The following is a 241,304-nucleotide window of genomic DNA, read 5'->3' on the forward strand; positions in this document are numbered from 1 at the left end:
ACTATTAATAGCTGTAATATAGCCTTAGCTAAGCCTCTTACAATCCAGCGAGTTAACATTGTTCTTTGCAGAGCAGCATAGGGAGTACTCGGTAGCCTCTATAGCTTGTAAGCTCCTTGATGAAGGGATCATGCTTCCTTCTCTGTTTGGAAAGCACAGCAGACATGATGGGCCCTGCCAGAAATACATAATTTTAATATTGATCACAAATTGCAATACAGTGTATATTAGACACGCTGCTTTTTATGCAAGACAGTGTTTTCCTGCAGTCTCATCCAAATTAGTATCCTGCAGGCTTTTGAGACCTTACTTCCTAATGTTAGTCTAGAGTCCTAAAAATATTACACAACTCACGTGTAAGAATTAATTTCCACAAACTGCATCAAGTCTTCCCCTTCGGAATATAGCACCAGGGAAGCCTCCTTGTTCTAAGGCTTTGCATGCCGCACTGTTCCAAGAGTGTCACTGTCTTGTAACTGAGCGGTGCTGTATTGACACTAATAGAAATACACGTGAGAGGAGCTAAGCAGCTGCATCTCCCATTAAAGGGAGCTGGAGATGTAGGTGCTCAGTACCACTCTGTGAAGCCAACAGGAGTTTTGCTGTTGATTTCTATCGGAGTAGAATGGAGACTCCTGGGTTTCATGTAAGCTCTTTGGGACAGGGGCTGTCTTTTTGTTCTGTGGCAGTACAGCACCTAGCAGACTAGAATACAATAATGAAAAATGTCTCAACCAATTAGCAAAGAGGGTGGGCAGAAGAGAGCACAGCTGGACACTACCTACAAATGAAAGCCACAAGAAGCATGAGCTCAGAGGTAGGAATGTTACACTATCATTTTTGGAGTTGACTACCTGCAATAGGGTTTTATACAAAGTTCATTATTTAACTGAGAATCAAATATAAGCTCAGCTCCTATAACAGAGAGGAAGACATGGTCCCTTCCTTCTGGCGCTTACTATCTAAACGATTTCACCTTAAAGATACATTATACGATTATCGTAAGAGGAGGAAGCCATCTGTTTTGTGAAAACTTGTCCACCAGCTTTTTTTCGCCGTCTATAAAAAGACAGCTGCTAGTGACATTCACTCGGTCCTGACCTCAGGCAGTGCGATCTGGTCATATTATGAACTGGTACATAAAGGTGGCAGCCAAATGCATGTGATTTATGCATTCATCTCAATCTCTAACCAACCAATCTGCATATATTTTTAAATGACCGTTTTGATTTTTAGTCCAGCCCCAAAGTGCTCTTGAAGAAAGGGGGCATCCACACACAATAGCTTTCTTCTCTAAGCAACTTAAACATCAGCAGGGAAACATTACACCCCTTCGTAATGCCCTACACCAAGCCTAAACACAGACTGATGACAAATATTAGAAAGCAGACAAACATCTGGAAGAGGAGCATCTTTCCACAGTTACCCTTGATTCAAGAACGTAGACACCTTTTTTACCCCATAAATGCTTCTCAGAAACCATCATCATTTAAAAAACAGTCTAATATTAAATCAGACAGCTCTGAGGAGGCGGTGGCCTGTTGGCGGATTGTGGGATGTAACCATCTGGAGAGGAGAAATGGATAGACTACTGTTTCTTTGCCAAACAGATAGCAGCAATGCAGGGCAACTTCCCTATGACAAGCAGGCTGTACCTTGATGGCAAGAACATAAACATTCATTTGGATTTTTTTTTTTTTGGGTAAATGGGACATTTTAATGCAAAAGCAATCAGTGTGTATGGTACAGCTAAATACAGAGTAGGTAATGATCCTGCATGAGGCAGAACATAGGTAAATGATATAAGCCTTTCTAATTTGGATTCTTATTATCCCATTGTTAAAAGAGCACATGAAGTACTATACAATTTAAAAATGGTAATTATACATAATTTAGTAAAACGATCACACCACACAGGTCCTATAAGCCAACAATTTATGGAAGGAAATAAAACAAATACATATATTTTAAAAAATGTAACACTGGACAGTTATACTCTATTTCAAAAGGTTTTCAAGAAAATGTGATTAAAAATTGCATTGACACAATGCCCATTTTTACAGGCCAACTCCAATTCCAACTGAGTGACATAGAACAGGCTGTAAATACTGCTTCTTCAGCCACATTTGCAGTGAATAAGTTACTGTCTAAGACACATGGCAATGAAAGTTCAGCTCATTAACCTTTCCTTACTGTCTGTCACAAAAAGAGCAAGGAGTATCAGGTTTGTCCCCCCAAGCAGACAGACTCCACAGCTTCCTTCAGTTCTCACTTTTTTTTTTGGTGTGGTTATGCTGGAAGCTTATCAACAAGCAATTGCACGGAGTGCCTTTGCTAGAGTACTCATCACTGTACTAGCACATCTCCTTCAGCGTGGCATTTATACACTGTGCCCTTTGCTGTTTTCTCTGGAGGTAACGCACTCGGGCATCCTGTATTGATTGATCATCATTCCTTTTCTCCATCTTCTTTGCAGAGTCATCTTTTATTTTTTCTACAGAAAAACAAAACATTACAATTCTGTGTCATAAATGCCACTTCCACCCCCTGACTTCACACTCATAGGGTCAGCTGATCAACTAAAACCAACAGAAACTCAAATTTTTCAAGTGCTGCTCTCGGCCATGCCAATGGATGGTCCAATGATCTCCAGAAGAAACAAACAGCAAAGTAACTAGGACGTCCTTTCTATGGAAAAACTAAAGTCTCAAAGACAAATATAGTGTATATCCAGCTATACTTAAGTTATAGAAAAACCATACCCTCAACCCTCTTGTCAATATTTGCATGTGCATCACCCCTAGTAGATATCTGGACCATGTTGGTTTTACTGAGCCTTTGGGCCTCAAGTTCTATGCATTTATTACTTTTCTATGCTACCTCTTCCATTCTGAAAAAAATACAAAAGGCTTGGGGAAAATGCCTTCCTGGATTTTCTTGAAAGGAGAAGAAAAAAAATGGAGGTAGATCCCTCTTCCAGGACTTCTCTATTAGAAATGCAAACTCTCTCCCGCTCCCACTGAGCTGCCTCAGATCATGGCAGTGGATGAATTCACCTGCCTGACTGTATTGGAGAAACATGAATTATTTCTCATAACATTAAATGAATAAATTTATAAAATAAATATATTTTTAACAAGTATCAGAGGGGTAGCTGTGTTAGTCTGGATCTGTAAAAAGCGACAGAGTCCTGTGGCACCTTATAGACTAATAGACGTATTGGAGCATGAGCTTTCATGGGTGAATACCCACTTCGTCAGATGAATGCCGAATCTGAGAAAGTGGGTATTCACCCACAAAAGCTTATGCTCCAATACGTCTATTAGTCTATAAGGTGCCACAGGACTCTGTCTTTTTTTTTTTACAATTACTCTTTTAATTAAGGGAAGTACTGATGGTAAAACATGCTATCTTGAAGGCTGAAGTTCCCTATTTATCCACAGGTCAGGTACAGCACAGTCAGAGACAGTTCATGATTCCCTCGCAATGCCTTGCCAGTGTCTCTCAAATCCGTGTTTGGAAAGAGCAGCTCAGGGGCTTCTCTACTGGAACCACTGACAAAAGAATTCAGAGAATGTCAAGCTGCTGAATCAGTTAATATGCACTAGTTTAATTAAAACAGACCATTATTTTTAAATCAGGTGTTAAACTTTGCTGGATGTTATTTTGCTAACAATGAATTTATGATGATCTCCTCCCTTAGCCAGGTTAACAAGCAGTATCTAGGTTAGTGACTTCATGCAATACTCAGCATGCATTATGCCACCTCTCTCATTCACAGCCCCCTAACATGGCTAATAGAGGCAGTAGTCAATTTCTGATTCAGGTTTATGGAAAGCTAAGACCAGTTTGCTCACCATACTGTCGTTTGAGGTCTTCCTTGTTTTTCCACTTGGCTATTTCCTCCTCGGTCACCTCTTCCCGTGCCACACTGCTCAGTTCATACACATCAATTTCATGTAACTTAGGCAACAAGTCCTTGACCCACTCATAGCGAATAGGACACACTATCCTCACATACATTTTAGATGTGACCAGGACGTCGTGGAAGATGATCCATTCAGGTTGAGGTTCCTGGTCATGGAGCTAAAGGTAAAGTTATTCACATTTTTTCAGATTACTATCTTGGTTTTCTTTCAATAAGTGCGCGCTGCAGATTGACAGCAGAAAAAACATGGGTCCTAATTCAGATTCTTGCCACAAACTGGTTAACAGCTAAACCCTTTTGTCTTGCTCTCCTCCCCATTCCCTTTTGAGAAGGTATATTTAATCCTTCATGCCTTCCTATGGTTTTTACTTTGGAATGCTGAAACATCCCATATTTAACCAGACTAATTCAGAACCTAGAGTTGTCTTCAGTAACATTTATCAGTAATGGTTTTCATTTCTAGAGCATCTTCCAGGAGAAGATCTCCAAGTACTTCAGACACATGAATGGATTAATCCTCTTAAAAAGCCTGTGAGGTAGGTTAAGTATCAGAGGGATAGTCGTGTTAGTCTGGATCTGTAAAAGCAGCAAAGAATCCTGTGGCACCTTATAGACTAACAGACGATTTGCAGCATGAGCTTTCGTGGGTGAATACCCACTTCTTCTGATGCAAGTGCTGGAAATTTCCACCACTTGCATCTGAAGAAGTGGGTATTCACCCACGAAAGCTCATGCTGCAAAACGTCTGTTAGTCTATAAGGTGCCACAGGATTCTTTGCTGCTCTTGAGGTAGGTTAATATTATCTCCTTGTTGCAGATGGGAAAACTGAGGTATAGAAGTTAGTGACTTGCCCAAAGTTGTACAGAAAGTCAGTGAGAGCCAGAACTCAGATCTACTAACTTTTCCAGTTCTGGGTTATAGCCACTAGATGACATTGCCTTCACAAACCAAATATTTGTATGGATTCTGTGCGATTACCTAAGGAAAGATGTGGTATAGTCTAGACACTATAGGCAGTGTCTTACAGTATGGAGGCTGTGTGCAATATTTCACATGGCCAGAAGCTAGCTTTAATCTTACACCAGGAACAAACAAGCCAAAGATCAGGGAAACAATTTGCATAGCCTGCTTTGTTTTTCCATTTACCTGAAAAAAAAAAAAAAAACACCCACAAAACTATTAGCAGAAGTAAGTAACTTACTGCTGATGAAGGATGAAGATGGACTATGCTACCATGTCCGTCCATTGTGCAGAATGTCCTGCCTGCGGACCTAAAAGCATGGGGAATATTTTTATATCCAGTGACATGTTTGTGTTGCTGTCTAAGCACAGCTAATCTAAAAAGAGCAGCAGCAAGATAGGATTAAATGCTTTAGGATAGAAAAAATAAACTTTCCAGAAATAAGTGTAAATACTAGATGAGGATTAAAATGTCTCTTTATACACCATATTAACTCTTTTCAGTCCACACTTGATGCTGTGACAAATGTGGTTTTAGGATTTCCATCTTGTTGACAGATGATGATTCTGACATCCGCAAAGCCCTTTACAAATATTAGCTAGGCCTCCCACCGCCCCTGCAAGGTGGGTAATTAAATATTATCCCCCCATATTTCACAGATATGGATACTGAGATACCAAGTAGTTAAATAATTTGTCCAAAATCACAATGAGAGTCAGTGGCAGAGCTGGCCCTGGAAATTAAGACTCCTGGCTCCCAGGCCTGCACTCAGCTCCTCTCCTGCTGTAACAAGTGAAGTTGACCCTTTTAATAAACAGTGGTACAGTCTTGCGACTATTTGTTTAGATTTATAAGCACTTTCTAACAAATGCGGCAAATCTTTTCCATGCAATTCCCCAAACTCCACTCCTTACCTTCTGGCTACATTGGTGAAGTACCCCGTGCACAGACATCTTCTGAGTATCTCATTTCTGGAGCCATCAAAACGCTCTCTTGGGAAGTCTGACAGCTGCATAAAGAGCAGCACAAAATGGATTAGTGTCTTTGTTAAAGGAAAATTGGTCACACTTTTCCCCCTCAAGAGCTTAAACCTTGTGTTTCACACTTCATAGTCAGCTATTTTATATGACCTTCCTTTTGTCCGTTGCTACCATTACACCACATATTCAGAGATGGGTACTAATAAAAAACTACCTAATTGTAGCCTAAAAAGTTTAGTTTAGTTTAGGACAAAGATGGCAGACATCTAGTGAAGACTCCATACTGCAGTACACATCAAACATAGGCACTTGTGCAAAGACAAATGCCATTAATTTACATTAGAAAGAAGTTTGTTCACCTGTTTAAGCTTACTGGTTATTTCCTGAAGTTGTGCTTCCACGCTAAAAGCAGATTTTAAAGCTCTGAAATGGACCCAGTGTTTCTGGCACCAAGCTGCAGGAGACTTGCTAGGAATAGAGATACTGGTGTTATAACGAGGCCTTTCATAAGTGGAAGGCAACAAGTTGCTGCTATTTTTTATTATGGTCATACAAAGAGGACAACAAACATTCATGTAAATTCAGACAGCAGATTCCTTGTACTGTACATATATTACAATGTGCAAAAATCCACATCTGGGTATGAGCACACGTACATATAGACGGGCTTTAGAGAAGAAATGTACAATAGAGCTCCCAGTTGATATCTTCTGTGCATTGAACAAACACCTATGTACCTTGATTTGCACTGTTCAAAGATGTTTAAAAGGGTTGCAAAATCATTGCATCCTCCTGCCTCTAATGACAGTTCCTGGTGGCAGAGTTCTGCTTCCTTTTGTTTCTGAAGGTCACCTAAGGAAATACTAAATTATATTTCACTTTAACACAATCAGTTTTCATTTGTCACTCCTACCTTAGTTTTCTATAATCTCTCTAAAGTGCAGCTGAAAGTCTTGGCTCTTTATTTAGATTATTTTAAGACTCATTTCTTTCCCACTCACCCCCGGCCTCAGTTTTGTCTCGCCCACTTCTGAGAACATGAAGCTGCTATTAAAGCTGTGATTAAAGCTGTCAGCCAGCACTAAAGATGTAGCTTTGATGCAAGTGCTAAACTCTTTCCTTGGGAAAGGTTAGTGGGTATTGTGTTCTCTCATGATCAATTCTGAGTGGTCATGTAGAATGAAGACATGAAAATATATAGAAGCGACAGAGTTTAAAGAGTTTCTAGAAATCGAGCGGAAGATTTGATCATCTGAGCAGCAGGACCTCAAATGTCAGATGAGACAGAAAAAACAGGGCCCGCTGCTGCTATTTGTGGGCAGTTTCATTTATCCTATTGAACTTAACTTATGTCATGAAGTCCAGATAACATGGCAATGGATAGATAGAAGAAATCAATAGTTTGGCATAAAACTCAACCCATGAGTCTACGAAAACCTTCATGACAGGTTTCAGAGTAGCAGCCGTGTTAGTCTGTATCCGCAAAAAGAACAGGAGTACTTGTGGCACCTTAGAGACTAACAAATTTATTTGAGCCCACGAAAGCTTATGCTCAAATAAATTTGTTAGTTTTTAAGGTGCCACAAGTACTCCTGTTCTTTTTGCAGAAACCTTCATGTAACTGCAAAGAATGTGCCATGCCAAAGAAATAACATCTCAGAATTTTGAGCTCAAAAGGATTCCCTCCGCCCCAAGTAAAGACAGATATGGACTGCTTTAGGCCAATGCAGTATGCTGCTGCACTTCCCCAGGCCACGACCACACACACATTCAGGTATTTAATTTCAAACACACGTGGCACCACTGAAGTCAACAAGAGTACTCATGCACTTAGCTTTAAGCACATGAGTAAGTAAGTGTTTGCAGGATATTAGCCTATGCCATGATCCCTTGTTTCCTGATTGACAGGTACACTGTTTAACAGGGACTGGAGTCCCTGCACTAGTTTGTTAGCTGGCTGAAAAGGAAATGTGAACAAGCTGCAAAAGGAGACAGAGGAAGAATGGGAAAGCAAAATCAAGTCTATGGGAGTGCAAGGAACTGCAGAGTACCATCCAACAGCAAAAATCGTCTGATAGCTCACTTACAACTAAACTGCCTTTTGCCGCTGTATCAGCAAAAACGAGTTAATACATTACAGAGATAACCAGACACTGACAATGAACATGAGCAGAAAGGACAAAGTTCTCCCCAAGACTTTGCTACACATACCGTTTTAAATAGCGAGTGAGCTCAGTGCTAGTGAAAGGTGCTGACCTGAAAGCCCAGAATTAAATCTGTTTAGTCGCCGAATTGGCATAGGACCAGCAGCAGCAGTTCATGCCCCTCCGACACTGACTAATAATCCTGGCCCAGAGGAATCATTTCTAGGGCGAGTTCACTCTTTTAATCGAGTCAGCTCTTGGTCTCTCACTGCAGACTGGCCAAAAGTGGATCCAGGTAGCCTCTGATGAGGTGTTATTTTTTGTTACGATACTAGATCTGAGCTGCCAATTGCAATGGCATCTTTTAACAGTGACACTCCCCATGCTGCTACAGACAGTGTTTATGAAATACACCAGTTTAGGGTGTGTAGCCATGTCTCCCTCTAGTGACTGGGCTAGTTGAGAATACAAGCTTGCTCCTTACTGATAGCTCATGGAGTCATTCTTTTAATTCAAGTGACAGGAGCTTGTGGGGTTTTTTGCCAGAGATTCCCAGAGGATTCCCACGGATGACTGAAGTGCGTGCATGTAATGAGCTGTGGCTTCACATAACTAATGACGTTAGGAATGAGAAACTAGTGAAGAAGTGAAAGACAACATGCATAAGGACATTAAGGACAAGTTCTCCAGACTGAGCAGTGTGTGTTGACCAACCACCTCCCGGCAGACATTCTGCTCAGGGTACAATTCGTAACCTAAGACGGCCTGCTTCTGGAGAACGGGGCTTCTTACCAGGTCGTATGAAGATATTTTCCACAGACAACATCGCAGCTATGGGAAGCAATAGCTCTTCGCAGTCGAGAGAAGCTGCCTTAATGACAGCACAGGTCAGGTTTGGAGGGAGAGGATATTGCACCAAAAACTCTCCCAGTCTTGTCACGTGGCCTCTCCTTATTGGGAGGAAAAGATTCAAACATCAGATTGAACCGACTCAATCTGTAAAGCCAGAACGTAGGTACAAGATCCAAGTAGCCAGGACATCTCCAACAGGGCCTTCATTGGCTCTTATATAAATACACACTCCCCAGAGGCCCAGGAGAGAGAGAGGCCGTGCAAATCCAGACAGCAGATGACCCTCTAGCCAAAACTCTCCCTCAGATTGCTCACATCCTGTCCCATCTGCACTGTCAATGGGGGTTTTGAGTGCATCAGGAGTGCTGGATTAGTGTGAAGAATTCTTAGCAGATTAGGATAAAATATGTGTGCTTCTCTCTTAAGTATTATATAGGCCCCATTACTGCCATGTCTGAGTATCTCACACACTTTAGCATATTTAGCCTCACAACAGCCCTGTGAGGTGCTATTTCCCCCATTTTACAGATGGGGAAATGAAGCACAGAAAGACTAAGTGACTTGCCCAAAGTCACACAGGGAAATCTGGGGCAGAGCAAGGCACTGAATCCAGGTCTCCTGAGTCCCAGGTTAGTGCCCCAACCAGTGGCCCATCCTTCCTCTTGGATCAGAACATTCTTTTCACGCTGAAAAATATTTAAGTTCATGGGCAAACTAATATATGGGCTCTACTGCTGAGGAAAGAAATCTACCTTATGTTCCAACTCATTAAGAACAGTACAAAATTAAGTCAAAATTTTTTTTTGCAACTGCTGAGATTAAAAAGGTAAAAAGTTGGTTTCTGCCCTTTTTACCTGTCAATAGCGTCACACTGGTAAAGTTGCTTAAGAGCCTCTAAAATATGCCTCTCTTCGGGGCGGTCCAAATAGGGGAACCTACAAACAGAAAGGCAGAATAAATTCCACTGCTTGGGCTCAAGGTAGTTTGCTAAAGCTGTAAGTGTTTTATATTACAGTACTCCTGGAATCCTTCAATACAGGTCAACACCCAAGGGAAAGTGTGTTTGCACGTGTATGTATAATAGTTACACATTTCTATTTAATGAAGGAAATAGCTTCCATATCCCAAAGAGCTCTGTCTGCACACACAGTTTGTGACAAAGTTCCTCCTCTACCTTGGTGGGTCCTGCACTTATTGGCGGATTTGCTCACCTCACCGATTCACCCTGTGGGTCGGGAAACAGCCCAGAGACCTTCCCCTCTGATAGAAGCCACACTCCAGGTCAATTCCTCCTGTGTTTGATCAGGAGTTGGGAGGTTTGGGGGGAACCCGGGCCTGCCCTCTACTCCAGGTTCCAGCCCAGGGCCCTGTGGACTGCAGCTGTCTAGAGCACCTCCTGGTACAGTTGCGCGACAGCTACAACTCCCTGGGCTACTTCCCCATGGACTCCTCCCAACACCTTCTTTGTCCTCACCACCGGACCTTCCTCCTGATGTCTGATAACGCTTGTACTTCTCAGTCCTCCAGCAGCATGCCTACTCACTCTCAGCTTCTTGCACGCCTCTTGCTCCCAGTTCCTTGCACACACCTCCTCTCCTCTGGCTCCCTCTGGCCTGACTGGAGTGAGCCCTTTTATAGCATCAGAGGGGCCTTAATTAGAGTCAGGTGCTTAACAGCCTCACCTGACTCTTAGCAGGTTAATTGGAGTCAGGTGTTCTCATTAGCCTGGAGCAGCCCCTGCCCTGGTCACTCAGGGAACATATCTCCAGTGGCCAGTATATCTCCCTTCTAATACTCTGCTGTTCCCAACTGGCCTGGGTCTATCACACTATATTTACACACATACCCTGCACATGGGATCCTCAAGTTAATTATTCCACAAGGGTCAAATTTTAGGCATACAAACCTCAACAATGTTCCTTTAAAACACTAACAAAGATTACTGTTATTTCAGGAGCTAGTTTTGACAGATTCCCCAAAGAGATGTGAAGCCTAAAACACAGCCAAACGCTGGAGATTTTTAGGAGAATGATAGAAGAGTTGATGTTGTGGAATCGTCCCATTTGCCCTCATACCTAATCCTGTTCTTGGTATCAACAGGACATAGTGTGTTCTCTTTCTGGTGCCAACATTCTCTAACATGCATTGCCATGACTCAGGAGGGAGGTTACAATTCCTTCCCCCATGGGTTACCTTATGACATCATGGACAGCAAGGCACTTCAAGGTCAAGATCACAGACGTAAGACTAGTTCTCTTAATCTCTGGGATCATGTGATCAGGCATACACTGATCCCAGAATTCCTTGCTGTACACCCTGTAGCATTTTCCAGATGATGTCCTGCCAGCTCGGCCTGCTCGTTGCATTGCTTCACTCCTCCAAAAATAAGCAAAGAAAAATAATATTGTGCTTGTCATCAAAGTAGCAAAGCACCCTACAATTATGATCAGTGATAGCAATTTGTCTTTCTCTAGATGAAGAAATTAATATATTGTACAGGAACCCTGCTATGCAAAATGTAACAGCATAAAGAAATAATATTGGGCAAAACTTCCTGAACTTCTTTGAATTAGTTGTGCTCAATGTTGGAAAGATGGTGTAAATAATTTTCAGATTACAGATAATACATGGTGCGTTCTTCCTCACTGCTCATGATTAAAATTAAAGTACCATGCGCTACTAAAATGTTTTATTTACTATTCCTGATGTTTTCTAAATATTGACCTAATAGAGCTGCAAATGAAAGCTAAATGTGCTGCAGTGCCTCCAAGATCTCTCTGCTCTTCTTTATATTGGGAATATTGCAGTCACACAATACATTCAAAGCAACTTCCAAAGGCTATCTGAGGACTCTTCTCAAACCAGAAAGTAAATTACTTTTCTTCTAACTTACTTTGAAATGGGAACCACCTCCAGTATGTCCAAGCCAACCCTGGGGTTATGATTTAACTGCTTCACGAATCCACTATCAACTATATACCTGAAAAAAAAAAATTAAAAATACCATAAGATACAGAAAGAGGGACCTAGATCAGACAGTGGCTTAGGTTCCTTATCCTCAGTCACAGTAACATGTCAGATGGAACCCCATTGGTCTGTAAATGTGGAAGAAGATAGTTGCACTCTGCTGGCCAATTACTGAACTACAATGGGATGGACCTTGAGGGAATTCCTCATGTAGGGCTTGTCTACACAGAAATGACACTGATTTAGTGGAATCAAAGTATTGGGTTTGGTTTCAAAATCAGATAAACTGATATTAAGAATTCTTTAAGCCTACTTAAGAGTGCCAGAGCAAAGGGGATGCGTCATTTATTAAACTGACTAAAACATATTTCTGGTCTACATAAAGAGAAGAGTCACTTACTGCAAAAGGGCATGTAATTACTCAGCAGGATCAGAACAACAGAAACAGAAGGGGAATTGGATGAGGTTTTTCCAATTCTAATGCAGCATTGAGTCATTCCTCAGTTACAGCTTTTACCAAGGATAGGAAATAGTTACCTGATTCTATCAATGGTCAGAGATGTTGCAGCAACATTTGTGGATACGACACATTTTCTAATGCCTGGAGGAGGTGGCAAAAATATTCTTCTCTGCTGATCTAAAGAGAAATAGTCCATCAAGTAATCCTTTATGTCAGGATGCACAAAAGTCAAATTCCATCTCTAGAAAAGGACAAGATTACCCGCTAAAGACAGAAAATTAATGGAGGTCTTTGGGTTGAAACTAAAAGATGAGCCCATCTTTTTGTTGTGTGTTATATACTGCCAAGTACAATGGGGCTCCCAAGCACTATCCTGGTACCTTTGGTGTTGTAAAAATAAATAACTCCTCTCTCATTCAACCCTCAGTCCATCCTTTTGGGAGGGAACAAGGTCTGCACCCTCCCTACATGTCATCAGCCAATATACTCCCTACAAAGGGTTCCAGGCTCTAAGACTGCTGACCTACTCTTCTCATGTACATTTATTCTGCCTTTCGGCATTCTACACATTGCACCCACAGAATTAATACCACATTTCAAGACCATGTGAAGTGAAAACACATCCGTTTTTATAAGGGTCATGAAGCCTTCGTTTTTGAACCCTTCAAAATTAGGCAGCGACACTGCAGACTGACTTAGTTCAGTAATTTACACCTTCTATATAGGGTAACACCACATTATTTGTATCTTCTCTTGTACGTATAATCTTATTGCTGCATATCTTATTGGCAACACTTTTTTTTTAAAAAGGTAACTTTTGATTAAGATTAATTAAGTCAAATCCCTACCAAACATATTTTAATTAAAAATGGGTATCGTCTCCCCATAACAGATATTATCCACAAATTGTATGTGAAGCTTTTGAAATGATACTTTATTTTAAAAGCAAACGCTGGACTGAAAAGGAGAAAGACTTCCTGGCACTCAACACCCCCCATTAGCCAGTTAAAGAGCAGAGATAATGAGCTTTAACAATCATTCCATCCAGTCCTCAGGTGGAAGGACAGTAGCTATAACAGGAATCCTTAGGGCAAGTATGATGATCTACTCATAGCTAGGGAATCCTCCGGCTTCTAGTTACGCCACAAGAATCTTCCCTGCTGGGAGCAGAAGAATGCAATAGCTTTACAAGAAAAGTTACGTGTGTTTTTAGTACAGGAGAGACAACATGTCATTATGAAAAAAGATATTGACAGGATCTGACTATTTAATGGATTTTTGCCAACTACCATTATGAACCAGCACACAATACAATTCTTTTTTTGTTAGAGAAAATAATACCTTTTCCTATTGAGGCTGCAAGGGGAATTTCAGAGAGGCAGAAAGTCATTATCAGTGCTGATGTTTGGCCAGGACATCAGAGCCAGCAAATTCTTGTGAACACCACTATGACATTTTTTAATAACCACAAGTAGTCAGAACTTTGGGGTTTGGTACAAACTGAACAACTGAACTTCTAACAACACAGCATTCACTTTTTCCATGCTAGGACTGTCATTCAGGACTGATTTGGAGAAAAGGCCTTCTAAGCCAATACTGCCACTTCCAGCAGCATACGGATTTTAATTCATGGTCCCTGAGCAAGAATTGACCAGGCCAGATTATGATTAGCTTATGACAATACTGCTTTATTAGTCTCTCAAACAGGTAAGCAAATGGCTGGGTTGTTTCCATTCAAAATAAAAGTATTTGACCAGGATGTCACATATAACAATTAACTGCAGCTAAGATCTGCATGAACTAAACATAACATTATGTTTAATTCAGTAAACCTTACCTGTTGGCATTGACCCATACAACGGTAAGATAAGCAAACCTTCAACAGAACAATCTTGCACATCATAGCAGTAATCAATAGATTCCGCTTTCTGGAAAAGTAAGTCACACGTTCTTTCTATCTCAGATTGTCCTAAAGCAAAATACAGAAGCACTTAAAATACAGAACTAGTTAGTGAGGACTTTATCTTGTTAGTTTGCAACAGCTCTACACAATCTGGTCTTTTACACATACTGTGGAGGTGTCAGTACAACTGCGAGGGTAAAGGAAAATTAACTGGTCATTTGCAGTCTTTTCAAACTGGGTTTTATGCTTAGGGTTTTTCTGTGCAACAGTGATGGTTTAGATATGTATTTTGTATCGGATTTTATTCATTATTTCAGCAACCCTGAATTATAAATTAACTGAGTTTTTGCCAGGGGGATTATTTAAGGAGCTTCCCTTTTCCAGAAGAGCAGCAGGGAACACTTATACTGTACAAATATACAATGCATTGCTTCATTCTTCTACATGAACACAGAAAAACCAACCTGGAGTTTATCTTCTCTCCCACACTGGAAAGAGTTGATCAACATGATTATTTTGTTTGTTTAAAGCCCCTATGAAATCAGGGAGAGGTTCTGGTGCACAAGGAATGTAAGAACGGGTCCTTAGAAGAAAAGTGACACACCAGTCATTTTCTTTCCTCTTCTCACATCCCATAAAACAAGATTCCATACTCCTGCTTCCTAGTAAGGCGAGCTGTGTAACTTTCTGTATAGAATCTCTCTTTTCCAAAGGGCAGAAGAGCGGATCTATAACTAGATGTGGTTTATTTTCAACTTTTTGGTTTAGTCTTTACTATCTAATATCACCTCTCTCAAGGGACTATATCCTGCCCTGGTAGGGGGCTGGACTCTGATCTTGCTGTTTTGTACTTCTATAACCACTAGTGACTAATGCCATCACACAATCAAAATCCTGAAAGACTCTTGGCTGGGTTTATAAAGGAGTAGGGAGTAGTTAGGGCATCTTTCTCCACATTAGGATAGGACAGAAACATCAGGAATAGAGGCAATGTTAGAGGTATATAATAACCACTGTTGGAAAAGCTATCCAAACAGCTTTAGGGTAGGATTTTTGGAAGTGCCTAAGTGACTTAGAAACAAAGTTCTATTGACTTTCAATGGGACTTGTGGTCCTAAGCCACTTAGGCCCTTTTGAAAATCCCACCCACAATCTTTAAAATCATTACATGTTTGCCACAGCCACTTTCTCTACATTGGCCTTCCATGCCCTAGTTCAGTTGTGCACTGCTGCAGAGATGCACCTAGACATAGCTCTAATGCCGCCAGTGCCCATTGTTCTAGGATGAGCTGGGCATTCAGCAGTAAGACAATTCTTTCTGTTGGCAATGCCACCATTTGGTACAGGATAGAGTTTTTCAAGTAAAAAGGAATTCTTACCAGTCAGAAAAACCAAGATGTCTCCTGCTGACTCATTCAAGTGGATATCCAGGGTCACTTTTACAGCCTGAAACAAGCAGCACTAACAGGATTATCTACTGGAATTAGAGCTCTTCTCATCACTAGCTGTAACTGACAGTGTAAATCAACTCCCTCCTCCCCCTTTCCACCACCAAAACTAGGAAGCTTGAGAAACCAGCCTTGCATGAAGTGTTTAATACTTCATGCACAGATGAGCTCCAATGCTCTTTGAGAGCTCATTATCATACAGCTAACAGCAAGAACATGGCAAACAGGCAAAGGAAAATAAGCAATACCTCTGTAACATAAGCAGAGCTTTCTGCATCCTTTGGGCCAAGCAGGCTGCAGAATATCTCCTTGACAGGATAATTCCTTCCTGGAATGTTCACCACTGCGCAGCCTCCAAAGAACTCTGAGAGCTTGTCTACCTCCAGGGTGGCTGACATCACCACCACCTTCAGGGCTTTCCTTCTCTTGGGAGGCTTCTTTTGTTGGAACAGCTTCTTCAGCAAGCCAAATAAAATGTCCTGAAAGAAAGAGTCATCTTAGCTTCGCAACTCAACTCTTCTGACTACAAATGCCCACTGAAATACATGGGGAAGGGTTGATTTTATCCCAGAGCCACTGGTAAATGGGACAAAATTAAGCAATGTGCTTTGGGGGCACAAGTGCTTTAAAAGGTTTTTTCCTTCTTGTAAATATTCTGGTTGCTCTCTAAAGCTTAGCAACAAAATGCTTAGTAGGCTTAAAGAAATCCAAGTTTTTTCCACACCTCTGTAACAGCAAGCTGAATCAACACAGCTAAAATACCTTGTTTCTCATTCCTAATTCTCCCCTCAGCTGCAAAACGGCAATTGTTTTTAAAGCAGTGCCAACATTTTGTTAGTACTGTAGTTCCCTCCCAGAAAAAAAATGGCCCTTGCTGGTGTTTGTGCTACACTCAGAGGTGGTCTCTCTTTCCAAAAATAAAAAAATGCAGAATAACTGAAGTAGGGAGAGGTGTGGGAAGAAATCAGATCCACAGGCTAACTGTCAGAAGAGTGTAACCCTTCCCCCCCTCCTCCCATCTCAGGAGAGACTTATAAAGTGTAAATGTGCTTTGGTTTAAATCCCTTTGACTTAATGCAAAGTTTAATAGAACACTGGAACTTTCAGTAATAGAACATAGTTATATTTTTTGCAACATTGATAACTGCAGCTGTATCAATGAAAATATGTTTGTAATATGATAAAACCATGAGTGCTACAAACTACGTGAGGAAGTAACCAATGGCGTGGTTTCAGCTAGCATGTTTGTTTAAAAAAAAAATTCCCATCCACTTTGTCCACTGGAACCTTGCTAGTAACATTCATGCTGGAAAAACTGACAGCTTGACTGCTGTTTTTGAACAGAATCGTAGCTAACAGTGCCAGGCACAGTGCTGACAGGACCTAAAACTGACGGATGTTACAATTTCAGTAAAGAAGAAGCCAGTTCATGCTGTGGTGAAGTCAAAAGAATACACCAGAAGCACAGAAGATCATTGGTTTCAGAGGAGTGCCTCACACCCAGCCAGAAGGCTCTGGGGATTGTGCAACAGCCAAAGGAAGGAATAAGTAGGTCACAACAGTGGAGAAAGTGACCCAAACTGAACAGGCAAACAGAAGCACTACAACGTCATATAGATAAACTGTAAACCTCAAGACATTCAAAGAGAAGAAAAAGCCTATGCTACATGGACCTTCTCTATCTGGATGGTGCAGATAAGGGGGAACAACATGTTTAATTATTAGAAGTGTAGCAAGGAATCAGGACCCCTGGGTTCTAGTCTAACCTCTGACACCAATACACTGTACAAGATTCTAGATAAATCACTTAACTGTTCTATGGATCAGTTAAAAATCTTTCAGTTGCTCCTGTAAAATGGTGAAGTCACACAGGAAGGTCATGAGCTTTAGTTAGCACGTAAAGCACTTTGAGATCCTTAAATGAAAGACGTTATCAAGGGGCAGAGTATCATCTTTTTAGTCTCTTATAACTGAACTAAACAGAATTAATGCCTCCAGGAACTAAGGACCATCACAAACCTCATCACTTTCCACGCTGAGGTGTGTTTCTTTGACCTGGCCTTCTCTCTCAAATACACAGGGACATGTACTTTCATTAAAAAACAAAAAACAAACCCAAAAGCCACACACACCTCCCACCAACCTACAAAAACAAGACACTCCATTGCAAACACTTCTCCCCTTGGAGAAGGAATGGGAGAACAAATTCATGACAGATGTTAGTCATATCACTTCACGTACTAAGAGAAGGAGTGCAGCACAAGAACCTAGAGAGAACAGAACTGCAAGTTTCTTTTAGTTATACTGAATGACGTGTGTCAAATAAAGCAACACTCACTGTGCTTAAGCTCCGCTCATGGGCTTCATCCAGTATAACGACACTGTATTTGGTAAGATGGAGGTCTGCCAGTATCTGTCTCAGTAAGCAGCCATCAGTCATATACTTGATTGCAGTACCCTGAATAGTTTAACCATCCATTCAGTTATTGCCCTGGATATGGATTTCATTACATACAGTCACATATCAAGAGTGACTACGGACTGAAGTTGATCATTTAGACTTATCAAGGTTCAGTGAGAGACTTTGGATGCTATAATTAACATGCTAAGCCACAGCTACAAAAGACACTTGTTAAGTTTTCTGAAATACTTTACAAATACACAAAGTCCATTATTTAAAACATTTCTGAAGTGCTATATTTCTAATATGTGCAATTCTTTTCTTAATTGTGGGATCTCAGCATCACCTCCTAATGACAATCCAATAATTCTAATTACAAAATCACAGTCAAGTATTCACCTAGCATGCACATTCAGACTGTTTAAAAAACAACCTTCTTGATGAGAATTTGTGGGTTCTGTAGCAAAGCTTCAGTTGTAATATGCTGTGAAAACATGTACAGCATATAAAATTGATTTGAGCCACATTTCAGACTGCTAAGATGTGAATCTCCACCAGAGATTCACAACAATGCACATACAGAATGCAATTCAAAACAGACTTCCTGGTTGGCAAAAAGCAATTTTAGATTTAAACTAATCCACAATTCAGATCATGATGAGAATCCAAACTCTGAAGCAAGCACCTTTATGTAATGTGCAATGTGCATGTAGCTCAAGGACCACCCACTGAAAGGTATTGACACACAGCTTTATTTTACATAGGTCATATTGACAACTTGCCAGGAACTCAAGGGCAGCACCTGATTTGTATTCAATGGAATCACTTTCAGTCACCTCTTTTAAAATGGAGATGTGCCACACAGAGACAACAGGGCCCAGAATGCAATGATTTATCTTGCTCCATTAAGAGAGATTTTTTTTTAATTAACATTAACAAATAATCTTCAACTTGTACCTCAGAGGTGCAGTCATCAAAGCGAACCTGATATCCCACTATGCTTCCCAGTGAAGAGTTCATCTCTTCAGCCACTCTCTGAGCCACAGACATGGTAGCTACTCGGCGTGGCTGAGTCACACCAATCACTCCATGCTTTGCAAAGCCTACAAAAGGCAAGGAAATTGCTTCATCAATGAATTACCTTCATGGCATGTTAACTGTTGCTAATATATTTTTAAAGGCTTCACTGACTGATTTCACTGACTAATATCTCCCCCTCTTCTCACAAACTAGTGACGTCCAACACAGATCATCTTTGTTCTAAGATTTAAAAATATATATTTATTTTCTCTGATCTATTTTGCTGACAATTTTTGGAGAGGGGAGTGACTAGCATTTGTGGGCCTCCTGGAAAAAGGAGGGGGGCAAGAAACATGAAGATTACTTACATTTTAAAGAGTATATTAAGAGTATTGTCTAACTGAAGGGTTTTACACTTCACCAATAGCATCTTAAGGAGAAAATAGTTACCTTCTTCAAATAGATATTTAGGGAGCTGGGTAGTTTTGCCACTCCCTGTCTCTCCAGTCACAATAAGAAATGAATTCTCTCTCACAGCCTCAACTAGTTTCTTCCTGTATCTGTGAATAGGGAGGGCTCTGAAGTCTGAGTTTCCTTTGTCTTTTTCCTTTCGGCAACTGCCTTTTCTTTCCATTCGGGCGACAATTTGAGTGCTTTCCTGTGGTGCACAGATAGATGAATACACCCCCCAAAGTTATAATTACATGCATGTTTGATATTTGTATCACAGTATACAGTAAGTGTTCTATATTTCACATTAGCATTAAACAGGGAAAACAGGTCCTCTCTCAAACTAATCCTAATGAGATGAAATTCAGGAGCTAGCAGAAGGTGGAGTCAGCTCAGGATATTTTCCAGACAGCTTCCCAACAGCAGAATTCAACCCTGCTAAAGCACAAACTTGGGACCCTCACAGGAGAGAGAACACGACTCTTCAGTTAGAATGGCTAGTGCAAATACTGAACTCCACAATACTGGGTTTGTGGGGATGAAACGGTCCCTGCCCAAAACCTAGCAATGTACTGGAGAACACAGCTACACTTTTACACTGCGTACATGTACCCCACCATTCCACATTCCCCATTAACTGGGGGAGAAGGGGGGGCAGGCAGGTGCCATTTCACTCATCCCCATAACACAGACAGTAACCAGGGAAAGAAGAGAGCTGGGCAGGATCCATGACACCCCCTCCAGCCCCAATAACTAGGGAGAGGAAGGAGTTGGGGCAGGAGCCATAACACCCCCTAGTAACCAGGGGAGGGAGGGGGACCAGCCAGGAGCCATGACACCTCCTCACAATAGTAACCAGGGAAGGGAGGAGGCCAGACAGGTACCATGACATAACCCCCGCAGTAACCAGGGAAGTGAGGGGGCAGGGTAGGAACCATGACACCCCGCCCAGTAACCAGGGGAGGGTGGGAGCGGGCCGGGCAGCAGCCATGACGCCCCCACACACTAGTAACCAGGGAAGGGAGGGGGCCGGGCAGCAGCCATGACACACACACACACCAACTCCCCCGGGGAAGGGAGGGGAGGGAAGGGGGCGAACAGAAACCATTATACACACCCCCCCCGTCAAGGCCCCGGGAACGCGGGGCGGGGCCCCATTACTCCCCACAGTAGGGACAAGACGCCGCCATATCCATGAGGAAGGGGGGGCCCCCACACCCCAGTGGGCGGAGCTTCCCCTACCCTTTCACAGGTACCTGCCACGTGACTCCAGCCGGTCTCTCCTCCCTACTCGGAAGTTGAACCCGGCGCGCTTTGATGACGTTTCGCGTTTACTTGAGGGCGCTGCGGCCGCCGGGCAAACGGGGCAGGCTCGGGGAAATTGTAACCCCGCCCCCTCCTACCCAGGCCACGCCCCTCTCGTGCATCATCACCTAGCCCCGCCTCTCCCCCTGCACTGATCTCCACATAACCCCTGAGCCCTGCTAAGGGTCAGCTCAGTGCCCCAGTCCTGCCAGCTCTGCCCTGGGCCCCGTTCTCCACTCCCCACAAGCTGGGGGACACGGGCCCTGCCCCGAGGGGCCCGACACCCCAGGGGCTCTGCTCTCTCACAGCCCAGTGGGGCGGCTTCGGCCCAGGACTCCCCTTAGGCCCTGCGTGAATCCCACAGCTCGCCCTGGCAGTATAGGGATAGGTGCTATAAAGCATGGAGAGGGGCACCGGCCCACTCGGGCGCGCAGCGGCTCTTTGAGCCAGGAGGCTGCCCTATTAAATGTAGTAGGGCCCTGACCTGCCCAGACCCTGTACCAGTCATCCACCCCAATGCCAAGTGAATGTGAGACCCCACTGGGCTGAGAGGGTAACATTTTACCCCCACTTAGCCCGGGTGAAAAGAAGGGTGCAAGGTGGGGGTGAATAAGATCCCCGCTTTTGCTTAAACCCTTATCTGTGTCACTAAATAGCAACAGAGTTAGTTATTCAAACCAAAAGACTCTCATTGTCACTGTTGATACTGGTTTTTGCATTTCACTTAGCTTGGAGAATGTGAATACAACAGCCTGTTCTAGTTTGTTTACACAGGCTCCCTAATTGGTTTCATTTTCTAGTTCTCATGCACTAGCGCAAAGGCTGCAATGTTTGCTGTAAATCCTATATGGAACAACTTAAATAATAACAAAAACATTTGTTGATTAAATAAAAAAGGTTCAGGGAGTGTTTAAACTACCTGCAAGTGACCCATTAATAGGAAAATCTTTCCCTAAAAACAATAAATTGTCACAACATATTTGGAAATATTATAGTACAGTTTCAAACTTAACTATACTGTAAAGTGACATTAAGTATATGATGAAACAAAGACATCTGAACAAAATCAAAAGCCTCCTTTTGCTTAATACAATTTAATACACACCTGTGATATTTTAATTTTAATTGAAGAACCTCTGCTGAATATTTTCTGGTTTTGATACTCTGGTATGTAAATCTCAATATGTCCAGAAGGTGGCAAGCTAGGTATACTTAAAGATTATAGGAAAAAAACACAAATCCCCAAGTAAAAGGTAAATGCAGTATTACTGCTTCCACTGAAAGTAAGATTTCTATGTTATTTAACAGTAAAAACAGTAATCAAAGGATTAAACATGGTGAAAAGAAGGGTTTGATGGCACTTCCTTTCATCAAGGTAGTCATCAATATTTCGACTATTGTTAGAAAGGATATGCAGAAATTGTATCAAGTATCAGAGAGTGTTAGTCTGGATCTGTAAAAAGCGACAGAGTCCTGTGACACCTTATAGACTAACAGAAGTATTGGAGCATAAGCTTTCGTGTGTGAATACTGAAGTGGGTATTTTCACCTATGAAAGCTTATGCTCCAATACTTCTGTTAGTCTATAAGGTGCCACACGACTGTCGCTTTTTACAGAAATTGTATGTACATCCTAAGATTTAGTCTGTCTTTAAGAACCCTGTTTATGTGCATTAAGAATGTTTCACCTCTCACTGGGATAAATAAGTGATGAGTACCACATGGTAAATTTCTCTTATCACATAAGCACAGAACTAGGAACCAGAAACTCTACACCCACCACTGACTCCCGTTGCCATCATGGGCAAGGCATTTAACCTCTATACTTCAGTATCTCCAACTGAAAAAATCGGGTTAATATTTAAATATATTACCTACGTAGCTCACAGGAAGTTGCAAATACTGATTAGTTAATATTTGCAAAGCTCTTTGAAGATATGTCGCTGCCAAATATCATCATCATTAGACACCTCCAAACATATATACACACTTGTTATGATCAGTTCATCAGTGCAGTGAACCATTTGTATCCAATGACAAAAACTCATCTATTAGCCAATAGCATAAAATTGCTCATCAGCTTTTGACAAATCATTCCACATACCATTCTGTCTTGCAGCTTTCATATTCCCATGTTTGATTACAAGATATTCAGACACTCAGGAGCCATAAATCCTCCATATCTACCTGAAAACTTCTACAGAAATTACCCAAAATGACATTAATGTTTATCTCGGAGCATGAAAAACATTCAGTTTTACACCTATATTAGTATAATCAATATATAGTTCTCTTCACTCAGGATGCAGTATGGGATGTGACAATACACAATATGCTATGACTTTATTTTAGAAATATGTACCTGATTTATTACCTTAAAATGTGGTAGTGTTATATTGCTACTAGTAACTCACTCAGCTAACAGCATTCAAATTAACTGTTTTACTATTCCCCAGTGAGGACTGCAAATATCCCATCATTGTATTTTCTTGGCACATTTTTAGAGATGGTAATTTATTAAGTGATATTCAGATGTACATGGTTTATCTTCCTAACAGGTTTTATCTTAATCAGACATGAATCACACTTTGTGCGTAGGCAGTTTTACACTGTAACAGTTTATGGAGCCAGGTGAGATGATTTTTTTCCCCTCTTAGGGTAGGGATGACATGTTTGGTTTTAATCATGCTCTTTGGCAGTTCTGAACTTTGTCTTTGCAGTATATCGTGCCTTTCAACCAAGAATCTCATGCTGCTTAAACATTAATGAATTACACCCCAAACCCCCTTGAGATATTATCTCAGTTTTGCAGATGGGGAAAACAGACACAGATTAAGAGGTTTGCACTAACAGCAATTTGGCAAAGCTAGGGACAAAATCCAGGAATTTTATCTACAATTCCTTGCCCCAACCACTAATAACATGGCATCCCCATCCTTATAGCTGCTATGCTAATAATTGTGCTATGTGGGGTTGCACTTTTGCTTTCAGGTTTGCTAGAAAAAATTGCTCTTGGCCTAGGGATTAGGTTTAGACACCACTGCAAATTTGCTCACTGAAAGAGGACAATGCTACTCTGCCATCGACCCTAGCCAAATTGTGCTGGACATTCAGCAGTGAATGTGTTTTGCTTTCTGCTGAGTAGAGAAATAGTTGAATACAGGAAATATTTCAGTCCTTAGTTGTACAAACCTGTTTTATTACCAACCTTCCAATAGGTGAACTCTGAATTCCTTGGGGAATTTCTCTTTCCCTGTTCTGGAAGAGATGTTCTGTTCCATGATGAACACAGCATCCCTTAATGGCTGGAGAGAAAACCACATCTATTAATGACACTGAACAAGTAGAGACAGATAATCATGAGCCCAGAATCTCCATAAATGGGAGCTGACAAGAAGAGCGATCCCTGAGCTTTAATTTGGTTGCAGACAAACGTAACATAAGCCAGTGTTTTACATAGCCCAACCTCATTTCAGATAGTCATGAGTTTTCCTTTTTCTGATATCCATTATGTTAATGCCCATCCTTTGTGTCACTAGCTACAAGTCAGCAACATTACTCAAAAAGAAGATCTGTATCCCTACCTGGAGGATGGTTGCTCCAGACACGGTATTATCTGTAGAATTTTTCCAGGAGGATCACAGTTGGAAGAAGATGCCTCCTATACTCTATTTTTTCATGAATTTTCTCTTATAATACTTTGCAGTTCTATAGTACTTTCAAATGAGGAATTTAAAGTGCTTTACAAACAGACAATTTTTGCCTCCAAACCCCATTATGAAGTTACTAAATATTGTCTCCTTTTACAGATGGGGACATGAGGCTTATTCTTCAGTCTTCATATTGAGTAGAGTGAGTTCATGTGTTGAGACCCATTAAAGGCAAAGAGACTGAGTCAGTGGCTAGGAAGTCAGACGAGATGATCATAATGGTTCCTTCTGGCCTTAGCATCTATGAGTGCTTCTCAGAATGAGTAATGGTTATAGAATCAGGCCCTCATGCCCCAATCCTGCAAAGACTTATGCATGTCTTTAATTTTATGCAATTGCATAGTCCCATATATATCAATAATGATAGGGCTAAGTGGTTTTTAATCAAAACTATAAGTTATTCCTTTGCATATTAAACCTTGGCTATGATATTTCTGCCCAGGTTATCATTTCACTATGGTACTATACCACCCTTACATGCCTGGCCAGATCACCCTTTTAAATTTTAACTACAGACTCAGACAAACAGCATACACCAATTATTGCTGTGCTTGTTGTAGATGTCAGGTGCAAGTTATGAATAAAAAGATCACTGGGGTTAATACCTGGACTCAGCTGTTTGCAATCTCTCTCTCAATTACAGAAATATAGAAATGCACAGATGGTTTGGGTGCTGAGTATTATAAACAACTCTATGACACTCTTTTGAAGCCACTGCCTAAGATGTATCATGCAGTGCAGTCTTTGTGGGGGAAAAAAACCAAACACATTTCCTGCAACCCTTAAAACATTCTTGATCTCTGTAACATTTTATATACAGCTACATAAGGCCAGGGTCCAAAGCAGTGTTCTTACAGCAGTGTAGACTTTAGAACAGTCTAGATCTTAAAATCTTACCAAGATTCTGTCCTTAAGATTAAAACATTTCCTTCCCAGTCTCCTCTCAGAAGATCAGGCACAGTTAGTTAGAAATGGGTGCTTGTTATATAAATGAACACAGAGTACTGGAGGCAGTCTGGGCAGAAAAATGCATAGTATTAGCCTTTTTAGATGCTGAAAAGTCATTTAATAGGGTCTTCTGTTTTTTTAAACCCTCATAACTTGCATATGTTTAGATTAGGGACACATTTTGTACAGTGGATTCAAAACCGAAAGCCTTTGTTAATATCAGTAGCCACCGCTCCTCTATAGTTTTCCTGGAAAGAGGAGCCAGATAGACTGTTCCCTTCTCTCCACTACAGTGCTTGCCCAGCCATAGAGTCCCTAGCTACATAATTTCAGAACTGTACCATCCTTCAGGAAGTCCACCTTAAGCACTGCACAGTATGTTCTCTTCAAATCCTAGTTTTTTATACCTGCAGTAATTAAAGGTATTAGGGACTTTTCAGGCCTGCACCTCAACTAGTCATAAGCTTTGAAGATATCCTTGCATATCAGATCTCATCCCTTTTCTGATTTCCTTATCAAATGAGCAAAAGAATCAATAATTTACCTAGGCTTCCAGTTCCCAATAGACTGCACCAGGGCTGTGACTTAACCATATACCTGCTAACAGGAAAACAACTAGATAAGAACTGCTCCTCACAAAAGAGCCCTTATTTTTGGCCTATACAAAATCCTTGGGCTTGGCTCTCAGTTATTCCAGTCCTGCCGTTGGTGCAGGGACAAGAGGAGGCACAAAAGTGGCCCTAATCAGTCTTTGTGCTGCCAATATTCTGGGGAGCCAGAGGCCTGCTTGGTCACTGGTGCAAATCAGAGGACCCTCAGATCTACTATAACTTGCATGTTATTTCCCACTGCCCCCCTGTGGACTCTGAAAAGCAATGAACAGTTGTAGGGCAGTGTGGTCTGGCCACACACAGTTAGCCGGGCACATGGAGTAGGGCTGGCATGAGCCCTTATGTTGGCTACACGAGCCAGGGAGACTGCCTGAGCATGGATTTATTCAAGAGGCTACTTATGCCCCTTCTAGGGCTTATTTAGTTTGCCTGAGTGGCATAAATTGGGCCCCTTTCTGCTACACCTACCACCCTACAGTGGGAAGAACTTAAGAGTATCTGGCAGCAAGACACCGGTAAAGAACTCTCCCTAGAAAACCAGCAGGACACACTTGCCTCGCTAAAAGTGGGACAAATTCTACTTCAGTTATATCGATATAAATCTGATGAAAGTCCATTGAAGTCTGTGGAGTCATTGTAGAGTTACACCAGTGTAAATGACAGCAAAATTTCTCATTAGACATTTATACCTCCCTTGTCACCCAGGTATCTGAGTTCCTTGGTCCCTGTCTTCCCATCTTATCAGACCCAGTACATATTGCTGAATGGAACTCTCCGCAAATGCTTCAAAACTGCCCGACACATACTCTATCATTGTGTTTAGAACAGTCTAGATGTTGCCAAGTTTTTGACAAAAATCTGTACTCATCCATTCATATCTTATAATAAGGTTGATATTTTGCCTTTAGTACATGATCCCTCCTAAATGACAGCACTCTGAGATGGAAAAAAAATCAGTGATTCTCCCTGAGATATAGCCCTGTGACAGACAAACTAGAAATGGACTGTCCAATTCCCTGCACTGGACATTTTGATGTGAGCATTTCTGCAACCTATTCACATAGTAACCTTTTTGGCAGCACAAAGGACAAGTCTGAACCCTGGCATCCTTTCATTCAACAGTTGCAAGAGGAGCTTCAGAATCACTTTGGGAAAGGACAGTATGACAGATATTGCAACTTTTTTTCAACAGACCTGAATGGGTACTCAAAATTCTGTGGTTCCCACAGCCCTCGTTGCAAATTGTGATTAAAGGATCACTTACCTCTTTTCTGCCACCTCCTTCCCTTGCCTTCATTTTGAAGGAACTGCTAGATGTATCTTAATTAAGAAGATAGCTAATATGGGATCTGTTAATCTAATATAAGAATACATATGTCGCCTATCACCATAATGTGTGAGCACCTCAAGGCCATTAATGATTGCATCCTCATCACCTTTGTGAAATATTTAGTTGTTACCTACATTTTACAGATGAGGAACTGAGGCACAGAGCAATTAAATTACTTTCCCAAGGTCACAGAGAAAAATTTTGGCAGAGCGGGGAACTGAACCAAGATTTCCTGAGTCCTAGTCCAGGGTCTTAATCACAAGTCATACCTGCAGCATCTTAAGAGGAAGGTTTAAGTAATACACTGTACGCTGGACAGCCAGGATTGTCAGTGACTGACAATAATATTATGGACTTGGCTTTTTCTCCCAGTAAAATACATTTAAAATAAATCCTCACTCTCAGCAACATTTTTGCTCTTAATTTTCAACTTTTCATCAGACACACTGTATAGCCAGGTCACAAAGCCCATCACCCCCTTCCTCTTTATTGCCATTATGCACCATCATGACCAATTCCCCAGGGTTACTCTGAACACTTAATAGGTCTGTCTGAGCATCCAGCAACAAAAGGGGAGCACATGGCAGCCACACACACATCATGTTAATGACTTCATTTCTCTCTGTGGCACTGAAAAAGCCCTGACACTACATAATTGCAGCCCTGTTATTCATGAGTCTTAAATTGTGTGTCTTCATGAATTTTAATGGGCAGTCCATTTTCTTTCCACTAATCCTGCATTACACTGGGAACTTTCACGTACGGATTGCCCTCTTGAGCTCTTTCTTTCCTTCAGCATCTTAGCTGCTGTCCCTCAAGCTACTGTGTTTTGGGATGTTGTCCTCCATGTTCAGAGCTCGTCTGACAGCTAGACGGCTGAGATTAAAGTGCCTTACAGGACTTTGTCACTAGAGACTGGTGGCTTTGTGCATCCTTGTAAAAAGACGCAAGCCTGTCTAGTGTGCCCCCTCTGAATAGCAGCTCATTCATTTTGTCCATGATTTGCCAAACAAACAGTTGTATCTCGTTCCTTCTTTTCCTTGTGCATGGCCCCTTCAGCCTCCCTGGGGATACACAGCATAATGTTTGGTACAGTACATGTCAGTGGGTCTATAATATAATCCTAGAGTTTTACAAGTTTCTTTTACCATTTAAAGGGATCCACAGAAAAGGTTAGGTCTTGTCAGAGAGGCAGAAGCCCTTCAAATAATTCCCCTTAGACGGAGCTTGTGGAATTTCCACATTATTATTACTACTATTATTTAATAAATGAGACGTTCTGTATGCAAGCAAAGTATTACTGTTATTTGTACACTGACATAGGTGTGCTCGGTGTGCTACAGCCAAGTATTTTATATGATACATTCTTAAAGTTTAAGGCCAGAAGGATTATTCTGTCATCTAGTCTGACCTCCTGTATATCACAGGCCAGAGAATGTCACCCAGTTATCCCTGTATTGAGCCAATAACTTTTGTCTGACGAGAGCATATGTCCCCAAAAGGCATCCAGACTTGATTTGCAAATGAGATGGAGAATCCGCCACTTCCCTTGGTAGTTTATTCCAGTGGTTAATCACCCATCTCTACCCTGAGGCCCATCTCTACCAAAGCCATTCTGCTAGAGAATTCAGCCCCACACACCCTTGTTTCTCAAGATGCCAGCCTTATACATGATGAATCCTGAGATTTATCGTACAATGTTCAATTAATAGGACACACCGTGCTGGTTGTCTCATGAGCAGAGGAAGGAAGACTGCTGAGTTCTATTCCCAGTTCTGCCACTCCCTGAGGCCCTAGACTGGGGTAGTCAATAGGCGGACCACGGGCCAAATCTGGACCACCAGACACTTTTGAACAGACCCCACAATCTTTTCATTTACTTATTGTTATCATCATTGTTGTTGTTTTGTTATTATTATGTTCTCTGGAGTCTATCCTTGATTATATGTTGACCAAGACATTTGTACCTTGACAAAAAATAATTGGCTACCCCTGCCCTAGACAAATCAATCCACTGCTTTAAACTTCAGTTTCCCTATCAATAAAATGGATACAATACACCAGGGTGTTTTGAGTTTCATTATTATTTACTATCTGTATTACTGTATACCTAGGAGCCTTTGTCATGGACCAAGACCCCATTGTGTTAGGTGCTGCACAAACACAGAACCAAAAAGATGGTCCCTGTCCCAAGGAGTTTACAATCTTAGTATAAAAACAAGAGATAATAGATGGATACAGACAGATGGGTGAGTATAAGTAAACAATGAGAGACTATTGATCAGCATGATAGGCAGCTCCCAAGCAGCCTAACTGTTGTCAACTTCTAGTGAGCAGCATGGCAAAGGAGTTTTGAGGAGGGATTTGAAGGTAGAGAATGAATTAGCTTTGTGGATGCTTACTGAGAGTGCATCCCAAGAACGAAGGGTTAACTAATGTTTGGGACGCACTTTGAGATCCTCCAACGTAAGGAACTACATATAAGTCTGAAATATCCTTATATGCAAACAATTATACAAAGACATAGATCTTAGTCCAGGGGAGGGGTCGAGAAGAATCAGAATTCCAAGTAAAACAAAGTATCTCGACTGTAAACTGAGCAGATTTTTAAACTTCCCTGGGAAGCAAAAGTTGGTATTATCAGGAAAACATTGTACCTATCCTTTAACTTGAAAGAACATAAAGAGGATATAGGCAGATCTATTCTCTTCCACTTAGTGTGAATGGGATTTGGCAGGACAGTGCCCATTAGCACAGAACATACCCATTACATATTTAATACATTTTGTGCAATGTGGAATAGAAAATTAAGTGGGGAACTGTAAAGGTCCCCACCCAAAGCCTTTATGTTAAAAAGCAAGTTTACAATGTTTCCCCAAATCCCACATAAGCTAATGAATTTTTTTAATGGAACCTGTTATAACTGCATTTAGTTAATGTGCTGCCTTGTTTAGGAGGAGTTGTCTTCCATTCATTCTTAGGGGCTCTTATCGTCTTTCAATGTGGATAATCTCCTGACCATATTAAAAACACATTATTCACTCAGCTCCAACTCTTTAGCTTAGCCAGAGATTTCATTATTCCCACTATAAGGACCATATGTCACATTGTGTTTGGTCTGTATAGCATCCACACTCACATGGTACTCTGTGCCTATCTCGCTCTCACGTGTACAGGAGCTGGGAGGTGCTTTTCACATCATGGATTGAGCCCTTAGATTGTAGGCTCTTTCAGGTCAGGATCCTGGTATGTGGCACAAATAAGCTATTGCACAGCTCCATGTACACATATCCCATAAGAATAATTAATTATTATTTCCTTATCAAGTGTCATTGTCTTGAGGATTTGTGTCTGGCATGTTTTGCAATGGCTCCCAAGGGAGATAAGGATTTCAGGCTAGATCCTAAATTGCTTTGGGATTTTGCACACGATAGGCCTGTAAAATTGCCTGATATTTGAAGAGGGCTTTTAAGTATTTGAAGAATATTTCCCCCCTTTTAATAGCTGGCTATTTTAATTTTTTTAAATAGTCCAATATATTATTATTATAGTCCAAAATATTCTTGTAAGAAGTATCTTGATCCAACAGTGGGTGCTTCTTTTTCGCCCTAGATATTAAGCTAGTGGTTGGATGAACACTAGCCATTTGTTTGAGTTGTGGCTCTTTGGGGCTCCCATATGCACATCTAGATCTGCCCAGTTAAACAGCCACATTGAAATCTTTGCCTCTTGAGACTGATCCTCTGAATAAAGATCAGTCCCTTATTCTAGTAGGCAGCCTAAAGTAATTGGGGAATAAAATTACAGCAACCTTAATCAGAGAGTGATCCAGTAGAGAGTATTATACCAGTGGTAAAAGTGCATTAAGGTAATTGATCATGTGCAGTTTAATTATACTATTCCGTATGGCAGAATCTGAGCTGATAATGTAATTTTTAAAACACTCATTATTAACTTAGTTTTCCCAGTTTGGTGGTTGCTGCATATATTTAATTTGCTGTTGGAGTCTTAGGCCCTTACATTCTGTCTCATAGTTTACTATTGACTGAACTTCTGTCTCTTGACATCCCAGTCTGGATTTAGAAGGCCATGGTCTGGTTCACTTGTACTGTGAACAATATTTTTGAATTATTCTGACAAATGCACTTTTCTGTAGTAGGCACAAGAGATTTCCCTGGCTTTCCAATCTTGTGTCTGATGAATATTATTCAAGAGGCTCATGTTTTTATTTAAACCAAGGAAACCTCCTAGGCATTGTATTTGATCTGACAGAGACCTGCGCTCTACAATGCAGGTTGTGATGAGCCAAATTTTTAGAACTGAGATGCAACTCACAGGTTTCATAAGGGATTAACATAGAAACTATGGGCTTGTCTACACTACCACACAGGGTCGATCTAAGATACGCAACTTCAGCTACATGAATAGCGTCGCTGAAGTCAACGTACTTAGATCTATTTACCGTGGTGTCTCCTGTCAACTCTGCTTGCACTCCTCATTCTGGTGGAGTACTGGAGTTGACAGGAGAGTGCTCAGTGGTTGATTTATCGCATCTATACTAGATCCTACAGGTCCTAGCATTCAGTGTTCCAAAGCCCCAGTTCAGCAAAGCATTTAAACACACTGGTGAATCAGGGCCCAATGACTTAATTCCATATTCAAATTACAGTGACTGTAGTCTGCTCTATTTGATGCAAACCAGGTATCCAATCCTGAAAGGTGCTGATTGAAGTTAAAGTTTGCGCATGCCTGACTGTTTGAATAACCTGACATGACTCAGGTCTTTCACCACCAAGACAAGTGTACTTGGGATAACATTAGCCTTTGTTAGAATGATTTCTGTGTCAATCCAAGTTAGAGAATAACTAAGTAGCCTGTTCTGTGTTTGGCACAAGGCATCTTAAATCCAATGACACATGGTTAAAACTATCACAAGTTACAGAGCTATTGATTAACACTAACCATAACTGTGGGAAATGAAACAATATGTACCTAGTTCTGATAGGTCCCTCATCACTATTATATCTAAGAGCCTATAGGATCCTACAGGAGGCACCTAACGCCTGTCAAGGTCAGGTGCTCGGTGTGACCCTTAGGTTCCCAGCAAACTGCAAACAAAACCCTCATTTAGACAAAGATCAAATGCCCCTGATGTAGGTCTCTTTGAAATGCATAGGCTCAAACCATATTTTCTCCCAACTGTGACAATGCTATTTACTATAAGAAATTCTCCTTCAAGTCCTCCTCCTCTGGTATAGCAGATACTCTCCAGGACTGGGTATTTGGATTTTTTCTGTCTTTGCCTAATGATATCACTAAATATGAGCTTTAAATATCTTTGTTATGGAGACAACACCAAGATTAATTGCTTTGTTGACAATTGTCTGAAACCTTTTTTCCCCCTTTCCCTGCACTTCGAGATGTTAAATTTAGATGCAGTAGTGGATATGCTCCAGTAAATTGATTCATAATGTCTTAAAATGAAGTTATTGATTGCCAGTATTCCATCCCTTTTGTGGTGGTACTTTTGTTCAGTACACGGTGTGCACAGTTTTTTAAATCACTAGCCCACACGCTGGGGATTCAATAGCATTCTGTTTTATATTCTGTTCAAAAGCATAACAAAACATTTATCATCAGGTTTTCTTTTCTTCAGCTACCACTGGCCTGTGGACAATTCATAGGATTTTTAACCAGGCTTTTTGCAGCACAGCCTTCCTTTCATCATTTCTCACAGTGATTACTCTAATTACTTTCTGGTCTCTCCTTCCAACCAGGGCCGGTTCCAGACCCCAGCGTGCCAAGCGCATGCTTGGGGCGGCATACCGCGGGGGCGCTCTGCCTGTCGCCGGGAGGGCGGCAGGCGGCTCCGGTGGACCTCCCGCAGGCGTGCCTGCGGAGGGTCCACTGGTCCTGCGGCTCCAGTGGACCTCCCGCAGGCGTGCCTGCGGATGCTCCACCAGAGCCGCGGGACCAGCGGACCCTCCGCAGGCACGTCTGCAGGAGGTCCACCGGAGCCACGGGACCGGCGACTGCCAGAGCGCCCCCCGCAACATGCCGCCGTGCTTGGGGCGGCGAAATTGCTAGAGCCGCCCCTGCTTCCAACCTATACTTTAGTCACAATACTAGGTCAAAATGCAGCTTCTTGGGTCCTCGTCTGACCAAAGGAAAAATATATCCCATTTCAATTTGGATTAGAATTTATTATTTAAAAAGTAAGTTTAACGTGAAGTCCTCAGAACAGAGAGAGCACAGAAAAGAGCAGCGCCAGTGCCCCTCAACGGTGCCTTGCAAGGAACTCTCAACCCTGAGCTAAAGGGTCCACAGCTAGCTGTTGAGATGGGAGTTGTTTCCATGGCCCTCTGCCAACACTACCATGTGGTTGTCACCTGCGATGGTGTTTTTTGGGGTGCGGATGTTTGTCCATTAGGAATTGAAGAGTGATCCATAAGTGAGGGACTTCAGATCTAAGTACTTAGATTGTAAGTTCCTCAAGGCAGGGACTTTCTTATTGTTCTGCATTTGTGCAGCACCTAGCACACTGGAACCCTGGTCTATGATTGGGGTCTCTTGGTGCTGCTGCAGTATAAATCACAGTTAGCAACCCCTTGAGCCAGCTAGTCCTACCCCCCTACAGGCAACATTACTTGTATCTTAAAAGTCCTAGCTCATTTAATACCAAACTTAGTTAATTTTGTGTAACTGCTGTGCAGCTGTTCAGCCAGCTGCTTTTATCTTTCCATCACAGGTCATCATACAAATCTATCCATCATATTTATTACACTCGAGTGCTATTTTGCAGATTACTTTTTGGACTATGATAGTGATCACGGGCTCCCATCAGAGATCAGGGCCCCATTGTGCTGGTCACAATACACACATACACAGATAATAAAAAAGGTCAGTCCCTCCCCTCAAGGAATTTGCATGCCTACTTTGTTTCTGAAAATACTGACATGTGATTATCAGGACTTCCTCCCTTTCTTAATTAGGCTGAGAAGCACAGTAGCCAGAAAGTCCTACTAGGTTCTCACTTACAGCAATATAAATCAGGAGTGTCTCCACGTGATGGCGCTCACCTCCTTGCAGAATCAAGGCCTTACTGATAATGTCCTTTGTTTCTATAACTAGGTTGGCACTGCAGATCATATTGTCCATGAAGTTTTGTACTCAGCGATGAAATACAATAGGGGAGTAGTGAGCTACAACATCCATATGACAGCAGGATGATCCTAGTAACAGAAGCAAAAAACCTTTGGGTTTCAACCCACATCTGGGTGACAGGTATCTAATCTGTGATACTGGGAGTATATAACCAGGCAAGCAGCATATTTATTTACAAACAGAGGTGACTCTCTTTTATATTTAAAATCCAGATAATTGAAGCCAGAGTACTACATTCATTTAATCTATTGTTTTCTACAATGACCCTTGAAATGTATAATGCAACCCCCATACAATGACACTTTTAATGCCTATGTCACCTTTCACTCTGACATACAGAAGACTTGAGTAGTAGATGCTTGCCGCAGACGATCTGAAATGCTTTAGGCGCAGCAGCTTGGGAGGGCAAGGAGAGGAAGTTGGATGGTTGAGGGGATTGTTGGTAACAGGATACAGAGCCTTTCGCTTCTCAGGCTACGTCTACACTACCCGCCGTATCGGCGGGTAGCGATCGATTTTTCAGGGATCGATATATCGCGTCTCATCTAGACGCGATATATCGATCCCCGAACGCGCTTATATCGATTCCGGAACTCCACCACCGCGAACGGCGGTGGCAGCGTCGATATGGAGAGCCCCGGAGATCGATCCCGCGCCGTGAGGACGGGTAAGTTATCGATATAAGATACTTCGACTTCAGCTACGTTATTCACGTAGCTGAAGTTGCGTATCTTATATCGATTTTTCCCCTTAGTGTAGACCAGCCCCATGTCACTGGATTGATTGAGGTCCTAGCTGGTGGGAATGGCAGTTGTTGCAATCTCACAGCTGTTCAATAGCAGATGTGAAATGAGTAGCGGTTTGGGGGAGGGAGGCAGGAAGGGTGAAGGATGTCAGTTAGGTTCCCAGTGGATAAGTGTCCTCATGACTAAACCCTCCATCGTAATTGTCACCTTCACTAGCAGGCTCAGGAAAAAGGCCAAGGAATTAACTCCCCTCTCTCCACTCAGCCTAGTCCCTCCAGATCACACCAGGGGATCAGTGCTGGAGGTGTGTCATAGGAGAAGCTTGCATTGCACCTGCCTGTGCTGTATCTTCTGTGTGAATCAAGTGAGGAACCTGTCACTCTTGTACCTTTCACTAGCAGAGTTGAGTAGTTTACAAACCTTGTACAGCAGGAGCCAACAAGTCTGCATACATCATGATGAGAGATTGGGACAGTGCAGGGCTTTCTCCCCCCTTGTTATGATTTTGCCAAGCTGATTTCACTCTGGTTTCCACTCAGATCCTTTCAAGTCCATTACACATTAACCTAAATGGTTCCCTTATAATTGGAGATAGCATGCAGACTCCCTGGCTCCTACAAAAAGCCTCATAGAAAGAGCTGCTGGAAGGATTACACTGCATCTCGCCAGGCCCACATAGCTCTGCATCTGGTAACTGTGCAGAGACTAAGAAGGAACCAAGCTGCAAAGATCCCAATTTCCCCTGAAATCAGGGCCATTGGAGCTAGGCCTGTCTACACTACAATTTTTCCCCTGTGTTTGTAACCATTCAGATTAATAGACGTCAAGGCTAAAAGGAGACAAAGTGGGTGAGGTAATATCATTTATTGGACCAACTTCTGTGGATGGAAAGGACAAGCTTTTGTGCTTCCATCCACAGAAGTTGGTCCAATAAAAAATATTACCTCACCCACCTTGTCTCTCTCCTATCCTATGACCAACACGGCTACAATAAACACTGCAAATAACAAAAGGCTGGAAGGGACCATTATAATTGTTTAGTCTGACCTCCTGTATATCTCTGCCCACCTCCCATCACTTTCATCAATACGAGAACATTTCCCCTTCCACCTATCACCAATGGCCGTATGCATCATTTGCCATCTGTCCCTGTTACACTCTAATGGCAGGCAGTATGGGAAGACCCTTCATTGGTTTAACTTCTCTAACTGGCTTCTACTTAAGTGATACTGATGTAAAGGATCCATTTAACCCTTCTTCTCTAAAATAAATATCTATTGAAATCCACTATTGAAGGTCTCTGAGGTCTGGATGTTTCGAACATGAAAGAGCTAATATTAATATTCTATTGTCATTGTTAGTCCAGAGTTAAACACTCTGCTGAGATAAGGTGGGGGCAATTCAGGCCTCTCAAAACGATTGTTTCAGGCTGTTTGCAGACTCAGTGAAGCACTGCTGCCAGTAATAAATGTCAGCAGTGTCTGTGCACTGTGCCAGCAGCTTTCTGGCCTATGGCTTTCTAAAAACAAACAAAACAACGTGTCTCAAACAGTAAAATACCTCTCATTCCAATTTGGAAAGGCATAATTATATGTTTACAGCCACTAAAAGTCTATAAATTCTTGTTGATGGAAACAATCAGACACAATAATTCAGTTCCTCTACCTGATCTATGTACTTTTCCTTTTACTCTTTACACATCAGAGCTCTTTCAAAAGTGCCCTCTCCCACTTCTCTCATCGCTGTGAGCAGTCTGGTCAAAGAGCATTCCTGCCTTATTAACAGCCTGATCCAAAGCCCCTTGAAAACAATGGAAAGATTCCCATTGACTTCAATGCACTTTGGATCAAGACCTTGGGACTTAATGCTGCACCACTGCAATCAATGGCAGATTTAGTTGGAATGCAGGCAAGGGCCTAGGACACTGATCTGGAGATGACACAAATCTGATGTACTAAAAATTATAAGGCCTAAATCTTCTCCATGAGTAAAGGTTGAAGGATTGGGCCTCTAACTACATTCCCGAACACAGTTCAGATCTTAGATACAGTCATACAACATCAAACAGAGACAAGGTGTTGGAATGGAGAGAAGTGTAAGGAAGGAGAGGCACATATTCAGCATTTCATTCCCAATGCATATTACAGGTACAAAACCAGTGGGTCTGATTCTGATCCCACTTACACTGGTGTAAAACCAGTGTAACTCAATCAACTTAAATGGAGTTGCTTTTGATTTACACCAGTATAAGTGAGATCAGAATCAAGCCCACTATCTGATCCATGATCTCCTAATGTATTTTGTCTGTTGCAAAGACAATGGGTCCAAAACTCTTCTCACTTATACAGGTGCAAATCAGGAGTAATTCCATCAAAGTCAATTGAGTTCTACCTGGTGTAAGAGGAGAATTAGGCCCAATGGGTCAAATTCTGCTGACAGTTACACCAGCATAAATCCACACTAACTCCAGTGAAGCCAAAGACGTTATTCTGCCTTTGCACTCATATGATAATAGAGCATAATTTACCCCAGTCTTTATTTGCAGTAAATTATTTTCATATATAGATATACAGGATTATTTCCTTTCTTGGGACCCAGCAATTTGGCTGCTAGCATCATGTCAGAGGATATGCACCATTAATTTGATAGGGAAAATGGTTGTGGCATTCACACTTTAGAGAAGCTGCTCTAATAAAGAAAAGGAATTCCAGGTAATCTTTATTCACTGCTTTAAGGCAATTTCACTGCAGTTCTCCAAATCCCCTTTTCCTCCCCTCTGTTCCCCATCCTGCATCCCTGTGTCTTTGGAAACCATGGACCCAATTCTCTGTGGGTGTGAAAACTGGGGGAACTCCACTGAATCCAGTGGAGCTTTCCCACAGAATCTGTCCCATCATGTTTTAGGATTAACCCATTTGTCAGCCACCCATATACAGTGTATTAGCTCTCACCAAGTTACCAAGCTCAAAGCACACTGAACTTAAGCAGATAATCATTGCACTTCTGAGTCTATGGAGCCCAGTTCAGTAGGCAATGTGCCATATGCTGCAGTATGCATTTTAATGGGGTCCCTTCCATCTGCGGACACAGTTTAACTAGTCCCACTATACAAGACATATTTTCACTCATTGGGTACAAGACCTAGAATGTGCACGTTCCTCTCCAAGCATGTTCCATCATTACACCCTCTACCATTGTATTGTCTAAAGTCAGTCTGCCATGGTGGTTGCATGGCTGAGGTATAAAGCCTCAACACATGACTTAAAACATGTTCTCAACGTTCTGGGAAGCGAGGAGGGTTTTCTTTTATAAATGGATATTTTTACATGCTGAGTCCAACACACACGCAATCAATCCATCAATCAGATCCTGCTGGGGGGAACGGAAAATCCCCCAAGCGGAACGACCCTGAGAGTCCGTTGCAATCGTTACAAATGTCAGGTAATAAGACTGCAACCCAAGGCGCGTGAGGGTTGCTGTGCCAAGGCTCAGACGTAGTTCTGTGTACCTTAGGGTTGATCTGGGAAACAGATGTTTCGTCAGGCACATTTTTTTGCTAAGTTGTAAAACCCAGCGCTCTTGGGGGTAAGCTTTCCAAAGGCAATATGTGGGTGTTGCACACACACAGAGATCTCATTAACAAAGGATGGGATCTGTGCCCAGGCTTTCCCAGCACCACTCTGAATCGTTAACCCTTCCAACTTTTAAAACTCCATTCGTTGCTAATTCATCCAGCCCTTATTCACAAGCATTTTAACCCCCTTTGTTTAGGCTCAGGGCAATACCTTTTAATAACCTGAACCTTCATTTGCTAGGTTGAGAGAAGAGAAGTCAGGATGGTTAACCAAGGATCTGCCTATTTATATTCGGTGTTTAAAGCACAGTCTTGCAAGGGGCCGAACACCAAGACCCTGATCCAGTACGGCCCTAAGTGCTGGAACTAGGGGGGCTGCCGGACCCCCTGGCTTGAAGTGGTTTCCATCATATACAAGGTTTACAGTTTGGTTCAATGGCTCTCAGTACCCCACTATACAAATTGTTCCAGCCCCCTGAGTACAGCACTTAAGCACTAGCTGAACTTTAAGCACACAAATAGTTCCAACTTAAAGGTAAGTATTTACCTGAGTGCTTTACTTACCTCAGGGCCTTGGTGCTCAGCACCCTCTAGTCCTGAGCCCTTGTTCAGAGCTCATCGCTATTGTCTCTAAGCACAGACTCCTAACTTAAATAGTGATGAAAAACACCGAGGGCTCGATTCTTGACTCACACCACTTTTACGCCGGTGCAACTCCACTGACATTAGTGGAGCTACTCCTGATTTACATCAGTGTAAATAAGATCAGAATCTGGACCTGAATAAGGAGGTTGGAACTGAGCCCTTGCTCTGAAGAAGCTCCTCAGGGGAGGACCAAGACTGTGGAATGAACTGCCTGGGAAACTCCAGGCCACCACAAACCTCACCACCACTTTCCATGCCAAGTGCAAAACTCCTTTCTTTGACCTTGCCTTTCATAATATAAACACATAGCAACAGGTATAACAAACTACCAGAACATGACACTCCAGTGCACACACTTCTCCCTCTGGGGATAGCATAAACAAGCAACGCAGGCCAGATGTATAGTCACGTTGCTTAACGCACTGCTGGAAGGCGCTCAGATACAGCAATGAGGTGTCCATTATAAAAAAACTATACAGAATAGAAAGAAGCCCCACACTCTCAGTTTTCCCCTCTCCTCTATATTCCAGTGAGATTCTGCCCCATTCTTTGCTGGGACCAGAGGGGTGAGGAAGGGTGCTCCTCTCTGGCCACAGACGATCAACAGGCTGCATTTACTGGACCTGGGAACAAGAGGACCTGAGAACTCTAATCCTAAGGTAACGAGTGAAAGGAAAGTGGTCATGTGGGAAGAGGCCCAGGGAATGAAGCAGCAACTAACTGAAGGGAGCAGTACGTGGCTGCTGTTTACAGGGTCCTTGGGTTGGAACCCAGAGTAGTGGGCAGGTCCGGGTTCCCTCACTGGCCGAGTGGCCTAAGCCTCGAGAAGGGGACAAGATGCCTGAGCAAAGGGCAGGATTTAAAGGGTCCAGAGACAGGGCTGAAGACCCTGGTGAGGACAGGTAGTTTGTTGCACTTTTGCAATCCCGGAAGGGGTTCGCACATTTTTGACTGTATGACTTGACCAGAGGGCCGAGCCATTGAAGACCTACCAAGCAACGTCAACAACCTACAGGGGGCACCAGGAGCAGGAAAAGTCCTTCAGTACCAGATGCAACAGCAGGAGGTGCTCAAGAGGTGAGTGTCCCACATTACAGGCAGTAACAGCCTTTCATTTGATGGGCCACTGACAAGGCCCATCATTCCATACTGATCTTAAAAAAATCAGATTAAGCCTGACCGAACTAGATGCAACTTCAGTGCCACTTTCCCATGAGCTTTATATAAACATTACCCCTCCAGGTTCAGGTGGATAAATTAGTCTCCATTTCCCCTTAAAACAAAAACCAACAACATGTTGTAAAAAGTGCATAGCCATGGCTGCTGTGCTGCATGCAAGAGGCAGTGGCATTTCAATGGTGGCATAAATTATCTCTGTTCCTAATCCTGTTAAAGCAACTGTTAAAATCATTCGGCTTGTACAGGATATAAATCTTAGCAGGGTTTGTCCTACACTCTGGGATCCTTCTGGATGGAAGGTGATATATAAATGGAGGTGATTATGACTATGAATGAGAGAATTAAAAGATCATAGTGGCTGGATAAGGAGGAGACCTGTTAAGCCATGAATTGCAATCTCTCTGCTGCACAGACAGGATACAGTCCCTCGATAGAGGACATATTAGATGTTAAAGTCACATTTGATCTTAGCCAACCACTGAAGACAAGTTTGTCTACGTTGTGCAGCAGCCCGGGAAACTTAGCTGGTGTCTCTGTATCTTGTACTCTACAGGTGACACAATGGGATAATTTTGGTTCATGAATCAAGACTAGACAGACAACCAAGCTGTGGCCAAATCCATGGCAGTTTAAAGTTTTGCTCAACACAACCCTTTAAAAAGGTAGCAAATTAACAATGACCGAGGAGGTCCAGTGGAAGACTAGAGAGATCTAACCAGGGGACTTCAAGGGAAGGAATTGTTGCTTTGCACTGTACATTTAGGAGGCCTGTGCCAAGACTGTTTTGTAGTTACACAAATGCTGTGAGCTTAAAACACTCATGCACTTCAAAGAAAAACATTCTTTACTTCCTTCACTGATACCACCTCTGATTATAAAACTGAACAGCTCTTTGCCATTTATGCTGTTAGTTTAGTGTTTGAACTTCACTCAAAAACAAACTGGTCAGTTTCATTTTCTGGTTTTAATGCATTGAGGTGAATTCCACTTAAAGCAAAAGGTCTGCACAAGTCCTACACTCTATTTAACTTGCACTCCAGCCTTTTTTTGTGGAATTAAGTGAGACCTAAGTGTGCACAGGCCATGAGCTGTCTGCTCTGCAAAGAGGTGAATCCACCATAGGAAAATATTTTAATATTTGGGCTGGAATCCCACAGCAACAAAAAAGCATCTCTGTTTTTAATTGTTTTTAATATCATGGAAACATTTCCATAATGTAAGCAACCAGTCACTGTTGCATAGTTAAGGTTGAGTTCAGTTTGGCAATTAAAGCAGGGATTCAGTGATTTTATTCAAACATAACAAAAAATGTTGCCAACTCCCAATCTGATCATGAGTCATACTATATTTGGTGTATTTCTTAAAGCTCCAGCTCCCAGAGTCATGTGATTACATGAAAATCTCAGCTTTGATTTAAAAAAAAAAAAACTTCTAACCCTCAGGTTACAGAGAAAAGCTTGAAAATGTAAACCTAAAAGCTCCAGACCAGAAGGCAAATAAAAAGAACTAAACCATTATTATTGTTTAAAATCTCATTTATGGGCAGGACTGACTCATGATTTTTATAGTGTATCCTCCTCAAAATTACAACACTTACTCTTTGCATGCAAAATTAATATTAGGTTTTGTAAAACTTTTTCCCCTTCAAAACCTAAATATGGGGCCATGTCCCTTTAAAAATACATGCACTGACGTACCTATGCAGCCACAATTTCATCTACCTGGCTTAACCTTTAAAGAAACACTACCACCATACAGCTCAGATAAACAATGATTCAAACTAGCACAGCCTCAGCCTGACTTACTGATTTTCCCTAAATTAATTTCTTCTGTCTAGAAATGTGATTTCCTCTATCTAATGTGAATTGATCTTTTCACCGAATCTTATTTGACAGCCCTACAATTTACTGTGCAATTAACATTTCTTGAATAAAAACAGTTTGCAATGCAGACACTAATTCCAGGAGTGAACTTCAGATTTCCATATTCACTCTGACATTTCCTTGCCAAACAAAAGAAGATCCTCAAGGCAGCCTGGCGTCTTGTCTTTTAATGTCACAAACAACAAAACAAACGCAGAAAATGGAGCTTTTTGCCAAGAACTAGAATAATGGAACAATTTGTTTGATCAAGGGAAAAGTTGTTGGGGGTTTTTAAATAAAAAATATGAAACTCTACATGACACTGAGATGCCAGTGGACTACTGCAGACAAGTGGAACGTCTCATGGAAGGGAAGCAAAAACAACACAACAAAGGGACTTTTTCTATTGAAGCAGCACAGCTTTGTGTAATGGAAATGCTTTAAACTGAAAAGCTTTCTTTATGAAAGGAGCTAGTAAATGGTTAAAGAAGAAGGCCACTGGACTAGGACTCAGGGGACCTTGGTTCTGTTCCTGGCACTGCCAATGACCTTGGGCTAGCCCCTTCACCTCTCTGTACCTCTATTTCCCCTGTTGGTCTTGTCTAAAGACTGCAATCTCTGTGGGGCAGAGACTGTCTCTCACCGTATGTTAGTACAGCACCTATTATAACACAGTTTTGATCTCAGCTGGAGTTTCTAGGCACTATCGTAATACAAATAATAATAAATTCCATCGGCATCAATGGAGTCAGACCTGTTTAGGCCTGCAGTGAGGTTAAGAATGAGATGCCTACAGGGTGAACTGCAATGTACTCAAGGGGCTATATACTGGTGGTAATCCGCACCTGTATCTCCCATTGACATCAGCAGCAACTGCACATGTGGTCTAAGAGTGAAAGAAGGCTCTTAATTCAATGCAACAGCCACTGTGCTCGTTTCTCACTGTGAGAAAGTGCCCTCCCCCAATCCAATTAAGAGTATCTAAATGACTTTCTGAACTTAGACGACTTCCTTAATTATACCAAACATTGCAGTTTAATCAAGAAATCAATCTTTATACCACTACATACCCAAGGGTGCTGAGCATCCATCGAACAAGCTGGCAGAACATGATTCACTCTGTTTTAAAGGTGTTTGTGTTCTGGGTCTCTTTGGATATGTCTACACTGCATTGTAATCCCGGGTCAGTGGGACCTGGGCATGTGGACCTGGTGTTTCCAAGCCTGTACTTGAACCTACACGCTGCATTGTAAGCTTGGCTTACAATGCTGGACCCAGGTCTTGCAGCCATATTAACATGCCATAGTCCACTATGCAGCCTTTCTGACTCAGGTCTGTGGTTTGAGCTGCGTCCACACTGCAAAATGACAGGGCTTGGGTCTGAATCATAGTGGGGCTCAGGCTCTGACCCACCCTCCTAGCAGGGTTCTAGGACCTGGGTCATGAGTGCTGGCTGACCCAAGTCAGACTGATTTGTGTGTGGATGGCTTGGGCTCAAACCTGAGTTAGAGCCCGAGCATAGTGTACAGTGTAGACATACCCTCTGGGGCTCAGGGCTCTATTCCCAGCACCGTTACAAACACACTATGTGGCTTTAGCTGAGTCACTGCATTGCTCCATGCCTCAATTTCCCCACCTGTAGAACAAGGTCAGAAGGGACCATTATGATCAGCTAGTCCAACCTCCTCCACAACACAGGCCATAGGACATCCCTGAATTAATTCCTGCTTCAAGTCCAATAGCTGTGGTTGAACTAGAGTGTGTGTCTTTTAGAAAAGCAGCCAATCTTGATTTAAGGAATTCTAGTGATGGAGAAACCCACCACAACCCTTGGTATGTTGTTTTTCTGGTCAACTACCCTCACTGTTCAAAATCTGTATCTTATTTCTACTTTGGATTTGTCTAGCTTCATTTTCTAGCCCCGGATCTTGTTATAACTTTGTCTGCTAGATGAAAAACCTCAGTTAACAGATTTCTGTTCCCCACATAGTTACTTATAGGCTGTGATCAAGTCACCCCTTAACCTTCTCTTTGATAAACAAAATCGACTGAGCTTCTTGAGTCTATCACTAAAAAGGACGTTTTCCAACCGTTTAATCATTCTCAGAGCTGTTCTCTGAACTCTCTCCAATTTTGCTATTTAATGAGCTCTGGAAAGCAGATGGAGATCTATACATTAAAAGTTCAAAATAAGAATTAGTTATTGTATTGCCCTCATCCCTTCGATTACAGTGAAATCCATGCTGGTGAGAGGTGATGGACTGAGAACCCTGATGGTTGGAGGCCTCTACCCATAGTATAATATGAGCAGTAGCTGTTCAAGCTTCTCAATAGATCACCCTCTCAGTGTGCCTCAGGACTAACCACAGCGGAGAAAGGGGAATCCAGGCTGCACTTCTGCTAAGACTGCCAACAAAGGTAGCAATTATAGTGATGGTCTTTATGATGCAGACACATGCCCACTAGTGACATAACTTAACTTAAACTGGCAGCTCATTTCAGGTAGGCTATCAAATAGCCTTCAGATGGTAACTACTTTTAGTTACTGGTAACTTGCCCTGGATCAAACTGGTGATCCAGAAATGAAAGGTCCGACCTGTTACCAATCCACCCAGATAGTACACTAAAGTGTACTGGTTTTATTAAGATACAGTGTGCTGGTGTTGTAGGTGCCTCACAAACACATTATGAAACCTCCTTCTCAACACGCATAACTCACAGATTCCCATTATGAAAGGCTTTGCCTGATTTTGAGACTCAAGCTCTTTCTCTTTCATTACAGTCACACAGAGAATTGATTAAATGACCGGCAATGTCCATTGCATCACTGCTTTTTCAGGATTATCCAATTCCTTTAACTCAGCAGTCCTGCCATTCCACCCACACACACCTCAATGCCTCTCATCTCCTGCCCCCTCACCCCGCACCCCACCCCGGGTACTTATACAGAACAGAAGAAATAACTGCCACAGAAGCAGTTGTACATTCTAAACCTTCTCAGCACGACTCCTATTTATTTCCAAAGACTACGCCCTGCTCTGGCAGCCCTGTTAGTTGGAAAAATTAGTATCCAACATGATAACATCATTGGGTTAGGGCCCAGAGGCAGGTCACAGCTCCTTGTTATGTAGGGGGAGAAAACCACATTAACCAGGATGCACAGGAAGCAAACAAACAATCCACACACAGCAACTGAGAGATTTATTGGGTGATGGTTAGTGGGCTCACTAACCCACTTATATGTCTCTGAAGGCAGCTCCAACAGCTGCCTTATCAATTAAAAACTGCAAGTTCAAAAGTGTAGAGATTTCACCCTCCAACCAGATCCATCATCATTAGGAATTTGGAAACAATGCAAAATAGAGATAAGCCAAACTGGAGATACCTGCAAAATGTTGCTAGTTCTTTCCTATCTCATCAGAGTATGGGTTACGGGCTGTCTTTCAAACAGTAATTAAGGACGCTTTCAGATCCTGGAAGGTTCTATTAAGGGGCAAAATATTATTACCATTTCTTCGGTGGAAGCCAGAGTCATGCTTTTGCTTAATCCCATCAACTCCCCTCATTCCCCCAAAGTATCTTCAAGATGGAATCCACTGTGCCCTTCTTCCCGTTGAGTACAGAAAAAAGTCTGTACCCTCTTCCAGCCTAACCTCCCATGCCCATCATTCCCACTGCTCACATGTCCAGAACCCGTTGCCCTCCCCTCCTCTTGTTCTTAAGATTTTGCTTCGGGCATTCAACATGTTTCACCCATGTTGCATTTAGCAACATGCACCTGCTGTCATGATAAAAATTCACTGCAAAGGCTGCATTGTGAGCAGTCTGTGCAAAAAGGGCTGGCTCAGGGCGCACCTTATGGTTCAGCTAAGCACTGCACATGGGAAAGGCTGGAAAATGAATTATGATCGATATCAGTAGGACATAACAGTGAATGAGCCGCATCCCTGAAAGGTTAAATGACTTGCCTGCATGGTGGCAATCAATGATTTGCTGTCAATTCAACTGCACATCTTTGCCCTGTTCCCTTCAGACTACAGAGGCTCATTGATAAGCCTCATCACAGTCTGTTACATGGGCACGGGAGAGACATTTTCACACTGAGTGCTGGTAGGGGAAGTCCTGTTGGCCAATCATATTGCTACGTTGACAGCTGAACTAGACTTGTTTGGGTTTTAAGATCAATATGCATCCACTCATCTCGAATACTGACGACAGCATTGTTCCTGTGTTATGCAACGGTCATGAGACAAAGGACATCGCAGACAAGACAATCGGTATTATGGTTTGTGAATGATGTGTTCTGATTTCCCTGCAGAGCCTGCCTCCAAGACCTGAGCTAACCTTGCTAGTTCTTCCCCGAGGAGAGGGGACTAGGGCCACATGACAAACTATGGAGAGAGACACTTCTCCACTTTAGTCTCTCCAGAGTTACAGCAAGTTCTGCATTTGGTGTGTTCGCATGAGCTGTATGAGAACTTGGTAAAGTGGTCATGGATGCGGGCAGGAACTTACACCAGAAGAAGAGTGTGTGGTCATGTGGTTAGTGCAGCAGATAATTTCTAGCTGAGTTCTAGCTCTGCCACCAACTAGCTGTGCAAACTTGCACAAGTTATTCAATTTCTATTGAAATTCTTCCTTCTGTGAAATGGGGATCATGCTTATTTATTGCACACGGTTGTCATGAGCCTTCGTTCTCAGGGCACTTTGGGATCCTTACACAGAAGGCATTAGTGAAGTGCAGAGGATTAGTATTTAGTGGTAGCAGCAGCGGAGACTGGAGTCACAACTTGACTGCATAGCTGGGAGTGAACAGACATGGATCCTGCAAACTGCTAATAATTTATGGGATTTAAAGTGTGGGAGGTGATGGGAGAATGTATTGGCCTTGCCAACCTCAGACCCTTGCACAAAGAGTAATCTTCCTTCTCCTTATAGCCTACCCCAGAGCAAAAAAATGAAATAGGGAAGAGAAAGAACAGGTGGCAGAGCCTTTCATTCCTGGGGGCTGTTACCCTGGAAAGCATCCCTTCCTCTTATCCCATTGCATCTCTTCCCACTTTGCCCTCTCAATAATACAAAGGAAAGAAGATTTATATTTAACATACACACATCAAAGGAGTCTTTCTTACTCTGGCAGGAAAAAAAATAAAGTGCTGGATGGAATTTATACCTCGTGGCTCTGATTTGGCAAAGAACTTAAGCATGTGCTTAACTTTAAACCCTGCTTGATATCAATGGAGTTTAAGCACATGCTTAAGTGCTTTGCTGAACCGGGACCTTATTCCATCATGCTTCTCTTGGTGTAGATATGTGAAGCAGCAGTCGAACCGTGAGCCACAGTGCAGCAAATATCTGAACTGGAGAAGTATTTTAATTGGTTATAGATAGATCGAGTGTTCAGGTATTCAAATTTGTATGGATAGCGGGGTTGAAAAAGTGAACCACAGACTCTGATGTTAGAGATAGAAAAGTCTTTCTTATTAGATCTAGCTCCATTTCCCATTTCGGGCAGAGAGTGACTGAAAGTTGAGAAGTCAATGGGACTACTCACGTATTTCAAGTTCGGCACATGCTTAAGTGCTTTGCTGGAGGAGGACTTTGTGCATCAGGATACACATTTACACATGCGGCAGGTGTATGAGCAAACCTGGTAAAGGCACGTGTAAATGGAGACGTACAAATGCACCCAGACTTCTGTGGATTCCACTGAAATGGGGCCCACTTGGCTGGCTGCAACTATTCAAACTCTGCTTAAACTAGACGTGTATTTCTCTAAAACAGATCTGTACCTTGCCAAAGGGATACTGTGAAGTATTGTTTTAACACAAAACTGATTGTAGAGCACAGCTAAAATAAATCTGACAACATTTTGAAAATCTCTCCTAACCTCCTTCTCCCTCCACCCCCCTCCACCTTAAATCTCTGCATTCAACAAACACTGATAGACAGTATTTGGCATTTACTCAAATACCTAAAAAAATGGATTGGTCTCTTTCTTATTCTAGAATTTAAGATTGATATCAATCCAGTGTGTAAATGGAATCCTGTTTAGTTTAGGCCCCAAAGAATGTTCTTTTAAGCACAGCTCTTTGGATTTATACTGCAGCACAACACACACCTAGGGCTAAATTCTGCTTTCACTGGCATCTGTGCAACTCCATGGAATCAATATAATTTAGGACAGAATCTGGGCTGTGGTTGACATTGACTAGGCCATGTTTGTTTGTTTGTTTCTTTTTTTTTTAAAGGAGCAATATTGAATTAATTAAATGGAATTTGGAAACTATAAATACCTATGCAGAGCTCATTACTGAATCTAGTCTAAGTGATTTAATTAAGATCTCTGTACAACTCTGTGCCTGTGCTCCAAGCCAACTGAGCACTTACATCTTAATTTTAATTTTGTTACTTGTCTGATCTATTACGCCAGGCAACATTCAGTTCTCATATGTAATCTTAATTGCTTTGTGTAGAATCTTATGATGCAAGGAAAGTATTTGCATTTGCAAGCAAGCTGTTGCAGCCACAACAAAGCCTTACAGAGACTTCACCTACTGACAATGTTGTGTATAGACAAAAGCAGCTCTGGATACATTTAATGACTCCGTAAACCTGCATTTCTCTTGTAAATATATATAAATAAAATCACTGGTTTCCTGTCATCTGCTTTTAGAACAAGCACCTTGCAAGGTTTCTGTCAACCAAAAGAAAGAGCAGAGTGAGAATAAAATATCTAATTAAATATTAACCTTTCTTGTTTGTTTCCAGTTTATGGAGCTATAACAGCCATTACGCCAAAGGCGGATGAAAGGAGATGTCAGCTCACTGCTGATCTGCAGCATTTTTACAAAGAAGAAAACACAACAAACAAATCCTGTTGCTTGTGTGTGTACACAGCCCTTCCTGCTCCCAGAGAAATATCACAGCTCCACAGCCAAACATTGCAAGACAGACAGGAATTGCATGCGTCTAGCATGAAATTCTCCCTCTGTATCAGAAAGACTGATGGAGATGCAGTATCGGCTGTTTAAAAATATTAAAAGGTGGAGGGACTGAACCTTGACTGTGGGTGCTGGCTCATGTAAACATTTCTTGACACTTTAACCACATCCAGTAGTGTTCCTTGCTTCGTTCGTATCAGAAAAGAAATCTCTCATTTTTTTTGATCAGGAGAGACTCCTTCAAGAAGCTACTGTGTTCAGAAACAGGGCCGCCCAGAGGGGGGGGCAAGAGGGGCAATTTGCCCCAGGCCCCGCGTCCTGCAGGGGCCCCCACGAGTGTTTTCTGGGGCCCCTGCGGTTCCGGTTGAGCTCCCGCAGGCATGACTGCGGCAGGTCAAGCGGAGCCCGGGACGAGTGGACCTGCCGCAGGCATGACTGCGGAGGGGGCGCTCGTCCCGCGGCTCGGCTGGACCTCCCGCAGGCATGCCTGCGGGAGCTCAACCGGAGCCAAATGCCGCCCCCCAGGTCTTCGGCGCGCTGGGGTCTAGAGCCGCCCCTGAGCGGGGGCCCCCCGCCGCCGAAGACCCCGGGCCCCCGGAATTCTCTGGGCGGCCCTGTTCAGAAATTGAAAGTCCTGCTACAACAGACATCTGCATTGTTGCTGCTGTACGTTTCACTGTGAATCTTAGGACGCAGCGCTCAGCGGGTCCATTGGGTGCTCTCAACTCCCTAAGATCTAGGCCTGATTCACCACTGCCTTGTGTGTCATTTACCTCAGAAGACGTCTATGACTGTACATCTGGTAGCACTGGGCCCCACTTGAAACGGATGTAGATGACACTACAAGACTCTACCCCACTATGTGCAATGGGCTCAGAGGATGTTCTCTGATCGGTACGTCCAGTGAGTGCACCTGATGTTCTCTGAATTTGCCGGCTCTACAGGTTGTGCCAAGAAGGGGTAGATCTACATTTTGTCCCAGATTTTAGAAAAGGAACCTCTGCAACATCCATAATCCTTCCTCCACTTCTTACAGTACTTAGCACTAGTAGTGATTCTCCTCTGGAAGTCTCTGGGGCCCAGATTTTAAAAGGTATTTAGGCATTGCTGTGCTCAGCATTGCTTGGGAGCCTAAATATCATTTTTTAAGAGTGATTTAGGCACTCAGGGGCCTAAATCCCCAGTTAAGTGTTTCACAGCAATACCTAAATACCATTAAAAATTGGGGCCTGAGTGCTTTACAGAAGGTGGGCGAGCATCATAACCCCCATTTTACAGGTGGAGAAACTGAGGGACAGATATAGTGTCTTGCCCAGTCACACAACAGTCAGTGACAGATTTGGGAATAGAATTCAGATGAGTTCCCTTTAACCCCCATCTGTGTAAACTCTCCTACTGCACAACGTCTTTAAACTTACAGTATAGGCTGGTGCTACCTGTGCGACTGCTACAGAGCCTGTTAAAGTCCATAGAGAGCCTTTCTATCAACTTCAGTGAGCTTCGGCTGAGGCCCTGTGATGGACAGGATGCACGGAGGTCACACAAGCCCATTGCTATTGATGTGACTGCACCTGTGTTGTAACTAAAAAAGTAAATAGGCTAAATTCTCAGTTCTTCCATCTCAGAGCGTGAAATTCATATTTTACCACCCATTCTTTTGATCTTCCGAAGCTGGAATCATGTTCTGACCTCTGGGAGAGTTGTCTTGAATGGATGTTCCTTTCTGTATTAATATTTTTTGTAACTGTCATTGCATTTACTTAGGGTGGTTGTCCCGCATCCCAACCGATCAATTTGTCCCAATATTTCACTGTGTAGCACTGGTTTTTTATTTTATTTTAAAATTTTCACTCCGCTGGCAGCACTCGACTTTTTTTTCCCCCCCTCCACCGGCAGACCCTCCCCCCCCGTGTCCCGATATTTTCTTCATCTCATCTGGTCACCCTACATTTACTGGTTTAATTTAATAAGCTGCCCATGCTCAGGAATCTTATTAAAGTTTAGGTCCATTGTCAAAATCACACAGAACCACAGAAAGACTTAACATGGGAATAAATGCAATAGCTGGAAAACAGAACTATACCACCAACTTAAAGGGCTCCGCTGATTTGTGGTTTTGTATGTAAATAATGTGTATTTTACAGCAGCCCACTCCTATGTGCGAGAAGAGGGAGAAGTGGTGATGCATCTCCTACTTGACTGGTATTCAGGCCAAAACCAGTAGCAATACGTTGGCCCAGATCCTGGTGTCTGTTAAGGAGAATATGATGCAGTGCAGGATGGGGGCACAAAAGCAGCATTTGTGCTCCCCTAGTTCGAGGCCAGCTGTGTCAGTCCCCTCACGTCTCTTTTGCCAGCTGTCTACAGGGCTGACCTCAGTAGTGGTATTCCAACAGCACCTGATCCATACTGGGGTCCAGTGTGCTGGGCTCCAGTGTGCTGGGCATTACACAAACACACAGAGAGCGTGTCTGTCCCAGAGAGCTAATGATTGAAATAAGCAAGGAATACACAAGGCGGGAACAGAATCCGAGGCACAAACAGGGGAAGTGACTAGTCCAAGGCCATGCTGCAAGGCAGCAGAAGAGCCGAGAAGAGAACCCAGCTCTCCTGAGCTGCTGATTGCTGAGGGCATAAGGAAACAACACCCAGGCTCCTTTCCTCCTGGCCATGTCCCCTATTCCAGTGGCACTGGTGGTACAAGAATCACTGTGTCAGTTCTATGCTGCTGAGGGATCCCACTGCACAGGGCTTATCCTCCTGTGTCCGGACACACCAGCTTTATGGCTGCTCTGCCCTGGCCGCATGGCACAGGACGTAAAATACTTGGCCAAGATCAACACTTAACTCTGTGGCATTACACCAGGGGTGAATTGGCCTGGTGTGTTTTATGCTGCTGCCAGACTATTCCTTTCATTCGAGGGGTGATCAGCATAGACTAAAAATGTGGGTTCTTGGAACCAACGCTATTATTTTAAGAAGGTATATTCAACAGGGGCTAATTCAGCATTAAACTGTTCCAGTCATAAATCCTTAGACTTTAAATTTGATTTAACGCCTATATATTACCTGTAAAATAAACAGGGTTTCAATTAACAAGTCAACAGGGTATGCCTTAGCGCCTATTAATTTCCATGCCAGGGACATATAGCGTTTCCATAGAAAGTAATTTAACAGAAAATGTACCTGGGAGTTATTATTACACTGCTAATGAACTCTTTGTGTGAAAAATTCATTCCTGGCACAGAACTCTCCCGCTGATCATCACCATCTGTTTGCAGAGTTCACATAATCCGTGTTCTACTAAGTACATGCAAGATGGACAAGGTCACGTTTCCTCTGGGCCACAGTGAATGGAGCGTTTGAAGAGTAAAGATAAAGGGAGGGTGACTTATCTGCACCCCCTACTTTACACCCTGAAACAAAAACTGTGTTTAGGAACAAGGGCCTGGTTCTCGTTCATATCAAAGCCCCTTTAGGCTGCTCTGCTGTAAAGGAGCCTTAAAGTGGCCATAAAACCCAGAACAGTGTAAAAGGGGGATTAGTGTAAATGAAAATCCAACCTCCAAGCATCTAGTTTCATGGAAACTAACGGCCATTCCTTCCTCCCTCTGGCATTTTGTGTTTGGGCTTCATCGTGTGTCCTGGTGTTAACTCGGTTTTAGCCCCTATTTCCTATGGACCCCATGCTGGCTTCTTTACCCCACTACTGGAGGTGTGAAAGGCCCCAGTTGCACTTCTGCTATTCAGAGAACCACAGCAGAGGGGCCAAACCGTGCAGGGGAGACTCTACCCCTCCTGTGCACCAAAGCTCAGCTTCATGGTGTCTTTCCCCATAGCTCCATGGGCTAGGGAAGAGAGAGAGGAGCAGCCCCTGGATCTGTTGCTAAATTAGTGCAATAGGCCTAACCTGCCCAACACAGAGTGTGGAAGCCTAGCTGCTACTCCCACCTAAAGACCTTAATAGGGCAGGGGTAGGAAGGATTATCTAACAGAGGCACTGGGCTCAAGAGATCTGCGTTCTACTCCTGGCGCTGCCACAGATTTCCTGTGTGACCTTGGATATCTCAGTTAATCTACTCTGTACCTCAGTTCCCCAGCTGCAAAACGGGATAGTGCTCTCCTACTTCACAGGGGATTGAGAGGTGCTTGCATACTATGGTGGTCAGGGCAAAGTAGGTAGAGTGGGTGGGAATTCAGTCCCGCCATGCTGATGGATTGAAGGAAGGAGGATCCCTTTATCATGTCCTTGTGCCCTGTGTGCAACCAGACCAGGGAGGAAGAGTAGTCTCAGGGTTAAGGACAGGAGTGAGAGGCAGAAGCTCTGTGTGCTGTTCTTTGGACTTGGAAAGGGCTTCACTTCTCTGTGCCTCAACTGTATAATGTTTCCCCAACTGTCCAATGGGGATATTATTATTTCCCTGCCTCCTGAAAAGAAGGTGCAAAAGAAAATAGCACAAAGAATTACCACCACCAGCTGATGTCATTCAGACATAAGAATGGCCATTCTGGGTCAGACCAATGTCCATCTAGCCCAGTATCCTGTCTTCCAAAAGTGGCCGCTGCCAGAGGGAAAAAACAGAACAGGTAATCATCGAATGATCCATCTCCTGTCATCCATTCCCAGCTTCCGACAAACAGAGGGTCGGGACATTCAGATCATGGTGTTGCATCCATGCCTGTAGGCCCTTCTAAGCTTTGGTATGGGGATCAAAGGAGGGTTAGAAAGAAGGGAAAGGCTGTTCTGAACATAACCACATAAAACCTATCCACCTGGTTAAAGCACGAAAAGGCAGGAGACAGTATCAGACCAACCACTATTGTCTGAAATAGCTACAGAATTCTGAAACCGACAGGAATGCAGTAGTGACAGCAATGTTAATGAGCTAGCGAGAGTGATTTCAGCTAGAATACCTCACCTCCTGGCTCGGGTTATTTTGATGAATGAGCCTGTGTTGCCTTGATTGCCTATTGATTTAAAAAAAAACAACAACCACCATGTTATCCCTTTTATTTTTCTTACTCTTCATTTCCAAACAGTGTGTGTGCGTGGCAGCGGAGGCAGAGTCTGCTCTCAGTTACGTTGGGGTCAAAAATCAAAGTTAATCCACTGAAATCAGTGGAGTTACTACCATTTACACGGGTGTAGCTGAAAACAGACTCTGGCCCACAGAATGTAAACACTGAGTTGTTATCCAAAAATTAAATAGAACGCCACGGCTCAGGTTTCTTGTCTCTTAACCCTATGCTAAGTAATTTTATAATTAATTGAATATATAAACCCCAGGAGTATAGTAGGGTATATTGCTTATCGATAACTCAGAGCTTTGGATACCAGAAACTGTTTGCTTTATAGATTTGCAATGGGACCGCAGCACGATCTAGTGGGCATGCCATTGGACTGAATCAGGAGACCTGGGTTTATTCCTTGTTCTGCTACCAACCTTCTGTGGGATTCTGCAGTCCCAGGCTTGGCTGGGGCCTCTAGGTGCTATTGCAGGATAAATGTTAAACAACAAGTATGAAGGTAATTCTGTGGGTAGCACAAACCTGGCAGTGCTAAGGGAGTACTTTGTTTTCAGTAATGAAATGGAATGTCTGTAAGGAGGCAGGATGATAAAATGCAGACAGCAAGGTGGTGATAGTCAGCAGCAAGAGTGATACTTACCAACAGGGGCTATTTGCAACAAACACTGCTGGGTTCCGGAGCAGAGGTCCAGTGAACACCGTGCTGTCCTCCGGGGGTATGATCAGCCCATGATGCAATACTTCTGTCTTGTGTTTCATTGGCTGAGCTGTCGCTCAATATCCCGCTGGTGAAATGCAATGAAAAGAGGGAACTCACTGAGACCTGGAATTAACTTTATCCTGCTTGTGTAGTTTAAATAAGACAATGTTATTTTTCAACTTAATCTCTGGGCTCCTAAATGCTATTATTCCCAAACCACAACACAACTAAAGGAATCCTATGTAGTGGCTAACGCACAGAATGCCTGGTTCTAGCACTATCTCTGCCACAGACTTGTTGTGGGACCAGTGTGAACTCTGAATATCTGCAAGGAGCATGAAGTATTCAGTGAGGAAATTCACAAATAATGTTGAGCCATAAACACATTTGACTTTTTCCCCCCATTTTGTTCATGGACAATTCTCAGTTTATTCAATTAATTTCCAGATTTGTGTGTGCTCTGCAGCTGATCCAGATGGTAGATGTGAACTTGACTTTCCATGATATCAATGTGAACCTTTAATGGGTAGCTTCAAGGGACCAGGTGCTAATTCTTCAAAGCAAGTTACTATTTCAGCTACATGTATTGGTTTGTTTGGCCAACAAAGCTATGACTCTCTTGGGTCTAATTCTCTTTACATCAGTTCAACTCTCATTAACTTCAGCAAAGCAACACCAGCAATGGGCAGAGAATTAAGCCCTTTGTGTTTATAGAAAGATTTTCTCTCTAATTAAATGCAAATAAGGGAGGCAAAGACGTGATACAGCAAAATTATTTCTTTTAAAGATGTAACTTATAGAACCACTAGGCTTATGCATTCCAACACCAGAAAGAAAGAACAATGGGCTAGCCTTGGATCTCTGTCATACCAGTGTAAATGCAAAATAACAACTGAATTCAGTGGAATTACTCTGGCTTTAAACTGGGGTACCAGTGAACAGAATCTGGTCCATATCTCTTCTTTGCATTCCACAGCGACTGAAAGAGGATGTTCCCTCTGTGTGCTGCCCCGGCTCTGCACAGATCACTGACACAGCAAACCCCGAGAGAACCCTCAATGACCACAAACTCCGATAAGGTACGAAGGCACCCAGTCAGGTTTGTCGTCAAACGAAGCACAGTAATAGTTTCTAGCAGACTCTACAGGATATACTACAAATATGCCCCTTGACAATGGATACAGCTCAGTCAGTGGCGTGACTCTCCACTGCCCCCTAGGCCGGACAAAGACATCCACTCAAGGGTGCATTCTCATACACAGGTACAAACAAGTTACACATCACTCCTGACGTATTGAGGTGCAGCCCCTCTACGTAGCAAGGTACAACCCCTCTATGCAGTAAGGTGTTGCCTCTCACCTAGTACATGTTAGTTCGAACAAAACAACTCTATCCATCATATTCCCCTTTTGCTCCTGTCCTTGTTATCTGTGTGGAATGTGCAAGTATCAGAGTGTTCTGGTATCTCTAGTGTCCAGTACCTTTTAGGTATGTGTATTTTTGCAACATCAGCCCTTTCATTGCCAGCTTCTGCGAGCAGGGCCTGCCTCTGGCTCACAGCTTAACTTTGCTTTATGTTAGCAAAGTCTTGACCATTCAGGCCTTAGGTAGGGTGTCTAGACAGCAAATATGAAAAATCAGTACAGGGGGTGGGTGGTAATAGGCACCTATATAAGAAAAAGACCCCAAAATCGGGACTGTCCCTATAAAATTGGGACATCTGGTCACCCTAGGCCTTAGGCCTCATACTGGGCCTCTGATAAGGGCTTCTGTTTCAGGGCTTCATCTTACTACAAGTGCTTTGGGATAGGGACAGTCTCTCACTGTGTGTTTATATAGTACACAGCACAATGGGGCTCGCAGCACAACTGGGACCTCCATGTGCTAATGGAGAGAACCACCAAATGAAAAACATTAGAGATGGGAAAGCCCTATTACCTGCCCATCTGCCAAAGCAGAATTCATTTTGACCATCTTTCAGCCAGTGCAACATAGTACCCTACAGCCTGTCCTCCTGTTCTTCACATGTGTACAGCATCTGGGTATGGTACTAGACACCAAGCAAGCATCCACCATTTCTTTATGCAGCCTACAAAGGGTAAGAGGAGCTGAAGGGGGAGGAGACTTTGGGTAGGTGCCAAATTTATACAAGGAACGGCTAAAAATAAAAAGCTACAGCTAAAAATAAAGTATGATCGTAAAATGCTAAACCTCAGGGATCTTCCTGAAATCCCGAGGATTAGCTTTCATCTCACTTTAATCCAGATAAAAATAGCCTTCTCGTCGCCAAAAGGTACAGCTGGGCTTTAGGAACAGAGAGAATAATTTTGCTTCCCTACACAGGGTGACAAACATCCCCTACAGACCCCTTCCACACAGACTCGCACCCCCTCCCCATGTGGGATTTCAGAGGCAGAGCAATAAGCTTCTTGGGTACTTTCAAGATTAAAGACTGACAGAAGAATGGAGCATCTCTCTTTGGTCAGATAATTCCTCTGACATGGCAGTTGAATCATGAGCCCCATGGAGACTATCTGGCACAATCCTGCACCTAAGTGATCAGTGAATCTTCTCTCAATATATGCAAAAGAGCCCAGTTGGTACTAGAGATGGGACCAAATCCAAACCTCAGCTGTGGTCTGGGCACTGGGACACATGCATGTGCCAAAGGACCAATGTTCTGTTACCATGCTGTACAGCAGGGGTCGGCAACCTCTGGCACGTGGCTCGCCAGGGTAAGCACCCTGGCGGGCCGGGCCAATTTGTTTATCTGCCACGTCGGCAGGTTTGGCCGATCGTGGCTCCCACTGGCCGTGGTTCGCCGTCCCAGGCCAATGGGGGCGTCGGGAAGTGCCGCGGGCCAAGGGATGTGCTGGCCGTGGCTTCCCACCTCCCCCATTGGCCTGGGACAGTGAACTGCGGCCAGTGGGAGCCGCGAACGGCCAAATCGGCCGACACAGCAGATAAACAAACTGGCCCGGCCTGCCAGGATGCTTACCCTGGTCAAGCCGCGTGCCAGAGGCTGCCGACCCCTGCTGTACTGGAATAGAATCTCAAGTTTGCTGCTGCAGTCTGTTTTTCTGTGTTGCCAACTCTTTTGATCTAAGTGCAAGTCTCATGTTATATGGTGTTTTTCTTAAAGTCCAACTCCTGGAGCCATGTGAATTCCTGAGAATATCAGCTTTAATTTTTAAAATGTACATTCCTAAACTCGGTGGTTGCAGAGAAAAGCTTGAAAACATGACGCAAGCGAACCCAAAAGTCTCAGAAACCAGAAAGCAAACAAGATCTCTGAATTTCTGAGTTTTTTTAATCTAATGATTTTTAAACCAGCCCCATGATTTTTTGGGGTCTGATGATTTTCAATGATTGAGGGTTGGGATGCTGATTTGTATTCCATAATCTGGTTCAGCATGGGTGAAATCCATCACTGAAGTGCAATTTAAGCCCACAAGGCCTATGCACTAGTTATGTCCTACTAAAGCACTATGGCATTCATTGGGATTTAAGAGGTGTATAGGATTTTGGCTTGCTCCTCTACATAGGTTTGAATTTCAGCCCTTAGCACAGATAAAAGATTTTTGCAGCACAATAGCCTCCAACTCCGTCCTTCCAGTTATTGGACCAAATCTATCACTGATATAACTCCATTATCCAGGTCAAGGCATGTTGGCCTGGAGGAAAGCTTGCACTGTTTATACCTTCACTGTACCTGATATGATAAATCAGGGACTGCAATTCCCAGGGGTCTCTGTCCAGTATTTCCATAGGAATTGCATTCACTTAAAAATAAGAGTAGCTACAGCTTATGATCATCATGAATTACTATTATGTTCCAAATAGAAGTCCAATCCAGGTGATTGGAACACTCATATAAGCAACTACAAGGGACTTGTTCCTGCAAGCTACCAAGCAACCTGCCCCCATCCAGCAGAACTGTTTAATTTTAAGCATGAGTGGTCCCATTGCAGCACCTCACAGGATCAAGCCTAGAAACCCGTAATGGTTTCTGGACAGTAGTTCTTACTCACTGCAATATTTCCTTTGATTTTGATAGGATTATTTGTGTTCTGTTTCATGATGTTTCCAGCCTAGAGAGGCTATTATTTTGTTGCATACAATGTCTTCAGGTAGAGGGTGAAAAAGGTGACCAGATGTCTCTGGGATTATGAGTTGGACATATTTAAATAAGATTTAGCAACATTAGCCTTTATCTATACAGGGAAGAAAACGACTGATTAGAATGTTTGTTAGTCTATAAGATGCCACAGAACTTTGCCACTGATTAGAATGAGTTACTCTTAGTTTACAATCATCTAAGAGTTAAAACTAATCCCTGCAATTTTATTTATTTAAAGTAACAAACTATGTTATTTGCCTGGAGCTGGAGTTCATATAGTACGTGGCACAGAAATCTCACGTGCAGGGGAGATCGTGGGGACGAAGTAACCGATGGTAACAGTCACCAGTTGCTTTATGTAAATGATGTTGCAATGACATGCTACTGTGCAAAAGAATGATCGGGGGTGTGGGGGGAATCTAAATTCTCTGAATAATTTGGCAATTCTCTTACTGCTGTTTGGTGCATTAAGGATAATGTTCTGGTGCACTCAGTAGGACGACAGTGCTCAGCTCAGACCCATCACTCAAAAGGCATCAGAACACAAAGTGGGGGACTAGTGGTGAATGCAAAGAAGTTACCAGTGTCTACAGCCTGCATGACACAGCTCAGTCATTGCTGTCTGTACCTGTCATGTGCATAGCAGTAATAAGATCTACAGAACTGCTTCTGAAAATGATCGCAGGGAAACAAATATTTCTAGTCCTGTTTTTCCTTTTTATGTTGAGAGTATGGAGAAACATTAAGGAGAGGGGGACAGAGATTAAAAGCCCATGCCCTCAGTGACAGTATCACTTCTTCTCCTCTGCCCACACTTTTTTTTTTTTTTTGGGTGCAGAAAATGTTCTCTAGGGATACTGTATTGGGCAGTATACAAAAACAAGCGATTACTTCTATGTGATCATAATCATCAGTCATCTGTAACTGTGTACTTCTGAGATTCAGTAAACGGTCATGAAATTATTTTTTGAGCAGGGCCCTACCCAATTCATGGTCCATTTTGGTCAATTTCACGGTCATCAGATTTTAACAACAGTAAATGTCACAATTCCAGATATTTAAATCTGAAATTTCTCAGTGTTGTTATGGTATTGCCACCCTTACTTCTGTGCTGCTGCCTTCAGACCTAGGCCCTCAGCCAGCAGCCGCCACTCCGGCCACCCAGCTCTGATGGCGGCAGCACAGAAGTAAGGGTGGCAATATCGCAACCCTCCTACAATAACCTTGCAAAAAAAACTCAAGCCCCCTTTTGGGTCAGAACCCCCAGTTTGAGAAATGCTGGTCTGCCCCGTGAAATCTGTATAGTATAGGGTAAAAGTACACAAAAAAGACCATATTTCACAGGGGAGTCCAGATTTCACAGTCCATGATGGTTTTTTCATGGCTGTGAATTTGGTAGGGCCCTACTAAAGGGAGCACTGTTGTGAAGTATGTCCCTGTGTAGTGACTGGTTCACATAGTGTATAACAGCCTACTACTGCTACCCACTGACACTAACTCTATTAGCCGAAGTGGGAGAGATGTATGCTTTAGTGCTAAAAGGCCCGAGTTCAAGTCCTACTGATGACCTCTTAGGGAGAGACATCAGTATCTCAGGGCATTGATGATACTGCAGTCTTTATGTCTTCATCCATCCAGTACAGCATAGCCACCATTAGCCTCTGGGGAAATCCTGTTGTTCAAAGAAAAAGCAGCAGGGGTCATGTAGTATAATGCTATGTTTTCCTAAGCCAGTCTTTAGAAGGGTTCTGTAAGTACACCTATTCTCCTACTGCTCTGTTCCCGTAGGGCCAGTATAAATTTATGGTCCTAAACATCTTAATACAGGCATTGATTAGTTGCCTGCCATCTTTGGGAAAGAACCAGAACATAATAGCAGATTGCAGAGCTAGTCAGTTAGTTCTCTGATCCGTGAAACACCCACCTACCTGACCTAGCTAGTGTCCAGTGTTGTAGCAGTCTCCTTGCTGCTTTTACCTTATGTATGTGGAAAAGTCAGAGAATTTCAGCCCCACCCTCCAAGGTCTCCAAGACTGCCTCCTCACTCTGGGGTTGAATATCTCATGGCAAAAGACTAAGGTCCAGAACCTTGGAGCTGGGCCACCAGAACCCCTGGTTCAGGTGGGGGTGGGTACCACGGAGAGCACTGATGAGTTCATCTACCTACGCTGCAAGCAGAGTTCAAATGGTTGCAGCAAACCAGATGTTCTTTGACGAATAGGTCTCGTTGCCTCCTGCATGAAAATTTGTGTCTTGCTTATGGATGCAAAAATGTCTCTGCGCTAAGATAAAGTTCAGCATCTATCACACCTGTGTACTACCTGCATTTTTTGTATGGGTCAGAAACCTGTATCCTCTTACAGGCAGACTTGAAGAGGCTAGAGATATTCCATATGTGGTCAGTGCCAAATCCTGAGCACAAAGTGGTTTGACTTTGTGCAAAATGTTACAATTATATTCAAAAGCGGTGTTGCATTCTCTTCGGCCATGTCGCCAGGATGGACATAAATAGTCCAGCACACCATGCTCTCAAACTCTCCTTTGAGACCCTACCTGCCACCACCCACGGGTCCGCCCCTGAAATTCGTGGATTTGCAGGATTGAACCAGATCTGGGAACTTCATTACACAATGCTTGATGCAATGCCATCAATCACAGTCACTTTGGCTGGTGCAACGGTCCTTAGTAGACTATGCACGTTTGGTGATCATATGTAATGCCCGAGAGTCACAGCAAAAACAAATATCAGAAGTGAGACAAAAATCTACTGAGAATCCTCAGCCCTTAGGAGAGTCACATTCCCTCATTCTCCTTTCCCTAAGCCAGTGCAGCTCCACTGAAGCCCATGATTTACAGCAGTGAAAATGAGAGGAGAATTGGGCACACCGTTTTTGGCATTTGTATTTCAGCCCTGATCTAAAGCCCAATGTAATCAACGGGAGTCCTTCCATGGACTTCAATGGGCTTGGGATCAGGCCCTTTGCATGAAAGTGGATAAAAGCACCAATTACACAGTTCTGCTTTGGGATTTTGTTTTATTCAGTAGAATTCTTGAGCCTTGTGGCATTTCTTTGGGATACTGGATAGCGCACCAGACATCTAGCATTTTGCTGCATTAGGCCTGATCTGAAGTCCATGAAACAAGACCGAGGTCAAAGCCATATATCTTTTCTCCACTTCTTCCTACATCTCGGTCCCCAGGCTATAGAAGGGGCACATTTTGCATCTAAACTCATTCTTTTATTTTTCATTCCTAAATTATTCTCAGAGCTTTTGCCGAAGCCCTGCTGATTGCCCCTTCAACTCACCCACAAATGGCCTCAGCAGCAGCACCCTAACACCCAAGGAGGACTGGATGGAGGCGCTTTCCCTTAGACAATGCTGTTCCTTCATTGCATAGAGGAGGTGGCAACCAAAAGGTATTTTCCTCCCCTTTCAGTGTCTACTCCCTATACAGAGATCACTCTCCCTGAGCTCCAGAGGCCCAAGGTTATGAGGTTAGGCATAAACACTACTATTAAAACCACCAGTTCCCAAACTCATTCATTTTGTCTATGTTGTTACCTACACTGTATCTTCTTATGGTTTTAGTGAAGGTAGCCTCCGTCCTACTAAGATGACTAAGCATTTTCTGCATGGTCTATGGTTATTTTTATTACTGTAGGACCTAGAGGCCACAACTGAGATCGCGGGCCCCCCAATTGTGCAGTGAGCTGCACAGACCCACAGGAAAAGACAGCCCCCACCCTGCACCCAAAGCACTGACAGTCTAAATAGACAAAACAGACAAAAGGTGGGAGGGAAATCAGAAGCACAGAGAGAAGTGACTCGCTCACACACCAGGACAGTCACAGAGCCAGGAATACAATTCACATCTTCTGATTCCCAATCCAGTCCACTTGAGTGCATTGCCTCCCCTTCTTCCTACTGCTGGGCAGAACACGGGTGAAAGCCAACACAAAAAGGGAGCAGAAATGAACCTGCGTGGATATCTGCTTAAAGTTGTTTTTCCAGGTACTTGCCCCAGCTCTGTGATAGAGGAACATACACCAGCTTCCACAGTGGAATCTCACACATGGAAGCGTGAGGCCCAAGGGACCTATACAGGATGCCATCTTCAGAGAACCCTAGTCACAGGTAAGTCATTTCCCTTTCCTGTTGCCTGCTTCCATATAAGTGACTCCTGTTTCATATTATCCAGGGTTGCTGGGTCCAGGCTTTGCTGAAACAGTAGGGGTCTTAATAAGGAGATCTGCAACAACATTCTGTTTCCTAAATTTAGATTTCAGTCTTCAGCCAGGGCAAAGAAGCCCTTGTTAAAGCAACAGTAACTCCTTACCTGCCCCAGGAGCTTAAAGGCGTTTATTGAAGACTACCAAAAAAACCCAACAACAACCCAGGTTCTTTCATAAAAATAAATGTTTAAAAAGCTTTGGGTAATATTTTTACAACAATTTTCCCTGAAAGCTGAGGCCTTTTTCCTCCTCTAAAGCATGAAAATAGTAACACATTCAATTGTACCCATTTTTATGTTAGTTGGTTAAAGAAACACTGTATATAAAGCTGAATTGAAGTTAATTTGCAATTCCCAGCAAGGAAAGGATGGAGTGCAGATTTGACTTGATTAAAAGGGCATAAATAAGTGGCAATAGATGTGATTGCCATCTATAGGGTTATTACAATCTCACCTTAATAGGAACTCTCTCTCTATATATAAAATGTGGAGAGCCTAATTCCTGTTAGGGTGAGATTGTAATAACTGTAGGGATTGCAATCACATCTATTGCCACTTCTCTTGGTCTTGCTGCTCAGCAATTTATGCCCCTTAGCCAAGTCAAATCTGCCTTCACTATAATGCTGCTTCTGTGGAACTATAATGGTTACATATCGAGCCAACATGCATCTCCCTCGTCAGAGTTCTACGCTAAAAAAAGGACTACCCATTTTTAACCAGTCTGCTTTAAATGTGCTTTTAATACCAAACAGTGACCAGAGAGGTAAGCAAATATTTTTATAAGAAGGAAGATGTATTGTGTTTACATCTAATGCCATTTGCTAAGTAACTGACTGGAATCAAGTTCCACCCTACCTAATATTTACCCAGCTGGGGGACAAGGTTCAGTGGTGTTTATCAATGCATGATTAAGTTGTAGCTCAAGAAAATAGTGTGACCCAGTGGACAAATCATGTGAGTGTGACTCAGGAGACCTGGGTTCTATTTCTGGCTCTACCACTGGAATGCCTGGTGACCTTGGACAAGTCATGTCGCTCTGTACCTCAGTTTCTCCATCTATAAAATGGGTATAACTAACCTCTTTTGGGAAGTGTTTGGAGATCTACAGATGAAAAGCACTACATGAAGGCCAGGTATTATAATATTCTCATGTACCTGGGCTCAATTCTGCCCTCACATACATGGGTATAGAACTATATATGTGTAAGCGAGGGAAGAAATGGGCAAGGTGGGAGCTGGAAGATGATGCAAGTTATACCAGAACAAAAACTCCTTTTACATTCAGACTCACTTTTGAATTTTACTCAAAATATCTATATTCCAGAAACATACGGGTACCCTCACTTATGCAGATGAAATCAATGGGAGTTGCACCTTTGTAGAGTTCCCAGCTTTCGTGACTTTACTGAGTCTCCCTCCCCTTTAGTGTTATACTTAATGGTCCAGCTCCTAGAGTCATGTGATTAAATGAAACCAGAGTTTCTCACCTAAAGAACTAAAGTAAGTCTCTAGTCCTCATGGTTGTGAAAGAAAGCTTGAAAACATGACCCAAGTACACCCAGAAAGCAAATACAAAGAACAAACAGTATTTTTTAAAGTCAATATCATTTAAGTGGTCGAAACTCATGATTTTTGAATGCTTGGAGCCGGCAATAATTCCTCTGTGAGAAGGCAGAAGTAAGGCCTGGGAGTTAGACATATTTATTGCATATTGTTTTCATTAAGCTACAAGCTCTTCAGGGTGGGGTATGACTCTTATTGTACTATGGTAACAGTGTGTATCAGCTGGATTTTTAGAGAAAGAGAAAGAGAGGAAGTGTGTGTGTGTTATTGCATCAGGGTAGCAGTGTGCATCACTTTGATTTAATCACTTTAATCAAAGTGATCCACACTGCCACCATAATAGACACTCCACCCCCATACCTACACAGCACATATGTGGTAGTGATACCCCTGTGATAAACTGAATTTATCCTGCATTTTTTACCACTTCACCTACACTCCACTTACTAGTCTGTCTCCACAGGGACATAGTCAACCCTGAGCAGCTTAAACCCAGCTACCATGCATTTTATTTTTAAACTAATACCTAGGAGAAAAAAATCCCTTCTTTCCTTCTCCCAGCTGTGAAATCCCCTCTCAAAAATGACACTTGTCTAAAACACAGGACAAGCCCTATTTGGTCCTGAACCAGTGACAGAAGGATGAGAAAATTGCTCTCCAATTATGCTTAAACTGAAATTTCTCTTTAAAAAAATGATTATTTATCTTTAGTAGTATGATAATTTTTTTCTTTGCAGACTTCCCTGATGGGCTTTCTATGATTCAATGGTTCATCTGGGCTCAGAAACCTCAGAAAAACGGAAAACAAGTTGAGAGAGAAAGAAGCTTTTTACCCTCTGTGGCAGTATGTAATCCTGCCTAAAAAGGCACAAGAGCACAAGTTCAGCAAAGCATTTAATCAAGGGCCTGCTCAAGCTGCCACTGGACTCAGTGGAGAAGCTCCCGTTAGTTGAACAGAAGCAGGATCAGACCCAAAGTGCTTAAATCCATTTCTTGGAGCCGATATTGTCTTTTTGTTCTGTGTTTGTACAGCACCTAGCACAATGGGGTCCTCATCTATGACTGGGGCTCCTAGTAGTGCTAATACAATACAAACAATAAATCACCATACTAATAATGTTCTGCAAAGTCCTTGGCCACATATTTAACTTTAAGCACTTGCCTAGAGTTGAGCATGTGCTCAAGCATGTTTCTGAATAGGCTTGGACTGCTGAATTAGGGGCAAGATGCAGTGCAGAAACAACACAAGGAAAATATTGGATACTATCAGTGATGTGAGTGAAAGAGCCTATTGCTCTATTGCCCTATGCGTAATTGCACCAACCCCTCTGACAGGGTCTTCACACCACCACTGTCAGTTCAGATTATACATATTTAATACATGGTGCTCAATATGCTCTGTATCTGTGTTTGGAACAAAGTCTAAATGTTCCCACCAAGTGAACTTAATCAAGTTGTTTACCAAGGAGTACATGCTAATACATTGCTCACTGCTGCCTATTGGCAGTATATGACCAGCCTGCAGCTTTACTTAGGGATTCTAGTGAGGTAGATAAACTCTGAGAGAGAAGATAGAAGCCAGGGGGCAGGGGAAAGAAGGGAATCACAGCCAGACATAATGTATACACTCCTAAGGTTTAAAATGCCACAAAACATCATGCTTTGTATAAGCAATAAAGCTCGTCAGATTGTGTTTCTTATAACAAAACACCACCTTGAAGCATGATGCAGGCATTCCTGGGTAACACAATGCAAGCTTTCACTGAGACTCACCCGTCCAAATGTTTGCAGACTCCTCGCCCAGTAAGTCTCTTGCTGACCACCCCTTCATAACACACTGCAGTAGTACACTGGAGTCCCACATTTAGCCTTGTTTTCCTCCAGTTTCTGGCTTCAGCATCTGTAAACAGTCTGCTTCTTACAGCTAAAAGTTCTCCTTTAGCTCAAGAGGAAGAGGTGTGTGTTTTTGGTGTAAAAGCTCCCAGTTCAATCTCAGCTAATGACTGTGGCATCAAAAGAACACCGCTACTGTTTGTTAAATTCAGCTTCTGTAAAACATAGGAAGGGGACCAGTAAGACTATGCTACAAAATGCCTTCTTATGGGAGATGATGCATATTTGCAGTAGGTTTAATTACTCATGGATTAGATACTTAGGATCCCAGTCAGAATGTACATTAAATAGTCTCAGGATCATCTTCCATTTTTTCCAGCCATTTTTAGCATGCACAGGTGAATATGAATGAATGCACCGTGGGCTCTGTTGACTTAACATTAGATGCAGTCTCTTTAATCACGGATGTCAATGCAACAGAGCAATTATACTGTATGGAGAAAGGTCACCATTCAGATTGGACATTTGCATCACAAAAAGCAACTAAAAATCAGATCCTGGCTCAATTTCCTTTGGTGAACCAGGAAAACAATGTCCTTAATCTAAATAACTTCCCTGAACCGTTGACACAGATGAGTCAAATCCACCCACTGTTGCACAGCAGATTTCGATGGGCAGTTCCTATTAGTATTTAATGGAGCCATGTAATGCCTCTGCTCCTCAGTCTGGGAATAGGCCTGATGTTTTGTTTACTTTGGCTCCTAAATTGGAAGAGATTAATGGAATATGGATTCAATGGAATAACTTCCATTGACTAAGGGGGTTTGTGCAGCAAAATCCTCTGCAAAATCTTTGAAAATTTAGGAATAAATGATGTTTGTTATTAATTTGTTCAAGGATGTCACTGGGCATCAACATATTTACCAAAGCACTTTAATTTTAACAGAGTCCATTCTAACAGAAACAAGCTATTTACGCCAAATTTATTTAGCTCTGCAATCTTGGAGCCTCTAGCTCCAAATCCCAGAATTTAATAGCAAGAGTAGAAGTCTATTCTGTACAGACAACAGGCTGCTGGTTTGTTCCTATCCCTAACGATTTATAAAACCTACCATCCAGAAAATTTTTCTAGCTCTTTGTGCAAATTGCATGCTTTGAAAATATTCCCTCCATCCCTTCATTAAAAGCTCAGAAGGTTGAAGTTTGTTGAAAGCATCTTTGATTTTCTCAGATGTTATTTGTGGCTTTATTGCAACAGGCTTGTTACCTCTCTGAAATTGATGGACTGTATCATTGTGACAGACAGGGCAGCTGGAGCCTTCTGATCCCTGCAGCATTCATTCCTTATAAGGCATTAATTGCATCATTACACATTATTTAAAATGGTGCCATGAGGTTCCCCTCCCACCCCCACTTAAATTCAGGCTCTAGAGCAAGTGGAGTCAGAAAAGCTAAAAGATCAAGATGTACAGCAATTCTGAGCCCTTTACCAACATAGTCTGCATCAAAGAGGAGAAAGCAGGGATGACATTGGTAAGTTTCACACAACCACAAGTGTATATAGTACACAGTCTGAAATTGACATTTAAGCAACAGAAGGTGTCCAGATACCTACTTTAATTGTCACACTATAATCCAGTATTTCCTAACTGGGAGAGGGGTGGAACAGACACAGACTGGCCCTGTGGGGGTCAGGGCAAAGAATGGGCAGTGGCAGAATTTCAAGAGCGCCACTCAATACGCTGCCATGGCTACAGGTAAAGTAGCAGTTAGCACCTTGAAAACCACCTACAATCCTGTTCCCTAATGTAGCCAGCTCAGATCTGGAGCCTGCTCACACTTCTCTCCTCTGCTCAGCTGTCAGAGGTTTTAACGCATGGCCCTCGAGTAGCATGTTCCCTTCTGATGTGCGTGTAGTGGTAGAGGGACGACATTTCTTATGGCAGCTAGCTGCTAGATCTCTAGCTGCACCTGCTGTGTTAGCAGTCAGGTTGTGCACAATGCCTCAGGAGACCAGGTGTATGCTGCACTGTGTACTGGGAGGGGGAGCAATAGGTCAGCTGATGGGTATGTTTAGCAATTTTAAATTGCTAGCTATACTTCTTCCTTCCACTTGAATTTTCTTCTGTGGTTTTCCTCAAGCTGAGTTTCTGCTTCACGTGAAACCTAAGTTCCTCAATCTTGAGGTGATCTGAGTGGCACCATTACAGCCCTCCTAGGCACCATAAAGACTACAGACCTTTAGCCAGGATTTTGTACACTGATGTTACTATGCATTGCACAGGAAAAAGATTACCTGAAAACTTGGGAAGGAGCATTTTTATGGTTCAAAATGCAGATAGTTCTGCTGTGAAACTAGCAAAGATAATATCAACCCCCCCCCCACCACCACCACAGAATGCAGTGGGCCCATCCCCCTTTTACCCCGTATCAGAAAGGAATGAACTGATTTAATTCCAAGTTGTATGTACCTAGTTTAATCACAGAATGGGAATGTCGTCTACTTGTCAGAGCAAGGGACTAGGCGTTAGGGCTCCTAGATTTTATTCCTCACTCTGCAGCTGCCCTTTAGCAGGTCACTTCTCTCTGTGCCTTAGTTTCCAATGGTCTTAATAAATACCTTCTTTCTAAGGACTTAACTTTAACACCCATTAAGCACTTTGATGAAACAGCTCCCACAGACACAAGGTATCATCATCAAGGTAACTGATTTATACACCTCCTCTAAACAGCAGAGAATATAAAAGCACTGACAAATCAGTATAACCACTAGCTGAAGAGTAAAACTGTAATGAACTGACCTGTGTTATGTAGCACTGCCCTCTACTGGATGGAATCAGAACAGTTCAACTGAATGTCATAGCCCCTCTACTACTGACAAGTAAAGGAGAGTCTCCTGCAGCACAAGTGGTAAGAGCCAGTCCTTTTGGAGCATGATGATCCATGCTCTATCCTTGCTCTTGCCAAGAAATTCTGAGTGACCATGGAGTCCAGCTAAGAAAAAACTCTGATGTCCACAAGGTCACAGCAATGTTGCAACATCTTGGCATGAAAACTGAGCCAGGTGAGATATCAGGTATTGTATTAGCGGTTCTGTTTGAGGAAAGAATACAGGTCAAGATGAAGAGCAGTTTCCTCAACTGAATCAGAGTACAGCTTTATAAACTGTGGCAATTCTTAGGCCACTTACATCCATTTGCATTTGGAGAGAAAAAAGCTCAAGAATACCTTCCTAAAATATGAACTCATGTAAGAGGTTTCCTTTAAGGAAAAAGATATTAGAATGCTTCTTCATCCTGCAGCCAGATCATTAAAAGGTAGTCACTGTGACGGCTACTATTTCCTGCACCAAATTGATTTTGCCTAAGGAAAGGATCCTCATCTCAGTCTTGAAAATTCCTTTTTCTGAAGCTGTGTTAGCTGTCGGAGCTCTGAGTAGGAACCTGGCTATGGAGACAGACTTTCAACAGCAGGATAGATACTTGGGTTCCACCTGTCTCTTAATGAAAGGGGAACCAATCTAGCCCAGTATTCCCAATCCTAACCTGAGAAAACATTAGCTCCCGGTTGGAAACTTCCTTTCACAATTAAACTCTAAGGAAGAAGCAGCCACACGGTACAGAATATGTGGTTATTAGGAATGTAAACATTTAGTTTGACAGCTATTTCTGTGCATTGCATTTGATAATGATGGGCCTGACACTCATTTACAGTATAGCCTCTTTACACTACTTTGGGAGCAAAGAGAGATCTTAAAATGAATACATTACATTTACATCTACTTCAAGGCCCCTTTTACTCTGCTGAAGAGTGTGAAGGGCTTTAGTGTAAGTGAGAATCAGGCCCAATTCTTTTGTCAGAAAGGATAGTTTAGAACAGTGGTTCTCAAACTAGGGCTGCCGCCTGTTCAGAGAAAGCCCCTGGTGGACCAGCCGGTTTGTTTACCTGCCGTGTCCGCAGATTCAGCCGATAGTGGCTCCCACTGGCTGTGGTTCGCAGCTCCAGGCCAACAGGGACCGCAGGAAGCGTCACAGGCCAAAGGACGTGCTGGCCGCCCTTCCTGCAGTCACCTCATGTGCATAAGGACTGTACGTGGGAATAAGAATCTGTAGAATCAGGCTTCTCCATACACAGCCTAAATTTAACTTGACAGTGCAGATCAAGCAGTTGATCAGGGATTAGATGGTCAACTAAGTGTTAACAATTTTGCTTTTGTTTATGCATTATTTCCTTTTAAGGAACATTTAAACTTCTCTCTTCTACAGGACAGTGCTAACACAAAGGAGGAAAGCAAAGAAACAGAACACGGGGTTAAGCAATTAGGCCCTTATGGTGCAATCTACAAATATAGCCCTGAATGCTAACTCGTAATGGGCAGTAAAATAACTTAGAGGCCAGGGCTGTTGAAACTACTGAATGGTGGGTAGTTATAGCAGATACAATGCATGTGTGGCCCTAGCAATCACCTTGCCAAGCTGGAGATCATCTTAGCCCTAGTATCACCACCAATGGCCTCACTGTGGAGTCACAGGGAGATGACATTAAAACAGTACAACTCCTGTGGGTGACTTATCATCCTCATAGCTATTCCTCCACATATAGGCTGAAGGGATGACTAGTTTTGACCCCTCCAGAGCCCGCAGCTATAGTCAAAAGATGTTACTATGATGTCAAAGCCCATTTACTAATCCTTCGAGTCATCTGGGCAGGTAGGAATCCCTTTCAATCATATCCCCCACGGTTGCCAGATTCCATTTGCTGCCATAACATTGGTCCAAATCTCCATAATAAATCTGTTAATCAGATTTCACGTGATTAGCTCAAATACATTTTCAGCCTCTGATTCAAAATAGCTTTTCTTGCTAGAAGACAAGTAATATATTAACATAAATGCTTTAATTCTCTACTGGCCACTATTTTACAGCAAGTGTTTTTCTAAAGAGTTTAACCTGATCTAGTTCCTGGATTTATTTTAAATTAAGAAAGCAGGATGTGGAACACATGCAGTAATTGGCCAAAAGTGAAAATTAATGTCAACTGATTCGCACATACAGTAAGTTCTTAGGGGCGCCTTTCCCAGAGGGAGGGGAGGGGATTCTGAGGGCCCAATATCTATGATTAATAGATGGGTCCAAACTAAAGCTCTGGGATCAGAACCATCCCTCATCTTTGGGGAAATTCAGATCCAAACTTCCCAACAAGATCCGACCAAAACCCTGCAACTGAACATTCCTGACTTGGAGGAAATTGGGATCTAGAGTCACACTTTACAACTGGGTTTCAACTCAAGAAATGAGATTAGAGATGTGTGTGCTGCACAGACACATAGCAAATAACCGCCCGGAAAGCATTTTATGGGCCCAGTCCTCTCAGGCACTAAAGAGGGATTTTCAAATATGCTTAAGTGAGTTAGGAACCTTTTTAATGGGAGTTTAAGTCTACAACACCAACAAGAGCAACAACATGCATAATTAGTGGAACCAGTGAGCCACCCGTCCTTCGGTACCTAGGCACAATGGAGCATGCCAGCAGCGATTAAGGGACATCCCATTAGATCTAGGTATTGGTATAGAAGACAAGCTCTTAATTTAGGTACATTACAAAAAATGATCACTGAGCCAATTCAAAGGCAGGCAGCCATTCAGTAATGGTACAGTGAACAGCTGTTTCTCCTCTATCCATCAGGCAAAAGGATTCAGTCTGTATTAATCATTTGTTATAAACGAAATTAGATCAACAGAACAGGATGGTGTTACAGGATCACTGGGCTTGATTCTCCTCTCACATATTCCAGTGAGAAGGAGTAATGCCAGTTAGGACAGTGGTGTAAAACCAATGTAAGTGAAATGAGAATCTGGCTCCTTAATGTCTCTTGCTTTGCTTCCTTGTTTATCTATCAGCAGGAGATCGTTACTGTGTGATAAGATACTGTAAGTGAAATGAAAGGTTAACTATTAGCTCACACACAGTTCATAAGCGTAACACAGGAAGTAGGGCTGGATCAAAATAGGGAAACAACACTCTGTTTCTGAAGAGCAGCAGACTATAGAATTAACATGTAAGTGGCCTGAGAAAACTAGAAGATCATTAGGCCACATTCTCAAGCCTGAGGATCTGAGTTAGTCATTCTGACTTAACACAAATAAACTGTGAAACTGACAAGTACACACTGTGTAGGGAGGCTTGGACAGTGGGATCCCATTCTTCCTTTGTCACACAGGGGGATTCATTACATGTGAAACCATCATTAGCATCAGTGTACATTACTGAGATGAAACTCCAGTACATCAATGAGAGAACAGAGCACAGCCTACAAGGATACTACATGGAGAGGCTGTACCAGGGGTGCTGGAATAATTTGTATAGTGGGGTGCTGAGAATCATTGAACCAAATTGTAAACCCTGAATAGGAAGGAAACCACTTCAAGCCAGGGGGTTTGGCAGCACCTCCAGCAACCCTAGTTCCAGCACCATGGCTGTACAGCAGTATCCTTGGAGTCTTCAGCCAACTCCTATTTATTCGTTAAGCACTGAAAGAAAGGCCAAAAGGGGAAGTCAGGTTCATAGGGTGTTTTAGTCATGAGTGTAAGTGCTGTGTGTGAGGCAGTTATGGTGAAATCAGTAACTATATCATTGCTGGCTCAGTAATAGTTCTGGAGCCTTCAGCAGTGGTAATTCTATCGACAACAGAGACGTTACACTGAAGACAGAACTAGCTTATCTGACTACCAAAGTCGATGTCTATTAGTCTTCCCAACACCACGCAGAGACTCGCAATCATACATTTTTAAAAGGTCAAATACATTTTCCTGCAAGGCGATACACATAAAGGATCAAACATGATTCAAATTGCCTGATTTCACCCATCCCATCCGTGGCAGCTACATGGATTTCTTAATTCAAATACATTGTACGCTGTACTGGAAGAGCAAACACACACCAAGAAAATTCAAAAAAGTTACCACCAAGAATCTAGGCACATTCTCACTCTGATTATATTACATGACAATACCATCAAAATGTAGTTTTTGTAATCCTACTACAAGAGATACAGAGCATCCAGTCCCGGAGGTGCTTAATAATAACCATTTCTAAAACTTCACATGTTTACCTCCCGTGTTTGCCTGTGTGCCAGTTTTGTACCAAATCTGGGGGCATCATAAGGTTTCTGTGCTATTAAATAAGTGTACTGGGTGTGAATATTCATTTGATCCACAGCCCAGTGAAGTCAGTGAAAGGACTCGCATTGAGTTCAGTGGGTCTGGACCAGGAACTTCTTGCACTATTTATCAGTGTTAATCACACTTGTTCAATAGCAATAAAGCCACTGGAAGAGTGCAGGGTCATGGGAGAAATGTCTCCAAGTCAGCAGTGCTGGTCTCTGCCTCACATGTGTCTGTCAGTGGGAGGCCATCATGCTAGGACAGCACTCTGCTGACGTTGTGCTCTAATCATCGCTGAAGATAATATAAATCTTAGTATAATGGTAAATTGACCCCAGTGCTGCTTGAGCCTAGCATACCCAGACCTAATAGGCCTTGTTCACTCCCCCCTTTCAGCCATCTTTCACGCTGCAACAACAAAACAAAAATGAAGCTCTGATTCACAGTTAATTAGCAGAGCCTTGTCTCTTGGTGACAGATGCTGGGTTCTATCACTCCAAGTGCTCCTTCTTTAGATGCATTAGGATTAAGCAGACACTATGCAAACTTGTTACTTGAGCCAGACTGCGTGGATATACTTTCACTGGGCCATCTACTTGATTGCTGATGTGTAGAATGAAAAATATAATAAATGTCTCCGCTCCTGTATCCTTGCCAAAGACTAATGGAGGAACAAGCAGTGGACTCAATCAGTCCTGAAGGCTTGCAACATTTGTGGGAAAGTGTGTGTGTATATACACATGTGCGCACACACACACACAGAGAAAATAACTATGTTGAGATTGAGAGTAACTATCAGTAATTTAAGGGTGAAACACATTACAAGGATATTGGATTATTCCAAAGCCAAACATTATAAACCCAAGAAATTCAGAGTTGAGATTATATTTAAAAGAAATCCAAACATGTTAAGGTATGGAAATATATCCAAAAAAATAATAACAGCCTAATTTCTTTAAATGTAACCTAAGCACAAGATTTTATGCACAATGAGTTTTAACTATAGTACACGGGAAGTTTGAAGAGTGTGCCTCATTTTGTTATTAAGATAACTCTAGATAAAGAAAAAAGACTGACACAGATGTTCAATTTCTTAAAGGATCCAGTTTATAATTAATTTTAAGTGAAACTAATTAACCGATTTTCAGAAAATAATTCTGTGCCCACAGAGTAAAAACTGTAAATTTGGAGAAGATATGGTGCATTTTTTAGTAAAAAAAAACAACCAAACAAACAAATAAAAAAAACCGCACAACAAAAGAGGCTGAATCCCTTCAGTTAAAAATAGAACTCAAACTTAACTATGGAGTCTCAACCGGTGACTCCATAATATACACACACACACACAAAATGGCCCCCATTATCTAGAACCATAAATGCAGTGCAGCTGGTGTGTCCCCATACACTGAGGGCTGGTGGATTTGATGTCATGATGATTCACTGAGGAAAAAAATTGTAGGTCCTACATAAACAATAGCTACTGTTGACGAAAACCCCCAAAGAACTATGGCCCAGAGACACAAAGGTATATTCTCCATCAGATCAAAATAGTTGCAATTTTGGCCCTAAACTACTTGAGAGTGGACCTCTATAATTTCAGATTAAAATAGCAAGATACCTCATCTCTGTATATACTACTGGTCACCAATAAATATAAATAAATGTTAAGAAGAAGACATCCCTGCTGTTTATTTCACAGATGGTGGGCGCTGAGCCAGAATGTTATGGATGTTCGTTTCTGCAATGCTTAACATATGAGATTCTTTTCTTAATAGCCCCATTATATAACATTATCCATGTCCCCAATACATTAGAACGAGAATCATTTGAAGTAACACAATATAAAAGTCATTTGTAGCACAGGAACAGTCACTGATACAAGAGAAAATTAATTGGCCATGCAATCTGGGGATCTGGGAATCAAAGCTTTTTACTGACTCTGCAGCCATCAAAACAGCAGCAAGTACAACTTAAATCTCTCCTCTGCTAGAGCTGCTAACTGCTTGTTTTCACGCACCTCCCACATGGAAAGCTTTCCCAACCCCTATAGGGGAAGCGGGTCAGGAGTTTTTGGAAGCCAAGGGAAGCAAAGCACCTTAGCAAGCGGAGACACCGAAGAGTAAGCTGCATCCAGACAATTTTTTACCAGACTGCATGCTGAAGAACATTACTCCCTCCACTGCTGAAGTCACTGGCCTGTGTTATGCTGGAGGTCAGATCAGATGGTCTCTTCAGGCCTATGAACATTGAAAAGAATGACAATCCTGACTCTTTGGTTTCTAGGTCAATGATTTCAACCAGGGCCGTCCCTAGACAAGTTGGGGCACCAAATTTCCTGGTGCCCTATGCAGCTGCGTAGTTTGCGTATGGGTAAGGACGGCCCTGATTTCAACATCCCAGCTTCTCAAAACAAAATCCTAAACTCTAGTGAAGTAAAACACAGAAGTGGCAAACCCATGCACCCTAAAACTGCGAGAGAGAGGGAGAGAGAGATTTCTATCACTCATTTGCACAGCATGACAGTGCCATTTACTAGCATATGTTAACATACTGTCTAGATAGGAATTCACAGCTTGAAAAGCCTAACCATCAGGGCTTAAAAATGCACAATCCAAACTTAAATTACATGTTCATAAGTTATGGAGGAGGAATATTGGCTTCCAGATCAGATCAACTTACTAATATTTGCATAAATACGACCATTGTACATATACAGGGTGCTTTACAGAGACAATGAGGCACAAGATCAGATTCTGACATCAGGGTCACCAGTGTAAATCCAAGAGTACCTCAATGAGATTTACACTGGAGTCCCCAAGATGAGAATCTGGTCCATAGTTCCTACTGGAAGGAGCATATAATCTAGATGAATATCTTTTACAGATAGAAGGGACCACTGGGAGTATCTAGTCTGACTTCCTGAATAACACAGGCCAGAGACTTTTACTCAATAACTTGTGGATGAACTAAAGCACACCTCTTAGTAAGACATGCAATCTCGTGATGGAGAATCCACCGCATCCCTTGGTAAATTGTTCCAGTAGTTGATTACCTTTCCTGATAAAGATTTGCGCCTTCTAGGCTCCAAATCCTGCATCAGGATCTCCTAGTATGCACTCCTGGGCCTGTGCTGAGTTACATAGACTTCAGTATCAAAGCTTAGCTATGTTAGGGCCGTTATTAGGAAGGCAGCAGCTCCTCCATAGATTCTCTTAAAGAGTGAAGTGAAGATGTTATTTGAACAGTAGTATCATTCTGGAAAAGGCTCCTTCCAAAGGTAAAACAACATTAAAAAGTTGCCTTGAGAATTACTTGTCTAGTACATGGAAAGAATATCTGGCACCATTGTTTCGATGAAGGCTTCAGAGGAAGGTGATTGTGGGGAAAAAAAAAAACAGTACCCATCTGATGAGCACTATCAATGCTTCCCCTGGAAAGTCAATAATTTCTATAGTCTTCAGCAGCCAGACGCCTTAGTAATTCTCATCTGTACCTGTATTCCCAGCAGTTAAATAGCACTATGACTTTCCATTAGTGATAATTTGGTGTATATTAATAAGTTGAATAGTCATGCATAAAAGCACCTTATCCTTCAATTAAAATGTACATTTACTTAATGCAGTGTTCAATACCTTGCCTTCCGAGCATGAATTCTAATACATGAATTCTGTACATCAGGAATAAAAGCACCGTCAGTTGGGCCGTGGTATTATTCTTTCTGTGTAATGACTCTCCTTCTCCAGTACTAGACATTACAAACCAGCTGGTATCTTCCAGCTAATGATTTCAAAGTGCTTCCATCCAAAGGCTCCATACATGCCTCACACATCAAGGAATTAACCTTCACAAAGACCCTTTGTGGTGAGGCAGCATCACTAGCCCCATTTTAAGAGACAGGGAAAACTGAGAGGTGAAGTAACTTGTTCCAGGTCCCACAGTAAATCTGTAGCAGAGGCTAGACTAGAACTTGGATCTTCCAATAACAAGTTGTATACTTTAGCGTCCAGACCATGCCCTCACTGGTGGGTACACTTTGCCTTCTACTTGAAGCCTCATAAAACCAGCACAATTATGGGAAAATCTCCTTTCACATGGATAAGAAAACACCCATTTGAGTTTAACAAGCAAACACAGAGTTATATAAAAGAGCACTCCTATACTTTCTGTTATTTCTGTAAGGTGGCCAAGATTTCTAACAAATTCCTTAGAAAAGGCTGTACACATTTTCCACTAGAAAAAAAAGTTAGGCCACTAAAGTTTTAATTTTATTTTGTCAAGCATTTTACTTCCCACAATCAGCAATTCCTTCACAGGGAGAATAAAGCATCCATTAAAAAACCATTTGCCCTGCAATAGGCTGCTGCAGTCAGAACACAATAGCTTATTTCAGTGATGTTTAATCATAAACAATAGGGCAGATTGGAAAAAAGTGTTGATGGAAAGTTTTCCAATGGAAAATTGGATTTTAGAATAAAGTTTTCACAGCTAGGGAAACTGAGGCAGAAAAAGATTAAGCAACTTCCTCAATGACTGAATGACTCCCAGTGGGAGAGTTGACAATGGAATCCAAACTCCCACCTCCTGTTCTCCAAGCATTAGACCACGCTTTTCCCCCACACAGAGTCAACAAGCAACATTAACCGAAAGTTGGGGTGGAGGGGATGAGACGATATGGTTATAAACATCAGTAAAATATTTGCATCTATCATGCAGTTTCACACCCATGCTTAAATTAAGTTATGTCCCTTTCATGTTGCATTTTCAAAGCATTCTCCCATGGTCACAAAATCCTTAGGTGCCACCCACCCTCCACCAAATGAAAGAGATGGCTGAAAAGTGGGGGAGGTTGCTGGCAGACTGCCAGGGTCCAAACACTACCTTTCACTGAGAAACTACTACACACAGTTCCCCGTTTTGGGGGCATGTGCGGGGGAAGCGATGTTTAAAGGAGAGCTATGAGCCAATGCAGTGTATGTAAACAGTCCCCATCTCACACAGCTCCAATTCACTGAATGTAAGAGACATGGGGAGACGTCTCTTCACTAATGTCTCTTTTTGTAAATATTGAATGTTTAATTAATGTGCCTAACCCGAGCGAGCCAGCTGCCTTAAGTGTTGCATTCATCTGCCTGCCCTGATGGCCAGACAGTTAAACACAGAGTTTCCTTGGTGTGTGTTTAGCACATGAGCAGACTAGTTCTTGCTGCAGGAGTTGGGAGCAGTTGGTTGGCCTCCAACTGGGGACTGCTGCTCACGGCATTTTAGAGCTGGGACTCAGCAGAGTAAAGATGAGTTCTACTTGTTTTACCCTGCCAAGTACAAAGCCATTCCCCTTTTCATTGCCTTCTCCTACTTTTGCCATTAACCTCTCAAGTGTTATTTTATGCACCAATAACCCAGAGAGCTGTTCAGAGGGGACAAGCCATAAATATCCTCCAGGTCTCTTCCATCATGTCGCCTCCTCCCGACAAACAGCATCTGCTCAGCAGAAAGTGTCAGGAATCATTTCCATCTGTTTCCCTCCCTCCCCATCCCCAAAGCTCCAGCCCTCCTTCCCCAGGCTGATCAGCTGTCTCCTTCCCCAAGGAGAGCCCACAACTCTACCAGATTCCTGCTGCATCCGGCTTGGCTCGCTAGGATTCCCCATGGTTTCAATTCACTTGGGGAGGGGTCATACAATTTTTTTCCCCTCCCCCAACCTTTTGGGGCTTGGTTTTGTGATCGAACCCACAGGAGTCTCAGCAAAACACTTCTGTGGATGTATTTATCCTCTCCCTTTCTGGAAGCATGCGCATGGTGCAACACAATCTCATGGCTAGGGCCACTGAACTGGCAATCAGGAGATCTGGAGTCTATTCCAATAACTGGGGAGGTGGATCTTGGGGAGGTCACTTCATCTCTCACCCTTCGCCTGTCCTGTCTACTTAGATCATAAGCTCTTTGGGCAAGGACTGTGTCTTACGGTATATACAGTTCAGAGCACAATGGGGCCCTGAGCGATGGCCAGGTGCTACTGTAATACAAATAAACCTCTGAAGCTTGATCTTGCCTTGTGTAAAATCCCTGTGCAAGCTTTTCCAACACTCTGGCCACAATCTTGGGATGGTAACAAAGCTGAGGGATGTTTGGTCGGGTTTTGGGTTTCAAATTCCTTCCAGCCTCGGCTGCAGCCACATGCCGCATGTACTCACAGGCCAGGCCCAGCTTCCCCTGAGGGCATCTGTCCTGACCAGCTAAATCATCTCTAGGGTGTGGCCATGAGGTATGGTTTTAAATCTAGTATGTAAAATTAGGGATGGGCCAGAACTGCTGAGTTTGGATACACATCCACGAGACCAGCCAAGAAGCGTAGAGCCATATGGGAATGTCACAGAAGTCCCGGGTGGGGACAGGATGCAATTGAGTATTTCCCAGAGCAAAGCTCCAGACATGAGTGGCTTGAACTGTGCCAGGCTGGGTGAGCACGGAAACTGTATGATGACAGGAGAACTATTTCCATGTGACCAGAACAGGTGCAGGAAACTGCCTGGTGACCGGGTCAGCCCTGTGTCAGCCCTCAGCCTTTTGAAAGGAGACTCCTTCACTGGGGTCTAGTTTTACGGTCTGTGAGGAAGGATTTTCTTAGGCGCCTCAATGAGATATTTACAGCCACACTTTTTTTTTAAATCTGCTTTATTAAAAGCCATCCCACTCCTGAGTCCCTCTCCTGTCACCAGCATTTGCCAAGGGGGCCGAGGTACCCTGATCAGTAAAGACGCCATCAAAGCTGCCCACTGACCTAGTGGACATGGGAATTATCCCCCATGAGCTGCATGGCAAGCTGCCTTGTAAGTTACATACCCTCTGTGCACAAGCCTCTTTCTGCAGGATGTTTATCTAGCTATGCCAGTCAGCTGTGGGAAGAACAGCCCTGCCTGCTATTTATACCTTGAGCTGAAACTTGGATAAAAATAGCTCTGGCATTTTTTCAGTCTTAAAATTCCATTGTAAAACCTTTTTGTAAGAAAATCTCCCATCTCTGCCTACACATATTCTTCCTTCCCTGGGGAAGAGATGAGAAACACGAGTGGAGGTGAACTGAGACAGCCAAATTCCCATAGCCACAAAACCAGCGTTTGGCCCACCTCAAGCCCTCCATGCTCTCTGTATGACCTGATTAAAAGTCCAGCGAGAGTTAATGAACTCTGACAAAGGGGACAGATGTCAGCTTGCTGCATGGCTCAGAAATCTCCTCCTAAGTTAATGCTATTACATTCTTTGTTTTCCAAGATAGTTAAAAAAAAAGTGATTAAAGAGAAGGGGCAGTAAGATCAATTGCAAATAGACTCTGCACCCCAATTGCTGCCCTCCAAATGGGCCTTTCACAAAGCAGATTTCTTTCTCTGTCTTAAGATATATGGACTTCTGCAGCTACTCCCCTGCCCTCTGAGCCTTTACAAGCCAATTCTATTTGTAAAATGGTCCAGCTGAAGGCTGAAGCCCAACCCACATAGACATCCCCCCCACCCACTCACAGATATCCAGCCCCACAGTGACCGTTGAAGGAGAAAAGAAGAAATCCCACCTGCTTTGTTAACAAACACTATAGAACACAGGACTATAGAAACTGGGCAGGAGCTGTTGCCTAGTGGTGTGAACAGAGAGTTGAGAGCCAAGCCTCTTGGAATCTGTTTCTAGCTCTGCTGCCAGTTGGTGACACACTGGGTAAATTACAACTGCCCCGTGCCTCAGCTTACCCATCTGTAAAATGGGGACAAAACCAATGCCTACTTTGGGGGTGGGGTAGGTTGTCCTGAATGTTTAGAAAACACTTTGAGATCATGGATGGAAGGAGCTAGAGGATGACATAGGATTATGATTATTAATAACTGAGAAACAGTGTTGGAGAGGGAAGAATCAAACTCCTGAAGTCTCAAAACCAGAGACGGGATCAAAGAGTCAGATGTGACTATCCCCCAGCTCCAGGAAAGGTCCAGTCTGGGTCTCAGCATAGCAGCTTGGATCCCTCTCTATTTTAAAGACACGTCAGTGCAAAAGACGACATCCCAGCCTCAGGGCAAGAGCCAGTCCTCACTAGTGGCCTGTGGTTGATGAGCTTGTTCCCAAGCTAGGATTAAAGGCCACAGGCACTGCTATATTTATTGCCTGGGATTGACATTTTTTTTTTTAAATTGTCATTCGTGGCTGAGAGAGAAGAGCTGCCTTGCTCCTGAGCCCTGTTCCTCTCCGTTACCAGCCCCGTGGTTACTGATAAAAGGTTCCCTCATTCCAAAGGCACCAGAGGAAGGGATTTCTGTGGAGCATCCTCATTGCCATACAGGTGTTACAGCAAGGCTATCAACAAACCAACCCAATTATTCCCTCCTCCAAGGGGGAAAAAAATTGAACGTAGAAGCTTCTTCCACCCCAACCTCAGTCTCCATCCCCCGTTCCTGGACTGTAGGCCAACTTGGCAAGGGCTGCAGCCTCTCGCCAAAGCCCGATCTGTCTCTGTCTGAGTCAGCTTATCTGCACTTCACTATTAATAGACTGCTTCAGCCTGCTGCACTCCCAGTATAATTGCAGTTTAATAATATATCTAATGTGAGAGAGGGAGATAACCTCACTGTACTGCAAATACAGTACAATATTCCCTGCAGCTTGCAGCACGTCTCCCTCCTGGCTCTCCCACCCTGAGGAACCGGGAGCAGATGGGGAGACTGGTGTAGGTTTCAAGGAGCCCTGGTTCTTAAGCTCCAGGCCTTTGGAGCTTCAGATAGGTAACATAATAGGCATCACAAGCGAAAGGGCTCACTTGTCAACTGTATCTCAAGGCCATTTCTTGGCTCCAGGGCTTTTCCACTCTCACTTAAATGGAATCAAAAGGCTGACACGGGATTTTGGGTTCTCCTGCCTCCTCTCTGGGACTAACTCGCAAGCTGCATCTTTAGGGACCTCTCCTGCTTTTCTGCACACCTCTAGGCTGCGATGAGAATTGGATCCAGATGCCAGATTGCCAGTTTCATTGCACATGAGAGCAAATACTGAGCCGCTCATGCTCTCACTACAGGAGAATGGAAAGGACTGAAGAAAGCATGTCTAGGCTTTGCCTAGCCAGGAGCTGCACTGGCAACTTGCCCATAGGCAAGGTACAGCATTTACTTTGCAGACAACAGCTGCTCCTATCTTGAACACAGAGATGCCTCTCTGTCTTGGGGTTCTGTACCGCCACCCATTCCTGTCGTAACCCAGCACCCTCCCAGCATCTGAGCAGCCTACTCTTCACTGGCCATATTAAAGACAAGCATAGCCATCCTGAGAACTCCACGGACCACGAGATTAGCCTCCCTGGGGTCGGATTTTGGGACATTCTAGAAGCTCACTGCTACATTTCCACTGTGAACATCTGCACCACTGGCCAGTATCTAAGTCTTCGGGAAAAGCCAGAGCAACGAGCAACACAGTCTGCCGCAGTTACTGGAAGTTAGCAGAGCCCACATTCTTTGCCATCAAATGTTTTGCCTGCACAGCCATAATAATTAGCACTTCCTTGGCAGCCTTCACTGGAAGATCTCAGTGTGTTCTGCAAACAGAAATGAGTTAAACACCAATCTCCTGGGAAATCAGTATCATTGGGGGAAACTAAGGCAGAGACTTTAACTTACATTCCTGTGGTCAGATATTATGTTTAGAGATGAGCTGGGAACAGAACCCAGGTCTCCTGATGCCCAGTCTTCTGTTTAGACTATCATTCCTTTCCAACATCAAATACTAAAGCAGCAGGGGGACGAGACTAGCTGTGTGCTATCTATGCTGGAATCTGGTCTTCCTCTCAGGCTGTCAGAGGCACAAGACGGCGACAGCCAGCTAGGTTCCCCCCCTCAGCCCCCACCCCGAGATCAGTTCTGTGCAAAACACTCTGGACAAGATTTTCCACAAGTTATTTTGGGTGCCTGTGATAGGGCAGCTCCTTCCTGGGGCACCCTCCTGCAGCTGACCAGTGCACCTGCCTTATTTCTCCCTTTCTTGGTTGAGTCCCCAGAAATTCCAAGAATAAATAGCCTTTTGAAGGGTTAATTTATTACAAAAAGTCCCACAATTATAAATCAGATTCCCCCAGCACAATCCAAACTGTACATTCTCTCTTTCAAGTCCCAATAGTTGATCAACACACCAAGTAGAGCCCAGCATCTCTCGCTGTGCACCAGCTGCCTGGAAGGCTCCAGCATCTCACCATGCCTCAGCTGCCCAGTATAGGCTCTGGCATCTCTCACTCCACTCTATCCTAGCCCCTCTAGTTGGGGTGATTCTGCACCCTGTTTCCTTCCCAGGTATAGCTCCACTCTTGCCTGAAGCCATCAGCGGGCTTCTCCCGACCCCCCCATCATTTAACCCTGCTGGGTCTCCCGAGCCACTGGCCACGGCTGCAGCTGAGCAGCTGTGGGGTGTCCCCCCACCCACCCAGTTGGGGGCCGGGCAGCTGCGAGGGCGGAGCTGGCTGGGAGTTCCAGCCCCAGGGCAGAAAATGTCACAGAGGTCAATGGAAGTCATGGATTCCATGACTTCTGTGACATAATTGTAGCCTCCTAGGCACCCAGTTTCTAATCTGCCGGGGCGGTGGGAGCCAGCTCCACCCAGGCCCCACCCCAACTCCACTCCTTCCCCCAATGCCCCACCCTGCTTCTCCCCACCTCTGCTCCTCCCCCTCCCCCACGCGTGCTGCACCCTCGCTTCTCCCCAATCCCCGCCCAGCGACTCCTGACACCACAAAAGAGCTGATCTGCAGCTGGCGGTAGGCGCTTCGAAGTAGGGGAAGGTGCTGATTGGCAGGGCCACCAGCAGGCAGGAGGCACTGGGAGGAGGGAGAGGCATTGATAGGAAAGCTGCAGAGCATCCACCATTTTTTCCCCATGGGTTCTCCAGCCCCAGAGCACCCACGGAGTCGGCACCTATGACAATAATCCTTCATCAACCTTGTCTATTTAGATTGCAAGGGGCAATCTTGGGGCAGGGACTGGCTCTTTCTATATGTGTTTGCTATGAGACTGGGCCTAGCACAATCTCAGTTGGGGCCTCTGGGCACTACCATTATATACATAAAATAAGAATGAATGGTGGTGTGTGGGGGCGAAATCTCCGAAGAGGAGTGAATTGACATCCCTTCCCTCTGACCCCACAACTTAATAGACAGAGAATAACAACAGTGAGATTTGCAGAAACTAAGACCTCATGCCTTCATTTCAAGGATGAAGCAAAGTTTGCAGTGGAGACACGATTGCTTTAAACCACCCGGAAGAGGTTTAGAGGCATTTTGGAAGCACAGATACACATTCTGATTTGATTTTACTGATGGCTTTTGGGCATGCTAAAAGAAAAGGCTTTTATGATAGAGAAACTGGGGGAAGAGGGGATTTTATTTTATTTTATTTTAAATCCTTCTCCCTCAAAAATGCTGGCAGAGAGAGGAAGAAATACTTTTCAGATACCTGAGGGGCTGAGAAGGAAGGTCTGGATTAATAACACAAGAATGCTTTGGGACAGGGTCTGAAACCAGCACGTTAGGCATAGAAAGCCTTTAGAGGAACTACTGGAAGGAGGAAAATGCTCCCAGGAAGGATACAGTGAAAACAAACTCTGAACTCACCTGGAACATGGATTCTCTCTGAGGTGAGTCAGCTGCTTTGGAGCAGAGCAGTGGAGCTGCAGGTTTTTGCCTGGAGCTGGAGCGGAGCCGGAGAACAGCTCCAGAGTCCTGCTTTTGACTCTGTAGAAGCAAAGACGACCAAGGCTACACGGTCACTGGAGAGTTAAGTTGGGTGACTGGCACCTGGGTCAGCCTAACTCAAAGCCCTACCTGAGTTATCGCTGGCGCTCTGTTCCCTGTGGGTGTGTTGCTAGGATGGCGGGAGGGATATCCCAGGGGTCTGTGTGCTGAGCTGCTCTATGATTCGTTCGTGAGGATTGTGGGAAAACTTGTCTGTCCTTCTGGGTACATGGGGGGAATTATGGGAAGGCAGTGGAGGACTATCAGCACTAGAGGGGGTTAGCCTGCGGCCTCACTGCAAAGGAGGTGGGTTCCAGCTTGAGTGAAAGCAGCCCCCCTCTATCCCCTACGCCCGGCAGAACGAGCCAGCCTAGGTTTAAAACACCACACGTCAGGTGGGAGGCTTTGTGCCATGTGTAGAGGGTACTAGGGTTGGGATAGTGTCTGCGTAAGAGCCCGAGTTAATTCTGCAGTGAAGACAGATCCCGAGTCTCTGCCCTTTGTATACTGCAGGCAGATATATTAATGTGGTGAGAACATGGGATCTGGAGTGTTTGTATGTGGGGTGCTGTTTAGCTCAGTGTCTCTCCTCCCACCCCCACCCCCCTTGAAGGCTTGCTGGATGGTGTGATAACGTTAGTACATTTATAACAGGTTATTTTTGGCTTTTGGGAACTTCAAAAAGGAAGATTTTTGGATAGTAAACTTGAGATTTTTGTTCCCTCTTACAGCTGCTTTAAAACTGAAGTGAGTGAAATGAGACTGAACCTTTTTGAAACCAGGGATTATGGGAATGTAGCTTTTCACTATGAAAGTTAAGTCACCATCCAGGCTGCTGCTGCTGTCTCTCGTCTATGTTCTTTGACTGTGGTATGTCCAGTATTAGCAGCAACACATAAAATCCTGCTAGCCCTCAAACTTAAACAAGGTCCCCTTTAATTAATACTGTGGTAATGCCCAGAGGCCCCAAATGAGGTCAGGGCCCCATTGTGCTAGGTACTGTACAGAAACATATGAGCTGGTCCCTGCCCCAAACAGATTATAATCTAGATAGATGAGACAAGTAAACAGTGGGAGATAGAGGCATAGAGATGTGAAGTGATTTTCCCAAGATCACACTGCAGGTCAGTGGCAAAGCTGGGTTAATACCCCATACATTTTACAGGCTGAACATTCCTGATCAGACTCCTTGTGTCATATTGGGTGTCGTAGGGACGTGTGACCAGATGGCTTCTGCCAAGTGCGGTGGAATGTATCAGCCTTTCATTTGTAACCATAATTTATTGCGTAACCAAATAGTACCAGCTGATTGTTTGGGGGAAACCCAGTCTCTCCCCCTGCTCCCCAATATATACATACACACACACACACTCTCTCTCTCACTATCCATGGGAGAGAGGCACTGTTGTCGAGTTGGCCTTTTGATGCAGCAATTACTTGCCTTGACAACAGGAGATGGAAACAGACAAAGCAAACAAAGTTTTTCAGCTTCTGGAGTAACTCAGCAGCAGCCATGTGTGTGTACAAGTCGTCTTTAGTGGTTTGTGGCAACAAGTCTAATTACAGAATGGAGGCTGAGGCTATGGGGACGACCGTGGCATAACTATGGTGCCATGGCTAGGCCGGCAAAAGGGTTTTTTTTTTGTTGGTATAGGAACACCATCTTCCTAAGCAGTGGTAGCTATGTTGACAGAATCATTCTTCTGTCAACCTAGCTGTGTCTACGCCAGGGGTTAGGTCAAGGTAGCAACAGCATGTTTGTTTTTTTACACCCCTGCCCTGAGTGCTGTAGCTATGTCAACGTAAACTTTAACTGTAGACCAGGCCTGAGAAAGAGAGCTTCTAATACACATCCAGGGTTGGTTCACAGGTTACTGCTTGACACCCAAAGGATTGACATCATATTAATTGAAGATATCACCTTACTTAAGGCTTTGCAGGCCCCAGTGTGTATGGCAAAGGATTAAGAGGTGCACTGAGGTCACAAACACTTAGTTCTCATGGATTTGGTTTCAGGGATTTATATCATACACTGCATCCCTCATGATGGTCCTATCGAGCCAAATGCATGGCTGGGTCAGAATCAGAACTTGGATGACATTGGGTTTGTTGGGCAGGCACGTCGTATTGACCTCTCTGCTACATGAGAGCATTTGCCAAGGCTGAACAATAACTGCTGTGTGTTTGTGGCTGTCTCTACACCAGCTCCCTCCTGCTGCAGGACAGTTTCCAATTTTGGCTGGCTAAGCTCAGGTGAGCTTTCAGATGTTGCTTTGCACATCACAGCCTGCAGCCCTCTCTCTGTTCCTGGAGCTCATTGTGAGTTCAGGACATTCAGCACCTTGCAGGATTAGGCCCTCACTGCGAAGAGGGCCCCTTGCTCTCATGCTAAAGTCTAAGGACTTAGAGGCAGACCCCTACACATTCAGATGGAGAGTCCAGTTAAAGGGCAGGATAGCATATCTAGGGCAATCTATTGGCCCGGTAAGACCTCTGTGTAGAGGGCAAGAGAGAATCCCATGTCATTTTCAGTGGTGGGGGTGGAACAGTTTCGTCAGCACTTTCAAAACAAGCTAAAATAAATTGTTGTTCTAAATCTAATCAGATACAGTTTCAAATGGATTTTAGAACTGAGGTCAGCAAGAATCAGATACATTTTATAATGCTCATCTAGCTCCACAGAAGCAATTTTGGCCTTTAAGTTAGCAGCACTAAATCAGCTGAGAAAGTTGGCAGGTTGTGGTATCACCTAGTGAGAGGGATGACTCATAAAAATGCTACTATGTGTGTTTGAGATGAACACGGTCCTTCCATTATTCAAAGGAACTGCTCTAAATTATAATATTTTAAAAACTCACAGTGTGCCTTCTTTTTCTCTAAATTACAAGCCTGGTGTATTCAGCCACGGGTGCTGATCTTGGTTTCCTTCCACTGTCACCTCTGCTTCTGGTCCATGGGAGCTGACTGCAGGGAAATCCCTCTCTTTTCATTTCTCAATCTCTCTCTCTCATCGTCTGACCTCACCTTTCCTGGTGGATATCTCTTTATCCGGCTACTATGATAGTTCATTCTCACAGCTGGTTCAGTCCCAGTTATGTTAATTAGACACACAAGCGGCCTTGAGAAAAGTCTGCCCCAAAGGAACTCGTGGAGAGATGCGGAATGGGTCGGCTTGTAAAGACTGCTGTTTGACTTCCGGGAGGTGGAATTCACAGGTACAAGGGGCTCTGCTTAAGGTTAGGGAGGGATGGGGCCTGAACTACAAAGGCCAGACATTATTTGAGCCTTCCCAGAGTTTGATGGTGTTTGGACTTTAATCCACTTCTGCTTAAGATGGATGTTGGTTATCGAGCTGGACAAGAGACATTTCTCCTAACCCAACCATTCTTGACTGCAGTCAGGTCCTGCACTAAGCGTTTTGGGGAAGGGACTGTCTTTTTGTTGTGTATTTGTACAGTACCTAATACCATGGGGTCTTGGTCCATTACTGGGCTCCTAGGTGCTACGAGAATACCAACAATGGTAACTGTGTAGGACACATAGAGAATGGGTCCTCCTTTGCTTCCTTCTGTCCTCGGTGCCTTTCATCCTCCCCAATCCCTCTGCAACCCGATGGTTCTATGAGGTACCCCCATCAGCTTCTGCCCTTTCCCCAGCCTTCCTGCAGCTTCTCTTCCTTTGCTTAGGGCGTCCTGCTGTGTTCCAGCATGATCAGCCTCTTCCCCACTCCCTCCTCCCTTCCCCACTAGTATTCCAGTGCCCTTCCCTCTCCTTTTGTCAATGGCTCCCCAACGTGTCAGAACAGCCTTTCCCACCTGCCTTCCTGGACAACTCTGTAGCTTCCTCCATGGCTCTTTTGGCTGTCCCAGTCCCCTCAACCCCCTCTGATATATAAACCACATCCTGACCTAGCCCAGTATCCCTCCCCCACCCACTCCATCCTTTCCCTCCTTCCTGATTCCCTGAACCCCCTCAGCAGCCTCCCTTCCCCAGCAACCCTCCAGACTAGCCCACCTCCTTCCTTGTTCCCACTGTGCTTCTCCCATCTCCATTGTGACCTCCTCAGAGCATCCCTGCCCCAGCTGAGACAGACTGGTTAAGCCAGACACATGGCCTTATGGTCCTCTAACTCAGAGAGGAATGTTTATTCCCTGCCTGATTGTGGTTGCCGGTGGAAGGGCCTGTTAGGGGATGGCATGAAGTCTAATGTCCCCACCCTTTCATTTTTCAGCCACAGGGGATGACGTAGGGTCTCAGTATCCTATGTTCTCTGGGTGGCAAGAAGACCAGAACCAGCACACAGGTATCTTCTGTCTCCATGGAAACTGCTTTAAGCCTGGGTGCCTGGGGAGGGTTTTTTCACCCTGTTGTCAGGGAAATGCAAAGCTACAAGCAACCTAGTAAAAATATAAGTTCTTTGCAGATGGAAGGAGAGAGAGAGCGGAAAGGTACTGCATCTGGGCATGTGGTAGACTACAGAAATTTGCCCTGGTGTAAAAATATTGATGTAGTTATATCAGTTCAAACCTCTAATGCAGACACAGCCTCTATGCAAAATGGGACTTGGATTTTTGTAATTTAGCTTAGGTTGTCTGGTACACTGCAGTACAACATGTCTGCATTAGGAACTTGCATCACTCTGTCTTCATTGGTGGGAAAAAAACTAATATAGACAGAGCACAAGTATTTTGGAAAGGATATAAACCCTCCTGCTTCAGGATGTAGGCATGAAGGAATGTAACCCCTTCTGTAATTCAGCCTCTGCTGCAAACATACCAAGGCAGAAATACAGATGCTGTCCTCCTGCTGCAACAGGTGATCTTACAAAACACAGCAATTTAAGGGTAACATATCAGCTTCAAGTCTGAATTTCCTGGCTCTTGTCAATTTAAGCTAAACCATTAACTTTATTTTAACAGTGTGTGTGTGTGGACGGTTATTATGGAGCCATTAAAATAACACTTGAAAATTAATGAGCTGTTACAAGCAGCAGATGTCCTATCCCCTGCCTATAAGGTGTGAGAATGGTACAGTGTTTGGAATAGTTTTATAGCTGCTTCTGCTCCAAGAGCCAGATAGGAATGACAAGCTCTCGAACCAGTTATATCAATTAGGAAACTGCCCTTCAGTTTAATAACTTAAATGCATCTGGGAAGAAAACAACAGCCCCAAAACACAGGGATATTCCTTTCTCATTCTTGTGCTACATGATTTTTGCTAGTTGGCAGTTTTCCCCGCAGTTTGCTGTCTCTGGAGGGCTAATACACAAAGCATTGCACAGGGCCATTTTTGTATGGAAAAAAAGTTGATCAGTGCAACTGGGGAAAAAAAGTGTTTAGTGGGACACCCAAGAGACATATATTATAGTATCTGAGAACCTGCTTGTAACAGGGTCTCCCCAAATCCTGCCTCAGTTCACCCACCATCTTGCAAGCAAACTCGCCAGCCAGTGTCAATGAAGTTCTCACTAGCGGCAGTATTTCTTTCTCTTTTCTGAGAGATGCTTTGAAACACAGACACAAGTCAGGCAAACCAGGCCCTGCAGCCTGGCCCCTCCAAAGGCCTCTGCCTCCCAGGGCTGCTGTTCCCATTGCATTGCACCTGACCAAATCATTATGCGCTGAGGGAATGCAGCACCTCACAAGACCTAGCTCTAACATGATCAAATATTTACGCAGGGTTTGACTGAGTTATCTGTCCTGAGCCAGGCACTTAGCTGCACCACCTTACAATTCTCTACCTGGTTCCCCCCTTATTCCGAGTGTAGGGCTACATGATGCAGCAATGCACACCGTGGGGGTGTGATTTCTAAAGCACACGAATGTGTCGTGCACTATTTGGTCCATGTCCACTCCACTGCTGTGCACTAAAAGTTCCTTAGCATGTTTTAAATGTGCAGCCAAGCCCAGAGACCATGCTGCCAGCTTGGCTGCGCTGGCCCTTCGAAGGCACAGCCTTGGACCTGCTTGCTCATATCCTGTCTCCCAGCCCAGGCTGAGTAGCAGCAGCTCTTTCCCCTTGCTGTGATCGGCAGTACAACTAATCCTCTCACTTCTCTGCACATCATGGTACGGGGGTGGTCACAATCCTGACCTAGATGAGAACATTAGAAATGGGTCCAAGCTGCAAAGATTGGCTCCAGATCTGAGTTTCACCAGAACCTGGAGGCAATGGGATCTGGGCCCCTCATTAAAGAATTCATAGAACAAGATTAATTTGTAAAAAGTGCATTTAGGACAAATAGAATTTAGTGACTCATGGTCTCCCTAACGGTGAATGCAATTTACCAAACTGTCAGCCTCCTTTTGGTCATGTATTTAAAGGAGAGCTGCATTTCTTGAATCCTGCTTTAAGGAGCAGCACCAGCGTATTTTGAGGTTACAGAGCATCATGGAGCCTACAGATGAGTAAATGTGCTCCATATGAAATCGGTGTAGGAGAGGAAGGATTGTCCAGTGGTTAGGGCACCAGCCTTAGGACTCAGAAAACCTGGGTTCAAGTCCCTGCCCTGCCACAAACTTCCTCTGTGACACTAGGAAAGTCATCTAAAGGCCTAAACATGCAGCCAGCTGGTGAGACTTTCAAAGCATGACACTAATGAAATCAATGATTTGGGAATGAATCAAAGACTTTATAACAGAAGCTTTCACTCTTAGAAATGGTAGAATTGGGCCCATAAGAGCTTTCTTGACCATGTCAGCACTGCACTGATAGCCACACTGGCTGGTATTTTGGGAAGGGCTCAGGGCCCACAACTGGTTTACTGCTGGATGCTGGGTGCTGAGCATTAGAAAATGCACCCTTGAGCTCTTTCAAATATCTGTCCCTAAATTCTGCAGCACAGTACAGAACTGGGGAAGGATTGTCTGAGGGCTGTCTGTAGTTCCAGGAGCCAGGAATGTCATCTCGAGGGGCCAGAGCCACAGCTGGGGTGAACTGTCATAGCTCCATTGACTTCAGTGTAACTACAAGAGTTTACACAGATTGCGGAATTAATCTCTAGGACATTACACTTTTGGGTGGGGGAAGTAGTAGGGGGAGATCAAATTAATTAATTCCAATTACAGATCATTCTGAGAAGCCAGTTCTGCAGTCTTTACTCAGGCAAAATTCCCATTTAAGTCAGATTGGGGCCTCCTTCACATACAAGTCAGCCAAAATAATTTTATTTAAAAAGAGAAAGAGAGAGAGAGAGAGAGATTTGTGACACTCTAAGCCAATGGGCTCTCAACCTTTCCAGACTACTGTACCCCTTTCAGGAGTCTGGTTTGTCTTGACTACCCTCAAGTTCCACCTCACTTAAAAACTACTTGCTTACAAAATCAGACATAAAAAGTATCACAGCCTGCTGTTACTGAAAAATTGCTTCCTTTCTCATTTTTAACATACAATTATATAATAAATCAACTGGAATATAAATATTGTACTTACCTTTCAGTGTATAGTATATAGAGCAGTATAAACAAGTCATTGTATGAATTTTTAGTGTGTACTGACTTCCCGCTAGTGCTTTTTATATAGCCCATTGTAAAACCAGGCAAGTATTAAGATAAGTTGATGAACTCCCTAGAAGATCTGTGTGCCCCAGGGGTATATGTACCCCTGGTTGAGAACCATTGGCTAAGCATCTGCCCAAGTGAATTTGCCTCCTGGTGTCTGAAAGCTCAGCATTTGTTTGAAAGCTCGGCATTTGTTTCACCAAATCCCGATTAACTACACTAATGCTTGATGAGTGACAGGATGAAATGACTATGACAAACTTCTGACATTTGTGTGGAAAGGGAAAGGCAGGACATGCTGCAATTAATGCCTTTGTGTACCTGTTAAATATTTGCTCTTACAACTTAAAACTGGCTGTACCTGAGTATACGAGAGGGACACAACCGAGTCGTTCAGGCTTGAAACTTAGGTATTTGTTAATCAAAAAGAAGGGTAGGGAAGGATTTTACAAACCTCATGTGAACAGAAACCTTTCAAGAGTATTTTTTTTCCTTTTAATTTCAACAAAAGGAACAAAGAGAACAGCCATCCACAAGCGACTGAGAATCACCAAATGAGGCTGGCCAGCTTGGTGTCACCATCTAGATTTTTTTTAAAAAGTGAGCAGCTCTCAAGGGGAGTTTGGGCTGAGGAAGAACTGGAGGATCAGGCCTCTTGAGCGGGAAAGACGCCTTGAATTGGAAAGTGTAAGAGGAGGATGTTAAAACCCTTCCCTCACACCATGTGGGAGACAAAATAAAGAAAAGTTAAGGAAAGCTTCAATCTTGGGCCTTGATCCTAGAATTGGATTCACACAGGCAAACCTCTGAACCTGTATGGAGCCCCCTGGAAGTCTGTGTTGATCCGATTCCAGGATCAGGGCCTTATAATGTAAACTATTCAGCAGGGGCTGCGGAGCACCGTTTAAAGTGAAGGGGCCACAGTTTTGCCCCTTCCCTCCCACCTTCCTCTTCCCCTTTCAGGTGCTCCCCCCCCCCCGACCCAGAAGCAGATTGACCCCACTGACCCATAAGCCCCTTCACCCAACCCCCCCAAATCTGAGTGAGTGGCATGTGACCTGGTGCATAGGGTTGCAGTGCTGCTCAGGTTTGGCCCAGCCAAAAAGTGGTTTGGCCATGGCCTGAGACACCACCCTCTGGCCCCGCAGCCTATGCTTTTTGAGACAGGGATTATATCTACCTCTGTGTTTGTACAATCCAAGTAGAGAGGCCTTGATCCTGCTTAGGGCCTGTAAGTTCCTACCATCACAACAACAGAATAAGAAAAATAATTAATAATGACGACGGGAGGCAGACTGGTGTAGTGGACAGGCAGTGGGAGTCAGGAGACCTAGGTTCTAATCCTGGCTCTGCCAGTAACCAGCTGTGTGACTCTGGGTAAATCACTTCATCTGTGCCTTTTTTCCCCTCCCACCCTTTGTCTGTCCCATCACACTAGATTGTAAACACTTTGGGGCAGGGATTATGTTTGTCCAGCCCCTGGGACAATAGGGCCTTGACCTCAACTGGTCCAATTTTAATACAAACGACAATAATGTGATTTAGGTCTTTTCAAACTTACAGGTCAACTGAATTCCGTCCCCCTTTGGTCAGTTTCCACTTTGTTCGTGGTCCTAGGGACGAAAACAGAAAAGTAGATCCACGCTTTTAATATTTGAAAACTTTATTTTCTCAAATGAGCACCAACACATATTGTAAATCTGACAAACAGTATGCCTCCCTCTAATACTGAAGAACTATGTACAATGTACAAAGACACAAAGAGGTGAATACAAATTATCTAAAAACAAACAATTGCATTTATTACCGAAGCAATATGACCTGAAAGAATATGCCAAAAATATAGTTAAATCAAAACAAAGAAATAAAAGTATACACAGTTTGTAAACACAAGAGCATCAATAGACAGGCTGGTATTGGAAATATCGTCTCTTCATTTTGTCAGTGGGAAAGCATTCCCATTTCTTTATGAAAAACAAAACAAAGGATGGGTACAGTTTGTAACTACGAGAATAGCTTATTTGTGATCATACCTTACACAACATCATTCTGCTTGCATTTAAATGTCAATTTTTTTGGTTTTATATTAAGTGTGATTTTATTTTCCCTTCCTGTTTGTTCTTTTAAAACAAGATTCTTCCAAATCAATGCGTAACATTTTTGTTTCTGAACGTTCCATTTCTCAGGCCTCTCATCTGGCAAGGAAAGCTCTTACTACTTAGCTGAGCTCTGCATTTCAAATCTGTTTATCCAACAGGATACTTGTCCAAGAACTGGTTCATATAGAAACGAAATGCATGATTAATACACTCATGTATCAATTAGGAAAATGCATAAAAAGAAAATTCTTTGCTGATCCTCACAAGAACCACAGAGTCCATGTGCAGGTTTTGTTGCCTTTAAAATGTGTGCACCAAAAAGAGAAAATAAAAGTGTGTGCAACAGTTACTCAGCACGGCAAATAGCTCCTTACTCAACAAAACGCAGTCTAATGATTTGTGCTGTTGGTCCACTTTGAGATAAACAAGAAGACCAATGAAATAAAAATTAAGGGGGAAAGGGGAAGGAAAAAAAGACAAAGAGGAGAGGGGAAAGAACTTTACTGCCAGAGATGTAAACTTTTACTTGAATTCACTATGTAGCAGCCTGGTTTATTTATATTAAAAACAAAATTAAAACCAGGATCCACATCCAAAAATATTTGCAAAGCAAATTAGAATTCCTGATTAGTTAGAATTCTCCGTCCCCTGCCCCCCATTGCCCCAAGCAATGGGAAATAAAGATTCTGAGATTGCAACTTAAATTCAATTCCACATTCTAAATCTTCATTATTTATTTCATTCTAGCCAATACTGGTGCAAAAGAATATTTCAGGCCCAGATCCTGCAATCAGATCGACTTAGGCAGATCTATGCACTTACACGGAGCCCCACTGACATTAAAGAGACTCCATGTAGGAATTAAGGTCTTCCCATGTGGATCCAATTGCAAGTCAGGGGCCTCAGGCACTGACTGAGGAAGGTACTGAAGCATGTGAATACCTTTAAACACATGTGCATTCAGATGTGCCTAAAGTTACACACATGCTTCAGCACCTTCCTGAATTGGGGGCCTGTTTGTAACCTGACAATGGCCTGTATAGGAGGTAATTTCTGCCGGATGGAACTAGAGGTTATTCGTCCTTTTTCTGCCTTGTCCAGGTGAAAAGTGTAGCAACTTAAGAAAACAGCTATTTATGATTGTTGCTTCCCTTTAAGCATATTTTCCAACTAAGACAGAGGAAACAGTATAATTTAAAAACAAAACAAAAAAAGTGCTCTCAGGGGTGGGTTCTGAGAAAACAGCACCAAATATATTATTTTTTAAAAAAATTTAAATATTATTTACAAAAGTATATTTCACAAGATAATGTTTATTATGTTCTGTATATATTATCATCTGAATATTTATTACAGGGTCATGATTCCACACAAGATAATCCGCCTGAGCAAAACATTTAAAACCTACCAAAGTTTAGCTTTGGGGTATACTGGCTGTGATGTAAACTCAGGGGTGCCCAGAATTTGCATTGTCAAAGGGCCTTGGTGGCAGCTTGCTAGAAACTAAAGAGGGGGAGTGCTAGGGGGGCAGAAAATGGAGCTAAACTTGCAGTTTTCATTTTTGCTGAGGCTGCCACTCATGGAGACTACAAATCCCAGTATGCAGTGCTCCACTGTGATCTGGACATTGGATGCTGGGACATGCTCACTCTCTGTACTGCAGCTCCACCTTGGAAATGAAGGGCATGCCTTGCCCATCCTTCAATGTAACTAACTGGCTACCGTTAACTGACTCGACCAATGACATGCAAGTGGTGTGGTTCTTTGGCGATGTTCTGAATCTATTGTTTTGCAACTAATCAACTGAGAATGCCCTGATTGTTATAGCCTATAAATTTAATCACTCTGTTTTGTTTTCAACTCCCAATACTATCATATGTCTTAATACAGCAGGTCACAGATGAGTTAACAGTGGACCTTACATCATAAGAAGCACTTTAGGTTTAGCCGACACATGAGGGAGAACAAATATTAAATGAGCCTAGCAGGCCATTTTTACTTATCTCTTTGTACAGTGTATAAAAATTAACCTACAGTCAAGTGTGTGCCTGCGTGTGCACGTGTGTGCACATATGCGTGCATTCGCGTATTTTCCATACCAGGATTTGAGGATCTGGGCCCAGATCCTCAACTGATTTAAACCGGTGTAGCACCACGGAAGTCAAGGAAACTAAGCCAATTTACATTAACTGAGGATCTGGCCACAAATATTCAAATTTACAGTGGTCGCCATCAAAAATGCAATTTATGTAAATTGTTACTGCGTATTGCCATCTGAGATATTACTTCTTGTTCTTAGTACACAAAGAATAAAAACGGTTGCATCTGACACTATTCTGTGCTCTTATTTTTAAGAGGTACAGCGTATCCTACACTAATGGTGCAAAAAATTACAATTTACAGGGGTAACGCTGCAGTATTTGAGACTGAATACTGGGGGATTATTATAAGCATGTTGGCTTTTTATTGGCGATCATTGTAGTGCATAAAATTATACTTATTCAGGGAAGATTAGCAGAGTCTAGGTATGGCTCTGTATCTCATCTGCACACAAGCTATTGCGGGTTATCCCTTATTTCTCCCATTTCAGATCAGATCCCTTTAAAGACTGTTTTCAAGGAAAGATAAGAGCTTTTCAAAGAAAGCAAATAACTCCTTACTGGCCAAAACCAACAAAACATTGAGTGGAAAGGGCAATGAAGAGAAGGCCAATCCCAGAGTCAACAAGCTAATGGGTACTGAGGAATTCTTTTTGTTGAAGGTAGAGGTGATGGAGGGGAATGAGGATGATGGAAGTAGAGTCTACCAGAAGTCAAAGATGAAGTGGTCTTGTTATTCACCTCAGATAGGGTGAAGGCAGAAGCCACCTCCTAACACAATGGCCAAAGAAGGCATTCGGTACATCCCTTCCAGAAGTAACACTCAGTCTCCATCTTGTCACCTATTTCTGGGTAATAACCAAATGTTACCAGTGATGCCATGGACCCCACACTCATCTAGTGAGCAGGAGAGAAAACTCCCGCTTTTCACATGAACTATTCAGGTTTTAATCACTGGTACTGAACATAGAAGTCTCATCCCACTTCTAACTAGTCTCTCTCTCTGCATTCCCCCCGACACCCCCCCACTTACCAGCAAATGTGATTTTGAAATCCTCTCAACTCTGCTAACCTGAATATTGGAAAAAAAGGCGGCATTAGGTTCTAATCATCAGAAGGTTCAATTTCATAAGGAGCTACGAACCCCTGCACATCATTTTTCACTCCTTGGATTGAGAGGGATTTCCCCCAGAGAATCAACCTACTTCGAAAGAATTCCACAAACAAAAATAATTCACTCGATGGATAATACTAATTCAGTTAAATAGTCTTGTGTTCTGCACCAGATACTGACTGGACTGTTGTAGAGGAAGCTTTGCACTGTCATTTATGTGTATACTATCTTCTTTCATACACATTCTCCCCCTCTCCCACACCAACAACATAAAGATGGTCCATAAAAATTAATTTACATAATTAAAGTAGGACTTGTCCGCTGCAGTTAGATGTCAAAACCTCTTCTCCCCCTACAACTCCGAGGCTACCCCATTTGGGGGATGCTAAGTTTCAGTCTTCCAGAGTACGAAACAGGTTTTTTAAAACGCCAGGAGTCGAGGTTGGGAGGGATACATCAGGGCTTGAAATAGCCACCTGTGAAACACGATATTAACAGCCACCAGAGCCATTTACTGTTCCATCACATCTCTGATGGATTCAAAGAGTGGAGCTGATGGCTGGAGTCTGAAATTTTAGAGCGCCTATTAAAGCCATTTTCCCATTACATATTAAGATGACTGGATCCCAAGCTATAACATTGCCAATGGTAAACAGATTCGCCCTAACGGCACACAGTAAGGACTGGAAAATTAAGGTGGCATCATATGTTTCTGAGTTTGCCTACAGCCCTCTCCCCCTACATATTTTCCTAGCACATGCCCGTGTTCTTGCATGTCTGTCATATCTTCTAAACTGCAGCACCAGCCCCACTACATTACATGATTCGACTCCTCCTCTCTCAGTTGCCTAGGATCAGAATTTTGTTTCCCTAGCAGTGCTGAGGTTGTAGTCATGCTCTGATGGGACGGTTTGCCCATCTGCTATGAAACAGGAGGAGGAGGAGGGAGAAGCAAAAGGAGAGAGCTTGGGGAATCTCTCTAGCCATCAAGCTCCACAACAATAAGTTCACAAAAGGCGACTGTGTGAATAGTATGAAACAACCTATCAAAAGATGGAATTGCACATCAGTTTCAGGAATTAGCTAGCAAAGGGCTTTTGGTTACAACTTGTGCTCAGCCAGCTTAATCTGGAGCTCTGCCTCTGGAACAGCAGGTTCGAGATTCAGAGAGAATGCAGTCATGAGGTATATTTCTGTCCATAGTTTCAAACCTTGGTTACCAGGACTTAAAGGAAAAGCAGTTTCGTTCCTGCTTACTTCCCCTCCTGCCCCCGTCTCCTTCTTCTCTCCTCCTGCCCAAAACTCTGGTCTCCCTCCCGCACTGAGACCCTCTGATAAAATGCCAATGAAGAGCCAACTTCAGTTTGTACTTTGACATTCATAAACATGGAATGCTGTCAGGCATTTGGTGCATTCTCTTAGCCAACGCCAGAACATAGAGAGAAGCAGCCAGGGTCAATTCACAAACAGATAAAAAGCAAAGAGACGGAGAGACAGAAATTTAGAGGCCAGTCACCAATAAAGATGGAGAAGGGTGTGAAGATGCTCCCAAATGGCAGAGCCTCTAAATGCATGGAACCAAGCGTTCGGTCACTCTCTCACTCTTGGATATAATGTTCTGTTGGATGGCATTCTCTTACACACTGGTTTGGCTGGGCTCTTCCCTTTCAATCCCAGCCATTATCCTTGATCATGTGAGCTAGTTCGATGATGTATTTGCCTTCTTTATACTTCTGGCTGCTCTCAAAAGCGTGTTCCTAAAAAAAACAACAACACACACAGAGAAGGTGGCGTTAGCAAGAGACTTGAGAGGTATGGAAAAGAAAGTGCAGTCTAGTGATTAGAGCAGGGGTCTGGGAGTCAGGAGTCATGCATTCCTCTCTCAGCTCTGGGGCACACGGCGCAGGAATATGGGACCCTGCTGACTTTCAGGAAACTTTTTGTTTTCAGGAATCCTAGACTCTAGTCCCACTCACACCACTGGCTCACTGGTGCCTGGACTTCGGTAAGTCCCTTAACCTCTCACTGCCTCCTGTTAGACCAGGGTTCTCAAACTATTCCCATAGTCTATACTACATCTTTATAAAGAGATTACCTTGTGGACACCTCTCGTCCCAAATGCGTAACATCCCTAGAGCAGCTCAAATAATTGTTTATATGAAAAAAGTAACATTAGGAATGAATCTAATTCATTTTTAGCTGTCTTTAATGTGATTTGCCAGTGGAAACACAGAGAAGAAATCAGGATTGTGTGATCAGCCACCTCTCTGCAGGCCACCAGCAAGTGCTCCACAGATCACGTTTGGGAACCATTCAGTGAGGCAACTAGAGTATAGCTTCACTGCAGTTGGGAGTGTCTCTCCCAGCCCAAACAGACAGACATGTACTATTTCCACTTCAACTAGTGTGCTAAAAACAGCAGTGTGGACATTGCGACATGAGCAGTGACTATGTATAACAACATATGGCCTCTGGCAGAAAGACCTTACAGTCTAAATATTCAAAACAGACAAAAGGTGTCAGGAAAAACAGAGGCACAGAGAGGGGACCCAGTAGATCAGCTGAAGAGCCAGGAACAGAACCCAGGTTTCTGCCTCATCATACACACATCTTCAAAAAGGATAGGGACAAATGCATCCACACGAACAATAAACGATACTCACATATTTCCAGCCCAGTGTGGTTTTGCAGTTTTCACAATAAATGTCTGCAACTGCGTGTAATCCTGTTAGTAACACCCGCTCCTCTGCGGGGCCGCAACCCACATTAACTCTGTGAGGGAAGGGAAGAGAAACATATGGTTCCTATCAAAGTATTGCTTCCTTTTTGCACACTGCAAGAACCTTTGCAGCAATTTTGTTGTAGTACTGGAAAATATAAACTGGAATCTCTAATAATAAATGCTACAGCTATTCTAAAAATAGAACTTTCCTTTCACAAGAAATTTTGATAATTCAAAATTATGTTCTGTTCCATATCAGAATGAAGAGACGAAATATTGAATATTTTCACTCAATGAAAAATTCCTAAAAACACTGAGCTGGAGAATTTCAATGTTTTCTACTGAAATGAAATAATTTGACATTTCAGAGAGAAATTTTAATTTTGAATTTAAAATGAAATTCTTCATTTTGATTTTCATGAATGGACTTTTTTTTTTAAATCCACGTATTCCCAAGGCAAATGCTGATGTCCAGAAAACCATATTTGTCTAAAGGAGATTCTTTTCAACTAAAATTATTTGCCAGCTCTAAAAAAAGCAACTAGTATTTAGCACTTCTATACTTCTTTATATTTACAAAGCTTTGACTGATTGGTCCTCACCACATCCCCTGAGAAGTGATTATTTCTCACTCCCATGACAAAAAAACTCTTATTCCAGCCCCTTATCTGAAACCTAAAGGCAAAGTCAGGTGTGAATTAGTGCTGTTTCCTTTTAGTCACTCTAAAGCAATGATGCAAGCTCATAAGTCAGTGCCTTTCTGTCACAAAAAAGGCAACTCTTTCTCCTTATTTTAACCTCAGGGTGATATATATTTGTATCCCAAAAGATGGAGCAATGACATTTATGAAGTAACACTCACACTGAATTGAAGAGGTATGCTCGCCCTTGGCTTCCTTGAAAGGACTAAAAGGCAAGAAAACAGAAATCAGTCGGTTGATAGGAAGCCATCCTGTGCATGAACAGTACCCAGATACCAACGTTATTGACTTCAAAGGGAAGTTGGAGCAACTGATAGTGGAGTTCTGAGAAATGCACATTATTACAGTATGCAAGATAGAGAAGGCAAAGAATGAAACATCCGTGGAAGATGAAAGCTGATTAATGAAGGTCTGTCCTGGAAATGGAAATTGAACCAGCCTGTCTCAAATTCTAATGCATGCACATTTTAAAAGGGACACTGGCAGCCTACTTGGAACCTTACCTGCTTAATTATCACTTGAGATTATCAGGCCTTGCAGCACTGTGAAAATCCAATGTATTTTTCACAAATTAAACGCTATTCTTGTTTGTTTTCTGACTTCCGGTAAAAACTAAAAGTTGGTCAGTTTCACTTCCTGATTCTCATGCACCAGTTCAATGCCATTGCTTATGGGTTTCTAATCTCAACCAAACCTTACCCCCAAATTATTATTTTAAATTGCGTTTCTAAAAACAAAACCTAAAATTTGGACCTAAGCTACCTGACAGCACTGCTTCAATATTCTGAACGTGGCTCTGACGGTTTGAAGTGCCTCCATCCATGAAGGAGGCACAGAAATACATGTTGTTACTATTATTTATATCCTCATCAGGGACCAGGGCCCAATTGTGCTATGTGCTGTACATAGATATATTGAAAAAGACAACTCTAGTCCAATGAGCTGACAATCTAAGACCCCAGTCTTGCAAAGCTTTATGCAGATACTTAAATGTATGCACTCTAAGCAGCCCCAGAGATGCCAATGGGATTACTTACAATGCATAGTTAAGCGTCTTTCTAAGGCCAGGTCTACACTACAAATTTATATCAGTAAAATTACATTGCTCAGGGGTGTGAAAAATCCACAGCCCTAAGCAACTCAATTATACCAGTCTAACCCCCGAGAGTCTCCCGTTGATTAGCTACCACCTCTTGCGGAGGTGGATTAACTATATTGACGGGAGAAGCTCTCCCGTTGGTGTAGTAGCATCTTCACTAAAGTGTTACAGTAGTGCAGCTGTGCCGCTGCAGCTTTTAAAGTGTAAACCTGCCTTGAGTCTTTTCAGGATCAGAGCCTAAACCAGGGGTAGGCAACCTATGGCACGGGTGCCGAAGGCGGCACACGAGCTGATTTTCAGTGGCACTCACACAGCCCAGGTCCTGGCCACTGGTCCGGAGGGCTCTGCATTTTAATTTAATTTTAAAGGAAGCTTCTTAAACATTTTAAAAGCCTTATTTAGTTTACATACAACAATAGTTTAGTTATATATTATAGACTTATAGAAAGAGACCTTCTAAAAACGTTAAATTGTATTACTGGCATGTGAAACCTTAAATTAGAGTGAATAAATGAAGATTCGGCACAGCACTTCTGAAAGGTTGCCGACCCCTGGCCTAAACATATGACAAGAGACAGCTGAGTAGAGATAAACAAACAAGGAAAGGGAAGGATAAGAGAGCAATGAAACTGTCACATTTGGCAGCATTAGCAGCAATTGTGGCATTCCCAGTGTCTGGCCATATAACCTTCACAATGATAAAACAGTATTTTGCAATGAAAGGTTGGCAGCAACGACCACCTCTGACTGGGACACTTCAATAACACTGCTTCCAAGCACCTACTAGCTCAATTTGTGTCTGGCCTGTAATATTACCTGCAACAATGCCTTGCTGACAGGAGCAGCTAATAGTGGAGCAATACAACCTGTGTTTCAATGTGCTTTGACAAGCGCCAATTGAATTAAAGATTTTGAACTTCCCCATAGTTCTCCCTCCTCACAACTGTTAACGTGAGGGAGGTGGTGTGGACTAGGTAATGACAAGGTAACATTACTCTGTGTATAGATGACATGCACACCCAGTGACAAAGGTGTGGCATCCATAACCGTGCCCTGTAGAAGCATTAGTATTTGTTTTTGTTTATGACTGCTCTATTTGCAGGTCAAAGAGAAAAGGCAGGCTCAGGTGAGTGGAGACAATACAAAGGGAGAGCTACTGGGTCAGAATGGGTAAAGGCTACTTTGCCAGGAGGGCAGATTTCAAGGTTTAAATGCATTTTATCCCCTTGGCAGTTTGTCTCATTCGGGGGGAAGTGAACAGCTTGCAGCAGTGGAGTTGGCTCCAACTGATACAGAAGGGATCACTTGGGAAGTCTCTGTGGAGAGTGATTGGAAATGTCAGATTAATCCAAGAGGTATTTCTTCTCTGCACAAGCGTCGCTGTAAGTGTTGGTGGCACACAGATCTTTAATGATCTTATCCAGAGAGAACCCCTGCATCACACATCCTATTCATTTCAAATACACACAGGAGAAATGTACTGAACAATGTATGAGATTAAATTCATTAAAGTCTGGGTTTAAACCCCCCTCAACAAGAGAGCACGTTCCGCCCCCTCTGGCTGCAGCTCAGTGTATTTCTTGGCACTGAGCTACTTTTCAGTCCCAGCACCATGGGGCCTGCAGAAAGATCTATGCCTGCAAGCATGCAGCAAGAGAGCATGTGGGTAAAACCAGTGCTGTGGGGCAAGCTGACCAAACACCATATCCAGCACTAGAGCTGCATGAGAGGCTCAGATGGCAGCAATGGCCCTGCCAGCTACAGAGGAGCTGCCTGCCAAGATGATTCAGACAGAAGCCCAAGATTAGCTGCCAATGTTGGGGAAAAGAGGTTTGTGGGCTCGGAGGAGATGCCTGGGGCACCTCTGCGCTCTCTTGGCATAAGCCCTGGATCCTGTGCAGTGAGAAATGCCTCATTTCCCAGGAAGCAAATTAACTAGGACACATGCCTCAAGCACGTTTGTGAAATTGTATTTATTAGAGCAGCTTCTTTAAATCTCTCCTCAGCACTGGAATCCTGTATTATTGTTATTCTCATCTGTATGATACCGCCCAATCTAACTGTATCTGAGCTGACAGTGCTACAGAATACTCAGTGCACTGAACACTATGCCAATGTAGGGTAAATAAAGATGGGATTCTGTAAGCTAACGGCCTTCATGCCAAGGCTGTCTCTCCCCTTTGGAAGGAATAAACTGGGGCTGGCTCTGTGTTGTGCTCTACAATCACACGTGCAAAAGGCATTTATCCTCCAGGCTGCAAGAGCTGCATAGAGGTTCTATGAATTTGGATGGATGGATCCTGGGTGGGTGATATGCATCAAGCAGGAAGGATCCTCAGGGACACAGGCCCTTGCCACTAATCAAAGCAGGATGAGTGCAGCTAAAACTCACAAACCTTCCACTCCCTCCCAGTAAATAATTTTCCATAAACACCAAAGTGACTGAGTTTGCCAATAACAACAGCTATGGGAGCAGAGTTTTACTGGAACAGAAATAGCAGTTTCCATTATTGCTGGCTATCAGTCAGTCTTTAATAAAGAACAAAACCAAGCCCTTAAGCTTTGCGTCAGAGGCTCCCTGAACATTACTCCAGCCAATTGCTAGAGGATTGTGGTGTCCTCCTGGTGGGCCCCGTCCTTCCACTTTAGGTCAGGACATGATCTGGATAAGATCCTGAAGATCTCTGGGCCTTTTGTTCTGGAGAACCACTGTTTTCTCTCAATGGCATCTCTACCTAATAGTGCCCCAAATGAAGCACTCATCCCCTGGTTTGAAGTATAGCCAATAATGCTCCACATAGTCACCAGAGACAGTCACTATGCACAGTGCACCTATGCAAAGGGTCTCCACCAGCTTGAAGAGGTCACCAAAGGATGATCAACTTCACGAACTATCAGCCATGGTTTTCCTATTTCACTTCCAGCCACAAGCTTGCAACTCTCACCTGAGTGTGCTACCTTTATTGCCCACCCAAAGACACTAATATTAGTCAGCAGCTGTTGCCTAAGGATGTTGCTGTCACTGAAGTGCACTCTCTTTACCATCAGTCTGTGGCCACTGCACAATACTGTCATCTTCAGGGATGCGAGGCTGGAGCTTTCCCACATCCCAGCGCTCAGCATTTGGTGCTGCTGATGCTGTGTTTTAAGAAACATCCTCCCATCCCAGGGGGATTTTGCAAATGCAGATAGAGGGGAAGTGATGGAAAGGGAACAGGTGTGACATATTTTGGGCTTGTATCCTCAACACATTCCCTTTACAATCCAATAAAACCCAGTGGGGTGGCCAGAACCTCCTCTTTCTGTTCCATCTCTAGAAGGACTGATGTGCTGCAGTGATTATGATGAAGTCACAGGAAAACTATCGTATCCTAATCTAAGCAGACATTCCCTGCACAGTCCCCCCCAAACTCTTCTGCAAACACATTTGCTTTATATCAAGTAGTGACAGCCAGTAATGTGGATAGTTTCCATGTCATGCATTTTTTCAAAGCAGATTTTGTGATGTGAATTAAAATTAAAAACATTTATTTATATTATACAAACACACACACAAAATCCAGACTTCTTCCCCTCTAAAATAACAGCTCCCGGGACATACTTTCCAATCCAACTCAAAGAAATGGAAAGGATTTTTTTGTTTCCCATTGAAAGGCCAAGCCATTTTTTTCTCTCCTTTGCTAATTTCGGAAGTTTGGCTAGAAACACAGCCCGCCACGCTTGCAACAGAATTCTCCCTCCCTTCCTCCCCCTCCCCAATCACTGTCTAGACTTTTTGGTTAGGAGGTAAAAATGAGAAAATATACATAATCTTCATCTTGACTATCAGTATTCAAATCCCCTTCTGCATCTGGGAGTTCTATTTAGCATGTAGACATCTAAAATGGGCATCCAGGTAATGCCCTAAATAGGTGATTTGAATATCCAATGGAGAATCATGAGGAAATGAGATAGGCATTCAGGCACCATCAAGAGCAAAGTTCCTATCATGCCAAAATCCCCTATCCTGCAACCCTTCTCTCACTAAGTGCTCAATTCTTCACCTTCTTGCCACAAGAAATGGAGTCAATAGCTGAGTCCAGATTTCAAACAGCCACAAGCTTGGAATTATTTCAATCTGTGGTTTTGTTTTGGTCCATTTGCTAAATTCTGATCTGGATTTAAAGTGTCTGAATTTCTGCCATTCTGATTAAATTTATATTCTACCCTCTGAAAAACAGGTGCTGCTCTTCCAGGACTTTCTTGAGCGGAGCAATACTGCATGGGACAAGTATAGATTAAAATAGGGACAAGGCTGTTCATTTCCTTTTCCTACCATCTTGTCCAAAGCTCCATTTGCTTACCACCTCAATCACCTGCTTGTACCTACCCAACCCTTTACTGGCAGTGAACACTGGATGCATGGAGGGAATCTTTCATTTATAGTCTGCACTGCAGCAGAAACCTATGAAATCTGAATATGAAGCAAACACACACACACACACACCCCCTCTTCTACCTTTCCTAGTAGTAAGGATTTCCCTTACATTCACTCAGCAGTCCCATGCATTGAACAGACAACAGGATTAATTTCCCAAAGTCGTTGTGATGGAGTTAGACAATAGCGCAAAATGTGATTAGCGCCAGCTGGAAGACCAAGCAGCAGCTGCCAGACATGGCACCATGATCCCAGCAGACCAGGTCAGGAAAAGAACACATCTACCTACGCCAACCAGGCAGCCTCTACACAACCCAATGAAACAAAGATGAAAAGGTAATTGGTCCCACTGAAATCCAAGAGGAGAGAGGAATCTGCAGCCTCATCCCATTGGTTAGCTCTGTGAAAGCTACAATTAAGTCTCATTGCAAGAACAAGTTCAGGAATAGAAGGACCAATGTTTGTGCTGGAGCTCTAGGGAAGTCTACGTTGTCTGAGTGTAATGGGAGGGGACAGTGAAGGGAGCTGATCAGATACTTATATGGAGGACAGTTTTATTGTGCCCTGTTATTTTCCTGTCAAGACAGACTGATGAAAAGAACAGAGTGGGAAAGGCATATTGGGAGCTCCTGGATTTAAAGGGTCCCTTATATTCATAGGTAAAAAAAAAATCATCCAATTATTCTATTCAGAGAGAGCTTTGATCTCTCTCTCCCCCTGCCCTATGCACACTCCTTTTATTTTTTTAAATTACTAAGGACATTTGCATGAAGACAGTCTCTGCTCCTGACTCTGCATTTAAACTCTTAAGCAGAGAGTCTGTTTTCATGCTAATGTCCCTCAAGGGGGCACAGAGTGTGATCGAGGCTTAAAGTGGAGCCAACTGGGTCGCATGCAAGTCCTTGCAGATGAGGGGTGTTGTTACATGTTAAGCCATCTGAGTCGTAAAATTTTCTTTTGAACTGATGAACACTGCTGTCTGATTCCATTCTGCTGAGGCTCTGATACCATGCCCACCAGCGTGGTGTTTTTGTGAGCGACAGACCCACCATCTCTGTAAGAGCACTATATGCCCTGCCAAGAGGAGTGGGGAAAAAATGGTCACTAGAAGTCACTGTACTCAAAGCCACAGATACCCTGTGTGACCTGGGGCAAGTCACAATTTTTCTGTGCCTTTAATATGTCCTTTCCCCCTCCCTTTGTCTGTCTTGTTTATTGAGACGGTAAGCTCTTTGGGGCAGGGACTGTTTCTTACTGTGTGTATTTATAGTGCCTTACAATGGGGTTCCTATCTTGCTTATGGCTTCCAACTGCAAGTAACTAACACCACCTAGCTCTTTTCTCCCATGGATCGGAAAGCAATCTACCAAAGGGGTAAGTATCATTATCCCCATTACAGATGGAGAAACAGAGAGAGGTGAAGTGGCTTGCCCTAGGTCAACCAGCAAGCCAGCAGGAGGGTCAGGTAGAGAATCCAAGTCTTCTGAGGCTTATTCCAATGCTCTATCCACATACTCAACCCACCCCCACGGAAGAATCTATTTAGGTTCATATATTGCACTCATCACCCAGACCCACACAATAAACGAGGCTAATACTCAGCATTTAGGTGTTACTTTCCTTCTTCAAGGGGCTTTTACAAATACAGCTTTGCTGATTTAAACTTTCTGACCACAGTGTGGTTCCAAGTTTCCCACCAAGCACCAGCTTGTTCTTGAGACACTGTATTTCGGGGTTTCTTCGGTGAAAATGTAGACTTGACAAAAAACAATGTAAAACTATTCCCATCACAGTCAAAGGGTGAACAAATCCAATAGCAAACAGCGTGCTTTGGTCTCTCATGATAATATTTTATTTTGAGGACTCTGTTATATAAATGGGGAGTAGAATCTGTTTGCACGCCCCCCCCCAGCCTTGCAGAGATATTTTATTTTCCACATCCACATCCCGTTAATATCTATCCCAGCTGAAGGCTCCTTAATGGAGAACTCCAGCCACTTCTCTTTGCAACAAACCTGACTGAAGCTGTTAGAAGAGCCTGAGTGTTTCCAGTTATTAGCGCCACAGAAGATGGGTCTAAATGCGAGTTCCAATGTAAATTCATTCCCAGTGCTTTCCACATTACCTTATTAACCCTGGCAGCAATGGGTGTTTGCAGCTGACAAAGTCTTTGATTAGCCCCGGAGAGGAACTCAATTACCATAGAAACATTTAGCTGAATTCAGATAGGAAAGGTCAGCTCAGCTGAAGGATTTGATCCCATCAGGGCAAGAGAATAATTCAGATCTATTTTTAGTCAGAACCCCCAATTCTGACTCCCAGTAGGCATTCAGAGATTGCTTTTCTAATATTGCTGATCACAACCTGTTTTGTAAATGCTCTACAGCTCAGTTCAGTTCTCTTAAACCTGTCTGATAATTTTTATCATACTGAGTTACATGCAAGCGTGGACTATATTCAGTCTCACTCACCCTGGCCAAGGGGTTGCCAGGGATGGTCTATCAGAGCCAAATTTGGTCCACTGGTAGGCTCTAATGAGCTCTAATATTTATTATTTACACCACTGTCAAGCCAAAGTGTTCAAAAATCACGAGTCACACCAAAAGGGGATGATGACACATCAAACAATAAGATTGGCTTAAAAACCATGAGATGTTTTTAAAACAACAAAATTTGGGCTACTTTATATTTGCCTTCCAGTGTCTTTGCTTTCAGGGTGCTGCACTCGCTTCATGTGTTGGAGCTTTTCTCTCGAACCATCAGGGCTGAGTGACACTTACTATTTTATTTACTTTTAAGCTAGGATTCTCCTTCAGTTTTTTGCTTCTAGCAGTTTAGGGCATTAAGGAAAAACACCAAACATGAGACTTGCTATAAAAAAATTGCAAGAATTGGCAACACTCTTAATGGTAACACCTAGAAGCCAGAACTAAGATCAGGGCCCCATTGTGCCGAGTGCTGTACAGACACGTAGTACGACAAGGAGGAAAGGAAGTATTAACACCCCCATTTTGCAGATGGATAAGAGAGGCCTAATCACCTTGAATTCAAGGGAAGTCTTTCTAATTATTTCAGTTCGGCCTAAGGACCAGATTTGTAAAGGTATTTAGATGCCGAACTCTCACTGATTTCAGTGGGAGTTAAGTGCCTAAACACTTATAACAATTTGGCCCTAAGTGACTTGCCAAAGTCACATGGGAAGTCTTTAGCTGAGCAAGGAGAGCTCCTGTGTCTCAGTTCTGTGCCCTGAACACAAGGCCACCAGGGCCTTTCTAACAATATATGTATCAGAGGCAACTAAAGGTTTATTTTTACCAATCTGGGCTGCAGTTTGGTAACAACTTTGGCCAAGTCACCAGTCAAAACAAGAATCTGTGGCAGTATCCTGGTTAAATAAAGACCGGGATCGAAGAGGCATGTGCAAAGGACCTTTAATCTTTATATTAGGCAACTCCTGCACAGATTGTTTGCAAACGCGGGCTTTAAAAACACCTTTGGCCACCTTATTTTCAGAGAGCAAACAATAATGCTCATTCCTGGATTTGACACAGCTCTAGTGCTGGAGTTGATAAAGAGTTACTGAGTAAAATCTTCATGCAGTTTAACCTGTGGCCAGGCCTAGCTTGTCGGATTAGAATATAAGAGACTATAGACTGACTTCAGTCCTGCTGGTATTCCCAATTCCCACCCCCCACCCACCACAGTAGCTCCTTGTTTCTAAACATTAGTATTTCCATCTTCCCGTTTCTATCCTAAAGCAGAAGCATTAGCCATTTTATGTGCACAATTGTGCCAGTTCCAAATTGGATTCCTGTACTGCAGAAACAAACAGAGCCAACTAGTTGATCAGCAGCAGGACAGAGCTCTGGCTTGTTCGCGTCATTACAACACTAGTGTATGCAGCAAAGGGATGCTCCATCAGCAATGCAGTCCTATCTGTCAGGAGGATTTATTTACTTTCCTTACTCCCCTCCCCTTTCTTCTTCCAGCTCCAACTCTTATCTGCTGGTAACCCACCTACTAAGCAACATCACCAGAAAGCAGCTTGAAGAGCATCTTTCAGGCCCATTGACTGAATAGCCAAAAATGATCTGAGGGCAAGAAACAATCTTTCCATATATTTATAGCAACCAGTATGCTTGGCCCTAGTGCTAGGTTTGTGACGATTTAGGAGTTTATTTGTGAGTTAACAGCTTGAACTTTAATGGAAAGAAAGATGGGAAGATGTAATTCTAAAATGTGCCATGGGCTCTGGAATTCTGTGCTGTGAAATTAAATGGCTTGCCTTTCTCCAATCTCTCAAGTCTTTCCGGAGTAAGTACAAGTGTAATGAGCTAGGTCCTAAATCATGACTGACTGCAGAATCCTCTCCAGGTTCCATTAATTCCACTTGTCCTCCAGCACATTAGGAACCATGAATGGTCAAATGAAACTCTGAGCCAATTCTGCTCTATGTTACATATAGAACCAGATCAGGGGAACTGGTTACAACACTATTCCACCTTGCAGGGCAGATGTGACCTAACCCCATTGCAACAGTGGTCCTGAGTTTCAGCATTGGTCCGTAATGCTATCTGAGCCCCAAGTAGAAGTGGAATTACAGTGAGTTGGCCAAACTCAACTCTGGGTTAATTAAATTACTTCAGTTTGGCCTATGTACATTATTCCTCTGTCAGTTTCAACTGAACGCAATATTCTCTTCAGTTTCCTCTCTTATTGCTACTGTGCAACATGAAACAGCTTTCCCCTCAGAAAGAGCTGCATTTCAGGTATGGAGTGAGCGAGCCCTATGTGGTGCTGGTATCTCAGTTTGCAATGCGCTGCTCTGTTATTCTTTGTAATGAAAGGCTCTGTTATTCTTTGTAATGTCTCAATTTCTCTAGGTAGTAGAGAAATTGAGACATTATTTGGTGATTATTCCATTAGCCAGCAGCTGCAAGTGCCCACTAAACCCCTCAGTTCCACCCACACCCAAATGGCACTGGGCTTGCTTTAGAAGCTCAGTTGGCTAGAGTCATGCTGCTGATAAACACCTTTTGTCCAAACAGGAAACATCTCAGCCCTTCCCCTGCACAGGATAGGTGGGGAGAGGCTGAGGGCAACGATGGTACTAAAGGTCTATCCACACTCACACTAAACTACCACCTGCTATATTAGTGCCACTACCACCATCCCGAGGGAGCTAAATTCTCCTATGTCAGCCAAAGTCTGATAGGATGTCACTTTTGACTGAGAAAAAGCTCACTACCAGCAAGTGGAGTATTTAGACAGGTCTCTCAGCCAAGTATGCTGAAATGGAGACTGCTACCTCACACTACCCAGCACATCATAACAAATCGATGGCCCCCCAAGAACTGCGTAGTTGTCACTATGCGGCATCTGATTCTGTGCAATAGGGGGCAGCAGTGTACACCCATACAGTATCCACTTCATTAACAACGTAGTGGTGACTTCACATCCACAGCCTCTCTTTCACTGGAGGAGTAATTGTGCACCAGCTGGCTCTCTAGTCCTCGTCTCATTCTGTCACATAATGGAAGAAACCTAAAAGCTTAAGAGTGGGATTCCAAAAGGGGTCTAAGGGCATTAGTTCCTCAGTTCACCCTGAAAGACAATCAAAGTCAGGCTCCTAATCATTTTAGGCCCCTTTGTAAATCACAGTCTAAGGGCCTAATAGCCTTTGTCTTCAGGCTTTGCACTATTGCCAAACCCAAGCACTCAAGAATCCGGGGTCTGGCCTCAAAAAACATCAGACTGGCTTTAAAAATCATGTGTCAAAGTCAGACTCAGAACTCACAATTTGTTAGACCACTCTGTTTATTAGCAGAGCGCTCTGCTAACACCACCCAGATAATGTGAGCACTATGCAAGACCCACACTACCTTATTTTATACAGATAAAAAGGGCGCGAACTTGACAAGATAACAAAGGGAGCAGAACTGACAAGTTTACCTGAGGCTAGACATACATAGTTAATTTCCTTACTAACTTTTACCAATCTCCAGTTAATGTTTCACAATTAGCTTAAGTGGACTCATTGTTTATGCCTTAATGTTTCTTTTCCTGACACCTGTATTTTAACATTCCTCATTTCTGCTTAAAGGTACATACAGCATTTCTTTAATCCTTTCTATTTTTACAATATAATTCATTCTACTTTCACACATGACATTAAAAAAAATTAAATGTGGATTTATTTATTTTTTAACTGGACTCCTGGTATTTGAGCTTTCAGAGCTAATGTCTTCCACCTTAAACTGGCAATTATGAAGGCTAGAAAATACTTAAAAAAAATAAATCGAGATTTTTTTTCATATTCCCCTGATGCAAGGAGCTGGGCCTTTAAAAAAAAACCCGCAAGACTCATGATTAAATAATGGGAGCTGGCAACAATGGCTGGAAATACATATTCAGGAGCACCAAGGGAAACGTAGCCTTAACTAGAGGAAATACCCTTAGGTCACTGTACACAGTGCAACTTCCATACCAGAGGTATACAGTTGTTTCCAAGAAAGATGGAAAATAGATGGGTTTATACAGGTACCGATCAGATCAGAAAGAAGCCATGAAAGGCTGCCCTATGCTGTTTATTGGGATGGCAGCATCTGAAAGGCATGTCAACATAACCAGGAGGCGACACCCATGCCATACTGGGGCTGCTTTGCTTTCAGGCAGTACAATGGATTTAAGTTGGTCAGAGTCCAGAAACAATTTCACCATTACCAAATCAGTTCGTATGTCAGTCTGATCACCCATTAATGTCAGGAGGGATGTGACTTTTTAAAATATATATATTTTTTTTTTTAAAGTGTCCAAGCAATTTTTAGAGAGGTAAGGGGAAGAGCACTTCAGAGTTGATGGGATTAGTGAATGTCAGTAATTGGGGAAATACTAAAGGTCGTGCAGTTTTCCATGCATACACATTCCTAATAGCCATTTACTCTGCAGAGCTGAAGGCTGGGGAAGGCTCAGTGCAGTGTTTCAAAACACAAAAGTAGATACAAATTAACCTGTTCCCAACCTCCCCACATCCCCAGAAGCCTAAAATTTAACTCAAATGCAGTGTTGCTAACTCTCATGATTTTATCATGAGGCTTGGCTATCTCATGTTGTTATTAAAGCTCAAACTCCTGGAGTCATCTGATGTTTTAAAACCTCAAGGCTTTAAAAAAAACAAAACAGAAAAGCAAATTTCTAGCCCTCACACTTGCAGAGAAAAGCTTGAAAACACAAATTATATAGGCTCAAAAACAGCAAGCAGATAAAAAAAAAAAACACCACCCCAGATTTATTATTTTGTAAAACTTTCCTGATTTTTCCTCAGCCATGAAGTTTGAATGCTTGGAACTGGCACTACTGTAATCAAAACCTGGTTTTATCTGCCAAAGGGATGAAAATACTCAAGGAAATAAAGCAGATGCAACTTTTAAAAATGATGCAGCCAAGTTGTGTAGACGCAAGACACCAGAGCCGCTTTGAGATAATTCACACATGGTTCACCCACAAACAGAGGAGAGAGCTGCCTTTGAAGACGTTAGCTGTGCTTGCTATACATACTCAGGCTCTGTAGGTGGGATGGGAATTTAGCACTAAGTCACCTCAGTCCTATGAATGGATTAATTCTATTCCTGTTGAATATGTTCTTCTTATGCTCACAGATGCACCTTTTTCCTCCTCTCCTGCTGGGGGAGAACAGAGTGCTGTATGGTTACTGCTGCACAGCTGACTAGCTTAGATAAAAATACTTCCTGTCTCAATGGTAATTATCCTTTTTGAAGAGTCAAAGGAAATCCAGGTTTTTCTAACAAGCTCCATCAGTCTTCTGGGCAGTATTCATGTATAGGCACAAATCAGTTAAACAACAAATAAAAGAGAGCAGCACAAAGGCTATTTATCATCATGTGAGAGGAGGGCAGTTGACATGTGGCTTAGAATCCTTGCTTCACTTTCCATACCAATGTTCTAAGTTATATTAGCCAAGCGATGCCACACCAGCAGCTGTGTGTTTAGTGCGGGCAGCACATACCCTTGTACCTTGGGAAGTAGAGGCCTGCTTAGGCCTAATTTTAGAGCCCGACCTAAACTCAACTAGACCACAGCCAACCCAAATCCTACCTGAGCACAAGAGCGTCAAGTCGTTTTCCAATCTGACCCAAACCCAAAACTTCCTCCCAAACTGTGTCAATGCCCATGCCTTGTTCTTGGGCTTAGCCTGGCAGGGGCTTCTTCCTCCCCAGGTCTCATGCCTGTGCTCTGGCTCTGATCACCTCCTGCCCATGGGCTCAGTGTGGGAGCAACCGCATGCCCCACTTGCGCACTCCAGCATGAAAGGCGCTGCAACTTATGGGCATGCTCCCTCCGCAGCACAGAGAATGCAGCAAAGTGGCAGCAGTTGGCAGGGCAGTAGGTGGTGGCCAGAGAGAACCCGACCAGAGCCATAGAGGATCAGGTTGTTTTCAGACTTGACCCATCCCAGCCATTTGTAGCCTTGCATCCTGTCTGGCTCAGATCAGGTTGCAAGGCTGTGCTGGGAAGGCTGAAGGTTAATCAGTTGCAAAGCACAGATAACGGGAAGGAGTGTTACCTAGTACTCAGCGCTTTACCCAACTCCGATGGGTCACCTTGGCCAAATGGGTTGACCGTCCTGTGCTTCAATTTATCCACCAATGAAATGGGAACAACTGTTATGAGACAGTCCCTTCATGTTTGTAAAGCACATTGAGATACTCACATAGGAAGTGCTGTATTGAAAAGGAGTTTTATTACTGCCTAGCTTCACTACTTAAAGTTAGAGTACAAGGTCTCTATTAATCCTCTGCCTCATGGCGAACAGTTGAGAGGCATTATTATTAGGCCTGGATGTGGTGGGCGCTGTATAAATACAGTGAGAGACAGTCCCTGCCCCAAAGAGCTTACAGTCTGAACAGACAAGACAAACAAAGGGTGGGAGGGGAAAAAGACACAGAGGGATGAAGTGACCTCCCCACAAGGTGACAGCTGGGAACAGAACCCGTATCTCCCAAGGCCTCCTCCATTAAGCCAGATTGCAGAATTCTGCCGTTTAAACCTCCCCCTCCATGACTTGAGGTTCTACAGGTGCTGAGCATCCTCAGCTCCCCATGCAGCTGATGAGAGCTGCAGCGGCTTGGGACCTCTGATAATCAAGCCATCAACGTCAGAACTAAAATGCAATGATGGAAGCCTCGGGACACGACAAGGGCACTTCGAAAAGATCCATTTCCACTTTACTACTATTTATTGTGAAGGATCTGGAAAAATAAAACCCAACAGAAGGCCCAGCTGTTTCTACCTGGACACAAAGAGTAATGAAAAATGCCTTTTATTCTGGCAAGTCTGCAATTGCTGCAGCAGCCGCTGATCCCCCCCCCCCACATTTTGAATGCTGCTGTTATCCTGTAGGTGAATGCTAGCTTAGTGTGTTCAACAACTGAGACTCTTGTAAAGGGACTGGGAGCGAGGGCAGGGCCCTTTTTTCTTTATAGATTTTAAAGATAAACACAGAACAGAGCTGGAATGATAGATGGAAACTACTAATGCAACACAGTTATATAATTATTGCCTTAATAGTAACTGTCCATATGGTATTAGTGGAACATTGCATTCTGTTAAGGCAGCCAGGAGGTTCATAACAGCAACTGTGTGGCAGTATCTAGCATATGAAGTGCAGGCAGGGCCTTTTTTTTTTTTTTTTTTTTTAAACAGAAAAGAGCTGTTCAATGGATGGAGTAAAGTGGGGGATTGACCCTCTGACAAGAATCATGACAGTGAACTAAGGCATTAGAAACCTTATCCTAATGCAAGGAAAAAGGAAAACAAAATTTATTTCCCCCATCTCAGCCTGTCATGATGCCTAGATTTGTGTGCTCCTCCCATTTTAAAAGCAGGGGTAGGGTATTAGACCTCATTTTAATATCACTATTATGCCCTTGCATGAGGCTCCACGAGCATGCTGCACACATTAAATGAAGCAGCCCTATAAAGGGAAGCACTATCCCCATCATGTAGATAGGTAAACAGAGACCCTGAAGGCACCAGGTTTCCCCAAGGTGCCACAGCATGACAGCAGTGGAGCTAGGATTAAAATGGAGGAGTCTTGACTCTGAGTTTGTCAACACATGAAAATTATTCCAGAATAAAGTAGAGTGAGAATTTAAAGCGGAATTGCTCTTCTAAAATGAGTGTCTCCACACATGGAATTACAACAGAACAGTTTTTCTACTTACAAATTGACACCATACCTTATTCTGGAATAACTTTTTTGGGCAGAGGAGCCCGCACACTCTAACCCCTAGACAGGGCTCTGTAACTGGGACTGGAACCCAGGAGTCCTCACTTCAGATCCCTGCTAACTGGTTTATCCAAATTTGTTTTTCATGGCTTCTTTCCTGCCAGTTAGGTACGTGGAGAGATCATTGATGATCTGAAATTCCAGTTCTCAGGGAAAGATGGGCTCGGGCTCAGCCTCCCTCTGTAACTGCGTATTCTAGCCTATCAGTTGGGCTTTAGCAGCAAAGCCACAGTTCATTTTAAGAAGGGGGACACAGGATGGGTTTCCCCCTCTGTGGTTGTGTTTCAATTCTGTCTGTTTCAACTCCACCGGCTAAGGGGTTTGACATAATCTTCAAGTTCAGAGCTGTAGCAGTTGATGGTCCTCGCTTAGCCTGCAGCAGATGGACTCATTCCCATGCCCAATCAACAATATGTAGAACAACAGAAACCAGGCTGCTGAGCCGATTTCCACACTGCAGGCCAGAAGTAATGAGCAGTCCTGAGCAGATGCAATTCCCTCTCCTTATAGCATTTCCTGTTATCAAAAGGGAGAATGCAGGGGAAAAGTCTCCTCCTGGTGTGTCAGGATCATCTCCACTTGAGGGCACATTTATGGTAGAGGGAAGATTGTTATTGTGTTAAGGAAATGCAATGGCAGGCCAATCTATGATGGGTGCCTCCTTATGAGGCCAGGAGAAGAGGTCTAAAAGTTATGTGATTTTTAAAAACACTGCACGATCAATTCGGAGGACAGTTCTCCCTGCCAGCACACTCCTCAAACCAGGCAGCAATTCCTCCTCTTGGTATTAGAAGCAGCAAAAAACACCCGAGAGGCTCAGAGCTGAGGAACTTCAGTCTTCAGGAGTTTGCAGCAAAAACCCCCCCACAGAGATGATTCACCGCCTTGCAGCCCTGGTGGCTCCCTGGATAATAAATGGGAATGAGATTTTATTTATGCCCAGATCGTTAATACTAAGAGGGAGGAAGCTGCAGAGCCTGGGAGAGTTATTTCTGTAAAGAAAACCATTGGTCACAAAGTCCATGCTCACCCCCTTCCCCCATCCAGAGAATTTTAAACTATGCTGATTTTTATTTATTTATTTATTTAAGAATAGCACAAAATGTTTTAAATCACCAAGCATTTAATTGCTATATAAACAGAACTACACAGGGAGATACGAACGACGCTGGGCTCTTCCTATTAAACATCCAAGAGCTGAGTAAATAATAGGCCTGAGCACTATCAACATCCAGCAAGGTCCTTGCAAGTTGAAGGAGCTCAGCAGCGTGCAGGATCAGCCCCCAAAGCAGCAATTACAGCACAGCACAACACACCATGGGACCTAAACCTCTAATTTAGGGGGCTGTGCAGCGTAACACTTATTACATGGCTCAGATTTCACATTCTGACTCTTCCAGGAATAGGCATTTTGTTTTCTTCATTTTTTTTAAATAAATAATTCTTTGTGCGGGCAAGAGATGCCAGAATGACAGCCACGGGGACTGATGTAGTTCTGCACCTGAGCAGAGGACAACAGCATAGGCAGCACACACCAACACAACTCCACTCTGCCCTAGAGGGATGTCCTGGGGAGGAGTTAAGAGGGTAAAATCTCTCTCTGGGGCCCATTCAGTCTTTGGGCTCTCTGTCAAGATGGTGAATAAAGGGGGTCCAAATTAATGGCAGCTGTGATGGAGACATCTGAATTCAAGTGAGATCCACCAATCTCATTTCATATAAAATAAAGAAATACTACATACTGTATATTTAAATATACAAGCTTTTAGTTAACATCACTACAAATGTAGGCTCCCAAAAGGATTATTTTCTAGAGAACTGTTTTCTTGTTCATTGCTTTTATAGTCTAGGCTCTTGTAAGACTACCAAATAAGTGCAAAGCACTAGACACTTGATGAAAATAATGGCTAGGAACTGAATGAAATTAAGGAGACAACATTAACCGGAGGGCAACTGAAAACTGTTACCAAAATTGTCACACCTGGGTGCCTAATGGGGTCAAAGTAAAAAAATAAGTGGACGTGAGGTCCCAGGGTGATGCTGTGGCAAATGTAATCTTTGGATGTATAAAGAGGGAAGCAGTGAGGGAGGTAATTTTACCGGTGGTGAGACAGATCCTGGAATCCTGTGTGCAGTTCTGCATGCACATTTTGAAAAGGATGTTTAACAACTGGAGAGGGAACAAAGAAGAGCTACAAATATGATTTGTAGTGTGGAAAATAAATTCCTCACAGTAAGAGACTCAGAAAGGTCAAACTGTTTAACTTATCAAAAAAGATCAAGAGGTGACTTGATTACTGTCTGAGTACTGTTTTGGAGAAAAAAATACAAGGTATTAAAGGGCTCTTTAAATCTGGCAGAAGAGGCATAACAAATACCAATGACTGGTATCAAAGCCAGACAAATTCAAAGTCTAAGATACAAACGCATACATTTGTAAACAGTGCGGGTAGTTATCCATTGCAACAAACTACCAAGGGAAATGGAGAATTCTCCATCTCCAGAAGTCTTCAAATCAAGACTGGATGCCTTTCTGGAAGACATTTTAGTCATGGTGAAATTCTCTATTCCTACAGGTGGCCAAACTAGATGATCTGATGGCTCTTTCTGGCCTTAAAATCTATGACTCTAAAACAAGGTACTGAAATTCATTAGGCACCTAAATTAAATGGTCTGATCTTCCGGGTGCTAAGCACCTGTAACATGCGTTGACATCCTTACACGAAGATGGCAGTTCAGATACTAACATTGCACCAGGTTCCTATAAAAGCTGGAGTCCTGGAAGAAAATAACTAGTTTTCTTCTTTTTTAAAAAATTAAAAAAAAATAAAATGAGAATTGAACAATATGGATTTCCCTGGTAAAAAGGAGGAATATATTTTTTTCAGTTTCTTCATACCATGGCAACCCACAGGCACTTCCTAGATGTCCTCTGCTACCCGAATCAAAACTGTTTTGATGCAGGGGGCTGCACTGTGAAGGGAAAAGTCCAAGTACAGTGAGATCAGAAGTGCAGAAAGGGCCCCAAGTGCTTCAGATTAAACCTTTTGTTACTATCAAACATGCTGTTTTAATTCCTTAACCTTTTTAGGATTGATTGTCGTTTTAAAAGAAGGTGGCACAAACATTATGGGCTTGAACCAAAGCCCACTGAAGCCAATAGAAAGACTCCCACTCACTTCAATGGCCTTTGGAACAGGCCCCATTATAATAAAGGTGCAACACTGGTTATTTTATCCATGAAATAAACACTGGAGTTGCTTGCACCTCCCTCTGAATCATCTGGTGCCGGCCACTGTCAGAGACAGGGTGTTAGACTAGATACAACCTGTGACCATTGTGGCAATTCCTGTGTAATGCTCTCCTCTAGGTAAGCTCTGCAGTTTTGGTAAAATCAGTTCTCTCTGTGCTGTCAGACTAGATGGCTCGAGGACACCAGCTCTCACCCAGCCAGTGTCAGAAGTTGACCAGAAGAATGTTGATGACCATTTGAGTAGCCCTTGATCTCAAAGCAGATTCCAGCTCACTGGTGTCATTGTATCACAAAAGCCACAGCTGGCATTAAATTGCATCCATGGTAATCTTAGAGATACCAAGGACTGACTGGAGCTTGAAGGCTGAACTTGCTTGATCTGGGAGTATGTCACCTCTAGGGATGTTTGCAGGGTGAGGAAGCATGCCTTAGTGCAGCTTGTGAGGCATCTATTCTGGGGATAAATGGAGGACTTGATTCACCAGGACTGTCAATCCCACACTACAATCTCTCTCTCTCTCTCACACGTTTGGCAGCTGCTGCTAATTTCCAGGCAGGCAAAGTAGTTGGAATGTTACATGCATGCTTACTCAGATATGCAATCACAAAATAAATACACTAATTTAACATAATGCCTGCCACATATAGCACCTATGCTATTGCTGAGATGCAGAGTACTTTCCAACACATGCTACTTGGGGAGGGATAGCTCAGTGGTTTGAGCACTAGCCTACTAAACCCAGGATTGTGAGTTCAATCCTTGAGGGGGCCATTTGGGGAACTGGGGTAAAAATCTGGGGATCGGTCCTGCTTTGAGCAGAGGGTTGGATTAGATACCCCCTGAGGTCCCTTCCAACCCTATGATTCTATGATACTGAATATTTAGAAAGGAAGGATAGATACACAGAGCATAAAAACCTCAAGGGGGAAATCAGTAACACAGCTTCTCATGCAAATCACTGCACTTGGGACCAGAACTCTTGCACTCCAGCACTTACACACAATGTTATGAACCTCTTCCAGTGCACAAGAGGCTGCTAACGCCATCTTGCAGGCTGCAATACACATTGAACAGCACAGCATGTTCATAACCTTCCCTTGTGCTCTTATACACCCACTTCCCTCTCAAGCTTTCGAGAGTACACACCAACTTTATTATTTCATACATAACACTAAGCAGCGTTAGTACAGTGCACTCAGCATTAACAGTATCTGCCTTTCTTGGTCTCTGAATTCTGCAACGGAGACTTGTGATTTCTATGTGATGTTTGACACTGGTCTCCCCAACTCCACCCCAAAACAAGAGAATGAGGTGAGTAATCTTAAATCCATGTTTCCGGTCCACTGAGAGCTCCACTTCCATCATTAAAAATACCGCATGACAGATTTGGAAGAGAAATTATGTTGCCTGGTCAGGTATCCCCACCCCACATCTTGATTTTCCTGTAGTAGTGAGAAAAATATCCTGGATGGTTGAGCAAAAAGGGGATCCAGCAAGAAGATGGTAATCTAGAGCTGGTCAGGAATTTTCTAAGGAAATACTTCGTCAGTCGGAAAAATGCAGATGTGTCAAAACTGGAACTGTTTGCAGGTATTTAAAAAATATTTGAAAAAAACAAGTTCTGAAATTGCTGAAACATCCCATTTTGACATTTTTTAAAACAAAAAAGTTTTGTTTTGATTCAAAATTTCAGTTAATTTATACTAATAAAAAGATTAAAATGTAAATGGTCAAAATTGAAACAAAATGTTCTGATTGATCGGATCTGAATTCCACTGCCCTTCCCCAACATTTTGACTATTTCATCCTGATTTGGGATGGGGGGGGGGGGAAATCTAGAAAACAAGATGGGAAAACTGTTTCCTGCCCAGCTCTCCTGATGTGCAGATGACAGGAAATGCCTATACCCATGACAGGAAATGTATGGGAACATGGGGCCCACTGGTGAATAGCAGAGGTCCTATCCCTGAAGCAGTACATTCCAACCACTGGTACACAGAATGCTACTTGAAGAACAGGAGTACTTGTGGCACCTTAGAGACGAACAGCCTATGCTGAAATAAATTTGTTAGCCTCTAAAGGTGCCACAAGTACTCCTGTTCCTTTTGTGGATACAGACTAACACGGCTGCTACTCTGAAACCTGTCAGAATGCTACTTGTACTTCAGACTTCTGTATTTAGGCTTCCCTCAATCCTACTTGGGAGTGGACAGTCCTGTGAAGACAGGGACTGGCTAAATGTCATTTGTATTTGATTTGTACACAAATCTGGCATGTCTGAGATGTGTGAATTCATCCAAGACTTGTCTGGAAACAGGCACCAAGTTTCAAATATGTTTGTGATCTTTCAGGTGCAATATGGAACAAACTCTGACCTCTACAGCATGTGAGAGGGGTCATTAAAGGGGCCATTCAATCAGCAATCTCAGGGCTGCAGCCATCAGTGGTCTAGGCCAAAACTTCTTTCTTACAGTAAAGACAGCAGTCAGGGATGTGCACAGATGAAGAAGATACAGAGTCCCAAGTACATTCTGTTACTAAGGTTCCCTTCTGCAGCCCAATCACACATGTGAAGAACAAGCAGCGCACATTGCACCTCTCTCCTTTTTCCTTTTACTCGGGGTAATTCACTGCTCCAGATGCAGCTGCCTATACCAAAAAGGAATCCTTCATGAGGAGTCCAGTGTAAACATCAAGGAGGAAACTAAACGTCTTAAGTAATCCTTAAGCCAATTTCAAAGAATATTTCACTGTACAGTATTTAGCACCTGGATCACAAAACTCCATGAAAAAGAAGCTGTAGGAAGCCCATAAAACATTCCCTAAATACTTCCATAATCAAGCACATTTCTGGTGGATTATGTTTCTACAACAACAAAAAAAGGTAGTGTCTCAGACACAAGAATTGCTATGCTTGGCTGACATTTTTCGGCTCTTGGTTTTGATTAGCACTACACCGGACAACAGGTACAAATTAATTCCAATAGAAAAGGCTCACAAGCGACACTGGGATTCCACCCATGTCACTGATGGTGCTGGAAACAAAATAGAAAGCAGCACCACTGCTACAAGCCGGAGAAGCAGAAAAGTTATATTATTTACCCTGTTAAAGTCCATTCCATAGCTTGTAAACCACAGCTCACTCAAATAGGATGCAGAAGCCACCCTATGCAATAAATTTCCCCTCAATCAAGGAGACTAGAGAGATTTCCCTAATGTCAATTACAGAGCATATTTTCCATTAAAAAAAAATCTGAAAAAAACTTTATAATTGTGCGTCTGGGGAGAAGGAAAAAAAAAATGAAGACACCTCTGGATAATACCATACACATTTTTCTCACTCTTTAGAAAGTCTAGCTGAATGTCTGGCAGTCGCTAAACTCCAGTTCTATGTCACTATTATTTGTATTACAGTAGCACTCAGAGGCCTCAGCTGAGATTGGGGCCCCACAGTACAGATCCCTGCCTTGAGAAAGCTTAGAATCTAAGCAGAGCAGACAGACAGACAAAGGAAGTATTATGATCGCCCTTTACAGGTGGGGAAGCCATATACCAAAATCAATAGACTTCCCCACAGTCACACATGGAATTTGTTGCAGAGCCAGGCGTTGGGCCAAGCTCCCCTGAGTCCCAGCCCACTGCCTTAACCACACTTAGCATTGGAAAGAGCCATGAAACTAAAGCATGTGCTAAATATGACATTTTTCAGTGAAGAATTGCCATGAGGAAATGAGAAAAATTAGACATGCAGAACCTCCATGTTAACTGAGGCACCCAAAGAACATGCAAAGGAAACTAGTTACTCCCTCCACCCAACCCATCTGATTACCTTATATTTCCTTAGTCACTAAGAACTTTCTTGGCCAGACATTCAAATCCACTTTTTGGATCTTAATATAAAAGACATTTTATTAAACTACTTTCTCCGTCTGACTATGGAAGAAAAGGCCAAGTAAGCAGGTGACATTTTGGTAACTTAGTTCATGGAACAGCTTTGGAGTTTGTTAAAGCATCTGCATTGATTCCTTTTCTTTAAATAGCAATCATGATTAAGAAGCTGTCAACCCACCTGAAGCTTACAAGGTTTCCCTTTTTATAATCAGCCATGCCAAAACCTACTTATCAAAGTGCTTGCAATCCCCAGTTTTGGCGAAACCCCGTAAAACCAGATTAAGTCAACACTGGTGATGCAGGAACAAGAGGGGAGACTAGGGATTGAAACAAAATACTGAGATTCAATTCCAGTTTGAGCTTCAGTCAAAAAGCATCAGCCAACGCTGCAATTTTATATATCCAAAAGAGCTGAAAGCCTGTGGCATTCAAAGCAGCACTGCTCTCATGTGATCTCTGTGTAATTTAGGGAAAGAGGAACAAAAGAATTAATTCCACTGAGCCAAAAAAATGGCACCCAGCCATTACATAAAAGCCCATTTTGTAAGGAAGGTTTTCAGTGATGGTGCATTTGGATCATTTTGGTTGAAGTGATACTGTCAGGTTCAAAATCATCCATATCTTCCATGACCCTAACATTGCAGATTATTTAGAGCTGAAAGGGTATATAAGTGACATTTACTTTTCATTTTGCTGGTTCTTTCTTACACTGTTCTGGGTTTCCAAGAGGAAGACAAGCAGGTCACTTTCACAATCAGCTTCTCACATGCAATGATGGTAGGGCTGCAAAGGAGTACGTTTAAATCCAAACCAAAAAAAAGTGATTTATGTCACTATTCAGGGCAACTGCACATGTATTCCCCATCTGAGAGATTCAGTAAGGGCACCAATTCTCAGGCTTCCAGTTCCCCAGCCATTACCTCTAATGGGTGGAGACACGTGTTTCTCTCCTTCCTGAGTTTTTTTCCAGGCTGCACAGTTCCCTGCCTACACTGATATCCCCAGCAACAGAGAGATTGGCTCAGCAGGCATGGTTTGCTTTCCTTCCTCTGAGGCTATAAACAGCATGATTACCTACAGTTAAGTTACCACACAGCTCTTTCTAAGCAAGCACATTTATTCTTAAGGTAAAAGCATAACACAGAAAACATTAAATACAATGAAAAACCCTTAAACAGACTTGCCAATAAGCTTACCAGAGGTCACTCCAGCTCTCACAAGGACTGTGTCAGGTGAGCAGTGCTTCAAACGCTACCAAGGGTTTGTTTTTTTTCCTGTGGTCACAAGTCCATAACAGCTGTTAGCTCAGAACAAGCACCCTCATGAATGAGTGAGTGCCTGGGGTCTTTGATCCTAGGAATAGGTAATTCATATACAATGGGTTTCTTCTCTTTGCTTCAAAAGGATGAGTCCAGCGATGGGCATTTGCATTGCCCTCCACCCAAGTATTTCCTAGGAAACCCACTCAACTAAAAATTCCTTCTGGTCTGGACTATTGTTTAAAAGAATCCTTTGAAGATTATAACACCACTTCCCAGGTTTACATTAGTCACATCTTCCCCTTAGAGAACATACATACAATCCCACAATAATACATAAACATTCACATTTTAATACCATGCGCTCCTAAGATACTTAAACTTACTTTAATAAAGTTTGTCTAGGATATTGCAGGAAATTACCATATCTGTCACAATTTAGTTTTAATTTTCATCGGAAAGTTTCTACTCCAATTCTAAGTTTTCTGTGTTTGTACTGCACCTAGCACAATGGGGTCCTGGTCCATGACTAGACCTCTTAAGTGCTACTGCAATACAAACAATTACAACATTTAATATAAAATTATGATTTTTTAAAAATAAAACCCTATTGGGTCTAAGCCATCTGACCTTTTAAGGCTCCATCAATTATTTCATTACAGTCCCTGATTAAGAAGATTACCTTAAATATGAATTTACACCATAGACCATAGTGGGAACACTGGGGAAGAGAAAATAATTTTAATGAATATATTTGCACATGATTAAATACAGGCAGGCTTATTACAGCTACCATCTCTCCATGTGTCTGTACTTTAGCAGTCAGCATTCCTGGGCAGCTGTTATACACCTTCATGACTTGAGGCACTGATCCCAGGCAGATGAGACCTGTTCACACAGTAGCACCAGCATCAGCTCTGCTGGAAGCTGTTCACCTGCAAAGCTGGCTGGCTGAATTGCACAATGGAGATGACTAGGATGGGGAAAGACAGAGCAATGAGAGAATAAACAGCAGCCCCCCAAGGTGAAAAACACTGGATATATCTAGCATCATACTTGTCCAAGATTGGGAACCTGCTGTGTCAATAGAAAGGGAGAGCCCAAACCCTGATTCCTGGCACAAGATTAGCACAAGCACTCACCCCCTTCACAGCTGAGAACTTTGCAAGCCCCACCCTGAAATCCAGTTCTTGAGATCTAACGGATGGATCAGGATCTCCATTCACAAATCCAGCTGCTCTGACGGCCAAAGGCCACTTCAATAGTTGGAAACCATTTTTTATAGTGGATTTTTAAAAAATAAAATAGAACAAATGCTGTAGGAGTCTCCACCCTCCGCTCCTGAGAGATGCATTTTAAACCTTCCAAACAGCCTTATGAAGTGAAGATAAACTCAAGTAGTTGGGAAGAGAGAAAGTAAATGGGGAGCACAGAGACCCTGCACTACTTTGGGGGGTGGGGGGGGGGAAGAGAGAGAGCGTGTTGGACAGGATGGGGGGGGCTGGGGGAATTTACATGTAAAACGAAGCTAATCCAGAGTAATATTTACAGCAGCAAGTTTATTCATAATACTTAGCATTTCTAATTAGCTTTACACACTAATTTATCCTCACAGCACCCATATGTGGTATGAAGTTACTACCCCCATCTTACAGATACAGAAAACTGAAGCACAAAGAAAATAAGTGACTTGCCTCAGGTCACACAGCAATAGAACTGGGGTTTGAACCTAGAATTCCTGATTCCAAGTCCTGTGCTCTAACCATTAGATCAAGTTGCATGTATTTATATTTCAAAAGCCTTGAAAACGGCCCTCAGAAGTGAGTAGTTAGGGGTTCCCCATAGACGCCCAGGATCTATCCTTTTACTTTATAACAGTCCCACTGCTGCAGCATCCAATATTCTCCCCAAGATTAAACAGATCACAACAGGCTGCCGGGCCTACATTTTCCTCCCCATTTCCCCTGCAGCCATGAGGGCTTTGTATTTTACCCCTTCGCTTTCGCATCTAGCCTTCACCCCCCTTTCCTCCTCCACGCTGTATGTAGGCGCGCCTTGAGGAAGGCTAAAGCGATGAAGTAAGTTTTATGCTTTTCTCTGTGGGCCAACAGGTTTGTGGCCATTCTAATTCCCTCTGGTGAGGTGCTCTAGCGGGAGAGACTGTGAAGCCCAGTCTCCTGCACTCGAGGCCGACAGCTTTATCACTGCTGAGGAAGGTCATCATGGTCACAGAGAGAGAGAAACCCTCCAAACTACCCAGGGAAGGCCTTGAGAATTAGGACAGAGTTTGAATTAGAGCTGGTATTCCACAGGGAGCCTGTACAGTAAGCAGAGCACAGGGGTCACGTGCTGGCTGGTGCTTCAGGTGAGACTGGCTGTTCTGGACTAGGAAGACTTTTTGTCAACGCTGGAGTGCTCAGATGTCCTTTGCGTTACAGTCGTCAAGCAGGGAGGTCATGTCACAAAAGGCATGGAGCAGCATGGCCCACTGAGCATCCAGCAGGATCGGGAGGAGAACTTTCATCTAGCCAGTCTCAGGTGAAGGAAACATTTTTTGCAGCTGTGCCCTATTTAAGCATCAACAAGAACCCAGATAGACCCCTCCCTCCCCCGGCTATCAAGCATTTTAACAAGCCAGGGACTGGCTCCCGCCATACAAGGTAATTCATCCAAAGCCTTTCTGTGCACATGGGTAAAAACACAGTATGCAAAGCACCAACATACCATGAGATCTAGGTTTGCCCGTCTCAAGGGTGCACTGTTCCAAGTGGCTGAGAACTGGTTTAAGGTCCTGTCGAAAACCCATGCTGCAATTTCTTCCCCCTGTCTCAGCTAATAAATCTTGTGGCGTGTCTGCTTTTCCTGAACCCAAACTTTATGAGGTGAATAAACTTTATGGAATGCTTGGCTGCCAAGGCAGCCAAGACCTGGAAACTTGATGCTTGACCCCAGCAATGCACAATGGGCTGATAGCCCTTTGCAGAGTGGCTAACAGCAGTTTCTACGCTTTAGAAAGAGATCTCTCACGGGTCCATTTCCACCACCCCATCACTCGGATCTCCTATTGCTTGGCTCTTAAAACTTTTTTTTTCCTTTTTTCTTTTTAAAATTCAGTTGACCATCAGAACCCTTCCCCAGGGTGTTTCACAGACCAGAGTATGAGAAACAGTGGCTTAGAGCCACCCTGTCATCCCATTGCTTTTCCACTTCTGCTTCTAACGGCCACACTCCCTTGGTGTCTTGCTAACAGGCCTACAAAACTACAGCAATTTGAGCACAAATTCAGCAAGTCTGAGATGCTATCTTATATTTCAAAACAAACTACAGTGGAATTCCCTTAAAGCAGGGGCCACCCAAACATTTCCATGGTGTGGACCACATTTCAACAGAGTGTCTTGTGGGTACCTCCCTGTCAATTCACAACATACCTGTGGCTACTTTAGCAAGTACTTACTGCTTTTTCATGTATCAGTAAGCGTTTTGATATAATTTCTAGCCATCTATTAATCTAGTTTTGCAGCAAGAAACAAAGGGGAAGAGAGCCAGTATAATGGGATGAGACATGAGCTCTCTACAGATCACCAGCAAGTGCTCCACACTTTGGGAACCTGTGCCCTGAAGCTAGTTTATTAATCAAATGAAAACAAAAAGACTGATCGAGTTGCAAGAGCCATCACAGGGAGATCCATTTTCAAAGCCTAAATTGCAATGCCAATAATCCAGACATCTCCACAAGCAACGAGAAAAGAGTTTAATCGGGCTGCAATCCTAGTACATGTCTCAGATTACATTAGGGATGTCTCCTCCCTGGGGAGATTCAACCTGACCAGCTGCAAGGTGAGGTTCTTGCACGTACCTTGGAAATGAGTTCATCGTGATTGGCAAGATGAGCCCTGCAGTGAATGCAGCTATAGGTTCTGTGGCATGAAGGCAGATATGCCTGGAAAGTCTTGGACCTCGTCATCTTCACCATTGGAGCCACTGAATGCTGCGTAAACTCTGGGGTAGCCCAGGAGGCGCTCCCACAAGAAGGGTCGCACGGGAAACAGCGGAAGACACAGGTAAAGGCCGTGGTTTGGTAGGTGATGGGTGTGGGGCAGGCTCCACACACTGGTGATAGCTTCAGAGGAAGAGATTCTGGTAGAGGCAAAGGGTGGATTCACATGGACCTAAGTTTAGAAACAAAAGAATAAATAATATAGCTAATAGCTTCAAATTCACACCAGACAGACAGACACTACCTGGGAAGTTGACTTCCAACAATGGTAGAGTTTGGATAACCGTCTATTGTTAGAGCATAAGGTCCATGGAGGAGTTAGAAGAAGGCTACAGTAAGAGGGACTTGGTTCTATTCCCGGTTCTATTCCTGGCCACTGACCTGCTGTTAGATCTTGGTCAACTCGCTTCTTTCTGCATTTATTCCTACCTAAGGTACTTATCTGGCCCCTTTACCACAGTATCTGAGCAGCTCACAGTCTAACATAGTAAAGAACAAAACTGTCAGACACACTGATGAACGTAATTTGTTGGGGAAGAGTCAACATGGTTTTTGTAGAGGGAAATCATGCCTCACCAATCTACTAGAATTCTTTGAGGAGGTCAACAAGGGGAACCCAGTGGATATAGTGTACTTAGATTTTCAGAAAGCCTTTGACAAGGTCCCTCACCAACGACTATTAAGCAAAGTAAGAGGTCACGGGATAAGAGGGAAAAAAAGATAGGAAACAAAAGGTAGGAATAAATGGTCAGTTTTCAGAATGGAGAGAGGTAAATAGTGGTGTCCCCCAGAAGTCTGTACTGGGACCAATCCTCTACAACATATTCATAAATGATCTGGAAAAAGGGGTAAACAGTGAGGTGGCAAAATTTGCCGATGATACAAAATTACTCAAGATAGTTAAGTCCCAGGCAGACTGCGAAGAGCTACAAAAGGATCTCTCGAAACAGAGTGACTGGGCAACAAAACGGCAGATGAAATTCAATGTTGATAAATGCAAAGTAATGCACATTGAAAAACATAATCCCAACTATAGGTATAAAATGATGGGGTCTAAATTAACTATTACCGCTCAAGAAAGAGATCTTGGAGTCATTGTGGATAGTTCTCTGAAAACATCCGCTCAATGTGCAGTAGCAGTCAGAAAAGCAAACAGAATGTTGGGAATCATTAAGAAAGGGATAGATAAGAATACTGCATGCAGATGTGGTCTCCCCATCTCAAAAAAATATATATGTATGTGGATAGATAGATAGATATAGGAATTAGAAAAGATTCAGAAAAGGGCAACAAAAATGATTAGGGGTATGGAAGAGCTGCCATATGAGGAGAGATTAATAAGATTGGGACTTTTCAGCTTGAAAAAGATGACTAAGGGGGGATATGATCGAGGTATATTAAATCATGACTGTTGTGGAGCAAGTAAATAAGGAAGTGTTATTTACTCCTCATAACACAAGAACTAGGGGTCAGCAAATGAAATTGTTTTAAACCTGCTGCCTATTAAACAAAAGGAACTATTTTAATCACACAATGCACAGTCACCATGTGGAACTCCTTGCCAGAGGATGTTGTGAAGGCCAAGACTACAACAGGGTTCAAAAAATAACTAGATAAATTCATGGAGGATAGGTCTATCAATGGCTATTAGCCAGGATTGACAGGGATGGTGTCCCTAGCCTCTGTTTGCCAGAAGCTGGGAAATGGGTGACAGTGGATGGATCACTTGATGATTACCTGTTCATTCCCTCTGGGGCACCTGGCATCAGCCACTGTCGGAAGACAGGATACTGGGCCAAATGGACCTTTGGTCTGACCCAGTATGGCCGTTCTTATGTGTTTATCCTCATAACACCCCTCTGGCGCTATGGAAGCGCTATTATACATGTTTTATAGATGGGGCATTGAGACACCAAGAGAATAATTGACCTCCCTAAGATCACACAGAAGCCTGTGGGGAAACTTTGCTTCTGCACTCTCCAAGTCCCAGGCAAGTGCTCTACCCACTAGATCATCCTTCTTCTCTTCCTACCCCCGTTTCCCCATGTGTAAATGGAGAATTAACAAAATATGCCCACCTTGTACATATTGTAAGTTCCAAAGAGGGACGCCACTATATAAGTGCACGATACCATTCTAGTGCCTTGCCCCCTAAACATCAAATAGTGGCTACGCCTAGGGGAAAGGGGAATTGTTAGGCATGTGACCAATCACAGTGAAAACACTTTTTACTATCCAATATATTTAATGTAACCAGTTCAGCGCACAAGATCTTTCAGCAACTCCTACATCAGTATGTTATACAATATATAAAAATGGTTTCTTTGCATCTTTAGATGGGGTGGAAAGAATATACCCTAAGAAGGGAGCAGCTCTCTCCATCCCCCGCCCCCCCAAAAAAGTGACATGTGTGTTCAAGAAATTAATTGAGGACTCTGACTGCTCCTCCCAATAGGATTTTTCCTTTTCAAAAAATATGTGATTTTGTTGTTGTTCTCCTGAATTTGCACTGTGTGGGTCAGACAAATACAGCAAGGTTTATTTATTTATTTATTTTTCACAATAAGCTGATTTATAATGGAAATTCCTGAGTGAACCAAACAAAGCTGCACAAGAGATGGTCTCTACGCTGATTATCTTCCAGGTCAGCTTGGTGATCTAGGCTGGATTTATTTATTTAAAATGGCTCAGTATTGCAGTATATTAAGCCAGTTTTGCTACTGCTCAGATGGATGTGCTGTACTACATCAATGACCAAAAATGTGGTAGGGTGGGAGGGTAGAATGGCTGGATCTGGACTAATCTAGGAAGCTGCATCTTTCTCTCACACTTGCAAAAAGGCTGAATAGTCTGAACAGCATGTAGAGAAATCATGAAGCTATTCAGAAGGCAGAGGTAGAGGCTTCAGTAGAAATGATATAAAACAGAGGGGCATCCAGCTTGGGAGGTCTCTTATGCTCCCTATAGCTCTGCTACTGCCTATAAGTTAAAGCAGATCAATGCAATGGGGCAATTCCCTTAGAGGGCAAACGGAGAAGCCAGTTAAACGTTTACAACCCACAAAGCCAATCACCATAACCACTGATTGCTAGAGAGCCCTCCCCAGGCCCACATTCAGGCCAATGGGTAAAATCTGCAAAAGTGCCTACATCTATTTTCAGAGTACTTAAGCTCCTAAGTAACTGCTGAAAACAGGCCGTAAGTCACTTAGGCTCTTCTGAAAAGTGTATCCACCACATCTTCCCTGCCATTGCCAACACCTAAAGGCAAAGTATTTTACTTGCAACCCTTATAGTAAATAAATACCACGTGCATCTAATAACTACGCAAGGAAAGTTCTAAGAAGCTCACCAATGTATGCTAAATGCAACACAAGGCAGGGCCAAAGAATGATGATTTAATAGGGCTGGGGAGTGCCCAGAGGTAGATATTTATTGATAAGAAATCAGTTATAAAACTAATCAGAAATGTGGTCTCTCTGGATAGTGTCGTCACCTCTTGTGCTCCCTGAAGCATTTTTTCTCTTCCCTGCCGACCCCCACACACAGAGCTGCCCTGAGTGTGTGCGTGCGTGACAGGATTCTTATTCACTCTGCAAATTGCTGATGAGGCAGATCTATCATCATCATACTACTCAGCAAAAACAGACTAATCAGATTAGTCCTTTCACATTAAAAATAAAGGGAACCTGGTGAGAACTGTTCTAACAGACACACAGCTTTGAAATCCTATAAGACCTGATCCAGCTCTCACTGAAATCAATGGGAGTCTTTCGCTTGGCTTCACTGGGAGTGGGATCAGGTGACAGTAAGAGCCCTGCAAATCCACAGATATCCGCATCATATCTGCAGGGCATGTCTGCGGATCGCGGATGGATGTGGATCCAAATTTTGTATCTGCACAGGGCTCTAGTGATGGTGGCTCTGTAAACTACCTACTTTCTCAGTGCTGTAAGCAGAGTCACAGCTCTGAATTACAGCAGTCAACAGGGCCTGTCTTTTGTCACAAATCAGAGAAATGAGAGCCATGCACATGTACACACGGACTTTCAAGACTGAGATTGTGTTGGGTTAGAGAGCACTGGTTTCCCTCTATGGTGAAAAGTGCTTAGGGGGTTATATGCTCAGACCTGAATTGAGGATTAAGATTACATGATGACAGGAGCAAGACAGGTAAACATATAGAGGAATCTGTTTTGCTCCCTATTCCTTTGATGTAGGCAAGTGCAACACGTTCCCAACTGTCCTGAATTAACTGAGCGCCAGCATTCATGGTCATAAGACAACAGAACCACCCCAAAATTCCAAACTCCTGATTCAGTATTTGATACTAAATCCTAACTAACTTGGAGCCCAGAATGCATGAGCCATGCACCTTGCCATCCAAGAGCAGGAAAGCAGGAGACGAAATGTGCTCTTACTTGGGCCAAATGCAGTTGGATTCCAAGGCAAAGAACCAAACCCTGTCAGAAAGGAACAGAGTAGTGAAAAGACCAGCTGGAGGAAAGTGACAGCGGAAAAGACTGGCAAGTGCTTTACCTTATTTCCAAGGTTTATACAGCAGCCGTGTCTGGCTTCTCATCCCGATTGCTTTCAAAATCGTGCATGTAAAAGAAACAGTGTATCTTTATCTCTTCTTTTCTGCAGGAACGGTGGGGAATATACTAACAGGCTGCTTTGTCCCTCTCCCTCCCATACCCTAAAGCCAATTCCGATCTGATTTCTGACTGACCCCTAAGACAGCAGCACTGGCTCTGTACTGCACCGTTAGTCAGAAAGAGAGCAGCCAGTGGAGTGTCTCAACCAAAAGGGATGGATAAACAATGTCTAGACAAAACCTAGAGGAAACAGTCATGGTGATCTCCTCTGTTAGCTGCCTATTCTTCCTACCCAAGGTCACTGAACAATGGAACATAGGAGCCACAATTAGAATGGGGAGGTATCAACAGGCACCTTGAAGGGGAGATTGGCCCAGACACACCTGTGCCATAATTAATTAGTTGCTTCCCACCCTAAGAGGGGCTGGATTAAAGTGGGTCAGGTGAGAGTTAATGGATACCTGGGCCTTACAAGAGGGCTGAGAAAGCTCAGTTTGGGGAATGGAACCACGGGGAACAGGCAGGTTCCCAAGGAAGGCCCTGAGCATGGTACTCTAGGAGAACCAGCCTGGGAGCTAAGTGCTCTATCCCAGAAACAGGCCCTGGGAACAGGATCCAGAGGGTGGGCTGAAGAGAAGCCTCCATGGCAGAACAAAAAACAAAACAAGAGTTTTGACTTCTGCTACTCCAGAAGGGATTAAGTGTTTTGTTGTTTGTTTTTTTAAATCAATTTGCCAGAAGGCTAAACCACATCTCCAGCACAGACTGGTATGTGGAGAGCTGAGGGGACCCACCTCAGGGAAGGAAACTGAGGCAAAGAGCACCAACAGTGCCATGGTTTACCAGCTAAGGGCACTTTTGGCAGCCATGACCTATGAGAGGAGACACTGAAATGGAGTTAGTCTAATCCGGGAGGGGAAGGAATAAAAATATTTGGCATTTATACAGTCCTTTCCACCGTCAAAGAATGTTAATGTTTGTAACTTATCAGCTTTCACAACATGCCTGAGGTGGGTAAGTATGGTCTCAATTTCACAGGTGGGGAAACAGGAACAAAGAGTTTAAGTGAAATAATATCTGAGCAAGGGGCAGAAATTCCTGGCTTCATTCCTATGCTCTCATGACTAGACCGCTATCTCTGCTGAATATAAGAGAGAACGTTTACTATTTGCGAGCAAAGATCCTGGTCATCTGCTAGGATTGTAAAATGGCTTTAAAAAAGCCTCAGTTAGCCCTGAATACACTAGTAGGTGTGACTAACTTTAAATGTATATTTTATACATGTTATTTATTGTTACACCCACAAAAAGGTTCAGAATACAACACTGTTACCACACCATTAAAATGGAGGGAAGTGCTAGTCAAAAGAGTGTCTTTTTAGCCCAGGAGAGCACTGTCACAAAGTTCTAAGAGCCTCAAGGTACATCTACACTGCAAAGAAAAACCCTGGTGCAGCATCTCAGAGCCCAGATCAATTGATTTTGGCTTATGGGGCCAAAAATAGCAGTGTACATGTTCCGTTCAAGCTGGAGCCTGGGCTCTGAAATCTAGCGAGGGAGTGGAGGCTCTTGGAGCCCGGGCTCCAACCTGAGCTGAACTGTCTACACTGCTATGTCTAGGCCCACAACCCAAACCCCACTAGCCCAAGTCAATTGGCCGAGCTCTGAGACTCAGTGCTGCAGGTTTTACTTTGCAATGTAGACATACCCTAAGTCCTGCTAAAATGTCACCTGAAAAATGTGTGGAATAGTAGACTGTGGTCTCAATATACCACTCCCACCATCACCAAGGGTTTGCATTCTTTTCTTCTGCAGTAGACACAAGCACAACTGGGCGGTAAGGAGTCAAATACAGTTAATGCATCGTGGCAATCTCACTCAGTCAAATACAGGACAAGAACAAAGTCATGATCCTAGGCCATGCTGTCTAGCATCCACACAATCTAGCATTACTCATCTTCCATGCTGGTGGCATTTGCTCTCTCTGCTATTGGCTGGTCTCCATTGCACTAACACCTTTTTGTAAGACAAAGCCTTTATTATTTTAACAATAAAAGCACAAATACAGAGAGAGAGGTGCACACACGATGGTCACCACCAGCTGCCTCAGTGTCCACTCTACCAGACTGAGACCATAGCAACAGGAGTCTACATCCTTCCAATAAGTCAATACTTAGAGCCAAATTCATTGCTAGGATAGGCCCATTGAAGTTAGCGGAGCTGGAGTTTGAGCCTGGCATTTAAATAATTAGAGAAAAAACATGTTTAAAAAAAACAACCTAGTGTGTGCCGGGGGTCCTGGAGTGTAATCCTGCAGCACCCCTTTCCCACAGCTAACCATCAATGAGATAATTGCTAGAACATGATGTGTGTGTTTGTAAAAAAACAAAACAAAACAAAACAGGCACGTGTCCCTTTTTTAGGGGCATACTGTCTAATACTCTAGGAATAATCAATCAGTTAATGACATCTCTCTATAGGAACTAAAACATGACAGGTGTTTTGCTGATCAGACTTTGATGTTTATCCAAGTGCTTCTTGGGCAAGTATTCACTCACACCTCCACACACACACCCAGTCCTCCATGGCGGCTTTTCTCATGAGGCTGCTCACCCATGAAGGAAATACAGTCATGGTTGGGACAGGAAAATAAGCAACAATTAAGTCCATCCCAAGCACCGGCATCCTTATAGATGCATGCTAGATAATGCTGCTGCCTGAAGCAGTCCACACAAAATGGCTGAAAATATAAGTAAGTCTACTTTTTCTTAAAACTCATATCCATTGCAGTTAAGGGGTCGGGCCTTTTTCATTTCATTTTCAGAAAGAAAACACAGCATGGAAACTTTTTTGAGAGGATGAAGATGAGAAATGCTAATCAGTTAAATATAGGACAGGGAATGCTTGGATACAGAGTACTTAAAAAACCTGTCTGGAAACCAGAGACTCCCTTCTTGGGTATCTCCAGTCATGAATATGAGGAGATACTGATGTACCTGCTCCCAGGGTGTAATTCCAGTGCAGGGCATCCAACTTCGAAGAGCTTTGTCTCATCAAGGTCATGGACTGTAGCCACCAGGCTCTCACTTATGGTTCTATCAACTCCTTGAGGTCACTCATTCACTTGTCATGGAGCTTTAGGTTGGGTAGCCACAGGATGGAAGCTATTTTGGGTGCTGATTTGTACACTGCTGCTTAAAAGAGGAAGGATGTCTTCTGGTGAACGCACTGGTCTGGGACACAGAAAACCTAGGTTCAATTCCCAGCTGTGCCATTGTCTTTCTTTGTGACCTTGGACAAGCCACTTAATACAGATTATCAAAGGCACTTAGCACCCAGCACTGAAAGAAAAAAAAAACAAAAAACACCCAACCACACAACTCAGTGGGAACTAAAGATGTTCAGTACCCAGGTTCAGAGAATCAGGTCATTGATCTGCCTGGGCCTGGAAAATGGGGATAAAAATACGATTTTTTTAATATCTTGTCTAGTCAGATGCTCTTTGGAGCCCGGATCATGTCTCACCATGTGTATGTACAGCACCTAACCCAATGGGGTCCCAATCTCAAGCCCACTGTAATATAGAGAACTTCAAAGACCATTTGGTAGCAAATGATTGTTTACACCACAGCTAGCCAGTCACTGCTTCTTGGAAAGACGGTGTCTTATACATGACTATCAGTCATCAAACTGTCTGCACTGTGCATACAACTTGAGTGTTTTTCCCACTTGATTCTAATATTTGGGTTTATTTCACCCATCAAGGCAATGTAGCATGATGAGAATCAAGCCAGCAAGAGGCTTGCAATTCAGATTTCTCCAGTGCCCACCTGTGATGGAAGACATTGTCCAGTGACAGTTCTGTCATTGACAAAGAAGGATGTACATGCAACTGTGCAGCACTGTGGTCTCATTTTATTCTGAGGGTGGATAGTTAGGAGATTCGTTATCTCCAGCATTCAGTCAGGTGTCTCCCTCCCCCCCCAAGCATGCAGTTTTGTCAAGGATAGGCCCCTACCTAGATTTGTATCCTTTTTGGGAAAGTGCTGTGGTAATTGGTTACTTTTAAGTTTACTCTCGTAATAAAAAATTATCTGGCACCTTCCATTTCAAAGCTTTCACATGAGTTAGTGTAAGCCACTAACATCCACCCCATGCACAGCTATACTCTTCTGATTTAACATGAACCTATAACAATGCCAAACAGTCACATTTTATGGTATTCCTATGAAAGTTGTAATCTTAGATACCGCCCAAATCATGGGTCAAAATGGGACTGAATCTCAACATCTCTATGAACTGATGGCAGCCTCCAGATAAAACTATCTTTTGCTCAAGAATCTGAATCTTTATTTAAAAAATTTAAGGTTTAAGTCTTATGGATGCAAAGAAAACCTTCAAAATATGAACCAGATTTAAAACTGGACACATCTGCTTGAGTCTGCAGATGACTGACACAATAGTTCTAAGAGGGGTGAACTGCCCCTAATATGAATTCTAATAATGATCAGTTTAATGTCAGCCTTTTTATTTCACTGCTGATCCAAACATGCAAGAAAGAGGAGGGATGCTCCTATGAAGATCTGCACAATCTGCTGCAAATGGTGTTTAATTCTGCAATCTCTTAGTTTTTGGGTAGAACCTTAGACTATCACCATCTGTTCCTGTTTCCCCTGACACTTCTCAGTCTGACCACTTGCTAGAAACAGTCAGCCAAGGATAGTCTATCCTATTGATGTAGCACTGGCAACCAGAAATCCTGGGGGAGAGAAGATTCTATAGTGTCAGACAGAACTTGAATGGGCTCTCATGCTTGAAGAGATGAGGATAAGAGTTAAGTTGTGGGAGGCTCCGAAATCAAGGGTAATTAGCTCAAATTCAGACAGGAACAGCCAGGGGAATCCAGAAAAGGGGTTTAAAGAGGATCGAGGCAGAGAGAACAAACCCTTTAATTCCTTCACCCTCATAGTTCTGAAATGCATCCACCAAGATTCCAGTTAAACACCAGATGATGGGACATTCCATGCAGCCTGTCAATAGTGTTTCTTAATCAAACAGAGTAATCACTGCTATGTGAGGTGGACATGCACTTCCTTATGGGCAGCGTGTAAGCTCCATATGGCACTCCTGGGCCTTCTGGCCCAAAGAGACAGGGAAACACTAACATGGAAATCATGACAGACTGGCAGCAAGGGTAGTTTGCATTTTCTTCTGTTCATCTCCCTCTCCTCAGCTCCAAGGGCACAACCTCAACACAAATGATAAAGTCAAAACATGCAGCAGATAAGCATCAGCCCCTCTCCTGCTTGAGACAAACTGCATCCGATTTAGTTCTCTGGATTCACCTTACCAAGCCATTTCACTTCTCCCGGCCTCAGTTCTCCCATCTGTATAATGGGGAATATTACCACCCCCCTTGGTAAACTTCTTCAAGATCCCCTGATCAAAAGTGCCGTATAAATGCACGATTATTTACAGAAATTACAAGCTTTGCTCAGCAACCACTAGATGGTACTATAAAAGGCTTTGGAAAGCAACAACTAAAGCCTAGTGAATCAGGGAAAGGCAAAATGCCAAGTGTGCTGCACCTGCCACACTCCATATACCATAGCCAGATTATTCAGAAAAGCAGCACCTAAATCATGTTTTAAAATATCTTTTACACAGCAGTATGCCAGTCTGTGATGTATTACAAGTCTTCCCATCAAAACAAGACTCAGCGCATGCTCCAACCATTCAGATCCTCTCTAAGGAGAAGACTTCTGTGAAGACAGTTTAGAAGCTGTATTTAAAACCTGAGATGGGCATTTAAAGGGATACTGACATTAGAAACATTGTTTTGTTTTTATAGTTGTTACTTCAGTTATTAATGCCTTAGATTGATGAAACAAATAATTGATACAAATCTAATTTATTTTTCCATCAATGTATGTAGTTGCTTTACTTTCTACATTTCAACCAACTTGGAAGATTACAACAGATTAGTCAATTTCCCTTTTGTTTATAGACAATTTCAACTCCATTTCACTTTCAGATTCTCAAGCATTAGCACAACGTTTGGGTTGGAGTTTAGGCATTCTCTACATAAAAAAATGATTTCAATTCAATTCATAATTTATATCGAGGGAACATTTATAAGTAGTTATAAAGAATTAATATACATGTTACAGACATGAGAAGGTGGTGTAATTTTTGGTTAAAATTTTAAAACCCCTTGAGCAGGTGTTACAGATGGTTATAACAAACCTTTGGATTCTATAACGATGGATAAAATGATTAATAGTTTTAGTAAATTATTAATTATCCCTCTATGGATGTATACATTATTCACAGTGTGTGTGTGTGTGTGTGTGTGTTTTATATATGTGGCTTTGTACAGATATTTAACAAGATCTATATTTTAGGCCTAACCTACTTAAGTGTTCTTCCATCAATTAGCAACCAAATTTTGAGGTAACATCTTAAATTTAAAAAACTAGGTGCTTATATGGCCTCTGATCAGTGTAGCACCTGAATGCCTCACAAACATTATTGTATCTTCAAAACATTTTTATGTGACAGTGTTATCCCCCATTTTATATATGGGGAACCTAAGGCACAGAGAGATAAAGTGACTTACCCTCCATCACACAGGAAGTCTGCAGAAGAGCAGCAGCTGAACCCCCATCTCCCAGTCCAGTGCCTTAATCACAAGCCCATCCTTCCCTGCCTCTCTGTATTCTAGAACTCATGCACTGTTTAAAAAATATCCAGTTTGATTTTCACATGGCCACTGAATTGAAAAAAACAAAAACAAAAAACAAACAGTTACTTTGGTTATGTTCAACTCCCCTTTTGCAAGTTGAGCTCAATACAAAGGACACATGACTTCTGTTTTCAATGTCATCTTACAAGACTGGCCTAGAACCTAGTTGCCTTCCTGGCACCTAATTCTGCAGCCTTACTCATGCGAGTAAAGGTTGCAAGACCCATTGCTTTACCGAAAGGCCAACGAACAGCTAAATCTCTTCTTTTCAGTCTTTGAGGAGCTGTCAGACAGCAGCAACCTTGCAATGTAGAGAAGTCAGTGCTACTGCTAAGGTATGGCAGGGAGAGCAAGCATTGTAGCTGCAGGGTGCCCACCTTTGCTTTTCATGTCAGTTTCATTACAGCTGAGCCTAGAATTCAATAACCAGTTAAGACAGACAACAGTGTGGATTGCCAAACTGCAGGAGAAAACTGAACATGTAGAGAAGGTGCATGGCTGGTAGGGAGAAGGGATTTGAAACAAATCATTTGCTTTTGCTCCTACCAGCAAAACCTGCTTGGGCTATAAATAAATAAGAACTGCAGGAAGAACTAATACACACACACTTACTTACAGCCTAACAATTTGTGTAATGTGATGCTAGCCCTTAACCTGAACTGGCTAAACTTAACAAAACTTCAGTAGACTAAAGTGAGATAGTAAGCAATCACCCAAAAGGTATACTAATAAGATGCAATTCCTCATCCCTCAGCTATATTCCTATACGAGGTAAACTACATGTCAAACCTGTAATTAAATAGGAGTCACAGTATCAGGACATGGTAATATTCTCAAGTTATTATTTAAAATTATGTAGCATCATAGGGTGTAAATAGCATTTGAAACAGTGAACAAAAACACAGGTCCTGCCTGAATGATCTTACAATCTAGGTTATGACTTGAAATTAAGGACACCAAGGAAGAGTTCTTCCCATTTACTGCAGACATAGAAACATTTTTTATTTGTAGCCACAATTTTTCTTTCCCTTTAATAGTGAAATATGCTCATACTTCAAATAGTTTTACCCTATTATGCTGCTTCTGTGTTCCTTACATTACTCTGTTATCTGAATGTGAATCCTTCCCATGGCAACAAATTTTGTTTAGGGCATAAATGCGGCTCCACTATCCCTGTCTATCCTGGACCACTCTTTGCAGTCCCATAAGTTTTTCCTCTCAAAGTACTGTTTGATGTAGAGATTCTTCTGAGCATCCCCTTTTCCGTGTTCCTCCAGCTACCCAATGGCTTGCCTGCCATGGCAGATACTGTGGCTTCATTCTTAACACACATCCCAGATAGTTCCATCTTCTTTTCACGATAACTTTAGAGATAATGAGTTGTTGAACACTCTGATGAATCTCAGCATTTATTAAAAATTCATTCCATTGAATATCTAGTATTATCCTGAGGCATTTGCTTTCAAAGACATTTAGATGTCCATCTGTACCTTTGGTGGATTTCCAGCTTTCACATCCATAGATTATGGTAGAAATAACATTTGAGTTGAAGATTGGTAGTTTGGTCTTTGAACTGTAGATTTTTTGATGATCAAATCTTGTTTAAGCTGCCACTTTGCCAATTCTTGAGATTATTTCCTTCTGAATATCCCATTGGCTTGCATGTTGCTGCCAAAGTATGTGAATTGACTCAGCTCTTGTATGCCTTCTTACATAAAGCTTGAGTTAGGAGTTGCTGGAGTCCTCATTAGTTTTTTTCATAACTAATTATTCACCCTGTCTTTATTTTTTTAAACAATGGTGGACAGTCTTTTGGTCTTTGCTTGCATGTTTGTTGAGCTGTTGCTTAGAAGAGCTAAATCAACAAAATCTACATCTTGTTGAGTACTGTTGTTAAGCCATACAATGCCTGTTTTGTATCCATCTACACTTTTCTCTCATAATGAATTAATGGCAATATCAAACAGGAGAGGTGACAATGCATCCTTGTTTGATACTACACCTCTACCCCAATACAATGCTGTCCTCTGGAGCCAAAAAATCTTATCGTGTTATAGATGAAACTGCGTTATATCAAACTTGCTTTGATCCACCAGAGTGCGCAGCCCCACCCCCCTGGAGCACCGCTTTACCACGTTATATCCGAATTCGTGTTATATCGGGTCGCGTTACATCGAGGTAGAGGTGTAGTATCTATGTTAAACTAAACTATTCACTCAAATGTGCATTTATTTTAACAGAGCAATTTGCACATTGATATAGAGCCTTGATTATGTTAATTATTTTTGTTGGTATACTATAGCACTTCAAGAAACTGCATTATCCTATCTAGTAAGTCATCTGCCTCCTAAATTGGAATATTTGGACATTACCAGGACAAACTAGTCAATCTTACATTTAGTAAAAACTTACTGAACTGATCTCACTGATCTCTGAACTGTTAATGTTTTGTAAGCTGCACCTTTAATAAGATAAAATGTTTGCTGAAAATTGTACTCTCAGGCGATCGCTGAGAGAAAAAAAACTTTTCATTAAGACAAAGGGAGCGTTCACATTAAGGAACTGTTTGAATACCAGCATAATAATCCGACAGCATGTATACTTTTCCACGTCTATAGAAATCCTTTAACTGAAGAGCATTAATAGATTAAGTCTCACAAACACCCCTCTGACGTAAATAAGAATTATTATCCCTACTGTATACAGCTGGTAAAAACTTCTTTGAAGGGCAAAAGCAGACATCCTTAGCTTCTGTATTTTCAATAATCTCTGTTTGGTTTGACAGGAATAGCTGGACCTATAGAATTAATATTGCAGCACAAGAGAATCAAAAAACTGCACATATTTTTGGGAAGCTTTGCTGACCTGCCTCTCCAAGTGCTGCTATCATAAAACTGGACATTTTATACAAAGACCACCACTGGGACAGAGTGTAGTTCAGTTACAAAAGGAGACTGGAGGCCAGGACTCCTGGGTTCCATACCCATATATACCAGTGACTTTTGCTGCATGGCTTTGGACAAATCATTGCTCTGTGCATTAGTTTATTCATGAGTCAATGGGGATAATATTATTTACCTACATCACAGTAGTGCAATAAGACATAATTAATGTTTGTGAAGTGCCTCAGGATTGTTGTGTGCAATATGTGGGAGGGCTAAGTATTATTAATTATGGTATTTCCTGCAGCTGTAAGTGGCATGGCCAGTCTGGTGACACTTGAACTTCCTTAAGTGAAGTCACCCCCAGTTTCAGGAAGAAGCCTATATATAGCGCTAACAAGTGAAAAAGCTCTCGAACTAGACTGACTGATATTGACACTGGGTGAACAGTCTCAAAGCAACAAGCCTGGACTAGGCAGGTAGATATATTGTGAGGCAGATATCGTGGGCTATGAGTCATGCTCCAGCAAGTGTGGAACACAAAGGCAAGCAAGACACTGCAGAGAGATGAGAAGAAAGTTGCCAGACTCACTCATCCCACGATGAACAAGGGCAGGGACTGAGGGGTGCAATGTTAAGCATGACCTAGGACCAGGACATCAGCTGTCTTCAGACCCAGATGTCATATCTAGCAGTTCACCAGAGAAACATCTCTATAATCTCTATTCTCCCCACCCCAGGAGAGCAGACTGCAGTTTTAATTCCACTAGTGAGACAGAGAGGGTGCCAGACCCTCAACTGGTGAAAAAGTCATCGTAGCTCCACTGAAGTCAATGGAGACATGTGGATTTACACCAGCTGAAGCTCTGGCCCAAAGAGGTGAAAAGGCCTTATGAATGCAAGAGAGCCAGAAGAATCTCATCTTTGTGCTCCAGTCTCTTCAACTTGAGCCAAAGAACAGCTTTGGCAGAAGAGAGGATTTTGGAAGGAAGAGGTAACTTTTACCCTGAGCCTTTGGATTGTGGGATCTTTTGTGATTACGTCTCAGAAAAAACAATAAGGGGGAAAAAGGGGAAATCTGAAGGGACAAATCTGCAGGCCTCCAACATGAGGAAGAAAATAATTTAAAGGACATCTTGGTACTGCTTTTGAGCAATGGGTGAGCCCATAACCCTAGCCATAACTTCATTGGCCTAGATAAAGCCTATAGAGCCTCACTGCTGACAGCTAATGGAGATCTCGCTTAAGCTCAAGTAATCAAGGCCTCGTATTCACCTTCCATGCCACATGGGTGGTTTAGATGGTGACTGATGTCCAATGCAGCCATCTCTTCACTGCAGATGGGTTTTCTACCACTTCCTTTGTGACTGGAGAAGCGTCGATGAGTATGATGGAAAGCAGTGCCCAGTGCAACAGAAAGGGAGGAATGGCTTTTTCCTCTTCCCCAACTCTTGTTGAGAACCAGAAGAGGGCTATGGAATAGTCTCCACTTTCCGAAATGCTTGCCAGGGTCTTCATCCGTGCGACAAATGAACTTAATTAAATACTTTTAGTACCATGTACTCAGTTATTCAGTGAGATGCAACACCTTTGAGAGAATGTAGGTTTCCAGATAGAGATGCTGCCTTTGTCAACAAGAGACCCACCATCTGAGTTCCGTCCCCCTTATTCCCACCCCACCTCTCTCTCTCACACACACACACACACACGAAACTCCATGACACAAAACTGTAGACCCAAAGTATCCAAGAGGCAATTGAACTACACATCTAGTTCTGCCACTGCTACTCAGATTTTGACACTCTGTAGTTGAAGTCTAGCCCTTGGAAGTGAGCCCTAACAAACCAAAAATAGTACAGAATCACACTCTAGTGTCCAAGACATCTTTCTTGAGGGAGAGAAGTGAAACATTTTACCTTTATTTCCTGCCTGGTGTCCCCAGAGCTTAACCTGGTCTTCCCAACTACTTAGAGGTCTGCTTTATTGGTCGGTCTGTTGGGACAGGAATGCTTTAGCTAATCCAATGGGAATGGAAAAGGAGCCTCCTCTGCACTTACCGCCAAATATCTTGGTTGCTAGGCACTTATATTAAGGAAGTCAGAGATCTTGGCCCTGCTAATCCCACTAAAACCCTATGCCAAGTAAATAGGGGTCTTCTGTTATGTATGGGAAATTAAGATGCCCCTTATAAGTAGAAGCCTCTTTCAGATCATTAGTTCCTTGGTATCTACTGTTTGCAGGGTGTCTAGCACAGTAAGGATGCAACCTGTTTGAGGCCTCTAGGCATGACTGCAACATAAATGTTAAATACAATAATCATGAAAATGCACTGGCAGGAAGTTACCATTTGGAGAAACTGCCAGGTGACTGAAGAGAGCAATAGCAGGAGACTAGTGATATTACCACCACCACCACTCCCCATTTACCTACTCTCCACTGGATGGGAACACTAAATATGCTTTCTGTACTTGAGGACAAAGGGCAAACACACAAACACAAATGCTACATTTTTGGTTTTAGCTCTAATCTGCTTTTCTTACCTCTGTCCTGCAATACCATCTTTTAATCTAGAACATTTGAAATCCTCTGTGGCTCCAAACAAACATAAATGCAACAGTTTCAATCCCATACTGTATTATGGACACCCAGTTTGGTCCACAGCTTCTATCATCTCAAACCCCCGTGTCTTGCTGCATCAAAAACTGAAACTTGTGCAGAGCACCACACAGCAGGGGAGCCCTTAGCTCTGATGCATCATGCCCCAGGACCCCCATCAAGACACTTTGGGGCGTGGGGGAAATCTGCTCCACACCTCAACAGGGTGATATCTGTGGCAGGGACTGTGCCATTGATCCCCGTTACCTGAGGGTGTTGGTTTTAGGAGATGCTGTGCAGCAAGCCATAGAGACCTACCTCCCCAGTGCACAAAACCGCATGTGTGGAGATGACAGTCCCCTCTCCCCGGGCTGTTCCTCCTGCCTCATGATTTCTCCTTTGCACCACAAACAAGGCAGTGATTTCATCTCCTCCAAAGCAGACAGGACCGCTGCCCCCAGCCTGAGCTGGGAAAGGCCCAGTCTCCAGGGGCCCACTGGCAGTGTTAGTAAATAGATCCAGTCACATGGCATTTAGAGCTGGTCAGCAGCTCACCCACTTGGCTGTCCTGCCAGCCATGCAGGGTGGACAGCCCTAGTCTAGAACCCTCCAAAGAGGAGCTACTGTCTCTGCCCCTGGAATCATGTCCCTTACCTCCCCCGGCAATAAATAAATAAATCATTTCTCCATTTCAGGCTTAGCTTGAATGAGCTTCAGGATTTCAGATTCCCCAGCCTTGTGCTATGCATTCAATTGCTACAGCCATCAGCTTAATTCAGAACTACTTTCCCCACCTAAGTACTTATATCAACCTATCATCAGTATCCGACCTCCGCATATACACAACAGCAACGCCTGCAACCGCATCAGATTCAGACACCTGGATTTCCCCCAAATTAAATCATTAGCAGAAGGAAAAGGCGAAGACACCCCCACCGTAACAGCGTTTTAAACAGGCAAGCTAATTTGTGCACTTTCTGCCCCTTTCAAGCTCTCATGCCGGTTATCTTCACATCCCCAATCACTCCAGGGGCCCCTGCTTTGCAGAGCCTGGATTGCCTGACATCAACCCCCCCTCCCCGCTCCAGCGAAACGCAGCAGGCAGAGGGTGTCTGGTAGGAGCACTTGTGAGAGGGTGGCTCAGCATGGAGAAGGTGCAGTTTCCAAATCTGGGATCCCTTGAGAAAGAAGGATGGAGAGGGCTACCTCGCCTCCGAATTACAAAGAGGGGGTGAATTCGGAACGGATGCAAGACGTCTCCCTCCTTTACCGCCTCCCTCCCCCCAAAATCAGCGCCAGACGCTCCTACAGAGATGCTTTTACCTGGAGCCCCTCATTCCAGGGGACAAAGAGCATCTGATTAAAGCGAAGGGAGAGGACCCAATGCTACAATTCTCCAGTCGCAGCAGCCGGGTTTGTCACAACCCTCCCTCCCCGCGGCTAAGCTGCCTCGGCCTCTGGGCACAGACCTGGCCTTGGGCAGAGGGCGCCCCTTGCCCCGGCATCCCCCCCCCCTACACACCGTCCGGGGAGCCCGTATTTGTGTTGCGCAGGTTTCTGTGGTTGGGTGACAGATTTTCAGAGCCCAGTGCCCCTGCGCCGCTTCCGCCCCCTCCCGCAGCCTTCCTACTCCCCCCTGTCTCTGACGCAGAACCCTGCTGCGCTCCCCCCAGCGCCCCCAGACACTTACCAGCCCCACCGCAGCAGCCCTCCGAGCGTCCCCAGTGCAGACGGAGCGGGGCGGCTGGAGCGGACCAGGAGCCTCCTCTCCAGGCAGCTCGGCAGCTCCCGCCCCCTTATAGCTGCGCAATCGAGCCTGCTAGCTCTGACTGCTATCGGTCTGCGCCTATGCTCACCAGCGAGCCCATAGCAACATCCAGACGGTTGGTTGGGGCCAAGCCCAACCCTTTTTCGGGAGCCCAATCAAGCAGCAGGGCCAGGCCCATCTCCCCGCCCCCGCACCGTCCTGGAGTAGTAGGTTGCAGGGAGCAGACAACAGCTGGAGAGCAGACAGCCAATGGGAAAGACGCTGGCCCTGCCAGCATGGGATCTGGGAGGGAGGATAACAAACAGCTGCGTTTTCTCTTAAAGCTATAGGGCTGCAGGAGCAGCAGCAGCAGCATTTTGCAAGGGGCAGCTGCTTGCACGGTGCATCAGAGCACCCAAGGGACTGCAGAGGTAATCACCTCTGAGACAAGGAAATAATGCACTGCCCCTCTTCCTCCCAACCGAAGCTATAGGACTAGGGACCGGAAAGGATCTGCCAACAGGTTTAGAAGAGCAGCCTGCTCAGCACCAGAGTTCCTTGGGGACATTGTTAAGGTAGGCAGGCCCATGAGAAGAACAACGGAACATGAGGGACCTCGCTCTGGTAGAGATGCCATGAAGAACCTGCTAAGGACTAAGTTTCATACTGTGTAATCATCCATGTCTATTTGGCACTATTGTCTAATTCTTGAGTGGGTGGTAGATTGATGCCAAGCTGTATGGAGCAATCTCCTTTCATCTAGGGTTATGCCACCCTGCAAACTGGAAGATTCAGTGCATCACCATCAGGCTGTTCTCTAAAGCATATGTACCAGGTTTTTATTCAAACTAGTTTTAATAACCATCCTTTGCACTGCTATTGCACCTTCCCTCAGAGAGTCTCAAAAGACCCTTTACCAGTAATACAACAGCAACAACAACTTGCAGTTGTGGATGAAAAGTGCCATATAAATGCTAAGCACTTTCCAAAGATGGCTAAACATAATTATCCCCATTACATAGATGGGGAAATAGAAGCATTGAGAATGTAAGTCACACAGCAAATGTATTCCAGAGCCAGGCAGCAAGGTTCCCAAACCTAAATTTTAGCCACATAGTCATACTCTCCTAACCCAAGGGATAAGGCATCCAGCAGTTCCCTGGGAGAAACTATTCCACCAGCTAATCTCCCTTGTGGTTAGAAAGTTTCCTCCAACTTTTCAACCTAAATAGGAAAAACATGGGTAGCAGTTCCACAGCAAAATGATGCTAGTCAATTTTTAAATGTATGATCTTTTTAATTTATATTGAAAAGTCCATGTACGCCTGAATTTCTATTAAAATCTCTCTCGATATCCAGTGTGAAGCTTGCTTGCATTTTTAGAACATCTTTACTCTACTTTCCAAGCTGGAGAAGCAAGTCCCTTGTCCTGGGTGCCTGGTCTCACCAAAGATTTTATGAGATTTATTTTCTGAAAGTACTAAAGGTTGGGAAAGTTAAGGGGTGAAATTTTCTAGTGTATTATTACAGGTAAGACTGATCACTACAGAGTACCTTAGTAACTACATTGTCTATTGTTCATCATCTCCATAATATTTTGGCGACAACAATAACTGGTAGCAGTGACAAAGGATTAAATATGTTGTGTATATGCAGATGAAGACAGCATAGGTACACAGTATATACACACCAGTGCTGACTAGGATGTGGCATTCAGTGTTTTCCCTTGAATTTCAATGGGATTTGGGCACCTAACTCTCTCAGGCTCCTTTGAAAAACCTATCCCAAAAAAATTATGGCCAGGATTTCAATAGGGATTTTGTGTTCCACAATTTTTGACTGCCAAACTTGAAACAACTTAAAGGTTTCTGATTTTCCAGAAAGCAGGAAATCAGCACTTTCTGAAAATCAGGCCCCTTTAAGATCCCTCAATTTGGATCTCCCAAAATTGAGGCACCCAAAAATCACTGATCACTTTTGAAAATCTAGGGCTCTGCAAAGGATTTACAGTCAAACCCTGAAGAATTACTACAATGGATGGTTATAAAGAGTCTCTTTCTAGTATACAATATTCAGTTTTTAAATACTGAAGCAATTAGTCAACATCAGTAATAATGATCTTACGTTTATAGAAGTACTTTACAGCAAGTTAACTTTAACCTTCACCTCTGAGGTTAAATGGAGCAGCTGCCTAAATAGACACAAAGCAACACAACAACATAATTTAAGGAAGGAAGTGAAAGGGACATTTAAAATTACAGAGGGAATTTGAGTAGACAATATATTTATCTAAGGTGAAGTTTGTCAAGGACACCAGTTAACAACTCAACTTCTATGAAAAGTGCCATTGGATTGTAAATTACCATCTACAGTCAGGATTTTGGGTTTACATTTAATCTGAAAGACAATCTCCAGTAGCACATTGCTCCTACTTACCACCAATCATTTCCTGAAGGTGTTCCTTGGCAATCTTGCTCCCAAGTACTGACCAGGCCCAATCTGGCTTTGCTTGAGATCTTGCAAGATCACAGCACAAGATGGCATGTCCCTGGGGGAGAGGTCTGTTTGTTTTTTTTATAGAAATCCACGAGTGTCTAAACCAGAAAAAAGTGCCAGGGCAAAAATTAAATAAAATCCATGCAAAGCATTGTTATGAGTTAGAAAGGTAGGACCTATCTATAACTTAAAAACAAGTTGTGTCATCAGAATAATGCTTCCTGCACCACATATTTTTCATGTAACTTCCGTTAAAGAAAGCTTATGGATAGGACACTTTTGGAATGCCGACAGAAGAAGATACAGCACTGGATACAACACTGACAGTGTAGTATGAGCCCTTTTCTTATACAGCAAATGGATCAAGTTACAAAGTAGATGTATTAAATTGGAATGTATTTTTATTTAGGTTTAATTTAGTGCTTATCACTTTACAGATATATTCTGTACTATTGTCTTAGACAGTTCATAAAAATATTTCAGGTGATTCCATGGGTTGGACTCCCAGTAGCATTGAAACAACCATCTGATATTAGCCTTGACATATATGATCCTTTATTCCATGCATTAGCTCCACAGAGGATAATACAGGTTAAATAACAGAAACTATAAAGGAAGTAACTAAGTTAGTTTGCATACTGTACTCCTCTTGGTTAGAGTTATTAAAGTTACCTTGGGTTGTTCTCAGACAGTCACATTTCACAACAGTGAAATATTAACACACCCCCCCAACACCACTGTGAAAGAGGGTTATTGTGCTAGCTAACAGAGGGATTCTGTAACACGAATTTCTCAAGAAGGCATTTCTCTAGGTTGTGGCTATTGCTACAAAGTATGATTTAAATATCCTGTTTGTTAAACAAATAAATTAATAACAAGATGCAAATCTTATACTTGATAGCAGTGACTTATTCTGACACACTTGCAATAAAACCACATATTGCAGATAAAAAGAGACAGTCATGTTAGGTTCTAAGGCAGGCCTGTGCCTGGTCTGTCATGAGTGTGACTCTCCTTAGGGAAAAGCTGACTTTAACAAAAAAAAGTAGTAGTAACTTTTGACATCTTAAAATTCAGCAGCAAGAGACAAAAACACAAAATATCTGACTTTCAGTGCACTTTACTGTAAACAGATTAGTGTTAAGTGCACCACAAGTGACAACAGAGCTAGCCAGTGCTAATGTGCAGGAAGTAGTAAGAGCATCTGTCTGAATTTTAAATCACCAATGCTACAAAACATTCAGAGTTGAAATTGCCAAAGAGAATTTAAATTGACACATCATTAAAAAGAGGCTGGTTTGTAACCGAGGCCCTCATATTAGATTTTTTTTTAATTTAAGGTGTCAGCAAGTGGCACTCCAGAATTGATGGAGTCTGTGCCTCAGAAAATATGTTTGTCAGTAGGGCAAAAAGAATAAGAAAGGTGTATCTTGAGAAGCTCAGTGTTGTAACAAAGGTGGGGCTGGAACAGTGGTTAATATGAATTACACTGGTGTGAATCCAGAACAGTGCCATTAAAATCAATGGGTTTAATGCACAGAGTTTAAAGTAAAGGAAGAGCTGGTCCCCATATATTCAAAACACAAAATTGCTTCTCTGGGTGACCTGCCACCAGCTGTGATTATTTAAACTGAAAAATTTGTAAAATGTCATTTAATTTTTATCATTAATGCTGTTCTACTTTTGGAATTTCACCCATCTTGGACAATGAAAATTGACCAGTCAGGTTCATTTTGTTTTAGTCACTTTCAATTCTGGGTCTGTGCTACAAAGCTTGGGTTGCAAACCAGGCAAAACAACATTTTTACTGATTATTTTTAAATTTCATGAATACATTCCCACTGATAGGTTGTGGGAAATTTATTTTCTTTAAAGAAAACCAGAATTTTGGGTCTGACCTACCTGACAGTGTCTCTTTCAGTTTGAGACAGCCTAACAATACTTAATGGCCCATTATTTGGGGATTCTCTCTTAGGAGCCTGAAAATGTGGCAAACAACAGTTTTCTTTTCCTCTCTGTTCTGAGTGGATCTGAAATTGATATAGCCAGTGCCTAATGTCAATTTCAATGTAGACTGAAAAGCTTTCCTTGTTGACAAAACATCACTTACTGATGTCAGCAAAGGAGATTCTGAGGATAATCTTTCCCACTTCACTGTTGCTGCAGAGACAGAAGGGAAAAGGAAACTATTGTGGGAAACCTTATTGTTTCTGAATTTCTTAATGATGCATTAGAATTAAAAGCAGAACTTTGCCTAGAGAACTGCTTAACATCCTAGTTTCTCAGGACTCCTGGATTGTATTTGTAACTGGTTTGTAATGTGACAATGGAGACAAGTCATTTAACTGACCTTTGCTTCAGTTTCCTCATCTGTAAAAAGTGTGGATGATACCATCTTTCTCAGAGGCACTGAAAGGCACAACCTTTTTTAAATCACATTAAGATAATCAAATGAAAGGTGCTTTATAGTTAATAATAATGATTGTAAGTCCCCCTCCCCTCCTCCTTCCCAGTCATAGCATCACCATTTTTGGTTCCACAACATAATTTAAAACTTTTAGAAGAATGGGAAGTTATCTGATTGTTTGATACTAAGAACCTCCATGGTTTCCCCTTTAAGCGTTTTACTTCTTATTTTGTGTAGCAGTATTCTGCCTTTTACAATTAAGAACTAGAACAACTGTGGTCAATCACATTAAAACCACCGTCCAGCTTAAGTGGCCATGGAAAGTTGGCAAAGCATAAAGCTCAGGATCTGAGACTTGGAGGAACATCTTCTATCCCTGCATTGCAGTTTCTGCATCATCTCCCCAGAATCAGCTCACATGCTGGGGAAGCCTGGAGCTATACTTAAAAGATAGCACGAAAACAGTAAAAGGGTTCTGGTGACCTCTTGTGGCAAGTTGGGCAAGGACAAGTAGATAAAAACCCAGGCTCCACTTGGGGGCAGACTGCTAGCAGAACGTATTTCTGGTATAATGCAGTGACAGCCAAAACATGCATTATTGAGCTATATCTAATCAAAATGCCATTCATATATTTCTTGACAGAACATGTTGTAGTCTAAAAGTCATCCATTCCTTCAATGGATCTCAGGTTTCTTTATCTTAATAAAATGAGAATAAAGCCAGGGAAGTCTGCAGCTGTTTGATTAGGACAACATGTTTTCCCTCTTATTAGCAGATAGTACAGGCTGGTGATGCCCAGGTAGTTCTAGGCTACAAACCGATAACCACCAATATCCGAAAGTAAGGCTTATCTAAATTAGAAAACTTGCCTCTTTCACTTAAATCTAGTTAAAGATAGTTTAGTTACACCTTAATGTAGATGTACTTAGACAGGTTTTAAAAAAAGAGTTTACACTGATGTAGTTTAACTCATTAAGTTACCAAATTAAGTTTAAATAGTTTAAGTGCAATTACGTTAGGGATGATCACCCATGTAGCTAGATCTATTTTGGTTGCATCAGTGAAACAAAATCTATAGTGGTGCAAAAAAAACTGTTTGTAGATCAGCCCTAAAGCAGTTCAGAAAAATTATTCACATACAGCCAATCAAATGCACAAGTGTACCAGATTTTTTAAATGTAAAATAAATTACTGGGGTGTTTGCATATTGGAGATGAATGTATTTAAATTAACTTAAGATGTCTCTGATAGAACACAGTCTTCTTACAGGATCAACTAGGATGCTGGGTCCAATGGTTAGAGCTGGCATTCAGGACTCCTGGCTTTTACCTTAAAAACGCTAGAGTAATGGTCCAAAATCCTAAATATTACATGTGTTACTCAGTGATTTGGGATTGTAATTTTACTATAATTTTACTATAAAATACTCAGGAAATGTATATTAAAGTTCAGCTGTGCTACTGACTCATTAACACCCTGGGCAAAGCACTCACTTTCTCCATCCGTAAAATAGTCAGACAGGGCAACAGTTAATGCAGGCTGTATTGCACACATTTTCCGTTTGCAGTTTGCTGCCATTGGATGTACAGAAAAGTAACACAAATATTGAGCCTACATGACTACAGGTAAGATGTACATCCTCTTAAAGAAGGGACTGTATGTGTGTCAAGTCAATGGAATATGACTTAGTTACTTACAGACTGTCTCAGTCCCACCCATTAATGCATGTAGTGGCTGAAGTCCACCCAGTGTGGAGTTTCTAGTTTAAAAAAAAAAAGACTGCTTATCACTGTAGAGCTTCAATTGCACTAGAGGTAAAAAGTCTCTATGTGTTGCAGGTTGTTCATATATTTTTTCAGGTGCACAATTCACACAAATTGCTCCTTTAGTGATTCTTTCGGGACCTTGTAGCGGTAAAACATCCTCTTGGGACCACAAAGCTGGCCATTGAAATTCCCTCTTTATAGGATTTCTCAATCACTCATAACTTGTTTGGAATGCAGTATATTTGCTAGTGTATTTGAGCAACTGAGATTATGTACCTGCCATTTGCTCTTTTCTGTCAATACAGTGGTGGGTTGATGTTACACTGCCATTTGCTGGTTCTTAAAGCTCTCTATAGTGTAGGCCCGTTATATTAGAGGTGTCTATTCATCGAGCCTCATCTATGCTCATGCATCAACCACCTTTTGTCAGATGTCAATGTCACATCTTAGGTTGGTAGGCAATTTCCTACTTTATTATGAGGGGCCCCTAGGATAGCTAACTATCCCTCCTTGAATGTTAGTCTCTCTCTTCCCACATTTAAAAAAGATGAGAGATTTTTTCATCTATCAGTTGTTTTTTTATTTGAACACTGCTGGCCAATTAAGGGGCTATATTCTCCTTCCCCTTTCCCTCATCTTAGTAAGTTGTATTAACAATATCAAACATTTTGTACCCTATAGTTAACATTAAAATGTGGCCTATGTACACAAATTCATTCTCTACTTACCTAGAGTTCTGTGGCCCTTGAGATGTTAGTAGAATGCAACATCTTATTCCATATCCATATTTGTTTTTAATATAAAGTTAACTCCTTTTTTAAAGAATCCAAGCGTACACAATAGTACTGTTTACAGCTTTTAAAGCAGGCTACAGTCATATCACAGAACCATGTTTGAACCCTGCTGGGGAGGATAAGATGGAGAGTCTTGTATCCCATTCACCATATCAGCACTTGAGTGTGCAGATGCCCTAAACTGGTTCTGAGAACCAGTTCCTCAAAGATCAGTGAAAGAGTTTGAGTTTCATTGAAGCTTTGTAAACAGGTTGATTTTTTCAAGTACAGAACAGAGAGTATTGACTTTTTTGGGAGGGTAGGCTGTTCGAAGACTTTGTCCCGCTACCTTTTCCATTCTGTAGAATACAAACCAGTTCACTTTTCCACAACTATATAGAGAACCATGTCTCAAAACAATGTGGTACAGTGGACTGAGCACTGGTCTGGAAGCCAGAAACCCCCAAGGATTAATTCTGACTCAGATACCAGTTTGCTCTGCGGTTTTAGGCTTAACCTTTCTTGTCTCAGTTTTCCTATCTGCAAAAAGAGAACTCCTCTCTCAAAGGAGGGTTATGAGGCTTCCTTGTCTACATGAGACTATTGTCCAATTTAACTACATCTTTTTAGAAACCAATGTAGTTCAATTAGTGCAATCCCTTTGTGCTGACACGCTTATTTCAGTGGAAGAGTGTCATATCTGTTTAGCTTGAGTAGACCCGGGGTTGGACTGTTTTAACTAAATTGGTTTCTAAAATAATTTAAATTACACTGGTACAATTTTGTTACATATACAAGAGCTTAGTGGGCAAAATCAATAGAGTAACACTGCCTAACACAACCAAGTATGTGCCTAGTGTCTTGGATGAGTACATACTTGGGGCAGCTAGCCCCTCCTGTTGCTCATGCCCTTGTGGCTACACTATTTTTAGCGTGCTAACTTGATCAGAGCTAGCACAAGTATGTTTCCTCAAGCTGGGAATTACATGTCCCACTCAAAGTGCAGACATACCCTAAGAAGGTGCCATTGTTATATGGTCACTTTTCCAACTACAGCACTAGACTTTGTTCAACATAATATTACGGATGCAGCTCTGTCCTTCCTCCCTCAACTCCTCTATACCTTTTTATTTTAAACACCCTTTTATTGTATTTTGTCCAAAAGTAACCTACAAGTTCTTCAGGTCAAGAATCAGTTTCCTTTCTATTGTCACATGTCCAGCACACCCTTGGGTGTTGTAAAATAATAGAGTAAAAAGTAACCAAATTATTTAAGTTGCTCATTACCAAATGCTACATACAACCATTTTATTGCTTCAACTTATCTGTAGTAGCCTTGAACATTAACCTATTGCAAATTATTTACAACAGATATCTCCAGTGCCACTGTGTCTGGTGTCCCTGAACATTTCACTGATACAGAGGCAAAGAAAGCCATACTTTAGAAGTTATATTAGCTTTATTAAGATATTTCTATCCCAAAGCGGTAAGTGGGTGTTCTTGGGAATGGAAAGCATCACAACTCAGTATAAAACTGAAAGGTTTATTCATATTTTAGTAAGACTTCATCTGACACACTTTCTCCTGGCAGTTTAAGAACTACTTCAACTGGAGAATAAAACAGAGAAAATATTTTAAATATAGGACCATTGAAACTATAGCTTCTTAAATTTCAATATATAAGTGAACAGCAGTAAATGGCTTAGCTTTCTATTGACCTGGCTATTCCTCAAAACCAGCTTTCTAGAAGAAATTATACTTTATCAAATTAAAGTGTCAGACAGCTTTTCCTGCTAGCCAGATTGATCAATCATCTTTTCCATGGGAATTTAAACAAAAACACCACCAACCTGCTTTAAAAATGGCCTACCACAATCATTACTTTATAAAAGTTAACTCATGACATTACATGAAAATAAACAGATACAACCCTGCAGCACAATATCTATCTTAGTAAATCCTACCTTTAAGTACACAAATATACATTTGTAACAACATTTTCCATTACTCAATACCATTAATCTGAAATGGCTTCGAAATGTTTTTTATGTACCATAGGTTGTAATTAACAGTGGTGCTGACAGAAGGGAATAGTGTGGTAATGCACAAAAATAGCCGCAGGCCAAGTTGTATTGCATTACACAAGGAAGTGTGCACTATAGCTTAAAACTTCTTAGAATACCCTTAGCCTTTTCAGGAACAGGTTTACGTTACAAATCTGGGATTTGTCACCCCTTCTGAAATGGTAAATTCAACCTCAAGGTTTCAACATTAGGAAGCCCATACACTCCACCTCCACTCCAGATACGTGGTGCATCAGTCTCTCCTACCCCAGCAATTTCAGTTAGATTTTCTAGCAAGAAATAAAATTGAAATAAAGTGCTGCCCCAAAATGGGTAAATATCCTTCTCATCATCCTGTCACATAAAAGCGATGGAATGCTTTGATCCCTCAAATAGCCACCCATACTGTCCTAGAACTTAACATTTCACCTGAAGTGGAAGGATTTCACACTGCAGAACAGGTGGAATTGTAATTCTCGAGGCCTATAGAACTACCAACCTGCTGCCCCAGTTGGGAGAAAGTGCATGGTCACGGGCATGCTCCAATGAAGACCTTCTTTGGTCAAATTTAGAGCTATGCTGAAAACGTATAGAATCTCTTTATTGAAATTGTGCCTGAAAGTGGGTTAGCTTTAATCAGAAGCATCATTTCAACTTATTACTTGGTAGGTTCATACTTTAAGAGCAGATCTTTGAAAGTATCAATATGTTTATCATAATTTTGCAACAGTTCTTTATTACTAGAGTGAGAAGTATTCATCACCTGTAGGGAAATCTGTTGCAGTTGACCAAGTATCCTAAAGAGGTTACAAAAAGGTATCTCTGCAGAGGATACATTAAAAGCAGTTTACAGAAGCTACATTGTAAGATCATGTTTCAAACTATCCAGTTACCTTCAACTTCTCATTTAAGTGCAAGTCAAATGGAAAATGTTAAATTAAGAAAGTTAAAATGAAACCAATTTTTTTTAAAAGGCAGTCACGTCACTTTTACAAATAGCCTCTCTAGTTTTCAGCCTGTTGGACCCAAATCCTCAGAGACAGTAGTTTATGTGCACAGAGAATGGGAAAATTGCATTTTTTCCTCAGAAGTTTACATACAAAATCCTCCACATGTGCAAAACTGCTACATTCTATGGTTTAGCTTAATGAGCCTAATATATATGTCAGAACAGATGCTCAAACAGCCATGACACACGAGATCATCCTGTTGCTTTGTTTTGAAAGCCTAACTGTAAAGTTACTGCATGTCACTTTACAAATGTGTGACCTTAATTATGGCCTAATTCTGATAAACCTATAGTCACTGCTCCAGATCAATCACCAGCCACAGCATGACATTTCTATACAAAAAAGGTATCAACAAATATTTCTTATAGCCATGGTGAGGCAAAGTGGTGTCTTACTGTAGTTTAAAAACTAAAACCCAGAATTTCTACAACAATGTATTTACTAAGAGCTAGAAAGGGGCTATTATACAAACAATAGGTCTTACGCTGAAAGTGCTGAGCACCAGCCAAACTTAAATGGGAGTTGCATATGCCCAGTGCATCTCAGATTCAGGTCCAATATGTTCACAGATGTAGCCATTTACTAAGCCCACTTAAAATGCACTACCACCATGGTTAACATTAAAATGCTTAATCCACAGTTAATACTGGATGCTATTCCACCCTTCTGTAAAAATTCCCCCCCCCCCCGCCCCTCACTACCTTCAACCTCCCCAATTACATGGTTTGTTTCCTCGGTACTTTTTCTGTTTGCAAATCATGTGCCAGTTCTGTGTGGTTACAAAATCTGAATGAGTTTATGAAGAAGACTCAAGCTCTGATCTAATGTCTTCCTGCATTAGGCCAGCAGTCTTCACCGAAGCAGACTATGATAATTCTAAATCCCTACTCTTCAAACCTAAAGCCAGGGAGTGTGTATGTTAAGGTGCTCAATAACCTTGGATGGATGGTGCTAACCAATGTTACAATTCAAGACAACCAGAGAGAATTGTCACACAAACAGTTCCTCCATCATGGAAAAATAATGGTGATTTAAAAAAGAAAAAGGCACACCAACTGGGCCACATTTGCACTCTAAGTTTTGGAATGTCTGCTACTAGTGGTTAGATGCAAGGGCTCTTCACACTTGGCCTCTCTTGCCTTAACACAATCACACAACCCCATCTACATTAAGTTTAATACCTGTGATAACATTGTAAGAGTTTATTAAAATTTGTAGATTAATCTCTCTCCTTCCGCCAATGTGTGTCTGAAGAATTTTAAATAACCAAGATTCAAACAAGTCTGTCATTTTAGGAGCATCTGCTGCCTCTTCTGCAGAAGAGCCTTCTTTAAACATTCATGAAGCACCACTAACTGGATTCTGAAGCAGAGTTTTGAAGTCACTGTCAAGCACAGTAAGTCCCAAGAGAACAAACACAGGCAGTGAGATGAGCATATAAGGCCGTGTTTAGTGGGTGAAACATTACTACTCACCCATGTTCAATATCTGAAGACGGACTTTCCCCAGTTTGGTTAGCATCAGTGACCTCCTATACTGCATCTTCATATGTCTGAATACAAGCATGCAGCGGCCACTTCAGAGAATATGTTCAAACCCAGGTCCTTCAACTAAGAGCACACGATGCATTACTGGACCTATTCCAAGACCTATCGCCACCATACAAGGGAACTAATGCAGTTTCCCCAAGGATTTCTACGAAGTTCACAACAGGAGTCATCTCCCAATCTGAACAACCCTCCCACAGACAAGGAGCAGCACTAGATCACTGATGTTCATTGCATTTCAAGAGTATAGTAACATTATCCCAGAAATCAGTCTTTATTAAAAGCAAGGAAATTAGAATGAATGATTATTCAGATTAGATCTTTTTGAGCATACATGTTTTAATGTGTCATTTCATAATTCTTAACCTATCTTTAAAAAGAACTAAAGACACTGCTTCACAGTTCTGCACCAGCAGAAGGAGAGGCATGTGACAATGTTTTCAAATTAAAAGTGCATGGAGTATTTTGCCTCATCCTTCATACATAAGATACCTCTATCATAAGAAAGAATGCACTGAACAAATGTTTAGAATGACAAGTACCTGAAAACATCCCCTCCCTCTGCCCTGACAGAGGGACTGATACACAGCACATACTCTTGGACAACAGTGCAAGGCTTGACCAGATGTTCTTCTGTACAAGAATCTGGCATTTAAACCTCTACACTGATTTCCAGAGTATTCAAAACAATGTTTTAATAGAACAAACATTTCTGTGTTCTTGTATAGTTAGCTAGATCAGTAAATGATTTGTTATAGTCATAAACAGGATATCACAGCCTTACAAGTACTATGCAACAGCAGTTCAAAATATCATTCAGCCAATGCCTTCTGGTGTCCGCTGTGTGCTAAGGGTAATCAAACTTTGGCTCTTAGCAGAGGTAAGTGGAAGTGAACGAATTACGCATATTTTCCAGAACTGACCTCCACTAATCCTCAGCGCCAATAAATTTCAGAAAACCAATAACAGATTTATGGATTATCAAGACACAGGCCATTTACAAACATTGCAATCATTTACAAACATTGCAGGTGTTTAAATGTGGGAAGTTCAGTGGTCTTAGAGTGTGCTGAGCCCCTGAAAAGAAATCCATTGTCACAAGAGGGCTGAAGAAGCCCTGAAATGATGGAACTTAGGAAATTTCATTTGTTAACCAAATGCAATTTCCTATCATTTCACTTTATTATTCTATATTGAATTCAGAAGTGTAGTAATTAAAGCAGAACTGTTCATCCATCTTGAGATGTGGAAATTTGAGTCTCATGCTATGAGAAAATAGCTGAGAAGTCTAAAAGCCATGAATGCTGCACTTACAAAGCTTAGAGCTTTCCCCAATTTCAAACAACTTTTGGCTTTAAAGTGTAGGTGATAAATGTCATTCTCCAACAACTGAGGGTTTGGTTTTTTTTAAATACAGCATGCATGTTGTAAACATGGAAGCAATGCATCCAGAGAAGGAAAAATAAATCATTCAGGATCTTGTATCTAGATCCAAACACTGGGTTGATTTCGCAAAATAAATGACAGTGGCAACTTTCCTGTGAATACAGGCTTGCCCAGAAATTAAACTGTAGTAGGCAGCAGGGGCATAGGCTCAGAAGGAGGGCAAGTGTTGCTCATATGTGTGGGGGCGAGTGTTGTTCCCATATGTAACAAAACAGTATTGTGCAGCTCTCCATTTCTGCTAAAAAGCAAGACAGCTATAACTATACTGGTCACATGCAATTATCTGGCTGAAGCTTAACTGGTCTCGACAAAGCTCTAGAAGCTTAGCATGTAACTAGTTACTGAAAATACATATTTTTCATTGTTAGAACATTACTTCTATTTTGCTCTCTTTCACTGAGATGCCATAAGATTGATTGTATTAAGACAAAATTAGATCCACATCTATTTAAACCTAGCTACATATTTGCCCAAATCTCTAATGTGGGTTCACTTAAAACATCTTCAGAAGAGGTTTCTTCCATATAATCTACTCAGGGAAAATATTCCTCAGAATACAGATGACATTTAGTAGCTGTTACACGGGGTGATTATAATGCACTTGTGAATGTTCATCCATCCAGACAAGCTTAACATTCTAACACTTTACTTTAGAAAGCAGGCCTGCTTGTGCACTAGAACAGCTAACAGGCTGCAAGACTGCTGCTTTGGGGCACAAGATGTGGGGTGGGAGGCTAAGGAGGGAATCAAGATATCCCTTACAAGTTTAAAGGAGGCAGGGAGAAAATTCTTATTTTAAGTCATTCTTTAATTAAAATATTTGTAAGTATATTATTCCTACATCTGACTAGGTCTTATTATTGAGTGAGGTCACATTCTCATAGCTGAAGTCCCTCAAAAGAGGTCAGGAGCAGATATTATTGTAGTTTAGTTCCAGTCATGTCTAATGACTAAGTTACTGAGCCTTTTACAGCTCATTCCATACATACAGACCACATTATCCAAAAAGACATGAAAACAATCAGTGCTAAAGTATTAATGCCAAAACACACAAGAAGAAATCATCAGCTCCATTCTTTATTTGACATACACATGCAACTCCTGCTGGTGATAACGGGAAGAGAGAGTGTGCATTTCTAGGGCAACCTCCTTCCCTCGATACTCTGGATTTCCTGGCTTTTCCTAGTAACATTATTTCATCAGTGCGCATGTCTAAATTTCATGCATAATGAATCTATTATTTTTGGTTAGGAAAAAAAATCCCCTTAAAGATGAGACAGAGCCAATACAAACCACTGCCACTCTGATTGTCAAGATATGTATTGCAAGGTGGTGGGGGAGGGTGTTTTGTTTTTGAAGAGGCAGGATAATTAAGTAAATCTGTTTAAAGGACTTTTACACAACAAGTGCTGACCCGGTGGTTCATAATACACATTTAATGTATATTTGTCTTTCTTGGTAAATTATTTTTAATGGCTGTTTTCTTCATTGTTCCCAAGTCCCCAGACCAATCTTACGTCTCATCTTTGGTTCCTCACATTAAATACGATTTCCAATCCATCAACCCAATGAAGATTGTGCGTTAACATCTCAGTCAAGCAATTAATTCCTGTGCTAAGTCTTTATGTAGATATATTCAACAAAATTGGTGTAGAAAGTGAGATTAAAGTATCTCAGAATTCCTCTGCTACCAACATTCCTCCCCAAGAGGCCCTTGGCTCACATTAGGCATCAACAGCAGTTTTAAAAATATCTCCAAACTCTTTTGGAACTACAGGAGTGAAAAAAAGAAAAAAAAATATCTAAAAACATTGATTTTCCCTTTGTAAAGATTACTTTAAACCCAGAACTGATTTCTGTTTTCCTCAATCAGTGGTAAGTGGAACCCTCCTTTTCTGGAAAACTGGCTAACCAATTGCCAAGGCAGCATTGTGGGCATTATCTACCAAGTGAGCTACACTTGGTCTATTACTCATTCCAGATTAGCCCTATGGTACCTCCAGCCAGAACTACAGGGCTCTGATTGTGGTAAAGATTATTTAAAAAAATTATCTTTAGTTATACTGAAAGAAAGCTGAGAAATGAATCCTTTAGTGGATTTTTCATCTTTAGCACCTTTCAAGTTTAAGCTAAACTAATTAATGAAGATATACAAATATATGTAATTTATACAACAAGTCTGGAAACAGCTGCCTTTTTCAATTTTATAGCAGTAAAATTGGTTTATAAATTCAGATTTAGACAAAAAAGAAGATTGCAGCCCTTGTCAACAATAAGTAACTTTAAAAAAAAGGTAACATAATATGATAATTCCAGAAAGGAGGGCTAGATTCTAAAAATACTATGATTTATTGACTGAACTTGATATTATTACACCAAAAAGAGGTCCAAATTACAGCCGGAGACTAACCCCAACATTCTCATTAATAAAAGGAATTAAGTAAACCTATGTTGGTTGAAGGATTTAGTTGTAGTCAAAATACATTACTGTAAGTTACTACCTTTACTGACTACACTTTGCAGGGTAATCTGTCCAGATATCCACAGATCCAACTTCTTACTTTTCCTGTGTGCTAGTTTCTTTTCCTCAATGCAGATTACCTGGAAATCAACAGCCAGCTCAATCAATGAGATATAATTACAATGACACAGTGCCAGCTATTAATCTCTACCCAACAGCATTTGACTGGAATGCTGGGAACTTGTGACTGGTAAAATACTGCATATTATTTACAAGTACCCTTATCCACCGCCTTCTTTCTACACATCACCATTAGGATAGTGTACTCTTGCTAAACAATCTATTTACAAATGTAAACTATGCAATTAAAATTTTAAATAAATAAAACTATATACAATGTCTACATCATGTAATGATTTAAGAATGAGGTAATATAACCCAGCTGATTACATCTTTCACCATTGGACAAGTGATTTATCTGTATAATGCTAAAAAAATCTGATGAAGGAATGAAATCCTTGGCTCACTCTGTCCACTTTGTAAGGTCTTGCTTGATTTCCCCCTCCTCCCCCCTTCATGCTGAATAATTGTGTAAAAACTCCTTGAGCTTTGTTGGATAGTCCGTCATCACTCCAGTTGCTCCCAAATCAAATGCTCTCTTATATTCTTGTTCTTCATTCAGTACCCAAATATACACCTAAAGACAAAAGTACAGAATGGACAGATCATCTAGGAAGTCACTAAAATTAAAAGAAAATGTGCACAAAAATTAAATAAGGAAAATTATGATCTAAATAGTTTAATATTAGTGAAAGGGGAAGCCAGGTATATCTAAGATGCTCACATAATCATGATGTCAACATCATACATAAAAACAGGACTTGACTGCAAATCTAGGAAAAGAAGTTCTCTAATGACAAATGACAAACTTCAACCTCTAACGGTCTATAGAAGAATGTACATCTCTCTGTTCAGATGTTCCCAATTAGCAAAACTAATATTAGCTAATGCAAAGCTAATAAGGGACAAGTCGTTTAGCAGGTTTGTAGAGGTTTAAAAAATATCAAATATGAAAAGAAATGTTTTAATAAAATCAAAAAGGGGTTTCAGTTAAAAGGGCTTTCCCCAAGCATCTAAATATTTCTTTACAGTGCATGTGTTAGTGTCTGAGAAACAGAAAGCGACTATAGAATAGAACATGAAACCTATAAATCTGACTACAAACAGAGTAGTATTTCATAATCTAGCTTGACTGCCTGTGATAAACAAGGTACAAAAAGTACACACCAGTGGTGAAAAACTAGTTAGATTTAAAAAATCTGTTCAATTTGGATAATCTCTAGTATTATTAGTAATGAAGGTAAGGAATTAATTTAAAATGCTTTTATTTTGATCAAGTCCCTTTAAATAAATACTTTGGGGGAAGATACTCTTGCCCCACCTCCACTCCCTGCATGGAGCTTTATTAGAAAGTAATTTCATCTGGAAATCTGTTAAAAGCCTTTTCATATTAAAATGTCAAAAAAATAGGTAGTGAAAAGTAAACTACAAATATTAATTAGTAATCAGATGCAAGGCTTCACTTAATCCACTGCAACTTTTATACATACCATAAGGATCTGAATAAAGAGGACGCCTACAGTAAAATTGTACACACCAAGAACCCTTTCAGCTATTAGGAAGATCTGTCTGGTCTAAGTTCTAACTGCCTTCAGTTCTTATCTTCAGGCCTACTTTTAGGAGCAAGGGGAGTGGTAGCGGGAAGATGGAGTCAAACTTTTAAGAATATTAACAAAATGCCATGTAACTATGCAACAGCTTGACTTCTAGTTTTATCACACTGTACCTGAATGCCTCGAGCAGTGAGGTGATCAAACAATGCTTTCCTCATTAACAATCTGCAGCAGGGAGAAAAAAACCTATTATTTTTACAGGACCCAAAGCATGCTAAGCATCTTAGACCATGTCGAATTCTCAACATCTGTATGTTGTGTGGCAACTGCTTCATGTCACACAGTTTCATGGACTACCAATGAAGAACTCTTCTTAAAAGCCTAAGTAATTAAAACTTCCAACCTAGCTACAGCTAGGAAGCACAGCAAACAGCATTCCAAACTATTTGCATTAGCAGTGTATTTTTGTGATTCATTAACTCTTCTCTCCACAAACAAGCTCAACTCCAGGTAGGCATCCTTTTTATTTAAAAAAAAAAGAGGGGGAGGTCTTTATACTTTATAGCAGCACCACTCTACATCATCATCAGTGAAATATGAATTAAGGAGCACTACCATTAGGCAGGATTCTTATCTGATTTATACCCATAGAATAATCCTCTTTAGCCTCAAGAAGAACTTCATCCTTGATGTCAATAAACATGAAACTTTTCTTAAGTGACCTCCCATTAGACCAGATTGCCTATCAGAGATCTTTACTTGGGTTACAGAAGTAGTGAGAGACAACCAAAAAAAAAAAAAAAAGAGAGACTTATTAGATCAAGTCCAACTCCTGCAACTTTTGGATTTAGTGACCCTGCAGAAGACACACATTCAACACTATCTTTTAAGGTCGAGCAAAGCTGTATAGGATATCTTGTGGATACTGTGAAATGTCCACATGAAGTAAGAGGCCAGATTTTGAAGCAACTCACACCCATGTAAATGGAGAGTAACTCCACTAAAGTAAATAGAGTAATTCAGGATTATCTTATGGGTATAAGCAAGATAAGAATCTGCCAAGTGGCGGTGCTCTTTTATGCATATTTCACTGTATAAATGTACACGTAATATGAAATATAAATCTACAAAAGATATTCCCTCATGTGCTGCAGAAGATGCATATTGGCATTACCTCAAACATATAAGATACCAAAATTTGACAATATACAAAATATGGTTAATTTCACAATAGTAACTCTGTACTAGTCACTTGAGGCAATAATCACAATATATATAGAAAATGAAGTGCATCACAGAAATATTAAAGTCTTACACATCAGCAAGCCAGATAACAAATTTTTGGCTTCTCGTCATCTTCTCTGGTTCTTTCAGCCTAAGAAAAGAAAAAGGAACTTAAATTCACCTCAGCACAGAAAAGTGCCATTTCAGACTATGTTCAAGCAAAAGAAGTGTGCTGGATCAGTCTTTTGACTTCAAAAGCAGTTTCTCTATTACCCACAAGAGTATGGGAAGAAGAATCTTCCCCGGCTCTGAGACCAATGACTTGGATTGTGCCACATAGGAGAAACGCGTAACTTTAGGTGGAAGGCAGGAGAGATGGAGACCTAGAGGCAATTTCAACTAATCGTTTGGGCAAAGGAATGAGAAATCAAGAGATTCTGAGATATAAAACAAGCTCTGATAACATCATGCTTTCTGGCCTTCATTGGCTCACTTCATCCCCGTGTCAGTTTCCACATCTGATAAAAGGTAGGTAGATGGTGTCAGAATAATTTCTTTTTGCAGCACTGAAGAATGTATCACTATATAAATGCTAGATAGTGCTCTTTAGCTAACCTCAGCATAAGTGGTGTCTGCAAAGGCAGCTGCTTTTATCTGCGGGATGATAGGTTAGGGAGACTGCTGTAAACAGGAAATGTGCTGGGTGCACATAGTTAAACATCCCACCGCTAACCACTAAAAAAATTCAAGGATGTCAAGTAGACGTTTCTTAACTAAAGAATAGAAGACTTTTGCTTAGACATGCACAAAAAAAAACCCACATCAAAGAATACATGAATCTTCATCTGTTTTGGAAGAAATGCTCTCTCTGACCACATATATTATCTTACATTCATACGGTGCCTTTTACCAAAAGCACTTTACCCAATAATTAAATATAGTAATTATTTCTCTCACCTCTGAAAGGCAGACACCTCTCAGTTTTAATAGCACACAGCAACACTACACAAACATTTAGGACAACAGTGGAAGCATACTTGAAATCAATTACCCAAACAGGCCTGGACACTGAAGTCAAACTCTCTACTCTTGCTAGACGTGGGATGGAATCTTTAGATGTTTAAATGCACTAATTAAATACTGACCAAAGGGAACAGTGCCACATACTAGATCACTAACACCACTTATTTTAGCATTCGGATTTCCTTGGAAGTCTCCATACAAGTATTGCCCCAAATTGACCCTAAATAGCTGGAGAAATGTAACTAGATCAGAGTCCAAGACGGGAAGGACATTTTATTGCCTTGCTGTTTTTTAAATTTTTAATAATTGGAGATATATCTATCTCCTAGAACTTGAAGGGAACTTGAAAGCAGAACCAAGTACTGATTTTTTTTGCCCCAGATCCCTAAGTGGCCCCCTCAAGGATTGAACTCACAACCCTGGGTTTAGCAGGCCAATGCTCAAACCACTGAGCTATCCCTCCCCTCCAGTTATTTCACTGGAATGACAGCCTGATGAGTGTGCAAATCACTTACTTCAGGATGATTGAGGGCATAGGAATTTCTAAGAATTCCTCCCTGATGGGAATGAATGGCAGCAGACCAGTGTAAAACAAGCCAACAAGAAGCAGGACACGTTTCAAACAGAAAAGGATAGGAATATCAGCATTCTGTAAAAACACGTAGAAAAATAATGCAAGTTATTTATCAGGTTGCTGAAACTTCTGTATCAAAATAATCTTCAGTGAATCGATGTGTTGTAAAGTTTAGCATTTGCGCTTAAAGACATAAAACATCTAGCAGAGTTGCCAACTGTCCAAGTTTCCTGGGTCTGCCTTTGATTTGTGTAGTCCCAGCTAAAGTTCGAAGCAATTGGAAGAGCCAGTATCTTCCGCAAAAGACCCAGGCTCCATTGCCTGTGGTCTCCATCCCCTGCTTCTGTAATCTGATAAAATTCTGGGGAAAACCAGGAGGACATTCTGGCACTAAGCACTTCCTGTCTCTCATATTTTCATTACCATAGAAGCTGCGCATGCACAAAGGGGCGCTGTTCAGCTTCAGAGCACAGATGAGCTGAGCACCCTCACAGAAAACCAAAAGGGGAGAATCCAGGCACCACTGGGTGCCTACTGAGTGTGGTTCTGACTGGCTCCAAGGCAGTCACCAGCCTGGGGAAGAGGGCTTCGGACAAGAGAAACCAATTGCCATTCTAGCAAATCCGGCTCAGCTGTGACTGGGAAACAAAGACATTCAGAAAATAAAAGACTCTGAGGAACAGAAGAGACAGCAGGATTCAGAGGACAGAAGTGAGAAAGGCAATAGTCCTTACTCCTTCCCCACAATCCATTCCATAGATTGATTTCTCTTCCCAGCCCACCAATTTTGTTTTCCTCCAGTATTATTGATCCCATATCACAGATGTATGCAATACTACTGTGCAGTGGGTAAATCTTGCTTTAAAAAACAAACAAACAAGCCAGGGGGTATCTACACACAAAAGTTGTACTGCTTTAACTATAAAATAGTACAGTTCTCCTATTGCAGACACAATCATACCAGAATTAAAGGTGCTTGTAACTGGTATAGCTTATTCCTGTACAGGAAGAGGAATAAGCTGTATCGGTATAGGTCACCTTTACACCAGTAAAAGGGACGGTCTGTAGGAAAACAGAGTGCCTGGCATGCTGGGGTGTAAATCAAACCCACAGTAGCACGCTGCACACTAAGTGTCACTGTGGACCCTGCTGCCGCGCACTGTGGGTTCTGTAGTGCACTATGAGCTACCCCACTTTGAAACAGGAGTAGATTAAAGCACACTAGAGAACTTTGGGCGCACATCATCAGGGTTCACATGGATAGTTCGTGCACAGCAGGCTAGCACAATGTAGATTAACACTCCAGCTTGCCAGGCACTGTTTGTACAGATAAACCCTAACTGCACCCACACTACGGGTGTTGTCCAAACTGAACAATTTTCAATAGAAAAATTATACTGCCAACAAAGTAGTTAAACTGGTGTAAAGACTGCGTAGATCAAGCCTAAGAGTCCCTCCCACAAACATCTTACAGCCTAAAGGCATAATACCCAGGGCATTACAATCCAGAACAGCACAGCACAGAGAGAGTTGTGGGTAGGCTTTATGACTTGAATGTTTTTTCACAAAGCAAGTGAGTTTTCAGGAAACTTGTGAAGGAGAGGAAGTGCCCTTGGTACCCCTCAGCTGGAAAACCATTGGTGAGACTAGCAGCACAAATTAAAGCGTGTAATAGGACAGCATGGAATCAGGAGAGAACTTCAGTAGGCTTGTAAGAGTAGGATGGGGAGTTGGAAGAGATGGAGGAGTAGAGAGACTTGAAAGCAGGGGGGGAATACTCAACTTGATAGGGAAAGACAGCGGAAGCCAGGAAAGAGGTCAGAGAAAGATGTGGAAGAAGAATGTGTGGATCTCACTCTAAAGCATCAATTAAATACATTCATATGTATGAAAATTAACATAAGTCATTTTAAAAAGTTAGGACAAAAAAGGAAGTGTCAATATTTTATTTAATTTATATTTTAATGTGTGGAAGAGTTAATACCATATTGGTACCACAGTTCTGACCACCGGTGAAAAACCTAGGTAAATGTCTAAATACTCAGCATTTACAGAAAAATACTGCATCGATCAACCACCACACAGTTACAGACAGACTGGGTGGAGAGACTGATCCTTAACTAGGGCATAGTTATTTCTTGGTGCTTACCTCTTTATGACACTTCTCCACAATCTCATAATTGACATTGCCCCACACTGTCAAATGTTCTCGTTTGTACTGGCTCACCAACTCTGAAACCTGCGATCAGTAATCGAAAAGCAGAATCCTGACATTTATTACTGATACCACCCATTTGAGATACGTTTATTCTACATCACTTGCACAATTATTCATTGGGAGCTCAATATACTGCCATTTATTATAACAAAGACTTCCTTCAGAAAAAGACAGCTCTTTATACTCTCTCCCACCACTTTAACACAGCCACTTCTAGGATGGGATGCAGCAGCTGTTCAGCACAGCATTTCAGGACAAGAGATAAAGAATACTGAGACACCGTGTTGTTAGTGGCTATAAATAGAGTCCCTTTTGGGAACCAGCATCCTGGTTACTTAGGACATATAGGGGCACTGGGTGTAGTTAGAGTAGGAAGGAATTGGGTAATGTGATTGGGTTTGAAAGGTTAATGGAGATCACTTGCACCTGTAGGGAGTCTGATGAGCTAATGAAGTAATTAGCTCATGAGCTGGATAGCACAGAGAAAAAAGCAAGCAGTATAAAAAGCTGAGTCAGGGAGCAGGAGGGAGGCCCCTTCTATCTGCTGCTACATTGTGTTGTACATGGAACATAAGGCAAGAAATAATAATAAAGACTCTTGGTGAAGGTACCCTGGTGGAGTATGTATGCTGTTTAAAAACCAGGTGGGCTTTACCAGCCAGCCATATCAGGGGTTTCTCTCTTCTATCAAATGCTGTTATCTTTACCTAAATAGCATACAGTACACAATTTCTAGATGCCAGTGTCCGCAACTGTCAGGACCTCCATTTTGCATCTCATCTTAAAGATGCCTCTAGCAAAATAGCATCCCCTTCCTATTGCTGTGAGGAGGCACAGGTTCAATCCTGACTCAGGGGAAAAAACGATTACTCACCTTCTCGTAACTGTTGTTCTTCCAGATGTGTTGTTCATGTCCATTCTAATTAGGTGCGAGTGCACAGTCATCGGAAAGTTTTCCCTTAGCAGCTCCCATCGGGTGATCTGTGGAGTTCCCTGGAGTGGTGCCTTCATGGAGCTCCATACATGACCCCGCCCCTCCTCAGTTGCTTCTTGCCGGCTACTCCGACAGAGGGGTAGGAGGATGGGTATTGGAATGGACATGAATAACACATCTTGAAGAAAGTAACGAGAAGGTGAGTAATCATTTTTTCTTCTTCGAGTGCTTGTTCATGTCAATTCCAATTAGGTGACTCCCAAGCTCCACCCCGGACGTGGGGTCAGACTAAGGAACCAGATTGGAGCACCGCTCTACTGAATCCTGCATCATCTCTGGTGTGCTGGGTAATAGCATGAGAGGTGAATGTATGTACTGAGGACCACGTTGCTGCCCTGCAAATTTCATGTATCGGGACTTGGGCCAGGAACACCGATGATGAGGCCTGTGCTCTTGTGGAATATGCTGTTAAGTGCCAGGGCTGGGACCTTGGCCAGCTCATAGCACGTGCGGATGCAGGACGTGATCCAGGAAAATATTTTTTGAGATGAGACCAAGAGTCCTTTCATCCGGTCTGTTACCACTATGAACAGCTGGTTCGACTTTCTAAACGGCTTAGTGTGCTTGATGCAGAACGCTAGTGCCCGTTAAACATCCAATGAATGTAACCTCTGCTCTCGACTACTGGCATGAAGCTTAGGACAGAAGACAGGTAGAAAAATGTCTTGGCTAGTATGGAAGTGTGATACTACCTTGGGAAGAAAAGCTGGGTGAGGCCTGAGTTGCACCTTAACTTTGTGGAAGACCATGTAGGGTGGATCGGAGGTAAGGACCGTTAGCTCTGACACCCTTCTCTCTGAGGTGATGGCAACCAGGAAGGCTACCTTCCACAATAGAGAAGGGAGCAAGTCACTAACAGTTCAAAAGTGGGCCCCATTAATTTGGAGAGAACCAGATTGGGGCCCCATGCCGGGACAGGCTGTCTAGTCCAAGGATGTAGGCGTTCCAGACCCTTGAGGAAATGGCCTACCATGGGATTAGCAAATACGGATCTGCCAGACGCTCCCAGGTGGAAGGCTGAGATAGCAGCAAGATGCAAATTGATGGATGACACTGCCAGTCTGTGTTGTTTCAGGTACAGAAGGTACTCTAGAATGAGTGTTATAGACCCCTGTAGTGGAAGTATATGCTCCTGGGCACACCAGTAACCTTTTCCACTTAGCTAGATATGTGGCCCTAATAGATGGTATCCTACTGCCAAGTAGGACCTCTCTTACTGGTTCTGACCACAGAAGCTCCATGGGGTTTAACAATGAAGCTACCAGGCTGTGAGATGGAGGGACTGGGGGTCTGGGTGATGAAGGCGACCATAGTCCTGAATGATCAGATTGGAGTGCAGTGGTAACTCGATTGGAGTGTCCACTGATAGTTCCAGGAGTGTGGTGTACCAATGTTGTCGGGCCCACACTAGGGCCACCAGATTTACTTCCACTCTGTCCCTGTGGACCTTGAGAAGTACCTTGTGCACAAGAGGAATTGGGGGAAAGGTATACAACAGGCAGCCTCCCCAGGGAAGCAGAAATGCATCCATGATCGAGCCAGGACTGTGCTTCTGGAAGGAGCAGAACCTTGGACACTTGGGGAACTGTTGACAGGCTGAAGAGGACCACCATGAACTGATGTTTTTGGTCAACCACAAACTGTAGAAATTATCTGTGTGCAGGTCAAATAGCTATGTGAAAGTACACATCTTTCATGTCGAGAGCGGCGTACCAGTCTCCCGGATCCAGAGAAGGGATAATTGTACTTAGGGAGACCACGCAAAACTTCAACTTTATCATTAATTTGTTGAGTCCTTGCAGGTCTAGGATGGGTCTGAGACCCCCCTTGGCTTTGGGGATTAGGAAATAACAGGAATAGAATCCCTTGCGCCATAGCTCTTGAAGAACCTCCTCCACTGCCCCTGGATGCAAGGAGCACCTGCAGCTCCTGGAAAAGGAGTTGCTTGTGAGAAGGGTCCCTGAAGAGGGATGGGGTCTTGGTGGTCCGCAGCAAACTGTGGATGAAGGGCAGATTCCATGAGCAACTGCTTCAATCAGAAATCTCGCTCCTTTAGCTCTGGGGTGGAAAGCCCTGCAGATCTTGCACCTTTCTGTCTGGTCCACCTCCCCTAGACACTTCAGACATGAGTTGTGGGGGTTGCTCATTGGTGTAGGCTTGCTGCAGGTTCTGCAGGGTTTAAACACCGCTCTCAAACCTTGCTATATTTACTAACAACCAAGACTAACCACAAATAAACTAGGCTAAACTAACTATATGAAAGAACGCTAAGGGAAGCACTTCCTAGGCAAGCGATTGCAGTTCCAATGACCATCACTGGTAGTAAGAAGAAACTGAGGAGGGGCCGGGTCAGCAGGGTCATGTATTGAGCGCCATGAAGGCACCACTCCAGGGGGCTCCAGAGCTGACCCAACGTGAGCTGCTCAGGGATAACTTTCCAACGACTGTGCATGTGGCATGCACACACCTAATTGGAATTGACATGAACAAGTACTCAAAGAAGAACACCACTGTCTACTGAATCATCAGTTCTACTTCCTGTAGTCTCTTATCCAAGTACAGATTAGATGTGACCTTTGCGCAATTTTATTCCAATGCAACTCAAAGTGCTAATTTTGGGCAGCAGGTACTGTGTCGTGCACCTTTTTAATCAGCACATTGTTGTTCACTTTGATGTCAATGTTGACTGGAGTATTTGGAAATGCCTCAAACACCTCCTTCAGCAGTGGAATGCGATTGTCTTCACCCTCACAGTGGCATTCTGGAAAGCAAATGGAGTTGTGTCACTGCTGTGATTTGCCTCTCAATATTTTGCAGATAAAGGCAAATCTATAGAGCACTCAACATTTTGATCAAGAACCTAAAAGAAAAATAGTTTTGAAAAGCTAGCATACTCTTTGTAATGAGGAAAAAAAAACCCTGCAACTATCTAGGTGAATCAAAATCATTATCAAGGCCAATCCTATGGTCCAGCATACAGTGCAATATGCTACCCTCAGATGCTCATACTTGGGGGAACAAAATAAACCCTCTTGGACCAACATACTTGTATAGGAATCTGGAAAGCATATACAAATTTAGTTCTAATTTTTAACCTGGATATGTCAACTCATCAGGTGGCAAATGGCAAGTATAAAAATCCATCCCATGAAAATGATGTAGCAGAGTTCATCATTTCAATCCCCACCCTGTTCAAATCCTAAATTAATGGTCACCCTCAGCTTTCAACAGCTCCAACCTGCTAAATTTAATGGTTAACAGATAATGATAAACAGAAGGTGGGACTAATAGAAAGAAGAATAGATAGGTATCATCTAGTTAAGAAAGTGTATTCTCTTCTCAAACTTATATTTACTGGGGAAGCATTATCTAGTGGTTGGAGAAGGGAACAGGAGCCAGGAAATCCAGGTTTCAGTCCCACAGATGCTATGTTACCTTGGGCAATTCAGTTGACCTTTGTACCCTTATTTCCTCATTTGGGAAATAGGATAATTGTGAAGCTTCACTTAGTGTTTTTTAAATGCTTTAAGATTCCTGATGGAAGTCTTGAATAATCTTGGGCATATTTGAAACAACATTGAGGACCATTAATACTAACTACAGATATTAAGTCCTTCAATTTAGCCCGTTTGATAAAGTCTTCAGAGGTTCTAAGGTGGGGGAATTACTCTTAATTTGAGTTTGTCAACATGGTGAACATGATCTATTTAAGTAAAAGCCTGAGAATAAGCACCTTGTTTTCAGGAGGAGTATTTTCACCATTTTATATGCTTTCCTCCTCTCACAGCTATATTGGTGCTTCGCTTAAACACATTAATAGAGCAACTCACTCTCTCCATTCCTTCTGCTAAAAATGCATTTGTGTCAGCTAACATATTGCAGAAGTCTCTACCAGAACAGTGTAGTAGATCCAAAAAATCTCTTGAAGTCGCAAGCAGATAACACACTAGCCAAATGCCATGAGTTGGAAAGAGAAAAACCATTCCCTCCCCTTCCCCCCATATCAGGGATCATGAATCAACAATCTTAAAAGAAATCACAGGGGAATTGGAAAGTGGATGTACCTATTGCATGGAAGTAACTGAACAGGAAAATCTCTCTTGCCGAGTAAACATCTTAAATTAAATCACTACCCACTGATGTGGAATATATCAATTTTTTTTAATCAAGGCAGATGATTTAAACAAACAAACAATCTTCCATTCCATTTGCCAGAATAAGAACTACGCTATTCTTAATTCATGGAAAAATATTGTAAATGCTGTTGCAATTTAAAATGATAGGTTTACCTACAAAGAAACAAAAAGATTACCTTTCTGAAAAGTGACATCCAATTTGCAGAGATATGGTGGGAGTTCCTTAAAAAAAACAAATAAAAAAATAACATTAGCAAAAATACACACAAACAGTCATTGTTTTTCTTGAAACACATGGAGCATAACAAATTTCAAGCCACAAAGCATATAAACATTGATTATCTTGAAAAGATAACTAACATTTTGTATATATTTGTAAGGTCTCCTTGCCTCTGTATTAGAAATGGTTTTGCGAGTTGTTTGCACAATGACACAAAGCAGAATGAATATTCTAAGAGCTACGCTAGCAGCGACTGGATAAACCAAAGAATGATTTTGAATTTTTTATCTATGGGCTCATCTACATTACCCACTGGATTGACAGGCAGCGATCAATCCAGCAGGGGTCGATTTATCACGTCTAGTCTAGACGACGCGATAAATTGACCGCTGAGCGCTCTCCCGTCAACTCCGGTACTCCACCGGCGCAAGAAGCAAAAGCGGAGTCGATGGGGGAGCGTCAGTCGTTGACTCAGTACAGTGAAGACACCGCGGTAAGTAGAGCTAAGTACATCAACTTCGGCTACATTATTCATGTAGCTGAAGTTGTGTAACTTAGATCGATTTCCCCCAGCCCCCAGTGTAGACCAGGCCTAAGACTTCGGTAATTCTATTAAAATGTTAGTGAAAAATTACAGTTCTGCAAGAGATGTATTTTTAAAATAATGGCTCAGTACTTAGGTATTGAAGGACACTCTACAAATGCAAGACACACACTTTGGAAATCATAAGTGCAGTGTCCTTTCCTTCCTTCCCTAGCCTAATGTCTTAACAAAGCAATATATATCTGTTGTCTATTTTTTAACCATTAGGTTTTTTTTTTTTTAATTTTCTTAAACTTACCGAGTACTTGAGGTCAGATATACTGACGTCAATTCCAGTTGCTCTCTTCAGATTCTCGTCATGCGATACCACTACTTGTTCGTCTTTCGTCAGATGACAGTCTAGCTCCAACATATCTGTCCCCACATTAACTGCACTGGAGCAAGCCAGAAAGCAGTCTTGAACCACAAGTACTTTGTGGGATGCACAAATAATTTACAAAACACACAAACTTTTATCCAGTGAACTTGGTCCTGGTGAAACCAAGAGACTTTAAATTATTTACATGTACACCATTTGAAGCTGAGGAACAGCAAAGTTAACAACTTGCACAAGATCAGTGTCAAAGCTGGGATTTGAACTTGGAAGCTCCTGACTCCCTGGCCCCTGTACTGTCTAAGCCTCAACACACAGTCTTGCTAATCTTTCTCAACCCAGAGGGACAAACTTTAAGGGTGACAGGGTACTTCACTCTCCATGATCACAGTTTAGTAATTTTGGCATCTGACACTTTCTAGCCTCAGCATATTTACTGTTCGGAAAATTATAAATGTAAACACTTTAATGAAAATTATTTGAATGGCATAGGTTTTTCTTTTAAATTAAAGATTTTTTAAAAGTGTTAAAAAATTTTCTTTAAATGACATACAAGAGACAGCTAAAGAAATATTGAACACTTCAGTACTGTGATTCTTTTTTTTTTTAAAAGCATGTCTGATTTAAGTTAGCAGGGATAGGATGGCTCAGGGGATTAGCAAAGGGACATGCAGCCTTGCACCTTTTGGATACTGGACCAAATGCAGCTCAGGTTAGTACTAACAAAAGCTGTTACCATCCGAGAATTCCCAGGTGACCTATGAGATCACCAAACTCTACAATCAAATTACTAGTGCACAGGAGCCCACACCACAGAAACCAATTCCATAACTGGCACATTTGATAGTCTCATCTGAGAGGCAAAGGACTAAACAAACCCAGGAGATTAAATTCCCTCTGTATTCCTATAGTGGGTGCCTGGAGGAAAGGGCTGATGGACATTTTTTTTTTGTGAAGGGAAAGGTGGAAGAATGGAGAAGACTGATGAGTAATAATTAAAAAATAAAACATAAAATTTAAGTTAGTTGAACTTGATACTTCTGTTTCTGTTTATGGTTTTATTTCACTTAAACAGAAAAAATCCAGAATTAGATTTGAGTGTCTAATTTCTACATGTAAAATCAATTAGAGCAGATTGGTCAGGAATAATTTGCAATATATTATTAAGGTTTATAAATTAAGCTTCTGAAACCAGTTTGTAAAAAGCAGTCAATCACTGACTTTTAAAGCTGTAAATATCACTTCCCTGGAAGATATGACTTCATTTTACCACCATCAACAAGTAGTTAAATGTTAAATAGCGACAAGTACACACATTATGTAATGCCTCTTCAAGGATCTAAAATTACTAGGGATTTGGACACAGTAAGGACTCTAAGCTGTTTGTTTCTTGCTTTGTGAGTGAGGGCTTGTCTACACTGGCAATTAACAGCGCTGCAACTTTCTCGTTCAGGGTTGAGAAAAAAAATACCCCTCTGAGCGTAGCAAGTTGCAACGCTGTAAAGCACCAGTGTAAACAGTGCCCCAGCGCTGGGAGCGGAGCTGCACTCCCAGTGCTGGGAGCTACACCTCTCGTTGAGGTGTTTTTTTTAGTACACTGGGAGAGCTCTCTCCCAGCGCTGTGCCATGACCACACAAGCAGCAGCGCTTTAACATTGCCAGTGTAGACTAGCCCTAAGACTGACAAGGAAGGTAAATTGCTTGGCATATTACACATACACACAAAAATACTTTATTGACCTCATTTGTCTTTATTAAAAAAGCATTCAAACCTCCTATCTAAGCATTCTCCACCTAATTAAATAATTGAAAACAATCACTAACAAAAATCCAGATTTTCAGAGCAGTGCAGAGGACTTTGCCACATATCTTCCATTCTATTATTTAGATTATCATAACCCTAGTATCAAAACTTATATGAACTCTGAATACAGTGCAGGTAAAGCAGAGAAGTATTCTTTTTTTAAAAACCTGCTGGATATAAATAAATTAAAAATATTAAACTCAAACTGGGCTCCAGTCTCCAATGAAAATTGAATTCTCCATCTATCAACATAAAAGAGACCCAGGAGGTTAAGTTACACCAGACAGTTAAGAAATACAAGCCAAAGTTTGAAAACCTTTTGGTTAAAATGGAATAATATTTTTCTTAGCTGTTTGACAATGGATCTTAAAACATTTACCAGTGTGGCTTGATTTCAGCATTTTCCGACGGATCCAGTGTTCATTCGAGTTAATGGGAGACACTTCATTGATTTCAATCTGGCCTTTTATGATTTAAGCATAATATGTACGCAACACTACAAACAAACATTGTACCATATTGCCATAAGGCTGCTTAACATGATTTCTGACCTAGCTGTTATAATGATCAAGAACCAGGAATGTGTCAAATTAAAACCTGTCTGCTATTAGCTACCATTCAGTCTCAATAATTAAGTGCGAGAAGAGAAGAAAATACAATATCAAGAATACTCTGATATTCAGCCTGGTTTCAGTTGACTGGGTCTCTGGAAAAAAAGAACAACCAGCATTTCTAGCTATATTACAGGACAGTGGCCAAGTTCATGAATGACGGTCCAGTATCATATATTACCAAAACTTGTTATCAAATGATACTATTGCTTAAAAAACAGAGCTATTGCTGAATGGAAGCAGGAAAACAACAGCTCCTATTGTTAATGATCCTAAGCGTTTGCCAGCCTGTAACTAATAGCTACTGCTAGAAGGTTTCTCTTCTTACTACTTAGTGGTTTCAGTTGGAAATGGGAGTCTGCTCTACAGCACAGTCGGAACTTCTCAAACTCACATTGCTCTAAAAAAGACAAGACATTCCCCTGACTGAAAAATACAAAGTATTCTGGTATTGCTGGACAACCACTTCAGTACTTGAGATGTCAAACAGACTCATTCACAACCTAATGATAAAACCCTGACCAAGCAAGACATTTTTAGGTTTAGAGAGAAACTCACAAAAATACAACTGTTTGTTTTCATAAAGCCCCAACTTGTTCCAAGTAGTGAAAGATATCAGAACAGAAGGCCTAACCTAAAGATGCATTCCCATTTGGTAATGCCTGTAGTTTATAAACACCAGACTGACAAAAGTTCTCTTTTATTTCCTGAAGCCCAGCAAACTCTCTAATGAACTCTCTCACATCAACAATATAGCTTTAGAAGAAGAAACTAAAACTCAGTGAAAAGACCTGTCAATCTCTTAGCTTTATCTGATTCCTGCCAAGATCCCAGAGACATGGTGCTAAGGTGCATTTTGTATTCTATATGCAATTAATATTTATATTGTGATTCTTATAGCACTTTGCATGCAAGGTCTCGACATAATTTTAAAGATTTATTTTAAATCACGCTGTGTTTAGAAATAATTTTAAACCTAAATTCAGTGTGTGTGTGTGTATGTATATATATATATATATATATATATATATATATATATATATATATATATATATATATATGTTGGGCACTTTAAATTACAAATATGAAAAATGTGGTCCTTGGTCTGAAGAGCTTACAACGTAACTAACTGATATTAACTGTGAATCTGACAGGGATAGTTAGTAATGATTACAAAAAATACCTCAAAGTACTATTTTACTCTTACTATATTCTTTGGGCAGGAACCATGACCCTGTACACCTCTGAGCATTGTAGGAACTTAAAATAGTAAAATCAAGTTATCCAGGTAAGAATTATGCAACACACATTACTGATACATAAATACACTAAAATGCAGATGAGAAAACATGCAAAGTTTTGCCCCAGCTAGTTGTATTTAAGTTAAGAAAACTTTAGATAAAGTTTTAACACAAATCATCAAAACGACAGATTTACGACAATATCCTACATACATTTTAAGAGAATTGGTAACAGGTTGCTTTGAGGAGCATGTGTTAACAGAGTTTAAGAAAAAAGGGAGGTAGTTTTAAAAAAAACCAAACACCCATTATGCTAAGCTGCCATGGAGATTAGAAGCCCTGTGGCGCTTTTCAATAGTGCTGTTTGGTTAGGAACACTGGCACTGCTGCATACTCTGGAAGAAAATGTACTAACTGTAATGAGGCTGTTAAATACAAATTAAGTTAAAAAATATATTTCTGCCTCTCTACTCTTAGGTGACGGAGAGGAATGTTGGATTTGTTTCTTTCTGGAATATTGCTGAGAACTTTGTTGTAACCAAGGCTTTGGAGTTCTCAGCAATATTCCAGAAAGAAACAAATCCAACATTCCTCTCAGTCACCTAAGAGGAGAGAGGCAGAAATGTCTTTTTTTTTTTAAACTTAATTTGTATTTAACAGCCTCATTACAGTTGATATTGGGAAGTCTTTTCTAAAGCCCCTCAAACTGCAGACTTTGAAAATGGTGAATTACAACCAGGGCTTTGGAGTGAAGCCCGGAGCAGCAGGTTTTTGCTTCAATACAGAAATCACCAGACAATGCCATGAGTAGAACCCCCTAGCCCACTTTGGTCTCCTCCCTTTGCCTTCTGCAGTAAATCTCTTCAAGAGACATCTGTGTAATACATGAAAAATACAAAAAGCTTCGTAATTTATTGAAAGAACACAGTGAATCTCCATATGGCAGCCCAAGTGCAGTGCCAAGAACTGACACCAGGCTACTCTGATTTTCAAATACATTGAGGTCAGTACTAACTGCCGTCTTCATAACATAAGTCTCATTCAGCTAAATATGTAGGTTTTCAAAAGGCAGTATTAAAGAAACATGCAGTATGTTTTCATAGTTTGAGAAGGGAGATAGAAATCAGCTCTCTTGGGTTCTGTTCCCAATGGCCACTGTCTTAACATATGATCATGGGGAAGTCACATCTGTGCCTCTGTTTCCCCATCTGTAAATGAGGATGATACTTACTGTGTGTAAAGCACCTGGATGACAGATGTTAGTTATAGAAATGTAAAGTATTATTATAGAAATTGAATATTGTATCTTAAACAGCTGCTATGTGCCAAATACAATTCTTTAATGTCTCATATATAGACAAAATTATTAAATAAGACTATTTTAGATATTTGTTCCTTTTGTACTTACTGGCAAAAAGCTGCCATTGTGTTTTCCAGGTTCTCTCCAGCACCTGTGAAAACATCAAGAACAAATTTAATAAAAGATATCTTTTTACCATAACCTGAGGAAAAATATACCAATGAACATAAATAATTCGATGGGTAAAAAAGTCAATATTATGAGGGAATGTGGTCTGGAGGAATAAGCGAGGAAACCTGAGTTCTAATCCTACCTGACACTGACTCACTGTATCATCTTAGGCAAGTCAGGTCACCTCTTTGTGCCTCAGTTTTCCAATCTGTAAAATGAGGCTAAGTCTTATAGAAGTGTTTTAAGTATTAGCGTTAGTATAGCACTTTGAACACAGAAAGCACTGAAGTTCTTATTGAGTATTATATACATTAGAGACTCAGACTTTCCTCAAAGGGCCATACTAGGATCTTGCCAGAGGTCCCCACATAACTGGCATAAAGCAGAGCAGACTACTCAATATACAGAGTACAGAATACAGATGTGCAGTCCACAAAGAAAGACGCAGTGCCCTGCCCTGAACCTCTATATCAAAAAAAAGCAACTGAAGGCTGTTTTGTAGAAGTCCCAAGACAGCATTTTATTCTCATTATATATGATCTGCAAATCACAAACAAGACATTTAGAATACCACATACTTCAGACTACTTTTCAAATTGCATTAAAGTGCTATGTCAATAGCACAGATGAAATGAACCAGACACTTAATTATCCACACTAAGACACTTACCACAAAACAAGTTTGCTTCAGACAAGAGAACTTTGACTGGTATCAGTCAAGAATAATGAATCCTGTATGACTTCTTGACAAATTCTGCAGATTAACTAAAACATTGCTAAACTTATTGAACATGCTAACACAAAGCCCAGCTGCAGGATTTAAGATTAACCTAAGGCCCTTTCAAACAAGGGAAGTATGTGCTGTAGAGAAGATAATTTCAGCTTCCAGACAGAGATGGTGCAAACTACATCCTTTAGAAACTGAGTGGAACAAACATCCTCATCCCAAGAAATGGCAGGCCAATAGCGTAACACCCCACTACTGGAGCATTTTGTCTCAAGTATCTTTGTTAATGAGAATAGGTTCCAGATATAGCAGTAAAAACACACAGGAGATCTATTTCATGGACAGGGGGATAGGGTGAGAATGAACACTGTGAAATAAAGAGTGGACTGACCATGTTCTTGAAGCCTAACAACACAGCCCAGCCAGTGTTCAAAATACTCCTCTTCACTACTATAGTTTCCACTAGAGACATTAAAAACTTTGCTCTAAATGTGTTCCATATTTATATTGCATGAGGAAGACACAAAAAAAAGCAGAATATGGCTTCTGAATGAGAAGTCAGGACTTAATTATTTTTGTGAACAAATTTCGGCAATGACTCCACATCAGAGGTTTGCAAACTGCAGTCAGCAAAGCATTTGGTGGTCCACAGATCTGTTTGGTTACATAGTCCTGGGCTCTGAATGACCAGAGTAAGGTTACTGTAGAATTATGACAAATTAAATTCTACCTGCCAAAAATTCATATCTGATAAAAAGTTGGAATTATTAGAAAATAGAAGCCTGTATCTTTACATTTAGGATACTTCCTGAATCAATTTGAGTAAAATAAATAGAAGCCTAATTAGCATCAAAAAGGATTTTTGCCAAGATAGAGAGGCCTGGCATGGGGGTAGTGAAAAGGACATTAGTTTCAGCTGGGATAAGGACAGATATACAAACCTATTTTACTCTGAGCCAGGAGTAAGCTAAAAAGAGATTTGCAAGATTAATATGACCCTTTCCTAATGTTGAACAAGCCTTTGAAAGTAGCCTAGCATGTAGATGCACTTGTTTTTAAACAAAGATCATAGTCCATAAAATACAAAAAAAACCTGGAAACATACAAGAGCTACAGTATCTGGAAGTAATGTCTGTTGGAGAAGGCACCTATGCAAATATTTGCTACCTCTTAGCTGTGACAAAGGAGTTGGGGGGTGGGAGAGACTTGATAAAGAATATGGTACAAATTGATAATGAGACCTGGTCTACAAAGCTATAATGGTTTAACCAGAGATGATATTTTATTCTGATTTAGTGAAACCCATACAACTGTGTGTGTGAATACTCATATCAATTTAAACTTATGTACGTTTAGCGTGGTAAATTTACAGGTGCACGTTAAACTGAAATACTTTTAAACTAATGTAAGACTCCAGATAACTTAAATTGGTGTCATGCAGTTTTTGTAACTAGTGCAGCTTCTGTGTTTAGACAAGGCCCCACTCATTTCCACTAGTTCACAGAATTTAACTGCAGAGGTCACTGGCTGTGGGAGCCTCAGACTGACAGGTTGAATGGCAACAAGTTTACTATGGTTAGACTGACAGAACATGAGACACTGATGGCGTGATACAAATTGATTATTTTTTTTTATTTCATTTCCTAAATGTGTCTCTATCCATCTGTTCTGAAAAACCTCCAGGGATGGGGATTCCACCTCTCTTGGAAGCCTATTCCAGCATGTAACTAAACTTAGAGTTGGAAAGTTTCTCCTAGTACCTAACCTAAATCTCCCTTTCTAAAGACAAAGCCAATTATGTCTTTTCCTACCTTCAGTGGACAGGGAGAACAATTGATCATAGTCCTCTTTAAAACATATTTGAAGACTGTTAGGTTCCCCATCAGTCTTTTTTTCTCAAGACTATAACATGCCCAGGTTTTTAACCTTTCCTCACAGGTCAGGTTTTCTAAACCTTTTATGTCAGAGTTGTTCAAAAACTTCACACCTTATTTTGTTTTGATATTTACACAGAGCTAATTAAAGAGATGGAAATGAAATTCAGCCTCAGAAGAGAAGTAATAAAAGGAGATTTGGAGTCTAAGGCCTTGTCTACATTCAAAATTGCACCAGTTTAATTTAAATGTAGGATTTTAAACTGATTTAGTTATACTACAGCAAGATTGTGTGTGGACACATTTAATTTAATTGAAACATGGCTTATATCAATGTAGCTTAACTCAATTCCTTAGATAAGGCAAAGCCACACAGGGCCTTAGTGATGAGGACAAGAATCTTAAACTACCTTAAACTTTGACTTCATTGTAGTAACACAGTCCATAAGTCCAAAATGTAAAGAGAAAACAAAAGCAAAAATCAAGTTTATCTTCAGTAGCAGCATGGAAGTCCACAAGTCAGGCTTTAAATGATGGGTGTGGCCAGCCACATGACACAGGTAGTGATGAGACAAATAGATCAGCAGCAGACAATCATGCTAGTGGGTGCTTTTGGGGAGCAGAAAGAATAGTTTAAAGAACAGCCAGAACAGAAAGTTGGTTGAAGATTCCAAAGGCAGTGGAGTGAACACAGAACCCAACAGCCAAAGGAGCTAGCTGAGCTAGAACTGGAGTTCTATTGCCTGGACTGCTGCTAGCCAGATTCCTAGAATAGGGGTTTTTACCAGCTGAAGTCAGCTGGTTATGCAGTGAGAAAAGAGACTATTACAACAGTCTGAATGGGATGAAACAAACCCATTAGCAACAAACAAAATCAGCAAGAAAAATGGGACTTGCACTCTGGCAACATATCTGAACTGACCAGAAATTTTCCACAGCAGAAACAGGAGTCAGATATCAGCTGAGATGATTCCTCCTAACGTTTCAAGTATGGGAGAAGGCTACACAGAAAAATCATGATGGACAGAAAATTACAACTGTTGACTAGATCCTCCTGGTATTGTCTATTTTGTTTGAATTTCATTTTAAAACACATTTATACGCCAAGCCTTATAATATGGTTAGCAAGCAAGACAAAGGTACTCAAAGGCCAAAGTAATGGACATGGTGCAAGAATTTAGACAGCAGAAGGAAGATTAAAAAATGTGTGCATCTCATGAATGTAAGAATGAAATTTAAGACCACGCTGACAGGTTATATTACCCAGTGCAAGCATGTACACTTTAATGAGAAGAAAGCCCTGTGTGACATCTAGGACACACATAGTTACCAAGTGCTCTTCACCAGTAGTTCTCAGAAAAAAATAAGTTTAATCACTGACTCCAGCCACTAATAACCTTGACAAAAATCACTGTTTAAAAAAAAAAAAGTTACCTTTACCAGAGTCAACAGAAATTTTACCATAGGACAAATTTTTTCTGGGCCTTTCCAACTAAAGGATTCATCTCACTCTAACTAATATGGGTAACTGTTCAAGTACTCATTTAACCATTTTGTTTCTCAACACTACATAAGAAATTAAGGATTAATGATAAATTACACAGCTAATTCTATGAAAAATGTTTAAAACGCACCTGCTGTATTTTTATGTTCCTCATCAGATCAACAATTTTCTCTTGGGCTAAGTGCCCAATCTCAGAAATATAAAAGGCTACAGTTAATGACTGAGACAAAATTTTTTGAATTTGTAGGTAGGAAATCTGGGAAAGTACCAGAGGATTAATTAAGTCTTTTCTATAGAATTACCATGTCATCTTTCAGATTCCAGGGTGGATAAAAATCAATGAGAATTTTTTTTTTTTAAATTCTTTAAATCAGATTTTTTTGGATAAAATGCTTTGAGGAAAAAACCTATCTAAAGATCATTTTAATTAAGATACGTTATAGCTCAAAGATATCTTATCATGGAATAGAGATTATAAATTCTAATTCTATAGTATGAGATAATATATTCATGTAATGTTTAAGAAAAGTTTTGTAAATGAGTTCCAATAGTTCATGGATTAGGAACCCAATCTTATGGGGTTCCAGGGGCTTCTGTATAGATTATTTAGGTTAATCTTTCTATCTACCCAATGGGATGCAGTGCTCAATCTAGAAGATACCATCAGAGATGCTTAGTTTTGCAGTTCTCAAACTCTGGATTTATGTCTCCAGAGATAATATGCTTTTTAACAGCAAAAATTTTTTTAAATAACTAAATAATATATAGAGGTGAGAAATAACAGACCTCAACCCTATTGTCCCTCTGCAAATTTGTGTACACAGAGTCAATCCCTTACTTCTCTCTAAAAGTGCAGTTTCAAAAAGTTCAATGAATAGAAGATTGTTGGGGGCACAATAGATCTGGACGAGGAGAAGTCTGGAGATAAACGTGAGAGGGGAGGGACAGGCAGTAGAAACAAAGGTGAAACTATTTGAACAGCATATTCCAGAAGTCTTGAGGTCTTTCTGAGTGTAGCCTTCACTGATTTGAGATCTACCATACCCTTCTCCCACTAGAAGGGAAAACCTATAATGGCAGCAGGCTGTAAAAGAGACCCAGTTTGGGCATAAGAACCATTTGAGAAACATATGTTTGCTGATGATGTTTTAAAGAAAGTATCACCAGTGAACTGTTGGAAGTCGCTTAAGAACTTGGATTCAAAGACTGTTGAAGTGATAATCTCACTTTTAACAACAACAGTTTCTTCTGCCGGTGTAGAAAGAATATTTTCTTCCTTTGGATGAATTAATTCCAAATTGAGAAATTGTTTGGGACTTGAAAAAGCAGAAAAGCTTGTTTTTCTTTTCCAGATTATGAACACCTTCATTTTCTTGTTTGAAGATGACTGAGTTAGCTGCAGAAGTCAATATTTTAAGTTTCTTATGTTGACCTGTCTGACACAGTCAATTTAATTTTTTTTTAATATTTCATTTAACTACTGTAGTTAAAAACAATTTTAAACAAACCTGATTTAAAACACTTCAATGTTTAACTAAATTCAAAAATTCATATGCTGTTTTATTAAAATATTGTATGTTTGCTGTTGAAGAAAAAAATCCAGAATACATAACGCTGTTGTTTTAGTTAAATAAAACAATTTAAATGTCTGTCTGGTGATGTTCTCCTTCTAATGCAGCATGGCAAGAAAATCCTCCAAATATTAATGATTTACCTGTTGAATTGGTGATAGTTCACCTCCCAATGACATCATAAATATCTGCTTCAATTACCTTTGGTAAATGAAATAACCAAACAATCATTAATTTTCTGATATAGCTGTAAAACTTTTCACTTTAAAAATGTATAGTGTGTACCTTCTAAAAATGAAACCTACATCTGAGTTGTGAAGAATATGTATTAAGGTTATAGCAACCGAAAAGAATACATTTTTATGTAGAAATCCATTACTAAATCGAGTCTTCCTGACTAGTGATTTAAATCATGATTTAAATCAAATCCACCATCAAATTCCCTGTAAATGTCTGTTGTAATGTTTTGAAAAAGGAGCCCTAGTTCTGCAACACAATCTCCATGAACTAACTTGTGACAGAGGAACTGAAACAGGGAAATTAACTGCTGCAATGAATCATCTTCCTTCCTTTGACATGCAAGGGCTGGGTTTACTATATGTATTCTGACATATTACATGTTTAGGTACCTCTCCATAGTGATGTATTGCTTACTTACTTGGTATGTCAGCTATATAGCCAAAGGTCCAAACAAATGCAAAGACCTCCTTCCCTGCCATACTTGGCACTGAGCTAAAGTGGCCACATCTAAAAATTTTCATTTCACATTCTACTTCAGAGAACATCAACGTGGGGCAGACGAGAGCCATGAACAGAGCCCATGGATGAGTTATAAGATGACAGAATTCAAAACAAAAACATATGAAATAAGAAGGCTCTCCTCCCTCTACTTCGTACATATAATATACCAGGTACAAACCCCCAATGACCACAAGAAAATATAGTTCATTATCAGTTAAAAATGTACAAAGTGGATGCCTATTTGCAGTGAGTGTGACTGGTAAGCAATGCTTTCAAAATGGGCTGCAACTCAATCTGCACAGCCTGCATGGATTCTAGCATAGAATATCAGGGCTCAGTTACTGATCTTTCAGATTTACCATTTCAAAATGTAGATCAATGGAAGATTACCTACAAATAATGAATGAGGACTTCTATCTCAGTTTACAGCACCTGCATAGAAGGGTTAGAGTTCGATCAGCCCTCTCAATACAGAGAAACTCAGACAGGTTAAGAGATATCTTGATTTCTGAATTTCATAGTGGTAACACAGTAAGGTCCTGATAATATATCCAAAGCAGTAGATTGAAGATGTTATATATACATCTAACTCACTTCTCACAGTATCAGTCTTACATGGTGAACTAGCTGTTTCAGTATCCTGAGGTTACTACTACTGCCCCAGTTGTACTACACAGCATATACACACGCTGTCCTTCATTCGGGTTGTAAAGGTTGTTTGCATAGAAGTGCCTAACAGATAACCATCCTATTGAATAAGAATTATCTTGTAAAGCTGCTGATTGGTGCAACTATAGAGGAGGTAAATCAATAGGCTGGTTATATACTAACATACCCTAGAAAACAGTAGGAGCAAAGTTACTGAGGTCAATCACTAATCAGAAATGTAGGTTTTTGTAACAATTAGGTTTTAGAAAATGTTTCCATTATTTTAATAGGACCCAGAAGTCTGCCGCCCAATGCCCTGCTCTCACCACTAGATCACACTTTTCACAAAGAGAAAACGTATAGTGAACCTGGGCCCAGTTTGAGTTTGGGGTAGATTCCACGCAAAGCCAGGTGGCTCCGCGTGAGCTTTGGCTGGAGTTGGAGAATCTGTTCGACCCTGAAACCAAGGACAATTAGGCGGTGGGGTGGGGTGCTGGGGAGAAGATGGGGGGGAAGACGGAAATCGCTGGGTTGCACGCAGCCAGACACACACACTTGGCTATCGGCTGCCGAGCCCCAGGTAACAGGCAGATCAGCGTGCCACAAACACAGCGCGTCACAAGCCCTTTGCGGCACAGCCCGGCTTGCACGCTGCGGGGGCGGCACGGCTGGGGGCTGACACCCCCACTCCCGCAAGAACAAGGACCGGGCCCTGGGGAGAGGGGTCTGAGGTGAGTCCCCCACCATCGGGCCGGGGAGAGGGGAACCCCTCGCCTCCCTGCCCTTCAGGGCGCCCCCGCCAACCCTTGAGGCGCGAGGTGACCCCGGGCCCCTCACGGTTACGGCGGGAAGCGACCCAGCCCCCGCAGGAGCCGCGCGCGGGCCCCGAGCCCCCAGGTCTCACCGCCGCGGTGGGAGATGTGCCGGCAGCGGAAGCGCTGCCGCTTGGGCCGGTGCAGCAGTCCCGGGCATTTGAGCAGCAGCGCCGAGGTGAGGAGGTAGCCGCCCAGCGTAGAGACCAGATACAGGGCGACGCCGGCCATCCTGCCCGCTCCCACCGAGCCAGCCGGCCGGCCTGCGGCAGCCGCGCAAAGGGCCGCCCCGCGCAGCCGCAGCCACTCCCCCCCCGTCCACCCGGGCGAGGGAACGGAGAGCGCAGCCGCGCGCGCAAAAAGGGGGCTTGGCCCTCCCGTGAGGGGAAGCGGAGCCAGGTCCAGCACCGGGGGGTCAGAGAACTGGAAGGGACCTTCAGCGGTCATCTAGTCCAGTCCTCTGCACTCCAGGGCTCACCCCCTCCCCCTCGAGGGGAATTGACCCCTCTCTTCTAGCCTCCAGGGGACTCAGCCCTCCCCTTGCCATATACACCAGGGAGCGGGGCTGAGTCCCCCTTTCCAGGGTCTCACCTTCCCTGAGGGAATTCCCTGCCGCACCCCACACACAGAGGAGGAAAATTAACCTTCCCCCGCACTATCCCAGGAGGTGGATTAATCACCTCTCCACGGACTGTACCCCGCTCTTGCACACATGGGGTTAACCCCCCAGCCTCTATCTTCCTTGAGAGGGCTCGTCCCCCAAGGAGGGCAAATTAACATCTTTTTTATTTCCTCCCTTCATCAGAGTATTTAGACCTCTTTCTTTCCCCATAGCAAGATTAAACCCTGTCACCCAGCACAGGGGAACTTTAGGCCATGGAAGAAATTCCCCTTCCCATCCCTCATAGATGTGGGGCTTACCCCCATTTCACCTCAGCAGGGGGTGCTCCTCTAGGCTTCCTCCTCCAGCCTCTGAGGGGAACCTCAAACCCTCTCCTGCTTTCTCCAGTGGTTTAGGCAGAGTATATCTTTGAATCACCTCTTTCCCCTCCCATCCAGCGTACAAGCATTGGTGTCAAGTTTTATAACTTTTCACCCCACAGCCCTTAAGCCTCTGCCTATGGGCATCCTTACATTCTCCCCCATCCCATTGTCCAGGCAGCCATAGGTGCTACCCCTTCCACCTACTTGGGATGGGAGAGGTAGCACCTGCACAGAAATGGAAATGATTGAGAATGTTTTGATTAAAGATGCCAGTCACATGCGCATCTCTGGGTTTAATGCAGCCCTAATATGGACACAGGCTAAATCAGCAGTGGATGGCTAGCCTGGAAACAGCCAATTGCTTGTGATTCAACTGGTGTAAAACAAGTGATTGAAGTACAATTGACTGAGTGTGCCTGTGAACCCCTCTTCTTAGGGAAAGCACTGTGGATGTTTAATAACCAGCACTGTAAAACCTCATCTAAAACAAATCATACTTAAAAGATTATTGCAAGAATGGTTTCTGGGATCAACAAAAATAATCTCTCTGTTAAACTTTCCTTTTTGGAGGACAGTACCAATGTGACTGATAGTCTAGGTGTGATCCATAAACCCAGGAATGTGTGTAATGTTTTGCTTGTTTTATAGAGAGAGACCTACAGTACCTATTACATTATCATAATCCTCAATTCATTCTAGAGTTTCTCACACCACCACCTGAAAGAGATTAGAGGCAAACTTTCCCACATACAAAGGCCAAAAGTGGGATAAAGATCCAAAAGTCTGATAGATTTTAGACAATTAGACATTTAAAATTAATAGAGACTGGATTGGAAATTGTTAAGAGTTTAGTATTAAGGAAAGATCAATTGTACTTTTGCTTTAATTGGAAGCAAGCTGCATTTGGCCATTTAATGTGTGTAAAACTGCACTAAACCCAGTCTTCATGTACTGATCACTTATGGGTTTATCAATTATGGCAAACTCTTGCTAAATAAGTTATTCCACAGAGACAACATAATCTGCACCATTTTATCCTCGATCTTTCCACTCCACATTTTTCCTCAAATGAAAGACTACCTTTCTTTAAAGTTCAGTAATTTATGATCAATGACAGCATATACACAATCTGACTATGAGATTGACTCTCTGAAAACCAAGCCATTCACTTCCGAGTTATTTGAGATGGAAGAGCCTTCCAGTGGGCCAGCTGCTCTAATCACTCTACAACTGTATTCTTGTACATAAGTGCCTTTCACATATAATATTTGTATAGGCATTTTACAAACACCATCAATTGTTATCAGCTGTTTTGAGTTCCAGTGGAATTTTCCTCTTCTTCCAGTAACAGTTTAAACATCATTTCAGTTTTTGTATGCAAATTCTTCTCCACTCACTGATGTTTCTCTATTCAATTGCTATATGAAGAAGTTTGAACAATTTAGTAATCTGACTCCTCCTTAAGTCTTCTGCTCCAGGATTTCAAAGCACTTTCTAAACTTTCATGCATTAAGTCACACGGCAGCCGTCAAGAAGCAAGGGAGGTATTATCCACATCTTATAGTTCAGAAAATGAAGCAGACATTTGAGTAATTTACTTTACATGGCAAATAATTAAAAGGGAAAAGAACCCACTTATCACAATTCCAGTTCTGTGCTTTAATTGCCATAGTAGAGCAAACTGGGAGACATTCTAACCTTTTGTTATATGCTACTAGGGCTTTTTTGTTTGTTTTTTATTTTTTAAACTTGTTTTAGAATGAGTTTAAGTTGTCAGTATTTTGTCTTTTTTTTTTTTTTTAAGCACACCTAACCTTGACTCAGGCATAGGAGCTGATTTCTTATGGCCACAACTATGGCACTGGATAGATAATTTTCAAAAACAAGATCTGGTTGTCTGATCCACGAATGTAGACATTTTTAAATTGTTTTTTTTAAAATGTGTCTGATCTGAATGAACAGGGTTCCTGGCTCTGATGGAATTGAGAAGACAAATCCAAAAATGACTAAAGATGTCTGTAATTACATTTTAAAAACTAAAATACAAAGTTTCTGCTAACGCAATAGGAGTCCATATTTTTTATTTTAAAAGGCAGGTTAGAGAGAGAGAAAAAGGTTCTCTTCTCACTGTCTCCATCCGACAAGTAACAGCTTGATTCCAAGCAGGGGTAATTTTAATACAAGTTCCTAAATATGTAATTAGGGACAAGGAGTTGACTCATCAAAACATGTAGGGACACAGGCTCAGACATATAAAGATAAATTAAAAGTTGCTGGTTTCTACATATGAAAACTGAATAGGTAAACAGAGAAAGTTGCCATGTTCCTTTCTCCACTTTGATGCTCATATCTTTATTCTGAATCTGGACCCTATTCACTTTACATGCAGTGGTTTCACTATACCAAGCAGTGATTACTGTTTAAGTATCAACAGTCAGGAATCAAAATCCATAATTTGGATTGAGAAAACAAGTCACCTGAAATCAGGACTAATGTTCCAGAATAATTCTTATTGTGTAATGGCTTTTAGTATTCCTCGAACAACCTTATAACTCATCAACTGCTGGTTTTCTTTAGGAGGAAAACAGGGTCCACGTTCTGTTACATAAGCATAAGGAAATCGCAGCACCCACAGTCCATCAGGCGGGAGGGTTATTTCCTGTTTCTCAGGGTAAAATACAGGGCAAGGCGGAGGCCCTGGTTGAACCTGAAAAAAAACAGTAGGAAATATGTTAAGTACTTTAAAAGATAAAATTAGCAAACTATTGGAATAAAACCCTCTCAAATAACTAAATCCACAAGGGTCTATTAAGTCTCTACTAAAATGAGGTTTGAAGCCACTTTAGCGCATTTTTAGAAGACAGTGTTTAAATGCTGTTCTTGCCAGAAAGGAAATAAGTTTCAAACCCCAGTGTGATCAACATGCTGAACTTAAAGATACCAGATTTGGCATCAGATCACTAAGACCCTGTCTCACACTACCAAAAAAAAATAAATCAAAAAAAAAATATCTACATTTAGGGACACAGTTGCATCTGTGTAGTGCCGACAAGACTAAATTGTTTCAACTGTGACTCAAATTGTTCTACCACCTTGGATTTTTCAGGACTGTAACATGAATCAAGAGCACTTAAAATATTGTTTGTTATCAACTGCACTAGAAGACTGAGCGGTGTCTTAATCAGGTCAAGAACTGATGTGGTGTAATTTTTTCCTTCAGCATATTAGATTTTCACAGGGTGGACAAGGGCCTTAGAAATCATATCACGTATAGGCATAAGTATCACTAGTTGATTTAGCTTTTTCCTTGCCATTTCATCCACATTCACCCCTAAAGGGGAATTTTGAAATATCACCATTAGGGCCTGATCTTGCAGCTCATACACAGGCAAAACTCATGGAAGTTAAATGCGAATCTGAAAGGTAGACTACAAAACTGAATCTTAACCACTGAAGTGAATGGTGCCATTTCACTGCTGTGTGTAGCTTTAATCATTACTACTCCTGCTTGAACTTGCAAAACAAAAAACAATGTAGTATGTGGGTCTTTAAGGTCTCCCCTAAACCAGGTTCTGTTTGCTTTGTAGGAACATAGCACTGGAAGGGACCTCTTGAGAGACTGAGTCCAGTCCCTTGCTATCACAGGCAAATCAGTCATACAATTCTGTTCTTAAACTTATCAAGCTCCATCTTAAAATTAGATAGGTTGTTTGCCTCCATTACTCCTATTGGAAGGCTGTTCTCTAGGACCTCACTCCTCTGATTAGAAACTTTCTAAATTTCCAACCTCTCTCTCTCAAATAGTTCTTCTCCATCCCGGATGCCCATGCCCAATGCATTTATAGACAGCAATATTTCCTCTCAGCCTTCATTTTGCTAGACCAGGGGTCAGCAACCTTTCAGAAGTGGTGTGCCGAGTTTTCATTTATTCACTCTAATTTAAGGTTCCACGTGCCAGCCATACATTTTAACGTGTTTAGAAGGTCTCTTTCTATAAGTCTATAATATATAACTAAACTATTGTTGAATGTAAAGTAAATAAGGTTTTTAAAATGTTTAAAAAGCTTCATTTAAAATTAAATTAAAATGCAGAGCCCCCTGGACTGGTGGTCAGGACCTGGGCAGTGTGAGTGCCACTGAAAATCAGCTCGTGTGCCGCCTTTGGCACCCATGCCATAGGTTGCCTACCCCTGTGCTAGACTAAACAAGACCTTTTAATCTCCTCATATGATATAGGCTTCCCACTCCCAGATCATTCTAGTAGCACTTTTCTGTTCAAATTTGAATTCATCTCTTTTGAACATGCGTATATGAATGGTCCCAGGGCACTTTAGGGGAGTAGATGGTTTCTCCCCATAACTGATATAAACATACTGTGTGCTGGCTGCATTTCAGTAGTGCTGTATTTACTTTCGGTACCAACAAATGAAATTTTTTTTGCCATATTTTATGAAGTGCTATATAAATGGTAAGATTATTCCATGACAGAGTACTATTGGAAAACACATCTTGTTCATATTTCATTACTTTAAAAAAAAAGTAAGTGGACACACATATCAATTTCAAATATCAATTTCCTTTTCCCAGCATCTAGAAATAGATGAAAATTACATCTTTTTCATTCTACAGATTCTGTGTTCCCAGAGTTCAGAGAATTGAAGATAAAAATCCAACTTAGCCATGCATCACCATTTTTCTGTGAAGACATTTTAATTTTTAATTTATGTTCCCATTGCTCAGTAGTTATTTTTAAAAAGGCAGGTTATTCTCGTGCATTTTTGTGGCATATTATTTAATATGTCTTTTCAACCTATTGGAACCCCACTATGTCATCTATGATAAAATGTGTATTAAGAAGAAAGTTATGCTAACAAGTGCTAAAGTCATAACAGCCTTGGTGACTGAAGAAATATTTGTTTACAGAACATATACAGCATTTGCAACTACACAGCAAACTTCCCCACACCACCATTATACTCAAACCTGATCTGTGGGGACTCTCCCTAAGGAATGAGAAGAGACTTATCTTCATTCTCCATTCAGTCCTTGGCTGAAAATATCAAGGAGCATTCCCAATGAGGTGGTGGTTTACATGTCGTCTGTCTGCTGAGAATTTCTGAACTAAAACTAGCCTATGAGAAATGGCTTTGGTGGCAACAATCCAACAACTTTTGGCCAGTACCAATTTGGATTGACCTAAAGAACATTACAGATGCTCCCTGGGTTACGCAAACCTGACTTGCGCAAATCCGCACTTACGGGAAAAGTTCCGTACTTTTTTTTGGGTGGGGGTGTAATTGTCAGGTATACGTTCCTGCCTTACACAAAATTCAACTTATGCAAGGCATTCCGGAACAGGGAGTGTCTGTAATTAAATCCTGGTTCAGGTTGGGGGGGAGGGATACCTCAGTGGTTCGAGCATTAGCTTGCTAAACCCAGGGTTGTGAGTTCAATCCTTGAGGGGGCCACTTAGGGATCTGGATCAAAATCAGTACTTGGTCCTGCTAGTGAAGGCAGAGGGCTGGACTCAATGACCTTTCAGGGTCCCTTCCAGTTCTGTGAGATAATTATATATATATATATATATATATATATATATATATATATATATATATATAAGAGAGAGATACCTATCTACTCTTACCCCCTGCAACAATGAAAGAGCCTACATTCTTTTATGTGTCCCATAATAAGTGTTAATACACTTTTTAAGTGTTACATTTTGCAGTTCCTATAGTCACTTACAGATAGCTTTCTTACCTGAGGTGTTAGTATTATCTGCAGTGGAGCATCTGGCACCACAACAAAGAGTCTTATAAACTGAGCATAATACGGTTTAAGTCCTCGTCCCTGAGTTGATGAGAGGATGTATAAGGGCATATCAGAATTAAGGGCTTTTATAGCAGATTCTTTTGGCCCACCTCCCATCACCTTCATGACTTTCTCAGGCCCTGAACACATGAACCTCCGACCACGGGCGTCTTCATATTCAAATCCAACAAAGGCTCGAGCTATGTCATCTCTCCTCCTTCCTCTTCCCATTACAACTGCACTTCGTTTCCCAGGAACAGCTTTATTAGGAGCAGGCCAGGAATTTGTGTCTAGATCTCCCTCATCTTCAGCTCTTGTCCTGATGACAATGTCCCAAGGCATTAAGTAGTTTGTTCCTGGGATGAAGCCCTGTTGGTCTAAGCCTGTGTGGAAGTTATAAGCCTTAGCAGGGCCAAGTTTGACCAGTGACCAGCTAGAGAATTTGGGAAGAAGGCCCTTAGGGCAATTAGAATGAAGCATGCCAGGAAGATACTCAACAGTGGATGCCTGGCGATCTACCAAGCTTGGCCTCTTCTCGCTTTTAGACTCTGATGCTTGCCCATGAGCCTCTGCATTGTCTCCTCCACCTTGAGGATCAGCTGGGTAGGTGCCCAGGCTATCCGTTGATTGACCCAAACTAAGGGCTAAGCTCAGGCTGGTGCTCTCTCCCTGGGTTTGAGGCTCTTTTTCTTTAAGTTTCTCAGCTTCTCCTTCTGGGGGGGCAGGTGAGGTCTCATCCTTGGCTGGTGCTGGATCAGGTGTACTCGGCTGAAATATCGGGAAGTTGATGTGGTCCAGTTTCCCACAACATTTCTCTTCCAGCAGCTGTGAAAGATGGAACACAGTTAACTTGTCATCTGTAGTCTCAATGTTCACATAGCTCTGAATCACAAAACTAACTGAATGCAGTTTAATATAATAAGCTATAGTATTAACAAGTCAATGCAATCTAGCCTCAAGCAAATATTTAGAGTCTCTCTTTTGGTGAAGTGGGAACCAGTGCACTTCTGAATGAACAACAGACACTATGCACATAACTGTTATGCTTAGGCCTGGTCCACACACTGTTTTTGTACTAGTATAACTATTTTGGTTAGGGGGTATGATTTTCTACACAAACAGTTAAAGATCAGTGCAATCCCTAGTGAGGATGCAGTTATATTGGTATAAAGGTGCCTTACACTTTCCCTTATAAGCTACACCAATATAAGCACCTCGATACTATTATTGCCTAACCCCTGACTGGAAGGTATGGAATAGTACTGCTTTAACTATCCTAGTATAGTCAAAGTGGTACAAATCTGTGATTGTAGAAAAGCTCATACTTAACTGCCTTCATAGAAAATGAATAGTTGTTCACCAAGCTATTCAGATGGCTTGGGTCTGATCCTGCAAGGTACTGAGTACTCAACTGCTGTTAAGGCAATAGGAGTAAAAACTGCTTGGCTCTTACAGGAGCAGGATAAGAAAAAAGTAATATTTAAATAGCCTAAAACTCCCTTCTTTCTCCCATGCTCCCTTTTCACTTAGCTCTCTCTCTCTCTCTTTGTGGTCAGAAGACTCATTTTCTTCCATCAAATCCCTCCTTAAAACAAACTAACGCAAAGACCATTTTAAAAAAGGCTGTGCAGTACTCCCATGCCAGCTCTAACTCTTATTGGAACACTAGGTACTAGTTGTGTCTGCACTGTTTTGTCTCAGACCTAGGCTCCGACTTTGAAGACTGAAGGGACCATTATGATCATCTAGCCTCATCTCCTGCATAACACAGGATGCAGAATCTCACCCAGTAATTCCTGCATCAAGCCCATAACTTCTGTTAAAACTATAAAACATATATTTAGAAAGATATCCCAGTCTTGATTTACAGGTGTCAAGTGACAGAGGAGCCACCATGTCCCCAGGCAAATTATTCCAATGGTTAATTACCCTTGCTCTTAAAAATGTGCACCTTATTTCTAGTCGGAATTTGGCTAGCTTCCGCTTCCAATCACTTTTTCTCTTCCCCCCCCATAGACATCTATAGACCACAATCAAGTCACCTCTTAACTTTTTCTTTGGACTCTTCAGGATAAGCTGTGCCTTGTTTGTACAGCACAAGCATAGCTACGGCTTAATAAATAATATTTTCCTTTGAAGCAAAAATGGAAAGCTAATGATTACCTGATAGAAATCATAATTGGCTGCTTTGATATCAAAGGGATCATCCCGGGGTGCTTGTTTCCTCCCACAGTTACAGGCACCAGTGGAGCGAGCCCGGCTGTTGTGATACAACACTGGAGGGTTTCTATCTGGCTCTGGTTTTTCCCCTGAAAAAGTAACAAGATTCATTGGTGTTTGCTTCACCCCATCTGGAGAGATACTTGTATCATTTGGCTATCTTCAACCTTCTTCTGCAATGATCCCTCATACTTCCCCCCCAAATTACTTTCCAAAATTGCCAATTTATCATGCAACTTCCCCTTCCTTGTGCGTGTTTTACAACCAGTTACAAAGGCCCTTTGTACACACTGAGCTGCCTTTCTTGCCAATTGCTTATTGTGCAGGATGTGGAGCTGCTATGTAATAATTTATGTTCCACCATTTGATTGTTATTGCGTTTGCTATATGACTGCAAGGGGTTAATTTAAGCAGAGGATAGATAGCCCCCCATTTATCAATACTTAAAAGACAATGCAACTACTATTTACTTTAAATTTTACCTCTGACCAAGCTGATTTCAACAATCTGGCTTGGGAGTCCCCATAGGGGGATCCAAGCAGAGGAAACTGGAACAATTAAGTTTGGGTAGATAAGATGGTCCCTGAAGAATAGGAAAAAGTGAGGCAAAGACCGCTGGGGCGTAGACTGAACCCCAATCCCTAGAGGCAAAGGGGTCAGGGATTAACTAGGACTGAAAAACCTTTAAGTTAGGCAAATATGCATATAGACCTTTTATTGTGTTGAAATCCCTTTTTCTTGTTATGCCTTGTTCCTACTGTTAAGATAAAACAATATGTTGTTTTGAAGAGGCTGTTTTGGGTCACTGTATTAAGCACTGGTGCTCAGTCAGGCCTGCAGAGTAATCATGGTTGGTACACAGTGTGCTGTAGCCCAGTGACCAGATCTAAGAGTGTGAAAATTGTGTTGTCCTTTTACCAGGTGAAAGCAAGAGAACACACACGTGAGGAGATGCACTCAGACAGGTCAAAGGTGCACCTAGGCCGTAACCACGACACTTACCAGGTCTTGCTAAAAAGGACAAATGGTTCTTCTGGCTATTTATATATATTCCTTGCAACTTCTATTTCTTGCACAGTAAGGCTCTATTTTAAAATAGCATTTGCACCTCCCTCGGAAACCATCTTTCTAAGCTGGATATGAGTCAACAGTGTGCCCTCGTTGCCAAGAAGGCTAATGGCATTTTGGGCTGTATAAGTAGGGGCATTGCCAGCAGATCGAGGGACATGATCATTCCCCTCTATTCGACACTGGTGAGGCCTCATCTGGAGTACTGTGTCCAGTTTTGGGCCCCACACTACAAGAAGGATGTGGAAAAATTGGAAAGAGTCCAGCGGAGGGCAACAAAAATGATTAGGGGGCTGGAGCACATGACTTATGAGACGAGGCTGAGGGAACTGGAATTGTTTAGTCGCAGAAGAGAAGAATGAGGGGGGATTTGATAGCTGCTTTCAACTACCTGAAAGGGGGTTCCAAAGAGGATGGATCTAGAGTGTTCTTAGTGGTAGCAGATGATAGAACAAAGAGTAATGGTCTCACGTTGCAGTAGGGAAGGTTTAGGTTGGATATTAGGAAAAACTTTTTCACTAAGAGGGTGGTGAAGCACTGGAATGGGTTATCTAGGGAGGTGGTAGAATCTTCTTCCTTAGAGGTTTTCAAAGTCAGGCTTGACAAAGCCCTGGCTGGGATGATTTAGTTGGGGATTGGTCCTGCTTTGAGCAGGGGGTTAGACTAGATGACCTCCTGAGGTCCCTTCCAACCCTGATATTCTATGATTCTAAGGATGTATGTTCAACTAGCATGGAGAGAACCCAAGTAATTAATAATGAGTCTAATCCTGCAACCCTTATTCACACCAAGTAGCAATTAGTTGGGGTTTTTTTTGGGGGGGGGGAGGAGGAGAGGGGGGTTCTAAATCAAAGTTACATTGGGGGGGGAAGTGATGACACAAGGGACTAAGAATAGGGTATGGAGCCTTTAACCTCTAGATTACTAGTTATAATATACCTGTTATCACCATCTGATTACTGGTTCTGTCCTCTATGAAATGAGTTTGGTGGTCCCATCCCACCATGTATACACATTGCACACATCACCACAACTGGCAGTCTCTGCACAGACAGCAAGGACTGAACTGACCATGGAAACTCAACTATTTTCAATTCCTGGGAGTGGTCACTCCCAATCAGGAGTGGGCACATCAGTAGGGGTAATTAAGGGAATGCTGCAACATAGCCTTTGCTATAACTATCCCTTCAATAAACAGAGAAATGGAATCTAAACCCATCATTCCTGCACTTTTTATAAACATTAACATTAGACATAAGACCTATTTTTAGAGTCTATGATCTACTGTACCTAATAGTATTTCTTTTAAAATAAAGCCAGATTTAAAATTCAATGGCCAGTTAGATAGGAAAACATTTTATGGCTTAAAACTTGTAAACGTAAACTGCAAAAGGATCCTAACGCAACTGAGCTTAGTTACCTGATTTTGGTAGTAAGTGAAATTTATGCACACAGTGCTGATCAGTTAAACTTCGCTCCTCACACAGCTGATGCCCATTGCTCCAGAACTTGTAACAGTCTTCATGAAGTTGCATGGCATACTTGTGAAAGGCTGGTCCCCGGGCATGCTGGCTGTACACACGCAAGGCTTGTGCCAGCTGATTCTTGTGAACTGTCATAGTGTAATTGTGGGGCAGGTTGGACTGGTAGGCACTGTGGGCCATGGGGAGAGCCTTTTGGCAACGGTTTTCAGAAAACTTGGTGTCTATATCTAGGTACCCCTCCAAGACTTTGATGCTTCCCATAATTTTGGAGGTCAGTTCCCCAGTGAGGGAAGCTGGGTCATCATCTTTCCCCTCAATAGCCACTTCATACAATTTCTGAGCTGCAGCAACCCACTTCTGATATGTAGGAAGCTCAAAGTGAGAGGGCTGAGGGTTTCTCCCCACACTGTCATCAAAGCCTTTCTTGCTTAGCACCAGCTCCACATGTTGCCAGAGGAACTCCTTGAGGGTGCAGTCCACCAACTGCCCAGAGGAGCTGGAGCTGCTACTGCTACTCTCAACATGGAAGGACAGCTGCTGCCTGCCATGTCTCATCATCTGATATCTCCTGGGCCCCGCCAAGGTGGGTGCCAGCAAGGAATCTGTCTCTTTCATCGTGCAGTTGCTCCTGAGCTGCTCCAGCAGCATGGCCACCGGGTCCTCTCCATCCTGGGCCCCACCAGCCACAATGTAGACAAAGGCCTGGTTAGCAGGCACAGTGAAAAGGCAGTTGATGCTCTGGTTGGTCAGCACCCGACTCTTACGGAAGATGCGGTAGATCTGGTCCTCCAGGGCATGCTGCAACCTCCTCTTGGGTGAATGCTTCTTGGGTGGGGGCTTCTCCAGCTGGCCGCAGAGGTCTTGCCCCCTGCCTGGTGGGGGGTCCACCTTGAGGGCCCCATTAAGCTGGAAGAGGAAGAGGAGGCGGGGCGGGCACGGCCTGCAGTTGAGCTTCCACTCCTTGCCAACCGGGCAGTCCTTGATGGCGGCCTTGAGGGAGGGCAGCACCTTCTGCCTCAGCCCATCCAGGGCCCTGAAGACACGGTCATAGGTGATGTCGAAGGAGCAGGTGGGGTGCACCATCAGCAGGATGTGACAGACGGAGAAGAGGTAGAGGAGGCTCAGGCAGTGCAGCTTCTCCTGGTGCTTCCAGAACTCATGGGCCTCGGCATGGGGCAGCGGGGCGCCGGGGGGGTGGCCGAGCCCCGGCACCCTGGCGTCCCCGGCGCTGAGGTCGCTGCAGGCCCGCAGCAGCTGCGGGGTGTCGCAGATGGAGGTGAGCACCAGGTACAGCACCTTGCTCTCCTGGCTGTAGTAGGCCTGCAGCAGGTTGTAGTCCTGGGCGGCGGCGGCGGGCTCCCCCTCTGCGGCGGCCGCGGGCTCCCCGCCGTCGCTGGGCCCGGCCCCGCCCGGCCCCGCGCTCTCCCGCTGGAAGAGGGGGAAGACCTGCCGGTCGCACACGGTGCTCACCAGCGCCGCCTTCTCGGAGCTCAGCTGCAGGGCCGTCTTGCCGAAGATGCCCACCACGCACACCTCCTCCTCCGCGGGGGCGGGGGCGCCCGCCGCGCCGCTCCCCTCCGCGCCGCCGCCGCCCCCCGCTAGCAGCAGCAGCTCCCGCAGACCCACCGGCACAGTCATCGCCGCGGCGGCGCGGCCCCCCAATGGGCCAAACTTCCTTCGGAGCAACTGGGCATGCGCCGCAGCCGAGCACGCGCGGTAAGTCCAGAAGCCGCCGCGTTACTGCGCATGCTCACACCTCTGGGCGACGCTGAGCCGTAGGAGCGCAGCTGCGCGCAGACTCGGCTCCCTGAGCCACGTGGGTTGTTAGGGTGGGTGGGTGCGGAGAGATGATGGGGGGAGAACTAGAGAAGAGGAGGTTCAGGGAGCAGACTGGTTATCCCCAATCAAACAGGAGCACCACGAGGAGAGGGACTATGCCAGGAGACGTGCACCCAGCAAATCTCCTTCAAATCACCCACACTCTAGAGGAAATATGTATTTGTGGGAACCCAACTTCTAAAACCATCCTGCAAACAATTGATTAGTACTGTAGCCCTTCCAATGGGCAGTGGTGTGACCGTTCTAGGTTACGGAACTGAGCAAGGGGTCTGATGGATCTTTCTACTGCAACTTGCAGAAGCCACATCAAGTGGAATTCCCACTTGTTCAAGCTCATTCCCCCTCGAAACTTTGCATATGGGGTGCTGGAACAATTTTTCTAATGAGGATGCTGAGAGCCATTAAACCAAACTGTAAATCTTGCATATAATAGAAACAACTTCAAGCCAGGGGCTCCTGCAGCACCCCTAGTTCTAGCACCTATGTTTGCATATTTAAGTAAAAGGAAATAAACTCCAGCCTGTCAACATTCATGTTTATTTTTATATATAAAAAGAATGATCAGGGCTATTTTTGTGGTTTAGTTTCAAGTTAATACAATAGGAAATGTGTAATCAGTGGTGGAAAACATGCAGTGTAAACATGTAATAATTAGAGTAAACAAGACTGGATATTGGCAGTAGGAGTTTAAGGTGGCTTATAGTAACTATATATTTGTTTAGGAACCAAGCATGTTCATTCCATTCCTAAAACACCAGTTAGGACCTCTGAGCTTTCCATTTTGAAGCACTTCATTAATATTATTAGTTAATTATCGCAACCTTCCTATGAGGTCAGTATTATAAGCCAAATTTTGCAGATGGGGAAACTGAGACACATTTAGTGACCATGCCCAAGGTCACATAGCAAGTCAGTGGGAGAGCCAGGAACTTACGAGTTCCTTACTTCCAGTCCCCTGGCTCTAAACACTAAACAGTGTTGTCTCAAATCGGGTATGTTAATGTAAACACAAACCAAAATGGTACATGCTGGAAAACTGTAATAATACTTTCTTATTGAGCCACATAACAATTATTTATAAAAAGTTTTGCAAACCTATTTGTTACATTCCTCTTTTGAATTTTTTTCCTCTAACATTACAAATATTGCCAAAGTCATCTTTAAAAAAAGTAAGACAAACAACATTAAATTTAAATTACTTCCTTGTACATATGCATCTATATCACAAAAACATAACACTTTTGGAAGTTTCAGAAGAAGTCAATGTTCCAATGGACCAAAGAGACTTCATTCTCTTCTCATCATTTGAAGAGGTACCCCAGTGTGAAGACTGAGACACATTAGGACATTCTGCGGATGGCTGTACCTTCTGTGGACAGAAGACTTCCCTCTTGAGGACCATCAAAATGGCACTTTTTATGTGGGCTAAACTTACTTAAAAAAACAAATTCTTTACCCCTTAGTGATATAAAATTGGGGTTAGACAAGTAGCTACCTGACCCTCATCTGACATAAAAATTTTGCAGCACAGATCTAGTTCTGTTCATCAAAGCTGCTTGCAGTATGTAACCGAGCTGGAGAGGGAGTCTTTGGGTGAGCCATCTGTTAAAATAAGAACCAAGTTAGAATTTAGATTTCAGTAACAATTACATACTTACTAGTGGGTAATTCTTATTCATCGCATCCTAAGTGTAAGTGAACACCTAGTCCAAGAGGATTCCTAACATGTATAACATTTTTAATCCTCAGTTTCTTTCCAGTGTCAGCAGAAGTCTTATTTTTAGCTTATTGTTTTTTGGTGCTCAAAAAGCTGCTACCACCACGATAGTCATAGTCTTTGAGAACCTCTGCATATTCCCACTTGTGGGGTGTACTCCTGCAACCACTGAGCCTCAGAGTGATCTGGAAAGCAGCACCTTAAATAAGCCCCACCTTACGTGAGCCCCAAATGTTTGCAATCAAAGTTATAGAAGTGCCATCCAACCCCTATCACCTCAGCTCCTCCTCCTAAATTTTAAAATCCTCTGAGAAAAGAACTCTAAGGGAGAAGGGAACACAGGGGGAGACTCTGCAAGGGTGTTCCCCACACATAGGCGGATGCAGAGGCCACGTTGATGAAGAATCCCACCTGCTGTGCATCTATTTTGAGCACTTGATTATGCTTTGAATTAAATTCCAAGATTCAAGTTTATTTTGTATGCTACAAATAATATTTAGCACTTCTAGCATTCTTTACATTCTCAAAGTACTGAACATACATTAACTAAGTGGTAGGTAGCATGAGGCAGTAGACTGGGTATCAGGAGACAAGACTTCTACTCCCAGCTCTGCTCATGACCTCCTGGCTGATCTTGGTCAAATCACATCACCTTTCTATGGCTGTTTTCTCATCTGTAAAATGGGAATAATGACCCTCCTTTATAAACCACTAAGATCTATGGGGGAAAAATTTTATTAGAGATAAGTGTCACTATTATGAGTAGTAAGTATCAGGGTGTAGCCGTGTTAGTCTGTATCCACAAAAACAACAAGGAGTCCAGTGGCACCTTAAAGACTAACACATTTATTTGGGCATAAGCTTTTGTGAGTAAAAAAAGGAGGCTTTTTACCTATGAAAGCTTATGCCCAAATAAATCTTTTAGTCTTTAAGGTACCACCGGACTCCTTGTTGTTATGATGAGTAGTAGTAATTATGGGCTCAGCTGCATGAGGCACCAAGAGCGTTCACATCCCAATGCCAAGCTATATAGCTAGATGACATTTTGGAACAATATCTTATAATGGGCTTTTAAAACTCCAACCAAACTTTATGCAACAAGAAACTGACTTAAACACAAAGTCTTACCTGAAATTTGCGCCTCAGTGCCTGTGTCATTATTGGAGTCAATCCTGTGCCAGTTTCCATGTTCTCTTTGTTAGTTAATGGAGTTCCACCAGGACTCCTGAAGAGATCATAAAAATGGTAAGGACCATTATTCTTAAATTTCTGATTAGTTAAAAAACAAAAGAAAACAGAAAGAAAGTTACCTCTGAATATTGACTTTCTTAAGATGTTTTCTAAGGTCTATTTGATTTTTGCTGGGAGTGCTGATAAAAAACAACAAAATGTTTAAACTAACATTTTTGAAGTACTATCAATGCTGATTATTATTCTGAACATATACCATCTTTTCCCTGTTTGACATCAAATAATGTAGAAAGTTCCTTACATTAGGAGGTTTGTAATGGGAGCTGGTAGGAGGTTGGGTTTAGGTCTCAGATTAATGCTTTGTAAATCTGAGACTGTAATTAATGCCCTGTGCTTCTTCACTGGTGATCCTGCCTAAAATTAAAAAAGAAAAATGTTATCAAAAATACTTTTTAAAAGCCTCCACAAAACATACAATCTATTTAATATTTATACCCTGCATGTTTTTAGTGCACTATGGCTCATCAGCTGTTTTGCCTCATTAAGATTTAATGTACCATAGACAAAAATAGCCATTTTATAGAAGACTCCTGTGCACACATTGTACAAGGAAAAATATCCATATATGGTTAAAATTCAGAAAGCTACAGGAATGCTGGATGCTATTACCCTAAACTAAAAAGGAACACACCACGCATTGACCCTGGCTCTCTCTGTGGCCCTGGGGCAAGTCACTTAACCTCTCTGCCTCAAATTCCCCATCTGCAAAGTTAGGATAACAATGTTTACTCTCATATCTTACTGCGGATTTGGAGATAGGATTAATCAGTCGATGAGCCCAAATTCAACTTTGGTGTGAGCCCACTGAAGTTTCTGAATGAACTCTACATAAGAGATGGATTTCGTCCAATGTTTGCAGCGCACACTGAAGGTTTATATAGATCTGCTAACTGTGATTAGTTGAAATCTAAAATCTGTCGTAATGTATTCACTGAACTACTTTATTAATTGGATTTATCATCATTACCCCAAAATGTGTTGTCTAGAACTATAAAGGGCAACATAAGCAAAAGAATAGAGTAGTTAAGAATATGAATGAATAAATTATTTAAAACAACATCATACACATGAGATGGAAAAGATCAAAGGAATATTCCTTGAGGCAGGAATAATAGGTGGTTCGTAAGTTTATTTTTAGGAGAATGTTTGCGAGTTGAACTGTCAAATGCAATTTTTCAGCTAACCAGAGTACAGGCACTAGCCTTGGTTAAAAATGTGGCCTGAAGAATTCAATGCATGGCTCTAAATGAGAACAAGAGAAGTTTTGCAGAAGCCAGGAAAGATCAGGAATATGATTCTAGTCTCTACAACACAGATTCTCAAAGGTATTTAGGCACCTAACCCCCACTGATTTCATTGGATCTACAGCTGTACACTGAACTATATAGATTTCTTGATATAGCAAATGTTTGTTTATTTAGCCATTAGTAGGGCCCTACCAAATTCACAGTCCATTTTGGTCAATTTTATGGTCATCGGATTTAAAAAAATCATAAATGTCATGATTTCAGCTATTTAAATCTGAAATTTCACAGTGTTGTAATTGTAAGGGTCCTGACCCAAAAAGGAGTGTGTGTGGGGGAGGTTGTAAGGTTATTGTAGGGGGGGTTGCGGTTCTGCTACCTTTACTTCTGCGCTGGGCAGCTGGAGAGCAGTGGCTGCTGGCCGGGAGCCCAGCTCTGAAGGCAGAGCCGCCACCAGTTGCAGCGCAGAAGTAAGAGTGGCATGGTATGGTATTGCCACCCTTGCTTCTGCGCTGCTGCTGGCAGAGCACTGCCTTCAGAGCTGGGCACCTGGCCAACAGCCACTTCGCTCTGGCTGCCTAGCTCTAAAGGCAGCACAAAAGTAAGGCTGGCAATACCACAACCCCCCTAAAATAATCTTGTGACCCCACTGCAACTCTCTTTTGGGTTAAGACTTCCAATTTGAACACTGGTCTCCCATGTGAAATCTGTATAGTATAGGGTAAAAGCAAACAAAAGACCAGATTTCACGGTCCGTAATGTGTTTTTCATGGGCCCTAGCCATTAGTGGCAACCATTTCTGATATGGTCCTGGGAAACCAGGAATTATTTTTGTTAGAACAGAACTTCAAGACACAAATCCTGGGTATAGTGCACAGTCCAACCAAATGGACTACGCCCTGAGAGCAATCTTTCCTCACACCCAAGCAAAGGAGTTGCTTCACAGATACTACTCCAGACTTGAGGGGAGAAAAGGTTGTGTATCTGCTCAGCAGAACCATTAATCCTGCACTCAGATCCCCAGTGTCCACAGAGCCCCTATGGAGCCAGGCTACCCAGTATATAGGGGTTCTACAACTGCTGCATGAGGCTCCTGCCAATGCACAGTGGAAGACATTGTTTTGCTAGCAGGCAGGATTTGCCCCAGAACAGCACTATCCAGTTATACATGGCCTTTGGTTTACCTGGTCTGTTTCTGTGTACTTCTGGGTCTTCTTTAGTTTCACATTCAGGAGATCCTTGAGAGTTATTTGTACGGGCCCATCTTTTACTGATGTAGCCTGAAAACAAGAGGAAGTGGGAACGAAGGGTAAAATCAGCAAATTGTGTGGCTCTCATAAGACACGTTTCCCTCACTTCATACCAAAATCCATCAAAGACCAACTGAAGAAATACAATAATTCTATTACTCCCTACCTGAAGTGCTTTTGTGCTGTTGCCCCTTTTGAGTGGTAAAGGTGCAGGTGGTGGTGGTGGTGGAGGAAGAGGAGGTGGTGGAGGTGGAGGAGCAGATGCAGGTTGCAGCATTCCTGCAGAAGGCAGGGATACTGGGTCTGCCAAACCGATTTGTGCACAGACAGGAACAGCTAGTAATGGTTTATTACATCTTTGGGAAGGAGAGTTTTCTGAGGAACTAACAACAGTCCCACTCATCTGAGGAGAAAAAAAAAAAAGACAAAATAAAGAACATTAAATTAACTGTTTAAAGAATAGGAATGTTTAGGGAATGGAGTTCATAACTTCCATTGATCCAGTGGATGATCATGCATGATTGTGCCTATTGGTGTGATCATCAAGCTGGCTAACTGCTGCCTCCCAGCCTGAGAGTGGCAGCATTTCAGTGATGCTGTATGCATAGGAAACATGAAGTGATTTGCAATGAAAGGAGCTAAAGCAGTGGTTCTCAACTCAGTGTGCTTTTCTTTTTTTGAAGAGCTCTGCCAGTCAGCCCCAGGTGGCTGGGGCTTGTGCAGAAGGGCCGTGCACACCCAGGAGGTGGGGATAAAGGTGACAGCCGGAGCACTGCCACCCGGGGTCTCTTTCCCCCCTGCTCAATATCTCACCAGGAGGCAGCCCGGGCTCAGCCCCCACAAACCCCAGTCCCTCACTAGTGGGGCAGGGCTCTGGCTGTCAGCCCCAGGGTGGCAGCAGCAGCACAGAAGTAAGGGTACTAAGGCTGCTGCTATTGTGCCTCAGAGCTGGGCACCCAGCCACTGCTCTCTGTTCCGCCTGCAGAGCTGGGTGGCAGTATATGTACTTTGGGGTGAGGGGGAGGGTAAATGACTACAAATAAGGGAGGCCCAATCAAATAATTTTGAGATCCACTGAGCTAACGAAATGCAAGATATTTATACAGGCCGTATAATTTCCAAACCTGAATTTATACATTTCTCTAGCAATTCTATTCCATATTAGGGGTGGGATTTTCAAAAGCACTGCTGTGACTTGAGGGCACAAGCTTCATTGTCTAAATTCATTGGATCCTCAAAACTTAGAGAGCATTCCCTACTTTTGTTTATATATAGTGTGTGACCCAATTATATGCTACTAAACATCATCGGGGGGAAATATTTAGGCCATAATAATAATAGTTCCTCTGTCGTCAGGGAATGTTATAGGCTGGAGAATTTTTAAAAAGGCAGAAAAGGTCAACCAGTGATTCAGACCCCACTCCTGCAACTTCTTCCATTTCACCAGTTCCCTGAATCTGCATGTAGCCCCCTAAATTTGGGGGCGGCTCTATATAGACATAGTGGTCTCTGCATAGAGCAAGTTACAAGGCTGCAGCTTTCATTTCAAAAGCATCTTTTACTATGGAAAGTTACTAACAGCCATTATAGCCAAAGCACAGTGAAGGTCTTTAAAAAATAATTATTTATTTCTAAAAATATTTTACCTACCATTGTCACAAACACCATCTTCAGCCATTGGAAGATGGAGAGATGGAGCAAAACATTACTCTATTTTTTCCAGTTTGTGTACTTTGTGCATTTAACAATGCTTTGCTGTGTGTAGAATCAATTTGGCACACAGAGTCCCATTGCCAGATCAGGGCCTTATTGAACCTGTTTGAGCAGGTCTTTCACACAGTAGTAGGGGAGAGAAAAGACATCTTTGAAGAATAAGAAAGTTTGGTTGTAAAGCCACAAACACTGACAGAGAGATTCAGGGACACACGTAGAACCTGAAAACTACTTTTAATACAGTATTTATCTAATTGACTGGATTTCAAGATAATGGTGTCTCTTCAGTAGCATACACATAGCACAAACACTTTTAATCTCCATCACTGACCACAGATCTTTAAATGCTTAGGCCAGTGTTATTAAACCTTTTTGTGGACCCCTAAAAAGTTTTGAATGGAGATGCAAACCCCGTTAGAAATCTTAGGAATAGTCTGTGGACCCCCAGATTGAAAACCACCAGCTTAGCAAATATGAGAAAAATCACACTGCTAATGGGACTAACATGTGACTGACCTGGATCACTCCTTGTAGTCTGGAAAATTCAATTTCCAGCTTTTCCACGTGTTGCTTCAGCATGTTCAGTTGCCGCAGGTAGAGTCGTGAAGGAAATATGGTGTCTTTGATGACTTCAAAACTCTAAGCATCACAAAGAAACCAGAGGACTATTTTCAGAGTTAAACACAATGGGTGAAATTTCAAAAGTACCTAAGGGGCTTGGGAGCACAGATCGCATTGAAAGTCAGTGAAAACTCTTCTGATTGTATTCAGAGGCATGAAAGAACATGGACAGGCCATTTCAAATCTGCTGTCATTTTTTTCCTTTCCCATCCTTTGGTCAGAGTACACCAGAAAAGCAGACCTGCTACATTCATAAGAGCTCATCTTATAATTTGCTAATTTTGAATGTTACAAGTGGCTGCAAACTGGTAGACCATGAGGAACCGCAGGATGGACCACATTTATTTGGAAAGGTGTTGTCCTGCAGATGCTCAATAAGGTTTCAAATTTTAACTCTGAACTCTATAGTATGTTTTTTGTCTGACCCAAAAGCGGCATGCACTAACATCTCCTAGGCTATTAAGAGCTGTAAACTGGGTCCTATGTCATTGGAAATCCTCCAAATATTGCATTCAAGTCTCCAACTTCACATGCAATCTCAATGTCACCTTAATTTTGGGCATTTTTACCACACCTATTCCCCCAGCAGATACCCCACACTTGAACCTTAATAATTCCTTCCAAACCTTTCACTAGACAGAGATTCTCCAATAACTACAATTGAACTTTCACCTTAATTTTGGAGTTAGGTGCAGTACACATGCACAGAGCACTATGGTAATCTCAGACAGAAATAGAGATTTAGAAAACATACCTGTGCAACACTGTTCTGGCACCACCAGTACAAAGATGATGCTGTCATTGCCAAGGGCCTTACTGCATCCTTTACACTGGGGAGGACTAATGGCCAGACTGAGAAAATACTACTTTGGCTGTGGGGGAGATTTGGAGGAAGACCATCCAATAACCTGTGAAAGAAAATTTCAAATTTAACTTTACAAGTAAATAAATCGTTTTAACCATCCAAACGTAACAATGGTCAATCAGTTGGTCATTTAGAAGTGTCAATATAACAGGTGAGTTTTGAGTAAACATCAGTGCAAGGGAAGGGGATGATAGGAAAATTTGTGTTACACTGTAGGGAACATTCCTGCCCTGGCAAAGGAATAAGATCTTTCCAACAGGTTTCTTCAGGCTCCAATTACTGAGATTTTGTGATAACTCATTTCCAAGCCCCATTTCCTGACGCATTTAAAATTAGATTTGATAGGAAGGACACTGGAAGATGTACAAGAGGGAACAATTTTGCAGCAGCCAGGCCATGAAGTAGATGGGACTCAACAAGTCTCCTCCATCTCCAATTTCCGTGATTCAGTGTACTCTTTGGAACTAGCAATGGACCTATGAATTGGGTTAATGAGAAAACTAAATGTAATGTGAGCTTACCTTTGAGGGAGAGGATTCAAGCACTGCAGTTTAGTGACATCTCCCTTCTTGTTCATTAGAAGTTTTGCTCGGGCCCGCAGCTTCCGCCGGCGTTGCTTGTACTTTGCCATTATTTCTAGGGAGCCAAGTTCAAGAGCAGTTCAATCACTCTAAAAGAGTTTATAATGGGCACCGCATTTCAAGAAAGATGTGGAGAAATTGGAGGGGGTCCAGAGAAGAGCAACCGGAATGATTAAAGGTCTAGAGAACATGACCTATGAAGGAAGGCTGAAAGAATTGGGTTTGTTTAGTTTGGAAAAGAGAAGACTGAGAGGGGACATGATAGCAGTTTTCAGGTATCTAAAAGGGTGTCATAAGGAGGAGGAAGAAAACTTGTTCATCTTAGCCTCTAAGGATAGAACAAGAAGCAATGGGCTTAAACTGCAGCAAGGGAGGTTTAGGTTGGACATTACGAAAAAGTTTCTAACTGTCAGGGTGGTTTAACACTGGAATAAATTGCCTAGGGAGGTTGTGGAATCTCCATCTCTGGAGAGATTTAAGAGTAGGTTAGATAAATATCTATCAGGGATGGTCTAGACAGTATTTGGTCCTGCCATGAGGGCAGGGGACTGGAGTTGATGATCTCTTGAGGTCCCTTCCAGTCCTAGAATCTATGAATAATCCTGCTTTTATTAAAAAGCAGAGCTGCCGCAAGAAGTTGGAAAAGATGAGGGATGCATGTCAATAATCCCACTTCAAGATATTTGGAATTGTCTTGTTTGAACAGAAGTAATGCTTAGAAACATTAATTATTACCTCCTTTAAAGTATTTCTGTGATCACCTGGAGAGAGTTTGTACATGTTAAGACAGCTGATAGAATGATGTTGAAACTGACATTTTAAACTCCCCCATTTTAAACCATCCCATGCCATCAAATTTTTTACAAAGAATATTGGGAAGAGGGGGCAAATCATAGATTTGGTAGAGGAAATCATATAATTCTGCACAAGATATGGAAATATAATATATCCAGGACCTATGTAAAATGCACCGCTTGCACCATGGGTGCCAAGAGAGTGACCTCTTTGTCCTCCATGGCACAGGCCTGTTTTGAAAGATGTATATTCTCCTTGGCTTATTCAATCTTCCTTTTCTCTACTGAGAATGCCAACAAGAGGTCCCTAATTGTGCCAGTTGTGGTGATGGTTTTGTAACATGGATACCTCTCTACTGAAAACCAGATTGAGACCTATCAACTCATTATACATAGCCATTCCCACCTGATGGCTGTTTGTTGAACTGCCAATCACTACTGATAGGCACTCTTATTTGAACTGGTGCCCTGAAGGCAAAGCCCACCTCCATCCAAAAAACATACATGTTAATATTTTTAGTTTAATTGTTTTAAAATAAGATAATTTAGGCACAGGTTCTCTAATAGGATTACCTGGCTTCTGCTAGCCATGGCAAGTGAATGCTTTTAGTTTGAATTTTTGTAAAGATTCTTAGAGAGACAAGGTGGGTGAGGTCATAACTTTTAATGGACCATCTTCTGTATTTGGGACTGACATGTCTACAATTACACTGCACATAAAGGTTATGAGAGAGCGGAGTACAGTTTCTTATGATGTTCTAAATGAGCAACTCTGGAGCTATCAAAATATTGCAGCCTATTAGACATAGGGGTGGTCAGGGGACAAGGAGCGGGGGAGTTGGATGGGTCAGCAGTTCTGAGGGGGGTAGTCAGGGGGCAGGAAGTGGGAGGGGGTGGATAGGGGGCAGGGGCCAGGCTGTTTGGGGAGGCACAGCCTTCCTTACCTGGCATCCATACAGTTTTGGAACCCTGATGTGGCCCTCAGGCCAAAAAGTTTGCCCACCTCTGGTCTAGTGTATGCATGGGGATCTGCAAAGGAATTTGGGACCCTTTGTAGCAAGAGGTCCCACAGTAACATGGCTATTATTACAACTAGTGTGACTCTATTCACATGGCAGCCATTCTCCTCTCAGCTTCAAGTTAGAGAAGAATTTTATTGTGGTTAAGATGCCAGACTGGTGCTTACACCGGGTTCAGTTTTTCCAGCTGTAAAATGGAAATAAAATCCTTCTTTTCTCCCACCTTTTGTCCATCTTGCCTAGTTAGAGGCAAGCTCCATGCCTTACTCTGTATAGTAGCACCTCAAAGCTATGAACACCTCGGGAATGGAGGTTGTTCATAACTCTGAACAAAATGTTATGGTGGTTCTTTCAAATGTTTAAAGCTGATTGTTGACTTAATACAGCTTTGAAACTTTAGTATGCAGGAAGAAAAAAGCTGCTTTCCCTTTATTTTTTAGTAGTTTACATTTAGCACAGCAGGGGCCCATATTTGCTGCTTTTGGGGGGGGGGGGGGGAGGAAGGTGTCTCTGGGCTGATGCCTGATTGTGTATTTCTGGTTCCAAATGAGGCGTGTGGTTGACTGGTCAGTTCATAACTCTGCAGTTCCCCTGTGCATGTGCCCAGCACCTAGCCCCCCGGGGCCCTGAAACGGTAGATAACACAGATAAGTAGGTCCCCAGACTGCACTGCCTCCCCGCGGCAGGATATCCACCAGCCCAGCCGGGCACGCAGCACTCTGGGCTAGGGTGACCAGACAGCAAGTATGAAAAATCGGGGCGGGGGTGGGGGGTAATAGGAGCCCATATGAAAAAAAAGCCCCAACGGGACATCTGGTCCCCCTACTCTGGGAGCCGCCCAGCGCCCTCACGCTTCCCCCACAGGCCCCCTCCCCAGAACTCCTGGGCTCTGACCCCCTTCACTGCCCACCCCCGCCCCTCTATGCCCCCTGGGTGGGGGAGGGGTGACCCGTCAGCTCGCCCCCTCCTTCACTTACTTACCTGCTCATCGGTCCCAGCACCCTCCCTGCAATTCAAAAATCGCTACACCAACCACCCTAAGCCAATCGCAGCCCCGCTCTCTTCTGCCTCCCACGGAGCCCGACACCCGCCCTAAGCTATCCAAGCTCTGATTGGTTACAGCGAATTCAGGTCCAGCCAGTCGACGCCAAGAGTGTACATGATAAGGAGGGGGAGGGGAGAAGAACCAATGCCAGCATAGCTCTCATCTGCTATAAGCACATCCTGCGCCACACGAAGGAAAGATGCCTCACGATTGGTTGGAAGGGTTTCACCTTAACCAATCAGTTTGCCAGAGTGTTTGTTTTACAAAAGACCAATCAGATTAAAAAGTGGGAGGGGAGAAGCCAATAACAGAGCAGTGGACAAGGTAAACGAAAAAGAGGCATAGTTCCCCGCCCCCTGCAATACACCAATCAGAAAACAGGGGTAACCCTTTTACCCAATTAGCTAGTAGAGCTCCAATATCAACCAATCACAATTGGAATTCACTCTCAGCCAGTCATAATTCGCGGCTCTCCTTTCCTAACCAATCACATGGTGCAGTTTTTCTCCCAACCAACGGCCGCATCCGTGTCATAAGCAGGGTTTACGTCCTTCCCCGCCCAATGGGCGCGGGTCTGTGTCAGCAGCGGGCCAATCCCAATTAATCAGTGAGTGACAGCTGCCCAATGGCGACCCCCGGCTTTCCAAGCCTGTGAAAGAGGGGGTGGCTATAGCTCCGCCGTTGCCTGAGGAATGTCAACTATTCAACATGGAGACGGCGGTTACCAGGCTTGAGACCATGGTGAGTTCAAGGGGCGGGGGACCAGGCCGAGAGCGGGGCCGGCGGGTAAGAGGTAGTGGGCCCGTGTCTGGGGGGCGAGGCTGGAGGTGAGCGCGCGCTGGCGCAAGCTGTGGGCTAGAGGGGTCGGGGGCGCCGTCCCTATCCAGCCTCATAGGGGTAACTGGGGATTGAAGCGGGAGGCACAGGACTGTTCCTCCCACCCGTCGGGCCGGCCCATTCTTCTTTCGAGGGGCAGGGATAGATTCGTCTGGGTCTGTGCATTTTGTTCTCACCCTAGGGAGGGGACTAGGTAGAGCTTGGCGGGCCGCTCCATTCACCTCTTCCCGTCCGAGAGTGGGGGGGGGGGCGGTTTGTGGAGCGGCGCTCGCCTGGGTCGGTCCATTTTCCTCTCAGGCTGGGGAGTGGGAGGTGGAGCAGAGGTGGCCTGGACTGGTCCATTTTCCTCTCAGGATGGGGAGTGGGAGGTGGAGCAGAGGTGGCCTGGGCTGGCCCATTTTCCTCTCAGGATGGGGAGTGGGAGGTGGAGCAGAGGTGGCCTGGGCTGGTCCATTTTCCTCTCAGGATGGGGAGTGGGAGGTGGAGCAGAGGTGGCCTGGGCTGGCCCATTTTCCTCTCAGGATGGGGAGTGGGAGGTGGAGCAGAGGTGGCCTGGGCTGGCCCATTTTCCTCTCAGGATGGGGAGTGGGAGGTGGAGCAGAGGTGGCCTGGGCTGGCCCATTCTCTAGGGAGGGGGAGGGCATGGAACTTCCAGCCCAGTAGCATGTGGAGGTGACGCTGGCTGCTCTGGTCTGTTCTCCCGCATGGTGGGGTGGGTGTGGAGCAGCAGAGCTCATTTGGGCCTGTCCATTTTTCTCTCTCCTTGGAGGCAGTGGGGTGGGTGTAGACGTTTTCTGGGTGGTCCATTTGCCTCTCATCCCAGTGGGGTGGTGATGGAGCAGAGCTCCCCAGGACGGATCCATTCTCCTATTTATCTCGGAGGTGGGCTGGGGGGAAACTGGAGCAGACCTCATCAAGGCCACTTCTTCTTTGATACAGGGCCCCTCTTGTGTGGGGGAAGGAAGGCGGAGCTGTGCTGAAGCTGATCCATGCTCTCATCTGGTTGAGGGTGGGAAAAGCTCACTTGGGCTGGTCCGTTTCCACTTACTTTGAAGGATGAGTGGTCAAAACTTGTGTGGGACCTTCTAGTTCCCAAAAATCTTGTGGGGGCAGAACTCCTGTTGGCTAGTCTGTTCCCCACTGACTATGCTGATGGAGGTCTTTCATGGGACTTTTCAGTCTGGCAAAGTCAGGCGCCTTACTTAGACTGGTATTTTGTGCTCAGCTTAGTGGGGGAAGGATGATGCTCACTTCAGCCCTTCCAGTCCATAGGTCTCAACTTAATTTTAGCGCTGTTTGATCCAGTCCCCCCCCAGGCAGGACGATCGTTTCCTTTTTTCCTACCTCCAGTCATGTTAAATAGCTGTGCTTTAGCACAAGTCACTTTCATAGTGCAGTTAGGCCCTAGAAAGGATTTCCTCTTCATATGCACCAGAGCCCTTCAGCGGCATCCTTCAGGAGGTAGTTCAAGTGTTAAGCTACTTTTTTTTTGTTTCTGGAATTTTTATGTTGATTTATTTCAGTAGTTATTGGGATTATTATAGGTACATATTTGTCTGTGTCAGTATTACAAATACTCACATTTTAACTTCACTTTTTAGAATCTGATGGTTCACGATTTTTGCTTCAGGACACAAAAATAATCAAAGAAATTACTGTGCAGGAATAGTGAGTGATATCAAGGCCCCTTTAAAGTCAATATGAGTCTTGCCATTGGCTTAATTGCAGCCAGGATATCAACCAATGTTTTTATGACCTACTTTCCAAGTAGACATCATGCTGGGGGGGGAAGGGATGGCTCTGGTTTGAGCATTGGCCTGCTAAACCCAGCATGGTGAGTTCAATCCTTGAGGGGTTCTATTTAGGGAACAGAGGTAAAAATTTGTCTGGGGATGGGTCCTGCTTTGAGCAAGGGGTTGGACTAGATGACCTCCTGAGGTCCCTTCCAACCCTGATATTCTATGATTTTTGCATTAGATTGCATTAGAATTGGTTTGGACCAAATCATTCATATATATATATAATTTGCACTCTACCTTATGCTACCAGTGTTTAAGACTATTGTTTGTTCCTTTGCTCCTATATTGGCAACGGCCATCTTGCATTCTTCTGTTTGATTTTAGGGGTACTGTTGACTTGCTCCAAAGGGAGACATGTCCAGCTGCCTTCTGCCATTAGGAAGGTCCATGAGTGACACAATGCAGAGCCATCTTGAATTTTTAGTTGTATTCTCTCTTTTTTTTTTTTTAATACACATGATGTTACCATTTTACTTTTGTTTTAATTTCTTGCTCACAAGCTTAGTTAGATATACACGCACGCACACGCACACACACACACTTTTGAAAACCTATCTCTCTCTGAAAGCTTTCAATTATTTTAATTAATGGGAATTTGTGTCTTGGTAACTGTCCCTGGTATTGCAGCTTTGTATGTCTTGTTTATCCTTTGGCTTGTTTGTTCTTCCTGTATTTTCTATGAAGTCATCAGCTCTTTCCATATTAGTGTGATCAAATAGTAGTTCTAACTTCCCCAGTTTTGTTATGTACTTCATGAAAAGCTTTTAGTCTCTAGAGGAAGCAAGGATAGACTATAGTTCTTTTGTAGGAAAACTTAAAAAGAACTAATTTTATTAATAGCAATATGAATGATAATACTGAATAACCATGTGGCTTAAAAGCGAGTCTGCATACATTTGAAAGACAAATAACCAAATTACAATAACAGAAGAGTGAGTCAGAGGATCCATAACGTGGTAAAATTCATTATGTAAAAAGAGCATAAACCTACTTTTTTATTATTTGGTTTTTTTAAGACTTGTTGCATTTCAGAAGGAGATATGCACCCAAGCTGAGGATCAATCCAATGCCCATTGAAATCAATGGGAGTCTTTCTACAGACTTCAGTGGGCATTGGATCAGGCCCTATTGAGAGTACTGTACAATACATGGTGGTGGATTACGATTAAAGAATTGGTGGTTTTATAGTAAGTATTATTTACTTTTAAGTCTGAGACCTTATGGAGGTAGCATAATGTTCTGAGGAAAATACATTCAAGTATGCAACATTTCAGTGTTCCTTATTGTAAAAACAGAATTGCTAGATTAATCATAAAATGATTGTTTGAGAGCAGTCTTGTTCCATTTATTTCATTGTATTTTTAGTATGTTGGACCTACCTTTTACTTTCTGGTGAGTGGTGTCTGTCCAGTGCCCTTTTTATGTTGTACTACTAGTGATCATGCACAAAAAGCAGTGCAATGTTAAAAGGGCATTGGCCAGTGATACTGTCCACGTTAGTAATTTTTTTTTTAATGGAATCACAATTTAAAGGTCAGTGTATTTGTCTAGTCAGGATGGAAGACTATGCTACAGTAACAATAAAGTAGGATTGCCACTTACTCATTTTTCACACGTGCTGTCCTTATCAAAACTACGATCATGGCCCAAGAAATATGTTCCACATGCAAGGAAGGGCACATCATACTAGTTTCCCTAGGAAAACAATGCAGATGATGTCGTAGGTGTGGACTTGGCTCAGGTTGCAGCCATGGTGATTTAATGCACCTTGACTCAGTTCCTCCATTTGTCTGAGTCTTGCTGTTAAGAATCTTAGAATGTACAGATGGAGATGGCCGATGGAATTATCTAGCCCTAGAGGTTCTGAAGGTATCCTATTGTAGACCAGATTTTAATAAAGAATCTGTCTTTTGGACACCTCTCCCCTAATTCACAATTCTGTTGCCCGTGCTCCCATTTGTGATCATGTATCATTGCTCTGGTAACCACAGCATTTGCTAGAAAAACTAAAATAAACTTAAAACACTTAAAGTAATTTAACAGCTGGGAATAAGAACAAATAATTTCATGTGGCCAGAAAGTGTTCCCTGGATTACCAGTAGTCCATGGACCATAGCTGAAGAACCTCTGTCCTATGGCATCTCATTATTTTGTTCAGCTGCATAACACACATGGAAGAGAGATGTATTTGAAAATGTGATTGTCAGGCAAGAGCAGCAGCAGCAAAATGTTCTTAACCCAATTCACAACAGATTTTTGGTGTTTTTTATCATTTTCTCTTGGTCAAGAGAATCCAGACATTCCATAATGTGTTAACAGTTTCCAAGTCCTGCATGTGTCTAGTAGGCCTGATGAACATTAACCTTAGCCAGATTTCCATAACTCACAAGATGCCAGCATCTGACATCAACTTATTTTGACTTAAAGCGTATTTATAGATGGTGTTGACTAGATGTTCAGGATTCTGGTTTCCCTTGTTTCAAAAAGTGTCAGCCTACTAAATAGAAACATTGCTTTTGTTCAAAATATACCTGATGTAGGTTATTCTTTTCATTACAAATTATTTCCACTTACCTTTCCTATGTCTTGCTGCTAACGAATGCTCTGACTTTATTGCACTACTGTACTTTACAGCTAGCAGTGCAATAGTATTGTCAAAGCATCTGAAAGCAGAGCACACAGCATATACCTTGATTCTTGCCCTGCAGCTTCTAACAGTTTCTTCAAGGCCTGTGAGTAAATCTGCATTTAATAAATTTACATTTTCTCATTGTTGTAAAATATTCATTGTGCAAAGGTTCCAAATCTATAACAATATGGTGAGATTTTTAACACTGAAATTAAATTGTATTTTACTATTCTTAGATTTAGAAAATGGTGTATCTGTAGATTAAAAAAAAAAAAAACTTGAATGGGGATTAAAGATCAAATCACTATAAAAGTTTAAAAGAGATGCATTTGCTGAAACAGACACTTATATTTTCATAAAATAAGAAACAAGTGGCAGAAGGGAGGGGTGTATCTCAGATACATCTAAGCTGTTCTGGGAAGTTTTTTATAATGGGCATAATTTCTTAATGTATGTAGGTATATTTCTACAAAACAAGCTGTGATATTTAATTATAATATTTTCATTAAGGGCAAGTCTTAAAATATTAGTTACATGATAGACAAGCAATAGCACATTAAAATTAAACATTCTCAATTATTCAGGTAACCTGCAGTTAATAGTTCACTGTCAGTCTGTAAGTCTCAAATTCTGCCTTGCTTAACATGCTTTATATTCTTATGAACTGTGCTTTATACTTTGTAAAGACACACATATTTATAATCTAGGGTGACCAGACAGCAAATGTGAAGAATTGGGGCACGGGGTGGGGGGTAATAGGAGCCTCTGTAAGAAAAAGACTCAAAAATCAGGACTATAAAAACCTATAAAATCAGGACAGCTGGTCACCAGGGGGAGGGATAGCCCAGTGGTTTGAGTATTGGCCTGCTTAATTCAGGGTTGTGAGTTCAATCCTTGAGGGGGCCACTTAGGAATCTGGGGGAAAAATCTATCTGGGGATTGGTCCTGCCTTGAGCAGCGGGTTGGACTAGATGACCTCCTGAGGATCCTTCCAACCCTGATATTCTGTGATTCTATTCCTTCCTTCAAACATATTTAAACAGTGTTATATTGGAAACTGAATCATCTTAGATGCTTTTTAACATCAGTCACAGTAATCTGTATTCCTGATATCTTCATTCTGAGATTCTGTGGGTGCAGATAAAGAAGTAAACAAAAAAACCCACTATTTTGATGGCCTGTCATTAGAAACCAATAATATAAACTTTCTCCCACAGAGGATGACAGAATTACTAGGACAGATTTTAAAATCCTTATGAAGGTTTTTAAATAATAAAAAGTGTAATTAAAAAGTAGTTTACTGTATATTTTTATGATTAATGTAATTTAGGATTGGAGCTCAGGAGCAGTTTTGTCAAAGTCAAATGGTAAATTATTGTATTAATAGGTTAAAGAACTATTTTCTTTTTGTTCCTATAATTGGAGGACTTCTTAAACTCTTCCACATCTGTCATGTGTTTTAACTACTATGCCAAAGTTAGCCAAAAGAAGTATCTAGAAGAGAGTAAAAGTTTTCAGTATGCTGAAAGGTGAATCTCCAAATTACAAGTATATACGCTTTGAATATACCCTGCTCCCAAACAAGCCAGTGGCAAAATTCCCATTGACTTGGGGCCTGCTCCAAAGCCTCTTGATGTTGATGGGAATCTTAGGAAAGCACATACGAAAGATACATCCGCATCTACTCATAGTAAAACCATTCACTCTGTTTGTGTGTATTTTTCCTGTCATCTTCATTTGTTCAATTTAAGAAACCCATTTTAGTGACTGTAAATGACAAATGAGTCTATATTATTCATGATTTAATGTTTCTATAATCTGTATTTTCAAGGTTACATAAATTCCTGATTCCACAATCTGTTGCTAATTTGTAATTGAAAGATATCTGTAAGGATATCATTGTCCTTACTGGAATTTTTAAAGCTATAAAGAAATAATGTGAGTTATGTTAATTTTGAGTTCTGTTAGAAACACAGGACATCATCAGTAAGGAAATACCTTGAAATCTGAACTATAATTTAATATTGCAAAAATAGTGATAGAAGGAATGCAATTGTAAATAATCCAGGTACTAATATTATAATAATGTAAATGTATTGGCTTGTTGGGGCAAGTGGAAAAACTAATATCAAAGTTCAATAGGTTCTGTGTGTTGTTCAAAGATAACACCTATTTTGTAACATTTGTTTCATGTTTTTCTTTAAACTGTAATGCATTTTAATTTTAAGCTACTTAAATAATCAGCTGGTGTAGTTTACCATCAATATGAACTTTAATATTTGTTATGGAAACAAGGGCTAAGTATTATGATTATTGTGAGTTTTTTGTCCTAGATGTACCATTTGTGTATATTTGACTTTTTAAAAATTGACTCTGCTCCGAAGAATAAATTGTGGGGGTTTTTAAAATTTAATCTTGGTTTTTTTCCCCCCATTAATATTTTGAAATATTTAGCAGGTGTTTTATTAGACTGGAATATTTTTTTTCAAGATTCTTATTAATACGGACCAGCACCTTCTCATTAGATCAGTTTAGGATGTGGTTGTCAGATAGGTTTACCACTTGTATGCTACATAGCAATTTATTTGTGTACTTTGAAATTGAACACACCAACATCCTCAAAATACAGTTAAGTTATGGGGTTCATAGAATTGTTTCAGTGTTTTATTTTTGTGTCTTCTCAGTCTCCCTTCTGGAGCAAAAGGAACCTTTCAAGAAAGTTAATTGTTGATGGAATACATAACTTTTAGTGTTTCTTAAGTGTCTAATATTTTTGTTTATTGGCTGTTCTATTTTTTTTAAATAAGTTTAATAGTAAATCTAATAATGAGGATTTTTTTTCTACTGGTGATTGAGTTTTAAATATTGGACTTTTTGATTCTCTTATTAAAGTAATCCCAAAACAGTTTAATAACTTGTGATTTCTGATCACGCACCATGGTGTTCCCCCACTTACTGTTGCTGGGTGGTTAGAAAATATTTAATATTATTTTTTATTCTTTTTGTAGAAAAGGACGTGGGAGACATTTGAGCCTGATGGGTACAGATCATGACATTCCATGTGATCTGTACAATACTGTAGTCCTTCCTGGAATAATATTAGCTAAATAAAGATAAATGTTAAATAGCAACAAATGTTTGGATAAGTGAGTGCAGATGAAGGGAAGTGCCTCTAAAGGAGAGAGTGGTTCTTATGTATTATTACAACTTTTGGCTAATTCTGTATTGCAAGTCCGCATCATTCACCAAAAGGGTCTGATGGACGTAAATCAGAAGAAAGAAGTTAAAGTGGCTTGTTTATAGTGCCATAAATCTGAGATAGATGGAGAAGCTTTGTCACGCATTGTGGTTTTAGTTTTAAACTATTTAAGAAGAGTATTGTTAAAGGATTTCTAATTTTCAAGAAATTGTGTGTGAATATAGACAAGTCTTAATGGGCAAAGATCTTGTGATTTCCATTTTTTTGTGTGGAACAGTCTTCTATCAATATAAGATAATTGGATATATTAACTACCTAAATATGGGCCTGATCCAAAATCCATTGAAGTCAATGGAAGTTAGGTTGCATTAGTGCATCACACATTTATTTGGTCATTTCAAACAGTTTGTTATACTGTAATTATAGCTATCAAGTTAGATGTCAGTTCAAACAGTGAAAACCACATTGAGTTAAATTAATTCTATAAATATTTATCTTGCGTTCAAAACAGTCCCTCTCTCAACTATAATCCCAAATGATTATATGAAGAAATTCATAGTGTTAGTTTTGTGAACTGGGCACACTGCCTTTCTGTAAACCAGAAATCCCTAATAGACATTAAAATGGCAGATGAAAGTTAATTAAGCAATAATCTTATCGCCTATTTCACAGGGCAATTATCCAATTCCCTAGTGGCTCATTTATCCCAAGAAAAGAATTGCGTGAAACGTGTTGGTGATGTCATCAGTTTGATTATCCACTTATCTGTCTGATTTATCAGGGAATAATTAAATTTGTTGTGAGTATCTTGATCAAACAAGAGGACACATTCTTAGTATAATCAAAAATAAAATCTCTGATATAACCAGATCCTGAAATGTCATTGATAGTCTCTACTCACAGCTGTTTACACATTATTGCTAATAGAGTTTTTTAGTACTGAGAAAGGACAGTGACCAGTCTGAGAGAGCTGTAGAAATTGATGGAGAAGATTTAACACCTTTCACTAGAAAGAAAAAAAAAATATATTTTTTGTTTCATTAGTAAAGTCTTACATTTGAATGTCAGATACCAAATATTTAGTCTCTAAGCAACTGATAAAACTAGCAGTGTTATTGTATGAAATACTTCTTGTATTGGCTTACTCAAGTAACAATCTTTCAAAAAAAAAAAAAAAGAGCGTAATAGAAGAGTTGGATTCAGCCCTTAATGTCCTAGTAACAAACTCATGTAATAGCATATTTTAGATTGAAGCAGCAGTAACTGACTCTTAAATGCAGTTACATTATCAAGTCCTGGTCTACACTACAAACTTTTGTTGGTATAATAAACTACGTTGCTCAAGGGGTGTGGAAAATCTTATCCCTGAGCAATGTAGTTTTACTGAACCTAAGCCTTGGTGTAGACTGCGCTACATCAATGGGAGGGCTACTCCTGTCAACATTGCTACCCGCTCTCAAGGAGGTGGAGAGGTGGCGTACATAGTGTCGTCGCTAAGTGCAACTGTGACGCAGCTGTGTTGCTGCCGTGCTGTAAGTGTAGACAAGCCCTAGGTACAGATGTTTCTTTATGGATGTGCTAGTTCTGTTGTGGCACTTCTGTCCTATATACATTTAATACTAAAATGTCACTTTTTTAAAAAATGTCAAATTTACAAGTACAAATAACAGGCTGTATCATGCGTAGAAGACAGTGTCTTTCACAGAGGATTTACTGTTTACATAACACAATAAAATTCAGGTGCCTAATACATGAATGGATCAGGCAAGGTCCAGTTTTTTCAAAGGTGTTTTCTTTGCCTTTTTTAATATAATTTCACACTTTAGATTATCATTTTAAAGCTCCACAGAAAAACTTCACCTTGAGAGATGTGAATTAAGAAAAGGTGTGTGTTTGGTGTAGTAAGAAATTGATGGTTCCACACAATGGGCAATTCAGATAATTGTGAAAGACTGTACAAAGACAAGAGCAGGAGGAAGGAAAGAGTAGGTTTGTGGAGCAGGTTAGATAAAGAGAATAAGGGAGAAGTGGGGATTCTACTTGAATAGAATGTTTCTAGCTCATCAGAGTATCTGATGGTAGCCTAGAAAATTCTTCTAGTGTGGTTACTCACTGTGGCAACACAATTATCCTAGCAGCAGCAGTCGGATGTTACCTGCCCGTTTCTACTAATACAATATTTTGATTGCCATTTTCTTTTTCTACAATATTTGGACTCATTTGAAATTGTAGACAATATAGGGTAACATTTCAAGCTAGATGTGTGGACTTAGCTGCTGTCAAGTCTCACTAATATCTGTGGCAGCTGTGTATAAGTCTCCTCTATGAAATAAGTCATCACTATGAAAACCTATCCTTTATACACTTAAAATATTTATTAAATTTGTCATAACATTCAGTCATTCAAAGAAAGCTCTGCATAATAAGATGTCAGTTAAAGGTGGATCACTTTGTACATTATATTTCCTTTAAAGAATAGAAAGTTACAGAAAAGCTCCTGTGATTGCTGTCTACATATAATGAATGCTAACACCACAAAGGCTGTTGAACTGACAATAACATACAAAATGTGTTTAAAAATCAAAAGAAGTTTACAATGGATCTTGTCAGTACATAATGTAAACAGTTAGAAATTTCAGCTGAAGTTAATACTTTAACAGTTTCCTTGAATTAATGGGAGAATTGCAATGAGTTTTTAGTTATAAGATTTTTTGGAGCTTTGAAAGGTTCTGTGGAAATGATAGGGAATAGCAGCCTTACTTTCATATTTCATTATTAAATATAAATTTTTAGAAGAGTACAGAAAGCCTTTGTTGTATCATAACATCTAAACCTCTAACTTCACCAAAATAATCTAAGAAACCAGGGAAGTGTGCTTATACAAACAATATTATTGGGGGAGAAGTTACCAACCCATGAACATCCATTGTATCTTAATTTTAAATTCCTGGAATAAATATCAACATCTCAATGACTTTAGTCATTTCTCTGACTTTAGTCAGAATTGAAAACTATTTTCTCTGACATTGTTTGGAAGATAACTCCTTTCCTCTGACAGTAGTTGTGATATCCGATAAAGTAAGTTATCTGAGAGAAAAATCTTCCCGAGATCCTTCAAAACTTACTGTATCAGAAAAGCAAAGTCAACAATAAACTACTGTGGGCCTACTGTATGAGTGAATACCTGGGTATATACACCATTTATTTCAGTATCTGGAACTCTTCTCACCGCTTCTGGGTATTCAGCCCACATCCACTGATCTCAGAAGTGTGTTATGAAAGACTTCTTACTGAATAATTCTCATAAGAGCTGAGCCTGAATTTTCTGAAAGTCCAAGAGTTATCCTGGCACCATTGAAGTTAATGGAAAAACTCCCTTTGACTTCACTAGTGTCAGGATTTCACCCCAAATGGTCCACATCAAGTACAGTGCACCTAGTTCCTTCAATTTTTTTTTGAATCCCCATATCTCTTGTTTCCACTTTGCATTTTCTCAGGAGTCCCCTTTCAGAAATCTACGGCCATATAATGGAGCCTAAGTGGGGTATTTCTGACAAAGGCACCTTTTAAACCTGCAGTGGAAAAATTGCCATATTTTCTTAATCTCAAATCTCTTTCCCACTGGCCATTGTGTCCATTAGGGTTATATTAATATAGTAGCCCTCTTTATCAAAGGGTTTTATCTGCAGTTTCTTCTGGACAAGGTGGTTGTCAAACTACCTTATGATTTGTTTGTTCGATTATTGTATCCTAGTGTCCTCATACAGGTTGGAAAAACAACTTAATATACCATCGGTAGTCAGGACTCAAAATCTACTTTGAACAAAACTAAATATAAATCTAACCAGTCCTGATTTGATATTTTCCTAATCAGGAGCAACTGAAAGGAAATTCTGTTCTCTGGCTTTGTAAGCAGAAAGACATAAGCAGAATGATCTCTGTATTCTTGTTGATCAAATGTTGTAAAATGTTCTGTCCCTGCTTGCAGTTCTTTTAATGCAAAGCCCTTCAGTTAGCTCTAAATTCCATGCATTACAATAAAACCGAAGATTATATATATATATATATATATATATATATATATATATATATAGGGAGAGAGATGGAGAGATGAATAAGGAAACATGGTTCCTGCCTGTTTTGGATCACTTGTTTTGAGGGTTTCTCTAGATAATGTAGCTGATTCTGGTTCAGTTTTTCTCTTTTCCTCCTCCTTCCCTTCCCTGTTTATTGAGGATGTTCATGCAGTACTGGCTACTTCCCAGAAGTAATTGCAAGAGCATTTGGTCCTAGTTGTGGAAGTAAAAACTACGAGTAAAGAAACTAATTGGATGTTAAAAGTACATTTGTCCTTTTTAGGTCTCCTCCAGTTCTATGGAGGAAATGGGCCTTCCTTAAACTCAAATTACAGATAAGTAATATTGATTACAGCTGACTTGTTCTTAGAGAATGTTTCGGAAAAAAAATTCTCTCCTGTTTTGAGAAGTCTTTTTCAATGAGTTCTAAATGGTATAATACAGCATGTAGCATGCTGTACTATACATGTGGTAGAGTGTACCCAAAGAGAGATTGCCACAGATGAATGCATGTCCTTATGATAGGTCATAGAATGTTACCCTGGTTTGACTGATGTAAAAGTTTTTTAATTTACCCTCTCAATTCTGGGTCGCTGTTTTCCTTTGTCTAAAGTACATACTGGCAACAGGGACTTACTGTATAATATGCAGCACCTGCGCTGTGAAGATCAGTGAGCTCAACTGTCAGATAATGCAAGAAAATGCTGCAGACTGTCTGTTCCTGTAAATTTTTCAAGGACCTTCTTGGCCACTACTTCTCATTGCCTGGCAAGTTCTTATCTAGCAAATTGCTTTAAGGCTACTTACCTTTAATTACTTTGACTATAAAGAGTTTGCAGGTTTACTCTTTGGTGTGTGTGTGTATATAAGAAGGTTAGAATAACCTACAAACATTAGTAAGTGGGGAACAGCTCCTTGCTTATAGTAATCAGTCTTTCAAACTGAAACATCTTGATTTGTGGGGGTGTTAGTTTTTTGTTTTTGTTTTGTTAGTGCAGGAAAGAGTGATAGATGACTATGCTTTTTGTCTGATTTTGTTATTTAATACATTGTGGTTGATCTTCAATGTTTTAGTTCCAGAAGGCAGAATCTGATCTGGATTACATTCAACACAAATTGGAGTTTGAAATAATGAAAAACCTTCCTGATAATCCATCAGCAGAGGTACTATTTTCAGATTAAATTTGTAAATTTTGTTGTATCTTGCACAAATTCACTGTAAATGGGTAGTTCTCTTTAATCATACAACACGTTTTATTGGATATAGATATATATCAAAACCTCCTGGTCATCTTGTTTGTTTTTGTTCTATTTTTGCAACATACCAAGACAGTTGATGTAGATTTATTTTAAAATAACCACATCTTAGTATAATGGAATGCTCCATACTTGTGTTTTGAAAAATCAGCTGAAGTGTTAGCAGGCACTGTCAGCTTCAACACCCTCCTCAAGACGCACCTCTGCTATGACCCTGGTAATAGATCAGCCAACAAATGATGACTAGACTCAGGGCTTGTGGGAGAAAGAAAAAGGGTAAGGGGGGTACAGTACGTTATTTATATTATTTTTTTGTAAATCTTCCCTCACCCACCCAATATATTCAGATGCAGTGAAAAAGAACATTGATTTTTTACAAGAGGCATCTTACACATTCTAACTCGGGAAAATTAAGAAAGCACCAAAACACAGGATCTTCATTCTACTGTTATCTTCTGTGGAACCAGAGAGTTAGTGGCTTATTACTATTTGTTTGCCTATGAAAAGTTATGTGGCATGGGTAGATGGAGTAAGACTTTCCAAAGCATGAAAGATGTCATTTTATGGGTAATGTGTTACTGATTGTAGTTAAGTGCTTCCACTATAAAGTCTCTCTTTCAATTCTTTTTTTACCAGCTCTAGTTGCCATATACTTTGGGAACATCTAATCTATGTTTAGTCTTGTGTAGCCAAATTGATCATCTTTCTAATGTCTTGCTAGTTTAAATGTACTTTTCACCTTGATGTAGGAAAATCCAGTGACTCTCTTAGAGAAACTCTCAGTAGTGAAGTCACGTTATAAAATGTTATGTGCGCAGCTGGAAGAAATTTCCAAAGAGCAAAGAGAGTCTATGAGCTGTATTCATGCTACTCTAGAAAACACTATGAAGATGGTGCAGGCACTACAGCGACATGCTGATCTTGAGGTAATGTTTTCAGTTTACTAATATGGGCCCCAGTCCTGTAAATGCACACATGTAACCTTATGGATGGGAGTAGTTCCTTTTAAATCAAGAATAAACATGTATGTAGAAAAATGTTACTGGAACAGGGGTTAGATTTGTGTGTGTGTGTAAAATCTTCTTACTTTTTCTGTTGAGAGATCTGATATTTCACATTACTGAAGTAACAGCTCAATATATTGTACTCGATCCTAAAAATGCTTTTGCATTTGAGCAGCTTATTGAAGTCAGTGGGGCTACTCACATTAATTAAGGTTTCTGGGACTGGGCTCATTGTTGAACTCATAGATCTGATTCACCATTGTGGTACGCCAAGGTAATTCTGGTGGAATTCCATTGATTTCAAGATGGAGTAACACAATGGTGAATCATACCCCATGTCTCTGAATAGTTGGATAGAAATTGATGTCTCAGACACTGAATTAAATCCCAATTTTTAAACTGCTCTTTCAAGTGTTATCTATTATCTTGAAAGCTGGCAGTTAGAAAGTGAAACTGACTGTAAAGAAAACTGAAAATGAGTAATGTATTTTCACTGTCTGAGTGGAGGTAAATATAAATTGTGAACAGTCTACAATTATTTTAATTTTTAATAGTCTCAGATGTTAGAAAATGTAAAGCTTTTATAAGCATTATCATATTTTTAAAAAGTTTCCTTGTGTTTCTAAGTGCTGTGCAAACATTGACTACTTAATCCTTAGAAACCCTCTTCTTGTTACTTTACAGACAGGGAAGTTTAGACCTAGAGAAGTTAAGTGACAAGCCCAACATCAAACAGAGAATGTTAAACTAAGATATTCCTGGATCCCAGCCCTGTGTTCAGTACACTGACTGGATGGCACTGCCTCTCTCAAAAATATTATATTTAATCTGACAGTGTCCCTAACCAAACATTGTGACTCTTACTTTTATATTTATACATAAAGTTATGCTTTCTCATTATTTAAAAAATGGCAGTTTCCCTCACAGTCAGAGGAGAAAATATAGTTACCCTTCCTCTCCATTTGTGCCAATGTTAAGCTGCCAAGTAGCATGTTGAGAATAATTGTATAGGTTTCTGTCCTGGAGTGAAGTGGTAAACTCATAAGCCACTTACTTGTGCCAAGGAGGATTAGGCAACAAGTTTTCAGCCAGTAGTTTGTGTATTTGTTTGTAGCCATCTCTATACTTACTATAGCAGAAACTGATGAAACAATTTAAAAGAAGGGATTAGAATTTTATTTAAATGGAACACTTATTTTTCAGATGTTAATCTATAGTTCTAACATTAGAATACTATGAATAGATTTTATTTGGAGTTTGAACATGAGTTTACTGGTGAGATTTTCAGAAACACTCAGCCCCTAACTCTTCTCGCATTGAAGTTAATGGGAGTTGACCATAGTTTTAAATGGGAAAAGATTTAAGCAAACTGAGTACTTCCGAAAATCCCACTGCAAGTGGTGAAAATAGCAGTTTCTTTTTTCCTCTAGCTTTCACCTCTGTCTGAAGAAGAGCAGACTGCAGCACAACAATTAGCATGTAAAACTGTTAAAAGAACAGATCCACCACTGGAAGAGGTAATTGTGGCTTTACATGCTTGATTCTGCAAGCCTGTTACTCCTGAGTAATCTCCGTGAAGTCAGTGGGACTATTTGTGTGAATTAAGACTGCTCACTTGACTAGCGGTTTTCAGGAGTATGACCTGAAATAGATGATCACTTTTTACTTTTCTGGTTTATTGCACAAATGTTTTGTTTGGTCATTCACCCACCCCACCCTCCCCGGAAAGGTTTTGTTCAAGAAAATTTTGTTTTGGAAAAGCAACTTTAACCTGTTACCATTTACTAAGAAAACGGTGACATCTTTGTTTTTATATGGTAGCATATATTTTAAAGTACCAGAGGATGGGTAAATCATGCTGCTTTAGATCACATCTAGTGTGCAAAACAAACATGAACAGTACCTTGAATTCAGAAGAGTATTCTGTTCTGGTTGGTCAGTTTCTTGTCACAAGTGCTCTGTCAGATCATTCAGCTATTAGTAGAATAGATACTAAATCTTTGGGGTGGGGGTGAAGAGCATAATTACTTCAGTCAAATGCCTATAAATATGGAAAATTATTCTAATTTCCTGTTAAATATTAAATGTAATATGAAAACTAGCTAAGACTAACTTAACCACATTACAATGCTGATGGAATATAATATGAAACTAAAGAGGTCTAATGCTTTTAGGCAGAAACTCAGGATTTCTGCCATAAAACCAATCATAACAAAGACTTTTCATGGTATTAAACAACAAATATCAGCAAAGAGTTAGTCAGAGTCTTTGTTACGTTATAACAAATATGATTTAGGTTTAGGGGAGGAACCTAGACTTATCTTACCTGTTTGGCACTAGGATTTCTGCATGCTGACTAGTAGCTAGGGTGGTAACTCAAAAAGAAGCATACACTTAATGCTTAAGAATTCTACCATATCAATTCCTTGGCAATTAATTGCCAAGGATCAACCATATTTCTATATTGGTAACTATGTTAAAAACTACAGCTACTACTTCACAATTGTAGCACAGTATATATGAATCTTGACGTCATATTCTATTTATTTTTAGCCACTGTGTTCAGTGTCTACAGTTCCTATTCCAGATGGGGGTAAGTGCTGACAACCCCATTCTACTGATTCACAGATATCATCTTCCTTTTCTGAGCATTAACAGTGTGTGTGTGTGTGTGTGTGTGTGTGTGTGTGTACACACCCAGATAACCTTAATTGTAAGATACTCAAACATACCAAGTTCAAGATTTAGGACATCAATATGTATCTTAAGACTATATTGACATTATTAGTGTATTTCATTGTGGACCTATATATTGTGAAATTCAAGGTTAGCATCAAAAAAATCAGCTTTTAAAATACATATATAATATGCCCACAATGAAGTGTGTGTGTATGTATAAATCATTTTATATGTGTATGTACAGATGGAGTTTTTTGGATGCTAGCCTTAAATTTCATAATATAGGCCCACAATGAAATACACTAACAATGTCAGTATACTCTTAAGATACATACTGATGTCCAAAATATTGAACTTGATATATATTAAAATATATCTTACAATTACAGTTAACCTTAAGATTTTGTCAGTTATTTTTAGTAAAAGTAATGGTCAGGTTGCAGGCAATAAACACAAACTCACGGAAACCTGTGACCTGTCTGACTTTTACTAAAAATAATGGGTGTGAGGGAGGGGGACTGATAGGGGATGATTGAAGCCCAAGCCCTGCTGGGGAGATGAGAGCCTGAGCCCCGCTGCAGAGGGGGCTCCAGTACTCGCCACTACGGCAGCTGAAAGCTCCGGGGACCCTGCCACCTGTGGCAGCTTGAAGCTCCAGGGCCCTCGCTTGCTGACAGCTCTGGCCTCACCGCCCCAGGGCTGAAGCTGCAGCAGAAAATATCACGGAGGTCTCTGAAAGTCATGGAATCTGTGGCTTCCATGACCTCTGTGACAATCTCTTATCCTTAATTATAATCATCATTACCAAGGGATAGTTGGATAAATCTGCTTCAGTTTCTGAAAGTAAGGCCTTGTAAATAATTTTAGCTGAGAAATGAAGGCCCATTCTTGCTCCTACTACCACTGATCGGAAAACTCCCATTCACTTCTGGGGGAAACAGGATCAGGCCGTGAAGTTTTTGGTCTGAGCTGTCTGTAGAACTTAGTGCCTGAAGTAAACAGTTAATTGTGTAGTTATAAAATAAATGAATCCTGTGGCACCTTATAGACTAACAGACGTTTTGCACCATGAGCTTTCGTGGGTGAATACCCACTGCGGATATTCACCCACGAAAGCTCATGCTGCAAAACGTCTGTTAGTCTATAAGGTGCCACAGGATTCTTTGCTGCTTTTACAGAACCAGACTAACACGGCTACCCCTCTGATACATAAAATAAATGAACACAGATGTTAGTAACTAGTTTTTGACATTCATTGGAGAATATATACTTTAACGTAAGAATCTAAGGGCTAAGTTCAACCCCAGGTACAACTCCTGTTTACTTCATTGGGAGTTATGCCAGGACTGAAACTGGTCCTCAATGTGAAATTATCTTATAGTTTAAAAAGACAGTGTTAGTCTTAATATGGGAATAATCATTGCTTCGTCCAGACATGATTATTTATAACAGGGTTTTTCCCAGTGATCTCTTGGTAGCCTCTTGTTACACCAAATTGATAGACCTATATTAGGTTTCCATACATACCTACTTTCTCCCCAGGCCAGTAGGAGCCTTAGCACTGTGGAGGTGTTACACAAGCCTGGGGTGGGGCGGGGGGAAAGACCATTTAAGAGTATCCTTTAAGGGCTCTGAGAGGAACACTGTTTATTCTTTCTTGCCTGGGAGAAGGCCGTTTGGTGCCTGGCCACCAGAGGTATCTAAAGTGGGTAAAACTATAATCTTTAGGACTCCTTTGATGTTCCTACAGGAACTTGCCTGGCTAGAAAGATATGCTTCACTGATTTAAAAAAAAAAATCTGTATTTTGTATTTTAAAAATTTTATTCTTCCACTTCCATGATTTATTATCAAAGAAATTACCTATTTTGCTCAGCACATCACTCTGAATGCTATGGCTCAAATGGTGAGAACTGCACATTACTGCGTAGAATTGTGATGTACTGGAGGGATTGGTGGTTAACAAGAATTGGTACTCTTGAATCTACTGCTGGCAAGCATTGTGTTGCTGAGATTAAAACTAAATGGAAAGTTACATTCTATATGTTTGATATTGCATATGCATAGTGATGAACATACCAGTAAATAAATGTCACTTTTCAGCAAGGATTACTGTTTCCAACAATATGTTCAGAACAGTATTCATGTAACTGTTATAGTTGATACATGGGAAGATATGCCTTTCACCAGTCTTCCAGCTTTCCGTCAGTGCTGAGCAAAACTTGTATAAATTAGGTGTTGCAGCAGTTTAATATTCTATGTAGGCAGTATTACATGAGCACTTCTAAATCTTAGAGTAACTCTAACTTTATTTGTGTATATTTTTTAGTAATTTTTATTTTAAATTTACTAGAACCACAGTTCAAACCCGTGACTAAGGAGATGTTCATGGCTGTACCAAGGATTATCAGAAGTACTGTTAAATTAGTGGACCTGAACAGCTTTTACAGGGAATTATTTAACTACTTTGTTCTAAATGGGAACAGGTAAGAATTGAAAGAGTATATGATTATTGGTTTTCAAGCCTTTATTTTTTTAGTAGTTAATTGTTGTGACTGATAAATTGTAACTTAATGTAGGCTTTTTTGAAACCAAACAGCAACTAAGTCTGGAGTTATGTTCCCCCCCGGCCCTTATTTGAGTAGGGTTGTGTTAAATGAAAATATCAATTATTTTTACTCATATTATAGCAAAATTAAACAGCAAGTTCAACAGAAATAAATTGTTTAACTTCGTTTAGACCTGGCCTTAAATATCTATGCTAGAAAAGATTTGCAGGTATAGCTATACCAGTAAAACCTCTTAGTGTGGTTGCAGCCTATTGGTTAAAAATGCTTTTGCCAGTATGCCTTATTCCAGTTTGACAAGCTAAATAAGCTATACCTATAAAATACTTTTACATTGGGATAACTGTGTCTACATTAGGGTTTTTCCCAGTATAAAATTATTACAAAGCCTCTACCCCCACTCCTACCTACCTACATACATACACATACCTGTAACTGACATTGCTATATCAGGGAAAGTTTCTAGTGTAGACCTGGCTAAAGATGTTGAGCAACATTTTTGAGAAATTATTTGAGAAGAACATGGGGTCTGTCTTTTCAGATTTCAGTAAATACTTTGCTGAATAGTTTTGCTCTTGTATTGCAGAACAGCATTGAGTGTTGCACAGATGAACAAGATGAATATGAAAGCCACCAATTCCAGGCTACAAATCCTGAAAGAACTTTCCATTGTAGAAATTGACAAACAAGGAAATGCTAAGTTAACTGTGTAAATTTAAGCCTAAATGAACTAATCATATTTTGATAGAAGGAATTTGGGTGCAGCTCCTGGCGTATTGGAAGACAAATAGTTCTCTGTTTATAAAAATGATACATATTGTGAAAATTTGTTGTTAATGTGACTGTATTAGGATTCTCTTTGTAATACCAAATTGTGAATTAAAAAGCATATAAAAAGTTTTCTAAATTACTTTTGTTTTTAAGATTTGTAGGACATAGTGGACAGAATCACATTTTTAACTCCATGTTTCAGTACTTGTTTTCCTGCGTGGGTATTAATGGCATCTCACCAACATTTTTTACTTGTACTTGGATTCCTGAGTAAGTGATATGAAAGCCAAGTAGGCTATGAAAGTTTTACTACTTTATAGGTCACAGTTCAGGGCAACTGGCCATGTATTCCCCATCAGTGGCCCAGCAAGGGCACCCACTTTTAGGCTTCTGGTTCGTCAGCTATTACCTGTCCTGGATGGAGAGACACATCTCACTTCCTCCTGACCAGGATATTTCCAGGCTGCACAGTTCCCTGCCTACACTGTGAATTCCCCCACAAGACCAACAGCCTAAGCAGGTTTGCTTTCCCTTCTTTTCAGAGATTGAGCCCTTTGGTTCCTCTTTGACATAGGACTATATGCAACTCCCATTTAGGTCAATGGGAATCTTTCAGTTGACATTAATGGAAGCTGGATTGGACCCATAGTCACTATTAAAAGATGATTAATTCTTGGCATGTTTTGTCTGGTGTATCGAAGTCACAGGACCAAGGCATAATTTCTGGAAACATTTAGAGCATTTACATCTATAATTCCTTGTGGCAAGTTTTACTATCTAAACTTCAGACTTAATGTTTTTAAATAGATGTAGTGGATTACTTGCACACCAACTGTTCATAATTGGTAGATTTTGTTTTTAAAACAAAAAGCTTCCTGAGGAATGCTAGTCTGTTTTGTAATAACATTTTTTGTTCACCAATGTATTTTTAGGCATCTTGCAAAAATGCAGTGCAGTTAAAACTACAGTAGAACCTGAGAGTTACGAACCCCCACAAATAGAGGTTGTTCGTAACTCTGAAATATTCATAACTGAACAAAACGTTACAGTTCTTTCAAAAGTTTACAACTGAACATTGACTTAATACAGCTTTGAAATTTTACTGTACAGAAGAAAAATGTTGCTTTCCCTTTATTGTTTAGCAGTTTACGTTTAACACAGTACTGTACTGTATTTGCCCTTTTTTGTTGTTGGGTCTCTGCTGCTCCCTGATTGTGTACTTCCGGTTCCAAACGAGGTGTGTGGTTGACTGGTCAGTTTGTAACTCTGATGCTCATAACTCTGAGGTTCTACTGTTATAACAATTTACGTACAATAGGTGGCCAGAATCCTAGATCTGCTGGGGAAAAGCTCTCCAAAGGCAACTATGGAATTCACCTTTGTTTTGAATATTCTAAAGATCAACACACTGAATTACTTATCAATGAGTGTAATAAGTATTGAATTAAGTATTTGGAAAATGCTAGAGTATGTGCTTCCTTTTTGAGCTTATGAACTGATATTGTAGAAAGTGGAATAATTTCGACTCTTTCATTTTCTTAACATTTCCTTGTGAAATCTTTTTTTCATTTTTAAAGGAATATGGATTGATATAATTTAAGTACAAATTAAATGAATAGTTTCCAATAAAGTTACTGTACATTACAGTTTATGAATTTTTTGTCTTCATACTGAACTGGTAGAAGGGAGCTGTTTTATCTTAGTTTGCACTGTGTATAAATAGCAAGCTGTAACAACATTTTTTAGTATTTGTGTAGCTCACAAACCTGACGTATTGAGAGACTCATAAAAGACTGAGTAAAGTTTTGTTGCTGGCAGCCACATGTATCTCTGGACAACCAGATTACAAACAGCTGATGCTTTTGTGTTATTCTGAGATGGAGTGGCTACTCTTACATGACTCTTCTGTAATAAGGTAAAATACATCCTGGAATAGTACATACACAAACTTTCTATAGGATTTGATTTTTGAAGATAATTGTTTCTCTAGATATGTTCACACACTGTTGCAATATATTCTGTTTTCATATATGCTTGCTTTTTTCTTTTTTTGGGGGGAGGGGGAGAATCCATGAACATACTATGAGTTCAAATATTGATAAATGGAAAAAAGTATTTTAAAATTATAGGAAATTTGCTGTTTCACAAGCTTGCAATCATAGTAATTTCAATGGCCAGTTTCACTGGGTGGTAGTGACCAGTTATTTTATTTCAGTATATCCACTTAAAAAATACAAAATAAAAGAACCTCTCCTGTACTCTAGGTGTCTTGAAAAGCAATTAAAATTACTATCTATGGACTTGCTCCTTAAACTCTACCCAGAAAACTAAGTGGCACGTAGTACAGGTACTGCAGCTTTTACATAGTATTATATAAAATATTAGTTATTGTATACTACAGTTAGTCCATAAATATTTATTGCGCTCTGAAATAATTAACATAAGAAACAACATGTAGCTATCAGAGCAACTCTTGTGAATTTAAAAGTAAATGTCCTTATTCTAATTATTTCAAATTCATTGTTGTTCCAATAGTGTAATATACAATTGAATGTGCTTTTTCATAAAACATAAAAAGAAGAAAATAGTGATCTTTTTACTGTACCAAATTCTATTCTGCTTCAAGTTGACTTTTTAATTATGTTGCCTGGACAACCATCTTAACAAACATTCTGAGGGACAACTATAAACATCAGAAGGGGAAGCTACTGATGCATTAAATGACTTTTTAGAGAATTCCAGAACATGAACTGCTTGCTCAGCGGGGAAGCTTTTCTCTTCAGAACTCCTAAATTTCCCTTAACCTATGCAGGTTTTTTTGTTTGACTGTAATACAAAAAAAAACAAACCACATGGTTAAACTGTTCAATAAAACAATCACTTGGTTTCTGATTCAAGCTATTGTGGCATAGCATAGCAACCACCAGACTGCTATCTTTTTATAAACCTTCCCAGTTTACATGCAGAAATTAAACAATTAGAATACTCCACATTTTTTTTTAATTTGAGATGAACTCACTTCACAAACTGATAAACAAAATATTATGCTTGGTTAGATCAAAACTATCAGTCACTATCAGTCAGGCTGCTTTGCTCTTCCTCTCTTCTGTAATGGTAAAGATCAAATTGCTTGTCACTTGGATGAAGTGACATGAGTGATTGGGGGTGGGGCAACACTGCATCTGAAATGGTGCTGAGCGAGATTTAAAGGCAAATGTAGCCAAAGATAAACCATCTGCAGGGCCACTTTAGAAATTGGTTAAATTCTGTCTCTGTCCTTGCATCTAAATTGTGTTTAGTGGGGATTTGGTTGCAACTGTTGCCGAAATCCACTGTCAGCAACAGGCCACTCTGCTAATGTAGACAAAGTTTAGGACAACAGATTTTAGGATTCATAGAACTAGAAGGACTAACAATAACTGCTTCCTGCAGTTACAGAAACTCAGTAGGGTTGCTGGCACATAGTACAGGTAGTAAAGGTCTAAAACTAAGTTCAAATCCCTACTTTGAAGAAACAGATGTTCAGAAATATGTATGGATTTGCAACAGCTACAGGGAACTGTATTTAAACTTGTTTAGGAGTTAGTGATGTCATCAACTGTAGCAGGGCAACAGAGAACACTCAGCTGTGTATCTGGCAGGTATGTGAGAGGGGTGATTATTAATAATGGCAACCAGAGGCATTAAAAAAAGGCATTTTCAGGGCCCCCCAAAACATTAAATTGAAATACCTGTCATGATTTCAATAAATACTGAGTTCTTTTTATTTCCCTTCTCTGGGTTTTTATTATATTTTAAAGCTTTTCTTTGCAATCCTGAGCCCTAGAAACAGCCATGCCAGTCCTACTGCTTGTAAATTAGAGTAGCATCCTCTTCCTAGCTCTAGTGAGATTGAAGGCTGGGGCCGAAGATGGTGCACGTTGTTGACGCTGCTGCCTGCGGAATAAAGGGGGGGGGGGGAGATTTAAAGCTTATTTACGAGCCTGCAAAACTGGGCCACGGTTACAGTCTCCTACCTAATGCTGCAGCAGTGTGGGGAGAGGGGTTACACTCTGTGGATGCTGCAACTTGCCGTCGGGGGAGAAG

General features: G+C 41.9%; 6 protein-coding genes and 1 long non-coding RNA gene across 26 annotated transcripts; 2 read left to right on the top strand and 5 right to left on the bottom strand.

Annotated features, from left to right (window-relative positions):
* Positions 1-1,918: 1,918 nt before the first annotated feature.
* Positions 1,919-85,975, bottom strand: DHX40 (DEAH-box helicase 40). 7 transcript variants are annotated; one of them, XM_044993785.1, is made up of 20 exons: positions 85,798-85,975; positions 55,202-55,346; positions 24,029-24,125; positions 19,516-19,723; positions 19,003-19,148; positions 17,983-18,102; positions 15,893-16,123; positions 15,576-15,642; positions 14,131-14,262; positions 12,371-12,470; positions 11,760-11,846; positions 11,060-11,242; positions 9,721-9,801; positions 8,807-8,964; positions 6,608-6,722; positions 6,230-6,338; positions 5,805-5,899; positions 5,131-5,200; positions 3,858-4,086; positions 1,919-2,494 (listed from the first exon to the last, which is right to left on the bottom strand). In XM_044993785.1, exons 3-20 carry the CDS (start codon positions 24,113-24,115, stop codon positions 2,355-2,357), a joined length of 2,358 nt encoding a protein of 785 aa, XP_044849720.1. In that variant the 5' UTR covers positions 24,116-24,125; positions 55,202-55,346; positions 85,798-85,975; the 3' UTR covers positions 1,919-2,354. The 7 variants fall into 7 exon arrangements, with proteins under 7 accessions (XP_044849720.1, XP_044849721.1, XP_044849722.1 ...); XM_044993786.1 differs by lacking the exon at positions 85,798-85,975 and adding an exon at positions 66,952-67,149; XM_044993787.1 differs by lacking the exons at positions 55,202-55,346; positions 85,798-85,975 and adding an exon at positions 45,975-46,002.
* On the top strand, positions 84,824-95,099 carry LOC123353055. Its single transcript, XR_006574367.1, has 3 exons — positions 84,824-84,945; positions 85,695-85,820; positions 94,980-95,099. It is a non-coding gene; the product is annotated as an uncharacterized LOC123353055 (long non-coding RNA).
* YPEL2 (yippee like 2) lies at positions 94,010-130,384 on the bottom strand. 3 transcript variants are annotated; one of them, XR_006574366.1, is made up of 8 exons: positions 130,237-130,384; positions 102,313-102,356; positions 101,392-101,500; positions 100,369-100,485; positions 98,648-98,686; positions 94,978-95,029; positions 94,597-94,655; positions 94,010-94,088 (listed from the first exon to the last, which is right to left on the bottom strand). XR_006574366.1 is itself a non-coding variant. In XM_044993801.1 (4 exons), exons 1-4 carry the CDS (start codon positions 130,351-130,353, stop codon positions 100,396-100,398), a joined length of 360 nt encoding a protein of 119 aa, XP_044849736.1. In that variant the 5' UTR covers positions 130,354-130,384; the 3' UTR covers positions 95,283-100,395. The 3 variants fall into 3 exon arrangements, 1 of the variants encoding a protein (XP_044849736.1); XR_006574365.1 differs by lacking the exons at positions 94,010-94,088; positions 94,597-94,655; positions 94,978-95,029 and having other exon boundaries at positions 98,668-98,686; positions 100,245-100,485; XM_044993801.1 differs by lacking the exons at positions 94,010-94,088; positions 94,597-94,655; positions 94,978-95,029 and having other exon boundaries at positions 95,283-100,485.
* A 35-nt stretch (positions 130,385-130,419) lies between these two features.
* Positions 130,420-192,032, bottom strand: GDPD1 (glycerophosphodiester phosphodiesterase domain containing 1). 8 transcript variants are annotated; one of them, XM_044993794.1, is made up of 11 exons: positions 190,988-191,232; positions 182,956-182,998; positions 177,817-177,952; positions 176,931-176,976; positions 175,261-175,379; positions 171,556-171,645; positions 169,348-169,481; positions 167,901-167,960; positions 166,759-166,810; positions 164,953-165,052; positions 130,420-130,549 (listed from the first exon to the last, which is right to left on the bottom strand). In XM_044993794.1, exons 1-11 carry the CDS (start codon positions 191,124-191,126, stop codon positions 130,503-130,505), a joined length of 966 nt encoding a protein of 321 aa, XP_044849729.1. In that variant the 5' UTR covers positions 191,127-191,232; the 3' UTR covers positions 130,420-130,502. The 8 variants fall into 8 exon arrangements, with proteins under 8 accessions (XP_044849729.1, XP_044849732.1, XP_044849733.1 ...); XM_044993797.1 differs by lacking the exon at positions 130,420-130,549 and adding an exon at positions 141,635-141,745 and having other exon boundaries at positions 190,988-191,231; XM_044993798.1 differs by lacking the exons at positions 130,420-130,549; positions 190,988-191,232 and adding exons at positions 163,510-164,222; positions 191,828-192,032.
* Positions 192,033-192,897: 865 nt separating this feature from the next.
* Positions 192,898-204,137, bottom strand: SMG8 (SMG8 nonsense mediated mRNA decay factor). The gene is made up of 4 exons (XM_044993784.1): positions 202,399-204,137; positions 199,854-199,999; positions 197,640-198,515; positions 192,898-194,586 (listed from the first exon to the last, which is right to left on the bottom strand). The coding sequence occupies exons 1-4, from the start codon at positions 204,098-204,100 to the stop codon at positions 194,389-194,391; spliced, it is 2,922 nt and encodes a 973-aa protein (XP_044849719.1). The 5' UTR covers positions 204,101-204,137; the 3' UTR covers positions 192,898-194,388.
* A 731-nt stretch (positions 204,138-204,868) lies between these two features.
* On the bottom strand, positions 204,869-217,543 carry PRR11 (proline rich 11). Of its 4 annotated transcripts, XM_044993997.1 has the most exons (11): positions 216,338-216,464; positions 215,282-215,366; positions 213,484-213,598; positions 212,852-213,005; positions 211,993-212,115; positions 209,930-210,166; positions 209,698-209,793; positions 207,511-207,623; positions 207,329-207,388; positions 207,147-207,243; positions 204,869-205,903 (listed from the first exon to the last, which is right to left on the bottom strand). In XM_044993997.1, exons 2-11 carry the CDS (start codon positions 215,286-215,288, stop codon positions 205,835-205,837), a joined length of 1,071 nt encoding a protein of 356 aa, XP_044849932.1. In that variant the 5' UTR covers positions 215,289-215,366; positions 216,338-216,464; the 3' UTR covers positions 204,869-205,834. The 4 variants fall into 4 exon arrangements, with proteins under 4 accessions (XP_044849932.1, XP_044849935.1, XP_044849933.1 ...); XM_044994000.1 differs by lacking the exons at positions 215,282-215,366; positions 216,338-216,464 and adding an exon at positions 217,415-217,543; XM_044993998.1 differs by lacking the exon at positions 215,282-215,366 and having other exon boundaries at positions 216,338-216,482.
* SKA2 (spindle and kinetochore associated complex subunit 2) lies at positions 216,897-238,227 on the top strand. 2 transcript variants are annotated; one of them, XM_044994003.1, is made up of 7 exons: positions 216,897-217,142; positions 230,016-230,105; positions 231,017-231,124; positions 232,633-232,719; positions 233,756-233,795; positions 236,234-236,366; positions 237,034-238,227. In XM_044994003.1, exons 1-7 carry the CDS (start codon positions 217,110-217,112, stop codon positions 237,158-237,160), a joined length of 618 nt encoding a protein of 205 aa, XP_044849938.1. In that variant the 5' UTR covers positions 216,897-217,109; the 3' UTR covers positions 237,161-238,227. The 2 variants fall into 2 exon arrangements, with proteins under 2 accessions (XP_044849938.1, XP_044849936.1); XM_044994001.1 differs by having other exon boundaries at positions 216,898-217,142; positions 230,948-231,124.
* The last annotated feature ends 3,077 nt before the right edge of the window (positions 238,228-241,304 follow it).

This window comes from Mauremys mutica, chromosome 19, assembly GCF_020497125.1.
Source record: "Mauremys mutica isolate MM-2020 ecotype Southern chromosome 19, ASM2049712v1, whole genome shotgun sequence".
Lineage (NCBI taxonomy): Eukaryota > Metazoa > Chordata > Testudines > Geoemydidae > Mauremys > Mauremys mutica.

Excerpts from the sequence above, each read along its gene's own strand:
- DHX40 (XM_044993785.1), bottom strand. The coding sequence starts at position 24,115 with ATGCTGTGTTCATCATGGAACAGAACATCTCTTCCAGAACAGGGAAAG. Across the intron at positions 11,243-11,759 it reads GAGGTGGTTCCCATTTCAAA|GAGTGAAGCAATGCAACGAG; the intron begins GTAAGTTAGAAG and ends TTATTTTTGGAG. Across the intron at positions 9,802-11,059 it reads GCTGTCCATGATGTCATAAG|GTTCCCCTATTTGGACCGCC; the intron begins GTAACCCATGGG and ends TTCTGTTTGTAG.
- YPEL2 (XM_044993801.1), bottom strand. The coding sequence starts at position 130,353 with ATGGTGAAGATGACGAGGTCCAAGACTTTCCAGGCATATCTGCCTTCA. Across the intron at positions 101,501-102,312 it reads GCATACCTCTTCAATTCAGT|AGTTAATGTGGGTTGCGGCC; the intron begins GTGAGTGTTACT and ends CTTCCCTCACAG. Across the intron at positions 100,486-101,391 it reads CCACACTGGGCTGGAAATAT|GAACACGCTTTTGAGAGCAG; the intron begins GTGAGTATCGTT and ends TGTTTTTTTTAG.
- GDPD1 (XM_044993794.1), bottom strand. The coding sequence starts at position 191,126 with ATGGCCGGCGTCGCCCTGTATCTGGTCTCTACGCTGGGCGGCTACCTC. Across the intron at positions 182,999-190,987 it reads GCACATCTCCCACCGCGGCG|GTGCTGGAGAGAACCTGGAA; the intron begins GTGAGACCTGGG and ends ATGTTTTCACAG. Across the intron at positions 176,977-177,816 it reads TATCTGACCTCAAGTACTCG|GAACTCCCACCATATCTCTG; the intron begins GTAAGTTTAAGA and ends GTTTTTTTTAAG.
- SMG8 (XM_044993784.1), bottom strand. The coding sequence starts at position 204,100 with ATGACTGTGCCGGTGGGTCTGCGGGAGCTGCTGCTGCTAGCGGGGGGC. Across the intron at positions 200,000-202,398 it reads TCACTTACTACCAAAATCAG|GGGAAAAACCAGAGCCAGAT; the intron begins GTAACTAAGCTC and ends TTACTTTTTCAG. Across the intron at positions 194,587-197,639 it reads AGATAATACTAACACCTCAG|GTTCAACCAGGGCCTCCGCC; the intron begins GTAAGAAAGCTA and ends GTTTTTTTTCAG.
- PRR11 (XM_044993997.1), bottom strand. Across the intron at positions 212,116-212,851 it reads GCCAGAACAGTGTTGCACAG|AGTTTTGAAGTCATCAAAGA; the intron begins GTATGTTTTCTA and ends TGTGATGCTTAG. Across the intron at positions 207,624-209,697 it reads AGTACACAGAAACAGACCAG|GCAGGATCACCAGTGAAGAA; the intron begins GTAAACCAAAGG and ends TTTTAATTTTAG.
- SKA2 (XM_044994001.1), top strand. The coding sequence starts at position 217,110 with ATGGAGACGGCGGTTACCAGGCTTGAGACCATG. Across the intron at positions 230,106-230,947 it reads CTGATAATCCATCAGCAGAG|GAAAATCCAGTGACTCTCTT; the intron begins GTACTATTTTCA and ends ACCTTGATGTAG. Across the intron at positions 232,720-233,755 it reads CAGATCCACCACTGGAAGAG|CCACTGTGTTCAGTGTCTAC; the intron begins GTAATTGTGGCT and ends ATTTATTTTTAG.